General features: G+C 36.4%; 14 protein-coding genes, 2 long non-coding RNA genes and 1 pseudogene across 56 annotated transcripts in view; 11 read left to right on the top strand and 6 right to left on the bottom strand.

The window, feature by feature from the left end:
* setdb1b (SET domain bifurcated histone lysine methyltransferase 1b) overlaps positions 1–24,662 on the top strand; it is a 28,387-nt gene extending 3,725 nt beyond the window's left edge. For 4 of the 12 annotated variants that reach the window (XM_087286256.1, XM_087286255.1, XM_087286257.1 and 1 more), the window contains 21 exons: positions 6,505–6,737; positions 7,429–7,589; positions 7,665–7,708; positions 7,997–8,291; positions 8,664–8,865; positions 8,937–9,010; positions 9,241–9,431; positions 9,568–9,697; positions 9,862–10,009; positions 10,099–10,227; positions 10,538–10,826; positions 12,360–12,712; positions 13,125–13,241; positions 13,360–13,529; positions 15,214–15,405; positions 16,058–16,222; positions 16,945–17,117; positions 17,250–17,337; positions 18,175–18,413; positions 18,561–18,649; positions 24,002–24,662. In XM_087286256.1, the coding sequence (XP_087142382.1) occupies positions 6,505–6,737; positions 7,429–7,589; positions 7,665–7,708; positions 7,997–8,291; positions 8,664–8,865; positions 8,937–9,010; positions 9,241–9,431; positions 9,568–9,697; positions 9,862–10,009; positions 10,099–10,227; positions 10,538–10,826; positions 12,360–12,712; positions 13,125–13,241; positions 13,360–13,529; positions 15,214–15,405; positions 16,058–16,222; positions 16,945–17,117; positions 17,250–17,337; positions 18,175–18,413; positions 18,561–18,649; positions 24,002–24,119 (3,600 nt within the window). In that variant the 3' untranslated portion in view covers positions 24,120–24,662. 12 annotated transcript variants of the gene reach the window in all.
* The window catches only part of LOC101883647 (uncharacterized), a 713,507-nt gene extending 662,595 nt beyond the window's left edge, over positions 1–50,912 (bottom strand). For both annotated transcript variants that reach the window (XR_015511341.1, XR_015511343.1), the window contains exon 1: positions 50,748–50,912. This is a non-coding gene — a long non-coding RNA (uncharacterized LOC101883647). The remainder of the gene's footprint in view (positions 1–50,747) is intronic.
* Positions 28,340–35,309, top strand: dicp3.1 (diverse immunoglobulin domain-containing protein 3.1). Of its 6 annotated transcripts, none has more exon segments than NM_001443496.1 (11): positions 28,340–28,494; positions 28,658–28,969; positions 29,055–29,357; positions 30,290–30,325; positions 32,080–32,118; positions 32,954–33,037; positions 33,158–33,186; positions 33,277–33,327; positions 33,444–33,509; positions 33,661–33,735; positions 33,921–34,702. In NM_001443496.1, coding segments are annotated over 11 exon segments (1,161 nt in total). In that variant the 5' UTR covers positions 28,340–28,418; the 3' UTR covers positions 34,011–34,702.
* Positions 38,470–48,640, bottom strand: zmp:0000000608. The gene is given in 11 exon segments (NM_001443400.1): positions 38,470–39,518; positions 39,668–39,730; positions 42,579–42,647; positions 42,750–42,778; positions 43,080–43,175; positions 46,050–46,142; positions 46,576–46,656; positions 47,402–47,433; positions 47,436–47,712; positions 47,800–48,114; positions 48,557–48,640. Coding segments are annotated over 11 exon segments (1,209 nt in total). The 5' UTR covers positions 48,609–48,640; the 3' UTR covers positions 38,470–39,416.
* Positions 50,913–61,165: 10,253 nt separating the features above from the next.
* Positions 61,166–81,072, top strand: LOC147833333 (uncharacterized). Its single transcript, XM_087286961.1, has 6 exons — positions 61,166–61,432; positions 61,860–62,171; positions 62,280–62,594; positions 76,905–76,964; positions 78,038–78,118; positions 78,198–81,072. Exons 1-6 carry the CDS (start codon positions 61,372–61,374, stop codon positions 78,233–78,235), a joined length of 867 nt encoding a protein of 288 aa, XP_087143087.1. The 5' UTR covers positions 61,166–61,371; the 3' UTR covers positions 78,236–81,072.
* Positions 81,072–90,383, top strand: dicp3.6 (diverse immunoglobulin domain-containing protein 3.6). 2 transcript variants are annotated; one of them, XM_087286955.1, is made up of 6 exons: positions 81,072–85,097; positions 85,189–85,491; positions 85,572–85,883; positions 86,189–86,281; positions 87,193–87,273; positions 87,382–88,808. In XM_087286955.1, the coding sequence occupies exons 1-6, from the start codon at positions 85,037–85,039 to the stop codon at positions 87,423–87,425; spliced, it is 894 nt and encodes a 297-aa protein (XP_087143081.1). In that variant the 5' UTR covers positions 81,072–85,036; the 3' UTR covers positions 87,426–88,808. The 2 variants fall into 2 exon arrangements, with proteins under 2 accessions (XP_087143081.1, XP_087143080.1); XM_087286954.1 differs by lacking the exons at positions 81,072–85,097; positions 87,382–88,808 and adding an exon at positions 90,137–90,383 and having other exon boundaries at positions 85,155–85,491.
* Positions 90,384–91,241: 858 nt separating this feature from the next.
* On the top strand, positions 91,242–94,904 carry LOC147840251 (uncharacterized; annotated as a pseudogene). The gene is made up of 4 exons (XR_015510729.1): positions 91,242–91,446; positions 91,572–91,878; positions 91,947–92,010; positions 94,696–94,904. The product of XR_015510729.1 is annotated as an uncharacterized LOC147840251 (transcript).
* A 9,369-nt stretch (positions 94,905–104,273) lies between these two features.
* On the top strand, positions 104,274–107,546 carry dicp3.3 (diverse immunoglobulin domain-containing protein 3.3). Of its 4 annotated transcripts, XM_087286958.1 has the most exons (8): positions 104,274–104,339; positions 104,530–104,589; positions 104,671–104,841; positions 104,924–105,229; positions 106,214–106,261; positions 106,623–106,667; positions 106,827–106,907; positions 107,037–107,546. In XM_087286958.1, exons 1-8 carry the CDS (start codon positions 104,279–104,281, stop codon positions 107,099–107,101), a joined length of 837 nt encoding a protein of 278 aa, XP_087143084.1. In that variant the 5' UTR covers positions 104,274–104,278; the 3' UTR covers positions 107,102–107,546. The 4 variants fall into 4 exon arrangements, with proteins under 4 accessions (XP_087143084.1, XP_087143085.1, XP_087143082.1 ...); XM_087286959.1 differs by lacking the exon at positions 106,623–106,667; XM_087286956.1 differs by having other exon boundaries at positions 104,530–104,841.
* A 1,454-nt stretch (positions 107,547–109,000) lies between these two features.
* Positions 109,001–113,913, bottom strand: trim108 (tripartite motif containing 108). Its single transcript, NM_001045168.1, is given in 6 exon segments — positions 109,001–109,670; positions 110,097–110,212; positions 110,317–110,390; positions 110,502–110,735; positions 112,680–112,775; positions 112,976–113,913. Coding segments are annotated over 6 exon segments (1,485 nt in total). The 5' UTR covers positions 113,423–113,913; the 3' UTR covers positions 109,001–109,152.
* On the top strand, positions 111,837–125,610 carry LOC101882614 (zinc-binding protein A33). Of its 2 annotated transcripts, XM_087286945.1 has the most exons (9): positions 111,837–111,951; positions 113,046–115,066; positions 115,370–116,034; positions 116,139–116,234; positions 117,856–118,089; positions 118,181–118,257; positions 120,218–120,333; positions 121,143–123,014; positions 123,429–125,610. In XM_087286945.1, exons 3-8 carry the CDS (start codon positions 115,627–115,629, stop codon positions 121,601–121,603), a joined length of 1,392 nt encoding a protein of 463 aa, XP_087143071.1. In that variant the 5' UTR covers positions 111,837–111,951; positions 113,046–115,066; positions 115,370–115,626; the 3' UTR covers positions 121,604–123,014; positions 123,429–125,610. The 2 variants fall into 2 exon arrangements, with proteins under 2 accessions (XP_087143071.1, XP_087143072.1); XM_087286946.1 differs by lacking the exon at positions 111,837–111,951 and having other exon boundaries at positions 114,199–116,034.
* On the bottom strand, positions 124,191–135,298 carry LOC147833331 (uncharacterized). The gene is made up of 3 exons (XR_015511376.1): positions 134,971–135,298; positions 125,477–125,606; positions 124,191–124,791 (listed from the first exon to the last, which is right to left on the bottom strand). It is a non-coding gene; the product is annotated as an uncharacterized LOC147833331 (long non-coding RNA).
* Positions 132,689–137,183, top strand: cldc1 (C-type lectin domain containing 1). The gene is given in 6 exon segments (NM_001045039.2): positions 132,689–133,048; positions 133,176–133,277; positions 134,763–134,915; positions 135,030–135,181; positions 135,318–135,439; positions 136,980–137,183. Coding segments are annotated over 6 exon segments (792 nt in total). The 5' UTR covers positions 132,689–132,951; the 3' UTR covers positions 137,146–137,183.
* Positions 137,184–139,588: 2,405 nt separating this feature from the next.
* On the top strand, positions 139,589–166,133 carry cops7a (COP9 constitutive photomorphogenic homolog subunit 7A). Its single transcript, NM_001305596.1, is given in 8 exon segments — positions 139,589–139,662; positions 141,538–141,660; positions 148,052–148,127; positions 148,387–148,475; positions 154,680–154,882; positions 154,978–155,083; positions 160,148–160,317; positions 165,783–166,133. Coding segments are annotated over 7 exon segments (807 nt in total). The 5' UTR covers positions 139,589–139,662; the 3' UTR covers positions 165,823–166,133.
* A 658-nt stretch (positions 166,134–166,791) lies between these two features.
* On the bottom strand, positions 166,792–180,753 carry pianp (PILR alpha associated neural protein). Of its 3 annotated transcripts, none has more exons than XM_087285303.1 (6): positions 180,671–180,753; positions 180,234–180,286; positions 179,664–180,013; positions 176,135–176,213; positions 172,693–172,812; positions 166,792–170,772 (listed from the first exon to the last, which is right to left on the bottom strand). In XM_087285303.1, the coding sequence occupies exons 2-6, from the start codon at positions 180,242–180,244 to the stop codon at positions 170,751–170,753; spliced, it is 582 nt and encodes a 193-aa protein (XP_087141429.1). In that variant the 5' UTR covers positions 180,245–180,286; positions 180,671–180,753; the 3' UTR covers positions 166,792–170,750.
* A 403-nt stretch (positions 180,754–181,156) lies between these two features.
* Positions 181,157–229,951, bottom strand: si:ch211-154o6.3. Of its 2 annotated transcripts, none has more exons than XM_087286019.1 (13): positions 229,633–229,951; positions 225,521–225,636; positions 224,915–225,190; positions 224,699–224,822; positions 221,602–221,723; positions 217,353–217,439; positions 210,550–210,639; positions 210,335–210,423; positions 199,250–199,478; positions 193,405–193,527; positions 193,077–193,242; positions 185,446–185,531; positions 181,157–181,472 (listed from the first exon to the last, which is right to left on the bottom strand). In XM_087286019.1, exons 3-13 carry the CDS (start codon positions 224,988–224,990, stop codon positions 181,381–181,383), a joined length of 1,284 nt encoding a protein of 427 aa, XP_087142145.1. In that variant the 5' UTR covers positions 224,991–225,190; positions 225,521–225,636; positions 229,633–229,951; the 3' UTR covers positions 181,157–181,380.
* Positions 229,952–233,208: 3,257 nt separating this feature from the next.
* Positions 233,209–256,390, top strand: znf384b (zinc finger protein 384 b). Of its 15 annotated transcripts, none has more exons than XM_087286122.2 (12): positions 233,479–234,139; positions 234,292–234,318; positions 237,433–237,491; positions 238,199–238,430; positions 239,963–240,046; positions 242,093–242,232; positions 246,457–246,530; positions 247,092–247,316; positions 252,643–252,810; positions 252,936–253,014; positions 255,068–255,172; positions 255,309–256,383. In XM_087286122.2, the coding sequence occupies exons 3-12, from the start codon at positions 237,438–237,440 to the stop codon at positions 255,627–255,629; spliced, it is 1,482 nt and encodes a 493-aa protein (XP_087142248.1). In that variant the 5' UTR covers positions 233,479–234,139; positions 234,292–234,318; positions 237,433–237,437; the 3' UTR covers positions 255,630–256,383.
* A 4,878-nt stretch (positions 256,391–261,268) lies between these two features.
* On the top strand, positions 261,269–276,208 carry gnl1 (G protein nucleolar 1). The gene is given in 12 exon segments (NM_001077253.1): positions 261,269–261,393; positions 263,561–263,714; positions 263,828–263,964; positions 266,437–266,588; positions 268,296–268,367; positions 268,637–268,829; positions 270,614–270,712; positions 270,786–270,968; positions 272,252–272,430; positions 272,526–272,700; positions 272,798–272,938; positions 275,842–276,208. Coding segments are annotated over 12 exon segments (1,809 nt in total). The 5' UTR covers positions 261,269–261,320; the 3' UTR covers positions 276,093–276,208.
* Positions 276,209–288,358: the final 12,150 nt, after the last annotated feature.

The raw sequence follows: 288,358 nt of genomic DNA, 5'->3' as shown, positions 1-288,358 counted from the left end.
ATGAACAAAATACATGTCTTCACCCTTCATTGTAAACTGACGGCATCAGCACATTTGTGAGTTTGTGTATGCTTGTATGTTATTATGCCACAATAATATGTTCACACTGCAGATTGCAGAGGCTGTGGATTAACGGTAATGTTAGTAACGTTAATTATGGTGTTAGTTTTTTTTGCACAGAAAGATTGTTTCATTAATCACATATGAACACTGCCTCAGCTAGAAGTCTTCTTAATAAAAAAGAGGATTGGGGTCAGGTTCGTACATTCAGATTTTCAGCTTCTTAATAACATTTCACAAAAATATTCTTTGGTATTTCTGAACAGGGAATACATATTTGCAGGCAGTGACTAATAAAGTACACCATTGTGCGCAGTCAATTAAACAGGGTTAATGTTGTTTTGAAGTAACACTTACATGCTATTTCAGACTGAAGATTCAACATAACATGGTAAACAACATAGGGACTGTGCCATATGTTGTGGATTTGTTAAAAAATGAACAGCTATAATGGCACACATCACACACATTATGCATTCAAATGAGATTATTTAAATTTTTTACATGCTCTGATGGGTGCTGCTCGCTTGTAGATGATGGTTCATCACATAAACGTGGACACCACAGCCTTCTATAGAGGTAATCTGTGTTTATTAGCCATTTTATGCCAATTTAAAGTTACAAATACAATGAACCTTGTGCTCATAACATTACTTCATGATTATTCATCTGTATTAGCCTTTTTGAATTCTACTTTACTATTTTATTAAACCCAAAAGTCTGAATGTGCAAATATAAAACCAACTTTACCTCAATAAAAAATACTTCTTCGATTGCCTGTGTGACTAATTCCACAGCAATTTTTCATTTTTGGGTTAACTCTTTCTATAAGGAACATTTTTAGAGTAAGGGTGGGTGGTATGTTATAGAATAAGTAGTTTTATTTCACAGTAATGATATACACTTATCGGCCACTTTATTAGGAACAACTGTCTGACTGCTTGTTAACGCAAATTTCTAATCAGTCAATCACATGGCAGCAACTCAATGCATATAGGCATGTAGACATGGTCAAGACAATCTGCTGCAGTTTAAACCGAGCTTCAAAATGAGGAAGAAAGGTGATTTAAGTGACTTTGAACGTGGCATTGTTAGTGCCAGACGAGCTGGTCTGAGTATTTCAGAAACTGCTGATCTACTGGAATTTTTACGCACAACCATCTCTAAGGTTTACACTTTACAGAGAATTCATTCATTCATTTTCTTGTCGGCTTAGTCCCTTTATTAATCCGGGGTCGCCACAGCGGAATGAACCGCCAACTTATCCAACAAGTTTTTACGCAGCGGATGCCCTTCCAGCCGCAACCCATCTCTGGGAAACATCTACACACACACTCATACACTATGGACAATTTAGCCTACCCAATTCACCTGTACCGCATGTCTTTGGACTGTGGGGGAAACCGGAGCACCAGAGGAAACCCACGCGAAGGCAGGGAGAACATGCAAACTCCACACAGAAACGCCAACTGAGCCGATTTTCGAACCAGCGACCCAGCGACCTTCTTGCTGTAAGGCGACAGCACTACCTACTGCGCCACTATCTCGCCTTTACAGAGAATGGTCTGAAAAAAAAGGAAAAATATCCAAATGCCTTGTTGAAGCCAGAGGTCAGAGGAGAATGGCCTGACTGGTTTGAACTGATAGAAAGGCAACAGTAACTTAACAACCGAGGTGTGCAGAAGAGCATCTCTGAACGCTCTACAAACCTTGAGGCGCATGGGCTACAGCAGCAGAAGACTACACCTGGTGCCACTCCTGTCAGCTAACAGGAAACTGAGGCTACAATTCGCACAAGCCCACCAAAACTGGACAATAGAAGATTGGAAAAACATTGCCTGTGTAACAGAGGCCAGTTAGTAAGTGCTGTGCAGGTAAACCTCACTCCTCTGACCTCTAAAGGTGCTCTAGCAACAGATGCTAAAGGCAATGGACTTTACCCTCCTTGGTAAAGCAACCGACTATGCGAAAGGTCACCGGTTCGATACCAGCTCGGAGAGAGTTGGGTGGCAAAGGAACGGCGGGGTTACACCTGCTCTGATTTCTGCTGCAACATTTAGATGGTAGAGTCAGAATTTGGTATCAACAACATGATAAAAGCATGGATCCATCCTGATTATATCAATAGTTCAGGCTGATGGTGATGGTGTAATGGTGTGGGGGATATTTTCTTGTCACACTTTGGGCCCATTAGAACCAATTGAGCATTGTGTCACCAGATCACAATTCAACAGAGCACCTTTGGGATGTGGTGGAACAGGAGATTCACATGATGGATGTGCAGCTGACAAATCTATCATGTCAATATGGACCAAAATCTCTGAGGAATATTTCCAGTACCTTGTTTAATCTATGCCACAAAGGATTAAGGCAGTTCTGAATGCAAAAGAGGGTCCAACCCAGTACTAGTAAGGTTTGCCTAATAAAGTGGCCGGTGAGTGCATATGCACATTTCATGATATAGTTATTTGTAAAGGTAGCTTAGTTATTCTGCTCTACATAATAAATTAATTAAATAGTTTAGAACTGAAAAAATTGAAACCTTATTTCAGTACATTTATACTTTTATTTGGACATGATACATATAGTGAATGAACCCTAAGAAGGTCCCTTGACATGAAAAAGAAATAATACCTGGTTGTAAAATATTGGTTATGTGTGTGCTGCACTGCTATTTTAGGATTTATGGCAGGACAGCAGTCATGTGATTTGGCTCTTGCTATGATCTGAGTAAATACATCTTTGTTGATTAGTATGTGGAAGTATAAGTAAGATTTTGTTGAATGTTGAAACAGACTGCCTGACAATGTTGAAAATTGATTTATTGATCTTCAGTAAACAAATATGAAGAGGATCAGAAATGATTTCCAGTCTTCTTTGTTTTCCTGTTTTCACAGTAATCTGGCTGTCAGGTCCTTACAGTCGGGACTTACAACATTTACAATTAAAGGTTTAGTTCACCCAATATACCCAGTATAGCACCGTATACTGACACAGAGGAGAAGAAACTGTTGAATTAAAGTCATTATTTTACTTTTATGTGTTGCCCAAAAGTATTCTTGTAGCTTTTTTGTTGTATTTGTCTGGACTTGGAACATCACTATCTATGGAAGATGAGGGAGATCATTCAGATTTCATCTAAAGTATCTTAGGGTTTGAAACAACATGAGGATGAGTAACTAATAACAGAAGCTAAATTGTTGGGGAATTAACACTTCAGTTTGTCTGTTGTTTCAAGAATAACACATCCACTGGATAGAGTTGTTATGTTAGTACTGGTTATAGGTCTGAACATTTTTTTGTCTGAGGGAAAAATTACTGTATGTATTAATGCTGTTTGTTAGTTGTCATGGTGAGGGGCTTGAAGTCATTATTCACTAAGTGAGAGTGTAATGTAATTTTTTTCCTCTTTTACCATTGTGTGGGTTTGTTTTTTTCCCCTGTATTTATTTGACAACAATAACTGATTAAACTAACAAACTGTATTCTATTTCATTGTCTTGTTTTGTGATTGGTTTACATACAAACACTGCTATAATAAGTCATTGTGGATTTCATTAGTGTCTGTTTTTAAATATTCTAATATTTGAAGTTGCATATAACAAAATGGAGCTAAAGAATGCCTTACATATTCTATTCATGCAATTTTTTTATTAAAGGCTAATGTTACTACATTTTTAATGTATTTTATTGAATTTAAAACCAATTATGGATAATCAGTAAAAAATAAGATTATTAATCAGTTACATGTACGTGATTCCCTTAAAGTTATTAAGTCGAGTTTTTAACTTTCTGATATCTGTTTTGACTTCTTTCTGACAACCCTATTAAACAAGAACGATAGTGTTATGCGTTGTAGTCATGTAAAGCACTACCCGTTATGGTAGGCGGTGCTCCCGGTTTTTGCTCGCACGCGATTGCTCACTTGAACTGCCACTCATTCCCCACGCGAACGCCGATTGGCCAGCTTGTGATCATGATCATCACCCAAAAAACATTCATTGTGATTTTGGTGTGCCTGATGTTTCATGACCAGTGAATTATCAAAACATTAAAAACAACTACATTACTAAAATGTCACGGATATAAGAGAAAACTTTAAACGCACTACCGTTTGTTTACCTGTCATTTGAGGCACGGCGGAAAGGAGAAAATCACAAAGGGCTGGAGGCGCAGACACGTTAGGTGAGGTAACGTTAAGCTAACTCGGTTAGCATCAACACAATTCAATGAAGCTCACTTGCTTTCCGAGTCTTTCTCTTCAACCTCACGTGTTGGTGTTTTACACAAAACTTTATACCAACGTACCATCGTACACATTTGTATTTGCATGTTTTCTTTGCTTTTAAGGCCACAGTTGTGTGTTTGCCCTCTCATCCGCGAGTTGCGCGCGTTTAACATCAGGGGTCTCGACTTGTTTGGCTGATCAAGTGTTTTTACTCGAACGAGGCTTTTTCAAGTGATTTAAATATTGCACGTATCCAGTTAAAGAGAGGTAGTAAAATTGTTGCTTTACACATCAGCGAACTGGTCATGTTTACATTGTGACAGTAATTTAATTGTTTATCGATCAGTTATTGTGCTGAAGTTATGTGACATTTGTTTACAACACTATAATTGGTACAGTTTTGTATTTACAGCAATAGGGAACATGTAAACAAACCTGATACTAAAGTCGTCTTTACACAGCTACCTTAAATTGATGCCTTAAAGTTTCACTCTCTTTACGTTACCTGCAATTTTCCAAACATGTTTGAGTTTCTTCTTTTAACAAAAAAGGAAAATGTACCGAAGAATGTTTGGGGGGGAAGCAGCCACTGACATCCATAGTGTTTTTTGTTTTTTGATATGGAAGTCAGTGGCTGCTTTTTAACCAACATTCTTTATAATATCTTGTTTGTGTTCAACAGGAGAAATTCATAATCTTAAAACTTGAGTGTGAGTAAATTATGAGGAAAGTTTCCTTATTGTGTGAACCATCCCTTTAAATGGCTGCTTTGCTTTTGAAAAAGTCAATGTGAAGACAGCATAATGGATTGTCAAAAACAAGACTATATTATCCGATCCACCACTAGGCATGGGCTGTATTAAGATTTAAATTTAAAACAGCATTTTTGGATATCTTTACTGCTGGAGATACTGTTGTCCTACAAAACTAAACAAATAAATAAAACATTTAAAAAAATCTTACACCTACCTTCGAAACGGTAAAGCAGGATATTTTGGCGGTTTTAAAACCTTGACTTTTCCAAACTTATCGTCCCATACCTACCCACCATCATCCTGTATAAAAATATACATTTAAAAATTGGTGTGTAAATGCTACCTCTTATTGTTTGTTAAAGACTGCAATGACACTTCATGCATGCTTTTGTTCTTCGTTTGTGGTGTAATCTTGGAATAATTTACAGTGCAAAATAAAAAACAGCTTCTGCTGTGGCATATTCTTTGCAGTAGTGCTCAGAGGTGGCTAAAGTGTCATCCCATTTTATGACTTTTATACTTTAATACTAGGAAATGAAGTGGGTCATAGCAGGCAGTATTTAGTCTGACATTGTATCATTACTTTGAAGGTTCAGCAGATATGTTGCAACCTTAAAACTGTACTTCACCCAAAAATGAAAATTCTGTCATTTACTCATGCTTTCGCTTGATCCAAATCCGTTTCTTTCTTCTGTTGAACGCATAAGAAGATATTTTGTGGAATGTTAGTAACTGGCATCCATTCACTTCCATAGTATTTGTTTTCAATGTAAATGGTTACCAGTTTTTAACATTTTTCAAAACATCTTTTGTGCTCAACAGAACAATTAAATGCATAAAACTTTGGAACAAATTGAGAATAAGTATTACGAAAATAACTTTTTTTTATGCCTTTAACTCAGCCTAGATGTGACCATATTCACTTGAAAATATGTATTAATTTAATTAGATATTTAAGAAACTTTCTTAGCATTAATTAAATTATTTATACCTTATTATATCAGGTTGCCTCAGAATCATTAAATAATTGTAATAATAACATGGGTAATCTTAACAGATCAAACTTTTATTGTACAGTGTTGCCAAAGTTTAGTGTTTCTTTCTGGAAATCTTCTTCATTTAACAAAGTATTTCATATTTTTTTGACCAAACTGATAAAAAAAAATTGCTGTTGGAAAACACATTAATGTGATTGTGAGCCAGAAAAAAGCAAAGAAGAGCATAAAAAGAATGACAAACTTTGATTATAATAGAACCATACTATAGAATTGGGGTGGAAGTGCATTCAATGAGTTGTTTATACACAGAACATCATCACTGATTCAAAGCTCAGTTGCTGAGGAGAAATGTGCTAAAATTCCTCCAGACTGATGTGCTTGCTTGCTCCACACTTAATACAAAAACGCATCATGGTTTATTCTGTGATGGTGTTTACTAACATGTTTTCTTTTTTTTTTCAAGTGCATGGAAGTGGATGCAGGTTTAAACTCAGGGATGGAGATGGAGCTGGAACCAGAGTTGGAGGAGGAGTTAGGAGTGTCTTTGGATGAGCTGCGCAAGTGGATCGAGGAGCAGGTGGACAGCAGCGAGGCTGTGCAGAAGAGGAAAGCTGATCTGGAGCAGCTGCAGGAGTGGGTTGAGCAGCGTGAGAAGGAGGTTGCTGATATCGATGCTCTTTGCTCCAATGCCTCAGAGTAAGTGTAAAGAGTTTATTTGATTTAAACCAAACTAATTTTTATTCATGTTCAGGTTTTTATTATAGGCAAAATAAACATTAATAATGCACAAATGTACAATGTGCCAGAAATATACAGGAAGCTATTTGCAACTATTACATTTTTAATTTAGTGTTGTTATGTTATGGAATGCTCTTTTATACATTATATGATGTGAATAACACGAGGCATGAATGCAATAGTCATGTGTGTATGCTTGCTTGCAGAAATTACATACCAACAAAAACAATGAAAATTTAGCACACTGGAGTACACCATTGAATCTATTACTATATATCTGATACTTTTTGTGTGCTTAATGGAGGAAATGTTTTAACAATCCACACTTGAAATATCGATTTAATATTGAATTTATAAAATTATGTCAACACTGGCTAAGAAATGGCAGGTTTGAATGTTGTGTTATTTAATATAGAGAATGTTATATCATGCTGTTACATTGACTGATTTAATGTAGAATAATCATGTAGTATACAAATTCTTTCATTATGTGGTAAGAACTTCTAAAAAGAAAACGATATGCTGAACGAAAGCACAGCCTCAGATCAGCAAGTGCAGATTTCTTATTAGTTGCTGTAGGTTTTGGTTTGAGTGAAATCCAGGTTTTGGAAGAAGTTCAATCTCTTTTTGTTTGTTTGCTTGCTTTAAGGTCTGTGGTTCAGTGTGAAGCTCTGGTGAAGGAAGTGTACAGTAACATGGGTTTAGTGTATCGTGAAAGCAGCTCAGATGATGAGGGAGGCAAGGCAAACCCTTCTGAGGTCATTGAGATCGATGATGATGATGACGATGATGTCATTGCTGTGGGATGTTGTAAGTTCGAGGTTTTATATTGTGTCATTTTATAGATGCAAAGATTTTACAGTAACATTGTGTTTTTCTACACAGTGGTTCCTCCCAAGAAGAGTTTAACTCAAGCCAAGGACCCAGCGGTAAGGGAATGCCTTTGTATCAACTGACAAACCGCACGTTTACTGTAGAATTTAGTAACTTCATTAGGAATCCACATGATTAAATTTAATTAATGTGAAGAACTGAGCTGTGCGCCATTTGTTGTTGGTTGCATACTGCATTAACAATCTATTAAATTGAATCAAAACTCTTTAATTTTTTTTGAGAATGTATATCGCTATAGCTACTGTTTTATTGCCCAGTCCTAATTTTTAAAGTGTTCAGTTGATGTTTCCTCTTTGTGTGTTGTGTCTGGATTTCATTTGAAGCTTAAGGAGGCTTCAGCTGCCCTTCAAAGAACATCTCAGCAGGTGCAGAACCTGGCTCAGACTGTCAACAGAACGGCCCAATCAGGGGTCACTACACCAGTTAAAACAGGGGGCCCTCCCGGACAAGGTCCTCTAGCTGTTCCAGCAGTGTTTATGTCCTCAGCCCCAAGAAACACGCCCACTCAACCAAACCCTAATATAAAACAGGACAGTATCAAGATAAACATGACGCTTTTGGGTAAAAAACGAACCAAGACGTGGCATCGTGGAACACTTGTTGCCATCAAACAAGTGGGTAAGTCCATGCAGTTTGAAATCTGTTTAACTTTACTCTTAATTACATGGCCTTATTATCATTATTATAACCTTTATTTTAGTAGGAAAGACACATTGAGATTAAAAGTCTTTTACAATAGCGTCCTGGCCAAGATTAGGGAGTATACATCACATGGGTCTAACAAAAAAACAAACATAAAACAATAACAGTTAACATGAATCACACATTAACAATAACTATTCAAAACATCAACAAGCCTGTGTTTCAGTGTCTAAGTCATTTGTACTTTTTTTTTAAAAGCGTTTAGTGAAATCAATGGCCTGCTATGAGTGCTTCGGATGACAAAATATTTGTTATTTTGGTATCTTATTTATTAACTTTTTTAAACAGGCAACAATCTTAAGTACAAAGTCAGGTTTGAAAATAAGGGGAAGAGTCTTCTCTCTGGGAACCATGTGGCCTTTGAGTACCACCCAACACTAGAGAGACTGTTTGTTGGAGCCCGAGTTGTTGCCAGGTACAAGGATGGTAATCAAGTCTGGCTGTATGCAGGCGTAGTCGCTGAGATGCCCAACAGCAAGAACCGTATGAGGTAAGATTAACACAGCACTTTGGGTTTGTTGATTTAAATGCATTGCATTGCTGACTTTTTGTATTTTGCAGGTTCCTGATCTTTTTTGATGATGGTTATGCCTCATATGTGGGCTTGCCTGAGCTCTACCCTATCTGCAGACCATGTAAGAACTTTTTCTTCTTCCTTTTTTGTTTAATTTATTTTATGTTTTAGTATTTGATGTCAAACACCTTTTGTAATGCTGATCTTTTTAATTGGAATTCCATTTTTATCAATAGACAAGGTTTTAAATAAATAATACATTTCCATGAATGGTTTTGAAATAAAATGGTGTTAATTCCACTAAAGGAGTAGTTATAATGGCTCTGTCTCCTCCTGTTTGCCTGTATTCAGTGAAAAAGACCTGGGAGGATATTGAGGATGCGTCCTGCAGAGATTTCATTGAGGAGTATATCACATCATATCCTAACAGACCCATGGTTTTACTGAAGCCAGGGCAAATTATAAAAACTGAATGGGAGGGAACATGGTGGAAGAGCCGTGTGGAAGAAGTGGATGGCAGCCTTGTGAAAATGCTCTTCCTGGTTAGTTTGACATCCTGTTAAAATGTTATGAAATATCATAAAATGAGTTGATGATTTTAAATGAAAATATCATGTTCATTTATATAGTAGAGGTATTGATTAATATTAATATTGTTTGATGTGTATTATGTTTTAGGATGATAAGCGAAGTGAATGGATTTATCGTGGCTCCACACGACTAGAACCCATGTTTAATCTGAAAATGAACACGGCTAACAGTCAAGAAAAGAAAATGGCTGGTCAACAAAGACAGCGGCCTAATATGGGTAACTGATCACTTTTTTGTCTTTCACAAAGCAAGATTGGAAGCCTTTTAATCCCATATTGTTTAAAATTGTTTATTAATTTGTAATAATAAAATGCTATTGGTTGATTTGTCCCTTCTCTGCCATTTTAAGTTTGCATTAACTAAAACTGATTGTGTTTGTAGGAGCACTGAGGACAAAGGGCCCTGTAGTTCAGTACACCAGTGACAATAGTGCTGCCGCATCTACTGGTGGTGGTGCCGCAACTCCTGGCACTCCTACTCGTCCTGTAGCCCCACAGCCTGCTGGACCCCCGCAACCGTCCCGCACAGAGTGAGTGCTTTATCTGTTCTCTCATAGTGCTACATTTATTTACCGAGATCAAGTTCTAAAACATGTTTCTCTCATTTCCTCCATTTCAGGAGTCCTAGTTTTAAGAGTCAAATGGCTAAGAAGAGCACTGGTCAACTCGCACTGCAGCCTCGTCAGGGCATGCCCTCTGACCTTCAGCCTAAACCAATAATCAATGCTCTTCAGACCAATACATCCAGGTTAGTGACAATTCTCAATTCAATACTTTCTGTTTTTATTGTTGTTTCACCTACAAAAATGATTACAAAGCTGGAACAGAACATTTGTGCATCTCAGAGAAATATTTGGTTGTTTTGTTACTTGTTTAATTTTTAACAAATTCAGTGTGCCAATATTTATTGTTTGAAGAATTTTCTGATTTATTGATGTATTCATAAAGATGGTTACTTTGTTTCTAAATGAATAAGCTACTTAGCTACTTTGAATGATAAATGAACTTTAGCTTTACAGTCTTTGCAGCATACCAACACCTTGCTTTTCTGCTTACAGGCTCTTCCTTTTGCAGTCTGGACCCGTGCACACGTTGACACCAATCACACCAGCCCCTCAAACTGTGCAGACAGCTATTTCAACCTACACAAATGAGCGCGTACCCCAGGAGCCGTCATACCAGGCCCCAAATGACCGACTCTTCTACCTTACACACAACTGCTCCCCAGAATGTCTAAAGCGCATCAGACCCACCCGTCCAAACCTGCATCGAGGACGCAACCCACTCCTTACACCATTGCTCTATGAATTTCGCCGCATGACTGGCCGCAGACGCCTTAACCGAAAGGTTTGTAAAGTTGAAGGTGCAGTTCACGATGCGATTCTGATTCTAGTCATCATTTAATTTTAAAACCTTTTCTTTTCATTTCCTTTTCTCTCACTATTTCTTCTGCTGTAAAACTATTTCCATATTTACAACTTAACCAGAATTAGAGTTTCTATATGCTTTTGTTTAATGATAAGGAATCTCTGTATGACAGTGTTGCCACCTTAAAAAATATTTATTTTATTAAAGTATTATCTAGGATAAACAACCTCTGAATGTAACATTAAAATGCCATATTACAAACAGCATTTACAAAGAACAAAATGTACTTTAAGAGAGCCTTATGACTGATTTATACTTTTGCTTCAAGTGCACTCCTATGCTTTGGCACAGCCTGAATGCAATCGCATAACCCCTGCCGTGGCTGATGCTGACACACACCTCTCAAAAAATGTAACTACATGTCGCAACAACATGAAGCGCAAGCTCTGTGATTGGTCGCTTGGGTGGTATGAGCTGTGAGCCCAATGGAGTGAGTGTTTACAAGTGTCGAGACTTGTGGAGAAGCTCCAGATGTAAACTTTTTGTTTTTTGTTTACCTTATGATTAAAGTTGTTGCACGTCCGCCGGTCCCTGCCTCTGAATGAGCAAGTTTTAGCTACTTGTAGCGTTCAGATAAAACAAAACACCCACAAAGAAACTCAACACAGAGGAACTTAACCTATTGCCAGCTTGTGTTTCAGAAGTGTTATTGCAGAGCAATACCAACATCACGCAAAGGTATAAATGCATGGCTACGCGCAAGGCAGTCACTGTGGGTCACATTGATCACTCGATCAAAGTATAAACCTGCCTTTATATGTGTTATAGAGTGTTATAGAGCATTATAATGTTCAGAAAAAAAATTCCAGCCAAACTAAAAGAAATTAGAAAAAAACTCCCCCTGGAAAAAAAAGATGTGTCTGTCTTTTGGTGATCATAATGTTGGTTGCAAACTGGAGAAGTGCCGAGTTGTGTCATGTCCATGGCAACTAGAGTTTTTTTTTGTGGCACAACAGAAATTTAAATATAATCAATAATTCAAAAGTTCATTGATCTTTGTTCACATGAAGGTTATTCAGCAGCATATATATAGAGATTTTTCTGTTTCTAGCTCATTCACACTTGCACTGTCACAATCTAATTTCAATACAGAACACATTCTGAACTGAGAATTGATTCAGTATCTTTAGAGAAAGCATCAAGATGCATCTTTTTTTCTTATTCCCACCCCAAATAAAAGCTTCAATAAAGTTTTAAATAAAAAAAAAAACAGTATGTCCAGGTTATAGTTTATCATGCTGCTTCATTTAAAAGTGATCTGTGCTTCATGCGTTCTTACTGACTATTGACCTTTTTGCCAATGAAGTTTTGTTATAATTTTCTGGTGTTCACCACTAGAAACTAGTAATCAACCATTAGGTTTTTTCTAGCGGTGGATCCATATATCTCCATGATTTATAGTTCATATTAATGCAAAATCTAATTTAAGTGAACTTTGTACCTCTCTTTCAGATGTCATTCCACGTCATCTACAAGTCCCCGTGTGGCTTGAGTCTAAGGAATATGACGGAGATCCAGCGCTACCTCTTCCAGACTCAATGTGACTTCATCTTCCTGGAGATGTTCTGTCTGGACCCCTATGTGCTGGTGGACCGCCGATTCCAACCTCAGAGGCCCTTCTACTTCATTAGAGACATCACGAGTGGTCGTGAAGACATTCCCCTGTCCTGTGTGAATGAGATTGACAACACGCCACCACCCAGCGTGGCCTATAGCAAAGAGAGGATCCCAGAAGATGGAGTATATATTAATACCAGTGCAGACTTCCTGGTGGGCTGTGACTGCACCGATGGATGCAGAGACAAGTTAGTATAATTGATAAGCTGTCATAAGAGAAGTAAAACAAACAAACAAACAAAATATGTCTTAGTGCACATTGGGAACAGTTACTAAATGCAAGTTTAGTTATTTGTCTCAGTTAGAAATACATGACAGTACAAAAGTCAGTAGCAACCTCTCACACACATTTTCTTCTTTGTTTTGAAAGAAAAGAATTAAATAATAATTGTTTTCAAAAATTTGAGAAAAGTGAGTGAATGCTAACACATTTAAGGTGTTTGTTGAAGGTGAGTTGCGTTTTGCTGCATCTTGTGACTTTTTTAACCTCAAAATTGAGACTTCTCTGGGAAATATACAATGCATTGCATTGGTATAAAACGCAAAGAGTTGATTTCTAAGACTTGATTTCTTTCATTGTGTACCTTTGCTTGTTTTTAGATCCAAGTGCTCGTGTCATCAGCTGACTCTACAGGCTACAGGATGTACTCCAGGTGGGCAGATCAACCCCAACGCTGGATACCATTATAAGAGACTGGATGAATGTCTCCCTACAGGGTGTGTGATTATAACCAACTCTTTAGTGTCATTCACATGTTGAGTTCAAATTAATGTCATCTTTTAATTGTCAAACTTCTCTTTTCCTCCTCTTTCATTCTCTCTCTTACATTCTCAGGATCTATGAATGTAATAAGCGGTGCCGCTGTAATATGCAGATGTGCACTAATCGTCTGGTTCAGCACGGTTTGCAGGTCAGACTGCAGCTCTTTAAGACCCAGAATAAAGGCTGGGGGATTCGGTGTCTTGATGACATCGCCAAGGGCTCCTTTGTTTGCATCTATGCAGGTAAAACACTAAGAAAAAGCCTTAGACTGGGGGTGTACAATGTTTACGATAATAACATAATATATTAAAATCATATTTTTATATATATTTATAATGATGTGTGACTTAACATTGTTGCTCATTCTGCAAAAAAACAACAACAACAAAAACACATCTTGAGTATTCAAAGCATTCACTTAATGTTGTGTTTTGTTTCAGTGAAGATAGAATGACTGTTATGGAACATTGCATTCCTTGTTTATGATATTGTTAAGTAGGGCTGCACGATTTGGTGGAAAAAAATTAATTGCAATTTATCTGATTTGGGATTTTTGTGATTTTTAAAATGCTATATACTTTAATTTCATAAAAGAACTGCAGGTTTGATTTGGTGGTTTTAACAGCACCAAAGAAATACCAAGCATAATTACAAACTACACTACACTACACTATGCTACTGTTTATGTAAAACCATTTTTCCCAATAAAGTTGTCAGGACAAATGAAAACAATGACTAAAGTATTTTAAATTTAATTAAATTATATATAAAGTCTTATATATAAATATATAAAACCTTTTACATTTTGGTTGTTACATTTTTCTTATTGATTTTATGACATTCACGATGCATTGATGATATTTTCCATAAACATTTTTAGATTTTGCTTCATAGCACAAGAATTCTTGTATTAAAACGAATAATTTATAATTATATTTATATATTATTTGTAATACAATTTTGTCCTTTAATACAAGCAGTCAGATAAATGAAGTGTACCTTTAATTTGACCTGCTCAAAGAAAACTCTCTTTTTGAATGCATCAAACAAAACTTGAGTAAATACACAGAACAATATAAGCATTTATAGAAAATAAACTAATGTAAATATTATTGTGTGTGTGGAATAACAAGAATCAATGTAACAGCCTAAAGAGGGGACGAAACGTTACCTTCCGCAAGCAGGTCAAAGGTCCACACATATGCAGAGTAGAGATGGAGTTCACAGCTTTCATTTAATCTCCATGGCAGTGAAATAGGGGCTTGTGGGTTCTGCTGTAACAGTTGTCTGCTATTTAAGTAATGTTAGTTGGATCGTTTTAATTTTGCGGGCTCGTCTCCCTCACCATAGTAATAATTGAAATAATTGCAGCTTTTCAAATTACTATTTTAGTTTAAAATCGATTAATCGTGCAGGCCTATCGTTAAGTACAATCACACCAACAAATACATTTTCCTGAATTCCAGAGTATTGAGTTAGATTTCATATACATTATTGTCTGTTTTTTTTTTCTTTTTTTATTTAAGAGTTAAGCTGCAAAAATCTGCCATAAAACCTTTCACAAAAAGTGCCAGCAGAAATCTTTTGTGGCCTATGATTTTTTTTAAGCCTCTTATATTCATGTTCAGTTATTTCATGTTTAAAGTGATGAAAATAATTGCTGAAAATTCTTTGCTATATAAGTAAAATTACTGAATTGAGCCTGAGAAAAATGCTAAACGATACTGCAGTATAAAATGTTTTTAAAAAGTATTACACATCCCAACTTCAGTTCAATAATAAGAGAATGACTCCAGTGTTTAGTCTTGTATTAGATCTCCCTTTATATATATATATATATATATATATATATATATATATATATATATATATATATATATATATATATATATATATATATTTATATATATTTTGTTTCTTTCTCAGGAAAGATCCTGACAGATGACTTTGCCGATAAAGAAGGTTTGGAAATGGGCGATGAGTATTTTGCCAATCTAGACCACATTGAGAGCGTGGAGAACTTTAAGGAAGGTTACGAGAGCGAAGCCCACTGCTCGGACAGCGAAGGCAGCGGTGTGGACATGAGCAGAGTTAAACTACCTGCTTCCTCCCGACACGGTAAATCCAACAAGATGGAGGAGCGTAACAGCAGCACAACTGGCAAAAGTGAGAGACCTACGCACACATCTGATTGATGTACTAATGGTTGTGTAAAAGCGGAAACATCCAACACAATCTCACGGCAATTCGTAACTTTTTCATTTAGTGGCTAATTCGTATGAATTTGTACAATTTTGTAAAATTTGCTCATCACCCAATGACGGTTGGTGTTGGGTGCCATGCCTCCTTTTTAAAATTGTACATTTTTGTATGACTGAACTCGTACGAATTAGCCACTAAACTGACAAAACGTAAAATACTTGTTTCCTCGTGAGATCAGGCTGAAACATCTAATCTTTCCTTGGAGAACACCTTCTGCTTACAAGTCCCACTGTCAAGAAACTTCTTCTTTCAAGTCCTCTTTCACACTAACCACAAACATGATCCAAAATCCTTGTATGTTATGTAGTTTGCATTTAAAGTATGCTAAATGTTTATTTATATTTATGCATGTGGTTTTTATTTTTTAATTGCAGTTAATTTTAAACAAAATATTTTTAGATTTTCTTTCTATCTAGTAACACATTTGTTGTATTGTAATAGATATCTAGCAGGTGAAGCTTATCATTTTATCACATGTATATAATATTTTTTATGATCCACTTACTAGGCCAAGATGATTCCTCTGAAGAGAGCGATGATGAAAAAGATGACGACTCCAATGAGGACGATAGCGACAGCTCGGATGACACTTTTGTGAAAGACACATATTACACCACCAGTTCGGTGTGGAGGAGCTACACCACTCGCAGACAGGCCAAGGGATTGAAGGAAGGTGAGGAGGGAGCATTAAGATGTTTTAATTGAGAGATTCTAACACTGACACAGAAGGCATCCACTGGAGGGCAGGCTTGAGAAAGTGTTATGTTATGCGAGTCAGTGTTATATAGAAAATTCTCAAAACCTGTCAAGACAGTGTAGGGCTTACATGACAGTTTAGTAATACTTATTAACGCAATATTATGTTTATGTATTTAATTTTTGTGTTCAAACATGCCTTGAACAATTGTTAATAAAAAATAAGTAAATAGAAATACTGGGTTGTTTGTGTGTCATAAACAATTATTTTCATTTTGTGGTGAAATGATTTGTACAGTTAATAATAATAACAACAATAACATTTATTAATAATGCAGAAATTATCATTACTAAAATAAATATTTTAGTATATTATGTAACATTGTTTAATATATATTATGAAAAATTATGTCTCTTAAATACAGTGTATTTTATTTTAGTGGTAAATCCCATTGAACTACAACTAACAATAACGTTTATTAATATATTTATTAAAATATGCTTTATGTGACTGAAATATCATGAATACAATAACAAATTATAATAAACAAATTATATTCTAATTATAATCTAATTATTTATATTATTTAAATAATTGTAAAACAAAATGCTTCCTACACTGAAAGTAATTAAATTCATCATTCAGAATGCTTTGTTTACACTTCTACTTTTTTTTTTTTTTTTTTACCTTTGCTATAGAGAGTCAAGACAGCAAGGATGGAATGAGTGTTTCTGCAGGTGAGGACAGAAAGCCTCCACACATGCCAGAAGAGACTGGCAAGAGCAAAGTGGCATCTTGGCTCACTAACCAGTCCTCTACTTCTGCCAATCAGAGCGTCAAGGTGGAGGGAGGAATAAAGACTGAAAAGAAGGTGAATGGGGTTTTCCTTTCATCTGACTTCCTGTTTTATTTTTTGCATGACATCTTTTCTGTTTCTCTGTTCCTCTTTCTGATGCAGTTTTACCTCCTTACTCACTTCTATTATAATCTGTCTTTGTTTCAGGATGTGATGACTCTCTCCGACAGTGACGATGTGCAAACTATCAGCTCAGGATCAGATGACAATAAGGAGAGAGAGAAAAAGACTCAGGGTAAGTAAAGGAAAAGGGCAAATTGCTTCAGTCATCAGGGGACTTCCACTTTTCTGTCAACTGACTGAATCTGCATGTTTTATTGGTGCAGCATGAACAGAAATAAATGTGATGCTTTATATATTACATATTTATAATAAATGAGATTTTAATCATTTTGGCTATGCTACAGCAACCGGTTGTGAAAGCTGAATGGGCACAGGAAGGTCAGATAGTCTTACAACCATGAAGTTACTAAAGAATTATTACTCTATTTACCAGAATATGTCACTTAAAACGTGCAGCAACCTACATTTCAAAGTTGCTTATATAATGCAAGTAACTCCATACATACTAAACATGTAAAATGTTAATGGAGCTGTAATTATGTTTATTTTTATCAATCTTTCTTTCAATCTGAGTACAATTAAATGCAAATTCTTTCTATTGGAATAAATGGAACTTAACAGCTTTTTTGTTAATGCTTAATTTTTAAATAGATCTAGAGGTAGCCTATTTTACATAAATGTTTTAATGATGTTTTAATATCTGATACAAACACCAATGCAACTGCTTTGCACTGGGCCTAAACAGCATTATAGACAGAAAACAATGTTGCATTTATGAGAAAGTCTAAAAAAAAAAAAAAAAAAAAGTTTAAAATGTCAATAATGTGGTTTTGACTAAGGCTGCACTCAAAATTGAAGACTATTGTCATGTGCATTTGTCAGTAAAGCTAGCTTTGTTGATGAGCAGTTAATCTCCTGCATGAGAATCAAACAATAAGTCTAAAAACATCTTCGTTTTCTGGGGAATGCAGCATATTGGATATTTTCTCTCTGTGTGTCTTTCTGTCAGCTGTGGTGAAGAGGCAGGTGGCTGTGAAGTCCACACGTGGCATTGCTTTGAAGTCCCACAGTATGATGGTGAAATCAGGTGGAGGGGGTGCAGGAGGCGGTGGGTCAGGCCCGTCTCACGGCCATGGAGGAGGAGGTGGAGACAATGGCCCTAAAAACACCCGCCTGTTCTTTGATGGGGAGGAATCCTGCTACATCATTGATGCCAAACTAGAGGGCAACCTCGGACGCTACCTCAACGTGAGTCCTTGAGTAACTTGCAATTGACATGTTTGCATTTCATTCATTGGTATACAAAAGGATCCTGTAACAGATTTATTTTTATTTAGTTTTAGTTCACAACTACTGTGTTCACATCTCTTCTCTATTGCGGTCTTTGTCCCACAGCATAGCTGCAGCCCCAATCTGTTTGTCCAGAATGTGTTTGTGGACACTCACGACCTGCGCTTTCCCTGGGTGGCCTTCTTTGCTAGCAAGTGAGCATGACATCAGTTTTTTTTTTTTTTATCAGCCAATATTATACGACTATATTCACAGTTACAGTATGCTACCTTTGCCATCGTCAAACACTTAGTGTATAAAAATGCTACTTTTGTTAAACATAATCTTTAGCTTTTAGATCAGGGTTTCTGCAGGTTTCACCAAGTCAAATGTAAGACTTGTTAAGATCTTTTTAAGACCATCAAGAAGAAAATTTTAGACTTGTTTAAGACTTAACTAAGGATTTTTTTTTCACTTGCCCCATTAAAAAACAAATTTTAATTAGCTATTTCTTAGCATATTTAAAATAATGTGTCAAAACAAGTAGGGCTGCAACAACTAATCGATTAAATCGCTAAAAATCGATCACTAAAAGCGACAAAGTTCATTATCAATTTGTTGTGTCACGCAACATGAGGACGTTTGATTATAAAAAAAATTTAAAAAGACACTTAAGTTCAGCGCGGAGCAGAGTGAACACGGCCCCTCTTGCGCACTGATACAGAGTTCAGTACCTCAAAGATAGGGATGAGGAGGAAGCGAGTTTAAAAGCAGGGTAAATCACTACAGAATCCTACTTTTGTTCCATTTTGAAGTGAGGACTGTAAAGTCCCTGGTGCTGATATTTTACTCGTTATCCAGCTTGATAAGCATGATAAGTTAGCGTTAGTTCATTTACCCTTAAAGCGGCAACTGAAAAATTCAAACTAAGCTTTGGCGCTGAACCAGAGAAAGACGTATCATATTATCACAATTATGCAGTATTTTAACCGCCTAATGCTTAATGTGTGTTTTAGACTTGTAAATAAACACAAGTACTAGTAAAGCACTACATTAAGTGTTTGTAAAGCACACAAGGAAGTCTAACAATTTGCAGATATGTTTAATTCATATTAGATTCACATAGTGAACGTAACTATAAAGTTGAATCTATTCTTCTCTAAGTTCAACAGCCACTTATTTGCATGCATTTGGGGAGTAACTAATGAGTTTACGTGCTGAATCCTGCGTGTTCTACTTTTAATGAATGAGACAAACACGCAATATAGACCAGGATCACCAACACGCTTATGTGAATTAGAATATCAGGTAGTTGATGACATGAGCAAGCGTGTGAATTTGTTGAATTAAAGAAGAAAAAAAAAAACAAAATAAAAGGGATACATCGGTCATACAGCGCTGTTGTGGCTGCGGCGTGTCACATGACAATCATGATGCATCGCCACGGAAACATTAAGAGTAAACAGTCTAAAATAATGATTGCCTAATAAAGCTCACACCAGGACCATATAGAATCTTTTAAACTTACCAGTGAAAGAGTTAATAACAGAAAGAAAGCAGCGGTGTATACTTTGCATTGCAAGATTGGCATTTTTCCATCTGTTGTCATAGCTACACTGCATTTTCTCACTTAGTCATTTTGTCTAGTTTCCAGTTCAAATATCTAAAAAAATCTTAAATCAAGATTACTAGACAAGAAAAACGAAGAGAAAATGAAATAATGCCTAAAAGTTCTGTTTGCGATTATATCTCATTAAGATTATTTTTCTTACCCCATTGGCAAATAATTTAACTTAAAGCAAACAATCACTTCATTTTAAGTTTTTTTTTTTTCAGAAAACAAGACAATTTTTTATTCTATTTCATGCGTCTTGTATGTATCATGATTTAAGTTTTATTTTTTTTAGATATTTGGATTGAAAACAGGACAAAACTACTTTGTTTTTTAATTTATTATTACTATTATTATTATTATAATTACAGCTCAGGAATGAGCTTTTTTGAATAAAGAATGGGAAATGAAGGCTTTTCTTGTTTTTCTTTTTTAATCCGAATTATCAATTAATAAAAAAACTCAACAGATTAATCGATTCTCAAAATAATCGTTAGTTGCAGCTGTAAAAACAAGCAGACCCTAGTTGTATACATGCTTTAAAAAAAAAACTCTTTTTATTGAGATGTATTGTTGGTGATAGGATATATTCTGAATCAATTAGGTAGCTTTAGAAGTGTTATGAAAGGGGCAGGGCATGTCAGATACTAGAGAGCATTTGATTGGTCAAGATTTGTTGAGAAACAGAAGTATGAGGTGACATGAAAAAAATTGTTGATCCATTTAATGTGGAAGTGACAAACTGCAAACGTTGGATGTTTATATTAGGTTTATATTGTCTAAATATTAATTTTGTCAGCGGTTTGTAGCACACTAGCTTATAGATATCTTTAAGACTATTATACAGTTAATTACATCTAAAAACTTTTATTTTCATTTCATGGGACCTTTGAAAATTTTTTTTAAATAATTTCCATTGAATTGGTGATAAAAAAAAATCCTGGGCCAGTATGCAGAGAGTAGGTGGTGTTTGTGACTGTTTGAATATATTTAAATATATTAGCATCTATACTATTAACACAATCCAATTCTATTGCATTTTCGTCTGCCTCTGGAAGTGGTATAGGAACAAGCTCCCAATAGCTGTGTTTCCATCCACCTATTTCTATGTGCATAAAAAGTCAGTTGATGTAAACGCCAAGATGCACACTGAATAGGATAAACTTTTTATTAACCTCTGAAGGCACAAGGTGTTTTTTTAATGCATTTTTCTCTTTGTTATTTGGGCCTCTTAGAACCTAATTAGAATAAAAACCTTGGGTCTGAATTTACATAAAAAACTTTTTACCTGAATTTTTTTGAATGCCTATTTTACATTAGGCTTGGGCGGTATCCAAATTTTGATACCGTCAAACCGCCTCCATATTTTACCCCGGTATCCGGTATTACCGGCGTAATAAAAAAAAATTATGACGTAAGGCTCAGACAGCGTCACCAAACTGTTGGCTTAAGCCTAAACCATTCAGAAACTGAATACATTCTATGCGACCTTATGCTCGCGGTCAAAGAGAGAGAGAGAGAAAGAGAGAGAGAGAGAGAGAGAGAGAGAGAGAGAGCGCAAAGCGACGCACAGCACCCCTCTCTCTCTCTCTCTCTCTCTCTCTCTCTCTCTCTCTCCCTTTTACACACACACACACATCTCTCCCGCGAGATATTCAGAAATTTACTCCCACACCGTAAGAAATCTGGCCGGCTCCCGCGGAACAGCAGTTATACCTGATAGGTCCCGAGTCCGACAGGTACATTTTGATTGACAGCTTTATACAGCCCAAACCCGTTCACAGCCTACATTGAAATGTGCTCATGCACACAGCTCTAATGCATTTTTTTCAAGAATGAGTCATTTATATGTTTTAACATCATTTATTCATAACAAGCGTAGACTATAGGCCACTTGAAAGTTGGAACAAAGAAATAAAATAAGTCCTACAGCTGTAACATTGTAACATCTCAGCGCTCTATAGGTCTAGGTACATGCACTCAGCCTTTAAATTAGCCTACACACCAATGAAAAGTAATCTTGCTTAACAAATCAAATTAAAATAAACTCTAAATGATGACGGGTATTTTGGCAATAACGAAACTTCTCTTCACAATCTGGCATTAAGGCGGCGGTGAAGCTGAATAATAAAAGAATAATGCCACCATTAGCCTGTATACTCTGTCTACATTATGATTATATGGTTTAATTAATATTTATTTATAATTTAAAAACCCTTTACGCACCAAGATTAGGCTACGTTTGTTTGTGGAGGAACATTATTAAATCCACTGGCTTTAGCGCAGTCTCTCACTCATGGTGCGTCCAGCAGAACTGAACACCCTTTCCTGCGGCTACAGGTCGAGATGCAGAGTTCTGATCCGGCTGATTTTGCAAGTTTTTGGTAGGATTGTTTGTTCATCTTCTACCAGTCAGGAACATGCATTTAATTTTCCATGACAGCAGTTTCACTTTAGCGAATGGCCTCTTCTTTTTACCTGTCAGCTTGCGGTTTAGGGCTCTACCGTAATACGCAGTGTATGAGCGACCGCGAAATACCTGCGGCTGGAATAACCGCTCCTTCTGAGCTAGTGACTGACTTGACCGCCGTCAAAATTCTCTTTTTTTACTACTTCGTCATCATTTGTTTCACCTTTGCAGGGATGGATTTTAATGCAGGGATTTGGATTTTTTCGGGTCTCGCCGGGTTCGGTCAAAGATCTTTAGCTTTAATGCAGGCCTCTCGTTCATATTAACCACGTCTCCCTTCTGTTCAGTCGAAACTCCCAAACTGCAGGACACTTTGAAGCGCGACTCGTCACGTCACCTCTCCCCCTCCCTCTCCCCCTTCTCTCCCTCCCTCTCCCTCTTCCTCTCTCTCTCTCCTCCACACTGTCCCGTGATGACAACCACACATACGTTTTTGTAGGCATTAAATAAAGGATATTTAATATTTTATGACGGTATAACGGTATTGAAACTGACACCGTTGCTATTTTTAGATCCCGCGGTATACCATAATACCGTAATACCGCCCAAGCCTATTTTACATAGAATTTTTTTAACCTACTTTGACTATCAGAAAGTAAAAAACTATTTTTTCCCCCCATTTTGGACAGTTAAAAGTAGTGTTTGGGACATTTCATATGCTGCAAAACAGTTCCAAGATGACGCTGTATGTCTGCAATAAAATATAAAAACATTCAAGGTATTTTAAATAGCCGCTTAAAAGCTAAAATGTGCTGTCCACTTATGTGGAAAATTAAGCCCTAGGAGGTTAAACTACGATGGAAACACTTTTACCGAACAAATTCCAGTATGTGCATTAAAAAAAGTCACGTGAAGTTGTAAGTTGTGATTTTGTTGTAAGAGATGATAAAAATGTGTGTGAATGGACAAACCAGCACATTGTAAATCATCTGAAATGTTGTTTTGGTTATTATAAAATGCCTTAACCATTTCAGTATCAGTTTTATTATATTATTAATTACCTCCAGAACTGTCAAGAGCGTCTGTGCTCCGCATCTCAGACCTTCAAACACTACCACGCATTCATTGTGTGTCGGCATCATCTATTGAGGTGCAAAAAATTTATTAAATAAGGAAAAGCTTCACGCAGCGTCTCCTATCACTGTAAATTCTGTTTTACTGTTGATTTTTGGTGCCAGTTTATCAGGAAGTAACGATTTTGTTCTCTTTGTCCCGTTTATGCAAAATTACTGTTTTGCGCATACATTTAATTGACATTTTTAATGGAAACATAGCTACTGTTTCAGACCCTGCTTAAAATTGTATTTAACATAAGTGACAAGTACATCTTAATACCAGCTGTAAAGGCTTTAGATTTAAGTTTGGTTTCTGCTTTGAGTTGTTTAACTAACGGCTTTTGATTAAGTTTGAACTGTTTTACTGTCAGAATATTAAATGATTATCAGGCTGCATGTAAACACTGCTCTTGCCTTTGTGTTTTTACAGGCGAATCCGAGCAGGGACGGAGCTGACGTGGGACTATAATTATGAGGTAGGCAGTGTGGAGGGCAAGGAACTTCTGTGCTGCTGTGGATCAACAGAATGCAGAGGACGACTGCTGTAACACACTCTTGAACACATGCACTAAAGGTATCTCCTGTTGGGCCACTGAACACTTACTTGGAGCTCCTGGAAGCTGAATTAGTACAGAGATGTCTGTGCTACTGATAAGAACTCTGCAGACACTGAATGAGGGGGAAATTGTTCAGGAACTTACTGAATTTGTAAAATAGGTGTACGTGAGCATGTCCTGCTTCACAGGGTTCCGCCTTAAACCCTAAATGGGCACATTGTGTCTATCACAATGTCTATCTGTGGTTTACGCAGTCCTTCCCATTAATATCCCTCTTTTTTCTTTTCTTTTTTACATGTATGCAATCATCAGTCTCAACACCCTTCTGTCTTGCTTAGTTATATTTGTCCTCTTTTACATCTGATGTAGTTTTGATAATGAGGACCCGAGTGTTTTCTTTTATCATTTTATTCATGGTTTTTTGTTATTGTATGCTAATGTGTAAATGTGCTTTTGTTGGTCAGTAAGTTTATGAAAACAGGCAAAATTGTACTTTTGTCACAATTTGAATTAAAGTTCTCCAAAGACCATAAATGTCATTTTTTCCTGTGACCAGGGCTTAACATTTTTGATCATCAAAATGCTGATATTGATTCGTCAGGATGGCAACCGAAATCCAACATCTGATAAATGTCATAGTGGTAACGTCCACACAACTTCAAGCTGTAACATCATTAGACGTTGATATTTGGTTGATTTTAGGCTGGACGTTGGACATTGATGTTGGCCTGACATTGGGTTCTGATGTCAACCTAATTTTCATTGCATGTGGATGTCTTGTGCCTGCTAGGTGTTTAAGGCCATTTCAGTCATCACACAGTAAGCATCCATCATCTTCTCATCAGGGACATGGATCTAAAAAAACCTCTGAGTCAATGCGTGTAAAGATTTTGGACATCTTCTTGGACACTTATACCGCTTCCAAACCGTTATAAATTGCAGATGTATTGAGGTAGTTAGTTATGATGTGATTTACCTTCTATGTGCAATTTAATTATACAGGAATCACAGAACTGATTTTTCTAATCCTCATAGACAGGATAAAAAAGTTGTGACTGCAGGTTGAAGGAATGTAGTGGAGTAAAAGTACCAATACTTCAATAAAAATGTACTCAAGGGAAAGTAAAAGTACACAATTTTAAAACTACTTGTTAAATTACAATTTCTGAGAAAATCTAGTCAATTGCATTAGTTTGAGTATTTGTAATTTGTTACTTTACACCACTGCTAGCCACTCAGCATTTTCACATGCCAGAATTTTGTTGTTAGGAAAATATATTTTATATGCATAAGTTTAACTTTGACACGCTAAAAATTATTTGATTTAGCCATTGCAACTCATTTTTATTTCACATGACTATTTAGAGTTCAACACTAAGGATTTACCAAATTTATCTCTGACCACACCAAAAATAAATAAATTATTTCTTAGACACAAATTTTTAAAATGTCAAAAAAGCCTAATATAGCTGTATGCATGCTTTTTTTATTTAACAAAACCTTTCTTAAAAAAAAAAAAAAAAAAAAAAAGTAATTGACATTTAAAAAATAAATATTGCCGTTTATCTCAAACTATGTACAGCCGTCCGTCCTGGCTCACAGATCACCAGTTAACTACACTTAAATGAAGAGTTAATCCCCTACAGCAGGGGTCACCAATCCTGGTTCTGGAGGGCCGGAGTCCCTGCAGGGTTTGGCTCCATCTTGCCTCAACACACCTGCCTGGATGTTTCAAGTATACCTAGTTAGACCTTAATTAGCTTGTTCAGGTCTGTTTGATTAGGGTTGGAGCTAAAATCTGCAGGACACCGGCCCTTAAGGAACAAGTTTGGTGACCACTGCCCTAAAGCAATGTTCTTGTGAAGGATGATAATTAAACTAGGAGTGTCACGTTGGCGCAGTGGGTACCTCGATCGCCTCACAGCAAGAAGGTCGCTGGTTTTAGCCCCAGCTGGGTCAGTTGGCATTTTTTGTGTGGAGTTTGCATGTTCTCTCCATGTTGGCCTGGGTTTCCTCCGGTTGCTCCAGTTTCCTCCACAGTCCAATGACATGCGGTATAAGTGAATTGGGTAAGCTAAACTGTCTGTAGTGTGTGTGATTGAGAGTGTATGGGTGTTTCCCAGTGTTGAGTTGTGGCTGGAAGGGCATCGGCTGTGTAAAACATATGCTGCATAAGTTGGCGGTTCATTCCGCTGTGGCGACCCTGTCATGAATAAAAGGACTAAGCCAAAAAGAAATTATAATTAAACTGTATAATCAAAAATAACTAAGCAAAAGACAGCAGGTGAAAAACATACTGTGTGTGATAATAAATAGGATGATCATGTGCACACGGTTAACTTTAGGCCTGTAATCTGTTCGAAGAATGGGTAAAGCAAAAAGGGCAAGATCGTAAAGATTTTATTACCATTTTCCATCTTATTAGGATGCAAGTGATAAATTTTTTTTCTTTTTTCAGAACATGACTTAACTTTGATTTTAATGTTTGTATTTCCCAGTATATGTTGTCACTTTGGGGTTGTATATTAATTGATTTTTTCCAATTTCAAAATTAAAAGTTTATATTTCTACAATCTATTGTCAGAAGCTTCAAACCCCCAGATCTTGCTAAGGGAGTTGTTGGTGGCTCAGTCTGGTTTATGGGTTCTTGAAGAGTTCTGTAATTCAAAACTTAATTAATACATTCATATTAAAAATAGTATTAATTTCTTATTTTCACAGTGTCTTTATTCACTGTGTGTGTGGGGGGGTAGTCAAGTCTTTGTATTTTATTGTCACCTTTTAATGCAAAAATGACTTTATTTAATGGACAAATTAAACAAACATGAAGGCTTTTATTTCTACACGTAACATTGAATCTGTGGAGTGTCCGTGTGTGGTGATTGCATCAAATCAAATCATTTTTATTGTCACATCATCATCAGCAGACAGTGCAAAATACAATGACATACTCCAAAAACAAAACAATATACTATTAGCAATGTTGTAAAGAAAAACACATTACGCACATGTAGACACAGACAAATACACAGTCAAAATGGTGTACACAAAGTTTGCTGTACACAGTTTGGTGTACACATAGTTTTCATTTGATTCTGGCTTTTTTTTAACAAATCTTTTGAACAAATTGAATTGCAGATTTAGAAATGCCTTACCATAATTAAACCCTTGAGTTGGTTCCCTTCACTTTTTACTTGTTTTTAATAATTTGTCATTGAAATGGATTAGGATTTTTCTCTTTCTGGCAAGAAATTGTTATACTCTGCTCTAGCCTTCTTTAGATACTTGTCACAGCCCAGCAAACAATTTTGTTTTACTGGACTTCTAAACATCAGTGGCTTTGCTAAAACCAGGCTAAATTTAAGCTTTCAGTGAAAATCTAATAGACATCCAGAATAGCCCAAAACTAACGTGGTTATGAAATAGATATATTAGACAGATTTCACATGTGTTGTCATTCATCACTGTGCATTTGATGACGATTTTGGGCTATTCTTATACATCTATTGGATTTTCACTGACTGCTCAAATTTAGCCTCATGTTAGCCCAAATGACTATTAGACATCTTTTTAACACACACACAAACAAATGCAATTGCTGGTAATTTGCTATACAATTTGTGTCTTAGAGGAATGGACAATTATATTTGCAGCTCACCTTTTTTTGCATGCTGGAGTTTTCTCTTTCAGACCAAATTTACAGGAGTATAGGATTTAAATGAGCTCTTTTTGTTTGGCCAAAGTGGAATGTAATACATTAATAACTATAAAATTAACTTTTTTTAAATCATGGGTGCTTGTCTAGCAGATTCTTTTTTCAGTCTAGATGTATTTGTAATTTAGAACTATTTGCAGGAAGGGAATGGTTTAAAGATATAAGTGAAACCTGAGCTCATAATTGTACAAATAGTAGCTGTCCATGTGTGGGTTAAGATAAAGTGTGAATTCCCATGCTGAAGAATATTTCACAATCTGCAATTGCTAAAAGTTGTCTCTGTTAAGGTGTGAAATATTGAGGGTGTAACAGAAAAGTTTGGGCACAACCAAAAGTTTGTCTGAAAGAATTTCTACTTAAAGTGCATTATGAGTTACTTTTAAGCATGACTTACAAATATTAATGATACGCATTTACAATATATGTGAAGCACTTGCATTCTGTGCTGTCACTGAGTCACTATATAGCAACTCTAGCAGGAGTTAACCAGTGGGTCAGATAAGAGGAAGTTACTCAATGAAGGGTTGAAGATTGAGGAAAGAGTTGTGAACGCTAAAACAGAAAAAAACACAGAAATGGATTGTAAAATGACTGATAAGGGTCACGTATGTTTGCAGCTGGGACTAATGATTTACTGTTCACTTCTCAAAGGTAAATGATAATATAAAATGCTGTTGAATGTTTTGTAACATTTAGTTTAAACTTTTGCTAATGAATTCACAAATATAGTGTCATACAGTAATCTGCTGATTATTAATTTTCATTAAGCGTTTGTTGAATTCTACACAGTATAGCAACATCACGTTTGTTTCAGGAACCATTGGCGCAGAAGACATTGTGTTCTTCACATCCGGTGAAAATGTCAATCTGCCCTGTAAAAATGCTCTTTCTGGCTGCACATCAACTACATGGAACTATAACAGACATTCAAAGACGGTTGAATTGGTTGCTGGAGGGTCACTGAAGACAGACATAAAGAGACGTGAGAGACTGAGTGTGGGCTCTGACTGCTCTCTGAACATCATGAACGCCACAAAAGAAGATTATGGATCTTACATCTGCCAACAATATGTGAATGGAGAACAACAAGGAAATTATGTGCTTTTTTATCTGACTGTTCTAAATGGTAATCTTAATAGTAATTTTAAAAAACCTTATTCTTCCTTCAAACTGGCGTGTAATTATAGGAGTGAAATCTTGCTTTGTTTCAGTCTCTTCATCACTCTCTCAGACTGAGATGAGAGCAGGCAGATCTGTGACTCTCAAATGTAAACTGGAGTATTCTGGAGTCTCTTGTGATACTTTGTTCCGTACTGAAGGATATCTGGTGTGGGTGAATCAGGCTGAAAGGAATCTGGTGACAGACAACAGATATAAGATATTCTCCTCAAGTCCCTGTATGATCAGTCTGACTACAACACTCCTGAATGAAGATCACAACAAAGAGTGGAGATGTCAGCTTACTCAGAACAATCAACTGAAGACCTCAGCCTCATTTACTGTCAAGTACACAGGTGAAAAAACTATATATATCAGTTTAAATAACCCTTAATGGAAAAGATTATTGACATAATCAGCACCTATACCAATGAGTCTATAGATGCTTTCGGTCTGACACAAATAATCTGTCAAAGCAGATTCAATTATGTCAAAGCAGCTCTTCAAAAATGCTCTGATTAAAAAGGAATTGAAACTTAGCAAGTATTTTTTAACTCCTGTATTTGTAATGTGATGATTAAACTCAACTTTTGTAGGATTAACAACACCGGTGGCATATAGTTTGTGGTTAGTTTGAATATAGGCTGAAAAGCTTTGATGGTAAAATATAATGCTTGACTATGTACATACCTGTGACAAGTTCAAAATAATAGTCGCTCTGACTGTTATATAAGCACATACATGCATACTGTTACTAACCTGCGGTAAACCTGAAAGATTTGAGTATATTTATGCAAATAAACTGCATGAACAGTTTTACTGGATCTGTGTATTTAATACTCTGTATTTAATCAAATTTAATGCTGACAATTTGTATTCAATTTGACATAATACTTAAACATTTGGTAACTTGTAAATATTATTAGAGAAAGTAGTGTTATTGTGTCGAATTTTGGACATTAATATATAATATATATAACTGAATTAATTGTTATAACATAAATAGCAATAGGTTAACTTACATAGGCCTACCAACACAAAAATGTGCACTTTTATAAAGATATCTTGAAAAAAAGTGTAATTATTTAGAACAACATTATTTATTTATAATAATATTTATATTTCTTTAAGGTATTGATACACAATAGCTTGTGCAGTTTGATATAAAGGGGGCACAAGGTCCAGTACTTGTGTATTGTGTGAGTTACTTTAAAAAAAAAAAAGATTTAAAGTTAACAAGTTTATACAGTATTTGCTACTTACTTGCTTTTGCATTCATTCTTTACAGCTTCTAATGCAACAACAACAGTGAAACCAGCACAAGGTACATAATGATGATGATTAAGCCACATGACCTGATGCAGCTGATCTGCCTTAAATAAATCTCCAGAAAATGAATATTTCATTTATTGGGGGGGAAATCCTAATGTTAGAGCACAAGGCATCAAAAAAGTCAACCCAAAGATAAATAATTAAATAATAACTTGTTATTATTATTATTATATCAGATGACCTGATGACCTGACCTGATCAGATAAGCTTTAAATAAGTTCAGCTCAGTAATTTAGTTTGCGCAAAATCTGGCAAAGACTAAACAAGGGGCGCTACAACAATCAAAATGCTGAATCTGAAATCTCCCAATAACCTCATTCTTTACTCCCTATTTCCCACTTTTTTTTCCAGAAGACCCCTATTTTAACATTAAAAATCCTTAACAAGTTCTCAACCCTAAAAAAAATAGCTGAAAATAGCAAAAAAAAAAAATCTATTTTTAAATGCTTAAACCTAAACTTGTCACAATTTAGCAAAATTTTCTATCCATGTTATACAAAAATATAATTTTTGAAGATCACGTGTATGTTAAAATAACCAGTTTAACACAAGTGAGATGTATTTGAACTAAATATCTGAATTTGATATACAGTACTGAAGCATGCATTTTTTTTAACTATACAAAAAAAAAGTAGACCCCTAATTGTTAATGTATAATTTACACACTCTCTGTAATTAAATAGTCTTGGACACTTGATAAGGTGATTCAGGTGTGTTTGGGTCCAGGTTGAAGCTTTGAACTTTTATAGGAGCAGGTTGGAGATAAACTTTGTGACCTATATTTTAGTTCTGATTTTCACTTGCTGACAGGTATTAATTTGTTGGTAATCTCCAACAAATGGCCAAAGCTAAAGGCAAATCTGTATTCTTTCATGCTATTGTGACAGTCACTCAGTGTGAATTATCAAAAATGCGATCAGAGAAAATTGCAGACAACTGAAATTAATGGCAAACTAAATATCAACCTGTCTGTGGTTCAAAATCCTGCTGTGTAAAAAGAGTTTTGACAGAGAACACATCGGCAATGACCTACAGTCAAAAGAGAACAAGATACAGGACAACAGGGAGTTTTGGGAGGAGATATAATCCACAATAGCCAGAACATGGATTGAGTGCAGAGAAAGGCTTCTTAGTCTTTTTGGACACAAGAAATAGAGAAAAGTTTGAATAAATATCAGGAGCACCCATGTTTTCAGTGTTTTGTTTTAGTTGTAGCCTACCACAGGAAGGTGCCATTTCCAATCTAGCATGAGAACTCTGGTTTCACTAGTGATCTTGCGTTCTTTATAAAGAGTTATTATGTGCATTTGGTTGGTCAGCGAACCAGACACTTTTGTTGTTGATTTTTCCTGTAGTGAAGTTCTGCAGTGTGTAGCCTCCTGTCACTGATCCATCATACAATGTAAACACAGAAGTAACTGATTGCTATATTTATACAGGGTGAAAACGACTGTGATCGGATGACTTTAAAAACCTTGTTTTGTGATCTCAGCATTAGTCCAATTATCTTGATATTTGACACATAGTGTCACAGGTCGATGTAGTTTGAACATTAGACAAGGTTAATGAAGGCCTATTGGAATGAAACTCCATTGCATGTGTGCATGTGCAGATCATTATCTGAACATGTTTAAAATTTGAGTTAGTTAACTTGAAAAGGGCATTTATATGTTTAGAGTTAACAAGTTTCTAGAGATGTTTTTATGTATTCTCTACTTACCATGCTTTTGTATTCATTCTTTACAGATTCAGACAGTGCAGTGAAACCAGACAATAAAACAGAAGGTACATGATTCAATTTTTTAAATTCAATCCAGCTTTATTTGTATAGCGCTTTTACAATGTAGATTGTGTCAAAGCAGCTTCACATAAATGGTCAAAGTAACTGGAACAGTGTAGTTCAGTTTTTAGTGTTTAGGTTCAGTTCAGTTCAGTTTAGCTCAGTTCAGTGTGATTTAATCATTACTGAGAGTTCAAACACTGAAGAGCAAATTCATTGATGTGTTGCTCTACCAATCCTGAACCATGCGAGCCAGTGGCGACAGCGGAGAGGGAAAAAAACTTCACCTGATGGGAGATAATGATGATTAAGTCACATGACCTGATGCAGATAAGCTTTAAATAAGTTCAGCTGAGTAATTTAGTTTGAAAAAAATTAAAAATAAATTCATATCAGCTAAGGTTTAATAAAAGTTACCATTTTAGATTAAAACTTAATCTTTGAGGATTATGTGTATGGTAAAATAATGAATTTTACCCGATGAGAGGTAATTTAATTAAATATATTCATTAGACACATTGCAGCATGCATATATTTTATACTGAAAAAAGTTGACCACCAATAGTTAATGTATAATTCCCACACTGTCAGTAATCATCAAGTAGTCCTCAACATCTTAATCCTGCAGAGGTCTGTGTGAAACTTCTAAGAGTCAGCCACTGAGTGTGGTCTGCTCATTTTGAACAGCTTTGCTCAAAACCACTGCTGTCAATCCATTTGTAAAATGTCCTAGGTTTTTCAATCTCATAAAAAGTGTTGCTGTTTTCTCTTGACTGCCTAGATCAATAATTAATAACTACAATTAGTTAACAGGTAAATTCTATGTCATTTCTCCTTCAGTGATCGCTGCTGTGGCTGCTGTGTTAGCTGCATTAGCTGTGGTTTTTGTTGCTGTGTTTTTGGTGGTCTTCAAAAAAAGAGCTGGTGGGTTTTTGAAATATGATGTTTTCAATTAAAAGTTTATTCATTAACAAAGAATTTTTCATCAAGTTAACGGGACAACAAAAAGTAAGTATTTATAATAAATACTTATTGTTCTTTTAGGTAATCTAAGACGGGCTGCCAACACTGATGTGAGTTATGTGTTGCCAGATGTTTAGATTTTGTTCAGTTGAATAAAGTGTGTAATTTGCACAAGTACTTACAACAGCTTGTTATCTAAGGCCGGAGATCTGAACCAACATAAAGGAAGCTATAAAACAATCAACATTGCGGTAAGTTCAGTGATGCCAGATAATTAGATTTAATTAGCTTTTAAGTTCAATAATGTGTGTAGTTGACACATTTAGTGTTTGTTTACTGTAATGTTTTAACTGTTTGATGTCTAAAGGTGAAGGACGATGAAGGAGCATATGAAACAATCCCCATGTCCATTCCTTCTGCGCACAATGCTAATGTGAGTACAAAATGACTGTTCTTCAATATATTTTTCTATTTTCCTGTCCACAATCCAATTTATTCAGATCTTTTGCTCTATTTTAATTAGTGTAGTGACAGATGTCTCTTCTATACTATCATCAACTTGCATTGTTTCCACTGATGTTTAGGAACAGAAAGATGATGTGACCTACTCTGAGGTTATTTCTTCTAACAAAGGAAACAAGCAAGTAAAACTGGACACTGTGAGTTTATACAGTATATTTTTACATTTATTTGTTTTTTCATATTCCAAAATCTACACCTCTTCTCTCAGTCTATATTGTTATGATATGTAGCTCTGAAACTGTGGAAGAACAGCATGACTGAAAATAATGGCTTATTGGCTGAAACTTCCAGATTAACTGAATAGAATATGATGTTTTTTCAGGATCGTAGTAATGAAACGGTGACTTACATGACCATCAGAGAAACTGAACGTGCACCTCAGGATGGACTTTATGCTACTGTGAAGAAATAAACATTTAAAGCAAATCACCAGTTATGCAAATCATCGCATGACTTAATATGATCCGCAAATTAGCATTTTTGCAACACTATTGAGATTTCGGTTTTTGTTATTTGGAAGAATTATATATTAGATTTACAGGCAATATGAAATTCTAAAGTGCTTTTTACAGTAACTATCATTCCAAAGCAGCTTTACAAAAGGATTACAATTAAAATCTGAGAGTTGATTTAAGGTGCTGAGTATAGGAAGGACAGTATATACAGTTATGTCCAATGGTATTTGAACATTGACACAATTCTAACATTTTTGGCTTTATACACCAACACAATCAATTTGAAATGAAACAAAGATGTGCTTTAACTGCAGACTGTCAGCTTTAATTTGATGGTATTTACATCCAAATTAGGTGAACGCTGTAGGAATAACAACAGTTTGCATATGTGCCTCCCACTTGTTAAGGATCCAAAAGTAATGAGACAGAATAATAATCATGAATCAAACTTTCACTTTTTAATACTTGGTTGCAAATCCTTTGCAGTCAATTAGAGCCTGAAGTCTAAAGCTGACAGTTAAAGCACATCTTGCTTGTTTCATTTCAAATCCATTCTGTTGGTGTATAGAGCCAAAACTGTTAGAATTGTATCAATGTCTGAATATTTATGGAGCTAATTGTATGTATGTATTATTGAACTGGTGACTTTCTGAATCGATCTCTCTCTTTTGTCTTTCGCAATGCTGTATTCATACCATATATATTGAGTGTGAGATGGGACTCATATCAGGAATGTATTTTGTGTTGGCCACTTTTTGTAAAACTGAGTTACTTTTTGGTTGGTCAACTGTTTGTTCAAATGAGTCTTCTGTTTTCGTTACTTCAGACTAGTACAGTAAAATGAAAGATAAAATGCCTGCATTTGTTTAATGATTTTACTTATTGCAAACACAATATTTTTGGGGGTTAATTATTTTGATTCCCCCGATTTCAACAGAGAAAAACTAGGAAATGTCTGTAGACTGATGGCATTTCATGCAGTTCAGCCTTAAAATCTTAAAATGTCAGCAAAATCACGTTTTGTCATCACTTTAGACATTATGCTAGAGAATCATTTAAATACTTGCTGTAAAGTGACGTTAGTGAAGTAGCAACGGTTTCTGCTGTTCTGACGTCAGCTGCAAATGAATGGCAGAAGAAAGTAGTTCCTCATACAAAAGGGTTTTTATTATTATTTTATTAACTATCCTGCAGTTAATGTACATTTCAAAACGTTGTGTTATTGGGTGCAATAAAAAGTCTCTATGTGTATTATACATTTTTGATGAAGTGATCTGATTGATTGTTACAATAATTAGTAACAGTTTAATATATTGAGGTTTAATGGAGTGAAATGATTTGTCTGCTTATGAAACTGAACATTATATACAATTATTTTTATTACCTTCAGTCCACCGCCTCAGCAAACGGATATGAGCACATTCAAAACTGGACCACAAGCTTCCTGTCACATGACATGTCACATAATGAATCCCTTGCTGTGTTTAAACTTACAAGTTTCACATTGCTTTGTCATATGTAATTATCAATTTTAGTTTAAAATGCCCTTAGCTGGAACTTCTATAGCCTTTAGGAACATTTTGTGTTAAAGTTTTGTTGAATGCATAGTAAAACTGGTCAAAAGCAATGCAGAGTAGAGGGTTTGCACTGGAACAAGCTGTAGGTAGATAAGCCCATTGGTCTTTCTCATTAAGCATGATAGATGAAAAATTGGTTGACTTTTATTGTTTTGTATATAGGTTTGTGTGTTTGTCTATATAGATTTGGTGTAAATAGTCTTAGTATTACATTAACTTCAATTCAAGTAATCAAATATTTTCAAATGTGATTGTAAACAAGGTCAAGGTCAAACAGTTTTTCTTGAAAGTGTCCTGGGTTAAATTTTAAGATTGTGTCTTTGATTCTAGTAACTTCTTTTTTTGCTAGTTGTTTAAACTATATACATATTTTAAACATAAAGAAAATCTGTATTCATCAGCATAAAACATACATATATTTATATATTTCTCCCGGTAGTTTATTTTATATAATGAATCAAACTGTATGACATTAATTACTAATCTAATTTCTTGTGTGCCAATATCCTTTTCATTTCTTATGTTCACTTATTGTATTCATGAATGTTTTGATGGAAATGGATGTGATTTTTTTTTTTTTTTTTTCTGAAAGCGAAACAAACAATCTTTCCATTGATATGGTTTGGTAGGATAGGACAAAATGTAGCTGAGAAAAATGTGAATCATCTGGAATCAGTTTGTCAATTTTTTGTTTGATTTTTATTCTACATACTAAGCAATAAGCTTCAAAAAGGTCATGCATTTCTTTTAGCCATGCATAAATCAAAATTTGTATATATTTATGGTAGAAATTTTACAAAATATCTTCATAAAACATGATCTTCACTTAATATCCTTTTTTTTTTTTTTGTCATGCATATTACTGTATGGTTCTATAAATAATTTTGACCAAAAGAATTTTTGCCTATTGCCAAAAATATACCAGTGCAATTTAGGGTTTTGTGGTCCAGGGCGACATATTTACATCATATAAAATAGTTTAGAATCGTTGTTTTAAAAGTACTGCTTATTTTATGATTATGACAACAGCTGTAGGTTGTTTTGCTATACTGTTGGCTTATTGTGTTGAATTATATGTTTTTCAGGGTGTTTTTTAAGCTGTGGCTTAATTGTTGTGAAACTTGTGACTTTTAAGTGCAAGTTAGTTTGACCACAGTAGATCCACCCACACATAATACATAAACAGTTTCTCTTCTTTCTTTTCACAAGTTGCGTCATGCTATTGAATTCTTTGAATGTGGACTCTCACGCTAGTTTTTATGGCTATTAATCCAATTTATGTTTATAGCTATTATTACTATAATATTTATGCTATTATATTTTTCAGACATTTAAATAATTGAAATCTGTTAAAACTTTTAAATTTAGCTCATATACACCAAAACAGATTTTACTGTCTTTGAATGTGTTTGTATTTATGCTATAAATTCAGAATAAACTTACTAGTGTATTGAAAAAAATAGCATATTTTGTACTGCCATCATTAGAAATTAGTCATTAAATATTTAAAAATGTATTAATAATCTCTCCATTAAACAGCACTTCACAGTTCACAGGAGGTCTAATCATTTTGCCTTCAGCTGTGTATACTGTTCTATGTTTAGACTTTAAAAAAAGTGATTGCCTTATTTAGAGACATCTCAATGTTGAGAGACATTGAGACATCTCCACCAGACCTAGCATGATTTTACAAAGGGACATTTTAATGTCATGTAAAAATATTTTGAGGGGAAAAAAGTATTCTTAAATGATTCCACTGTGAAAAATTAATACTATTTCATAACAAATTGTAACATTTTGATTTAATGGCTTATTCGTATGAATGTATAAGGTTTCATTGATACACTTTAGTTCTATTTGCTCATCTTCCAATGAGGGGTAGGTAAGGCATTTTTTTTATTTTCATATGAATTAAGCCATACATATTAGCCGATTTTCTGACAATATTTAAAATAGTTACAATTCCTTGTGAGATTGGGCTGCAAAATATATATAGTAATTTATAGTAAATACTACTGTAAGCATTTTGTGTGTGTTTAAAAAAAGCCTAATAGATGTCTAAACATAAACGGCTTGGCTTAAACAAGGCTAAACTTGGGCTGTCATTTAAAATCAAATAGGTCTTCAGCCTAAAACCAGACTAGTCATCAAATAGACAGAAATGACTGACTACGCATAAGTCTGTTTAATCTGTTAATTTGATGACTAGTCTATTTTTTTTTGGGGGGGGGGGGGGGGGGGGGGAGGGGGGTGCTATTCTTAGATGCCTATTACATTATCACATACAGCCCAAATATAAAAATATAACGCTTAAAGGGGCTAATAATTTTGACCTTAAAATGTTTTCTAAAAAAATTAAAATCAGCTTTTATTCTGGCCGAAATAAAACAAAGCTAATAATTCTGACTTCATATATATTCATTTATTTTCTTGTCTGCTTAGTCTCTTTATTAATCTATGATCACCACAGTGAAATGAACCGCCAACTTATTCAGCACGTTTTTATGCTGCGGATGCCCTTCCAGCCGCAACTCATCCCTGGGAAACACACACACACACACACACTATGGACATTTTAGCCTACCCAACTCACCTGTACTACATGTCTTTGGACTGTGGGGGAAAACAAAGCACCCGGAGGAAACCCACGCGAACACAGGGAGAACATGCAAACTCCTCACAGAAACGCCATCTGAGCCGAGGTTCGAACCAGCGACCTTCTTGCTGTGAGCCGACAGCACTACCTACTGCGCCACTACATTGCTCTTATATATAGTAGTAACCTCAAATCAGAAAAACTTGGGACAGCATGGAAAACACAAATAAAAAAGAAAGTCGTGATGTTTAAACTTACTTTGACTTTTACTTTATTGCAGAAAATACAACAACACATTACTTAATGTGTTGCTCAAGATTGTTATTGTTTGTAAACATGTACTCCAATTTTGGTTCAACACATTTAAAAAAAAAGGTATAACAGTAAAGCATTCACCACTTTGTAATATTGCCATTCCTATTCACAACACTTAAAGAGTGAAGACACCACGTGATGAAGTGTTTCAGGGGTAATTTTGTCCCATTTTTCCTGCAAACAAATCTTTAGGTGGGCAACAGTACAGGGTCTTTGGTGTTGCACTTTGCGCTTTAAAATGTGACACACATTCTATATTGGAGATAGGCAAGAACTGCAGACATACAGATTTGGGGTTGTATATATGAGAACACAACACCATAATATGGTTCCTAAAACAAAAATAACTCAAGATATCTTTCGACTCCTAAAGCAGAACAAAATTTCTATCTGCTGTCACAATTTAAAAATAATAATAATTCTGGCAAATGTTTCACTAGATGAACTGAATCTTAACACCTATAAATAGATTGATGGGAAATTTGTCGACTGGTAATTGTTTTAAGCAATCACTGGAAATTGGAAATTGTTCAGCTGACACTGCAGATCTTGTTGTCACAGAGGTTTATTTGTCTTCTCAAAGTTCCTCTAGCTAGTTTTTGTTAAGAGGAACAAGTCTTTCAGCTTCAGCCACTAAAGAGGATATTGTGAAATACCTTCTATTACAAATTGTTAAAAATAGTAAAAAAAAAAATAAAAAAAGAATGATCTAAAACTGTCCTCCAAATGACGTTGTACATCCATTCATGATACAAACATGATACAAACCAAAAGACTAATAATAAAATAGAAACAACACCTAGATTAGATCATATAAAACAGTATATACAATGGTATGATACTCTTATTAAACTTTTATGAAACTTTTTTTATCATTAATGTCTGATCTTGTTAACCGAGGCATAAAGTTCACTACAGTTTTCCTGTGCTTTAGCCTTTTCTCCTCGGATGGAAGAATAAGTCACTGTATCATTCACCTGCAGTAATAACACAAACAAGGTGGTACTGTTAACACACAAATGCTACAACATTTCATTAGTTTTATTTACATTAGAAACCGTATTTAAGAATAAAATGGTTACAGGTATGCAATGTCCTGGATGGAGAATAAGAAGTGTTTACTCACCTTGTTGGCTTGAAGTTTACAGTATGTGACAACCTCTGAATAATTCGCATCATCTTTCTGCTCCTAAACAGCATTGGAAAATGAGTAACTGAGTTAGGAAAGACCTATCCATCCTTACTTTGTGAAGTACTGTAATCATTTATATACATAAATATTGGGGATTTTTAATCACTGTCAATCTGTAGACTTAAAAAAAAATCCATAAAATTTACTGTAAAAATCGTAGCTGTCATTGGCAGAATTTTAACATTAAAAATATGTAAAAGAAATTTCAAAATTGTACAGTAAACTACCATATTTCATTAATTTAGAGTTTTATACACCAATGTTTAGAAGTACTACTATTAATAATAAAATTGTATGTATCTTTTACTGCTGCACATTTTATATGTCTGAGCCTTGAGATGCTAGTTTTAAAGGCGCTATATAAATATAAATTATATTATTATTATTATTATCATTATTATTATTATTATTATTATTATAACATTGATACACAGATAAAAACAAACTCATAAGCATGTGGGCGTGAGAAAGAGATATGATGAACAAACTGCTTTCTTATAAGCAGAAAAAAAATCAAAGATGCTTGGTGTTATCCACACAGCTACTAAACTCTATCATGATAACACAAATCAAATTAAAGCAATGCAATAAACATTATTTATCAGAATTAGATTAATAAGATTAAAGTACATCAATCATGAAACCGTAATGTACATAACTGATTAGTAAAACAAAAATAACATAGAAGTGTCAATCAAGAAAAAAGCATAAAAGATGGAGTGTCATGGTCAGTTTTTGGTTATTTACTGTATATTTAAAATAAATGTGCTCTTAACCAGGTTCTGGAATTCTGTAGCAGTTTTACCATTGTGATTCATTTTAACATGGCTATTTCTATATCTTAAAATGCAACACTATGTAGTTTTTCAGTGGAAGAACAACGCTTAACTGGATACATTCTACTACCACTGCTACCTGAATACCAGAGCAGCCTCTTGTCACTTAAAATCACAGAATCATAAGGTTATTCTGAATAGTTCAGTGTCACACTTTTGCAAGAAAAAATGAATGTGTGTGATATAGTTTACTAAAACAATTAGAACAACCCTTTAATCCTTTGGCCTCATTTTAACAGTGTTTTTATAGACTACAGCACACATGTAGGTATTTTAATGCAAAAGTGAGTGACAGCATATAATATCAGGTGGCACATTACTTATATGGCTACTGTGATAGTTTACATTGTTATGTTTAACTGGAGTAAAGGCCTTTTCTTTTACTTATATGACATGAGGTGTCGTCACGCAGCAAGTTTTGCAAGTTAACAAAACTGAAGCTTATAATATGATGATGATCTAATTTTGACTATGCATGGCTATGAAGCAGAAAAAAGAGATAGAATCAGGGAGGTAAGACTTAATATAAATTCTCGACCTTGAGTCAGGTCAAAGATGAACAGATAATTCTATAAAACATTTTTTTGTATTCTATAGAATTGTCATAATCAATATTCCCATGGGCGAGGGAGTGCCACAGTAGATAGTGCTGTCGCCTCACAGCAAGAAGGTCGCTGTTTGAGCCTCGGCTCAGTTGGCATTTCTGTGTGGAGTTTGCATGTTCTCCCTGTGTTCGCGTGGGTTTCCTCCAGGTGCTCCGGTTTCCCCCACAATCTAAAGACTTGCGGTACAGGTGAATTGGGTAGGCCGAATTGTCTATAGTGTATCACTCTATCACTCCAGTTGTGTCTTTAAATTGTTTTCCAGTTACATTTGGGATTGTTTTCTGTTATTTATTTAGAATATTAATTGTATAATTATAATTTTAATGATAATTTTATTTATTTTTAATAATCCTATATCTGGTTTTGTCCATATTTTACCCAAAGTTTGGTCAAAATAACAATTTTTTGTTTAGAATGTACATGTTTAACTAGATGGTTTTGGGGTTAAGGGGCATATATGGGGTTATTCGCCCAAGTTGCCATTAAAGCTAGAACTGCCACTGTTCACATACATACACTATACCAGGGGTTCCCAAACTTTGCAGCCCGCGACCCCCAAAATGACAATGCCAGTGACTCGCGACCCCCAATATTCTCTGAGGTGGTGGTTATAAATACAGAAACCTTGTATGCAATGACACGCACAAACACACCAATAGACCCAAGTCTATTCTTTGTTTTTTTTATGTATGTCAGTGCTGTAAATGGGCTAGAAAGTTTAACCTGGTGTTACAAAATCTGCTGCATCTGACAATATTGCTGTGTCTTTAGTATAATGTAATTACCCGAGAAGTCGCAATCCAATAGAACTAGTAACTATAAGCTACTATAGTAACTATATAGTTTATAGTAACTATAAACGACTATTTTTTTCTCATCAGTAGGTTATTGATAAAATACAGTAAGTCTTAAGGTTTAATAAAAATTTATTGATTTTTGAAAATCACCAAGCGACCCCCCTTCATTGTCCCGCCACCCCTCGGGGGGTCCCGACCCCCACTTTGAGAACCTCTGCACTATACGGCCAATTTTAGTTTATTCAATTCACCTATACTGCATGTCTTTGGACTGTGGGGGAAACCGGAGCAACCTGCAACCTTCTTGCTGTGAGGTGACAGTGCTAATCACTGAGCCACTGTGCTGTCTGTTTTTATCAACATTCGCAGTGCTAAAATGAATTAGGTTAAATGTAAAGAGTTACTTAGTGTACTTTTGTCAATAGTATATATATTTTTTTTAAATCAGTGAAGTAAAAGCGCCACAATTAAACTGCACAAGCTATTGAGCAGAAACTACCAAACAAGTATTTGCATATTTGTCTGATTATTTGGTTAGTATGTAACAAGTGATACAATGTGCCTGACCAAATGGAAATCAGTTTAATAAAGGTAAATTATTACTTACATTAATGTTTGGAGAGGGATGACTGGACACGTTGCATGTTTCTTTGTAACTTGTGTTTGTATCTGTGACCTTTAGATAAGAAACAGTACAATTATTCTTACTTGTTGTTTAATCTGAGTCCACATATAACAGAGTATGAACCTCACAAGTCTTTGACTTTATAATACTCACCCCAGGCTCATTAATATCTTTTGCATTGTCTGAAAAATAATATTGCAACATGTAATAAAATATTTACAGTAAACCACACAATTAAAACAACATCTCATTAATGCAAATTACATTTAAATGTATGTTTTTTTAATCAAAGTTTGAAGTTACAGTTTTCAAATCAACAAACTTTACTGTAAAAAAAAGCAGCTAAACTTTTTTTTATCTCATATAATCAAATGAAGATTTCTGTGATGCACTTAGAAACTGATGGGTCAGTGTGTAAACCATTAAACATGTAATGTGTCAATTATTTATTGTTCAAATATTGCAGAATCTCTGAAGACTTACCAGCTCTTCTTTGACATCTCATCCAGAGAACAATGACAATCGTCAGAACAAACAATACAGTGAAAATAACAGCAACTGCAATCACTGAGGGAGAAACTATAGAGAGACACACTTAGACCAGCATTAATGATAGAATAACTTACAAATGACATTTAATTGCAGATATGTCAATATTTAGCATTAAGAAAGTTCATACTTGTGGAAAATGATAGGTTTACAGAAAGCTCATGAAGTACACCAATACACACTATAATAAGTTGACCAATAACAACAGACTGGGCCATCTGGCCAATCAGAGTGCAGGCTCTCAAAAAGCAGAGGTTTATAAAGAACAAATCTTAAAATTTATAGTTTAAGACTTGAGAAACAAGATGATCTTAAGGAACATTTTATATGGCATAATAGAGTCACATTAAAGAGCCCCTATTATGGGTTTTTGAGAATGACCTTCCATGTAGTGTGTAACACAGCTCTAAGGCCCTGTTTACACTAGTGCGTTTTAGTTTTAAAACAGCGTTTTAGATCTAAAATGATCTGCGTCCACACTAGTGTTTCCCCTAGCGTTTCTGAACATGTCTCCGTCCACACTATGCCACCAAAAACGTATATCACTTGACCATTCGCGCACTCTGGGCATGCGCGTTCTAGTATAAACAGGAAGCATGCGTCTTGCTCGGCATTTGGTTATTGTTAGTCAACAAATGCCAGTTGAACAATAAACGCGATGGCAAAGAAAGCAAGAGAGGTATTTTTGTGGACAGACGACAAGGTCAAGTTGTTACTAAACGTAACAAATGAATAACTGCACAATGGCAGGTAAAACAGACAATAGTGCAAACAATGCTCCCATTTCTTTGTCCATGTTGTTGTTTACAGTACTGCCTTCCGGTACCGTTTTCAGCGCTCGAGAACTCCGGTGTAGTGTGAACGGATGGCGTAACCGTAGCAAAACTTATGCGTTTTAAAACGAAAATGCATTAGTCTAAACAGGGCCTTAGTGAAGTGAAATATCCAGCTAAGGCTTACATCTGAAAGTACACCGTGTTTAAAACTATTGATTCATTTATATAAGAGTCGACTCATAGTGCTTCAAATTAATCGTCTTGATAACGAGTCTTTAGCCGTTTCAGGTGTGAAGTGGACACGAAACTTAAGCCCCGCACGATTGTTGCATGCGCAAACTCTGGAAAATGTAAACCTGCAGCCCCGCCCACAAACAGTAGCAAAGAAAAAAAGGAAGACAAGCACTGTAGCAGATATCGGTTGAATTGTCATGAATTGTCATGTGGAATATTCTGCTGGATATTATTGGAAGTGTGAGGGAAAGTTATTTTCTCTACCCAAAGATGAAACTGTAAAGCCAGTGGTTGAGGTTTATTTTTGCAAAAAGACCTCAGCATTATAGCCCAGCCTTGTGCAGTTCAAGTGCTTCTGGAACCTACACACTTACAACGGGGCATTCGTCAGCCGTTTGTTAAAGGAAGGATCAGAAAAAACTATTGATGTAAGGGACTATGTCAGAACATGGATCAGTGCTTCGTACATCAGTTTCTTCCTCCATTTTGTAAGTGCTTTACCATGGTTGCCTCCTTGTTTTCTCTAGCTTGCAAATTATGTATTTAATTGTGTTTTGTTACTTGTAACCGATTGTACTGTATCAGGTTAACTCTTCATATTCTCATATCAAGTCTAATGCCACGTTAAAAAACGTGACCCGTGCTGCTTTGTTTACAGATTTAAATGCATTTTTGAGCTCACGTTCCACTGCCATTTATCAATACCATGGCCACCGTCAGCTGTTCTCACACACGTGCAGCGGTAAAGGTTCAGAATAGTTCAGCTTTTGCCGCTGTGTGGATTAACACTGAATGTGTGCCATGGTAAAGAATAGAGCAATAGGCTGGTGTTTAACTGCACACACATACCTGCCAACAGCTGTCCCTGAAAATCAGGGGGTTAGGTTTGAGGTGAGGTGTTTGAATAACACTCAGGGCTGGAGCAAGCTGAACTGGCGATCTAGGAGCGGTCAATCACGCCGCCCTACAACAGGGTACTGTGTACTATGGTGTTAGTAACTAATGAAACATGTCTCGGGTGGCTGCTGCGATCGGATCCCATACCAATGTTGGCGACCCAGAGGTTTCATAGACCGTATACCAAAATGCTGAGGACCAGGAGTTTTTCAGGATAAATATGGGTGGGTGGCTGGAGATGAGTCTGAAATACAGGAGACTCCCAGGAAAAACAGAAGTGTTGGCAGGTATGCTCACACACTCACTATGCACTCTGACTACTTCAATATTGTTGATATGCTGTGCTGGGCATTTCACTCTGTCTCATACTGAATGCTGTCAACCAATCACAACAGGCTGTCATCAGTCCAATCAGCACAGATTAGCTTCGCAATAAGGAGGGGTTTGGGAACAAATGAATCACTGAACGATTCATATGGGGGTCGCTGGGATAATTAGGTAAAAATAAATGCAGATTAAAAGACCATGAAAGTGTTTTTCGACCTTGTATACATATCAGCAGGTTGTTGGAGACCATTAAAACCAAAATATGATCCTTTTAATGTATAATAGGGGCTCTTTAAAGTTAAGCACTCTCCAGCTGACATAAAAAAAAATGAATGTGGTGACTGGCATTACCAATCAAAATGAAGGTTTATAGAAATGCATTTTGTGGACTTTTCATTCACTTTTTTTCTATCTTCAGTTCACAAAATGTACTTTTTTGATTTTTGTAAATGCTATGGAACATAATTTACACTTTCTAAATGTTTAACTTTTAAGAATGTGTGTTTAATAAAATTGAGTCCATAATTGTGCAGTGCTACAATAAATCAATGGATGTACCCATTGATCTACACAAATCACAACTTTTTGGATCATATAATAGGTCATATATCAGGAAAGTGATAAATGTCCTATATGAAGGAGAGTTTGCAAAATTATATGGGATACATGCCTTTATCATCTAGCGGTCTTGGTACTTGACTACTTGTCATCAGAGAGTTTGTTGTAGCAATTGGAATCAGTGCTGCTGTTGTAGTTGATGCTACTAAAGATGGGAAAAAGAAAAATCACATCTTAATTCATGAATATCATTGGGCTACTGACAGCTTATTGTCCAATCTGTAGTGACCTAAAATCTAATTTTAGGACAATCAGCTGAAGTTCACTTCAAGAATCAGAATGTAGACCGATCATCTGTCCTCTGAGTGACATTTAGTGTGGCTTGGTTGTTGGGCCATGAGAGGATGGTTAATCTTTAGGGTTTATAGAAAATTCTTAGTAAATAAATAAATAGTCAAGAGAACAGCAGTTGTGTTGTAAGAAAATGTCATATCAGAGGTAAGAGGAGAAAAACCAGACAGATTCATGCAGATAAAAAAATCAAAATGGAAACACTTATTATTGTTATAAAAGATTTGGATATAAAACTATGGTATCTAACATAAACTTCTCATGTCTTAAGACAGTTGATTATGTACCTGGTTGTGAAGAAGTTACTGGTGTATTTACAGTGGTCTCTGAGCTGCCGACTGGAGTTTGTGTCTTTGCCTCAGTTTGACCTGTGATTAAAATGTTCAGATATATCATACTGTAGAATAAAATCAAATAAACTTTGATGATGAAGTATTAAAATATATTTTAATACTTCATCATCAAATTTTATTTATAAACTAATTTCGAGAGAATTACATGCTCATGACTGACACAGCTGGTCCTGCATTAGCTAATGCATGATTCATCAATCAGACGATTTCTAACTCGCTATAAATAGCCAAAGTTTCTTACCTTAGTCATATTTGTCTTGAAGAATCCTCCCTTCCACCCCCTCTCTCCCCTTTTTTTCTTCTATAGGGTGGCACGATGGCCCAGTTGTTAGCACTGTTGCCTCACAGCAAGAAAGTTACTGGTTTGGGTCTTTACCTGGCCAGTTGACATTTCTGTGTGGAGTCTATGTTCTCGCCGTGCTTGTGTGGGTTTCCCCTGTGTTCCCCAGTTTCCCCCCTCAGTCCAAAAATTTGCAACATTAAATTGACTAAATCAAATTGGCACCATAGAAAAGCTTTAATCAGCAGCACATCCTCATAGCAGTCCTTAATCCCCCTTTTTGCTTTATCAGTGGGGGGAGTTCTCAAGATCTGCTTGAACTCAAGCTCCCTTCTTGCCCTGCAAACGGGAGAGAGCCCCGAGCTCTTGATCTTATGAGCCCAGAACTCTCTCCCGGGACAGCATGCCAAACACGCTTTATGATCAATTATCAGCTAAGTGTGAACTCTTGAAATAACTGATATTATAAAGACCATTTACCTGAGTACTTGACAGTGAATGAGGCTGAGGTCTTAGTTGATTTCTCTGAGTAAGCTGACATCTCCATTCTCTGTTGTGATCTTCCTTTAGGAGTGTTGTTGTCAGCGTTATCATACAGCGACTTGAGAAGACATCCGATATCTGATATCTGGAGTCTGTCATCAGATTCTTACCAGCCTGATTCAACCACATCAGCTGATATCCTTCATAATTTACCAAATCACCACAAGTGGATGCATAAACATCCAGCTGACAGTAGAGAGTTACAGATCTGCCTGCTCTGATCCCAGTCTGAGAGAGGGATGAAGAGACTAAAACACAAAACAAGACAAAAATGCAATGATGGATTCACTCTTTAGGTTATTTTAAGATATTATGTGCTGTACAGAAACTCTGACCATGAAGAGCATGCAGATAAACACGTGCAACAGGTCCATGTTGTTCTCCATTCACATATTGTTGGCAGATGTAAGATCCATAATCTTCTTTTGTGACTTTCTTGATGTTCAGAGAGCAGTCAGAGCCCACACTCAGTCTCTCACGTCTCTTTATGTCTGTCTTCAGTGACCCTCCAGCAACCAGTTCAATCGTCTCTAAATGTCTGTTGTAGTTCCATGTAGTTGATGTGCAGCCAGAATGAGCATTATTACAGGGCAGATGGACATTTTCACCAGAACTGAAGAACACATGAGTGTCTTCTGCTCCACTGGTACCTTAAAAAAATTTTAAGAGTTCGTGTCTTACCACTTAAAAATACATTAAAAGAGGATGTGTAAAAATCCAGTTTAATCTTTAATGACACCAGGTTCCTTTATAGTTTACACTTTATAGAAATTAAGACTGGGTGAACATAATTTAAACAGGAATATATTCTTATATAATAGTTCGGTTCACTTTATAACACAAATTCACTCATGCTGCTTCAATAAATATGGTTCTTTTAAAAATTCAAGGATTTTTCTCCCAGCTGTAAATATCAAAGCACTTATTGTTGCATTCTGTAATAAGGTAGTAAACAGTATAATATATCATTGATTAAATGTTTTGCAAAAATATGTATTTAGTCTTAGCTTAGGAGTAATTAAATTAGAAGTTTCTTTTATTTTAAAAAATGTTTGTGCACAGATTTTTAAAAAGTTTTACAAATGTGCCTACCTGTTAGAAATAAGAAGAGAATCATCAGACACATGTGACGCTTAGCAGCCATTTTCTGCTTTTGGCAATCTTCTGCAATTGATTGTACTTCCTCTTATGTTACTGTTCTTAGTCATGATCCTCAGAAAAGAACTGCCTACACAAACACTGTAAATTGTGTAATGGAAAAACTGCCACGTGATTATGTATTTATTTTTTCTATCGTCTGACCATAAAAGGGTTAACATTCGATGGTTTTCTCAATCAACAATATGAACTGATTAATTTCATACTTTGCATGATTTCCTGCTTGCACACACCATATTTCTTTCAAGCTTATCAAGTGGAATATTTGTGTGACAAGATAATATATTGAACCAATACATTATAAATACAGAAAGAAGTAGCAATCAATAAATAAACAGAAATATTGTCAACAAACAAATATGTGAGTTAAAGAATCATTTATTATATTCCTCAGAGATAAAACACACACATCACCTGCACACATGCTAAACTACCCATGTAGCAAAGAATTATGGCTTAGATTTTAGTGGTTTTCTTGGTTTTTCTCTTACTAAATCAAACTCAGTCTGGAGGTTATGAATATCAGAAGAATATACTTTATTGTCAACAACAAAGGAGACCCCCAGTAGCGTCTCTGTCTGAAAAATTCTGTCTCACTCATCTTCTGCCCTCCTTAAATACTCTTTTTTTTCCTTTGTTGTACATATGTCACAAAAGATCCCTCCTAGTTTAACCCTTGACTCCAAATTCCACCTCTGTCATCTGTTTACACATGTGTTGCTCTATTCTTATCCATTTCCTGAGACACATTAGTTGTTTACTCAGGCTTTGTCCCGCTCTCTTCTCATCCACTTCTTTTTATGACCCTTTCTACATAGCACCTTAATTCTTTTAATGGTATGCAAGTCTACAAGCAGATTATACACATACAATTTGAATATATAGATTAACTTCACACTTTAAAGAGTATAAAATCCACCTCATATAATCCCTCCTCTTAAGACTTTAAGTCTTAATATTCTTGCTTTTGGCCCATAGTGCAACTCCATGACCTAGCCCTCAGCCATACTACCTAATGACAAATATATGTCACAGTATTATTACAAATGACCAGATCATGTAATTGCACTTTGGAATAAAACCGAGCCAAACTTCTGCGCCCACTATTGACGAGGACACAGTAAAAGACTCGATTCTATTTTGTTGTTATCATAAGAGGTAAGGTTTTAAGCATACAGGTGGTTATACATTTGCTTCTGGGGGTCATGGTTATTTAACACACAGTAAAGAATAAAATTTAAATACTAAAATAAAATAAAAAATAAACATACACAATCTCCCAATATATGGTCACAACATAATATACTAATCTAACACCCACACACATAATCAGTAGAGTATGTTGATCTTCAGCCCAGATACTTTGCGTATCGTAGAGAGCCACCGTTTTGGGGTAGAGGTTGTCTAGCACTTAACACCCAAGGCATGGATCCTCTTCATCATCCTCTTCTTCTAAACTATCAAAATTTTTAGCACTAGTTCATCTTTTTGACCCTAAATCTGGCACATACTTGCGAGCATTCTTTGTTTCGTTCTGGCCTTAAAAAGTGTTGATAGAGACTTTATGTTGAGAGTCTGCAACCTGAAGTTGTGGTGATTATCATCACTTGAACTTGTGGCATCTTCTGTATTTCTCACTTAGGTAAATAATCAGAATTATTCTTTTAACTGTTCTGATAAACTCCTTCTGCCACACTTTGCACCTCGTTGGTTTGAGCTTTGGGATTTTCTGCCTCCTCTGTTTCCTGTTAACTTTCTCTTGCTGGAGTTTTTTCCTTTGGCACCCTTGTGCAGTCTCTCCGATGGTACCCAGTTGATGGCATCCCCTTTGGCAACCTTGGCATAAGGTCCATTTCTCCTGATTTCACTCCACTTTCTCCAGAACACCTCAGATATACTCGATCACCGGATTAATCTCCTTCTGGTCCTTTCTGGTTTCCTGTACAGATATCGCGTTGCACATGGCAGTTAGTTTCCTCATAAAAGACCAAATTTCTTTCCAATGCATTAGAAATGGGGTCGACCCAATAGCATTTCATGCAGTTGTAAGGTCCAGCCAGTTGGTCCAATGACAGTATCCACTGGTGGATGAAGGTTCACTGCCTGTTCGGTCTTTCCAGTGCACAATGTTGATTTATATTAAACTTAACTCATATCTGACTCCAATTTTAGTATGAGGTGGTTTAGAATATTAATATATTTATCCTCGTTTTATCTGACTCCAATTATAAAACATTGAGAAGGTTATTTTGTTTCCGTTCACATTAATTTAGATTATGATTGAATATTCTCTTCGGTTCATCATTTTATGTTATTCTCGTTCATTGGGATTCCTATAACATCCTGAATCTTGTACCGGCCGAGTATACAATTTCTTAAGAACAAGCATGTCAGTCTTGGTCACTAAACAGTGGCAATTGACCGCTATCCTAAAAAGGCAGAACCCTACTTACTCAGATTAGGATATTTTTTATGCGGTCCCCATAGGTCTGCTACCTCCTAAATCAGACAGAGCTATTTAGTCATATAACGATCATTACTATAGAATTAAGCAGACCAGTCGTACTTAAACTAGTAGTAACTTTAAATAATCACTATACTATCTAAATAGTATTATAAGTTTATCGGGTGAAGGACTATCCCCTTAGATATCCTTTTACAGCCTAAGTATACGTGAATAAATGCCAATTTGTTAGTCGGAGCTCTAGAGACATCGTATAGCGTGCCGAAATGCTTCGTCTACCGTGTCCTAGTCCGCTACTAACCTGAACAGGGGCTTGTGGTGCTATGAAATTACCACAATCTACTAAAGATAATAACACGAACTCTGTTTGAATCATTCAAAACATAACAATTTATTAGTCAGGTAAATGTATTATGCCAATTCAATCAGTCAATTCATAAACGATCAATACAAAACATCAAATTATCAAAGATAAATCCAAGATGAAAAGATGCATACCTGACCTTTTACATAACGTGTAAATTTTACATAACGTGGAGCCTAGGCTCCATGTTATGGGCTGATCTGGGTAGGCAGAATCGCGCTGGGCCTTTCTCAGACCTTACCTTAAATAATCCAAGAATTCCCTCAAGGAAGGGGGTGTGAATAACAAAAGGCATTCACACTTAGTGGAAAGTCACACCCTTCACAGTGGTTCAAAAGATGCCTGAAGTTATATATTTATTGTTTTGATTATGTCTGTTTCTGAGAGAATGAGACCATTGTACCAATCGCACTGAGACATTTCAAATGATATCAAACATGATAGTTAAAGTCAGTTTGGTTAATCTAGAACATTCAAACACTGAAATGACCATATGCGTGAGATGGGGGGATGAAGCTGAGTTTCAGCATATGCAAATGCAGCAGGAACTGGTTTTTCCCGCATTCCCCCTTGCTGGGTTGTGAAGTCACCAGTCTCTGTTTTCAGCTCATGTTTTGAATTGTCAAAGATATCAGAATGTTTGCAATATTTCAACTCTTACACAGTGTTAGCTGCTTGTTTCTGTCAGTTTCCATGCAATCACTTATTAATGCAAAAGGTAACAAATCAATCCAGTCAAGTTTATTATTTTAACATATTTAAACTAGGCCTAAAGGGATCATCTTCAGCTCTTTCAATCATTCCTTACAATTATGTGTAATTGCTCAATTTTTTTTTAAATTTCCAATACTTTATCAAAACATTTACTTATCTATTCACTGAATCACATATCCACTTATTTATCTACTTATTTACCTTTATTCACTTTAATTGACTTTCATTACTCTAATTTATTTTTAAATGCAGACACATTAAACTTATTTCTGAAAGTATTCCAAATAGGAGACTTACTTCTCTTATCTTAAATATTGTAACTGTTTCTTCTTCCCAGCTCTGCTGATGGAATTACCTTCACTCATCTACCACAACTGCCATGCCCAAAAGCTTGTATCTCTTGCCCTAAGCTAATTTTATCATTTCACAACATCCACAATCAAGTTCTTGAATATCCCCTTAGGTCTATTGCCGATCTTTTACTCACATTCTACTTTGCACTGATGTCACATGTGTACAATACACCAATCACTACATTCAAAAAGGAGATTATTATCCTTGCTGCTCAATTTTCCTTACCACTTCACCCTTGATTCAAACCATGTACATCTCAAATGCCAATCTATTGAAATGATGTTGCCTTAACAATCTGTACTTTGTATGTATACATACATATATACATACACATATATAGGGGCAATATAACCAGTAAAAATAAGTCTTAAAATTCTATAAAAGAAAAACATTTGGTTGAATGGGAGTAATGTATTCAATCCATTTGAACCACAAGTCGACAAATATATCTGTTTGATTGTGTACATTGTATGTTATTTTTTCCATAATGAATATATTTTTCAAAATATCTATCAAATCGTATATATTCAAATTCGTAAATACAAATTGTATTTATGGTGGACTAGGTTTGTACCAGCATCTAGTGATGGCTTTCTTACTTGAAGCAAGGATAATTCTATACATATATTTGCTTTTTCTATCTAAGGAATCCATTGAAAGCATACCTAGGTAAAGTATCTTAAAGCTGAAATCAATTGAAAAATTTAAGATATATTCTAAAGTACTATGTATCTCTTTCCAAAAACTTCTAATGTTAGGGCATCCCCAAAATATGTGGAAATGATTAGCATCCTGTGAGCCGCAATGCCTCCAACAATTTGAGTTTCCATGAAATGACATTTTCTGTTTAGGACTAAGGAAAAATCGAATAATATTTCTCCAGCAAAATTCTCTCCAATATGAAGAACGGGAAGTAGCCCATTGTAATTTACATATATTTAGCCAATCCTCATTTGAAATGATAATGCCACTTTCTTTCTCCCATCTTTCTTTAATGTACAGAGATGAATCCCCTTGTAGGTCAATCAGTGATTTATATGATTTAGTTATTGTTTTTGACATTGGTTCAGCCATATACGCAGAGGAGAATAATTTAACCAGAGCACTCTTATTGGTATCCCCATCAGTGTCTTTTTTAATGTTTTGATAGAAATGTTGTCGGAGCTGAAGATATCTAAAGAAGTCTTTGGAGTCTAAATTAAATTTCTCTTTTATTGAATTGAAATCTAATAAATATCCTCTATCCATAATTGAAGAATAAGTTGTTATTCCTTTCCTAGTCCATATTTTAAAACGCATATCTAAAGTATTTGGTTTGAAGTCTGAGTCGTATGAAGCCCATTTCAAAACCTTCATCGAGACTGTTAGATTATAAACCTTAATGATCTCAGACAAAATTTTTAAGGTTACCTTGATCCATTGATTATCTTGTTTTATTAATTTTTGATCCACAATGGTTGCTTGAATGGGGAACTCATCATACCAACCAATCTCTGTATCTTTCTATCTTGCATGGTATTCTGGATTGCACCAACAGAATATCCATCTCAGTTGTGCTGCCCAGAAATATTTTTGCAAACATGGAAGGGCAACCCCTCCTTCTTCTTTACCCAATTGCAGGGTTTTAAATTTTATCCTTGGTTTCCTGCCCTGCCATATAAATCTAGAGATCAGTCTATCCCATTCCGAAAATTGTTTTTTCGCAAGAGGAACAGGTAAAGACTGAAATAAGTAAAGCAGTCTTGAAAGTATGTTTTGTTTGATTGAGTCTATTCTAGATTTCATGTTAAAAAATGGTAGAAGATTCCATCTTGCAATGTCTAATTTTATTGTCTTATTAATGGGACCATAATTAAGCATTTCTAAATTGGTCATGTCCCTGGGAATCTTTATTCCTAAATATTTAATACATTTAGAATCCCATTTTATAGGATACTCATTTTTAATATCGTTTGGAGGGTTATAATTAAAGGTTAATACTTGTGTTTTTTTTAATATTCAAATTAAATCCTGACATAGACCCAAAGGTATGTAAAGTATTCCACAATTCAGGTAATGATTCATTTGGGTCATTGGGTCAATGTTTTAGTAAGATATCCACGCAAGTCTTCGTAAATGAGGCCCCAGGTGATTTGTTTGTTTTAAGCTTGGATATCGCTTTATTTATTTCCTCCTCTGTTATATCTGTGGATAGTTCAGCATTCCAGTTATTGCTAATTAACGGTAGATTTAGAAAAGCAAGAAAAGAGTTGATTTTTCCATGATCTACTTTTTGTTTTTGGGAATTTTTATAATAGTTTTCAAAAACTCTTTGAATATCTTCTGATTTATAAAATAGCTGTTTTGATAGGGTCTTGTATTTTCTGTATTGTTGTATCGGCCTGTTGCTTGCGTAACTTTCTAGCCAATAACTTCATTGCTTTGTCACCCGTCTCATAATATTTTTGTTTTAAAAACACAAGTTTTTTCTCTATTTCCTGGGTATAAAGGTAGTCTATCTCTGTTTTAATTTTCTTAATTTCCTGGTATAAATTTTTGTTAGGGCTTTTCTTATTCTCCATTTCTAATCTATTTAAATTTTTGTTAAGTGTGTTAAGCTTTTTAAGCCTGCATCTCTTTAGTTGAGATGTAGTAGCAATGATCTTACCCCTAAGAACAGCTTTACATAAAACATAAAAATCCCATAAAATAGTTGGGGAAACTAATCCGTTATCATTCTGCTCAATATAATGTTTTATTTCAACTATAATTTTGTCCCTAATAGCAATATTGTTCAGTATGCCAGAGTTTAATCTCCAGTGAGTGTTTTTTGGTTTATTTTCCAAATTTAGGTAGAGTGATATTAAAGCATGGTCTGATATGTCAATTAGTCATATGTTACAATTTTTTATTCTAAACTTGTCTTTTTCAAATACCAGGAAATAATCAATTCTTGAATAGGATGCATGTGGATGTGAGTAAAATGAATAATCTCTTTGTCCTGGATGAAAGTATCTCCATACATCAATTAAACCCATTTCTTTTAACATTGTATTAATTTGTTTTCTTAAGGAGTTTGTTGGCTGGGTGGTACAATGTGAGGAATCTAATTTAGGGTCTAATAAAACATTTAAATCTCCACCACAAACAAGGATACCCTGTGATTCTGATGCTATTAAATCTATCAGGGTCTTAAAAAAAGAGCATTTACTACCTGGAGGGGCGTATACACTAAGAATAGTGACTAGGGTGCCCTCTACTCTGCCTTTAATCATTATATATCTTCCCTCTCTGTCCCTTATTTCAGTAAGATGTTCATAAGTAATTTTGTTAGAAATTAAGACTGCAACCCCTCTCCTATGTCCAGATCCATACGAGGATGAAAAAATGTATTTGAAGCCCATTCGATTCAATTTGTTGTGCTCTGTTACAATAAGATGGGTTTCTTAAAGTAAAGCAATTTCAAATTTCTCTTTTTAAAGTTTGGTCAGAATCTTGCTTCTTTTTATTGGACTAAGTAAGCCATTAACATTGTATGATGCTACCTTTATGTAATTATGCATTTTCTGATTGATTCACATATTTCCAGATATTTTTTATCTCTTGTTATTAAGCTCGTGTAACAGTGATCAGGTAACGCCCCCTTTTGAAGTGGTTGTGAACATGAACTCAACGAAAAACAAAGAACAGATTGAACTTTGAACAGAAAGAAAGTCAATGTAAATGAAAAGTGAAACACGACTTCCACATATGAGGTCGCAACATATCGACCCTTAGGTGAGCAGAGATGATAAATGTGCTCCATGGGGGAAGCCTCTTGTACTTGCCTCCTACCAAGGGCCCATGCACAAGTCATTTAGACTCAGTAACAGTTCGTCTTTTCCATTCGTAGCAATTTGCACTTTAAAGAAATCAAGTATTTTCCGAGTCGGGAAGAAAAGTATATAATACAAAGCAATAAAATTAACAAAAGACGATAAAAGCGTCCAACTTAAAAGGGACTAAAGAGTACCTTCAAGTGATTTTGGCCCTCATTAAGGCCATTTTTTATTCCTTAATCGACTATTTGTGGATGCTTAAATGCAAGAAGTTTTTCTTTATATGAGGGGAGTGAACGAGTAGATGTACCATGCTTTTTGCCGGATTTTCTCCACGTCAGTCGCTGAACGCGCTCAATCAGTGAGTTGGGCGAGCTGTGTGTGGTTATCGGGAAACCTCTTTTCTCCATATCAGTCGATGCCTCTTCCGCGGAGTTGTAGAGAACTGTGCCTTCAGTATAGAACACCTTTAACCTGGCTGGGAAACGCATTTGGAATTTGATGTCATGGTCCTTCAGCATCCTTTTGGTTTCTTGGCATTCCCTCTGTTTCCACAACACATCAGGGGCATAATCATGGTCGAAAAAAACTCTGTTGCCTTTCCATTCGATCGCCTTCTTCGCCCAGGCAGTTTTGATGACCAGTTCTTTTGTTCTGTAGTTAAGAAACTTGACAATGATCGAGCAGGGTTTGGCGGTGGGTAATGGAATAGGCGCTAGCGCTCTGTGAGCCCGTTCAATTTGGAGGGCCGCCGGAGTAGCATCAGTCAGAACTAGGGTGGATTTCAATAAGTCCTCCAGGAAGGGAATCATATCTGAAAAGTTTTCCTCAGCTTTTTCTGGTACCCCGTAAATCCTTATGTTAGATCGTCTGGCTCGCCCTTCTTGGTCGTTTAGTCTGGTTTCCAGCTGTTCCGTTAGCCGTAGCATCTCTTCTAACACTTCTTCCGTGTTTTGAATTTGGGTCTCCGCTTCGACAATTCTGTTTTCAGCCTCTTCGATTCTTTTATTCGACTTGTTTAATTCTTCTTTTATGTCCTGAAGGTGTTTGTGGCTATCTTGTCGAAAGTCCTTAATTTCGTTGAGAATCTTTGCCAGGCTAATTTGCTCTCCCTCAGGTGTAGGGTTAGCTTTAGCGTCGCAGCTCGTGCTAGTTTGCTCAGGTACATTTGGGTTGTTTTCGTCGTCTTTTGTCGTGTTTCTTTTTTGTCTTCCCCTTCGTTCCATAGCTACCCCATCCATAACTCTGTTAGTATTTAAATGTTGTTATTATTTAGCTATGGGGCAACAAATTTTGTGCAAATTGGCGGAGCTATGAAGTTATGCGACCATTCTCAATAAGACGAAAACCGGAAGTCCTAAAATACATTTTAATTATTTTTTAATTAAAAATTTCAACTAATCAGGTCACTTTAAGATAAAACCGTAATGTACCATAATTCAATGCAGCATGTGGGCCAAGCAAAAGCTGATTGTGTCGGCTTGATCTGGACCAGTAAAATTTTGCTATGTTTGATTCAGAACACTGTGGCTAGGATTCTGACCAGAACCCAAAAATTAGAGCACATCACACACCTGTCCTCAGGTCTTTACACTGGCTCCCAGTTACAATTAGAATAGATTATAAAGTATTACTACTTGTCTATAAATAGCTAAATTGCCTAGGACCTCAATACATTACATATATGCTCTCTGAATACTAGGGCTTGCATAGACTAGTCGACTAGTCAAGCAATCGATTACTTCAACCACTAGTCGGCGCTCTCAGAAGCAATCGACTACTCGAGCGTGCATTTACCAAATGACATCAAAACGACAAACTTATCCAACAAACATTACGATCCAAGGTTTAAGCTTCCAACTACAACTAAGGATTAAATTCAAGATAATTTACATTATCAACATTAACACCACAGGGAATTCTCTCGAATGGTAGTTACTTGTTTTCTGCTACATTAATTATTCCGTGTCAGGGTGCCACACCAAAAACATTACAGCTTCCCAATTCAAAACATTCAGTCGTGTTTTATTGTAATGGAAATTCATTTTTGGATGAAAATGTGTAGTGAAAACTTGCTTACTCCTCATCTTTAGATGTGTGAAAAGTCACTTGTGTTCACCATGTACTTTTGTTTATACAGCCTTACATTCCTATACGTGACCACCTGGTCCTTATCTTCCCAATTAGGCTTTACGATGAACATCTGTTAGGGGTAAGGGGCATGGGCTGTATGATATATGACTGGAAAGCAGCAGGATGGTTTTCACACCTGACATAGTATGTGTTGTTTAGGCTGAACTAGAATTGACCTCGTAAGCAGTACAAACCAGATAAAAGTGTGAGCACACTCTGTTTCCGTGTCTCACTCTGCAGAAACTGTCGTTGCTGTATGATTGTGACCTTCTTTGCAAAGAATAAAACCTTAAAAGACACTTTGGGTAAGAATTTGTCTTCTTGACCACTGAGCGAGCCTCTATAAAGAAAATTGCCACTACATCATAATAACTGGTTATAATCGCACCAAAACGTATTAAAAAGGTACGTGAATTATAACAGCGCAAACTTCATTTGTCATTTGTTTAACCCTTAAAGGCTACGTGCTGACTGACTGACAGGTGCGTGATGCGTGAGGCCAGCAAACACGACGTAGCTTTCAGTTAGATTAACAGTTTCCGTAAGTATACTTTATAGTATCTATTGCTCTGCATATTATGATTTATCTAAATAATTTTGCGCACAAGCAAAGAGATTGAAATAACGCAATAGGTGTTTAGTAGATCTGTATAAAAAAGGCCTGCCGCGACAGCATGAAAAAATCCTATAGGAAACACAGAGTAATGTAATGAACATCAGATTCCTCTACTATCCAAGCTAGCGAAATAATTTCTTGCTATACCTGCCACCAACACACGAAGTGAAAGAATTTTTCTTTGACCGGCAACACTGTAACAAGACAAAAAGCAACCTGCATCCCTCTCACGTGGATACGCTTGTATTTCTAAATGTAAACCAGCGATCCATGAGCTTGACCAAAGACTGACTAGAGGATGAGAGCGGGGATGACTTGTGTTCTGTATAAAGTTGGAGGAAGTAAGATTCTATCCCTTATTGCTGTCAAAAACAGGGTAGATATAAAATGATTAAATTGCAAGACGGGCTTTTCATTCATAGTTGCGTTGCTGTTTTTTTTTTTCTATGACTTTTAAATATGAAATACATTTTCTCATACATTATGTCTGCATGTTAAAATATCATGCAGTCATTTGTTATTTTACTGCGTCTGTGTGTATTTTATTTATTATTTTAACATATTTTTCATTCATTTAAATAATTTATTTCTAAATATTTTATTTAAAAGTTATTTTCTGTTTGGCTGTAGACTATTGTCGCTTGTTGAACTATTTATTTTCTGAACCAAAATAATTTTCATTCTTGTTATCACAGCTGGAAACTTAAATATTAGAGTTATTTTTTTAATCAGACTACTTGTTGTATAACAGACTATTACTTGTGCGCACATGATCGTTCGCATAATCTTGAAGTTGGTTGAAGTTTATATATTCGTTCATTTTGTTATTTTAGTAACTGTTGAAACGTAGCAGAAATTAAATGATTGAATGAGATTTAGCCTATCTCAGAATAATTTTATTAATCTTTTAATTAGTTTTATGAATACTGTGTTATGAGTATGAGTTTTGAGGACACATTTTAGGTTTCGGGTGTGGCTACTTTTACTTTCTATAGCCTACATTAAATGTATAAATAAAATGCGATAATTAGCCTAGCTTTTTTCTTTTTTTTTTTTTTTTGTATTATACATGTTTAATTTAAGTATTTTCAATTTCAACTTTTTAATTAGGCATTATTTATTAATTTAGGCTATTTATATACTTTTTGCAGGTCAGCTGTATTGTTGACGAGAACTATTTTTATCTTTCCGAACTGGTCTAACAATTAAGCTTCACTTAGTTCTTATTACGGCTGAAAAATAATATAGTTACTTTAATAACTTAAAGTATTACAGGATGAACATGAGTTTGCTTCGCATGTACAGCAAGCTTATGACACAGATGTTAAATGACAATGTTGCGTGCAGCTTTTTTTAATATTACACTGTAACATAAAAAAGTTATATAATGTTTTGACAATTTATGAAAGCGCTATGAAATCAGCATTCGGCTATGAATTAATAAAGCGTATTGAAAAGGATTTCTTTGTGTCTTTTTAACTAGTAGCTCGAACCACGGGTAGTCGAGTAACTCGAGTATTTTGAAAAGAAATCGATTAGCAGAAACCAGTAATCGTGCAAGCGCTACTGAATACAAACCTAATAGATCACTCAGATCTCTAGGATCCCATAAACTACAAATTCCAAGAGTTCAATCAAAGCAGGGTGAATCCAAATTCAGCCACTATGCCCCTCACTGCTGGAATCAGCTTCCAGAAATGATCAGATGTGCTCCAACATTAAGCACATTCAAATCATGACTGAAAACACATCTGGTTAGCTGTGCCTTTACTGAATAAGCACTGTGCTATGTCCCACAGATTACACTATGCCTTTTTTTCTTAGTCTTTTAAAAGCTGTTTTAGCGCATTTTAAATTTTTTTAATAACTTTAAATTATTTGTTTTTATTTTCTCATACTTTTTTTTCTTTTATTCATGTTTATGTAAAGCACTTTCAATTGCCATTGCATATGAAATCTGCTATATAAATAAACTTGCCTTGCCTTGCCTAGTTTTCCTACACTGATTTAACATTTAATTCCATGATCCGTTAACATATTTTTGATCAATGGGTGTGAATTCTGAATCATTTCATTGGTAGTTCCTCTTCTTCATTTCTTTTCTTTTTAAAGTTGCATCAGATTTATCTGGTCTCAAAATCTCAACTACAGAAGCTGGCAAGGGTCTGGAGGCTCAGGCTAGTATCAACGAGGCTACATTGTGTAAACTTGTTGAAAAAGCACAATATAGACTTATTTGGTGTCTGTGATCACAAGAAGCTACAAACAGAAGACAAGCTGCCAATGTTAAACTGAAGGAAATAGAAGATGGCTGATAAGTGTTACATATTACTGCCGGGACTGATGATTCTCTGCTCAGTTCTCAAAGGTAAACACATTTCTGTATTCCTTCTAAAACACTGGTGAAAAAGATAGATATAATATAATAATATCATATATTAGGTTTTATGCACAGGGCTAGATGTGATCTTTAGCCATCTAGGTGTTTGCTAATAACCTTTAATTCCTCAACTCCTCAAATTCAATGAAAGCCATAATGTTTTGATTTAGTGGCTAATTTAGATTAAATATATTTTAATGTGATTAGCTCATCCCCCAATGACAATTGGTTTCAGGCTTGTGATTTGGGGGTACTTTTCAAATTTTCAGTTGTACTAATAAGTCCCTTTTTTGCAAATATGTAAAATAGTTGTATTTTCTTATGATAATCTGATATTTGTTACAGAGCATGCACTTGGTGCATGTGTGTATGTAGTATTTTCTATAATAGAATAATCCCTCAAACCATTTTTTAGGTATCTGTGGAGTAGAAGACACTCATGTATTCCTCAGTTCAGAAAAAAATGTCCGTCTGCCCTGTAATATTGCTCTTTCTGGCTGCACATCAACTACATGGCTCTATACCAGACATTCAGAGACAGTTGAACTGGTTGCTGGAGGGAAACTGAACAACATAGAGAGACGTGAGAGACTGAGTCTGGGCTCTGACTGCTCTCTGAACATCATGAACGCCACAAAAGTAGATTACGGATGTTACAACTGCCAACAATATGTGAATGGAGAACGAGAAGGAATTGATGCAAGTGTTTGCCTGCATGTTCTTAATGGTAAATTTAGGATAAATTGATTCATTTGAATCCAATTCTCTCTTTAAAAAGTACATGCTTAGCGAAACAGTTACTGTCATGTAATTTCTGATTTATTATCTGTTTTAGTCTCTCTATCATCCCCACAGACTGAGATCAGAGCTGGCCGATCTGTGACTCTCTCCTGTCAGCTGTATTATTATTATGGAGTCTCTTGTGATTATTTGGTCAGTATTGAAGGATATCAGCTGATGTGGGTGAATCAGGCTGGAGTGAATCTGACAACAGACTCTAGATATCAGATATCAGATTTCACCTCAAGTCACTGTAACATCAGTCTGACTACAAAACTCCTAAATGAAGATCACAACAGAGAGTGGAGATGTCAGCTTACTCAGGGAAATCAACTGAAGACCTCAGCCTCATTCACTGTTAACTATTCAGGTAAAAAATAAAAATACTAGTGAGTATTAGAAGTCTAATGTTTCTTAATTACATTTTCAAGAATGTATCTTTCGTTAGAAGGGCGTGAGGGGAGTTCGAGCTCAGGTAGGTCTCAAGAACTCCCCTGCTTGTCGCAGTGAGAAGTGTAAACTAAGGGTGTTTTGGGTGATAATTTGTTTTAGTCGATTGACTATGGTTTATGTTTTTGGGTGGTGGGAGGAAACCGGGGAACCCGGGGGAAACCCACGCAAACACGGGGAGAACATGTAAACTCCGCACAGAAACACCAACCGGCCCGGTAGGTTGGACCAGTGCTGTTCTTGCTGTGAGGCAACAGTGCTAGCCACTGGGCCACCGTGTCGCCCTATCAGAAAAGGGGGAGGATTTAGAGGTGGAAAGGGGGGGGGGGGGGGAGGGGGGGTTGGGGTTTGGCTTTAAGATGAAGATAACTGGAGTGAAAAACTCAGATTATTTATAATGCTTCCGTAATCATCTAATAGGGCAGATTACGGAGCTAATAAGGAGCCATAAGCACGTGATCCTCTCGAAATTAGTTTATGAATAAACCACACTCCAAGAGTTCACACTTAGCTGATAATCAATAAAGTGTATTTGGCACACTGTCCCGGGAGAGAGCCCTGATCTCGTAATATCGTCAAGCCCGGGGCTCCCTCCCGTTAGAAGGGCGAGAGGGGAGTTCGAGCTCAGGTAAGTCTCGAGAACTCCCCAAAAAAGCAAAAACTTTCAGCTCGGGACAGCAGCCGCGTATTGAAGTGCCCCCCAAAAGGCGAGAGGTCAGTGCCATATCCGGCTGCTGGATATATATTGAAGTGAGATAGGTTACTGCGGAAGCAAAGTTGTAACCGGTTCGAGGGGGCAGGGTTGGGGAGGGTGCCTAACGGAAGAAAGGAGAGTAGCAGAGGGACTTAATGCTAGAAATAGGAAAGTAGCGGAGTAACTCGACGCTGAAAGAAGAAAAGTAGCCAAGGAACTCAACGCTGAGAAATGGATATGAAGTGGGAAGGGGAGAGGGGTTGTAGAAGGGGTGGAGAAAAGAGTGGAAGCATTCTACTACTACAGGAGTCTGGGAAGGGAGGGAGTGGTGGAGACTCCTGTTGTCCAATTCTGAAGGAATGGCTGGAAAATGAATCGGGGAAAAGCCTAATAAGAGTAGTATTTCTTTGTGGTGTTTTTGAAACCAAAATCGAATTACTGGACGGTTAGTGTCATCAGTAAAAAAGTGGGGAGGAGGGGTTTGGGTCTTGGGATTTCCTCCGCTGTAGGAATGCTAGGAGGGTTTAAAATAGGAGTGTGGAGGAGAGGAGGTCAAAATGTAAATAGTGGTCGTTGTAAATTGATTGTTTGCTCTGCAGGATAAAGGAATCACCTCCTCCCCCATCAAGCGAAGCTAAAGCGGAGATGGTGGGGTAGATGGAATGGTTGTGAATTCTAAGCATCCAAGAAGCCGTAAAGGCTAGAGTGAACATGGCATCGTGAGTGCAAGCTGTGTGGATAGATTGATAGCCTTACCCTAATGCATGTATACATTTGGAGAGGATGTTACGTGCAATTGAGCTGGACGATAATAACGAGTAAAAACTCTTCTGTGGAGGCATTTAAACTGCTGTGTAGTGCTGAGGAGTGTGTCAATAGTGGTCTATGTGAGCTCAAATCTTGCATTTATGCTAACAAACAAATGATCAAAACAAATATATTAATGCAATTCAAATATATAAAATATGAATTGATGTTTACTTTAAACGTATTATAAATATATATTTATGTCGTTCAATTATATATATATATATATATATATATATATATATATATATATAATGTAATTTTGTGGCTAAAAGGTATCGGTTCAGGCACCGGTACTGTTTTAAAAGTATTGATTTAGCACCGGTATCGAAAAAAAACCAAACGATACCCAACCCTACGTATGAGTCACTGGCGTATTATGATTAGCCTTTCGAGCTCGATGTGTTGAATTTATCTTATAGGTTGGGAAATAATCTTTTCAGAAGTTAAATGGCTATCAGATCTGGCAGAGTTTTTTATATTATTATTTTATTTTTTATTTATTTTTTATTATTATTATTATTAATTAAATTATTATTTATTTATTATATCAAATGCCAACATCAACCTCTGAACTTAAAGTCACTACTTAGTGGAAACTGTATGAATGGAATGTTTGTTATGGGCTTTACTTTAATCTATGTTTAACTACATGTTAGGAATCTTAACTTGATTAAATTTGCAAGCATATCGGGCCCAATTCAATTACGAGTCTTTCACGGCTGAGTTCATTAATGAATTGTCGAGAGAGGGCGGAACCATATTGAGTTTTAGAAGCTCATTGGATGAGGACACTTCTCCTTCAGCTATTGGCTCAATAGGGCGTCAATTAAAGATCGGAGGCCAAGTTGGTTTACCAAGTATTACTAGTGTTTGTGTGAAAGACGATGCGGCACACCAGCGACTAGTTTGGATGATAACCGCGCTATTCATGGATGTTTATTGACGTATGAATATTTCATGGACTGTTGTTTACGGATTAGATTGCCTGGATCTTTGCAGTCAAATTACTTTATGGCTTTGTGGACGGGCTTGAAGAGCGAGTTCTTTTGTTGAATCTTCTAATAACACAAGTTTTGTCTTTCAAAAGATTTATAAAAATCGTCTTTGTTGGAGATTAGTTATTTTCACGAGGCTTCTCCTTAAGCGTGCTATATACGTTACAGAGTGTGCACTGCTAGGAGAGCAGTGAGAGTTCGGCTTTTGCAATTGCTTGGATCGCCATCGCCTAGAGAGTTTAGGTGGAGTTTGTATGAGGCAGTTTGAAGTAGAGATGGAAGAACTGGTAGGCCGGCATTTTGCGGGAATTCAGGCTCAATGGCTGGCGAGGCTGCGGCTGAATTCCCAGGGAGAGTGGAGCGTTGGCTGGAGTTGTTGTTTGTTTGTTTGTTCTTCCGTATCGATAGGTAAAAAGGTGCGATGCAGGAGCGTTTTGTAGAGGGAACCATGCTTCAAGGCGAAGATAACTGGAGTGAGAAATTCAGATTATTTATAATGCTTCCATAATCATCTAATAGGGCAGATTGTGGAGCTAATAAGGAGCCAGCCGCGTTGATTATAAGCACGTGATCCTCTCAAAATTAGTTTATGAATAAACCACACTTAGATTTGCTCATCACCCAATGACAGTTGGTTTTAGGCGTGTGGTTTGAGGGCATGCCTCCTTTAAAAAAATTTGAATTTGTACTAATTAATTTTATGCAAAATAATTGTGTTAGTGAGGTCAGACTGAATGCACTGATATTTGATATTTATGATAAACATCATGAATGCCACAAAAGAAAAGTACGGATGTTACAGCTGCCAACAATATGTGAATGGAGAGCAAGAAGGAACTGATGCAAATGTTTGTCTGCATGTTCTTAATAGTGATGGGTCGTTCATGAACGATTTGTTCTTTTTGAACAAATCCTCAATATGACTAGGGGACTAAGAGTCCTCTCAAGGAGTGATTCGTTCATCCGCGCGTGCGCACATTTGTGCAGGTAGTATCGTTAATTTCAAGTCTTCATCACATTGGCAGAAGCCAATCATATGCGTTTAGAGCCGGAAAAAGAATTGATCCGCTCACCTCTCAAGTCCTCTATCGGGTCTGAATCACTCGTTCCTCACGGGCCAATCATACGCGTTTAGAGCCGGAAAAAGAATTGAACCGTTCACCTCTCAAGTCCTCTATCGGGTCTGAATCACTCGTTCCTCACGGGCCAATCATACGTGTTTACAGCCGGAAAAAGAATTGATCCGTTCATCTCTCGAGTCCTCTATCGGGTCGTGGTCACTCGTTCATCACAGGCCAATCATACGCGTTTAGAGCCGGAAAAAGAATTGAACCGTTCATCTCTCGAGTCTTCGGGTTTGAGTCATTCTGTCACGTGATGAACAAACGATCATGGCTCCTATCGGCTTAGACTGTGTATTGATTAAGATTATATGTGACTGTCAGTGTAACGTAAATGAACCCCTGACATTTGAAGACATGAAGAGGTGAGCTGAGCAAAGAGACAAAAATGCCTTCATAGACAAAAGAGCAGGTAAAAATTGAATTATTATTTTGTTATATTCTACTTATGACTTATTTGTCGTGCAATCAACCTTTTGGGCTAGTTGTAGATGTGTTTGGAAGCAATTCGTAACATTTTAATAATATTTTGGCAAATTGAACCAAATGAATGAAATGATTTGAAAAAAGATTTGTTCATCTTGATGAACGAAACTCAAAGATCCGAGTCAGTAAAATGTTCCGAACTTCCCATCACTAGTTTTTAATGGTAAATTTCAGAGAAATTGATTTTTATTAAAATAGCCCAAATCTCTCTTTAAAGAGATCAGACTACGGCCCCGTTTACACTAGTGCGTTTTAGTTTTAAAACGGCGTTGTAGAATGAAAATGATCCGCGTCCACACTCGCGTTTTACTCAGCGTTTCTGAACTGCTCTCCGTCCACACCAAAACGCTGAAAACGCACATCACGTGATCACACACACACTCTCGGGCAAGCGCTCCAGCATTTCTACCCAGATGAGAGCTCTGCTTGTCGGACTGCTCATCAAGCATCTCCCGCTGGATCTAATCTCACTATATTTGCTAAACGTGATATTTCATTCATGTTGTTGTCTTTATCTAACGACATAGGCCAATTCCCTGACTTTGGTCATTGGAATCTATTAAGTTACTTGTTCACGGCTAACATGTTTTGGTTAAGCGCAAAGATAAGTTAATGATTAATCCAGGTACATTGACTGATCGCTTGCCTTTATTTCCTACAATGTATAAACTTATTGTATGTTATACTTTTATAATTATCGATTATTAAAACTGATATTCAGCAGAAGAGAGGGTGTGTTTCGTATTTTCACTGAAATTGAAAGGAGGCAGTTGTTATATCGGCTCCGTTTAGTTATCAATATCTACACAGTGAAGATGACGCTCATATATGCAGCACGACGCCTCAACATTTCTGCTGTCTGTTAAGTTGCTAATATTAAAAAGAAAATAGGCAGTTCCTTAAATCATGTTTACATTTTATTATTGAGAAAGGGAAACAATGTAGCCAAGGTGATGTGAATGAAGTTATAAAGTACACTGTTCCCTTTGAAGATTTACCCGTGTCCTCGGTATGTTTTCCATATCAAACTGAGAAGGGGGAGACTGCAGCCTTGATCAAACTTGCGAAGTCTTAACTTACAAGAAGAGGATGCGAGACTGAACTGTGTGTGGGCTACTTAATATTGAGGAAAAGCCCCAATCAGATAGGCGAACGTTTGCAGCCCCGCCTCCGTTTTCAGATGTCTCCGTCTTTCCCCATCCACACTGAGACGGAGCAGCAGCGTTTTAGAATGAAAACGGCCTCTCCAGCGTTTTCAAAAAGCTCCGTTTTTGGCGCTCGAGAACTCCGGCGTAGTGTGGACGGATGGCGTAACCGTAGCAAAACTTATGCGTTTTCAAACTAAAACGCACTAGTGTAAACGGGGCCTGAGATCACAGCAGGCAGATCTGTGACTCTCTCCTGTCAGATGTTTTATTATTATGAAGGCTCTTGTAATGATTTGTTCCGTACTGAAGAATATCAGCTGATGTGGGTAAATAAGGCTGGAGTGAATCTTATGACAGACTCCAGATATCAGATATTTTTTTAGGTGTCAGCCTACCATCAGTGAACATGTAGGTGTGGACTGAAAGGAAGGTCAACAGGGCTTGAATTGAATAGCACTTAGCAAACACCACAACAAAAGGGAAACATGCAGCAGGCCCTTTTATAACACTTCTGTCTAAGCATGGCTGGGCAAGCAACACTGACATTGAATTGGTAGATTATGTGGGTGACCTTATGCTACAGGAATAGTAGAGAATTAAAAGAGAATCAGAATAAAACACCAAAAGAAGAAGAGAACACCTCTGAACTGGCGAGGGTGTTCCACTTGATGAGATCCATGCTACCGTACAGTGTGAAGCATGACATGTAGTGTAGCGAGCAATTATATGCCACGTCGCCCTGGTCGCTAATTTTACCCAGCTGGACCTTCATCAAGCCAGGATCGCACACAGCTGGAGGACATCAAGCGGAGAGACATATAAGCCCAACCTACGCCAGGAGAAGATGAGCTTTATTCATTCTATGACTCCCTGTGCTAATGCTTGTCTCTCTGTCTCTCCTTAGCGGACTCCAGCTCGTGACGATCCTTCACCCGACTACTCACTGTCCTTCACCTACTTCCCGGAGCACCAGAGCACCTCACCCTAAAGAAGAGCACCTTTTACAACACCTTCACTTTGTAAATAAAGCACCCTCCGGGGACTTGTCTGTAAACTCATCCTGTTGTGCCGCTGTTTTCCCTCTGCCTCGCTACAACTGGTGGAGAATGCGCACTTTTTCAGAGGGAAAAAAATTCAGCACTTACCAGTAAGAAGAAGTAACCACTGAATTTTCTCTGTTTTTCTTCTGTTTACAGACAGGCATCCGCTCTCTCTCTCACTCACGCTCTCTTACTCGGCTGTCATCCCCTCCTGAGTCATGTCGATCGAAGAGGTAGTACGCCATCTAGCGGAAATCTCAAGAAGACAACAAGTGATAACTGAACAACTCACCGCCAGACAAGATCTTATGGAACAACAGCTCCGCCAAGCGGCCGGTTCCAGCCAGTTTTCTGAGGTGAGCGCCCATAGATTTATCACAAAACTCAGCGACCTGGACGATATTGATGCTTACCTGCACACCTTTGAAGTAATTGCGGAAAGAGAGAGATGGCCGAAGGAAAGTTGGGCGAGGATGTTAGCGCCATTCCTGACTGGAGAAGCTCAAAGAGCTTATTTCGCATTAGAGACACCGAAAAATGACGACTATAAAGCATTGAAAAAGGAGATACTCGCCAGAATGGGACTCTCCAATATAAGCGCAGCACAACAATTTTCTCAGTGGTCATATGATGACAAACAGCCGGTTCGGACCCAAGCAGCCAACTTATCCAGATTGGGAAGATTATGGTTACTGGGAGGAGATCCAACCGCAGTCCAGGTCGCTGAGAAAGTAGTCATTGAAAAGATGATGAGGGCGCTACCCAGACGGCTCCGCACACTTACCAGCATGAGGAACCCCGACTCGCTGGCCGCTTTGGTGGAGGCGGTGGAGCTGGCGGAAGCTCACGTGGCCCGGGAGACTGGGGAGAGAGCGGCTCTGCCACCCCGGAGGGTAAATGCGCCATGGCGACCGGTGGAGGGCACAGCACGACCAGGCAGCAGACCGGCGGTCCCCAGCCCAGTCGACGAGCCGATGCCCACAGAGCCAACAACACTCTCGGCCCCGGCCTGGACGGCAGGGTGTGTGGTACACCGCAACGTCCCTCCCGAAGCTCCCACCCGAAAAGTATGTTTAGACGGGAAAACGCAGACGGCCACACTGGATACAGGAAGTGCAATAACACTGGTCCACCCAAACACATTAAAATACCATCAAGAAGGGAAAGGTCGAATCCCGATTACATGCATACACGGTGATACCCGCCACGTACCCGCCCAAAGAGTCACCATAGCGACGAAGTCGGGAAGCTGGCGCATCGAAGTAGGAGTGGTCCCAGATCTTCCAGTACCCCTCCTTCTGGGCAGAGACTGGCCGGGGTTCGATGATCTCCTCACCCACCATCAGGCTCGATCGGCTCGGGCAAAGAAGAACAGCAAGGGACGGGCTCCACGGGACCGCCAACCAGCGCTGATGGCCACCGAGAGCGACAGAGGGGGTGAGTCATCATCGGCTAACCTGTATTATGATCTCTTCCAACAGATTACCGCAGGTGGCGATTTCGGAAGAGCACAGCGTGAAGACGAAACGTTGAAGCACTGCTGGCCACAAGTCCGGATCATAGACGGTAACGAACGGTTTCCCAGCCCTCACCCCCTCCCACATTTTATTGTGCAAAATGGTCTGCTGTACTGTGTCGCAGAGAGGCGGGGGGAAACGAAGACGCTATTGGTCGTCCCGAGGACCAAAAGGGAGACTGTTCTAGAACTGGCACATACTCACCCGATGGCAGGACATCTAGGAGCAGCCAACACGATCAAGAGGATCAGAGATCGTTTCCACTGGCCCGGGTTGGATGGAGAAGTCAAGAGGTATTGTCAGGCATGCGACATCTGCCAAAGAACGTCTCCCCAACGACCACCCCCCAGCCCTCTGATACCATTACCCATCATTGAGGTGCCCTTCAACCGCATTGGCATGGACTTGATAGGGCCTTTGCCGAAGTCGGCCCGGGGACATGAACACATCCTTGTCATCCTCGATTACGCCACCAGATATCCAGAAGCGATCCCTCTGAGAAAAGCCACGCCATCGGCAATCGCTAAGGAGCTGTTTTTATTATGCAGCCGGGTAGGAATACCAGCAGAGATACTGACCGACCAGGGCACCCCATTCATGTCCCGGTTGATGGCAGACCTCTGCCGCCTCCTTAAGGTAAAGCAAATAAAAACCTCTGTTTATCATCCGCAGACTGATGGCTTGGTGGAACGCTTCAATAAGACGCTGAAGCAGATGCTCCGCAGGGTGGTGGCAGAGGATGGGCGCAACTGGGACCTCGTGATCCCGTACGTGCTTTTCGGATCAGAGAAGTTCCCCAAGGATCTACAGGTTTTACACCTTTTGAATTGCTGTTCGGCCGCCAACCACGAGGGCTATTGGACGTGGCTCGTCAAGCTTGGGAGCAAGAGCCAGCCCCACAACGGTCAGTGATTGAGCACGTACGGGACATGAGAGGACGTATAGAGAAAGTCATGCCCATCGTCAAGCAACATCTAACCGAAGCCCAGCGCGCCCAACAGCGATTATATAACCGGCCCGCCCAACCCAGAGAGTTTCACCCAGGGGACAAGGTAATGATCCTAATACCTACCACCACCTCGAAGTTTTTGGCATCCTGGAAGGGGCCATATACAGTGGTAGAAAGGGTAGGGCCGGTAAACTATCGAGTCCGTCAGCCGGGACGAAGAAGAGAAGAACAACTTTACCATATCAACTTAATGAAGAAATGGGTTGCAGCTCCAGGTCATCTAGTTGCCTTCTCAGAAGAAACTTCTCCCGTTGTCCACATAGGTGAGCAACTCTCACCGAATCAGAAGGCGGAGCTGCAAGCCTTGGTCGGTCAGTTCGAGGATGTGTTCTCAGAGAAACCGGGCCGAACCACCATCATCCAGCACGACATCATCACCCCACCTGGCACCATCGTCCGGCAGAGGCCTTATCGAGTACCAGAAGCTCGCCGGCTGGCTATCAACGAGGAGATCCAAAAGATGAGGAAATTGGGAATCATCGAACCATCTCGTAGCCCGTGGTCCAGCCCCATAGTGATGGTCCCCAAACCCGACGGCACCCTCCGCTTCTGCAATGACTTCAGGAAGCTGAACGAAATTTCCAAATTCGACGGGTACCCCATGCCTCGGGTGGACGAGCTGCTGGATCGGCTGGGTGGAGCCCGATTCATATCCACGATCGACCTCACCAAAGGCTACTGGCAACTACCACTAAGTGAAAGCACCAAGGAGAAAACCGCCTTCTCCACTCCCGGTGGGCACTGGCAATACTGGGTTCTTCCCTTCGGGCTCCACGGGGCTCCAGCAACATTCCAGCGTATGATGGACATCCTGCTGAGACCCCACCAGCCGTATGCAGCAGCATACCTCGACGACCTAATCGTCCACTCCGAGTCATGGGAAGAACATCTATCCCGGTTGCGGAGGGTGCTCCTTGATCTTCGTAGGGCTGGGCTCACAGTTAATCCCAAGAAATGCCACCTGGGTCTAGCAGAAGCTAAATACCTCGGTTTCCACATCGGTAGAGGTCTCATACAGCCACAACAGAACAAGGTCAGAGCACTACAAGAAACTCCACAACCCACCACAAAGACCCAGGTACGTGCATTTCTGGGGTTAGCGGGCTACTATAGATGTTTCATTCCCAATTTCTCATCCATAGCCAGCCCGTTGACAGACCTGACCAGAAAGGGGCAGCCAGAGAAGATACAATGGAACAGGGAAGCAGATGGCGCGTTCCAAGCCCTGAAGACGGCACTAACATCCTCTCCGGTACTGCACGCACCTGACTTCGGCTGCCCCTTCATCCTACAGACAGACGCTTCCGACTCGGGCCTGGGCGCGGTCCTCTCCCAGGTCTACGGCGATGAAGAACACCCCATCATGTACGTTAGTCGGAAGCTTACCCCTGCAGAGACCCGGTACGCCACGGTAGAGAAAGAGGCCCTGGCGATCAAGTGGGCAATCCTGGAGCTCAGGTATTATCTCCTTGGCAGAAGATTCACCCTGGTGACCGACCACGCTCCACTTCAATGGATGTCAACAGCGAAAAATAACAACGCTCGAGTCACCAGATGGTTCCTGTCGATCCAGGATTATAACTTCACAGTGCAACATCGAGCCGGGGCCTCCCACGGAAACGCCGACGGGCTCTCAAGGCTATGGTCAGGATGGGCAGGTCTGTCAAACCATTCTACCCCCCCTCACAATACTCTACCTTTTCTCCGCAGGACACCCAGGACCAGGACGACGCTAAGGGGGGGGAATGTAGCGAGCAATTATATGCCACGTCGCCCTGGTCGCTAATTTCACCCAGCTGGACCTTCATCAAGCCAGGATCGCACACAGCTGGAGGACATCAAGCGGAGAGACATATAAGCCCAACCTACGCCAGGAGAAGATGAGCTTCATTCATTCTATGACTCCCTGTGCTAATGCTTGTCTCTCTGTCTCTCCTTAGCGGACTCCAGCTCGTGACGATCCTTCACCCGACTACTCACTGTCCTTCACCTACTTCCCGGAGCACCAGAGCACCTCACCCTAAAGAAGAGCACCTTTTACAACACCTTCACTTTGTAAATAAAGCACCCTCCGGGGACTTGTCTGTAAACTCATCCTGTTGTGCCGCTGTTTTCCCTCTGCCTCGCTACAGTAGCTTGTGATTTTTCTGCTCTTGCCCCACAAGACTTTTCAGAAAAACTAGAAGGGCGCTGTAAATAAATGATGAATGAAGAGAGAACCCAGTCCAGGAGACTCGAACAAGCAAAATAATTTCTTTAGCGTCTTCAAGATGGGTTGGTTAATCTGCAGTCATACAGTGTCTTCAAGAAGTCCACAAGTCTGCAAGAGCCTACAAGAGTCTCTTACAAGTCTGCAGTCTGCCCATTTATCACAAGTCTGAAAGCAAGTCTAAAATGAGTCTAATTTTGTGTTTTAGGAGGAGAGGAGTGGCTAGGTGAGACATAAAAAACAGGCATAACTACTTTTAGTTGAAGATCTTGTTTTAGGGTCTTGAATAGATCCTGAGGTTTCACCTGTCCTGACCAGCACGAAAGTATCACCCAAAGATAAAGCATTCATTTAGTCATTCATTCATTTTCTACTGCTTTTCCACGGCCGAATCGCAGGGGCAGCAATCTTAGGAGAGAACCCCTGACTTCCCTCTCCCCAGACACTTTCTCCAGCTCCTCCGGGGCAATCCCAAGGCATTCCCAGGCCAGCCGAGAGACATAATCCCTCCAGCGCGTCCTAGGTCTTCCCCTAGGCCTCCTCCCGGTGGAAAACCTCCCTAGACCTCAGCTGACCTCTCTCAATGTGGAGGAGCAGCGCCTATACTCCAAGCTCCTCCGGGGTAAGAGAGCGCTTCACCCCAACCATAAGGGTGCAACTTGCCACCCTGCGAAGCCGCTTGTATCCAACATCTTATTCTTTAGGTCATGACCCAAAGCTCATGACCATAGATGAGAGTAGGAACGTAGATTGATTAGTAAATAGAGATCTTTGCCTTTTGGTTCAGCTACTTCTTTACCACAACAGACCGGTACATTGAACGCATTACTGCCGCTGCACCAATCCGCCTGTCAATCTTACGTTCTACCCTTCCTTTCATCAACAAAACTCCAAGATACTTGAACTACTCCACCTAGGGTAATAATTTTCCAACCTGGATATGGCAAACCACCTTTTTCCGGTGGAGCACCATGGCCTCGGACTTGGAGGTACTGATACTCATTTCAGCCATGTCACACTCAGCAGCAAATCATCCCAGTGCATGCTGAAGGTCCATGTTCGATAAAGCCAACAGAACAACATTGTCTGCAAATTACAGAGATGAAATTCTGTGGTCCCCAAACCGAATTTTAGAGTGCCTTGAAGATCTGTCCATAAAAATTATGAACACAGTTGGTGATAAAGGGCAGCCCTGCTGGAGTCCAACATGCACTGGAAACAACTATGACTTATTGCCGGCAATGCAAACCAGGCTCCTACTCTATTCATACAAGGACAAGACGGCCCTTAACAGAGCACCTCTGACCCCATACTCCCAGAGCACCCTCTACAGAATTCCACGAGGGAAATGGTTGTATTGAATAATAGGAACCATTTTTTTATTGTTTTTGTCTCTTTTTTTTAATCAAACAATTATTTGTATTGGTCATGTAAGGGTCATATATTAACTGAACTTCTAATGTTGTTGGTGAGTGCTGTGCATACTAATTAGCATTTTTGCAGAAGTAGATAGATGTCCAAAATTAAATTCAGCTCTGCAGAAACTTCCTGTCTGAAGAGAGGTGTTAAAACTGAACACAGAACACAGAAAGATGTATACTTTGTTGTTGGGCAGAGAATTCATAGAAAAAGAGGAAGTATGCCGAAGGGGCGGCCAATGGAGGACTGAACAATGACTGACAAGTGACGTTACACCAAAACTCCACCTGTTAAGATCGGTGGTGTATATATGCTGAAGTCAGGAAATGTATGTTTGTTGCGAACCTCTTGAATGTAATTCTTGTATTGCATTTGGGTAATGTAACCCAGAGCTCTGTCATCAAATTATTCATTTGTATCTAATAAATTAATAATATTTTTGGCATTGAAGAAAAACCTCTCCTGACCTTTTCTCTTGAACACGCATGGAATTAGCTTGATATTCCAACAGTTGAATGCCTTCTCCAAGTCCCCAAAACACATGAGGACTGCTTGGGCATACTCCCAAGAACCCTCAAGCACCCTGATGAGGGTATAGAGCAGGGATGCAAACCTGGGACATATGATACGTGTCTTATAAGTCACTATTGATCAGTATAGGAATTAAAGAGTTGGCTTACCCTACAGAACCTCTCTGAGTTCCAAAGATACCATTATTTTAAAGCTGAAATATTCCAAGAACTGTGTTGACACCTGGGAATGCTTCAACCATACATTAACATTCCTGAGTCTCTGAGCCAATAAAAAATTCCAAGAATCTTCCCAGAAGCATTCACATTTGGTCAAATGCTAATAACATTGGCTGGAACTGCATTACCCATAACACTCTTGCATCTCACCCTCCCTCGCCCAAACAGTGATCCAGAGAACACTAGGATGTGTTTGGATTTACTTCAAGAAGGAAAAGAGGCCACTCTCAGAGCTTTACTGAACCTATGAGGTGCTGGCCAAGTTTTCTGATGTTATGTAGCCTACTGGGTCAAGCTGGTGGTAATGAGATGGACAATAGTGATCCATCGTGAATGACTTGCCCCCTACCAACTTATGGCCAGAGAGCAGAAAGATTCAGATAGGGAGGCACTTCAGAAAAATGCAGTGCTACCTGCAGCTTCTTCAAAGTTAATGGACCTGCTAAGGAAGGAGAAGAACAAACCCAGCAGATTACCAGGAATAAGTCCAAGAAAAGACTAAACTGGTAATAAATAAAAGTCGCTGTGTTACAGAGTTCTGTTATAGAAACTGGAACAGTTGTCTCTTAAAAAGTGTAATGGAGAGATTATTATAATGATTATTTAAACCAGGGGTCACCAATCTTGGTCCTGGAGGGCCGGTGTTCCTGCAGAGTTTAGCTCCAACTTGCCTCAACACACCTGCCTGGATGTTTCAAGTATACCTAGTAAGACCTTGATTAGCTTGTTCAGAAGTGTTCGATTGGGATTGGAGCTAAAATTTGCAAGACACTGATTGTGATTGTGACCACTGGTTTAAACAAATGCTGTTTTGATCTCAAGAAAAGTTATAAAGAAAAAGATGGAGGTGCTTATATGAATGAAAAAAAGAAGAAAAGCTTGAAGCTTGAGCTTGGTTGTATGTCCTTTCATCAAACAATATGCCCCATTATGATTACATTGCTTCTGTGTATATATAAAACTACTGTATTACTGTGAATATTAATGTGTTTTGTTTATATGTTTAAAATGAACTCACAAATATAATTTACAGATGCGGCTGACACAATATCAGAAACTGAAGTCAGTAAGACTGTTGGATCATTATTCAGGGGTATGAATTCTAGAGCAGATATCTTTATAAAATTATGTTCTAAAATCTTTATATCAATGATTAGGGATGTAACGGTATCAGAATTTCACGCTACGGTAATCCCTCTGTATGAATGTCACGGTACGGTATTTATTGAATCATTTACAGGAAAAAACAAAACTTATGAAAATACTCCAAAAAAGTGCCAGAAAGTGTCAATGACATACAAATTAGCCATCTATCTGTTAGCTTTGAAACAAGTTTCAATTTAGTATTGTTGAAAACTCATCACATTCAACATTTAATCACTCACTCACTCACTTAGATAGAGATGGGTTAAAAGGAAAATTATCATATAAATATAATCTGGTAAAAGCTGGTATCTCTGGGTATTTACAATGTCCCCTGCAACAGAAAAACCCCTCTCATTTGGGACTGAGATTTCTGGGACAAGAGAGATATGACTTGGCCCAGGTTGACAGCAGTGGGTAACGTTGTGCATTGTCTTTCCCCCACTTGAGAGGACAAACCATAAGTGAGATAGAGGTCTCATGTCTGCATCAATCTGAACAGTGTGCTGACAACACCGCTATTCAGTATGCGCGCGACAACACAGCTGATAAGAACTCGCGCGACAACACAGCTGATAAGAACTCGCGCGACAACACAGCCCATAAGAACTCGCGCGACAACACCCGCTTTAGAGTTTTCCAGCTCTTTTTTATCCCCGCTTCTAGCAGCACACTCCATTTCCGCATTACTGGATCTGTAGTGACAACAGACCGCAAGAGATGATGGTCAAGCATGGGCTGATGGGAATTGTAGTTTTCGCTACCTCCCGTTCGCTTCATTCGCCTGAGCAAATTTTCTCAGAAGACCTATAGTTTTACCGAGTCATGCGACTACGGTAATATCGAAAAAAATTAATATTGCGGTATGACGGTATTTACAATACCGTTACATCCCTATCAATGATACTATCATTAAATTTGCAAATACTATAAATGTTGACTGCTCTTTAAATAACTGTTAATTGTTTTAAACTCTTTGTCTAATGTCTTTGTCTCTCTCTCCTCTGTCATTGTTTCCTGTAGTGATTGTGATTATTGTCGAGATTGCAGTGTTTGCTTCTCCTACTGTGATTATTCTAAAGTTCATCTGTGCAAAAAGAGCTGGTGAGTTGAATATGATAATTCAGTCTATAAAAAATTAAACTATACTAAAACTTCTTTATGTGTTGTTTTTTTTCTTCAGAGAACAAAGGAAGGAATCTAACCATCCAGATGAATTAGCTCTGGTACTAACAATGCTGGAATATATATTCTCTTTAAAAGTACCACATGAGGAATTGAACTTGCCATACCATGCTCAGAATATAAGTACACCCCTCACAATTCTCTCTTTGTGAATTAATATTTTTAATAGTAAGCTATACAATATTCTTTCCGCTCCGTCCCAGCTTCTTCCCGCTCCGTCCCATATCTCTCCTTGCTAGCACCTCTTGTCTCGTCTTATTCTATCTCTGAGGCTCTCCTTGTCCTGCTTTCCAAACGAAAAAGGAATTATGGATTTGATCAACTGGTCTCTGAATGCAATTGACACCATCTTCTCAACGAGATCGCTGGGCTCCGGGGAACCCAGCTGTCCTGCGGGGACGCTCGCAGCTGGATACGTGATGGATGGGTGGGAAAAGTGGAGAGTCCACTGTCTAGCTGCTCTGTCTCTGGAGGATATTGAAGATATCTACCTATTCGGAACTTTGATAACAGGGTTTCTGCTGATGGGCTTATGCGGGGCCCTGGGATATCAGAAACTGATAAAAGCGGTCAGTGCAGCTCAAAACCCCACCAGGCTGGCCGGCTTGATTGAAACACTGATGGGTAGGGTCGCGAATCAGACTATCGTCCTTGACCGCAAATTGGAAACCATCGAGGTGAAGCTTGCGACTCTGCAACAAATTTTGGCCAGATCGGGAGACGAGTGATGGACATTAAATATCTGTGAAATTGGCAGATATTGACCTAAAGTTGAAGTATCTTACTGTCTTTTTTTCGGCTCTCCTCTTACTCCTGCCAGACGGCCTCGGCTGGAAGTAAACAACTCCCTGGGATAAGCAAGATAAGTGGATGCTCTGAAATTCCTGCCCCTGTCAAGGACACCTGCGGGACTCTGGACTATGCAGGCTCACACACACACAAACATATCTACAGATAAACATTCACCACCGATCCCCATCCAAACGCCTTAGTGTGCTTTTACCCACGTGGGGCTGGGCGGGGCTGTGACTTGCGCGTTTTCCATTACCCCTGTTCCCATCCCCTGTGTCTATGTTGTGTCTTGCCGGTGTGCTTATGCTAAGATAGGGCTGTTCTTCTCCCTTTTCTCACTTTGTCCTAATCAAGGGCAAGCTGAGGGGGTGTTTTTTTTTTTTTTTTTGCCTAACTGTCCAAATGTATCTTTCTTCGTTTCTAAATGCTACCTCCTATGATCTGTCTCTCCTAAAAAGTGTGATGTTTTGTGTATGGTCTGGGGGGTCCAATTTTCGCTATACGAAAGTGTAGTGACAAATAAAGGCTTGATTGATTGATTGATTGATTGATTGATTATATTTGTGCACACACTCTCATAAATAAAGGTACACCAGCTGTCAAAGGGGTGTGGTACCTTTTCAAAAGGTACAAATTTGTACCTAAAAAGTCCATATTAATACCTCAAGGGTACATATTAGTACCTAAAAAGTACAAAAATGTTCCTCTTAAAATTTGTAGGTACTAATATGCTTTTGAAGTGCCAATATGGACCCTTCAAGTAAAAATGTGTACCTTTTGCAAAGGTACCACCCCAGTGACAGCTCGCCTATACTTTATTTCTGAGCGTGTATACATTAGATTAGTCAGTACTGAAGCCAAATCTGGGGCTTATCTAACAAAATAACTCACAATAACGGTCCTAAAACTAGTACACCCAAATTTATATGTAAGAGAAAAATATTAAATACAAAATTAACAAAGAAGAAAAATCAAAAGAAGCAAATAAATAAATAAATGGAAAGATTTGTTAATTTTTTATTTATTTATTTATTTATTTTTTGCAACATTTTGCTTGAATTTAATGGTATTATCTTTTAACTCCTGATAAGTTTGGTGACTAAAATATTATTTTAATAAATTGTTTTTTTTAATAAATCTGTTTATTTTTTTACATTAAATTGTGAAGAACAGCGCCAGGTGTTCTGTTCATTACAAGGTTATGAATGTACGTCACAATACCATGTCCATTTCCCAAACATACACAAAATATGAATGCATGAGGACTTGTTCTTCTAGATACTTGTGTCGCTGTCCATTTGTAAAGTGCTGAAATATCACCTTTAATGGAGTTCTATCCTGAACGTTTAACCATAAACCATCATCTAATGTGGTTTAGCAAACAAGACAAGTCTATAAAGAGCACCTACAGACTGACACTGACAAAATGGCTGAAAAAAAAAAATCATTTAATTTAGACGTTAATTTTATGTTTGTTTGTTTTTTGCCCTTTTTAATTTTATTTTATTTGTTATTTTTAAACAGTAATAAAGGTGACCCTATAATTTCTGACTTTGTGTCTTCAGATGCATGTAGTGCTTTGACAGTAACTCTAGAACACTCATAGAGCTACAGAAGTTTTCTAATTGATACTTAAGTTATGCTACTTTTGAGGATACAGACCTTAAGACGATTCTGGGTTATGACCATAAGTTCAGTGATAAAATAAATATTTTTTTATGATCTAATTACTATGTCTTTGGGAAACAGAGCCAAGAATGGTTGGCTTCAAAACTCAAAAATCGTAATGTAAATAAATAGTAATTTTACCATTCAGATTTAAGACCCTTTTAGAAGTTAATGCAACCTTGAAATTTACTCTTAATTCCATTTACTGTCAAAAGCACCCTTCTGATGGACACTTATCCTGAAGTCTAATAAATTTCTCTATAGTGATTAATTTGGAATAGAATTTGTTTTGGGTATCGCTAACAGCAATATTTGGTTTCAATCATGTGTTATTTGCTACAGCGAAAATAGATTAGATTGCAATGTTAATTTTTACAGCTTTCTACCTATATAATAAATGCTATATGAAAACAGCTGTTTTTCTTTTGACTTTTTTAATTGGCATTTATTTACCTGTTGTTTTAAATGGTATTTTTGTAAAGGAGATTTGAAACAAATTGCAGTTGTATTTAATTAAAGTACTTTTTATTGTAATATGCTGCATTTTTTTTGTGACTGGCATCTGATGTTACATTGTTCTGCCATGGGATGGTGACAGATGCTTTCTTATAATCAGTGGAAAAGTTTTTGAAATTTTCTTCAGTGGGCAAATTGCATACATTTTTTCTTCATAGTTTTAATCATTTATAAGCTTTATAAATATTTATTTTATCTTTAGCTAATCTTGGCCTATATTTTATATTGTAGCTCCCACCAATTGTCATAGTTAACAAATAACAAAGGTTACGTCAAATTAGAAATGACAATCTCTGTGTTAAAGGCAATAACCTCGACTCTCTCCATCATTCTCACTCATCTCTCATTTTTGCTATATTATTTCAATTTTGTTACTGTTATTTCTTCATCTATTTCATCACTTAATGCAACAATTTAAAATGGAAGGCCATTTTTTTATTTGCCAAACGGTGTAAAACTGATTTTTTTTTCCTTCAAGAGACTCACAGCATATTTGAGGATGTGCCTTTTTGGAAATCCCAATGAGGAAATGACATTTTTTGCTCCCATGCTCCTCAATGATCTGCTGGAAACTTTCTTTTGTAGACTTTGATACTAATGGACATGACATTTGTCTTATTGCTCAAATTTAGAACTTTAATTTTGTTGTCATAAATATGTATGAGTACAATTCAAAGGCTGAAAACAATACTCTTTTCGATAATATTTAAAAATGATTTATTGGTTAGCTAAATTTCCCATATGCACAAATGTAATGAATTACATTGATTTTACAGTCTTTAAGCGTCAATCACATTAGCGACTCGCATCAACAAAGTAACAAGCAATTTTAATGGAGAGCCAGCGAGAGTATCCGTTGGTGACCAGGTGGACGTGTCAAACGACTCGTCAAATTTGAAAATCCTTTAACTTTAAGCAAATAAAGAACGTCTTTCTTGAGCAACAGCCAATTGGAGCACCAGTACAGCTCACATGATCCTCTCTTAGCTCCCTGAGAGGTTGGTGTGGTGAGAAATCGGGTCCCCCCTGCAATCGCGTCCGCTTAGGACCCCAATAGATTGTCTGCAATGAATGCCTGATCAAAAACTATTGAACTTCTCCACATTACAATCATATTTGGTGCTTTTTTAGTCTATTATCAATTTATTATCAATCCCAATTAGAAAAACACAACAAACTATAAAATACTATTCATGAAAAGACTTAAATCACAAACAAATCCAAATGCCCAACACAAGCGAGCTGCGCTCCAGACCAGCTCAGCTCATTGACGTATAATGTTTCTGACATCGCCTATAGTCCCATTTAGCAACTTGATAGCAACCGTCTTTTTAAAGAAGCATAACTGATTTAAAAATTCAAGAGTGTGATGAAACTTATGTGTTTTATGTTGTAGAACAAAACGTGAAAGTATCTTGAGTTTGTGTTAGCCACAAACCTTATTTAAGCGGTTTTACTGAAAGCCCATTCAAAAAACCCATTGACTTTGGGACGAGGGAACTGTAACTGCTAAAATGCTAACTCACTTTCGGGTTTTTGCATACAAATTGACGTCATGGTTCCTCCACTCTATTGTCAGGGGCAACCCAATTTCTCATGACACCGGTTGTATTTGTGCTGTACAGATTTATACAGACCTGCATTTGATGCAGGTCACCACCCAGAGCAACAGGCAGCTACAAAGTCATTGCTAGTGTCAATGAGGCATTACTCTATCACCAAAAATGTTCTATGTTTATGTGGCCTGTGTACTGTACACTATGAATGAATGTTGAGTTTATTCTAGTGCCTCCACTATTCAAGAGCAATCTTGATGGCACAAAGCTTGATATTTCCTATGTAATAGTTTTCTCCACCAAGGTGAGCTTCTGAATGCAAACTTATTTAAAAGAAAATTTTGAATTTGCTGCAACTGATTCCTATGGGTTTCATCAAGTTGCATTGAAACAGATTACTGCTTGCTAATTGATCATTAACACTCACTCACCCACAGCAGAATGAACTGTCAATTACCTTGGCACAACCCAGCACTGAGGGCAGACTAACCCATAAACCCATTGTGCTGGGGAAGAATTATACACTGTCTCATGAGGTCTAATGAGGTTAGGTGATCAGATTAAAAAGCATTGGATGCAGCTCAGATTGCACTGCGCCAGGTCTGCATCCAGACCCCTTCTCTCATTTGATCTTTTAAGCATTTGAGTTTTCATTTTAATTTTGTTAGGAAAAAAACTCCACAAAACCCCTTATAATATTGATAAATAATGTTATGACAGCTTAATTTTAACATTAAGTTATGATTGAATTGCCTCTGGTTACAGTTATGAAGTTTGATTGCAAGCAGGAAATGTTCATAGGCCAATGACATGACCACATCAAAATGGTCTATACCACATGTCTTCTAGACTGTTGATCAGATTTTCAGACCCTTTCAGACTGTTTAGATGAAATTATATTTGTTAAATGCATCACCAAATGTGCTGACATTTTGCCAAACTGTCTCTAAGAGTAACTAAGAGTATCTCTGCAATGCTTAAACATACTGACACCAAACTTGAGGTGCGTTATTGACACCCCCCACTAACCACACCACATCAATTTAGTAACAGTGGCACCTATTGGTCAAATGTTATAAAACAATAGATAAATCATTCATATAATGAGTAATTATGTGATTTTACTGATATTGTGCGTAAAACTTAAAATGCCTTGTCACTCATGGATCCACTTGGTTTGATGCTCCATGACAAAAGTTGCTGCACATTCTGTCTCTTCACTTCTGTTTATTGCATTAACACATTGATGTCATAATGCCTGGTACAGTAGCTTCTGAGGTTGTACCTTTTTTAAAGCTTTAACATAGTAATACCAAACTTTGGTTGTTTTGCTAAACATAATCTTCTAATATCTTTATTTTGTTTGTTTTGCCAGTTGCCATAGTTGCTCATCCTATCAGTTTACTAAAAAATTTATTGCCGTCAGAAAAAAAGTCTATTTCCATAATTTTTAATCAAGATATAATTTTCTAATAAGCATGCAGTTAGAGTTAGGTATGTGGTTTATGCTAGGGAGAAACTCCATTAGGATTTCCATGCAGCCATAGGTTGACAGAGAGGGCAGAGCTGTCAGTCAAACCCTCAAGACAAAACATTTAATGCAAGCTTTACTGATGGATTCTGCCTAAACCAACATGCTGCTTGAGTTCTGTTAGTGTGCCGAATGTTCATATAAGGTCAAAACTGTGGTTGAATGTTCATTGCAACTGATGTTGCAACTGTTTTAAAAACTTTATTGCTTAACATCCTGTCTTAATGTATTTCTGTGCTTGAGGTTTTTCTGACTGCTCAGACGTGCTTTATTTAACAGAGCTGTAACTGAACTCTTAAGAAAAGAGAAAGATAACTGGAATCATAAATGAATGATTCTGATTGATTCAATTAGTCATTAATGAGTACTTTTAAGAGTCAAATAAACATTTTCATTGACAAATTATATTATTATAATGATTTTTTTCTTACATTTCTTGCAATGGATTTTAACTTCCTCCTCTTTTGTGCAGCATATACAACCACATTTATTCATGGGGTTTGTTTGCATATGAACATGGTTTTAAGATCTTGTCATATAATAAACAGAAACAGGCAGAAGATTGTTTAATAGGACATTGTAAATAGCATATGTAACCTTGTAACACAAAATGTAACATATCTGTGATCATCTCTGAAACAAATTTAGACTGGTGGGTGGGAATTTTTTTTATAATACCCCCCCTCTCTCTCTCTCTCTCTCTCTCTCTCTCTCTCTCTTTGGGTGCATCATGCCATTGAATCGTCACTACATCTCATCTGTGAGAAACTAAAAATGGCTGACAAGTGTCACATGTTTCTGCTGGAACTGATATCTCTCTGCTCAATTTTAACTGGTAAACACATTTCCATATGCTTGCCACAACACTGGTGAACAAGTTTAAATATACATATACAAATAAATTGTGATGCATTACTTTGTTTCAGGTACCAGTGGAGTAGAAGAGACCAATGTGTTCTTCAGTTTTGGTGAAAATGTCCGTCTGCCCTGTAATAATGCTCGTTCTGACTGCACAACAACTACATGGATCTATAACAGACATAAAGAGACAGTTGAACTGGTTACTGGAGGGAAACTGAACAACATAGAGAGTTTGACACTGGGTTCTGACTGCTCTCTGAACATCATGAAAGCCTCTAAAAAAGATTATGGGCTTTACATCTGCCTACAATATCTCTATGGACATCTACAAGAAACTGATGAACATGTTTTTTTGCATTTTCTTCATGGTAGTTTTGCGATTTTAAAAAGGGCAGTTATTTTATTAAACCCACACATTTGAACTCGCATGTCTTGTTTTCTGTTTCAGTTTCTCCATCACTCTCTCAGACTGAGATGAGAGCAGGCAGATCTGTGACTCTCTCCTGTCAGCTGCATTTGTATCACGGAGTCTCTTGTGATACTTTGGTTCGTATTGAAGGATATCAGTTGATGTGGGTGAATCAGGCTGGAGGGAATCTGATGACAGACTCCAGATATCAGATATTATTCTTTTCAAATCTCTGTAACATCAGTCTAACTACAACACTCCTGAATGAAGATCACAACAGAGAGTGGAGATGTCAGCTTACTCAGAGAAATCAACCGAAGACCTCAGCCTCATTCACTGTCAAGTACTCAGGTAGGAAATTGTTTAAATCAGTTTCACGGGAATTAGAGAAGTATAACACCAGTGTTGTCTAGGTTTAGGTAATCAAGTGTGTTTTTTATTTGCCCATTATTTTTTTATCGATTTGCCTATTTTTTGATGATTACAAACAGACGTAAGGAAGAAAAAAAATTATGTTCTCTACAGTTTGATGCATGTTGCACTTTACACTCTGAGAAAAAAGTGACTTTCACTTAAGCAGAAAAAAAAAAAGTCACTTAAGCAGTACCCTTTAAATCAATATCCTTGATGTAGGAACTAACATTTATCTTGAACAGCACAAGATGATGCAACGACTCCAGTGATTCCTATCAGCACCACAAAATCTGTGAATCCTTCACGCAAAAACACACACCAAAGCCCAACAAAAGGTAATCACCGAGTTCCATATGGGCACATCCCTATTCCCTAATTCCTTTGGAGGGTCCCTCTGGAGGGATTATAGTATAGGAATGAGCCCTTTGAATCGAGTGCAATATGTGACACCAAACAGCTTCTTATGCTTAAACTATATTTTCCTGAAGTGTTATTTTTTCGAAATCCTCCATTCCAAAGGGCCCTTCAAAGTGGCCAGTTTTGATCTCTCAGTTTGAAATGACACTTAAGTGGCCATAATTCTTTAACTCCGAAGTACCTTTCCGAGCCTGATGTATTTATTTGAATTTTACCACATGTCCAGACTGCTCTCCTCTCTCATTCTCACATCATTACACATACTCCACTATAGTGCCATTCACAGGACAGTTGGTGACACCACAAGTGGTTTGTAGTTGCTCTCACATACTTTGCTTGTCTTGTGAAAATAGTCATTAAAAATAACTCTTATCTCTCTCTTAAAACATATAAAGAGATCACTGAAAAAATTTGAATTCCTTTCATTGCAGTGAGAACAGAGCCTAACACAGATTTAAACAAATGTGTGAACAAGAAATTTGAGAGAAATAGGTCTTTTGTCTAATTTGTTTAATTTCTGTGAAATCCAAACTTGTGATTTACATATATTAAAAAATCTGAATTCTTTTCATTTCTATTAATAACAAGTCTTGATAAATTGTTAAATATACCATTATATTATTGAACTAAATTAACAGACATGCTCCACTGACACAACATCAGAACCTGAAGTCAATAAGACTATGACTTTGCAATGCTGTTCATTTCTAACAATTAAACAGTCAGTAAATGTCTATAAATGTTCGTTTTGCTGTACAATTCTTTAATTGTTTGAAAGTGAACCCTTGAATTTCTTAGTGTCTCTTATCTGTCCACACATGTCCTGCAGTGATTGTGATGATTGTTGAGATTGCAGTGTTTGCAGCTCCTACTGTGATTCTTCTACAATTCATCTGTGCAAGGATAGCAGGTGAGTTTTAACTACACAATCTGAAGATTCGTTCCTTTTGGAAGATTTTCAATCTTATATCTTGAAACATTTAAAACATATATTTTTATGTTTTTTTTTTTTATTAAGAAAGCAGAGGAAGGACCCTGACTACCACCCAGATACATTTTTGACATCAACAATTTTAGAATAAATTACTGCTTACAAACAAAAATAGACATAGCAATGCACTGACTATATGCAATTTGCTTTAAAGTCCCTTTCCTATTCCCATATTGGCCTCATACTCAACATTAAATACAGCATATTTCAAATGTCTTCTTCTTCATCTATCCAGCTACAGCCTAATTTATTCGTACCTTGTAGATGTACAGTATATATACTTGCAGTGTGTAATGTAGCTGTTTGTGCATGTAAAGAAATGAACTGTACAATTTTGCTTGACGTATAAAGTTGGAAAGGATCAGTTTTGAACAGCTAAAATGAAGTACACAGTAAAACTTAACAGTGAAAATCACTAAATGACATAAGTTAATTTAACTTATACATATTTTTAAAGTTACTTTGAAGTTTACAGTACAAACTCAAACCAAATGGTTTCAAAATTTAAACAGTTTGCCCCAATCGGTTGCATCAAACAGTTTAACTTATCTTATCAGGTCTTACATTGTATAAGCAATTTACAGTTTCAGACAGTTCACTGCAAACATCTACATAGATTCTGAAGAGGTTTTCCATCTCCTCTAACATCATATCAAACTACTACCACTGCACCACATAGCTTTTCACTCACTTGGTCACTGTATGGGCAACTTCTCTTATTATTATTATTGCTTTGCCTACAAAACAGCACATCATGCCAGGGAATTTGCAGTGAGAGCAGGGCCTAACACAGATTTAGACAAATGTATGAACAATATTTGAGAGAAATCTCGGTCTTTTGTCTAATTTTTTTAATTTCTGTAAAATCCAAACATGAACTTTGATTCTTTCCATGTATTTCTATGAGACATAATTTGAGCATACAGCATCTCACTTAGAGGAAATGTGAGATCATTCACACTAATGAGTCTAGGGTGGAAGATGATCTCATGAAGATGAAGCAGAACACAAAGAGGGCAGAGGTGCATATTAGGGTTGAGCGGTGTTACACAGGGGACTTTACTGAGTGGATTTTAAATAACATGATAATACCTTAAATAGAAAGGACTGACAGTGAAGATGTTTGTGGATTTTTCTGTTGAGACAGAATTTTATATATATGTTTCAAAATCCTATTGTCATCTCAGCAGTTGTATTTCCTTTTGCATTCATTATCATGGACTTTTCTCTGTATTATGTGTCTTTAATAACTGACCTAACTAAAATTATTTTTAACTTATCAAATTCTACTTAAATTTTCGATTCAATGTTCAACTTAAGCATACATTTTTGTTTTTTTTTGTAACTGCAATGATATCTCTTTTAATGTTTTGAAAAATCTTGAAAAATCTTGAAAAATATACACTTTTCAAAACAATACATTTTCAGGTTTTATAATAAAAAGAATTGTAGAATTGGATTTTTTGTGTGTCAAATATGGCATAATAACTTCTTTGGCATAATAATTTACTCTGCTTTTAAAATGTTCTAAATGTAAGTTGACCCCTGCAGCACAAGCACAAGTGTTCCAGTCACAAATTTGTGAAAGCAAAAACATCTCGTTTTTGAACATAACAAAAACATTCTGATTTGTCATTTGTATTTGGCAATTAGGACATAAATTATTAAGTTGTCATAAATAATCTGGTCATAAAAATAATTATATTCTAATACTTGAGATTTGGTTTCAGTAAACATTTAGGGTAAAGTAGAACGGAAAAGTGAGTCTGGGCTCTGACTGCTCTCTAAGGATCAAGAAAGTGACAAAAGAAGAACATGGATCAAAGCTGTCAACAATATGTGAATAAACAATAATAAACCTGATGCACAAGTTTATTTGTTCTTAATGGTAAGACTGTTTGTGAATAACAATTTTTAAAAAATAACTAAAATAAACAATAATAAAATAAAAAAAATATATAACATTAAAATCATGTAAAATAACTAAATATTCTAAATGTTAATATTTCTTAATATCAATACAGATTCAGATTCTGGGGATAAAAGTGCCAGTATAACCTAAAAGTTCATGTGTAAGACATTCTATGTTATAATAGAGTTTATATTTTTAGAAAAAAAGAGTGCCTTACACAATAAAATTCTGAATACTGAAGTGATACTAATGTAATTTACTGTGAAAAATTAGAGTAACGAAAGAGTCTATGCCAAAAAGCAGAATGATGCCTCAGTTCCAGCTCGCATCTCAGCCTGCCTGTCAGACATTTCACACTGGATGAAAGATCATCATCTTTAGCTTAACCTCTTGAAAACGAAAATGCTTGAAGTTTCTGTCAACCCGACTCTACACCATAACTACAACATAACTTCTACACTAAATGGTGAAAAGCCTTGGAGTAACGATTGATGACCAACTAAACTTCTCTGACCACATTTCTAGAACTGCTCGATCTTGCAGATTCACACTCTATAACATCAGAAAGTTCTGACCCTTCCTATCTGAACATGCAGCTCAACTCAATGTTCAAGCTCTTGTTCTTTCCAGACTGGAATATTGCAACTCTCTACTAGCCGGGCTTCTAGCTAACTCTATCAAACTCCTTCAGATGCTTCAGAACGCAGCAGCACAAGTGGTCTTTAATGAACCTAAAAGAGCACATGTCACTCCGCTATTCATCCGTTTGCACTGGCTGCCAGTTGCTGCTCGCATCAAATTTAAAGCTCTGATGTATGCTTACAAAGTTACCTCTGGCTTGCTCCTTCTTATCTGCTCTCACTTTTCCAGATTTCGGCCCTCCAGAAACTTGCGTTCAGTGAATGAACATCGCCTCGTTGTTCCATTCCAAAGAGAGAAGAAATCACTTTCCCGAACTCTCGCATTCAATCTGCCCAGTTGGTGGAATGAACTCCCTAACTGCATCAGAAACTTCAAGAAGTCGTCTTCAAGAAATGACCAAAAACTCAACTATTTAGTCTCCCCTTTCCTTCCTAATCTGCAATTGCCTCTCTTGCTCCACCGCTAACTGTACTCCAAAAAAAAAAAAAAAAAAAACTTACATTACTAATGCTTTGCTTCTTACACTTTACATACCTGAAACTTGAATATAGCACTTATTTATTGTTGGTCTTATAGTTGTGTAAATTGCTTCCTTGTCCTCATTTGTAAGTCGCTTTGGATAAAAGCGTCTGCTAAATGACTAAATGTAAATGTAAAAGTAATTGAATGAATGAAATTAGAGTAATGCTGTGATATTCTGGAATTTTTTTTAAAGTGTAAACGATATACAAAATGTATTTTTATTTAGTCATTCATTTTTCTACAGCTTAGTCCCTTTATTCATCAGGGCTCACCAAAGTGGAATGAACTGTCAACTTATCCAGCATGTGTTTGACACAGCAGATACCCTTCCAACTGCAACCCAGCACTGGGAAACACCCATAAACTCTCACATGCTTACACATACACTATGGCCAATTTAGCTTATTTAATTCACTTATACTGCATGTCTTTGGGGAAAACCGGAGCACCTGGGGGACACTCATGTGAGCATGGGGAGAACATGCAAACTCCACACAGAAATGCCAACTGATCCAGCCAGAACTCGAACCAGCAACCACAATATGTCACTATTTTATTTTTGCTAGTTTGTTTATATCATAAAAATTGTGAGTCACCAGCCGCACCCTCTTCAGAAGCCGTGGTCAAAGTTCAGTGAGTGACAAAAACCACCGGTCCCTCTGGTGCCCAGACTGCTGCTCTGCACAAGAAGTTCGGCCACAGAAGAACTGGTTGTGGCCAACTGAGCCTGCTTTTTTTAAGGTTTTTTCTTCACTTTTGTCAATTAGGGAAGTTGGGGAAATTGTTCCTCACCACTGTCACTGGCTTGCTTGGTTTGGGCTTTGTGGAGCTGCGCATAGTTGGATTTAATTTTCAGTGTTTAGACTATCAGCATTGACACCAACCACAGGATGAACTAATGATATTTTAAAAAGGAGCTGTAACTAAATAGAGAAAAGAGAGACAGAAAAAGAAAATGCCTGATAAGTGTCATGTGTGGTTACTGGGGCTGATAATTTTCTGTTCACTTCTCACAGGTAAGGACAAACCTTTATATGGTCTTTCAGATTTTGCATTAAATTACTCCAAATAACAGAGGGTTTGACAGAAAACATATTAGTTCTGACAATGATAGTGTGGTCTCTTACTGAGCCCCATTCAGGTACCAGTGGAGCAGAAGACACTTGTGTTCTTCAGTTTTGGAGAAAAATGTCCATCTGCCCTTAATAATACTCTTTCTGACTGCACATCAACTACATGGATCAATAGTAGAGTTTCAAAGACAATTGAATTGATTGTTGGAGGAAAACTGAACAACATGAGACATGAAAGACTGAGTCTGGGCTCTGACTGCTCTCTGAACACCAAGAAAGCCACTAATGAAGATTATGGATCTTACATCTGTGGACAATATGTGAATAGAAAACAACACGGAACTGATGCACATGTTTATCTGTCTTTTCATATTGGTCAGTGATCCTTTTAATTATGTAATTAAATTTTCCATAAAAAAAGTTCGTCATAATGTCTATTTTAGTCTCTCGATCATCCTTATAGTCTGAGATCAGAGCGGGCAGATCTATGACTCTCTCCTGTCAGCTGTATTATTATTATTATTTTACTCTCTTGTGCTTATTTGAGCAGTAAGGACATCAGATGATGTGGGTGAATCAGGCTGGTGTGAATCAACACTCCTGACTCATGTTCACAACAGAGAGTGGAGTTATCAGCTTGCTCAGAGAAATTCACTGTCAAGTACTCGGTTAAAAAAAAAACATAATTTTTATATCAATATTTTTTTTTTTTTGATTATTTACTCATACAGCATGACACATCTGTTCATTTATAGATTACAGCTCCAACAATTATTTAGAATTTGTATATGTCACATGGGTGTGGAATAAAGGTAATGTAAAAGAATAGATTCAATCTATATTATGGGTATTTATATACTAAATGTATTTCTAGTTAAGCTAGCCACTAAAATATTTTATTGGGTCAAAATCTGAATTACAGTTTTTTTAATTGGCTTGGTACAATTTTCACAAGCAATCGGTACATTTTCAAAACACTCATATCACAACAGATCATCAAAAGTGATCATTTTTAATCAATTAATCATTTATTGTGTCCATAGATTTCAATTTGTCTGATAATTTGTGAGTTACAAATTGCAGGACCTTTCAAAAAAGACCAATTACTAATTATTTTCCCCCGATGATCACAATAAGAAATGTATAAGTATCTTGCAAAGTAAAATTAAAATGATATTACTGTACATACAGTAAATACATTTTTTGATTGTGTATGTAAATGACTCAATGTTTTCCCATATAGAAATCTGATAAACAAAATATATGCTAATTACATATATGACACACAAGTTCATGCTTGGATTTCACATGTATAAAAAATATCACACTGTACATGCAACCTATTTCAAAATATAAAAATGGCTGTTTACACACACACACACAAATATATATATATATATATATATATATATATATATATATATATATATATATATATATATATATATATATATATATATTTATATATTTATACCGTAGTGTATTAGTGTGCGAATGTGAGAGTGTATGGGTGTTTCCCAGTACTGGGTTGCGGCTGGAAGGACATCTGCTGCATAAAACATATGCCGGAATAGTTGGTGGTTCATTCTGTGTGGCGACCCCTAATATATATGACTAAGCCAAAGGAAAATAAATGAATATAATAATAAATACATATAAGTAGTAGAGTAATATATAAATATATACTGTAAAATATATTTAAAACATTTTTGTCAATAAAATCTATTTGTAAAATCGTTTAATTTGTCTGTCTAAAAGAAAAAGAATTGTAGCTGTACAACTTCTCATATTACTGTGGCAGTCAAAAATAAGTTTTTCAATATGTTCAGAGGAGCGTGTATCAAATTTTGACTTTAACATCATTGTTTCACAAAAACGATTAATATATTAGATAATTGTTGTTTTGTGTCTGAAATCACCCTCTATGTCCTCATTCACTGTTTCCCAGTGGTGGACTGTAGCTAAGTGTTGTTGTTTTTTCACCTCACTAATGGTCTTTATTATCTCTTATCCTTAATTATTATTGGAGTTTGCATGTTTTCCCTGTGTTGGCGTGGGTTTCTTCCAGGTCCTCTGGTTTCCCCCACAATCCAAAAACATGCACTATACTGTAGGTAAATTGGGTAAGCGAAAATTGTCCATGGTGTATGAGTATGAATGAAAATGTATGGGTGTTTCCCAGTGATAGGTTGCAGCTGGAAGGGCAGCTGCTGCGTAAAACATATAAATTGATCCCAGATTAATGTTGGGACTAAGCCAAAAAGAAAATAAATGAATAAATAAATCAATTAGTTATTACTATAATGTTATTAATTATCTCTTTTCCCTTCTTATTCCTATATCTACTTTATCGTAGTATTGTTTTATTTCTATTTTGAGAAACTTTTACTTCCATAAATTAAAAAAAAAACTAATTTATTTTTACTTCAATTCATTTCCTTAATGTAGCTGAGTAAAAAAAGTCATTTTGAAGGGGAGAAATCTTCACCTGCACAAAGACAAAACTTTAATTCCATGAACAAAGTGAACTTCATCAGTTCACAAATTGCACTAAACAATTAATGTATAAATTGGACTGATTCGATCACATTTATTTTCAAACCAACAACTCACTGATTCAAATGATCGGTTCAGAGTGAATCTTAATTCACTGAGTTTATAAACTGAGTCATACTGAACATGCTTTTAAAACAAATGCAGCTAATGTGAAATAGTGCTCATGTCTTTTTACTCCTGTAGAACAACAAAACTTGTTTGATTAAAATTAGTTGGTGTCACATTTTTAACTCAGATTAACTCTTTTATATTTGTCAGCACACATTAAACACATAACTAAACATTTTTGCTGCACAGAGAGCAGCTCACATGCTGAGAAGCCAAACCACAGCATCAGCACCAACATAACAAGGTATTGTCATCAGTTTTTATCTTCTTGTTAGTTCCACAAACTAAGAATTAAAAATAATTTACGTCTATAATACATCTGAAATTACTGAAATTTGTAGATGTCAACATGTAAATATTTTACACTTCATTATATACATCATGTTTGACCTAAACTGAAGATATCATTCACAGAGGCAGAAACTGAACTCCGAATAACTTTTGGATTAATCAGAGGTATGAAATGTCTGTTTATGCTGATAATTTTATACTATTGCATGTTCAATGTTGGTGAATTTGCAATTTTTGTTGGATCTTTTTTCATCTACAAGGTCATCTAAACTTTACCATTTTGACTTTCTCTTTCACATCTATCCACATGTTTCCAGTAGTGATTGTGATTATTGTTGAGATTGTGCTGTTTGCTGCTCCTACTGCGATTCTTCTTCAGATCATCTGTGCAAGAAGAGCTGGTGAGTTTTGAGCTTCTTTCAATCTGATGGCTCACATTGATCTCCTACAATCTGCAATAAGAGTGAAAAATGCATTTGTGAGGTCAATTAATTTTTGGTTATTCATTATTATTTGTATTCCATGTTTAATAGGAAGGAAAAATTCAGATTCAGAGGAAATAGAGATGCCTGCACTAGTTGATGAAAAATCCAATTAAAGGGATAGTTCACCAAAAAAATATAAATTTACTCAGAGTTAACTCTCCCTCATGTGGTTACAAACCTTTATGACTTACTTTCAAAATATTACTAAAGTCGATATTTTGTTACAAGTTTACAACATTATTCAAAATATCTTTTTGAAGATTTTTGACTTTGTTTAAAAGAAAAAGAAATTCTAACAGCTTTGGAATATGTGAAAGGGCGAGTAATTGATGACAGAATTATTATTATTTTGTGCACTTTTTGCATAGTTTTATGTAATTTGCCAGTGCTATTGTAACGGAGGGGCTGACACAGAGGGATCCATTTGCAGTATTTTTTATTAAACAGAGTTTAATAAACAATAGCACACAGATGTTATGCATGCGCAAACTCACATCAAACACAGTAGTATGTAGTCGTTTGGCTGGTGGCAGGTAAACACAGGATGGGTTAGCAGGCATGGGTTAGCAGGCATGGGTCAGAGGCAGGCGGCTAGTATGAGAGTCGGTAATCAGGCGAGAGTTCAAAGGCAGGATCAAAGGATCAAAGTCAGGATACAGGCTGAAGTATGAGGCAGGCGGCAGGCAAGACTGGGTCAATAAACGAAGCAGGATCATAACGGGAAGGCAGACAAGGATGAGAACGCTCAGTAGTGTTAGCCGGGGCAAAACAAGACTTTGCAATGAAGTGGCATGTGTGTGCTGCTTATAAGTGTGTGGAGTGTGATTGTTAATGTGTGTCAGCTGTGACTGCAATCAGTGTAGATGGATGACGTAATGTCAATAGTCCGGTGATGATGAACTCTGCTGGCCAGCGAGGGGAATGACTGGGACCGAGTCGGTGACAGAGCCCCCCTCCTGCGAACGGCTCCTGAAGTGAGGGGCGCCACGACGACGGGGTCTACCACGGGGACGAGGGCCTGGCATTTCCGGGTGTACACAATGAAACTCATTAAGCACCGGTTTATTCATATTACAGGGAACACAGTTCTTTACAAAGTTCATGACGTCCTTTCTCATTTCGGGCCACCAGTAACGGTTAAGAATGAGATCAAGGGTGCCTGCGATGCCTGGGTGATCGGAACTGGGGTTAGCGTGGACTTCTTCCATTAGTTTGTTCCTGAGTGGTGATGGGACAAATGTTTTATTAGCTGGACAGGTAGGAGAAGAGGGATGTTCAACTGTGGATTGGGCGATCTCGGTATCAATATCCCAAGAGATAGGTGCCAGAATCATGGAGTTGGGTATGATCGGTTGGTCTTCTTCGATTTTGGGATCTTCATCGGATAGACGAGAAAGTGCGTCTGCTTTGATGTTCTTTGGTCCAGGAATGTAAGTTACTGTGAAACGGAAGCGAGTGAAGAATAAAGCCCATCTTGCTTGTCTGGAGTTAAGCCTTTTAGCTGATCGAATATATTCGAGGTTCTTGTGATCTGTAATTACAGAGAAAGGTTTTAATGCTCCTACAAGCCAGTGTCTCCATTCCTCCATCGCTGATTTCATGGCCAAGGGTTCTCTGTTGCCCATGTCGTAATTTCTCTCGGCTGAGTTTAACTTTCTGGAGAAGAAAGCACAAGGGTGGAGCTTATTTGTTGTGGCTTGTCTTTGTGATACAGCGCCAATGCCTGTATTGGAAGCGTCGATTTCCAGAGTAAAAGGGAGCTTGGGATCAGGGTGACAGAGAATTGGTGCCGAAGAGAATCTGGTTTTCAGGAGGGTGAATGCTCGTTCTGCATCTGAGTTCCACTTGAGCTTCAGATTCACTGATTTCACAAGGGAAGTGAGTGGTGCCGCTACTGAACTGAAATTGCATATGAATCTCCTGTAGAAATTCGCAAATCCCAGGTAGCTTGGCGTATAGCTGGTTCTTGATAAGCTCGTATGTGATGGTGATCTTCGAGCGTTTCTGAATATACAAGAATGTCATCAATGTGTACAATGACCCATTGGTTTAGCATATCCCAAAATACCTCGTTGATGAATGCTTGAAATACTGAGGGACTGTTTGCCAGGCCGAAGGGCATCACCCGGTATTCGTAGTGCCCGGTGGTCGTCGAGAACCCGGTCTTCCACTCGTCGCCCTGCCTTATGCGTATGAGGTTGTAAGCACTGTGAAGATCAAGTTTAGTGAAATACTTGGCTGAGCGTAATTGCTCCAGGGCAGCTGGGACTAAGGCCAAAGGATATCTGTATTTCACCGTAATGTCATTCAAACCTCTGTAATCGATGCATGGGCGGAGAGTACCATATTTCTTTTCAACGAAGAACCCGGCGTATGCAGGTGATATGGACAGGCGAATTAACCCTTTCTCCAGCTCCTCCTTTATGTAGGCATTCATAGTATCAGTTTCCTTTTGAGACAAAGGGAAGATTCTTCCACGAGGGGGCGTAGTACCAGGTAACATATCTATTGCACAATCGTACTCACAGTGAGGCGGGAGTGTAGTGGCCTTCTTCTTGCTGAAAGCTTCGGCTAAGTCTTTGTATTCGTCAGGGATCATAAGCTGAACAGGGACGATAGAACATAGACAATTCTTTACACGTGAATTACTCCATCTTATGATCCCACCAGTTCTCCAGGAAATTAATAGGTTGTGTGCCTGTAACCATGGTAAGCCGAGAATAATGGGATTTTGAGGGGATTTGGTGATTAACAAGTATAAAGTAGGGACAACCATAGCGCTCTTATTAATGGCAAGAATGGAATTTGCACTAACAGATTCTGGTTTGGACCAAGGCTTATTGGGACATTTGAGTTTTGTATGACCTCCAAGACCGCAATACAGGCAAAGATTGTTTTTAATGCGTTTCTCACGCTCTTCCGGGGACAAATGGGCACGACCTAGTTGCAGGGGGTTACCTGAGCTTGATGCCGCTGGCGTGGATTCCTGACTGGGACAGGAAAGCGTGACAGGTGAGTGTCTTCGGGTGCGAAACAGATTATCCAGCCTGATCGAAAGTTCAATGAGCTGATCAAGTGATTTGCCATCATCTCTGCATGCCAATTTGGTCTGCAATTCAGGGTTCAGAGCTTTGCGATAGAGGGTTTTAAGAGGATCGTCAGCCCAGCCGGTTTGTGCAGCCAAAGTGCGAAAACGTAGAGCGAACTCAGCCGCTGATTGATAATTTTGCTGGATGGCTAATAATTCTTCGCCTGCGTTTCGACCTCCCTCGGGGTGATCGAAAACCACACAAAATCGCTGTAGAAACTCCTTAAATGTTGGATAAGTAGGATTGTTATCCGGCCAGACTGCAGTAGCCCACTCCAGGGCTTTTCCGGAGAGCAACGAGCAAACGAAGGCGATCTTGCTGTTCTCATCAGAAAACATATGGAGTTGTTGGGCGACGAACAGCTTGCAGTGAAGTACCCTAGAATTTGTCAGGAAATGCCAGGGAGAATGCTCAGTAGTGTTAGCCGGGGCAAAACAAGACTTTGCAATGAAGTGGCGTGTGTGTGCTGCTTATATGTGTGTGGAGTGTGATTGTTAATGTGTGTCAACTGTGACTGCAATCAGTGTAGATGGATGACGTAATGTCAATAGTCCGGTGATGATGACCTCTGCTGGCCAGCGAGGGGAATGACTGGGACCGAGTCGGTGACAGCTATACTGTAATAGCTGCTTTCATATAAGAAATGTTGCATTCTATCATGCCTTTATAACTTCAACTAATCTTTAAAGGGTCACGAAACACCAAAACACATTTTTTGAGCTGTTGACAGTCGTATATGTGTCCCACACTGCTAAAAACACTATTAGGACACCTATATTTCACTATAAAGTGTAAATTGGTTTTTGCGTTATTTCAAGCAAATTCGTACTTCCTGTTTGAAACGAATTTTTGAAGCTGTGTCACGGTCATGACATAATAGTGTGTATTCCAGCGTGCAGACTGGGCGTCTGTGCCAGAGTGAGTCTTATTACGTCTTACAGTGTGTTGCATTAATGCATGAGTAAGGCTTGGTTCAAACCAATCAGCGCGCTCTATTGTGCAACTTCATTAATATTCATTACTGTCACAGTGTAGACGGCGAAGACGCCACGTTGTGTTGGCAAAACAAGCGTGAAGTGTTGCTTTTATAGTTTGCTGCAGTTAAGTTTCGTTTTCATTTTCTCTCTGTGAGAGCTCAGACTCACGTGTGGATTAACAGTGTACGCGACGCGCGACAACAATAACTTACGTGTCTAAGGAGGAACATTGTTTACCTGAGAGCTGTTCTCATCTACAAATGCTGAGATCCAGATTGTAGTCTCCTCTAAATAAAGACGCGGCTCTAGTTGCTGTGGATTGTCCTGTCTCTACAGATTTGGTAAGTGAGCGGCCAGTGCTCTTTGTTTATTCAGTTCGTATTTTATTCGTATCAAACAAACTATTGCACTGAGTGTTGCTGGTGATTGTCCTGTCTCTACAGATTTGGTAAGTGAGCGACCAGTGCTCTTTGTTTATTCAGTTCGTATTTTATTCGTATCAAACAAACTATTGCACTGAGTGTTGCTGGTGATTGTCCTGTCTCTACAGATTTGGTAAGTGAGCGACCAGTGCTCTTTGTTTATTCAGTTCGTATTTTATTCGTATCAAACAAACTATTGCACTGAGTGTTGCTGGTGATTGTCCTGTCTCTACAGATTTGGTAAGTGAGCGACCAGTGCTCTTTGTTTATTCAGTTCGTATTTTATTCGTATCAAACAAACTATTGCACTGAGTGTTGCTGGTGATTGTCCTGTCTCTACAGATTTGGTAAGTGAGCGACCAGTGCTCTTTGTTTATTCAGTTCGTATTTTATTCGTATCAAACAAACTATTGCACTGAGTGTTGCTGGTGATTGTCCTGTCTCTACAGATTTGGTAAGTGAGCGACCAGTGCTCTTTGTTTATTCAGTTCGTATTTTATTCGTATCAAACAAACTATTGCACTGAGTGCAATAGTTAGCACTAACAGTTACAACCAAACTATAACCTCGTGTTGGATTTTGTGACCGGAATAACACACGCGGCTTTCTGACGCTACCTGCCGTGTGTATCTAAGTTTCCGGGAAATGCTGAGTTTTTTTTCTCTCATTCGCCGTGCGGTATCAAACATTGCATGAAAAATACACGCTTAGAGCAGCGCCTTGAATCAAATATCACGTTTGTCGGGAGGGACATTAATGAATTCCCTGAATGAAAGAGCCAAACTGCAGTTAAAGTCCACCATTTAATAATTTGGGAAATAATTCGACTACAGATGTCCATGTAAACACAGTCACATTGTCCACTGTGGGTGTGTGTTTTGACTCAGAAATTCAGCGCGCCCAAATAGACACTCCCATACCATGCCGCTTTTCTTTCTCCGACACTCCCCCCTAAACAGAGCTGGACACGCCCACTTTTCTGACTTTTTCCAAAGTAGAGGTGTGAAAACACACTGCTGAAACGAGGGGGTTTCATGGCCCTTTAAACATTTTACAGCAGAGTTTTTAATAATCATTTAAAAAAAAAAAACTTAATAGTTTGTTTTGTTGTCATGACAAACATGTACAGATGAATTTTTTGTGTGTGTACCGTACTGTACTGTAAAATATCTGTAAATTAACAACTTTAAGGGTTTCTGTTGATTTACTGTTGTGTTTTGCACTATGGAACCTTGATCTCTGCTCTGTCGACTTTTGATGTTAAAAATTCAACTCTACACTTTAACAAAGAGATTTTTTTGAAATTTTTAGAAGTTTGAAATGATATAAAGTATAAGAAATAATATATAGAAAAATTAGTCTGTAAAATTACTATTTATTAAAAGGTTTTTGTACCGTAATATACAACAGCCAAAATATCACTTTAAATTTTATCAATTTTAATCACTTTCAGGGTTAAAAGTTGTTAAAAGAAGTATCAAGGTCCAGCCTGATCTCACTCATCGTTTTGCCAGTTTAGTGGCTAATTCGTACAAATTCGTACGAGTTCAGTCGTACGAAATGGTACGGTTTTAAAAAGGAGGCGTGGCACCTAACCCCACCCCTAACCCCAACCATCATTGGGGGATAAGCAAATCGTACTAAATTGTACAAATTAGATTGTACGAATTCATACGAATTAGCCACTAAATGAAAAAGTTATGAATTGCCGTGAGATTGTGTTGCAAGGTCCCATAAAAAGAAGCAAAGAAGCAACATTCGCACATTCAGACTTTCCACTAATAATATAAATTTCATGAAAGCAATATTTGCAAACTCTAAATAGCCAGTGACTATTAAAGTATAACATTGTTTACAGTCAAATAAACAGTGTTAATTTTTCAAGTCACACTTGCATGCTAATTCTGATCGAATATTCAAAGTAAAATGGTAAACAATATAGACACTTCAAAATGAACAAATGTGAAAATATAAAACCAACTTTACCTCTATCTCCACTCATACTGTCAGCATTGAACTCTACCTCTATCTCCACTCATACTGTCAGCATTGAACTCTACCTCTATCTCCACTCATACTGTCAGCATTGAACTCATCCTGATTAAGTACAAACAGCAACACCAAGAACTGACAAAACAGATAAATCATAAGAGCTTTAAAAGGATGCAGAGAATATTTAGAAAGCGACGTCAACTAGGGCAAATCACCTAGGAAAGAATCTTCTGGCATGCCTGATCCATCCCTGGCAATCTTCTTCCTTTTTCAGCCACTTCGCTATTTCTGTCTGGGCCAATGTTTACATCATACAAACCTATTCAGCAGTTGTCTCCTTTTGTAATGAAATTGAAAAAGTAGGGGAACGCGGGGCATAAAGTAACGTGGGGTTAAATGTAACACAGAGTTTTAAGGTATTTGCTCAGGGTTAACCATGGCATACTTCCGAGGTTTTTACCACAGTGTCTACAGATGTCTTCCTGCCCATTACTGAAAAAGTTTTGCGAAATTTGGATGAGAAACACAGGAGAAACCAGTTTTTTATTATAGTTAACATTTTGTTATTTTAAAAAATCTGTAAAAGTATGAGAGTGAAATGTTATATTGTTGTGATCACCGTCTTCTAGGCTAAAAGATGAAACCATTTTTAAAGATGTAAGAAACCCACAGTGACTATCCTGTTTTGAAGAAAACACGACACAGCGCAGTTAGTTGTAACAGGGTGTTACAATTAGGCCACACACTGTTGGACACCATTTAAACTAACACAATACTTTTTACCTTTGAGTGTAATGTTGAGAAGTTTTTAAATAAAATTATTTTTAATAGAATTTTCTTTTTTTTTTTTTGATAGACAAAAAATATTTTATTGCTAATACTACAAATAAGTGCATTGTATAATAATGGATAATAATCCAAATAAATCCAAATGTTTATCCAATAAATAAATAAACATACTGTGCTTTGTAGATTAAAAAATAAATTGAGCTAGGTACAGAAAAATTACAGCTGCTATTTAAAGTAAACTGGATTTAAATTTATTGTGTGTAGTCTGCCTTTTTAAGCATGTGTTAAAACTAACCCCCTGTCTGTTACAACTTGCCCTGCAGGTGGGGTAAATAGTAACATTTTTACTCCTGGTACTTTTGGCAACACTGCACAGAAACCATAGGTCCAGCAATTATACTTTCAGTGCTCATTTGTAGGAGAGGCTTATGTTTTGTTGGTAAAAAACAAATGGTTTGTCTAACCGCATTACTTTGTTTATTATTTGACCAAAACCAAGTGTTACTTTGTGCCCCACTCTCCCCTAACACCTGTGTAGATGTTCATCTACAATGAGAATCAGCTGTGGCTGGTTAAACTGAATTTTTAGATTTAAAATATGTTTTAATAAAATATTGCTGTTGAATTTTGCTGTCTTATTCAGTTTTGCATTATGTTATTGTTTTGAACACATAAGTTTAACATTATGTAAGCATGTGCAAAATGTTCTGTGCGTACAAAGATTTTTGTCAGCTGTTGTGTCTGAGCGGGAAAAGAATGAAATTTGAGAGATGTAGTCATTAAATGCATTTTGTGTCAAAACAATGATAATTGATCCTTAGTGTAGCCCATATAGACTTCTGTTGTGCTCACTGTGAGAAGTGTTTTGCAAAAGTAACCTAAGTAAATGTGTCCTAGCGTCTGTTAAAAAAAACTGTAAAGTAAATGCTATATTTAAAGACAAAAAGTTATTGTATCCTAAATGTGTACAAGCTTCAAGTAAATATTATAATTATTCTTTTTTTTTTAAATGTTAGAGTCATTTTATAGAAAGTAACCAGCTTTTGTTGCTGTTAAAATGGTGTCCAAGTCATTTTTGACACGCAAGTCAAGGTTGATGGCATGCAGAAGTGGAGAAATATCTCAATTTGCATTGCTTCTGTTTGTTTGTTTTTTTATTCTTTCAAGTGGTCCATGTTAGTGTTAAGGAACAGTGAATCAGGGCATTTCGATCATTTTAGAGTTTTTACCGCTCCCGCACTGCAAAAATGTTTATATTTCCTTAAACTCACCCTAGGTCCTCAAATAAGATGAGAAGAAGTATGAAAAGAAAATTCATGCGTGTGGAATAAACACAAGTGAATCAATTTGCAATCAATATGTGAAAAAAAAACGCAGTTGACAATGACTCACCTGGGCAACTAACAGGGGTAACCCTTACAATTTACATAGGTTTGGGCCAAGAGAGTGCAAAAGCAAGGAGTAACAGACACACATTAAACGGGGTCAGACAAATGCAAATACAGGGCGGGGACTGTAAAACTATAGATGACAATGGTTACAGGTTTTCAGCTTTTCTTTATCATATTTTTCTTTGTCTTCAACAGAATAAAGAAGTTTAGAATCGCATGAGAGAGTATAAATAGTGTAGTGAGTTACTTTTCATTTTGGGTATCCTCAAAAATGTTGTTTAATTTGTACAACAAAAAAAATAACAGAAGTGGTTATGGCTTGAAGCAGTTTGGAAAATTCCATTGTTCTGTTTTATTGAACTGTGTCTAATGTTGCTGTGGACTATTACAAAGTGTCATGGTGAACTTAACATAATTAATTATATAATGTCGTACTTTTATTTTGTCCATCAGGCACCGAGAGCATGTCAGTGAATTCAGCATGTTTCTCATGAGATCAGGCTAAAAATACTTACGTTTTCTCGTGTGATCAGGCTGGCTTTACCACAGTGTCAACGTTGAACATTTGCTTGGTTTAGACCAGAGGAAGCACAACCACAGGATGAGCTAATAATGTTTAAAGGAGGAGCTACTGTATAACTATATAGAGAAATGAAAGACAGACAGAAACAGAAAATGGCTAAAGAGTGTCATGTGTATTTACTGGGGCTGATCATTCTCTGTCCACTTCCCACAGGTAAAAACAAATATTTTAGTGATTTTCAAGATGTTACATTAAATTGCTCTAAGTAACAGAGTCTGACAGGAAACTTATTATTTCTGGCAATCATAGTGTGGTCTCATATTGAGCCCCATTTCTTATTTTAATAGACTGATATTCCTTAATGTAAGATTACGATTACTCAAATGTTTTGTGATTCATTCAGGTACCAATGGAGCAGAAGACATTGTGTTCTTCAGATCTGGTGAAAATGTCAATCTGCCCTGTAATAATGCTCTTTCTGACTGCACATCAACTACATGGTACTATAACAGAGATTTAAACACAATTGAACTGGTTGGTTTAGGGAAACTGAAGAACAACATAGAGAGACGTGAGAGACTGAGTGTGGGCTCTGACTGCTCTCTGAACATCAAGAACGCCACAAAAGAAGATTATGGATCTTACAGCTGCCAACAATATGTGAAAGGAGAACAACAAGGAATTGATGCGCTTGTTTATCTGACTGTTCTACATGGTAATCTTAATAGTAATTTTAAAAAACCTTATTCTTCCTTCAAACTGGCGTGTAATATGAGTGAAATCTTGCTTTGTTTCAGTCTCTTCATCACTCTCTCAGACTGAGATGAGAGCAGGCAGATCTGTGACTCTCAAATGTGAACTGGAGTATTCTGGAGTCTCTTGTGATAGTTTGTTCCGTACTGAAGGATATCAGCTGGTGTGGGTGAATCAGGCTGAAAGGAATCTGGTGACAGACAACAGATATAAGATATTCTCCTCAAGTCCCTGTATGATCAGTCTGACTACAACACTCCTGAATGAAGATCACAACAGAGAGTGGAGATGTCAGCTTACTCAGAACAATCAACTGAAGACCTCAGCCTCCTTTACTGTCAAGTACTCAGGTAAAAAAATATGTATTTTTTAACCTAATTTATTAATACCTATTTATTGATTATTTACATATACAACATGACACATCTGCTCGTTATAGTTTACAGCTCCTTTATTGTTTTTATATGTCACATGGGCCTGATATTGTTTGGTCTTTTTAGCTTCAGTTGTATTTACAGCCACTGCAGTAAATAAGTGGAGTATTTCTCATCTGTGGAGGTCAGGCATCACTAGAAGAGGGCCTCAAGATTATTCAAAGCAAAAAATATTTAAAAGAAAATACAAAATAAGCTGAAATGTCTTCAATAAAATATAAGATTAATTTGGCGTATAGCTTCATTTTGTTTCTTTGGAAAAAACAGTTCACTATGAGGAGAACTAATATCAAAATTGTGATTTCTAGACTAGCTAATGTACATTGATTAATAATAAAATTTTGGGTATTTATAAATGTAATATATTTCTAGCTAAGCTAAGAATTAAGAAACATAAACATAAGTCATAGTTTTGTTTTTTAGTAAACCTTTACTTCCCAAAATTCAAAAACAAAGTTTTATGTAATTAAATGTAGCTGAGTAAAAAGCTATTTTGAAGGGGTGAAATCTTCACCTGCTCAGAGACACAACTTTAATTTCATGAACAAAGTGAACTTCATCAGTTCACTAATTGCACTAAAAAATTAATGTATAAATTAGACTGATCCAATCAAATCTGTTCTCAAATAAACAACTCAGAGATTTAAATGATCGGTTAAGAGTGAATCTCAATTCATTGAATTTACAAACTGATCTGAAAGCTGAATATACTTTTAATGCATTTAAAAACTGAATATACTTTTAAATCAATGTAAAATATGTCACGTTTGCCCCTGTAGAATGAGGTATTAAACTTGTTTGATTACAATTAGTTGGTGTCACTTTTTAAAGTAAAATCACTTCTTTTTATATGTGTCTGCACACATTTAAACATTTTAACTAAACATTTTTGCTACACAGAGAGCAGCTCACACGCCCAAACCACAGCATCAGCACCAACACAACAAGGTATTATCATGTTTTTATCTTCTTATTAGTTCCACAAATTGATCATTGCAAATGGGGTGGCGGTTGGCGGGTGAGGGGGAATGGCCTGTGTAGTTTGGTTGTGGGTTGTGCGGTACCCAGCAAAACTGAAGGGGGGAGGGGGTGCTTGGGTTTAGGAGGGGGTTGTGCAGGCGACCGGCGAAAGTGGAGGGTCGGGGGGAGGTGGGTGTGGGTTCACTTGCCGTCGCAGGGGCCCTAAATTGCCCGGGGCCTGTGCACTCTGCCCCCCTTTTCCCTACTGGCGACACCCCTGTGTCAAAATGCAAATACTTTACATTTCATTTTTGACATCATTGACCTGAACCGAAGATATTATTCACAGAAGCAGAAATTAAATTCTGTATGACTTTTGGATCATTAATCAGAGGTATGAAATGTCTGTTTATGCTAATAATTTTATACTATTGCATGTTCAATGTTGGTGAATTTGCAATTTTTATTGGATTTCTTTGATTTTATTAAAAAGGTCATTTAAACTTTACCATATTGACTTTCTCTCTCTCATCCATCCACATGTTTCCTTTAGTGATTGTGACTATTATTGAGATTATGGTGTTTGCTGCTCCTACTGTGATTCTTCTTCAGATCATCTTTGCAAGACGAGCTGGTGAGTTTTGAGCGTCTCACATAATCTAATGATTCATGATGATCTCTAACAATCTACAATAAAAATGCATTTGTGAGGTCAGTTAATTTTTGGTGTTAGTCATTATTATTTGTATTCCATATTTTATAGGAAGGAAGAACTTACATCCAGAGGAAGATAGAGATGCCTGCAATATTAGATGTAAATCTAATTAAAGGGATAGTTCACCAAAAATTTTTTTAATTTACTTAGTTAACTCTCCCCATGTGGTTACAAACCATTATGAGTTTCTTTCAAAATAGAACAATAAGAAGATATTTTGAAAAATGTTAGAAACTGCTGCCCATTCACATCCATAGTAGGAATAACAAAGAGGTCAGTGTTACAGGTTTCCAACACTATTCAAAATAACTTTTTGAACATTTTTTACTTTAAGGAAAGAAATTCTAACAGGTTTGCAACATGTACAAGGGTGAGTAAAGGATGACAGAATTATCAGAAATATCCCTAAAGTTTATTGTGCAAATTTAGCATAATTTCATGTAATTTCCCAGTGCTATATTGTAAATACTGCTTTCAAGTAAGAACTGTTTGTGTGTACTGTACTGTGCACTATAAAAAAATATCTGATACTTAATAAATGTGAGTGTTTTATGTTGATTTACTCTTGTGGTTTGCAGTATGGGACCTTGATTTCTACTCTGTTGACTGTTGATGTTGAAAATTCAGTTCTACACTTTAACAAAAAGACTTTATTGACACTTTAGAAGTTTGAAATAGAGAAATTAGTCTGTAAAATAGCGGAAAATTACAGATTATTACAAGGTTTTTGTACCGTATTATACAACAGAGAACCCAGGCATTATATCACTTTAAACTATTAAAATTGTTAATAAATGTCACTTTGTTAAACCTTTCAAGGCTAAATGTTGTTGTCCCATGAAATTCAACAGCATAAATAAACGGGAAAATAAAAACGTGAGTCACAAAATACAGAAAACTGCTAATTAACAGATATTTATTATAGTGTAGTAATTGTTACTCCCCCCGAGATAAAAAACAAAGGCTCAAGTCGTTCTTGATTTTAACTGACATTTATTCGGACACGAGTCTGTAGTATGTCTTGTACATTCTAGCCTTGCACTACTTTATGTCCCAATAATGGTGTCAGATCTACGAAAAGAAATACATAAACTTAAATTAACCCTTTAAAGGTGATGTTGCACAAAACAACATACATACAACCGAAAGATAAAGTGCACATTCAACATGTAAAGAAATACACTTAATTGGCTAATTATACATTAACATACGGACACATAATCATACATGTTCACATACTTTAACACTACACGACACATACCTCATTGGCCTCTTTAACTCAAAAAGGATTGCAATTGAAAGGTTGCAGTTTCTCTAAAACAAACTTCTTTGTACTTCTGAATCCTTAAAAAACGTGTTATTAGCACAGCACCTTGTGGTTGTACTTGTAGTGCATCGGAAGAATATCTTGATTGCAACAATGAAATAATTCCCAAGCTAAACATAACAAGAAATCGGTTCCACCCTCCCTTTTTATAGTTTTAGTTAAATAACTTTAAATGAATTAACATGCATTAAAAACAAATATACATTACTTATCTATTCTAATGATTACTCTGAACATTTTAACTATGTATTGCATTTTTAATGTAAAGTGTATGTTTATAGAGTGTAATATATAAGAATTGCTTCTGACGACAGCTACAGTAATAATTGTATTACATGCAATAAATTTTCTACCTCTTCTGAAATAAAGTAAATTTTACGTAAGTTTAATACTAGCCAGCATTTATAAGAGCAGGGGAGGTATAACACATGATACTGAGTTATTAATCAGTATGAATATGCATTTTATAATGAGTAAGTCATTAGAATTATAGTCCACAAGGTGATTTTGCTAAATATATATATATATATATATATATATATATATATATATATATATATATATATATATATATATATATATATATATATATATATATATATATATATATATATATACAAATAGCAAAAACATTTTATGACAAAATCACAAGAGACAGAAATTGTAATATTTGGCTGAATTAGAAGCAAAGAAGCAACTTTATTTTTTCATCCTGGCTGCTAAAATTAATTTAAACAATTGTTCATTGCATTTCAATTATTCTCCTTTTATATCATCATTGCAGTGACTGACTGATTTACATCACATATTTGGTAACAGTGTGATGTCTATATTAATTTAACGTTTCCCAGTGTTGAACTCATATGAGCAGACAGTGAGCGGGTCGCTGTTTTTACCATCCAGATAAACTCCTGGCACCAGACTAACACAGCAAGGCTGCTTAGAGCTGTAGTTTTTCTGCACCAGCCGAGTCATGTTGTCAGCATTATAGAACAACACCTGCTTTCTCTCACAGTCCAGATACAAGCCAATTTTCTGAGGTTTGTCTCGAATGCTTATTGGAGAGTCTTTTCCATCACATGACAGAACGTAGCCTTTTTGGTGTTTAAGATGGAGCAGGATGTCACTCTGCTGTTTGTCAGTGCCCATCTTGATTCCCACGGTCCAGTCTGGCTTTTCTCTGACCTCTACCTCCCAGTAGTGCTGACCAGACTGAAAGTTCTCCACTGAAACTGTACCTGGGTTGAAGTCTTTATACAGACCAGTCGCTCTGTCAGCTTGCCGGATTCTGGTGCCCCCTGGAGACACTTTTAAATATGACTCTCCAGGATTTTTCAGGGTTAAACTCTCAGGAACTACAACATAAAAGAAACAATAAGGTGACAGAAGTATTTGCTATTGCAGTTCAGATATAGTTTATACAGGTTATATGTACTGATATTTCTCAAACAACAGGATTATGGTTCGTTCTAAACCTATATGAACATACAAATCTCTAAGCTACTAACGCTATTTTAAAGGTTAAAGAGTGAAAATGTCTTTTTTTTAAAGTCAAAAATATAAGCTCTTAAAAATAATAGGAAATACTGTGAAAATGCCCCTACTCTGTTAAGCATAAAAAAATGAAAAAGAAGAAAAAAATCACTTTGTTGATGTTTCACAGTATTAAATTAAACCTGGTGTCTGATTTATATTTATTTTTATTCATCAATACATAAATTGAGAAAGTTTGTTTAGGGATATGTCACTAAACATTACAAGATATTTTTCCAATTCTTCACCTGGTTTGATGGATCCCAGCATCTGCTTCCACACAAAGAACTGCAGGTGAGTTTCATGAGGACCAAGAAAGAGGGAGTCAGGAAGAACTGTGAGATCTTTTACTCTTGACATATACCTGAAACACACAGTCAAATCTACATCAGAAACTTCAGCTCTGCAGAAAACTGAACACAGACTGATTTCACTGAGGGTTAAATATGCGCACAGCATGAGACTCACTGGGTATTTGATGGCTTCACACCAGCTTTTTGCTTCATGTTATTTGTCATCGGAAATCCTTTTTCATTCCACCACTGCAGAAAAACACACACAATAACCTTTATACCTTATTTATTATGTATCTATTGATAATATAGATAATATATCTTGTGAGCCTTAGAAAAACAAATATCAAGTGTTGTAACCTGTAGAAAGTGATCGGGTTGATCAATCTCCAAAGCTGACTGCAGAATAATCTCCTTCTCTTTGTTCTCCATGAACCTTTGATTTATCACAGACTGATTAGTCTGCAAGGCTTCTGTAACTTTCTTCTCCTCCTTCTCTAACAGTGTTTTCACCTCATCCTCTATTTTTCGTAAGAGCTGGTGCAGTTCTTCAAAATGATCAGAGATTTGGGCTGATAAGGTTTTGGATTTATCCTAAAAAAGAGAAAAACATTCAGGTTGTGGCTGTGCATTACTGGTATGTTAAGTTTATTCCTGATACAGCTGTTTTTTTTCAGTAACAAATAAAATATGTGATTAATTATGTGATTTTTTTTTTCCTTGTATGTGTGTGATTAAGATGTGATTAACCTCCGGGTGCTTCGGTTTCCCCCACAGTCCAAAGATGCAGTATAGGGGATTTGAATAAACTAAATTGGCCGTAGTGTGAGTGTGAATGTGAGAGTAGATGGGTGTTTCCCAGTACTGGATTGCAGCTAGAAGGGCATCCGCTGTAAAAAACATGTGCTGGATAAGTTGATGGTTCATTCCGCTGTGGCGACCCCTGATAAATAAAGACTAAGCCGAAGGAAAGTGAATGAATGAATATTTGTGATGTTTTTGATTTTTGGAGTCAGATACTTGAAAAAACTTTTTAAAAATTTTGAAGAACAGTTGCATCGCCCTCATATTTTTGACTTTACGTGCCCAAAACCATAATGTCACAAAAGATACATGACAGACAAACAGATTTAAAACCGGGACACACTAAGCAAACGGTTGGCCATTGGGCAGCATCGGGCCATCAGTTACTATCTGTCAGGATAGACTGTTCGGTCTGTTTCACATGTCATCTCTCATCTGAGGTGACAAAACCAAGCAAATGGCACAAGTCAAGGAGAACATAAATAAGCCAGCTCTCATTTTTTCAAATTTCTTAAATATTAGCAACCAATGTGGATTATCAGATTATCAAACATATTTGCACAAGCAAATACATCTGTGGTTTGAGAGCATTGTGAAAATACTGTAAACGCTGTTTATGGTTTTAATGTGTGCAGCAATACTTGTGGAATGACAATTCAGGATACTGCCACCTGTGGGTTTGACATGATACATCCTTTTATGCAGACACTGGATAGATGTTCTACTTTCAGTTTGCTGTCCTGTCGTCTTGTTGTCTTCATGCAGTTTTTTTGGTCCAGATAAGACCAGACGCAGCCAACATGAGGCTACAACACAATCAATTTTTATTGCTGCTAGTTCTTTGACGTTGGCTTAGTTTGTCCAATTTAATCAAAGACAATTTGATTTTAGCTATGACAACCTTCAAACCAAGAACCAGAAGTGCTGAATCCGATGACATGAAGAGCATGACAACTTCAAATCACCTTGGGGAAATATTTAAACCAGCCTGATCTCACGAAGAAACGTAAGTGTTCTATGTTTTGTCAGTTTATTTGTCAGGCTAATTCAAACGAATTTTTTTATGGTATTAAGGCATTCTATGGGTAAAATTAAAGCTACATATTGTTTGTGTTTGCTGGGAGGTATTGTTTCAGAATGGGGTTACAGAATGTGTCACAAATGGATGACATCCAACTCCATATGACTCTTGTACATGTTCATGTTTGACACATATTGATTTTCCTTCCAATAGTATCTGGATGCAGCCTTTATGATGCAAGCTTAGATTGTATCACTCACCGATGCAATGTCAGACACAATGCACTCAAATGGAGCTAGGGACGTCACTGTGAGGGGTAGGGTTAGGGGTGGGGTTAGGTGAGCCCATTAAAAAGCATTGGATGCAGCTCAGATTGCACTGCACCAGGTCTGCTGTCAGTCAGTCTAATATTATATCATCTGACATCTTACAGTGTGACATGGGGATCATGTTCATCCAGTCTAGCTACAATCATAAACAATTTTTAAAAATCATACGGTGTGAGCCGGACTTTAGTCAAACAAGAGCTGAGTAAATGAAACAAATGAATTTACAATTTAGACATTGAAAACATGCTCATTGAACTAAAGTATTCAAGTCAGTGTATGCATTAATTGTGTTTTTAATGTACTTTTAAATAAAATAATACATTGGCCAAGACTTGTGCTATCATGAAAGTCAGTGTTTTCCAACTTATTTTGATGTTATGATACCTCAGTTTTGGTGATCTCTGTGGTCTGTTGTTGTATCATGTAATCCAGTTGTCCATTTTCTTTGGCAAGAAAACCCAAAGCAGTCTTTAGCTTCCCCTACAGATAAATAAACACTTAATACATGGTTTTAAAGAAGTTTCTATGAGCCTGAGATTAAAAATGATGACTGAAATGATTTAAATAGAAACCTAATTATGTCTAAATAACATCCAACAAACAGCTTTGTAAACAAAGAATTGAAAGCAAGAACATACTCTTATTATTTAGTTACACATACGTCATTGATAATGTTTTACCTTGTTTATCTCTGCAGCTTCTTTCACTGGTTTAAAGACGTGTCCTTTATGTTTGTCTCCATCCCTGCAGATGACACACACCAGCTTCTGATCAGTCTCACAGAACAGTTTGAGCTTCTCGTCGTGTTCAGAACACATCAGCATCTTCTCCATATCTACAAGCTTCAATGTTTGCGTTCCTTCTTGAGGTGTGGATCTGTCTGATTTCTGCTCTGCAAGGTGCCCACGTACTGTCGAGGTCATGTTTCTCAGTAAATGGCTGGATTTCAGGTCTTTTTCGTTGTAAGGTTTTTGGCATTCTGGACAGGCACTTGGTCCCAGGCTGGCCTGCATATGGCCAGTAATGCATTGACGACAGAACGAATGCTCACAAGAGAGAGTCACCGGATCCGTAAAATCACTCAGACACACGGAGCACTTGATCTCCAAAGACAAAGGGGAATGCATTTTAGCTTTCCTTCTGGTCAAGACCGTGTTTTGAGCTTTGAACTGAATGTTTTCTCTCTTTAAAATCAGCTTCTTTCTGTCAAATTCTGCTTTCTCTTCCTTGTTTTTGAACAGAATATCAAATGTATTTAAATTTGAGTTGCATAACAAGGTGTTGTTCCTCCCACAGGTTGTATAACAAGGGAAGTAATCAAACTGGAATGTCAAACCTTATACCTGTGTTTACAGAATACATATTGTGTACTGTGCTGGTGCAAATACTTTTCAATCAAAGCATGTGTTGAGCAGATAGACAGGTCCATTGTTAAATCTGTCAATAGTGCTTTCCATATAACCTTTAACGGACGAACAAATACTTTACTTTTATTTTACCCCACAAAAGAACTGTTTAAAGAGATAGTTCACCCAAAACTGAAAATCCTTTACTTACACTTCACTTGTCATGAACTTGTTTGATTTTCTTTCCTCTGTTGAATACAAAAGAACATAGTTTGAAAAAAGCTGGAAACCTGTACCCATTTGTTTGTTCCATTAATGTCAATGGTTACATTATTGCAGCTTCAAAATATCTTCTTTTAGGTTCAGCAGAAAAAAAACTCTTAAAAATTTGAGACCATTTGAGAGCAAATAAAGACTAAATAAGTTTTAAATTTTTAGTGATCTGTACCTTTAAGAAAACATTATAGTTGTAAATACCAATTAAATACAATCTCAAATTACATTTGGCCTTTTAATGCATAAATACACAAATTAAAATCAAACCAAATACCAAAACAATACATAAGTTATTCTAAAAATATATATTTTAATGCGTCTAAAAGTGATCACTGTGCCTAACTCATAGCTTATGTTTCCAATAAAAATAGCTTAGTAACAATAGTGACTTATATTAATTGTAATAGTAACAATAGTTTGTGTTTCCATCCAAAAATGCAATTTAGATTTATGCGCAAAACTGAAATTTCACATAAAACATTTGTGAATAAGGCACCGCCTTGGATTTTGGAGGCATTAGTATGTGTTGAACCATCCCAGTTCCTATATATTCAGTTCCTGATTCATTTTTACATTACGTTTACTATACACTCACCGGCCACTTTATTAGGTAAACCTATCCAACTGCTCGTTCATGCAAATTTCTAATCAGAAAATCACATGGCAGCAAAGCATTTAGGCATGTAGACATGGTCAAGACGATCTGCTGCAGTTTGAACTGAGCATCAAAATGGGGAAGAAAGGTGATTTAAGTGACTTTGAACGTAGCCAGAGAATGGTCTGAATAGTGCAAAGAAGAGGAAATTTCCAGCGAGCAGCAGTTCAGTGCAAATGACTTGTTGATACCAGAGGTCAGAGGAGAATGGCCAGACTGGCACAGGGTCACCAAAATTGGACAATAGAAATATGGAAAGACGTTGTCTGGTCTGATGAGTCTTGATTTCTGCTGCAACATTTGGATGATAGGGTCAGAATTTCTATCAACAATATGAAAGTATGGATCCATCCTGCCTTGTATCAACAGTCAGGCTGCTGGTGGTGGTGTAATGGTGTGGGGGATATTTTCTTGCCACACTTAGGGCCCATTAGTTTAAATTGAACATCATGTCAACGCCACAGCCTACCTAAGTATCGTTGTTGACCATGTCCATCCCTTTATGACCACAGTGTACCTATCTTCTGATGGCTACTTTCAGCAGGATAACGCATTATGTCATAGCTCAATCATCTCAGACTGGTTTCTTGAACATGACAAAGAGTTCACTGTGCTCAAATGGCCACCACAGTCACCAGATCTCAATCCAATAGAGCACCTTTGGGATGTGGTGGAACGGGAGATTCACATCATGGATGCGCAGCCGACAAATCTGCACCAACTGTGTGATGCTATCATGTCAATATGGACCAAAATCACTGAGGAATATTTCCAGTACCTTGTTGAATCTATGCTACGAAGGTTTAAGGCAGTAAAGTGGGTCCAAGCCAGTACTAGTAAGCTGTACCTAATAAGTTGTAAGTTGTTGTCAGTAAGTTGTTGTCTTGTAAGTTTTCATTTTCAGTCTAGAAAAATGTGAAGCATCTTGTTCCCTGATGTGAAAGGGTGTGATCTGACACAAAAAGGCCTAAATAAACACTACACCTCCATTGTTTCATCAGCAAAGTGTATACTTAATAGTCTGACATACTAGTCTGACTACAGCAGGTGAATCATGGCTTCAGCTCTGTCTCTTTACCTCATGTGTCCGGTGTGTCTGAGTGACTTCAAAGATCCAGTAAGTTTGCCCTGTGAACATGTTCTCTGTCGGCAGTGTGCTTCCAGGTATTTAGAATCCAGCAAAGGACCTCATAAATGCCCAGAATGCAGACAAAACTTCACCAGGACGGATCTTAAAGGTATTAGAGTTCTGAGAAATGTTGTGGACGCCATACAAGAACAGCGTAAGAAAAAGCAATTGATTCAACCGAACGCAGAGGAAATGCTGTGTTCTGAGCACAAGGAGCCGCTTAAACTTTTCTGTGTCAATGACCAGAGATTAGTTTGCCTCATCTGCAAAGAGGGAATGAAACACAGCGGACACAGTTTCAAGCCTGTAAAGGAAGCTAAGGAGATCAGTGAGGTTGAAACAACATATTTGAATTTAACAGCTAATTTCATATGAACTACTGTGACATGAATATGTGTGGAATAACAGATATTTTTGTTGTTGTTATTATAATTTAGAAAATGGTGAACAAAGCATTGAGTTTTATTTTAGATGACAACAAGCAAATGGGTGACATGATCCTGAATCAGACGCTTGAAATCACAAAATCCAAGGTGGGTTAAAAGACATTTTGAAAACTTTTTAAACTACAGTTTACACATTAAATACATTAATAAAAATGGTTATTTAACATTAGTTTTTGAAGATATCGTTGTTCATTGTTACCTAATATGAACAAGCGCAACTTTAGATTTTAATGTTGCATTAGTAAATATTAAACTACAATTAATAAATCGTTTTTCTGGTGTCTTGAGAAAGCAGAGTTTGAAAGTTTGAGGTAGTTTCAAAGTTTAAATCATTGAAGCAGTTTTAAGGAGTTTAGATATAGATAACTACAGATAACTACAGATATGTCAGCATGTTTCTAGTATGGATTAGCATGTTTTTTGCTAGGTAGTTGATAGGGTGTTCTGAGTGGTTGCTACAGTGTTGCTAGGTGGTGGCTAGGGTGTTCTGAAAGGTTGCAAAGGCATTGCTAAGGTGTTCTGAGTGGTGGCTTAAGTGTTGCTAGGCAGTTGCTATGGTGTTCTGAGTCTTTGCTAGGCAGTTGCTAGGGTGTCCCAGGTAGTTGTTAAGATGTTTTCAGGTGGTTGCTAGGGTATTCTGAATGGTTGCTAGGCTGTCGCCGGGAGGTTGTTAGGGTGTTCTAGGTGGTTGCTAAGGCATTGTTTGGCAGTTGCTAAGGTGTTCTGAGTAGTTGCTAGGCAGTTGTACAGTCCTATGTGGTTTCTAAGGCATTGCTATGTAGTTGCTAGGGTGTTTAGGTGTTTCTAAGGTGTTTTGAGTTGTTGTTAAGGTGTGGCTAGGCTGTTGTTATGGTGTTCGGGGTGAATGCTAAGGCATTTCTAGGTAGTTTTCATGGTGTTCTAAGTGGTTGCTAAGATGTTTCTAGGCGTTTACTGGGGTGTTATGAGGGGTTGCTATGGCATTGCTAGGCAGTTACTAGGGTGTTCCAGGTTATTGTTAAAGTGTTGCTAGGTGGTTGCTAGGGTATTTTAAATGGTTGCTAAGGCATTGCTATGTGGTTGCCAAGGGGTTGCTACAATGTTCTGAGTGGTTGCTAATGTGTTGCTAGGCGGTTGCTAAGGTGTTTTGAGTGGTTACTAGGTGGTTGCTAATGCATTGCTAGGCAGTTGCTATGGTGTTCTATGTGGTTGCTAAGGCATTGCTAGGTAGTTGCAAAGGTGTTCTGAGTGGTTGCTAGGTGGTTGCTAGACAGTTGCTAAGGTGTTCTGAGTGGTTGCTAGGCAGTTGCTAACATTAATTAGCATGGTTCTAGTATGAATTAGCATTATGCTAGCATGTTTTAGTTCAAATTAGCATGTTGCTAGTATGTTTCTAGTATGGATTAGTATACTGCTAGTTTGATTTGGTTTGTTCTTAGTGTTTCCAATGTAAAGTCAATGGCAGCTTTTTTACAATAGAAGTCAGTTGCTAGAGTGCCGTAAGTGGTTGCTAGGGTGTGGCTAGTAACTTGAAAGGTCATCTGTGATTGGCAGATTGGTAGTCTAAATGAAATGAGCAGAAAGAATAATAAGTTAATGTAGTATAACAGTATTGTCTTTCTCAAGCCATCATAATGAAAGCTTGTTGTATATTGTGACTGAAAAAATGTATTATCGTTATTTTGGCTGCTTCACTTTTTTGTTCTCAAAGTCAAATGTGAATCTACAGGAAAGGGCCAAACATCTTGAGACCCTTATGCATGCTCAGTTTAAGAAAATGCATGACTTCTTGTTGAAAAAGGAGGAGGATGCAATGAGACAGATCCAGAAAGCAGCAAACAGTGCTGAGGAATCAATGAAGCATAATGGGTCGTTGTTGTCAAAGTTGCAAATAAAAGGAAACAGCCAGGTGTCCATATTGGAGTCAGGACTAAAGATAAACCAGCCAGAGAGGTTTTTAGAGGTAACGTTGTTCTGTAGCACATTCCAGAAACATGTTTAGACTCAGCATGGTGGATTTCATAACACCTCAAATCTGTTTCTATTATTTTCAGTGGTGGAGTAAAGACGGGTTTCCTTTGGTTAATGAAATCAGCGAGAGCAAAAACATCAAGTTTGCCATTCCAACCAAGTAAGATAGAAAATGCTTTTTAGCTGATATTTTGGACACTTTTACACAGCCATTTCTTAATATTACTGCATTACAACACAACAAAACTCCATACATGCTTAAAAATATTTTTTATCGACAGATTTGAACCGTTTTAAATGAAATTATAGTCTATCAAATACATAAGCTAATCATGTAATACCATTACTAATACATATTAGGTGTCTGCATAATATTATTATTTTTTAATACATTTTAAGGGTTTGTTGGTTGTTCCTTGGTGAGCTCTTTCAAGCAAATGAAAAAAAGACGCTTTTCCACTTTGCACAGCTTGGCTGACTTCAGTTCTTGCTATAATTCTCTTGTGACATTACTGTTGTAATGAAATATAAACACACAATAGTCCAGGAGTTTGCACCTTATACAGAAAGCAGTGGACAAGCCCCCAAAAGTAAGCACCATATCGTACTAAACCGAACCGTACCATACGGTGGAAAAGCACCTTAAGACACTATTATAAGATGGCCATAAGAGCTCAAACATAAAAGCTTTATCTATTTGACTACACATGTGCATATTAAATAACCAATAAAACGCAGCAACTGACTCCAGCAACTGACTAAACACAAAGAAGTCAGGTTCGTCAGTTTTTGGGGTGCTCCGACACACTTCCACTGCAATCTGCACTATTTGTAGCATATTTCTGTATTTGCATATGTTGTGAGAATTTGCATGTGCGTGTGTTTTTTAATTTGTTAGTGTTTTCTTAACATGCAAGGTGTTTGAGCTCTCAGCCATTGTGCTATTGAAGGGATTGTTCACCCAAAAATGAAAACTCTGTCATCATTTACTCACCCTTTACCTGTTTCAAACCTTTATAGGTTTCTTCTGTTAAACACAAAAGAAGATATTTAGAAAAATGTTGATAACAGACCACTATCATTCCTTTTCTTTTTGGCTTAGTCCCTTTATCAATCTGGGTTCCCCACACTGGAATAAAACGCCAACTTATCCAGCACATGTTTTACACAGTGGATGCCCTTCCAGACGCAACCCTTCTCAGGAGAATGTTTTTCTTACTATGAAAGTAAATTGTTAAAGATATTCAGTATTTTTTTAAAAAAACTTTTTTGTGTTCAACTAAAGAAAGAAACTCAAAGCTCTAGAAGCGCTTAAGAGAGTGAGTAAATAGTGAGTTCATTTTCATTTGTGGGTGAACTATCCCTTTAAATAACATTATTCCTGTTAACTATACAAAGGCAACTAAAAAATTACAAATCCATCAGCAAAACAAACATTTGTTCAGACTCATTAAAAATGCATAAATAAGTGGTCTCAATAATTGAGGTTTAGAGTGTGTAATTCGAAGAAGAAGAAAAAGAGGTTTGTAAAGATTAAGAAGCTCATTGAAGCGGTGCTTTATAAACAGCCTTCACTAAGATCAATGGCCCAGTTCAGTGTTGCCATCTAGGAAAAAAATAATTAGTGCAAATAAAAAATTCTAAATTTACATGCAAACATATTCAAAATACGTATGGTAATAACGTATTTAGGGGAACACATACATTAAATGCTTACTTTTCTTGTGACAAAATGTATCTCATGCGCGCTGTATGCAAACACGTGTATAAAACTGAAGCATGCTTTGGGTTTATTGCACATGCATTGTGCATGTTGAACTTTGCACTATTTAATATGTCCACAAGGTGTCAACACTGAGCTGGCCTGCTGTTATACTGTCAACTAAGGTACAGGAGCCAGAACAATTTATTAAAAGTGTCTGAAAACTTTATTAAAATGTTCTTTTTATTGTTGAAGAAAAAAAAGAGAGAGAAAAGACTCATGTTCCAGACACTGAGCAAATATCTTTTTGTGCTCTAATGTTAATTTTCATGAGAATGTTGCAAGTTCATAGTGCAGTCCTAGCTCAATTTCATGTGTGCAATGTTGCTGTAAACATTTTAACGGTTGTTTTCTATAGATTTAAGTCGAAACATGATGGCGTTCGAGTGATTTGTGACCATTTCACCCTTGGGCCTTATGAAACTGACCTTCCGCTCATGGTTTGGCGAGACATGCTGGGTCCTGTTAAACGGGGTGAGTTGAGCCTTCATGAACATCTCTCATAAAGAAACACATTTTTATACTGTGTTTCTGCCAATAATCTTATTATAACCACTATATTTTATCAGTGGTTATAATGTTTTACTCCAAGGCCCCCAAAAACAGTATTTAAAGATACCCTTATATGTTTCTTTATATGTATCCTTATATGTTAAAAGCTTGTTTAATGTCAAAGCTGCTATATTTGTACTATGTTATGTTATCATGTATTAGCACATTAAAATGATTAAATTCCTTAATTTTCATAAGTGAATAGTTTCATGTTTTTTATTACGAAGGAAGTTAAATTACTTTCTCAGTTGTTCTGTAAATAGATTAGTTTTAGTTTTAGTATATTTTGTGGTTTGGTTTGGTTTATTTATACTTATTTATTTAAAAATACTTTTTAAATTGCTTATCAAATAAAATATTTTAGAGCTTGGTGTTATTTAAAAAATATAAAGTACCTGTAATTAAATTGATTAGGATTATTGAGATTTTAAGCACAATTTCATTACATTATACACGATAGTTTTTATGATTTCTCTTTTAAAATGTCTGCATATATGCAGATTTTTATGCAGATATAATAAACCAAAAGGACATTGCATGCAGCTTACATCACATGTTTTAGCTTTAGCTTAATTTAAGCTTATTTTAGGGCCCCTCGTTGAGAACCCCCCCACTATAAGTAGGTCACCAGATTTTTTCTTTATTTAAGCTTCATTGGTTTGGAGAATGATTGTTTTAATATTGTATTGATTATTGCTTTAATGACTGTCTTACTCTTCATTTGTCTTTAGACCTATCAGATTCATCTACAATGGACAAAGACCTAAAACTTGCTTTCAAAAAGGAGAATCATCAGCAGCCTCAAGGCGAAGATTACTTTGCCAGATTCCAGAAATTTCACAACGGTTACAGGGAGAATTATGTGGAGAGCATTCAGCCGGGTCAGGTGTACTGGGAGGTCGATATCGAAGCTGAACCAGGATGGGAACGAGGACTTACTGTTAGATATTACCCAAAAGAGAAGAACACGTCCCTCTGGCAGACATTATTTAACAAAGGTTTTGAGAACATTTCTCTTTCTGTAAAAAATGGTCGACTGTATGCTGTAAGAGGTGATAAAGAAACCCTAATCGCTAACCAGACTAAACCCCGCAGAGTCGGGGTTTACGTGGACAGTGTGAAACACCAGGTTGTGTTTTGCAATGCAGACAGTATTTCTCTCATTCACACAGTGTGGTGTGGAGATCAATAGTTCTTCATTATAAAACAAGGATATTTACATCTGCTTTGAATTATGAGGGGCATTCATGAATCATTTATAGTAAAAAAAAATATATATATATATATATATTTTTTTTTTTTTTTATCATTCTGTTAATTGTTGTACATGGTAAATTAAATATTGTGCTCTATATGATTTTTTTTCTAATTTATCTAATCAAATGAATGAAATGTTTTAAATGAATAAGTATAATTTGAAGTAGTTTCTATGTTTTGAATCTTTGAATATTTGGTAATCATAAAGCATATAGCATGATTATGAATGGGTGTTTTGTCAGCTGATTTGAATGTTAAATCCAATTCGAATGTTATCATTCACTTGAATGGGCGTTACTGGTGGTTATCAGCTGAAAGATATGGGCCAGAAGGGGCCTTCTGCGCCTACACTTTAAAAAAAAGTGATTAGTTACTTAAAGGCAGTAATCAATTGCACTAAAGGCAATAAGCTGACTTAACAAAAATAATGTTAAGAAAAAAATAAAGTAAACCCGTTGTAACTTAAAACTGTTAACCTGACTTGATTTTTATAATTTTGCTAATTGTACTCACTTTTTTTAAAGCAACTAATCCCTTATTACAGGGTCCGACTTTTTAGGATTTCTGTTTTAAAAAAATTACTGTAATTATTACAATATAACATATTTAGTGCTTTATTGGGTCTATAAATTCTACACTTATTGCCTGTTTTGAATTTAGAAGACACACTGGGGTCTGGAAAAGCTGATGTATTTAACTGTATGTCATTTTGCAAGATACAGAAAAGCTGAAAAAAAGGTGTACTGGAAAAAGTGATTAGTTTACCTTTTATATAAAATAAGTGAGTACAATTAGCATAATTATTAAAAAAATGGCGAGGCAGTGGCGCAGTAGGTAGTGTCGTTGCCTCATAGCAAGAAGGTTGCTGTGTCGCTGGTTCGAACCTCGGCTCGGTTGCCGTTTCTGTGTGGAGTTTGCATGTTCTCCCTGCCTTTGTGTGGATTTCCTCCGGGTGCTCCGATTTCCTCCACAGTCCAAAGACATGTGGTACAGGTGAATTGGGTAGGCAAAATTATTCATAGTGTGTGAATGTGTGTGTGGATATTTCCCAGAGATGGGTTGCGGCTGGAATAGCATCCGCTGCGTAAAAACTTGCTGGATAAGTTAGCGGTTCATTCCGCTGTGGCAACCCCAGATTAATAAAGGGACTAAGCTGACAAGAAAATGAATGAATGGATAAAAAATTAAGTTGATTTAACAGTTTCAAGTTACAATGGGTTTACTAACATTATTTTTGTAAAGTCAACTTGTTGCTTTTAAGGCAATTGGTTTACTCGCTTTAAGTAACTAATCACTTTTTAAAGTGTACTGGTAGGCTCAGAAGGCTGTTATCATTTATCCACATGGTTAGCCTAAACCACGACGAATGAAGTTCTGCACAAGACTTTTGGCCAGCGGAGAAATTAAAATGGTCGTGCCCAACTGAGTCTGGTTCTCTCAAGGTTTTTTTTCTTCACTCCCATCAGGTGAAGTTTTTTTTCCCTCTCCGCTGTTGCCACTGCCTCGCATGGTTCAGGATTGGTAGAGCTACGCATCGATGAATTGGCTCTTCAGTGTTTGAACTCTCAGTAATGATTAAATCACACTGAACTGAGCTAAACTGAACTGAACTGAACTTAAACACTAAAACCTGAACCACACTGTTCCAGTTACTGAACCACACTGTTCCAGTTACTATGACCATTTATGTGAAGCTGCTTTGACACAATCTACATCGTAAAAGCGCTATACAAATAAAGCTGAATTGAATTGAATTGAAGTTAATCAGCTATTGATCACATATGACTGTGACCAGAAGTTAACAAGAATTATTTATATTATTTTGTCCAACAAAAAATGAAATGGTATGTGATATTTGTTTGTTTTTACAGTGACTGAGAGTAAGGCCCAATTCCAATTCTATTTTTGTACCCCTTCCCCTTGGCCCTTAAAACCAAGGGTGGAGGGGAAGGGCTTTAAAATTTACCCCTAAAAGTTGGGACAGCACTACAGCACCAGCACACGTCATCATGTCATAGCAATCTCATGCTTCATATGAGATCAGATGATCGCGATTGCTGTAGTGATTCCAGTCGTGTTATTTTTTGTTTTATAGACCAGGCTGGTTTTAGAGGGGTTTTGACCATTTCCAGGCTGGTTTCCAGCCATTTCCAGCCTGGTCTTACCTGGTCAGGCTGGGAGATGACCAGCTAAAACCAGCTATATCCAGATTAAACCAGGGTGGTCAAGCTGGAAACCAGCCTGTAAATGGATTTTTTTCAGCAGGGCTGGAATCACTCCAGCAGTCGTGATCGTCTGATCTCATATAAAGGTGTTAAAGGAATAGTTCACTCAAAAATTAAAATCCTGTCATCATTTACTTATCCTCCCCTTGTTCCAAACCCCTTTGTTTGAGTTTCTTTCATTTATTTTTTTACAATTTTGTGTGAACTATCCCTTTAAGGGTTGAATTGAAAATCAAGTATGTTCATATTGCATGCTTTTCAGAATATTAAAGAGGTTATATAAATGAACTCAATTACCTCAGCAATTAAAAGCTTTTTACGGAAGTCTGTTGGAGTCTTTATCTTAAAGGACGTGCCGAAGGATGGACAATGGTTTTTCTTGCCAAAGACAACAGGAAAGTGAATGACATGATGGAAAACAATAGTGACTCGGGAGCACAAATGCAGTCATAAGTGTCAATTGTTTGGAAATTGAGCTATATCTGAAGGTTGAATAAAAATATCTTACCATTGATGTATATGGTCTGTTAGGCAAGAACATACTTTTGACAGAGATGATACTATTTAAAACTGGAATCTAAGAGTTCAAATCAATCGAAATATTGAAAAATTCTTCAAATTATGTTCTTACCAATGGATATTATTAATTAAAAATGATAACTTTCAAACAAAAAATTAAATAAACTTTTCATGTTTTGTTATTTTTTATTTTTTTGCAATTGGTTTACATTTGGGACTGCCTTTCAGGAAATCCCGGATTACAATTTAAATGAAGCTTACCTTAATCTTCAGATTCTAAAGTTTTCACCCCTGGCTCTTAATGGCTATTGTTTCCTTCTGCAGCATCAGTGAGGGTTTAAACCTTTATCAATAGTCATGCTTGAGTCCTTCGGTCATCCTCAGAGAGAAAAGATGATGCTCACAATCATACACTAACTTCTGGAAATGGTTCAAATCTGAAACTTTTGAAAAACTTTTTTCCTCAAAATCAGAAGCAGTTTATCTGTTCAGAGCAGACAAAAGACTCATGAACAACTATTACAAATTAGAAAAACCACCCGATCATCAGGAAACACAAACAGTATTAAAAACTAAAATTTATTTCAGATATGTTTTTTTTTTTTACTATATGTAAACATCTGTTATGTAAAATATCCTTCTCAGGACACTACTAAATAAAAAATACCATCCATTTTGTATGATCTCTCTTAATTTGTCAAAATTCATCACATTTTAACAGATTCTGCAAGGGGTGTGCAAACTTCCAAACAATCTATTGTAGAACATAAAAGAAAAAATCTTCATGCCTGATACATAATGGCCTAATCATTTTTGACATAAAAGAAAAATAATTTACTTTGACCCTTACAGTGTATTATTGGTTATTTGGAAGTCTGCTTTTGTGGTTCGGGGTTAGACTGGGGTTAAATGTTTAGACTAAGGTAAAAACTCACTTGTAAACAGCAAGTCTAATAAGTTTGAGTTTAAATGTCATTTTAGTGCTGAATCAGTAAAACATTATAGTACATTTAAAGACTAATATTATTGTAGTATTATCATCCTAATTGTTTTATTATTCTTACCCTCAGAGGAGACCTCTAGTGTGTTTGGAGGAGGCGCAGCTGTTTTTGAGAAAGCAGGAATAGGAAGTGGAACAGCTGGAGACGGTACAGGAATGCAGCTGAGGCCATGCAGAATAACCTAAACCAACAGCTGCAAGAGAAAAAAAGAAAAACTTCAGAGAGAAACACAACCTAAGCACTTTCTACATGCTAAATAAAAATATCACCTCTTCTTTTGTCTTCTTGGCATATGTGGCAGGGTAAAATATATAACTGGCTGTTTGTTTTTGAGAGAAAGTTCCAGTTGGATTTTTGCAGTTAAAGGCTTATTATAGCATTCATTGATTAAACGCAATCATTTCTCAGAAGCCAAAGAGGAAAATCCCTAATGTTTTGTTTTATTAGATCATCTGTAGTGTTGTGAAAATTCACATATGAAAAGATCAGTCGATTTGTTTTTGCACAGAACTGGAAGAAAATGTAATATTTTGAAACAGAAGTTATACAGTTGAGAGAACGAACAGTGATGTGGTTTAGCTATATAATATTAATGTATACACACAAGATCACAGTTGCTAATATAAAATCTATTGTATCACCAGTATTGATTACAATAAAAGGTTATATATATTCCATTGCATTATGTTGAGGATATTGCTCACAAGGGCGACACAGTGGTTCAGTGGTTAGCACTATCTCTCAGAGCAAAGAAGATCACTGGTTCGTGTCCTGGCTGGGTCAGTTGGCATTTGTTTGCATGTTCTGCCTGTGTTCATGTGGGTTTCCTCATGGTGCTCCAGTTTTCCCCACAGACCAAAGACTATAGGTGATTTATATAAATACTGTGGCACCCATCAAATTAAAAAAGGCTAGAGAGATTAAAACTATACCATGGTATAATAGTCATACTCGTGCGCTCAAAACAGCAACCCGCGCCCTGGAACGTAAATGGAAAAAAACTAATTTAGAGGTCTTTAGAATTGCGTACAAAGACAGTATGTCCAGCTATAGGAGGGCTCTAAAATCTGCCAGGACCGAGCACCTGCGCAAACTGATAGAAAATAATCATAACAATCCTAGATTTTTATTTAACACCATCTCTAAATTAGCAAATAATCGGTCATCCTTGGAACAAACTACTCCACCGCAAATTAGTAGTGATGACTTCATGAATTTTTTTCAGTAATAAAATAGAAGGCTTTAGACAGAAAATAGAAGATGCCAAACTTTCTGCACCGGCTTATACTCCAAATCCTGTAAATATTTCATTAAATCATAATAATAACCTACACTGCTTCAAAATCATAGAACATGAAGAGTTAGTAAAAATTATAAATAGCTCTAAACCAGCTACGTGTATGCTGGACTCAATTCCAACAAAATTACTGAAAGAGCTGCTACCTGCTATAGGAGAACCTCTTCTTAACATTATAAACTCTTCTTTATCTATAGGCCATGTTCCAAACTCTTACAAGCTAGCTGTTATTAAGCCTATTATTAAGAAACCGCAACTAGACACCAACAACTTAGCTAACTATAGGCCTATTTCTAATCTTCCATTTATGTCTATAATACTAGAAAAAGTTGTTTCCACTCAATTATGCTCTTATCTGCAGACGAACAATATTTTTGAAGTGTTTCAGTCAGGTTTCAGGGCTCACCACAGTACAGAAACCGCCTTAGTGAAAATAACCAACGATTTACTCTTAGCTGCTGACCGAGGGTGCGTCTCGCTATTAGTTTTACTCGATCTTAGTGCGGCATTTGATACCATTGACCACAATATCCTCATAAATCGCTTAAAGTCTACAGGTGTCCAGGGACAGGCTCTACAATGGTTTAAGTCATACTTAACTGACCGCTACCAGTTTGTGAATCTTAATGGACAGCCTTCACAAATCTGCCCAGTAAAGTATGGGGTGCCTCAAGGATCAGTTTTAGGCCCTTTACTGTTTACAATTTACATGCTACCTCTGGGAGACATTATTAGAAGACATGGGATCAGCTTTCACTGCTATGCAGATGATACTCAATTATATATTTCCACTAAACCTGACGAGACGTCTGAACTTTCTAAACTAACTGAGTGTATCAAAGACATCAAAGACTGGATGACCAACAATTTTCTTCTCTTAAACTCCGACAAAACAGAATTATTACTTATTGGGCCTAAATCTTGCACACAGCAGATCTCGCAACTCAATTTACAATTAGAGGGATACAAAGTTAGCTTTAGCTCTACTATAAAAGATTTGGGTGTCATATTAGACAGCAATCTAACTTTTAAAAACCATATATCCCATGTCACAAAAACTGCCTTCTTTCATCTGAGAAATATCGCTAAATTACGAAATATGCTATCCATCTCAGATGCAGAAAAGCTAGTCCATGCTTTTATGACTTCGAGACTGGATTACTGTAATGCTCTATTTGCTGGCTGCCCAGCATCCTCTATTAACAAACTTCAATTAGTACAAAATGCAGCAGCCAGAGTTCTGACCAGGTCTAGAAAATATGATCATATAACCCCAATTTTATCCTCCTTACACTGGCTGCCTGTTAAATTTCGCATTGAATTTAAAATATAACTTCTCACCTATAAAGCTCTAAATAATCTAGCTCCTGTTTATCTAACCAACCTTCTGTCTCGCTACGAACCAACTCGTTCCTTAAGATCTCAAAATTCAGGGCTTCTGGTAGTACCTAGAATAGCAAAATCAAGTAAAGGAGGTTGAGCCTTCTCTTTCATGGCTCCTACACTCTGGAATAGCCTTCCTGGTAATGTCCGAGGCTCAGACACACTCTCCCAGTTCAAAACTAGATTAAAGACCTATCTGTTTAGTAAAGCATACACTCAATGCATCACCTAGCGGGTTCCACACTGGCTTCTGCATCTTGCTTATATACACTATGAAGAGCAGCTACGCTAATTATTCTCTTTATTCTCTATTTTCACCTGGGGATACTCATCCCGAGGTCCTCAGATTATGCGGAGTCACTGATTGGATCCAAGACCAGCGACGTGATGATCCCAAGGATTCCATATCCGGGACCAGGCCATATCCTGAGCTGCTGCTGCGCTGATGGTCGTGGGGAGTGGAGAACATGTGTCTGATTCCAGCGACGCTCCAGGGACAGACGAGTCTTCATTGAGGCCATCTTCCAGCATAAACCACGGCGAATGAAGTTCTGCACAAGACTTTTGGCCAGCGGAGAAATTAAAATGGTCGTGCCCAACTGAGTCTGGTTCTCTCAAGGTTTTTTTTCTTCACTCCCATCAGGTGAAGTTTTTTTTCCCTCTCCGCTGTCGCCACTGCCTCGCATGGTTCAGGATTGGTAGAGCTGCGCATCGATGAATTTGCTCTTCAGTGTTTGAACTCTCAGTAATGATTAAATCACACTGAACTGAGCTAAACTGAACTGAACTGAACTTAAACACTAAAACCTGAACCACACTGTTCCAGTTACTATGACCATTTATGTGAAGCTGCTTTGACACAATCTATATTGTAAAAGCGCTATACAAATAAAGCTGAATTGAATTGAATTGATTTGAATAAACTAAATTGGTTGTGAGTGTGCATGTAAGAGTGTATGAGTGTTTCCCAGTACTGGGTTGCAGCTGGAAGGGCATTCGCTATGTAAAACAAATGCTTATTAAGCTGGTGGTTCATTCTGCTGTGGCGACCCCTGATTAATAAAGGGACTAAGCTAAAAGAAATTGAATGAATGAATATTGCTTATAAGTAATGTTGCAAAATGCCTACAGTTCTGTTGGTATTACTCTACTGCATTCAGGAATTTACCAGCAGTTGCAGAGCAAACAGTAAATCACAACTAAATTTGATTATATAGTTTTACTGCGGTATTGTGAAATGTCAAAATTTTTGGCTGAGAAATGTCAAAATCATCTTCAGATAAATGTTTCCTAAGGAAAGCTGTCCATCCTTTTAGCAACTGAGGTAATTTTCCAAGACAATACCGATTTTGGTCTCTTTTAAAACAAATGTCTCTAGGACATACTGACATGACATGGACATAAGACTGTCTCTGTACAAAACTAATTTCATTTCATATAAAGACATGCATCACATTCCACAAGAGGTGTCCAAAATTAGATGCAGCCAATTAGATTCAAGAAGCAGAAACTACTGATGTGTTAATGTAAATCGTTCATTCATTCATTTATTTTCATCAAGTTTTCCGGGGCCGGGTCGGGGTGGCAGTAGTCTTAGCAGAGAACCCCAGACTTCCCTCTCCAAGACACTTCCTCCAGCTCTACCAGGGGAATGCGAGGCGGTCAGCTGAGAGACATAGTGCCTCCAGCGTTTTGTGTGTTTTCCTCGAGTCCTTCTCCCGGTGGAATATGCCTGGAGCACCTCCTAGGCGTCCAGGAGCATCCAAAACAGATGCCCAAGCCACCTCAGCTGACTTCTCTCGATGTGGAGGAGCAGCGGCTCTACTCCGAGCTCCTCCCAAGTGACAGAGCTACTCACCCTATCTATAGGGGTGTGCCCTGCCACCCTGTTAAAGAAACTCATTTCGGCCACTTGCAGGCCCGGATTGGCTAATCGGGAGGACCGGGAGAATTCCCAGTGGGCCGGTCCGTTTTTTGGCCGCGAGGGCCGGTGTCCCTAGCTTCAGAATCTGTAGCTCTCAGCAGTCACACTTTTTAAATGGATTTATTTATTTACTTGACCACAGTGTTCTTATTCATTATTTTACCGCAGCTTTGCTCTTTTTATCTATTTTATCCCAGCCTCGTGAGCAGGAGGCAGCCTGCAGGTTAATGATGATATAAATCAGATGAGTCACCAATTAATGTACCGCTGTTGTGGTCCAGTGGATAGCACGTTAGGTTATGACGCCTCTGATTCGGGTTTGATCCTCGTCTGAATAACTTATTTTTTCATTTTTATTGTTAAGACATAAAATACTGTTAGGGTTGTTGAACATTTGAAGTTCTAAAGCACCTGTTTTCTCAAAAAAAAGACGTGATTGTGTAATTAAAAACTGAATTGGAAATGACCTTATTTTAATATAGTCAATCGTGAACTGAGGTGGGCCGGTCTGAGGCTTGAAACTCCAGGGCTGAAAAGGAGTCCCACTCCGGCCCTGGCCACTTGTATCCGTGATCTTATACTTTCATAGTTGAGAGTATTACAGATTGACTGGTAAATTCAGAGCTTTGCCTTGCTTTGCAGCTCCTTTTTTACCACAACTGATCGATACATCGACCACATTACTGCTGTCGCTGCACAGCATCCGCCTGTCAATCTCACGTTTCATCCTTCTCTCCCTTGTGAACAAAACCCCAAGAAACTTGAACTCCTTCACCTGGGGTAAGGACTTTCCTCCAACCTGGAGATGGTAAACCACCTTTTTCCAGGGGAGCACCATGGCCTCAAACTTGGAGGTGCTGATTCTCATCACACTCGGCAGCAAACGGCCCCAGTGCAAGCTGAAGATCCTTGTTCGATGAAGCCAACAGAACAACATCGTCTGCGAATAACAGACATGAAATCCTGTGGTTTCCGAACTGGACGCCCTCCAGCCCAAGGCTGCGCATAGAAATTCTGTCCAAACAATTATCAATAGAATAGGTGACAAATCAGTCATATTTAAAAGAATTGACAGGAGCCAGAGATACTCTTGAAAAGTTAACATGTTTTGCTTGTTGATAAAATTTATTCTGTTTTGTTTTATTTTTTCTACTCATTGGAGTCCTTTAGGGCTTTTATCGAAAATGAAGTTAAATATTACTGTATAATTACACATCCTTATTAGCAAATCAGTCAATATATTCTATCAAAATTGTTCTATGCATTATCTATATCTTTTACCTGTTGTTATCTATTTAAGCTATGTTCACAAGATAACGGTGTACTAAAAAATCAGTACATTGTTGTGGTGTTATCATTTAACTTTAATGTTGATCTCCTTCCCTCTTGTCAAAGAAAATCTTCCCAACGTGGGAAAAGCTATGTGTGTGCCTTCTTTAAAATGTGTGGTAATCAATTTGCAATTACACTTAACTAAAAAGTAAAATACTAAGTAAAAATACTGGGTTGTTTAGCCCAAAATAAAACATGGATTATCCAAGTCTTAAGTAACAAAATGTTTTCAATAATTTCTAAATGTATCTCGACAACAGTGTTTGTCCATATAAACACCAAAATCGAGTTAAAACAATCCAGCATAAGTCTTTCAACATGAAAACAGCTGAGTAAAATTGATCAACAACTGGATTCATGATTTTGTGATTGTGCTGGGTCATGTTTTGATCTGTTTTGTTTGTTTACAGTTTTATGGGTAGCACAAGATGATTTGCCAAAATTTTTAAATAACATATATAAAGTGTTCAGACCTCACCACAAAGATCGATGTGTACATATAATATAATTCACACCTAATAAACTAGGATAAGCAATTTACCCCGTTAAAAATTTATAAGACAATTTTGGGCAGCACTTTAGCATAATTACCAATTCCCACTATTATCTATTGGCTCATTATGATGATGATGATGATGATGATGATTATCATAATTAAGATATTTGCTGTTTATAAGTACTTAAATAGTATAATAGTATCATCTACATCCTAATCTCAATACCTACACTCACTATTAATAGGTAGCTAATTAGTGGTTTATTGTTTTCAAAGTCGTTTTTTGTATCCTAAAATAAAGTGTGACCCAGTTTTGCTTTAACTTTCAAACTAAATGGTTAGCGTAATTTTCTTTTGTTACGCTTTCTTGGAACTTTTTACTAAACAATTGAAAAGGATGGGCATAAGTGTCAATTATATTCAATAACTATGTCAGATTACATTTACATTTACATTTAGTCATTTAGACGCTTTTATCCAAAGCGACTTACAAAGATTAAACTTGATTTCCCAGAAAAAGTCATTAAATGTCTAATTGCTGTTGATATCTATCTGTAGTTAAACATTTTTGTACATCTGAATTTCACAACATGTTTGGTAAGAAGCATTTTACAGGAATAGATAATAAAAAAATACTATCATGAACAAACTGTTGTTTTTATTGGCTAGAATGATGTACAACTGACTCACTGTGTCGATCTGTGCCTGGTTAAAATTTAAATATTGCGTAACCAGCTTTTCTCCCGTTCTTCCTGCCAGTGTTTATTCTCTTCCTGCCCCTAAATGCGTACATGATCACACACACACATGGAGGAGGGGACGGAGGGAAAGAAGTTAAAAGTCAGTGGCAAAAAGGAGCCGCACGAACAAGTCTGAGAGGAACAACTCAGGAAGAACTTTCGCTTCTTATTTTCTCCAGACAGTCTCTCTTTTTTTTTTTTTTTGATTGCTCACTTCTTTATGGACTTCTTATTTCTCTATTGGGAATCTGAAGGGCAAGACTATAAGATAAAGGCACAATATATGTCAGAAGGACTACATAAAAAGATCTGTTGTTAAATAAATAAGAAGACTGTGAACAGATTTACTGAACTTGTGCTTCTAAGATGGAAGATATCGAAAATTACACCAGTTTACAAGAGTTTACTGAAGATATCTCTCATTGTGGGAACAGACCTATACTCTCATCACAGAGCAAACAAGGTAATGTTTGTATGCGTGTGTGTCTGGGAATGTGAGGATCAAGGGTCAAATGAAACCCTGATTGAAGCATGTGGGAAAAGCAAGAGTAAAAATGAACAGATCTGACTGTGATTTTGTGTTTTATCAGGTGTTCACAAAGGAGTGAAGTGTTTGAGAGGTCAGGTTTCTCTTGTCCTGCTTATTGCTCTGCTGACCTCGGTTTGTGCAAACATAGGACTTGGCGTTCTGCGTGAGTAAACACACCACTATACAAAAACATTCTGCATATAAGCAATGCATCTGTGTCTGACGCCAGATCCCTGCTGCAGTAAAAGTGCATTAAGTGCAGTATAAAATAATTATACTGTGTGTTGAAGCATGTCCCTAAATAGAATAGAATAGAATAGAATAGAATAGAATAGAATAGAATAGAATAGAATAGAATATGTAATAATATATTCTGAATAATATCGATAAGCTGGTTTTAAAATGTTGTGACATTGTGTATGAATAATTTTTTAAATGTCTAAATCTAAAAAAAAAAAAAACCTGATGAATTAAAATTATATAAACAACTTATAAAAACTAACAAACCAGTCTAATAAATTATTACAACAACAACAAAAAAAAGAATGACAGTGCATATCATTGACCAGTAGGTAATGTGGTATTGCTGGAACAGAATTAAACAGAATATATACTAAGCTTGATTTAATATTCTATAGTATTTATTTAAATTACAAATATTATTCAAATTAAATAAATACCCCATTTTAGAGATCATTTTAGCCATCAAGGCATTATTGTGTGCAAGAATAGAATAGAATAGAATAGAATAGAATAGAATAGAATAGAATAGAATAATAGATATGGTTTTGGTTATGGTTTTAAAATGATGTGACATTTTGTATGAACATTTTTTAAAGTCTAAATCTAAAACAAAATAAAAAAAACTGATTAATCAAAAATATAAAAATAAAATTAAAAAACACACAAATTATTATCATAAATTATAACAAAAAAATAGAAATGTACATGCACAACATTAACCAGTAGGTAATGTGGTATTGCTGGAACAGAATTAAACAAAAGTTTGATTTAATATTATACATTAATTAAAAATAAAAAATAATAATAATAATACTAAAATACCCCACTTTAGAGATCAAATTAGACATCAAAGCATTATTTGGTGTGGTAATAGAATAGAATAGAATAGAATAGAATAGAATAGAATAGAATAGAATAGAATAGAATAGAATAGGCTATACTTTTACTGTATCTCAAAATGTTAATTTCAAATGTTTCAAGGGGACAGTTCACCCCAAAATGAAAATCCTGTCCTCATTTACTCACATTTTACTTTTTCCAAACCTTTTAAAGTTTCTTTCTTCTGTTGGGACATAAAATAAGATGTTTTGAAGAATGATGAAAACCTGTAACCATTGACTTCTAGTATTTGTTTATCCCACCGTGGAAGTCAATAGTTACAGGTTTTGTGCTTTTAGGCTTTCGTCTAGATTAGAACCACTTGATGGAGAGTAAATGGGGAGCCAAATGTTATTTTTGGGTGAAATATCCCTTTGAGGCAGTGACAATAAAATGGCTTATTTGAGCATAAATATGAAGTATATTTAATACACAAAAACAGTCGGGTGTTTGCTAAGTGTTTACTCAACTGCTGTCAATATATAGGCCTATTGATCATATAAACTTTGTTTCTGTGCCTCTGCAGTGGTAAACAGCCGCAGATCGTCCATTTCTGCAGAGCCAGTCAACAGTGAGTCTGAAGCTGCTACTCTTTCTCTCAAACTTACCGCCACGCAGGAGCGTTTTTCCCGCCTTTGCTCTGAATACACAAATCTTGGTCAGGCTTGCTCAAAATCTGGTAAGAAAAACATCTCTGATTGCCATTTGACACTTAATAACTTCTGTAAACTTACCATAATATATTTTTTCTCTCCTTTTATTTCATCTTCCATCTCTCATGTCTCTTGTGCAGTGATCAAATGTAGACCCTGTCCAGAAGACTGGATGCATTTATCAGAGAAGTGTTATTATTTTAGTGATGATAAACTGGACTGGCAGCACAGTAAAGAGAGTTGTGCGTCTATGGGTGGACATCTGACGATACTACACAGCCACGAACAACACGTAAGTCGGTGGCAGAGTTAGCTTTTGTTTGTGAAATCGTGAATGAATGGCTTGTGTTGTTTTAATAACTACTTTTTGTACCATGTGTTTCTGCAGCATGTCAAATCTTTTGGTGATATTTTAATTTTTCCTACAGCACACCCTTGAGGCGGTCGCGCGCAATCACGGAGGAATGGACTATCATTTCTGGATCGGTTTATCAGACACTGAGACTGAGGGAGTGTGGAAATGGGTGGACAATACAGTGGTTAATAAGACGTACGAACACAAACACATACACACACCCACAACTAGATAAGCAGTCTAAAAAACAACAGAGAGAGGGTTTTTAGCGTAGCCTATATTTTGATCTGTTTAATTATTATACTCCGTATTTTTATTTTTATTTATTTTTATTTTAAAGGAATCTGTGAAAGTATGTATGTAAAATTGTATATTGTTGATTAACGTCTTCTAGACTAAAAGATGAAACCATTTTGAAAGATGTGAAACTGCAAGCCAGTTTTAAGGAAAATACGAAACACAGCCACACACCGTTGGACACCAATTAAACAAACAAAATATTTGTTTAATTTAATGTAATGTTTGGAACTTTTTAAATAAAAATGTTTTTAATAGAAAATATTTTAATAGAAATAAATAAATGCTATTACTAATAATGCAAATAAATGCATTGTAAAATAATAGATAATAATGCAAATAAATCCAAAAGTGTTTATCTAATAGATAGTGAAATAAACATGCTGTGCTCTGTAGAATAAAAAAAATTAAGTGCTGATGAAAGATACTATTTAAAGTAAACTGAAATTAAATTAATTGTGTGAAATCTGACTTTAAAAGCTTGTGTTACAACAACTAACCCTCTGTCTGTTACAACTTGCCCCGCAGGTGGGGTAAATAGTAACACTTTTACTCCTGGCACTTTTGGCAATACTGCACAAAAATCATAGGTCCGGCAATCATACAACCAGTGCTCATTTGTAGGACAGGTTTGTGTGTTGTTGGCAAAATAATATGGTTTGTCTAACCCCATTACTTTGTTCATTATTTGGCCAAAACCAAACAGTGTTTCTTTGTGCCCGGCTCTCCCCTACTTCATCTTTTTAGTGAAAGCTTATGTTTTGAAACATGTTTGAAACTAAATGATATTTTCACTGTTTCAGATAAAGTTTTTGATCTATTTATTTCATGTCATATTTTAAAAAGAAAACAAATAATGTGAAGAGCACCAGGTGGATTAAGTCATTGCACTTCTAAAACAAATATATCTTGAGTACAAAATGTTTAGAAAATTGTAGTAGAAAACAAATACTGGGAAAGTATGCACATTCTGAAGGGTTTATAATTATTCATTATTTATTTATTTATTTTTTGCCTTGTTGCATAGATAGAAATTGAGATGTAAAAATATTCCTGCAAAATATCCAAAAATTATTTTGGTCTTGGTATTGCAGTAAAGACGTTTTGTTAAATTTTCTTTTTATTTTTTTATATTTTCTTATACTTTTAGTTTTTTATTTATTAATTTATGTTGTTGTTGTTGTTTTTTTTCTTTATAAAGTATACTAAGTTCACATGATAAATAATATATGTGGATGCCTATCATATTTGGCAGCCTGGTCATACATTTTTTTAAAAAGCCATCATCTTTAGATATATGAGTGTATAGTTAAATCAGAGTAGAAGGTCTATATAAAACAAATGCGTAACAATAAAGATATGGATGGTAATTTTTTTTTTTTTTAAAGCTGCTCTTAAAAATAAAATTGCCATCTGTGCTCACTGCTGTTCTCTGTAGGTACTGGAATGAATGGGAAAAAGAGCCCAATAATCACCGTTCAGGTGGAGTTCATGGAGAAGACTGTGCAGTGCTGGACTCGAGATCCAAGACCTGGTTTGACGTGCCTTGTGATTTCCATTACAAACGCATCTGTGAGATGGACCCCATTGCCTTTAGCGTCTGAACTTCAGTGAAATGTGAATTAATGTTGCTCTATTTTTCTATTGCCCGTCTTTTTAATAAATGGTGACACTGAAAATCCCAAATTTAAGTTTGTGTCTGATTTGACTTGGGATTTGGGAAAACTCAAAACATTGCACAATTATGTATTTTTCTTTCATCATCACTCAGCAGGGAGCAAAGAGAACACTTTTAAGTGTTGTGCAATCAAACTGTGGAAACATCCCTTTTTGCAATAACCACTCTTACAACAGGGAAAACTCAACGGTAAAAGATGTTTGATTGTTGGAGCACAATGTTGAGTACACAATTAGGCAGTAAGGTTAGGATGTCACAGTCGGAATGTTTGTTTCAGAATATTTCAATCTATTCTGTCTTCATACAGATTATGTGGCCAAAATTGAGGTAAGAGGGGCGGCTGCTATTGAAGTGTTTGTCATATAGGATTCTGAGCCTTTTGTGTCCCAAACATCATGTTAAAATTGCCCTGAAATGTTCAGAAATATCAATTTAAAATTTAATTTATAATAATAATTACATTTGAAGTCAGAATTATTTTCCCCCCTGAATTATTAGCCACCAGTTTATTTTTTCCCAAATTTCTGTTTAACGAAGAGATTTTTTTCAACACATTTCTAAACATAATAGTTTTATTAACTCATTTCTAATAACTGATTTGTTTTTATCTTTGCCATGATGACAGAACATATTATTTGACTAGATACTTTTTAAGACACTTTTATACAGCTTAAAGTGACATATAAAGACTTAACTAGGTAAATTAGGGTAACTAGGCAGGTTAGAGTAATTAGGCAAGTTATTGTATAATGATGGTTTGTTCTGTAGACTACTTAAAAATATATAGCTTAAAGGAGCTAATGATTTTGACCTTAAAATGTTTTTAAGAAATTAAAAACTGCTTTTATTCTAGTCGAAATAAAACAAATATGACTTTCTCCAGTAAAAAATATCATTACACTTACTGTGAAAATTTCCTTGCTCAGTTAAACATTATTTTGGAAATATTTGAAAAAGAAAAAAAAATCTGTATATATAAATGAAGAATCAATGTAGTTTCAGTAATCCTCCTTCTCATAGTTGCTTTGGCATAATTGCTTATTTTTTGGTGCTCCTTTTCATTGCTTAAATTTATATTACTCAAGATTTAACATTAACTTCCACAGGTTTTACATCTCAAATATTGTAAACTTACACAAATAAGTTTTTTTTAAAGTTTTGCATAAATGTATACATATATTATTATTGTTATTATTATTATTATTGTTTCATCATGTTATAATGTCCAATAGACACTGAGAACGAGGAATTACCTTCATTCATTTGTAATAAATAAACCAAAATATGGGGAACATGTCATCATGGCAAAAGAAAAGGCAAATTGCAGCTAATCACATAAATATAGTTTTAGTTTTAATTTACAAAAAACAACAACAAATGCTCAGAAAAACAAACCTCAAAACAACTTCTACTCAAGTAAAGCATACATCAGCATACATATATGGTTCAATATTTAATTGTTTAACCCAATTAAAAAGGGCAAATACTATTTTGTCATAGGCTGGACATCACTTCTGGCCTCTATATAAGCTAGTGATCAATCAAATGTCGACACACTTAAAGTGATAGTTCACACAAAAAAATGACATTTTATCATTTTTTCCTCATCCTCAAGTGGATAAATGTTGGGTTTCTTTCTTTTGTTGAACACAAACGAAGATAATTTGAAGAAAGCTGAAAATCTGCAACCAATAATTTCCATGTAAAAAAAAAAAAACAAACGCTGTGAAAGTCAATGGTTTCAGCTTTCTTCTTTTGTGTTCAACAGACGAAGGAAACTCAAGCCAGTTTGGAGCAAGTGATGGATGGTTTAATGATGGCACAAATTTGGGGTGATTTTTGGGTGATGAACTAAGAGAATTTACACAAAGAATAATTTAATGTTTGTTAACGTGTCTCAAACATAAGTTGAGCTTATCTCTGATTGAACATAATGCATAATTTTGAGCATCTAAAATCATTATATTGGATTTGTAAATGTTAAAAAAAAACATCATTATAGGCATAGTTCACAAAGCAAAACAAAAACCTGTTTAAGTTTTTTTATTCTGTCGAGCACACAAAAAAGGTTATTTAGAAATTGATTGTATTTGTTTTTTCAAGGGGTCAGTGGTTACATTCTTCAAAATGGCTTCCTTTGTGGTCAACAGAAAAATAAACTCACAGATGGGAGTCACTTCAGGGAGAGTAAATGTTGAGTAAGTTGGTTGAACTATCCACTTATTTATTTAGACATTTTGAGATTTACCAACTAGTCTTAATTCTCTTGACCACACGATGGCGACGTGTATCCGTTCACTTTCACAATCTCTCTTTCTGGTCACGCCCTCCCGTCTGCCTCTCCACCAATCAGAGAGCACGTTATTATGTCGTAGCACGCTTGCCAACGGAAGTAGCATTGGCACGACAGTTGACACAAACATCCTCAGTCTTTGTAAATAAGGTAAATATATCTGCTTTTCTGCACGTTTCAGCTCGCGAAATTAATTACACGTTAGTTCTGCGCATTTCAGTATATGTTGTAACGTGTATAACATTGCGTGTTTACGTAATACCACAGTTTAACAACGACAAGGCCTTGGTTAGCTTGTTCTGTTGATGTTCTTTATACCGGTGTGGTGCTGAAGTGTGAGCACGAGTTCATGTTTATTCTCTAACTGATGTTAATGAGCTTTAAACAACACAACAAATCATTTAAAATCAATTCAAATAAGCAAATAAACGGCTAGGTTGTTGTTTTACGTACTACAGTAACGTTAACGTTAGTGGTAGCTTTAGAGGTAAAGTTGGTTTTATGTACACATTCGGAATTTGTCCTTAATAAATTAATTTCAGAAAAGTATTATGTGCTAATACTCAATCATAAAATAAATTAGCAGCCAATGACAACATTCAGTCAAATAAATAGTGCGTAAATAAATAATAAGTCTTGAATACTTACATATGTTTTCAGACGGAATATTCAGAGTACCATGGTAAACAATTTAGGGAGTATGTTTCACTAGGCATGGGCTGGTATAAGATTCTGACGACATGGTAACTGTTAGCCTTGGATAAAATTATCACGGTTTCACGGTATTGTGATAACTACTCTAAAATGTATTCTTTTTAAATGTCTGGGTTAAAAGTGAAAACTTTTCCCCTTTGAACACAATAAATTTAATTTTTAGAAACTTTTTAAATATTTTGGAGCAGTAAACATTTCAGATAAATAAATTAAATAAATCATTGATTTCTGCTGTCTTCATTAGTTTCAAAAACAGATTTCTTTACCATTTGAAACGGCATCATTGGATATCATTTCTGCTAGAGGTACTGTTGTTCTAAAAACAAACAAACATAAGTAAAACAAACACACACACATACACTGTAGGAATATATAGCAGAATTTTTTTACTTTTCCAAACTGCTGTATACCTTGAAAGCGGGGGTTATCATCCTATGCCTACATGTCACAAGTTGTCACTAAACAAATGTGCGAATATAAAACTAACATTTATTATTAGTGAACACAAATCACACTTTTCCTATGTGATAAACATTGTTTTCTGAAATGTTGTATGTGACGTGTGATGTGTTATGTACCATTTGCAGTCTCATAAATATTGTCTTTCTGGTGTATGTAATTGCTTTCCTGTTTTATCTCTTTAAAATGTTTTCTTGGCCGTCCCTGAGCTGTGATCAGTCCAACTGGCAGCCTTGTTTTAATCATAATTAAAGTGCATCATGCATAACTTTACCCTGATAATGTTGTTATTTTTACCCTGAGCCACCTGTCTTATTAAATCCCTGCATCAAAGTGTCATGGAAAGCATATTGCCGTGGATCAACAGCAATTTAACAAGCCCTATGAAACGGGTTTATTGTACATGAGTTATTGAGGGTTGCTGGTACAGATTTAACAAGAACAAATCTTGCATTTAATCCCTCCTCTCTGTTTATGGAATCTGCATTTCCTTAAACTTTGCAGGTCCTTTTTTTGAGGTAAAGTTGATATTATATTTGCACATTCATTCAGTGACAACTTGTGACATGCTCCCTATATTATTGACCATATTACTTTAACTATTCCCTCTGAAATAGTATTCAAGCATGATTTAAAACAACATTAGCACTATTTAATTGACAGAACAACGCACTTTGGGAATTATTGGCTGCTAATAGGATTTCCCTATTTACAATTTGCAAAGAATACTTTTCTTAGTTTATGTTATTAGGAGAAAGTCCAAATGTGTAAATATATAAAACCAACTTCACCTCTATTATCCATTTTGGGCTTTAAGATGTGGGTTGTTTAAACCTTGTTTCTCTTTGTCAGATGGAGGTGGATCAGCTACTGTCTCTCTCAGGTTCAGCTTTGGCTCAGGCTATCAGCTCTATACTGGAAACACCAGGCCTCTACGTGTTCTCAGACATATTAGAACTGCCCAACGTCCGTGAGGTGAGGAATATATGTGTGCAGACGAATCTATTTCAGTTACTCTTGATGACTCTATATGAATTCTGTCAGATGTAATTATTTTAAATGGCAGCACCTGTGTCATCTTAAATGTCATGGCTATTAGGCTTCTGTTTAAGAGCTACTTTGTTTTATTATTTATTGATGTCTCTAACCATTCTGTCTAAAAGCAAATGTATTTTTGCACTTTCTATTCAGATTAGATTAATGTAGCATGATCTTGAAAACCACAGAAGGCATCTGATTTATTTAAGGGATCATGAAATGGAAAATCCAAATGATCTTGATGTTGACAAAAATAAGAGGTTATTTTACTGTGAAACCATACTGCAAGTTTCTGATTGGAAAATCGATGTCATGATTTTTCTTTGACACGCCCTTAACATTCATCTTTGTCATGTGTAATGAAGGAGGCGTGTTCTGAGCAACTGTTTGTCAATAACAGCTGTGAAACTGCCTTAGCAATAAGATGTGAGGAAAACTGTCAAACTGTTGGGGAAGCTGCTCGTGAGGAATCAGAAAACGTAGCTAAGCTCTGAAACTATCTTAATAAGCTATAAATTGCTCATCAGTACTTTGGAAATGTAGCTAAGCTACTGTCAAACTTCTAAAAAAAAAAGTATCTAGCTACTAGGGGTGTAACGGTTCACAAAAATCATGGTTCGGTTTGATACAACACAGTGGTGTCACGGTACGGTATGTTTTCGATACAGCAAAAGAGAAAAAAGCCAGAGGATTTTTCTGATTTAATTTTTTTAATTTATTAAAAGCAACATCCTAAAAGTAGGATCTTGTTTAGTTTTTTTTTTTCTTTTACTTTAAACAGTAATAGAGTTATACTTCCAGGGTTTCTGCTCAGCAGCAAATAAAACAAATCCTTCTTTATACTCAAAACCAAAAAGCTGCTTATAAAAAAAATAAATATAATTTTGTAGTAGTTTAACAAATAAAGAGAAAGAACAATTTAGTTTTTATATGGAGCTCAGTTTCAATCAATTTAATAAAAAGTATATATTTTTTAATTTTTCAGAAAGATGTGTGAGACTTTCGATTTCCGGAAGATTTTCATTCGTTTGCGGGCATCCAGGAGTCTCCCGAAACTTCCGGGAGACTTGGAATGTCTAGGATTACATTATCGTTATTAGCCATTTTGCAAGCTAGTGTAGCACGTGCCTGACTGGAGTAGTGTTTGGAGGTAGTCGGGTGTGGTGATATGTGAACAGGTTATTGAGATTGGCTGTTTTGTGTCGGGGTCCAGGGTTGCTGGGGCAACGTGGGCAGAGCCAGCATGAGCAGGCTGACACAGAGGGCAGCAAAATTGCTAATGATTGCATGCTTTAATAAAGGGATATTCTTCAAAAGCTCAAAAGCAATGGTCTACTGTTTAACACTGGGATGCCATGCTGAGCGTTGTTGCACTGAAAACATTTAATTTTGTACTTATTCTCTATTAACTTTTTAGATGTTAGTCTGAATCGAATCGTTCGGTTCTTAATGCGTACCGAACCGAAAGTCTCGTATGGTTCAATACGAATACGCCTATCGTTACAGCCTTACTAGCTACACTACAAGATAGTACTTCCTGTAAGTAGCAAGTTACATTGAAGCTACTTTTTTCACAAAGGCATTAATTATGAAAACGTGAATAAACGTCAATTTTAAGCAATGCCAAGTTCAATCTGCATGATTTTAGCCTCGATTTTGACTTGGCGACAGGTTTTTAAAGATCGCAGGCAATAGACAATAGGTCGCCGACACCAGTGAGATATTTGGCATGCTAAATATCTGGAGCTGTCGGTGATTCTAATCATGCTGTGTGAAATATGTTCTGCTTGAAAATAACATTGACGATTACCTATAGCCGATGAGAGAGCAGCATCCACTAGTATCTGCAGGTCAGCGGGAGGATGGGGGAGAAGTTAAAAGCATTTGTTTTCAGACTTGACCCAAGAAATGGAGAAAAAACCAGTGGAAAATTTGCAGGAGCACCCATGTCTGTTTGATTGTTCATGTAGTTTTCTTCTTAATAAATATACTTTTAACAATGTTAAACTTTTTTATTTATTTATAATAAAAGAAAGAAACATTGTTTAAAAAATACAACTAGTTTTCTTGTTTTGATGCACTAAAATATGTTTGAGAAATAACTACATTTGTTTTTTTCCAATTCCATTGGACCAACTAAACCATTACAAAAAATCATTAGTGTTTAGTCTCTTATAAGTCTAAAGTCTCGTTCATAATGGTCTTAAAAAGTCTCAAGTTTGACATGTTGAAACCTGCAGAAACCTCGTACATTACAATGGCAATGCTGTAAAAGGAACCATATAAAAAAACTTTAAATCACATTAACCGATCAGCGTAAGTTAATCGGTATGGGAAAAAACACTAGTTGTGCATATACCCTATTGTAGTTAAGATATTAGAGGAGATACATCTATAAACGTCAGTATCTAACTGCTCCCCAACACTGCAAACTGCTCCCTAACACTTCAAGGCTTTTCTAAAAATCAGGACCAGAATTTCCTGCCTGAAGTTTTTTAACAATGTATGTCTTCATTTTAAACTATTAACAAGCATTTCAGGACATTGCATAGCTGAATTAGAAATGTTTGCTTCTGAATTTAGTATATGGTCATCCTCATTAAGGTAAATATAAAACATTAGATGACATTTAATATATTGTGCTGTTATTTTCATGCCACTACACATTTTACATCAGACGGTATCTGTAACCAGTAATCATGCTACCAAAATAGTGCACTTGCAAGTAATCGAGAAACAGTGCAGTTCCTTTTGTAATATGAGAGGAAAATACTAGGCTATACATGTAAAACTTACCCAGGAAAAACATTTACCACTCTGTAACGGCTGGTGAAGTCATTGTGGTTACTTTGCTGCACTTTGTTTTGTCTTGGGATTGAAATCAGGCTCAGACGTATGGCTCAGTCCTCGCCTTTTCCAGTATCACTAAAGCAACAGTGGTGTAATAGAAGACATGGACAACAGGGAGCGGTTTCTGTTTTAGCCAGAGATAACTCCCATTAAAGTGGAGCAGGATTGGTTTATTAGAAATATAATAAAAGAAATAGAAAGTCAGTATACATGCTATAAATTAAAATTAACAATAAGAACTGTTAAGTGCTCATTATTATAGAAAAAAATATTTTACTTTAAAAGGCTTCACTGACAAGTTTGCTAAATATTGGGATCATCTACTTAATTTTGTTTACACTGCAAATCTTTGCTCATTTATAATGTTTTTCATCACCTTGAAAAACATTTAATTAAAAAATATAATTCAGCTGTATTTTGTTTATTTATTTTTTACTTTAGGTTTCTTTGTTTTGTGTTGTGTCATTATGCTATCAGGCATCTATCTATTTATTTCACTACTTCGTTTTTATTCTCCTCCTAGGGGATGGGTGGTGTTTGGGGTTGTTTGAGGGGTTGACCTGTTCATGCTTTCTCCTATAGCTGTTGCACATGTATAAAAGAATTGTATTTTCAGAAACATTTGGATAATACAGCTAATTGAAAATTGATTATTCATCTATACACTTTTTTTATTTTATTTTTTTTACAATTTTAGATTTAGTTGATTTATATACTATCCAGATAATGTTATAAGTTGCTTCCTAATTGTATTCAAAGACTGTTTAAATTAGTGAAAATCAGTATAATTCAAGATGAATGTGTATGTTTTAAAAAGCGAAGGCAATAATTATTGTATAAAAAGTTGCATCTGTCAAAGAGGTAATCTGAAATTTATGTGATATAGATTTAATTAAAATGTTGTATTCACTGTTAAAAGCTATTAGTTACTAGTTAATTAGTTAAAGTTACTAGTAACTAATAAGCTTATGGTAACTAATAACCTTAACTTTTCTGACTTTGATTGTAATGCTATAATGTGCACCTTTTGTAAAGCTGCTTTGAAACAATAATTATTGTGAAAAGCGCTATACATAATTGCTTGAATTAGATTGAATTGTGTATTTCTGTAGTCATGTATGTTTGAAATGATGCCTCTACATTTCGAGACCTGTTAAGTGTAATTTAGTTGAATCTGTATCATCAAAATTAGCACATAGTGTGGTTCATCAGTTATAGGTTTATAAAGGATGGGTATAATAAGCAAGGCTTCAGCCTACTCTTTTTCAGTAACTATGGTTATACATTTAATTTGTAAAGTTGTTAGTGAGAACCGATTCTTAATGCTCTTTTTTGCAGTGTATATATTGACTTCATATTTCTTTTATATGTATGACTCCACACCTCCACTCATGAGTAATGTATGGTACAAGAAATAGAAATGTTGCTCCACTTAAATGGAAGTTATTTCTAAACATCATTCAAGATCCCTCTCGCCCAGGCCACCAACTGTTTACACTTCTCCCCTCAGGCAGACACCACAGGTCTTTATGCTTTCAAACATCTAGGTATAAAAACAGTTAGTTTTATTCTCAGGCCATATCCAACCTAAGCAGTTAGCACATCAGTTGCTACTAGTTCTCTTATGGTCATAAAGATACTGTATGTTTTTTTTTTTTTTAAACAATTAAGCCGCTTAATTGTAAATATTTTTATGTAAACATTTTTTCGAGGGGTGACACAATGGCTCAGTGGTTAGCAGCACTGTTGCACCACAGCAAGAATGTGATTCGAGTACTGGCTGAGCCAGTTGGCATTTCTGTGTGGAGTTTGCATGTTCTCCCTCCGTTCGTGTTTTAGTGTTTAAAAAACCTGCAAATGTCTTTTTTTTTGAGTCTGTGTACCCTGAGCTCCTGAAAAAATACAAACAATCAGACCTTTTTGTGGTGCAAACCTCTAAACTGTGCAGTTTATGGGCTCTATTTTGACAATCCATGCGCAAAGCCATAGCACATTTGCTATTTACATGACAGACTTTGTAAGTGGAAAAACTGAATGCTTCACGAGCAAGAAAACAGTTAAACAGAGCATCTACAGCACGAGAATGTTCACATTCTTTACTTTAGCTTTCACTCTTGTGGATAGGGAAACGTGTTGTATGCACAGACATCAATTAACCTATAAATAATTAATTTTGTTTGTTAAGCGCAATGATTTGTTTCAAAACTATTTCTAAATTCAGTTGTAATTTCCAGCAAACAAATAAATGAACAATATTAACGAAGTGTGGTCAAAAACCTGAGTTATATCCTAAAAGACATGCTGTGCCCCATATGGTCTAAAACCTGACAGGTGGGCAAGTCTAAGCTTGTTTTTAATAAAACAAATATAAATATGCATATAATAAATAATACTACTACTACTAATAATAACATTATACAAAAGCAAATTGTTATTAATCAACTGAAAAAGCCCCCCGAGTTGAAGAAGAAATAAAAGCAGTGATTTTTCATATTTATGTAGGCTAGAAAATAATATGTTTTGTAATATTTTAATCCTTTATTTTTATATCCTATATATTTTCTTATTATATCCTATATATATCCTTAATATTTAAATTATTTTTCATATGTAAAGGTATTTGCGTATTGCTCTACATCTTGTGTGTATTAAGCAGTTTGTAAGTGAGGCACACAACTAACGCGCTCTGCACTGGACTTCAGACCGGTTTTGTTCTGGTCTATAGAAAAGTCTATTATAGCTTCTCAAAGGAGCAACACGCCAGCAATTCGCCTCAACACGCCTCCATTTTAGACCAGAACGCCTATGGGCACACATATGAGCGCAAATGCATTTGCTATTTAAACAGCGTGGTGCAAATCGTCAAAACGACTCTTGCGCCAAGCTGAAACTAGCAAACAACAATTGCGTTGCGCCTTGCACCGCATTGCGCCGGTTGTATTATAGGGCCCATTAAGTAAATGTCAATAAAACAAGTTGTTATTAATGGTATTCATGACCTCTTTATTGTTGATAACATTTGTTCAGCATAATATATTTGTGCAAACTATGGTACTTTTTTATTATTCTTTGAAGAACAGAAAGTAAAACTGCATTGCTTTAAATTATTCATCTTTAATGTATTCATCTTAACTGTCACTTTTAATCAATGTGATGATTCATGCTTTCTCAGTTGCAATTTCTTTAAAACCTTCAAACCCCACACCATTAAAATGGTCATTTGCATATTTATTCATTTTCATATTATTACATTGCCATTTACTAAGAGTTCTATAACAAAAACGGATTGCCAAATCATCATTATTATATTCCATGCAAGCTTCTCCGCCACATATTGCACAGAGATCCCAGAGTACCCATGTACTGCACTGTCATTCCTACCGAGCCGAACTAAAGTACTTACTGCTAAACACAAAATACTTCAGAGCTTTGTCATATAAATCTCTGTCTGCACTTCACACCCTCTCTCTTTCTCTAGTTGGAGACGGGTCCCCACGCTCCAGTCTACCAGCTCCTGAATCTTTTTGCGTATGGAACCTACTGCGACTATAAAGGTAACCATGACAACAAATGATGTGACCAGATATTGGCCCCCTGGGGCGGAGGTTCGTTCCCCGCTCTGATTCAGAATGAGACTGTACACGCTGCCCTTTGCCTTGCTAAATAAGTTAACTCCGGTGAGGAGAATGCGGGAGTTTCTGGCTTGCGTTGTGTCGCCTGTTTTTACCAGGGCGTTAATGTAATCAGCTGTTTTCCTCCCGGCTGTGTGGATGGTTGTAATGTATGTTAATTTATTGTGCGTCTGCCATTTAGAGAGAACGGCTTCACTTCCTGAACTCACACCCGCCCAGAGGAACAAACTTCGTCATCTGTCAATCATCAGCCTGGCCTCCAATCTGAAGGTAGTCATTGCTTTGCTTTGTGTCTGTATTTTTGAAATAGATTTATCTGCTCCAGGTATGTTTGGTAGGGGCTTTTTTTTATAGGGATATGTTTTAAACAATATTAGTCAAAGATGTTCATTGCTTACAGCATGCTAGGTTTATGACAGATTCTAACAGATCACAGGTTTAGAGTATTATCACAATATTGTGAAAAATGATATGTAATATGTTTTGTTTGTCACATATAGGTAACTATTTATGTGATGTGGGTAAATGGTGTCAATGGTTTCAATCCAGCTACTACTGCAAGTATATTTTAAAGCTGTGCGAAGCACTGATGGTATTGTATTTGTATGCTAATGTTTAACGTTTAAGTTTTTGACATGTTATGGATTAAGTTTAATCAAACAAGATTGCATCAAAACAATCTGTTAAATGCTATCTTCCAGTTTTTTTTTTTTACTCGCATGCATCTTTTTAAAACAATTTATCTAGAGAAAAATTAAAAATTAAGAAACCATTTCAGACCATGGATCTCAAAACCCATCTGTAACGTGTAAAATGGGCTATATAAAAGATCTGGAATCTAAAGGTTCGAAATTGCCTTTAGAGTTCATTCTTAGCAATTCATATTACTAATCTAAACACTTTTTATTTAAGTTATTGAAATGTACAAAATGTCTTTGAGGAAGATGATCTTTACTTTTAATACAATAATTTTTTTAATTAATAAAAAAAAAAAATTTTGGTTCAATAATTTTTTCCCAAAAAAATGTATCTGTGCACTTTAAGATTGGTTTTGTAAGTTAGGGTCTCGTTTAATTATTAGTATGATATTGTAATGGCTTTGAAGTAAGCACAGTCATTCACCTGAGCAAAAAGCCATCTGATTCACCAGTGATGAAAGTGTCATTTCAAATGACATTTTATATACTGTGTGTGTGTGTGCGTGTGTGCATGTGTGCGTGTATATCAGGGTCCCCGCGGGGTCTTAAAAAGTATTAAAAAGTCTTAAATTAAAAAATCGAAATTTATGGCTTTAAAAAGTCTTAAATTTGCTGTTCTAGGTCTTAAATATTTTTGCACAGGTCTTATTTTTGCGATGTCCATGTAACTCTACATCTAATGCTCATTTAAATTATTTTTGTTGTTGTTGCTTGGTTTTAGGGTGTTGTAGTTCTTTATTTCACTAGTCCAATTGTAATTTGTGGTATTACAACTACAAATAAGTCAACTTGCAATAGCCAATCAGCTTTCTGATATTAAAATCAGTGCGCGTGGTGAATGTGACATCATCGCTGTGTTTGCGGAAGTTCGCTTTGAGTGCGCGCAACATGATTTCGGCTGGCAGAGTATGCCTTTATTTCACTGACAAATGTCGTAAGCGCAGTTTTATAAGTCGGGAGTGCTGCAATACGAGAGAGCGAATCTCTGCTCACGCGCCAGTTTCCTTTGTTCATGGACAAAACTGCTTGCGAGCTCTCAATACACTGGCTGCTCTGCTCTCTGTCATTTAAAAAAAATATCTTAATGGTGAATGTGTCAAGTATAAAAGCCTTAATCCGTTTCGTGAGTTGTGCGATGCCAGGTGAAAGTATAAATCTGCATTAAGATGTTTGTTTTTCTGTAGTTCAATGGTGCATTTAACCTGACTTTACTACTGTTCAATTTAAATAACTTTGTTTTACCCCTAATTTTGTGCTTTTACATTTTCTCTCGCGTGTTTTTGATATTGCAATATAGGTCTTAAATTTAATACTTAATGGTCTTAAAAAGGTCTTAAAAGGTCTTAAATTTGACATTATGATATCTGCAGAGACCCTGGTATATAGATAGTGTGTGTATATATATATATATATATATATATATATATATATATATATATATATATATATATAGATAGATAGATAGATAGATAGATAGATAGATAGATAGATAGATAGATAGATAGATAGATGTGCAATATTGTATAAATACGTTTTTACATTGTACTTATGCTTAATTAAATACCTGTGTATAATTACGTATGTAATTACATTTAGAATTACACTGTTGACCATCTCTTATACCTTAACCCACCCTTAAATCTACATATACCACCAGAACTTTCCCTAACCTTTTCCCATATTTCATCCAGAAGTGTTATGCAATACACCATGAACTCATTAAGTCCATTGTATTTGCATTTTGATTTAAGTGCATAGTAGTTGAGGTAATTTAATATAGAGTGGGAACAAAAATACTTGGTGTATTGCTTTTATGTATACATGTTCAAAGTAAATAATTAAATTTCAAAAGTATTATAAAGCACAATAGGTAACACTTTACAATAAAATCTTATTAGTAAACATTAGTTAATGGATTAAAATCATCATAGAGATAAAGGCCTATTTATTACAGTTTTGTTAATATTAGTCTAAAATACAAATTCATTTTATTAGTTATTTAAGGTGCAGTATGTAAGTTTGACACCCAGTGGTTGAACTAGCTATTGTATTCCTAGATCAAAACAAAAGCAAGAGCAGGTTGCCAGATTAAGGACCAACAGAAGCAATTCTCGAGTCTAAAGGCAGATTTAAATCATGTTCTAAATAAAAGCAACAGCAAGCAATGAAAAAAAAATGTTTTCCATAGTTAAAGGAGTTTTTGTTTTAACCAACACCTTGAATTGATATATTAGAAACGGCTTCTATTTCTCACAGCTGAACAACAGAAAACTGACAAAGATCATCTCAGGTACACCTCATGTGCTTAAGGGTGCTTTCACACCTGCCTTATGTAGTTCAATTGAATTTCACTAGAGGTCGTTTCCCCTTTTGGTACGGTTCGTTTGGGCAGGTGAGAATGCAGCAATCATACTCGAGCGGACCAAATAAGCGTACCGAGACCTGCTTGAAGAGGTGGTCTAGGTACGCTTTCAAACGAACCCTGGAGCGGTTCGTTTGTGGTGAGAAAATGATGTGTACTAAAACAGGTCCAACCGCAAAAAGTACTGTGCGTTTTCGACTAATTTAGCTGCCGTAGGCTGATGCGCTGTGCATTATGGGATATGGAGGAAAAAAAATTTGTTGACAGCGCTTTACCAAGAGAGAGAGAGAAAGGGGGAAAACATTACCTGATGGATCGTTGGAAATATTTCCACAAGATGACCATGTCGCAGTTTAGCTAAATTAATTCACGTCTCCTCCTAAAGTGACGAGCGATGCATTGAGCATTGTTTTCCAGCCGCGGCCGCGCTTCATTTTCGTAATGTATTGTTTGTCTAAAGCAGGGATACAATCAGCCAGCGCAGTCGTCCCTCCAGAGTAAAAGGTTTTATTTACCTGCGGGAGTTCACTGGCATTTTCCCGCACGTGAATTCTGACCAATCAATAAGCAGTTTAGTAAATATGTTCAACAACATCCGGCCAATGAGAGATGTGGATTTTGTCAGATGACTGCATTTTGGTTCGTTTCAACTGGTTCGGACCAAAGCCAGCAGTGTGGTGTGAAAAAGACCCAAAGAAGGCAGAAGATGAAACAATGTATCATTTATTACCCTTGGTCCGGACCAAGTGAAGCGAACTACAGATGTGAAAGCACCCTTATTCAGTGTTAAATGCTAACAATCTACAACAGAAAACTGACAATGATCATCTCAGGTACACCTCATGTGCTTTATTGAGTGTTAAATGCTAACAATCTACAACAGAAAACTGACAATAATCATCTCAGGTTCTCCTCATGTGCTTTATTCAGTGTTAAATGCTAACAATCTGAGTTTGAATGCTGTCTTACATGACATTTCTTACCAAACTATTAAATGCAGCAGCAGAGAGCTCACCTTAGATCTCGAAAATAAAAAAATGTTTGAAATTGAACTTTAGACTAAAAATCAAAACATCAGTGATTCAGCAGGTACATTTAATAATGTTAAAGAGGTTTAATATGTATTAATTAGATCATAACCGTACTACTATATGAGTGAGTGCATATTCTGTGCTTCTGAATGGCTGTATTGTAAATTTCTGTTGTGTTTCGTCTTGTGCAAACAGCCAAATTTCTTATCACTGTGTATCTCGTCCCGCAGCGTGTTAAGACACGGGGTTCAGTGTTTCCTCTAGGATTTTTTCCAGCTGTGGCAGCAGGCCTTTTTTACGCAAATCTACCAACTACCTGTGGCGGTATTTCAATGACAAATTATGTGAGTGCAGTGTTACGAGTCGAGATTGCGTTTATGTAATAGCCTACGAGCATGCAAATCTCTGTGCTTGCACACCGATTTCCTCTTTTCGTGCACTAAACTTCTTGCACGCCCCCTCAAATACATGCTGCTCAAGCGCAGATCTTGTGCGCTCTCAAATAAACGCTGCTGAATTGCAATTTAGTGCATTTATGTAACAAGTATGTCTCCAACATTTATTAGATTTGCTAGAAATATTAATGAATGTCTCCAATAGAGCTACAGAGCGACATTAATGCATCCTGAAGTATAGTGAAACAGCTATGCGTCGTGTTGGCTGGCCTCACACATCATGCACCTGTCAGTCAGTCAGTCAGCACGTAACCTTCAAGGGTTAAACAAATAGTGCACAGCACTGCTAGGGTTACAGAAAAGTTTGCGCTGTTATAGTTCACTTACCTTTTAATACGTTTTGGTTCGATTATCACCCGCTATCAAAAAACAACACGACTGAATGCTTTAAATGGAAAGCTGTAATGTAGCTGTGGTGGGATCAATTTTGGTGTGGCGCCCCGCCATGGAAGAATAAATGTAGCGGAAACCATGAGGTTACAATATAATCCTGTTTACCTAATGTTTAAGCTCGTAATAATATTATTTGCTAACTAATAACCACATGCGCAACTCTGAATCTGTCTCTCATTTTGGAGTCTGCTACTGTCCACCTGAGGTCGCATTCAGTCAATGGCGCATGGTTTTGAGAGCCTTTCGGAATTAATGAATGAAATGCGCTGTTTTCCAACAAGGCAACCCGGGGTGCTGAAATATAATTGGGTAAACTGGCATTGGGTGGGTTAAAATGACCAAAACAAAGACAGACGTTCCAGCATGTAACTCGTATTTTCAAAGCAGAATATCTGACTTCAGCATTGTTTTTCAGATAAACAAGAATTTTCACTTGGTATTTTTCTTAAATATCTGCAAACAAATTATGCTATTTTTATGCTTTAAAGTCAAAAACGTACATACAGCACCTTTAACTATATTTTAATAAAGACATTACGACTACCAATAGCATGTTATCAGGCATTAACTAAGCTATATATATATATCACTTGATGTTAATAAAAGCTTTTGTCATTTTTACCATGAGTGTAAATGGATGTTTGAATGGATGTTAACTATTGGAGCCTAATCAATATACAATAGTCCTATAAATAGTGAATGAAATTTTACTCAATATTTCAGCATGTAGTAGGCCAGATTACAATGTGAAAATGTCCATGTTTGAACTATTAAGGCTATATATTAAGAGTACAAACATTTGGCAGTTATGAACTAACTAAATACAATGTTAATATTTTTTTAAAAAGGTAATCTATAAATGTAAATAATAAATATTTAATAATGTTATTTTGAGTGCCCACAACATTAATATTGTGCATGTTCATTATCATTTATCAATATTATGTCAATATCTTGCATTTTGGCATATGTCTAATGCATAATAAAAAAAAGAAAGTTTCTCATTTTCTCACAAAAATTTTGATATTAATGTGAAATAAACAGCAATGGTTTGAATAAATGGCAGTTTACTTAAAGTTATAGATGTCGCTGTCAGATCGTATCAACCAGTGTATATGAATTTATTTTCACTTCAAACTTGCATATATATATTCATTATGCGGAATGACAATATTTTACCCACAGTTCGACATTACGTTATTTGAAACATTAAAGTAGACAGTTTGCATGCATAATTACTTTTGTTAATTAAATTAGATGCAAACAGCAAATTGTCATCTTTTACCATTAGATACGACAGTAGAAGAGAGAAAAAAAGATGCTGTTACTTTGGTTTCATGTTGAGTTCTGTTATAATCTGCATCCAGCCGTTAACAATATGACATATTATTGGTATTAACATGCATGATTGAGAAAACCAATATTCTTTTATCATGCCTCTGTAATATTACTAGAACAAATTATATGTTTTAACCTACCCCAGAGCGTACTATTTCTAAGAAATAAAGCAAAATAACAGCTCTTTCTTTCAACAGTGTCTGCCATATTCACTACTGCTCCAGCAGTTAGAGCTGAAGAATGTGCGTGAGCTGGAAGACCTGCTGATTGAGGCCATTTACAGTGACATTATCCATGGGAAACTGGACCAGAGGAACCAGCAGGTCGAGGTAGATTGCAGTATAGGTCGAGATCTGGGTCCCAACGAATTACCAAACATTGCCAACACACTGCAAGAGTGGTGAGTGTGTGTTTATGTTTGTGTCAGGCTGCTGCTGTGAATTAATAAAAATGTCTTGCTTGTGGCGTTAAAAATTCTGTCTGTCTCTTTGTCAGGTGTGCAGGCTGTGAAGCAGTTCTGTGTGGCATTGAAGAACAGGTGTCAAGAGCCAACCAGTACAGAGAAAGCCAGCTCAAGGTCAAAGTTCAAGTGGAAACAGAGGTTTGTTTGTGAATCTTTTTTCAATTTAAGGCCCTGTGTCTATCAAAGAAATGTAACCAAACGACAATGCCAGAAGTTTTCTGAAAACTCAGACACATTTTTTCAGTTGGACTGATTTTAGTAAATGTCAGTTGTTCATGACCACCAATGAAGACACATTATAGAGTACTATTTAATTTTTCTTAAACTTAGAAGTGACATCAATTTAAAAAAATTAATGGACACAGTTAAAGTGACATTTAACATGTCTAATATAAACATTTACATTTAGCAGACACTTTTGTCCAAAGCGACTTACAATTGAGGAGGCATTCAGCAACTCAATAAGAAGAGGCAATACACATAAGAAGTGCTAAATATACAAAGAATCAGAGAATTAAGTGCTAGATTTAGAAGGGGATAATTTTTACAGAGAAAAGAGTGTTTCTACAGGTGGTTTGTTGAGCCCACTCATCTGTGTAAAGCACACATTTATGAATGCCCCTTAAATATTTCTCAAATATTGTTTAACAGAGCATGGAAATTTTTACAGTATGTCTGATAATATTTTTTCTTCTAAAGAAAGTCTTATTTGTTTTATTTCGGCTAAAATAAAAGCATTTTTTAATTGTTTAAAAACCGTTTAAGGTCAAAATTATTAGCCCCTTTAAGCTATATTTGTTTCGGATAGTCAACAGAACAAACTACATTATACAATAATTTGCCTAATTACTCATCCTGCCTAGGTAACCTAATTAACCTAGATAAGCCTTTAAATGTTACTTTAAGCTGTATAGAAGTGTCTTGAAAAATATCTAGTAAAAACTTATTTACTGTCATTATGGCAAAGATAAAATTAATCAGTTATTATAAATTAGTTATTAAAACTATTATGTGTAGAAATGTGGTGAAAATTTTTTTTCTCTCCGTTAAACAGAAATTGGGGACAAAAATAAACAGGGGGGCTAATAATGGAGGGGGCTATTAATTCTGTCTTTAACTATATAAAGAGAGAAAGATATGGAGTGATTGTAAGAAAGTGTCTGGTTCAAATGTGCAAAACTGGTGCAAGTGTCAGTTAAAATGTCGGAGAGATGAAAGTGTGTTTTCTACAGGTGGTTTGTTAAGCCCACTCACCTGTATGAAGCACACTCAGAATTGCTTAAAGAGTGTTTTATGGGTCATTCACACCGAACACGATTTACGTTAAAAAACGTGAGGTGCGCCTCACTGCCTTTCTTGTTAAAAACAAAAAAAAGAAGCACAATTCGCATTTTACGTCGCTAGGCAACAACTAATTCTGCTGCGTATTGTGCATGGGTTTCCCTGTGATGGGTTGCGGTTGGAAGGGCATCCGATGCGTAAAACAAATGCTGGATAAGTTGGTTAATTCCGCTCTGGCGACCCCAGATTAATAAAGGGACTAAGCCAAAAAGAAAATGAATTATTGGTCTTGATATTTAAAAGACTTTGTATAATCAATTCACTGATTTTGACTTGACAGATTATTAAGTTGCAAACACAGGCAGATTTGTATATAGTTTTAAGTCAAAATCTTTTGCCCTCCTGTGAAAGATTTATTATAAGTGATATTTAATGGAAGCAATGTTGCCATTACTGACTACAATATTTTTTTCTTCTGGAGAAAGTCTTATTTTTGTTTTATTTAGTAGTTTTTAATTTAATTAAAAAAACAAAAACATTTTAAGGTTTACAATTACAATTATTAGCCCCCTTATGCAATATATTTTTTTGATTGTCTACAGAAATTAACCTAGTAAGGACTTTAAACTGCATTTTAAGCTGAATACTGGTATCTTGAAAAAACATATTGGTTAAATATTATGCACTGTCATCATGGCAAAGAAAAAAAAATTAAATTATTAGATTATTGTTATAATAAATTATTATAAATTAGTTATTAAAACTTAAAATGTACAGGGGATCTAATAATTCAGGAAGGCTAATAACATAGTAATGGTTTTGTTTAAAATTGAATATAAACACAAGTCTGAATAACATTTTTAAAATCATGCCAAAAAAGTCCAAATGACATATATGCTGTAAGCGATGCCTGTAGCCAGGGGGGGTTCGGGTGGTTCGAACAAACCACCCCCAACAGCCAAAAGGTCCAGAATTTGTCCTTTTAATTATTTTATGTAATTTATTATTATATAATATATTTATTATATAATTAAAATAATATATTTATATTCAATATATTGTAATAACGTGTAATTTTAAATAACTCAAATCTCATGGAGCCTTAAAGCCACAATAATGTAACATGAGTCACGTGACAAAACCCACTGAGTGGTACCATTTGAATCTTTGATGCGACATCCATACTGAGTAATGATGTGGGTCGAAAAGAGCAAGAAAGGCAGAAAAGGCAGGCAGCAGGGTCATCATTATCACAAAATATTGAACATTAGTTCAAAAAGACTGCCAAACAGGGTAAGGCTAATGTTATTTACATCCTAACAGATGAAAATCTGCCCCTATCCATGAGGTTCTAAGTTAACTGGCCCCATTAGCCTGGACGTCCTGTGTATTTATTGACTTGTCCAGTACATGACCTCCCTTTTCCTATTTTTTACATTTTTGTTTTTTTAATAACTGTCCGACAAGGGCTTTAATGGCAACCGAAGTCCTCAGCAGCCAGATGTCACTTCACAGCAAAAGGCTCTAACCCCGTCACGTCTGTGTTTTTGAGGCTGTTTGGTCACTTCATTGGTTTTATTTTGATCGGATTTAAATCCGATCGCTCAAACCACTTCAGAAGGTGATCTGGAATGCATTCCAAATGAAACTGGACAGGTATATTAATTTTTTAGACAAAATTAATATAAACAAAATAAATTTTGACCTGGAGAAATTCTGACCTGCGCCTGAAACACCTTTAGGTGCGCTTTTACAACCAAAACTCTATTAAAAACATATTTACTATAAGCATAAAACGTATTTAACTTTTCAGGCCTGTAGCCAGGGGGGTTTGGAAGACCCACCTCTCACTGAAAAAGGTCCAGAATTTGTCCAATATGTGAGCTCATGTCCTATTTGACTGCTATGCCATCATAAATAATGAAAATAATCCATCGAAAAAGGCTTTAAGACCAAACGGAATCCTCTGTCGGCTGTTGCTTCGGTGTAACTATAATCTGATGTAAGAGAAGTTTTCTTTATTAAATTAATTTAAATATATCTAGGCTATTGTTGATGTCCAGGAATTTTCAAATGTACTTTTTTTACCAAAAAGGCTAGAAAAATTCTGGAAAATTCATTATTATTATTATTATTGTTATTATTATTATTATTATTATTATTATTATTATTATTATTATTATTAATATATTTCAAATATAATTTTTTATTGAAATGGCCAAATTGTGACTGTGGACAGTTGAATGTGCTGGCAAGTTTGTTTTTTGTCTAATAAATGACAGTAAATTACAGTTGTTATTTTTACTTTAAAACTTTAACAGGTTGCTATTTTTTCCTAATGATATATGATGCAATAGTTGTGTATTTTAAAAATTTGTCTTGTTTTAATTTTTCTTTATTGCAATTTTTTAGGAAATATTTTTAGTGCATCAAAAAGTGTGGTTTTGATGACATCTGACTAGCTAATCCAGCAAAAAAGGTCACTAAACTGTAGTATTTAAATCTCTAGTTAAATAGAAACTGAGGCATATAACTGCAAAAAGGTCAATTTTTTGATAAAAAAAGAACAACCCTCTTTCACCAGGCTGTCTAAGGGCCTGTAAGGAATAATTGACAATGGTCTGTTGACTTATTATAGAATCATGCACACCCGAGGTGATAATATGGCCATGATGTGAAGCAGACAGGCCATTACACCTCAACCGTGCATTATTTTATAATATGTCTAAATAACAGAGTCAATTATTCCACTTATACTACGCTGGGTACACCTAAATTTCAAGACACTTTTCTTTTTTGGGGTCTTAATTTGCTCCTGTGCTAGTTTGTAAAGCATCTCACCTGAAGCCTTGTGGTTTATTGTGATTTGAGTTTTGAATGTTGAAACTGTGAAATAAATGAAATCATTTGATGTAGTGATATGGAACTGTAAATCAGTCAAGACCTGCTGGAACAACTTAAAATGAGTGCACACCTTGCACATGTTCATCAGCCAATTAGAATCAAGCGTTCAATTCAGTCTTGTAGTGTATATATAACAAACGTAAACTATATAAATGATGAAAATTATTCCAGACTACTTTGAAAACCATGAAATGCATTCCTCTGAGGCGTTTTCCCCCTCCATTATGATTTCAAGACAGTTGCATCACCCTGACATTTTTTTTTTTATTTGAATCCCTCCCATTCAAAATGAATGTCAGTTCAGGAAGTTCAAAGCATGTTCATCATCTAAAAGGTATATTCAAGTCATTATGTGTGTTTTTAATGAATATTTCATTAAGCTGACCCACACAAATCACCTGTTTAAGAGTGATCAAACAATAGTGGGTATATATGCTATTCCTGGTGTCCAAAATGTCATCAGTTTGTGATTTTACAGTTTTACACAAAATTAGTTAAATAAAACATTGTTACAGTAGTAATAGTCCACCTCAGTATTGTTTAAATCATACAATACATTACAGTCGGCAGTACAGAGTATGTTCTGTTTAGATTAAAGGCATAGTTCACACAAAAATGAATATTTTCTTGCTATTTATTCATCCTCAAGTCGTTCCGTATCTTTATGAGTTTCTATCTTCTATTGAAGACAAAAGTAGATATTTTGAAGAAAGATGAAAAACAGGCAACCATTGACTTCTATTGTAGGAAAAACAAATACTATGGAAGTCAGTAGTTACACATTTTAACCTTTCTTCAAAATGTCTGAAACTCATACTGGTTTGAAACAGGTAAAGGGTGAGTAAATGATGACAGAATTTCCCTTTTTGGATAAACTATGCCTTCAAAGTGTTAATATTGTGTCTTGAGCACAGCTTCATCTTCCTGCATGTTTAAATAATTTTTTATGTCACTTCATTGACAACTCCAAGATTCAGTGACAAGTTTTTTTCTTCTTCTTCTCACCTCTTTAATTAGGTATCAAACCTACAAAAAACCCTCAAGGCAAGTTCTGCTTCTCCATCATCTGGACCCGCCCCTGCCGGAGCTGCATCCAATCAAGATGCAGATCAGCCCGCTGAGCCAAGAGATCCTGCTTCCTCTCAAGAGCCACGGCAACCAGGAAAAAAGAGTTCAAAGGTCAAAGGGTAAGTCCATTTATCTTGGGATTATTGATTTAGAATTGTACCCTTAAATTGATTTAAATTGTTATTTGTCAGATGTGCTCAGAACCAATACGTTTATTTCATGCGGCCGCCATTTTTAAAAACAAAAATAAGGCTCTAGTGGGAAAAAAACCCGAAAGTAAAGGATCAGCACTGTAAACATTGCAACAACATGCTGTGGACTACAAACCTCCAGCTGTTGCCGTGTTTTCAAAATGCAGATTTGGTGTAAACATCACTTTAATATCAATTAAAAGCAATTTAGCATCAAACAACATCACAATAACATTAAGAGTAATATGCTTAAGTGTCCTTCAGTTCATGGCAAAAGGTAAACACTGTGGCAGGGCTGTGCAGAGCTGCGGCCCTTTAGGAACTGAGTTTGACACCTGTGCACTGTGGGGTCGCTTTCCTGCTTCAGCCTATGTAACCCGGTAAGCGATAAAACAATGCAGTCCTCTGTAGCACACCTTCGTGTTGTCTGTAATAGTGGTGTCCCTGTACTAAGTTTTTTTTACTGACATTTAAGCGCTGATTTGCCATGGTGTAGACCAGTACTACAGAAATGACCGTGATTGGCCGTGAAGGTTATCAGTTCACCGCTCTTCACCAAGTGCAAACAAAGATACACGTCACAGACACTGGAGCGGTTTAAAGCCATCAAGATTAGTCGATTCATCAGCCTATCGTTCGTCTGTGTTTGCACTCAGTAAACATCAATGAAGTGCGGTGAACTGATGATCTTCACGACCAATCACAGCCGTTTCTGTTAAGCACTGCTGAATATTATGGCAAATCATCGCTATTTAAGAACGTTTAAATGTTAGCGGGAAATGGACAGTTTTTTTTTCAATACCGATTGGTGCTGAAATTCAGTATCATGACAAGTCTAATATAGTGAAAGAATCTGTTTATTAACTTGAGTTTGAAAAATGCCATCAAAAACGTGTGTTTGGGAAAGAAAACGTTAGCTAACTTTTTTCATTTCCCTTAATTTAGGTGAAAATGAGGTCTGATATCCCTTTTTATTTTCACTTTCCATTCAGAACAGACCTTCGGGTCACTTAGAGGGCGGTAAATGATAAACTTGGGTCATTTTCTCGTTGCTGCTAAGATATACAGCCAGGTACACAACAGACTGTGTGACTTCAGGCAATACTTCCAGGTTTCTTCCCACCTCAGCCTCAATTTTACTTTTAAAATGGCGGCCACATGAAATCAGTTTATACCCTTGTGGGTACTGGTTCAAGTCCAGGCTCACAGACCTTTCCAGATGCCACCAGCCACCAACTTCACCTTCTGTCTACATAATATAAGGCAAAAACTCCAAAAATACATCTTGTTAAATTGTCAGATATAGTGGAGTTGTTACAGCGCAGTATCTGTTTCAGAAGAGTTTATGTACGTCTTCCTGCCTGTAGTTAAGTGTGATGTAAAAGAAATCAGCCACAGGCTTATAGTTCTAATTAAGCCCTGATGAGTTTAAAATTGTCTCTGTCCTGGTTTGGAAATCTCATGTCAGGATGTGCTCTGGAAAGAGAAGGGGGGCTTTTGATCACCACTGCTTTTTCTTTGTCACTGAAGAGTGTCAGTTAAGAAGAGGTATAATTTATTCAGGGCCGATCTGACACAGATTAATCCGAGTCCAAGGCTTTAAAGCCGTCTCAGTAGAGACCCGTCATTAACATTTCAGTACTATTTCATGGCTGTATGGGAAGCCTTGGCTAATTTTCCGATAATAATTTTGTGATTATTAATATATTATTAGAAACATGCATGAAAGAACCATCCTTGATGCTGTCAGAGTTCAAATCAGGTCCTTTTGTAGAATAATATTAATTGCTGAAATGAAATCATTTATTTAAGCCTTGTATTTTATTTGAAGTTTCCCAATTATGCCATTCTTAAGACTCCAGATGTACTCGCAGAAGTTTTTCAGTTAGGGCTATGAAGGAGTTCTTAACACCTGATCAGCGGAATACTGTTAGCTTTTCATGTTTAGATCAATATGTAAATGCACTCAACGGCTGCTATATTAGGTACACCTGTCCAACTGCTCGTTAACGCAAATTTTTAATCAGCCAATCACATGGCAGTAACCCAATGCATTTAGGCATGTATACATGGTCAAGACGACCTGCTGCAGTTCAAACCGAGCATCAGAATGGGGAAGAAAGGTGATTTAAGTGACTTACAACGTAACATGGTTGTTGGTGCCAGACGGGCTGGTCTGAGTATTTCAGAAACTGCTGATCCAGAGAGCAAATAGAAGCTTCTATCGAGCTGATAGAAAGGTATGCAAAAGAGCATCTCTGAACGGACAACACATCAACCTTGAGGCAGATGGGCTACAGCAGCAGAAATCCACATTTGTACAATAGAAGATTGGAAAAACGTTGCCTGGTCTGATGAGTCTTGATTTCTGCTCTGACATTTAAATGATAGAGTCAGAATTTGGCATTAACAACATAAAAGCATGGATCCATCCTGCCTTGTATCAACAGTTCAGGCTGGTGGTGGTGTAACGGTATGGGGGATATTTTCTTGCCACACTTTGAGCCCAATAGTACCAATTGAGCATCATGTCAACGCCAGAGCCAGAGTGTTGTTGCTGACCAGGTCCATGCCTTTATGACACAGTGTATCCATCTTCTGATGAATACTTCCAGCAACATAATGCTTCACAAATTATGTCATGAAGCGCGATCATCTCAGACTGGTTTCTTGAACATGACAATGAGTTCACTGTACTCAAATGGCCTCCACAGTCACCAGAACTCAATCCAATAGAGCACCTTTGGGATGTGGTAGAACGGGAGATTCACATCATGGTTGTGCAGCTGACAAATCTGCAGCAACTGCGTGATGCAACCATGTCAATATGGACCAAAATCTCTTGTTGAATATATTCCACAAAGTATTAAGGCAGTTTTGAAGGCAAAATGGTAGTCTCACCTCGTACTAGTAAGGTGTACCTAATAAAGTGGCCGATGAGTGTATACCCTGCATGTTTTTCTTCCAACAAGGAAATAGTCATGCAGCTGCAAATACAGCGGCGTAAAAGCAGCAGTTTAAAAGCCATTCATAAAAAGTGATGTGGATATATTTGAGCAAATTTTAATTTAACACTCTATTCAAGTAAAGCCATGTCGTTTTTTTTTTACAGTAGGCTGCTGTAAGCATTGTCAGTGTTGCTTTCGAATTACATCAGCGTTAAAATTCAATTTCTACTGTAAAGCATCTCTTTGGTGTTTGTTTTTACTCATTGATTTGAAAATTTAACAGACTGAAATGAACCAGAGAACATTCCAAAGTCAAAGGCAGAGCTAGAGAGCCATGACCTCCAATTACATCATCATTGGTTCAGAGGTGTTTAACATTGAAAGCAAGTTTTGCAGAAAAAGCTACTTTGAACTTCTATTTAAAATGACAGTTATTCTTTGATTTCAAAAAGTATTTCAGGATCTTGAAGATTCTTGGTCTCTCTAAGCTCTGACTGCCTAGCATTTTCAACACAAACATCTACACTCAAAACATTATGTCTGCTGTTTGTTCAATCTACTTCTTTAAAATGAGCTGCAGAAACACAATTATTGTTGTTTTTAATGAGGGGGACAACTCAATTGTTTTATGTTCAATCCACTTAAATTTGTACAGACTAATAAATTAACTTAATTCTTTCATGTTTTGCCAACACTAATTGATTGTGTGGAACCTAGCAGATTTTATAGTGTATTACTCATTTCTAAATTATAACACTTATTACTTATTCTAATAATGAACACTTTAATGAATTTTGAAATAATATCAAAACCAAATGTCTATTAAACAGGCCCCCTAGTTTTTTGCGATTTTTGCGATCGCTGAATCCAAAGCAAAATCAACAAAAAGTCGCAAATTTTTGTGATCCTACAAAATGTTGAATTTAAATGCAAAATTAATTGCAAAAAATTTTAATAATCCCATAAAACATCCATTTGCAAACCATATAATCAAATGATATTTATTTCAGTGTGCAATGAATTGTTTTACATGACTTACAGACATTGCAGCTAGTGCAGAAAGCAGACGTGGATGAAGAATAAGTGATTTACATGTGAAGTCAATGCAAAGACTGGATTAGACATCCTGTGGTGTGAATTAATCATTTTGTGCATTTGACGCACTTCAGTCTATACTTCAGTCTATATTTCAGAAACATACAAAAAAGCAAGCAGCTGACAATTATGGAGATTGATTCAAAGATGACGCCCGCTGGACATGACAGAATTGAAAGACATTATTTGTGCTTTACATGTATGGCTGGTATTATGACGTTAATGAAATATATAAATAATTTCTTTGAACTTTTCCGGCAGTTTATGAGATTCCCTGCCATTGATGAGTTTTACAGCAATCCGTATTTTAGGTGTATTACAGTAGGGGAAGCCCTAACACGTCCTATATGTGAGGTACATGATGTCAATGAAATCTGAGAAAGAGGAACTAAGAACGTGGGTAAAAATAAAGAGTTATAAGCTTTATTTTTATGATTTATGTCATTGTCATTGTGTCAGAGTACACACCTAACATAGTAGGCTACCTAATATGGTAAATAAGATCAAAATATGCAATTTTTAATCGCGCATATATATATATATATATATATATATATATATATATATATATATATATATATATATATATATATATATATATATATATATATATCGCAAAAAAAAATAGGGGGCCTGATTAAACATCATATTATATTGTAGTACTTCAAGCCCTGAGCAACTTGTTTTAATCTATTGATACATTTGGAATCTTTGAAAAGGTTTTAAAAAAAGAAATCCAAAATTTGTTCCAAAGATTTTAGAAAAATCAAGTGATTTTTTTTTTTTCAGTTCTTCACTGTTAAAGGGTTAATTCACTCAAAAATGACCATTCTGCCTTTAATTAGTCACGTTATTCCAATTCGAAAACAGCCAAAACGTTCCATGTGACTTCAGTGGCTCATCTGTAATCGTATGAAGACCCAAGAGCACTTTTGTGTGCCAAAAAACTGTAAAAAGCAACATTGCTTCATGGCTAGTTAAAGTAGATGCTGTTTGCCCGCAGCCAACGAAGACCATAAACTGACATTATGCAAATTTGTTACTTAAAGCACATGTAGGTTTGAGCTGGAAGTAAGGCTGAAATTATAGATGACTAATTCAAGGCGGTTCTGAATCTGTGTGCTCTTTTGAGACAATAACTCCATTTACAGTGCGCTTTGATCCTTGAAGAACTGAATATCTTTAACATTCACAACACATCACAAAGCACTTTAAGGCTTTTTAAAACGTATGTAAATTGGACTAGATCATTAACATTAAAATATGCACTTTTTGTTGCAACAAGGAAAATCATACAAACAAATGAATTCGATAATTTAACAAACAATGCTTTGTTTTTGTGTATTTCAGCCTCCGTGGGAGCGGAAAGATTTGGTCAAAGTCTAACTGATCCCAAACCCTTTAGAAGTCTTCAGCAAAGCCACTCACAGACAGACATATTGTGGACTGCTTGCTTGGAAAAACAGATAAGCAAACTAACAGCCACCTCTCAGACACAAACCATCATCATAGTAACACAACTTTTACACGATCCCGGGTGTGTGAGTGTTTATACACATATATATATATATACACGCGAGTGTGTTGTAAATGTCATTTAATTTGACTCATGCCCCTTTTTCCTTTGCGTGTTCGTTTCGTTCGTTATTAAATCTGGATGTAAATTGATGAAGCCAATGAATAAATGCTATCCATCTGTCAGCCCTGTGTGTTCTTTGGCTTTCATGTTTCCCTTCCTCTAATGTTAAGTGCTGCTAAATGTTTCGTCTCAATGGGGGCATGTCTGTTAAGAGGTCATGACATTAATTAGCCACACTTTAATGTCGGAGCCCTGAAATAACATCCCGGTTTCCTCTCAGCACATCCACTCTTCTTGCCAGAGCCTTACGCCAAATGCCCTTTATCCAGCCATAAAGTCCGACTAAAGCGCTGTTTCTCTCTCTGTCCTGCATAATGGTCCGTAATGGTAGCGATTAACTTGCGGTAGCCACTCAGAAATGAGGAGAACAATAAAAAGCGGAGAGCGATGATCTACTTTTACATTAACCCCTGCCTCCACTCTCTCTTTTCCATTCGCTGAAATTTATCCACCTCAAAATCCATGATCCTTTTACGCGCACACACACACAGACAAACCATCTTCTCTTTCTCTCTATAAATAGTGGTGTTAATTTCAGGCGGTGTGACTGAGGTTCACTGTTTCTCAGTCTCTCAGCTCCGAGCAGATGGGAGCTGTGAACTCTTGTGCGTGTGAAGTGTGTTTGTGTCCCGGTGTTTTTGTTGCTGTGCAGTGTCCCTTTGGCCGGACTGCTTGGCGTATGTGATTCGCATGAGTCACTTCCATTAAAAAAAAAACACGTTTCAAAACACCAGAGATGGCTTTTTATTGACTTCATAGTACATCGAACCACATATTTTAAGGCAGTGCTACATACATGATGTGAAACCTCCAAACTATATCTCACATGGTGTAGCTTCTTGTGTACGAGGGAAATTAAGAGGGAATTGAATCCGCCGTGCACATAAACTGTAATGGCACATTAGTTTCTTGTTTCCTCTCTCCTCGTTTTATTTTGTTATATATTATTTCATGAGTTATGTGGTTGTTTGGGAGTGGAATGATTATGATTTCCTTGAAAATATACAGCTTGGAGCAGAATCTTTTTTTTTTTTCTGTGTTAAAGCTTATGATATAAATCAAATCTGAACATTTAATAATAATATTTGTTCATATTGTGAACAATTTATCAGTGCATATTAAAACATGATGATGAGGTAAAATAAAGTACTTAATGTCTTGTACTTTAGTCTTTTATTCCAATTTTTATTTGTTTTTAATTCTTTTTTTCAAATGAAGGACAGCGATTTTGTGATTTATGTGAGTTTGGTGGATTCATGGCTTATAAATTCTCCATTGATTAATTTTTTTTTAAATAATAACTAACGTTTGCTCCTTAAAACTTATGTTTGCCTTCAACCTTTAAAAAAAAAAAAACAATATTTAATAGGGATGCTCCAATCAGGATTTTTGGAGCTGACACAGAGTACCAATTCCTCGTCATGGTGATGGGGCGATAACAGAGTACCGATTCTGATGCTTCAAGCTTTACATAACTTTAACATTGCACAAAAAAAGCACAATTTCTCTTTAAGTTTGATAGTTAGGTGGAGATCTCTTCTTTCATAAGAGAATAAATTAAGGATGTTGCATATAATCCCTTAAACACGTCTCTTATAACCATTTAGTTTGGACATCTCATGCACATGAAGCAGCTTCACAGAAAATAATAGATACATTTCGGAAGAAAAATGACTAACAATGCAATTTGGAAACATTGTAAATGATAGAAGAAGAATTTAATGTGCCTCAATGAAGAAAGTTTGGAGCGCATATTTGATAGATAAGAAGTTAAAATGCACCTTCCTCTGCTTGTAAACCTGTAAATGAACACTTGCGACCGGTTCATGCAATCGACCAGATTAGCGAGTACTGTTTGAGTCGTAAAATGTGATTATCTACCGATGCCAATCGATCGGAGCATCCCTAATTTTTAATGGTAAAATCCTTGCAGAAAAAGTACAGAGTTCTACCAATTAGAGACAAACACACCAAAACAATCTTTAGTTTCGCCCACTTACATAAAGCATCATGATAATGTCAGCCTGCATAAGCACTCAAGTGCTTAATAATACTTTAATAATAAAATAATTTCTGTAATAAACTTAATTAAAAATATATTTTTAGTTGTTTTTAAACTACAACTAACCAATTTGAATGAATAATATCTCTATCATTTAATTGTGTCATTTGCAGTAGAGTTGGGTCAATAGGCAATGCCAACCCGCTCACGAAAAATACACACTTGGGCCCCATTTACACCAATATATCTTGGTTTCAAAATGGCATTTTAGAACGAAAACGATCCACACTGGCGTTTCATCTAGCATTTTTTTCTGAAAAGCTCTCCATCCACACTATACTGCTGAAAATGCACATCATGTGACCACACACACTGTCATGCTCTCGTCTGAGCTCCAAAACCCCAGAGAGCAGTGCACGTCGGACAGTTTATCAAGGATGTACCGCTGGATCGTGTCTCACTATAGTTGTTAAACGTGATATTTAATTAAACTTGTCCCGATCTAAAGACTTTTCGGTCTTTTAAATCTATCAGGTAACGTGTCACAGTGTCAGTACACTGCTTCAATCTTTTGCTTTCACGCTTGTACGCCATTTTAACGACACACATCACTCTGCCTATTCATGCCAGAGTCCTATGAAAAAGGGATTGACAGGTGGTAATTTGTGTGTAACTTATCTTTATACATTTATGTTTATTACTGGGTAAAACAAAGACCATGTGGGTCAAATACAAATAATAAATTTGTTATGAATTATTGAGTTATTCATAAATAATTAATTTGCCGCTGCTTACGACGACGCCCTCGTTCATTTAGATGTTTTACATTAGACATCATAAGATGCCAAATTGGTTGACATCGCCCAACCCTAATTTGCTGTGCTCCATGGGATCCCTTTTCATTCCCTCATTTTATTTTGTTGTTTATGGCTTATAACTTAATCCCACGTGGAATCTGTGCACGGAGAAATTCACAGATTTTCAGCTCATCATTGAGTCTATTTATTTACTTGTGTAAATGTGTCAATTTATATTTATTCAGTTTTTAAATCAATTTCAGTAATATTAGTGACTAATATGAAAATGTTCATTTGATTTACTTACAATACGGTTTGCCTTTTAGTAGATATATTATTTGAGAGACTTGCTTTGTTTTCCAAGTAATGGATCAAATAGTATTTGCATTGTAAACATTAAATAAATATGTATTCTTTTTTATTTAACATTAAGTTTCACCCAAATCACTCTGCATAAATCCGCCGATTTTTTACAATATTCTGCGCAGAAATAGCAAATACATGTCCACAGATTCTGTCTGGCCCTACCAATGACACTTTAACAAAGATGTTTTTTAAAATGCCTACAGAAAAAAACATATGTATTAAAAAAAAGAACCAACACTGCCTAAGAAGTAGGCAGAAAATGTTGCACTCTTTTGAATGATGCCAACCATTATCCAATTAGATATTTAAAGATTACTTTGGCAAACATTCAGGCTATTACTTCCATTGTAGGACAGAAATACAATATCCTCTTTCATTCTCAAATATGGCAAACACGCAAGTCAAATAATCATCGATACACACTGACTTCAAAAGATTATCATAAAACTCTACCGCCTGAAAAACCGAACCCTCCTGAGAGTTGCGGGTTCATAAATATAAATAAGAAACCCCAAGCTACCTCGCTAGCCATGAGTTGTTAGCCTAGCGATACATCAAACAAACTCGTGTGGCATGTTTATTTAATTGCTTTTCAGACTAAATATGCCATGGAAGCGCCAAGCTTGTTTTTCAGTTCACCATCACCGTCATTGATTGTGCTTACCATAAACTCAACACGAAAACATCACAAACACCAGCCATTTTGGTGAGCGCTAACTCCCCACTAACCAAAAAGGCTGTTTTATTTCTAGTCTCAAACACCCCCGAGAAGAGAGAGAGATTATATATGGCCATGATTTAGAAGTATAGTGCTAATAATAAGCATAACAACACGCTTGGAATATAAATACGCAAACTTCACGAACACCTTTAACAGATGTTGAGCCAGAATCACACAAATGTTCGTCAGCTTAAGTAAATTATAAGTTAACACCGCCGAGGTGTTTCAGCGAACGTCATCGCAGCCACTGTTGCCATGAGACACGGAGACAATATGAAACAAAACACTGTAAACAGATGATGGGAGTTATATTTAACTCCTCGAAATAACTGCAGTCATTCGTTAAGCCCAAATAAATGCTACACAAAGTGCGAGAAAAGGCAGTGCTAGGCAGCTGTAACCTTTGTGTTTATGAGACATAGGCTACTGCGAGCAAGTCACGCCGGATACTAAATTAATGACTACATACATCACAGCTTATTCCAAGATCAGAAGCTAATGATTGTTTTCATGGTAGAGGACGTAGCGTTCCTGGAGCCCTTGGGCTAATGAGTGTAATACTGTACAAACAGCACTGGAAGAAAGATGTAGAGCCTGAAACGAAGAGCCATTGGACCACAAAACCTCCATCATAGCGTCCAAGCAAATGTATGCATCCATATATATATATCCACACAGGTGTCGTCTATATATCTACATGTTATGTACATTCAGATGCTTCACACCAACGGCCACACCGGAGTCCGTATCAAGCCCGCGGGATTCGATTATCACGCTTGGAACAGTCGGCTCTTCAAAGATTGACCACCGGTATCCTGCAGCGTGGCAAAGAGATGAAGAAACAGACGGCAAATTAAATTAATAGAAGTCTCGCTCTATTATGGAGAGTGAGATTAATTCTGAAATGCATAGAGCGGCAGGAAGGACTCTGATTTCATGGATGGCACGCTCTCTTTCTTTCCCTGCATCTCTGCTGTTGAAATATTCACAACCATTGAAGGAAACATCCACAACAACGGCTAACTGCCTGCTTTGTATTGCAAGGCATTACCATTGGTCTAGCAGCACATACTTATTGATGTTCCTTCAAAGGTATCAGCTGTACATAACACGGTGTCTGCATTTCTAGTTACAAATGATATTAGTTCACTGAATTCTGTTTATTGAACATTTTTCAAAGAATCTACCTAGTTTTGTAATGAAATAAAAATACTTTTTTTGGTTATTAAGTAAGCATCACATAGTTGTGTTAATGGTTAAAATAGATATGTTTTTAGATCAACATCTATGTTTTTCCACATGTTGACTATATTATTTAAATGTAAGAATCGAATATTTAATTAGTTGAATGATTTTAAGGTAGGTTTTAATTTACTAATTTCATATTTAACAATATAGTACATGTGTGATCTAAAGTACAGAAAAAAGTAATAAAACATTTAGGCCTGTTTTTTTCTGATAGTTTTTATCTTTATGGGCACCTATTTTATGCCTTTTTCAAGATTTAATATGAGTCTTTTGTGTCGCCAGAATGTGTGTGTAAAATTTTAGTTCAAAATATCCAACTGATCATTTATTGTCTTAACTTTCAGAGTATTGTAATTTTCAGCTCTGTGCATCTCGTAGCTGTTTTTGTTTTGTTTGCACGGCAAATGTGTAAGGACGCGCGTTAATACCCACTGCTGTATGGATATCCGTTATGTTAATGTACAAAATAAACCTGATTTAACATCCACAAACCAGCATTGAAGTGGCAACGGAGACATGTAAATACGCTGCTGTCAATCAATTCAGTGGGCGGGGAAACCACACTCCTACATCATGTTCAAACGGCCTCAAAATGGGAGGGATTTGAATACTATTTTAAAGTCAGGAAGTTAAAAAAGAAGAGACTTTATATCACCCCAATATGACTGTAGACACACTATACCTACACACAGTTCTGTCCAAACACCTTCTAAAAGATGATTTTCATCATAGGTGCCCTTATATATATATATATATATATATATATATATATATATATATATATATATATATATATATATATATATATATATATATATATATATATGAAAGATTAAAAATACAATACAAATCAACAAAGTTTAAATCAGGGGTGTTCAAACTCTGTTCTGGGGGGCTGGTGTCCTGCATATTTTAGTTGTAACCCCAATTAAACACGCCTAAACCAGCTAATCAAGCTTTTTCTAGGTTTACTAGAAAAACTTCCAGGCAGGTGTGTTGAAGGAAGTTGGAGCTAAACTATGCAGGACATCGGCCCTCCAGAACCGAGTTTGGACACCCCTGGTTTAAATAGTACAAAAAGTTTTTCTACATACCTTTTTTCTCACTAATAAAGTCCATGAAAAGTCATATTTAAAATGTATGTCATGTTAAATGATACAACAACATAATCTTAATATTTATTTTTTATGCAAGAATGTTTGGCTGCAGTACCTATAAAAAAAGCTTTATTAATTCTTAGTCTTTATCTTGAAAAACCATCAGCATTCAAGACATCTTTATTAGAATCCATTTACAACCTCTTTATTTATTTGTTTATTTATTTGTTAGGAACATGAGCTCTTTTTTATTAACGGAGTTCCCTCTGAGAGTACCTGGTTTACTGCTCTGTTATCTCTATTTACCTCTCTTTCTATCTCTCTCTCCCTGACACACACACACACACACACACACTACAGCCGAGCTGGCAGTGAGTCTGTTAGGTTTACCTCTCTCTGTCGGGGAAGGATGGAGTGCTGTGCAGAGTCTGCCTGCTGTCCTCCTGAGCGATGGGTCGGGGGATGGCGAGAGAGAGCGGCGGGGGACGCTGAGAGAGACTGCGGTCATAACTGCATGAAAGTGAAAGAGAGAGAGAGAGAGATTAGGACAACATCCAGGGGGAACTAACTTAAAAACATACACCGAAGAAAGTGACACAGAGGCGTGAAAAGAGAGATTAAATGAAAAAAGCGGCAAACCCTTCAGTGACATTGACAGGGAGTTCATTCACTCGCTGACTTAATTTAATAGCGCCTTCAGCGAAAACAAAGTAGAGGCAGAGAAATTAAAGCGAGATGGAAACGCTGGAATATTCGCTTAAAATCATATTTGTCCGGCAACCGTGAGGAAGACAAAGTGTCGCATGCACGGCGTGACGTGCCATGTAATATTAATGGCTCGCAGCGATATGCACTTATCTATAGTGACTCAGGCGGGAGTTGAGTCCAGCTCCGCTCTGACGGGATGATGATGACGGGCGGAGGCTGCTGGAGGTTGTTAAATGAGCGCGAGCGTGTCTGTCAAGGCTAGTGTGGGGCATACAGAGATTAATAGCAGAGAAGAGCTTGTGTATGCAATAAAATCGCCCTCGGCTCTGCTCAGATGAACGCCGGTCTGATCTTCTAGGTGAGCGGTGGCTTCACATTAACATAAACCCGTCGGGAGTTCGTGATGTGACAGCTTTAAACCTCTCTATCGATCTTACAAACAAGCCCACAAACATTGCCTTAACGTCTGATTTGTAGTGGCCTGTACCATTGCTTTGCCGCAGTTTAAAGAAAGTATGTGATTGGCTGAAGCAACCACGATTTTTCAAGGAAAGGACAGCATGAATTTGTACGATGCGACTCTTACAGAACAATACAAAAAAAATGAAGTAAAAAATTCTCCCCTAAACTCTTTTCCTATTAATACACATATATGCACTTGATCGGCTACCTATTACAGTGGCTGTCCATTCTTCGATTTGCGCATAACACATTTTGTCACCAAAATAGAATGCGCATACTAGACTATAATCACATTGTCTACTTTTTGAGTGTTAACAATGGTGCAAACACTCAAGATGCTGTTTCAGGGTAGGAAAAGAAATGTGAAAGTGACAAAACAAGAACAACAACAATCTACTGAAGACAGCAAAAATAATAAAAGAATACACTGACAAAAGCTAGAGATTAAAATGTGAGATTAGAGTGACGGGGACTCTACACTGCTTAGTGAGTGCCGTCTTTCAGATGAGACGTTAAACCGAGGTCCAGACCATTAAAAATCCCAGGATGTCCTTCGAAAAAGAGTAGGGGTTTAACTCCGGCATCCTGGCCAAATCTGCCCACTGGCCTCAGTCTATCATGGCCTCCTAACCCTCCCCATATCATAATTGGCCTCATCACTCTGTTTCCTCTTCACCAATCCAAGCTGGGGTGTGGTGTGCGGTCTGCCGCAAAATGGCTGCCATCGTGTAATCCAGGTGGATGCTGCACACTGGTGGTGGATGAGGAGATTCCACTCCTATCTGTAAAGCGCTTTGAGTGCCCAGAAAAGGAATTATTATTATTAAAACCTGTCTACTATTCTACTGTAATCGAGTACAAACCCAGCAAACACACAACATCATATGACGTTAATATTAGGTTAGATTTAGGTTAACTCAACGCTATTTTGATGTCCAATAATGACGTGAAATGATGTGGATATTTTGTTGATTTTAGGTTTTTAAAATTACCAAAATCTAACGTTGAGCCAAAATCTTAAACCAACGTCATATTAATGTCAAATACTGACATTTATTCGTCAGGTATGGCAACCAATATCAAACGTCTGATAGATGTCATATTGTTAACTATGGGATACAACGTCAATCTGAGGTCATGTTAACATCCTGTGCCTGCTCGGAAGCCATTCTAATAGCTAAATGAAGGAAAGCGAAGACACTGGACAAGGGCAGTTCTTTCTTGCGTAAAACTTATTGAACCCTTCTACTACGTATGCTGTAAAATGGATCATACTTTAAAAGGCTCGACACTCAAAAAGAGACTTTTGCTCCTTGGTCAAATTACTTATTTAAAATGAGCTGAAACAGCACAATTCTTGAGAGTTTTTGGGTCAACTTAATTGCTTTTTGTTCAATGTACTTAACTGCAAATATTTAACTTAATCGATTTGTGTTGGGACAATACATAAACTAACGTATAGTTTAAGTCCATGAGACCATACAGTAAGCTGTTCCATTCATCATTTTAGCTACCAGAAGGAAACTTGCAAGCGCCTCCTTTGTAACCGCCCTTGATGTGCACTTCTGCCAAGACAACACTGAGGTGAACACCACAAAAGACTTCTGTTCAACAATCACAGCTGCAGTACTTCATAAATGGGTGACCGCAAGCGTTTGGGGTGACATCTGAGACAAGGCCATTTATTGCATTGTTCAGATCTGGCATGAGGTCTCAATCGATGAAGGCCTAAAATAATGACCAGTACAAATGGCCGGGAATCTCAAGTGATGGGCCCTTTAAAGTTTTGATACTTACTGCAAAGAGTGAAACCATCAACCATTCATGTTAAAGTATATTCCACTATCTGTGATCTTTCTCTTAAGAAATCATGAGTGAGTACTTGAGTAACCCTAACCTAACCTGTCGATGCTACTTAAACTTGTGCAAAATCATTCAAGAAGAACAGCGGGCCAAGAGTGTAGAGTATATACACAAAAAAACAATGCAAGTACACATGAAATTTGCATAACAACACACTGAATGCATACCCTAGTAAATGCATAGTGTAAAAGATGTACAAATGAGACACAAATTAGCCATCGACTTGCCGAAAACGTAAAATAGTTACAAACAGCCATGAGAGCGTGTTGGCGCAAGAGTTTGACACGTTCTGATGGAACTGAATTCAGAGAAGGGAACATTCTGGCATAAAATAAGGCAGGTGGTCATAAATCACGCTCATAACCTGTCACCCTGTGTTTATAGTTACTCTCAGGATGATATGGGCCGTACCTCGGCTCTCTATATCATTTTAATGATCATCTATGCGATCGAATGCTGCCGTCCGAGTAACTACAAATGCATTCCTGTGCCTGATGGCCCCCAACGCTCCGGGCTACATTTCTAATTAAACCAGCACAATAAAACACTGTAAGGTGTCCAGACTTTTGGTGTCTGCAGAGTTAGAATATCCATAGATGACATTTTTAATGGTCCTGCAGGGAACTCTTACTGAACAGCAGAACCCTCAGCTGAAAGTTTGTGGAAATGTGTTGTGTGAGACTATTATGACACACTGACTGTTCAGTCAGTCACACATACACACACACACGGGGGAGCAAGCTGTCTCGGGGGACGCATGACAGAACCATGCAGGCAGAGAAGTGTTGAAACGTCTCACCAGAGTTTAGCTGAGATGACGACCGCGGACAGAATCAGCAGAGATGAAATCGTCACCGTCACATAAAACTGTGGGTCCACTGAAGACAGAAATCACAGAGGAAAAGAATAATCAGTGGGGGGTGAAATGGAAGAATTGGCTCCCTTTCAATGTGAATTTCACTTTAATTGCACCCGTCTTAAGTTGAATTTAAAATCTTTGAAGTGGAAATACGAGATGTCTTTGCCAGTGTTCAGACTGATGGCCTACAAATGTGAGTTTTCAGTAGCAGATTTCTAAAGGTCGAATCAGGAATGTGAAAGCTTTTGTTTGATGTGTGTGACTTTAAAAATATTTCAAATTACGATTATCACTTCCCTCAAATAGCAAAACCTGTCAACAAGCGTATGGGTTTGAATCCCAAATGGTGCGTAAGCTACAGTTGAGGTCAGAATTATTAGCCCCCCTTTGTATTAAGTTTTCTTTTTTAAATATTTCCCAAATAATGTTTAACAAAGCAAAGAAATTTTCACAGTATGTCTGATAATATTTTGTCTTATGGAGAAAATCTTATTTGTTTTATTTCGGCTAGAATAAAAGCAGCTTTTAATTAAAAAAAAAAAACATTTTAGGGACAATATTATTAGCTCCTTTAAGCTTTTTTTTCCATAGTCTACAGAACAAACCATTATTATACAATAAGTTGCCTAATTACCCTCACCTGCCTAGTTAACCTAATTAACCTAGATAAGCCTTTAAATGTCACTTTAAGCTGTATAGAAGTGTCTTGAAAAATATCTAGTCAAATATTATTTACTGTCATCATGACAAAGATAAAATAAATCAGTTATTATAAATGAGTTATTAAAACTATTATGTTTGGAAAGGTGTTGAAAAAAAAATCTTCTCTCCATTAAATAGAAATTGGGAAAAAAATAAACAGGGGGGCTAATAATTCTGACTTCAACTGTAATTATAACATATATCTTGAATACAATGTCACAAAAAAAGTGAACTGAGATTTTGGGAAAGTCATTGTCCCTCATCCCACTTGCCACAATGGTCACTCGCCACTGTAAAACTGCTGTCATGGAAAATGAAATGGATGTTCTTGGCTGGTGGAAGATGCACAAACAATCCTACCCAAAACTTGCAAAATTAGCCAGATCAGAACTCTGCATCCCGGCCAGTAGCAGCATCAGTAAAAGGGCGTTCAGTGCTGCTCAGTGAGCGCAAGACTGCGCTAAAGCCATCTACAGTGGATTCAATAATGTTCCTCCACAAAAACACATAGCCTAATCTTGGTAAGTAAAGGATTTTGAAATGATAACTAAATACTAATTAAACCATAAAATCATAATGTACACAGAGTATATAAGCTAATCAAAATATACTTTTCGGGCTCGGGACGAATTCTGTCAGGCTCGGGCCCTATCAGGCCTAAATTTTATGGCTCGATTACACCTCTAATAAGGAGTTCATGATATACCCATCCAAGTAAAACCATGATATAATTATACAATAACATGTCATGAGTTTATGATGATTAAATTAAGCATAAACTATTGTGGCAATTAATACATTAATTAACAAACAAGCATGTACTAACAAGTAATTAAGGTAGCCGTTATTCACACAACTCATTAGTTATTAAATTCATTAATGTATTAATTAACATTAAAGTTTTCAGCTAAGTGTAACCAACACAGCTGTTACTGTAAATTACATCATGACTTTACTTGGAGGGGCACATCATCCATAACACATTACTAACTACTCATGAACTCCTTATGCGCGTCCGGCTAGTGGGTTTACACCAGGGGTGTCCAAACTTTTTGGGCGAGGGCCAGATGCAAAAAAACAACGTTGTCGCGGGCCAAATTTTACATACATCACACAGACACGCATATATATTTTTTTCCACACATTTCTACACATATTAGTTTTAGTAACTCATTTCTAATAACTGATTTATTTTATCTTTGCCATGATGACAGTAAATAATATTTGACTAGATATTTTTAAGACACTTCTATACAGCTTAAAGTGACATTTAAAGGCTTAACTAGGTTAATCAAGTTAACTAGTCAAGTTAAGGTAATTAGGCAAGTTATTTTATTACAATGGTTTGTTCTGAAGATTTAAGGGGCTTATAATTTTGACCTTAAATGGTTCTTAAAAAAATTAAAACCGCTTTTATTCTAGCCGAAATACAACAAATAAGTCTTTCTCCAGAAGAAAAAATATTATCAGACATACTGTGAAAATGTCCTTGCTCTGTTAAACATCATTTGGGAAATATTTAAAAAAGAAGAAATAAATCAAAGAGGGGCTAATAATTCAGACTTCAACTGTGTGTATATAGATAGATAGATAGATAGATAGATAGATAGATAGATAGATAGATAGATAGATAGATAGATAGATAGATAGATAGATAGATAGATAGATAGATAGATAGATAGATAGATAGATAGATAGATAGATAGATAGATAGATAGATAGATAGATAGATAGAGAGATAGATAGAGAGATAGATAGAGAGATAGATAGATCATAACAAGAACTGCTGCTTAATTGAATGCATGTAATAGCGACACCCGGTGGTTATTTATTGAATTACGTTCATTTTTGTATAGCGGGCCAGATTCTATTGATATTTATAAAAAGCCTCGCGGGCCGCCACAAAACTGATTGCGGGCCGTAGTTTGGACACGCCTGGTTTACACTAAATAACAATAGAAAAGCGTTCTGTCAACATCAACATGAACACTTATACATTAACAGCTCATGAGTAGGGCCAGACGGTATCTGCAGACGTTTTTTGCTATTTCTGAGGATAATTTTGGTAAAGATCTGCGGATTTCTGCGGAATTACTTTAGGAGTATCCAGCGGAGTATCATAACTAAAACCTTAATATATTAAATTAAAATGAATAAATTACTGAATAAAAAGTAAGTAAATTCAGATTTACACATTTATTCAAGTAAATAAACAGAATTAATAATGGGCTAAAAAATCTGAATTCTGAATTCTGCAGAAAATCTTTGGAAAATCTGCGGAATTCTGCACGCGCAGATTCCGTGTGGGCCTACTCATGAGTTCTTGTTGGTGACATTTAGCCTAATCTTCAATGTTAATTAATACATTAATGACTTGTGTTGTAGTGAAAGTTAGTTGAGGATTAGCGCAAGCATTTCCTCATCATTAGTTCATAATAAAGTAAAGATACGTTTACACATTTACACATTATTCATGCACTCTTATTGTAAAGCGTAACAAAAAGAGAAATGTAGAATGGCTCAAAGAAAGCAGCTTGAGTGAAAGCAACAGTGAGCTACAGGAGAGAGACAGTAAAATGTGGGGGCGAGAAAGGGTGGGTGTCGTAATCAGGTAAAATTGTATTGATTGCATTGATGCCTCCCTCAATGGGAGGGAAATCTAAGCTCTCCTCAAGCGCAGATTTGCTACTATGAGGAAGCAGCGTGAGCCCAAAGCCCTGTTGGCAATGCAGCTCTCAGATAAAGAACTCATTTCACGCATACCAACCTTCCTCTGTGTCCTGCTCCTCTGTCTCCGTCTTCTCTCCAGCAGTCGGACGCTGTGTTTGATTGACAGGCGCATTTCGACGATGGGACCAGTCCTCGGACGTGGTCGCCTTCAAACTGTCCGTCTCCAGGCTGGACATGAGATGATGGGTCTCGTCCTCCAGGGGCTGCGTGGGACCCCAGTCCACCGCCCAGAGCTGGGTGGTGCTGGCCTGCGCCGTGACTGGCATCTGCATTTCAGCCAACTCCTCCCACTTCCTGTCATCTGTGTCACCGGTGGCAGTGCAAAAAATGACAGTGACCAGCAGGAAGCTCCAAAGGGGAATGAATCCAATGTGGGGAGAGATGGAGCTGGGGGGGAAGGAGAGACAAGCAACGAAAAAGACGGAAGGAGGGATTGAAAAGGAAAAGCTAGAGATCGGAAAAAGTGAGCACATAAGTGAGAGAGGTGTGAACCTTGCACAGATGGAAAGAGACTTAAAGCAGGAGCTGATGCAACCCAACGGGCTGCTGAAATTAACTGGTCAGATCTGAGAGCAGAGTGCAACCCAAACAGTACGCTCTGGCTTACCATCGCTCCATCGCTTCTGCCTGTTCACTGACTCCTCGCCGCTCCGATCATCTCTGAAATGAGAAAAAGAGAAGGATGAGAAGAGAAACAGAGCTGGAAGGGGGAGGGCTCAGCCTTGACACTGACTAAAAGACCATAAACAGATGGCTGTAGTGGAGAAATACCCTGCTGGCTCTGAGACAACACAAATAAAGGCACACGCACGTTTACACGCGCACTCATCGACAACCAAAACCACATGCTGAAGCCTAGGAACTACTGTGGAACACACCTGTGGATGCGTTCACGGCTTCAAACCTCATCCCTCATCCATCAAACACAACTCAACATCTGTAACCAAGCTCACAGCGCACTCCAACAACCCAAAATCACCCTGACACATCGCAAAACATGCAGACTCACACTCTCAAGGCAGAAATACGGACTCGCATACCTACCTCGTGCCACTGAAGAAGGGAGTGGGAGAAAGGCTGAGCGCCTGGAAGTGGGGGAAAGCATTGGTTGCCGTAGAGACAGAGACATGCAGAAATTGTGTGAGTGAGAAATAGAGTGCGGGAGAGGGAGGGAGAGTGAGAACGGGAGAGAGAGAGAGGAGAGAGGATTGGAGGAAAGATTGAAATACTAATTATGCATCTTAACTGGTTCAAATTAAATAGGCAGCAGCGAGAAGGAAAGAAATGAATTTTGAAGGCGAAAATAGCCGGACGGAATAAAAGAAGCGGCTTATTAATATTCCCGAGACCAGTTGAAGTAAATAAAAAGTACTCCGAAAGGACAAATGAAGATAGGCAGCGGCGGGGGAATCAATATACATTAATGTAGCGTTGGATGGGAGCCTTACATGATGAACAGCGCCATAGATATTTATAGGCAGAAGTGACAGAGATGATAAATACTCTCACACACACACACACACACACACATACGGTCGTAACACGGTTGGTTTTATTGGATCACTGTTTACATAGAAAAACAGTCTGTTGTTTCTGTCCTCCTTCTGTTTCTGCGAGTCAGTCAATCTGTTCAATCCATAGTGCGCAACTCGGCGTTGTCGCTTGACCTTGCTTTCTCTTGCTTTACAGTTTGTTCTTTTTTACCCTCCTCCTTCCCCCTTGTCCTCCCGTTTTTCATTCACCCCTCCTCTCGCTCACTGAAGAACACAACGCAGCCATGAGGAACTTGCGGGTTCCTCTGTTTCAGGTGCATCCTGGGTCGTGGCATCTTCGTCATCAGCATCGTCTGGAGAAAGACAGTTCTGATCGTGAATTCTGATATTTTTGAAGTCCAAAAAATATGTTGTAACAGTTTTATTTTTAAAGGGTAATTTCACACAAACGTCATTTACTCTCTCTTCGATTGCTTGAGTTTTTTTCTTCAGTTGAACACTAAAGAAGATATTTTAAAGAAAGCTGAAAACCATTGACTTCCATAACAGTTGTTTTTCCATTAATGGTTACATGTTTTTATTCTTTTATTTTCCTTCAGCTTAAAGCTGGTTTACACTTCTGTGTCGAGTAACTGGCGTGACCCATGGCGCCTGCCTTGTGTGCAGTCATGCATTTATAGTTCTGTGTGCTGGTTGTGTTGCTCTGCAGTAACACTTTCCAAACACTTGCTGGCAGGGAGGTTTTTATTTTCCTCTATGTCGAGTTTCTTCACTGGTGTTTTGTTTTTTCTCAATGCTACCTTAATGTAGAAGTAGCTAAAACTTGCTTATTCAGACGTGGGAACCGGTGGACGTGCAACAACTTTAATCATATGGTAAACACTAGGAATGCTCCACTCGATTGGCCAGAAATCGGTATTGGCCGATTATCACTTTTCATGACTCGATCGGTACTTACTAATCAGGGGTGCTTTTCCAAACAACCACATAACTCACGGCTGAACTATCATAGTACCATGCATCGTTCGGGAAAAGAAAGAGTTTTTCCCAAACCCATAGTTTCTCTGTCGCAGATCCAATGTTTGAACCACGTTAGTTATAATGTAAAACGGCCATAATGATTCTCTAAACGGGGTGGTAACAACTTCTTTAGAGAATAATCCCATAATTTCTTTGTGCAAATTATTTTGTTTTACGCACACGCATTTAAAAAAAAATCCAATATTAGTTTTGGTAAAGACATGCACCCGTTTTCCATATTAATTGAAACTGTACAAAACTGTACAAAAGCAAACACGTAATCTAATCATTCTAAAATCATATAAATAAATAATGAGGCTATCTATTAAGAAATTATATTTAATATTTATTACTTATTAGGAAATGAAGAAATCCTACTTTATATATAATATATATATATATATATATATATAACAGCTCTGTCTGGTTCTCAAATCTGATTGGCTGATAGCCGTGCGATACTCTGCAATATCAGAACTCCTACAGTCTCTTTACCCTTTGTGTATTACTCCACCCACATACAGCCAGCAAAAAGCAGACAATACAGATCTAAAGTTTAAAAGCTAAAGTCAGCTGTTTAACTGTCAGCTTATGATTTGAATCCGGAAGAAAGTAGTTCCTCATACAAAAGGGTTTTTAAGTCTCTCTATGTTTGATTTTGTTTTTATATACACAATTATGCTGTCAAACTGTTGTATAAACACAATATCATCGTAGCAGTGCGATATGGCTGTACAACGCACGCCTCCCACCAGCACCAATATACAGCCATATCGCACTGCTACTCGTGTGATATTGCTCATTTATATATATATATATATATATATATATATATATATATATATATATATAATATAAAATTAAATAATAAATATAATAATATGGCTGATTTCATGAACTGATCACAATTGTTTGTTCAAGAGTTTACAAGCAGAGGACACATAAGAACTGAAATCTTTTACATATCAAAACTGAATGTTCTGTGTTTTCAACAATATTGCAAGTTCATTAAATCCTGGCTGGAAAGGTTTTTTAACTTGAATATTTATTGGCATAACTTACGGTATAACGTGTATTGTAATATACATACTGTAATAAGCAGTAGTTTATAGACATAATTCCTTTAAGTAAAGTAGTAATGGATTTATAGGAGTGCATTTTACTTCTTATGCATTAAATATGCCCTCCAAATTTCATTGAGACATGTTGAATTCTTTCATGATTTGCAGCGTTTCCAAATAGCTTTTTTCTGTTTTATCTATTTTGTTCTGTAAAGTTGCTTCTGATCATGACATGTCTACATTAAATGGTTAATTATCATATGTATCTTATCTATTATAAAGCTTAAAGCATCAGAATCGGTACTTGGTATCGGTTTACCACCACAACAAGGAATTGGTACTCAGTATCGACTGCAAAAATCCTGATCAGGGCATCCCTAGTAAACACAAAATAAGTTTCCATCTGGAGCTCCTTCACGGTTCTCGACACTTAAAGGGTCACGAAACACCAAAACACATTTTTTGAGCTGTTGACAGTCGTATATGTGTCCTACACTGCTAAAAACACTATTAGGACACCCATGTTTCACTAAAAAGTTTAAATTGGTTGTTTTTGCGTTATTTCAAGCAAATTCGTACTTCCTGTTTGAAACGAATTTTTGAAGCTGCGTCACGGTCATGACATAATAGCGTGTATTCCAGCGTGTAGATGGGCGTCTGTGCCAGAGTGAGTCTTATTACGTCTTACAGTGTGATGCATTAATGCATGAGTAAGGCTTGGTTCAAACCAATCAGCGCGCTCTATTGTTCAACTTTATTAATATTCATTACTATCACAGTGTTTTCAGGACAGAGACGCCACGTTGTGTTGGCAAAACAAGCGTGAAGTGTTGCTTTTTTTAGTTTGCTGCCATTAAGTTTCATTTTCATTTTCTCTCTGTGAGAGCTCAGCTGGATCACGTGTGGATTACAGTGTACGCGACGCTCGACAACAATAACTTACGTGTCTAAGGAGGATTATTGTTTACCTGAGAGCTGTTCTCATCTGCAAACGCTGAAATCCGGATTCGCTTGTAACGTTAGTCTCCTCTTCATAAAGACGCGGCTCTAGTTGCTGGTGATTGTCCTGTCTCTACAGATTTGGTAAGTGAGCGACCAGTGCTCTTTGTTTATTCAGTTTGTTCGTATCGAATAAAGTTAACTATTGCACTGAGTGCAAACATAGCACCGCATTTTGTGACCGGAATAACACACGCGGCTTTCTGACGCTACCTGCCGTGTGTATCTAAGTTTCTAGGAAATGCGGAGGGTTTTTTTCTCTCATTCGCCGTGCGGTATCAAACGTTGCATGAAAAATACACGTTTACAGCAGTTCCTCGAATCAAATATCGCGTTTGTCGCGAGGGGCATGAATGAATTCCCTGAATGAAAGAGCCAAACTGCAGTTAAAGTCCAACATTTAATAATTTGGCAAATAATTCGACTACACATGTCCATGTAGGTTAAACACCATCACTTTCTCGTGTGTGTATTTTGACTGAAACTCGCGCGTGCCCAAATAGACACTCCCACACCATCCCACTTTAGTTCCTCCGACACTCCCCCCTAAACAGAGCTGGATACGCCCACTTTTCTGACTTTATCCAAAGTAGAGGTGTGAAAACACCCTGCTGAAACGAGGGGGTTTCATGGCCCTTTAAAAACACTCGCTCCATCAGGTTCGCGATTGTAGTTTTTCAAGACAGTGTGCGTCAGCGTCAGCCATGGCGAGGGCTAAGAGACCAAGCAAAGCACTTGACGGAGAAATATAAATCAGCCTTTAGTCCCTTTATTAATCAGGGTTCGCCACAGTGGAATGAACTGGCAAATTATCCAGCATATGTTTTACACAGCAGATGCCTTTCCAGCTGCAACCCTGTACCAGGAAACACTTATACACCATCACATGCACACACATTCATTCATTAATTCACCTGTAGTGCATGTTTTGGACTGTGGGGGAAACCATATCAGCCAAAGGAAACCAACACAAACATGGGGAGAACATGCAAACTCCACACAGAAATGCCAACTGACCCAGCCAGGACTCAAACCAGCAATCTTCTTGCTGTGAGGCGACAGTGCTAAGCACTGAGCCACAGTGTCGCCTATGTTTTCAATTTTCTTTAAAATATCTTCTTTTGTGTTCAAGAAAAGAAAGAAACTCAAGCAAGTGAAGGAAGGAGAGTAAATGACGACAGAAATTCCTTTCAAGTTTTTGCAGTCTGATTTGCAACAGGTTAAAACATCTGTCTCTCTCTCTTACCCTCACTTCTGCCGTCTTCTGAGTCTCTGTCTGATTCCAGAATACAGTCCTCCAGTCGTCTGTCTCGTCTCACTGTGACATCGCCCCTAGAGGAAACACAGCAGAAGAGCGTCAGTGCAGGGCACTTGGGTCACACTGTTTACAAGGACAGAAGGATGTTTAACTCGGCCTGAAGCAAAAAGCCAAGCAACTCTGCTGACAACGGCGCGGCTGTCAATGGGTTTGGAATGACTTCATTATACAAACTGCTTTTAAAGTAGCAAGTATATCATTAAGAGTTAGGCAGAGGCAGTTAAACTTAAAAATCTTCTTCATTTCTGGCTTAAGGTGTCACATTAGTGTTATTTCAGTGAAATATGTGGAGGAAAAAGGGTTCATTGTTCACACAGAAGTCTCTTTTAAACCATACAGCTCTGGTTAATGCAATGCATTTGCAAGATCAGCATGAGCAAAATCTACATGTGAAAACTTTGCATCTCCGCATAATATTCTAAAATGTGCACACTGCTGTTCAAATGGCTAAATAAAGTCACAAAGTGAGATTGTACCTTTTGTTGTTTAGCAGTGGCTTGTTAAGGACTCAACTTGGCACCAAAATTGCTGCTTGAACATCTGAACAAACCTGTTTTGAGTAATACCTCACACAAACAGGACGATTCTGTCATTCTTTACTCACCATTCACTCATTCCAAACATATTTGAGCTTTTGTTGAACACAAAATAAGAGATTGTGAAGTATGCTAAAAACCAGTAGACATTGATCTGAACAGTATTTTCGAACTATGGATGTTAAGATCTAGTGGTGTCAAGGTCTACCAACATTATTCTTATTCAGAGATGTGCAAAGTAGGGCCCGTGGGCCAAAGTTGGTAGCCTTTGATTTGGCCCACTATCCCATCTAACAGCAAGAATGATGGAGAGGGTTTGGGCGAATGCCTATAACACAGAGATTGTTATTTCTAATTTGACGTAACCTTTGTTATTTGTTTCATTGCTGAGCTGCAAAATATGTAAACTGAATTTAAATGTTTCAATTAAATGTTGTAAATGAATCTGATTTTTAAACATGTAAATAGACAGATAGAAGACTACGCAGAAGACAGCAGCATTTATAATTCTGTTATAAACAAGGTTTTGTTTTTACTGTAATAAGTTCATTATAAAATGTTTTTCAAAAACTGTATTATTTAACATAAAGCCATGTTTTCTAGTCAATTTTAACATTATAAAAAATTTGGAAATTACACGTAGCAACTATAATTACCTTCGGCCAACTAGCCTCAATTAAGTTTGGTTTTTGGCCCTTTATAGGAAAAAGTTTGGGCACCCTTGTTCTAAATAATTTGGTGTGCAACAACAACAAAAATCTGAGTCTTGAAATCACATGAGAAGTAAAAGCATTTTTGGATGAACTATTCCTCCAAACCAGCATAAACTGGTATAGCTAGCTTAATCTGGTCTTCTTTCTGGGCACACCAGTATAAACTGGCTGTGGATTATTAAATATGGTCTTCAAGCATGACCAATTTAGATGTAGATGTTCCTACAATGAATTACTAGATTAATCCCAAAACTGTTGTTAAAAAAACAGGCTGGGAGGTTAGTTAGTTTTAAATGTTTTAGTCGGCAGTGTGTACAAACATAAAATGTAATATTAATATTTTCATCAAATGTTGGCATCTGCTAAGTTGGCCAGCTTTCAAGTGGCAGATTAAGTGCCAAATATTGGATGAAAATTCTGCTACTTTTGGTTTTGAGTTTTACATGAAACAAGCGGTGAACCAGCAAAACACAAAAGTGTTTACTGCAGTTTAACCCTTGGGCACTGTTCAAATGTGCTACCCTTTTGTTGTTGTTGTTAGAGAAGAAAACGTCAACTGAATTAAACTGCTATAAAAATGCATCAGATTAATAGCTAATGTTTTTTCCATAAATCTGTTAATCCACCTCAGTCAACTTATTTGTTTAGAAAATTACAGGATTTAAACTCTTTAATTGCCGAGTTCACAAATGATGTCACTGATGTGGTGGAAAACCACACAAAATGACGTATTTTCAAAATAAAATATAATTGTGGACTGGATTTGTTTTACCTTTTATCATAGTCTTGGACATGTGAACGATTATTAAGAACATTAGCTTTGATGCATTGTTGAATTAATTTTTTTCTCTGTAACTTACTGTTGGTGACTGTTTTTTCCCCATTGACTTCCATTATAAGCACATTTGATGGTACATAAATACACAGCCTTTGTTTTTGTTTACTCCGTGTAGTTCTGAGAGCTCGGATGCATATTTAGATTTTCTCAGACACATCAAGGTAAGTGCATAAAGGTCACTGTCACACACTCAGAACAGGCATACACACACTTTAGTGTGCAGTTATACTTCATATAAAATCCAGAAGTTTTTTTTTTTTTTGCATCTTAAGGGTTAATGGTGCCAACTAATGATCAACAGTAAAAATTGCAATCTTTACCTCTTCTCAACAGGGAGAACATCAACAATCAAAAATGCATGATTAAAAGATTCAAATAGAAGTCAATGAGGCAAAACCAGACACCAAAAGTAAATTAGGGAGAAAATCAATCAAAAACACTTCATCTAAGACAATGTTGTTTCACATGTCCAAGACTTTGATAAAAAGTAAATTCCGCTCCACAATTACTTTTTATATTACACATAAGTCATAGTGGGTGTTTTTTTACCAAGTCAGTGACAACATTTATGAATGATTTCAAATCCTGTAATTTTCTAAACAATTTAGTAGTTTTGACCAGGACTGTGGTTGATTAACAGATTTATGCAAAAAATGTTGAAAAAAAAAAGTTAATCTAACACATTTTTACAGCAGTTTAATTCAGTTGATGTTTTCATCCTTAACATAACAAAAGGGTAGTAAATTTGCCCAGTGTATCAGTGTAAAATGTGTCAAAATAAGATTTGTGACCAAAAATCATTCTGCTAGCTGAAACAGAAAATGTTACGGCCAATTTAAGACATATAATCTCCCCAGACTGGATGAAAACATCCCCAACAGTGTATAAGGGTTAAAAAAATGCCAGTAAAACTAATCTTCAAGCCAGGCCATATTACTGTTAAGCTGGCTTATCTAGATACAAAGTTTGTTCTCTAAAAAGTGTCCAAAACCACAGTAAATCCAGCAAAAAGACTTAAACAATGAAACAATGAGACCGGATAATATTCCAAAACCAGTGTAGGTGAGTTTAGAAGTTTCTGTCAACAGTGTCAAATGTAAATGAAAATGTCCTTGAAATTAAGCACTGATATTGATATTGCCATGAAATGCTGGCATCTGTCTAATCTGGCTATCTTCCAAGTGACAGATTAACCGCCAAAATACTGAAGCCTTGATGTCTTTGACAAAAACAACAAAAGATACGGGAATCATTTTCTCTTCCTTTTAAAAACCTAAGAAGTAAGAACCTATTTTTTGCTGATCTAAATGTGCAGAATTATATGGCTGGTTGGATTTGATTATTTGCATGTAACATCTTTTTTTTTCTCTCTCTAACCCACCAGTTGAGACCCGCAGCTCTCCCGAAATGTAGTTAAAAAAAATCAATATTTATTTTTTTTCTCCACAATGTGATCACTGGCTCAGCATCCAGAGCTCGATGTGAGCTATGGTTCCCATTGTCAATTAAACTATGCCTGAAGCGTTCCTGCAGACTTCTCATTAATAAGCATCCCAAAGATACTATATTCCAGCCAGTATCTCATTACTGATGTACATATTGATATACTGACTAAATGAAACATTGAGCAGAGCGTCTTATATTAGTAACTGTGAGTCAGGAGATGTCTATGAATTGATATACAGTAATACATTATATAAAGTAGATTGCGAAGGGCTTGGGCATGGGCAGAAGGGCTTGCGAAATACATCAGCTTGAGGAAGTCAGTTTGAGATGCACGAGGCAAACGCATTCCTGTTTACATCTGGCATTTTAATCCATCTCTTTTCTCCACCATCGACCACTTTCCTGATTTCTTTGGGAGGAGGGTCAATGGGCGGGTGAACGTATCGGCTTTTTCTGATCTTTCAATGTAACATTCTGGAATAAGATTGCAAAACTTGGATATTAATGTGCAAGAGACAACTAAAAAAATCAATGCAGAAAACAGCAGAATTTGTTTTCTGCTCTGATTGCTGCAAAAATATGGTGAATATAAAAATGAAGAATGTGGCAGGACTTTTAAGAGAACACTTTTTAGGTTCTCCCACTCAAACAAAGCTTACAATTTCTAATGGCAAAGTTTAAATCCTATCTGACTACAATACTTAACAACCACATTTTATTCAAGTTTAACTCTCATCCTTCCCTTCTGTCCTGGTTTCCAAAGTTTCTCTCCTTTAGTTTTTTCTCAAAAATGAAATATCAATATATGTAGTAGTGTGTAAATCAGGGGTCTCAAACTCAATTTACCTGGGGGCCGCAGGAGGCAAAGTCTGGGTAAGGCTGGGATTTCACAAAAAAAAAAAAAAAAGTCCTCAAATGTCATTATCAACAGTTTTAATTATTTCTTCTGAACATGAAGTGTCCTGAACATTAATAGAACATTGAGTGAAGATTATGAACAGTTCTTCTGAACATGGCATCTTTTGCCTATACTTCTTGCTGCCAGAGACTTGACAGTGCTTCTTCTCACAAATCTGAACCACATTTGGCTTTAGAGCGGAAGCAGTTGAGACCCTCAGTATGGCTTGAAGATGATCATCATTAAGTCTAGACCTGTACTTTGACTTATTGAAGTCCTAGGGAAAAAAGTGGGGGAACTCACTCAAAACTTCCATTCCCTCACCTAAAAAAAAGGCGTATATATGTATAAATAAAACACCCCCACCCCACTCATAATATATATAAGATGCAGGCTGTAGCTAGGTAGGTGGCAGGCTGCAGATAGGTAGCTAAGTGGCAGGCAGGGGCGGGAACAGCTTACCTTGGTTCTCTCCCTCCTAACACTTCCCGCCCGTCACAGCGTCTAACAAAGGGGCGGGGTGCATGGTGATGTCACCGGCATCCCCGCCCCTTTGTTTACACGGCGGGCGAGGAATGCCAGTGACCGCTGTGTACGGATAGAATCAGCGGAGCGGGGAGCGCTCTCTCTCCCCGCTCCGCTGATTCTGTCAGTGTACAGCGGTCGGCGCGGGCCACAAAATATTACACTGAGGGCCGCAAATGGCCCGCGGGCCGCGAGTTTGAGACCCCTGGTGTAAGTTATATAGTATACACTCCCCAGTCACTTTATTAGGTACACCTTACTAGTACCCTTTTTCCTTCAGAACTGCCTTAATCCTTCGTGGCATAGATTCAACAAGGTACTGAAAAATTCCTCAGAGATTTTGGTCCATATTGACATGACAGCATTATGCCTTTGCTGCAGATTTGTTATCTGCACACCCATGGTGCTCTTTTGGTTTGAGTTCTGTGAAGGCAATTTGAGTACAGTGAACTCATTGTCATGTTTGAGAAATCAGTCTGAGATGATTCGAGCTTTATGACATGGCACTTTATCCTGCTGGAAGTAGCCATCAGAAGATAGGTACACTGTGGTCATAAAGTGATAGATATGGTCAGTAACAATACACAGGTATGCTGTGGTGTTGACACAATGATCAATTGGTACTCATGGGCCCATAGTGTCCCAAGAAATTATCCCTCACACCATTACACCACCACCACCAGCCTGAACTGTTGATACAAGGCAGGATGGACCCATGCTTTCATGTAGTTGATGCCAAATTCGGACACTACCATCCGAATGTTGCAGCGAATTGTAGCCTCAGCTTCCTGTTCTTAGCTGACAGGAGTGCCACCCGGTGTGATGTGTTGTGCATTCAGAGATACTCTTCTGCAAACCTCGGTTGTAACGAGTGGTTATTTGAGTTACTGTTGCCTTTCTATCAGCTGGAACCAATCTGGCCCTTTTCCACTGGCATCAACAAGGCATATGCTCCCACAGAACTGCCGCTCACCAAATATTTTCTCTTTTTTGGACCATTCTCTGTAAACCCTAGAGATGGTTGTGCATGATAATACCAGTAAATCAGCAGTTTCTGAAATAATCAAACCAGACCATATGGCACCAACAGCCATGCCACGTTTAAGGTCACTTAAATCACCAATGAATTTGGAGTGGCAGTCCTTGCTTGTTAATGTCAGTTTGAAAAAGTTTTCTTAAACACGCCCTTCTTACCATTAGTTTGCTATGAGGTAATGATCCACAAAAAGAAACCCCTCCCCCAACTCAATATTCCATTTCAGTTGGAAGTACATCAGCATACTGAAATGAAAGTCTCAGCAACTTTCAGTTGACGTGGACTTAGATCATTGCAGATATACCGCTTACACCTGTATTTAGCAACATCCAATGTGATTAGACTAGATTGACAAAAGTGCATCTTACTACCAGATGTAAACAGAGCCTAAAAAGTTATACATGTCCACTTTTGACTTCTTCCAGAAGTAGAGGACAATGCATTTGATCAGACTTTCACAAAAAACTACATACTCAGATTTTTCTCAAAAATTACAAGTAAATTGCAGAGGAGAGATATTATTAATAATAAAAACTCCTTACATTTATATAGCCCTTTTTTCTGGACACTCAAAGCTCTTTATTTTTTCTCATCCATCATCAGAGTGCAGCATCCACCAGGATGACATGACAGCAGCCATATTACGCCAGACCGCACACCAAACACCAGCTGATTGGTGGAGAGGAGGCAAAGCGATGAAGCCAATTATGGTATGGGGATGGTTAGGAGGCCATGACAGACAGAGGCCAGTGGGGAAAATTGGCCAGGATTAAATCCCTACTCTTTTTTTTTTTTTAACGACATCCTGGGATTTTTAACGGTCACAGAGAGTCAGGACTTCGGTTTAATGTTTCATGCGAAAGACAGCACTCACTGAGCAGTATAGAGTCCCCATCAATATACTGGAGCATTGGGACCCACACAGACCGCAGGTTAAATGCTCCCTGCTGGTCTCACTAACACCACTACCGGCAGCAACCTAGCTTTCCCATGTGGTCTCCCATCCAGTTACTGACCAGGCACAGCCCTGCTTAACTTCAGTAGTCGACCATGTGAGATTTGAAGAGCTAGCTGCTGGTGTGAACTTTTTAAAAATACTTTAAAACACATTCCAGATATTTTCCAAAATGTGAAATTGCAACGTAACCAGTAAACTGGCAAAATCTAGTAAACAGTACATTTTTTTATTTTATTGGTAAATTATTTTTAGTAATCTTACAGAAATTTACTAATAATACTGTGTGAAATTTGGATTGGATATTGGCTAATGCATTGGTTTTCTGCTTACTCATTAGCTCCACATCATTGGTTTGGTCATTCAACAGTTCTTGTGCGTAACACTGAGCACTTTAGCTCAAGTAATGTAGAGCGTAAAAGAAATAAAAACAAAGAGTTTCAAAATCCAAACACAAAAGGACAAAAGAGATTTATTTGAACATGTTAAAACCAGGTGGAAACAGTAATGCGTCTCAGCTGACCACTTTAGAATGAATCACTATAAACATTAACATCAGCTGGAAACAAGGCCAAAACTGATCCTATACACTACATCTAATAAAACACACACCTCTTTTTAAAAGTTCCTGGAAGCTGCTCCCAAACAATGAGATCACGACCCCCTGTGACCCAACGATGGTCTCCGCTTGCGGTCAGCCACGCAGCAAAGCAAAGAATCCTGGGAAGATCTGAAGAAGTGAGTGAAACCAGGTACTTGCACTGGGGAAGTGAGAACACTGAGAGAGAAAGAATAAGAGTGATTATATTATATTATATAATATTATATTATATTATATTATATTATATTATATTATATTATATTATATTATATTATATTATATAAGATTAGATTATATTGAGGTTTTACACTTTGAGAGGTGTTAAAAGAAATCACTCACAGTTTATTGTGCTCTCTCCATTCGCGAGATCAAAACATGAGGCGATCAAAAGACCGGGGATTTGATTGACGCAATCTGTGACTCCGGCAGTGCTGCTGTGATTGGCTAGCCTGGTCATCACGCCTGCCAAATGATTGGATAATGCAAAGCGGCATCATTAGAAGCATTTCTCTAACATTCATTCACTGAAATAAGCCATGAACAAAATTAATTACACTCCCATAATCTCTGTATTTATAGACTTCTTTTTTTAGTCTGTCAATAGCTTGCCCACTTTGCTGTGTATACTCAGTCGTTAATAAAAATGTTTTTTTAGTCTGTAAGAAGCTTATTATTTTGTCTCGAGCTCCTGCTTGGAGTTGTTTGATGAACTGGCGTCATTATGAATCTCAGCGCTCTCGATTAGAGCGTCACATCATGTAGTGCGTTCCTAGCAGTAACTCTGATTTATCTGATGTAATTGTTTACAGGTTGTTATTTTCTTGACATAATGGCCTTCGGCACAAACATCCTGTGAGGAAAAGGGATTAAAATGTTTTGTGTGTGTGTGTGTGTGTGTGCGCGCGCGCTCCCCGGGGTAAAGAGCCCCCACTTCTGCCTGTGTTCGCTGAGCCATTGGGACTTTAGCACAGATGATATTATCAGCTCTGAGCGAATACACTCAGTCAAGATGTATTCCACTAATAAATCTGTTAAACAGCCCTGAGTCAAAGAACAAATGAAGGTCCAGTGGGGGTTGTAAAAAATTGACTGCTAGAGAATCCGGCATATCCATAAGAAGTGCTTCATAAAACAGGAGGTTGACTAAATATCGGTGTTGATGGCAAATGATCGCATGATGTTGACAAAGGATTATTAGGCTGTCGGTTTAACATGATAATTTGGTGTGATTGATTTAATAAAAAGAAATGCTGCTCTATTCATCTGTTTTTTTACACAGAGTCTTTGAAATGTCTTCATTTTAGGCCTGCTTTGATCAAATATTTATATTGTAATGGTCATGATATTAATACAAATAAAAACTCAAATAATTGCAATGGGTAAGTATTCATAGCCTTTGCTCAGTACTCAGATGGAGCGCCTTTGGCAAAATTACAGCTTTAAACATGAAAGCTTTTCATATTTGCAATTAGGGTTTTTTTGTGCCATCCTTTTCTGTAGATTCTCTTCAGCTTTGTCAGGTTGGATGAGGACTGTTAATTTTTAATTGTGGTTAAGTTGGAGCTCTGGCTGTTTTTTAAGGGACCGAGCACCTACGGTGCGTAGGCCCTATTGGAATTGCTCCGTTTCTTGTTATTAATCTTCCGCTTCTTCTTTTTCTGTAGAATGAAACATGATTTTGAGGGTCCAAACACACCCGAAAACTCACAAAACTTTGCACACGCCCCAGAAGTGGCGAAAATTTACGTTATAGGTTTCGGAAGTGGGCATGGGAAGATGACTCGACAGCGCCACCTATGCATTTTTGATGGACTAGCCCCTGAGCTACAATTCACGCACAAAAATTGGCACACACGTCAAACATGCCAATTCCTACAAAAAAAGTATCTGGAGTGAAATCTTAAACCCAACAGGAAGTTAGAAAAGTGGGTAGTATTTTTTACTTACAGCGCCAAAAAAAGTGCCGTTTTTGCCATTACCAGGCGTTGTGTTCTTCTAGGGATTTGATCCGATCAACACCAACATTGGCTTTTGTCATCTAAAGGCCTTGGCAATTTTAAATTGCGAAGATCTAGAGTTTTCATCGAAGAGCGTCCGTGACGGCCTTGCAAACTTTGACGATTCGACACGAAACAGGAAGATGTTATAAGTCAGGCATGCATAATTCAGTCTGTCTAAAAATTTACACATAGATAAAAGTCCTGACCTGAACACGTTTACATGCCAATATCCAGATACAGGTATAGCGGCACTTCCTGGCAACATGAAATGACGTTTTAGTGTAACTCCTCCCACAAATTTAAACATATCAGCACCAAATTTGGGTAGTGTTATCTGAAAGCTCTAGCGATGATATATTGTGAACATCTAGAGTTTTCGCCGAAGGGAGTGTCCAAGGCGGCCAGACAAACCGCAGTGCTTCACCATGGAGCAGGAAGTACTTATAAATCGACCACACAATGTCCGATCTGCCTGAAAATTCACAAGTTCGATAAGATTACTGCCCTGAAGACATCTACATGCCAATATTGAGCCACAGTCATAGCACCACCTACTGACAGAAGGAAGTTTGGCTTATAACTCAACCACACAATGGCAGATCTGCCTGAAACTTCACATGGTTGATAAAATTTCTCTCTTGAAGACATCTACCTGCCAACATTGAGTCACACTTGTAGCGCCACCAGCTGACAGAAGGAAGATTGGCATAAATCTGTGATTTTCTCAAGATTTTTTTAATATATCATCTTAAATTATTATTATTGTTGTTTGCTGTTCTCTGTCAGCGACAGGCAGCTTTTATTTTGTTTGTTTTTTTTGGCCTAATATGCTGCTGTTACACCTTATATAGACTGATTAAGTGTTTGTCTGCCTCTACAAATCAGTACCAGTCCACTGGAATTATTCATTCATTTGTTAATTTTCTTTTCAGCTTAGTCCCTTTATTAATCAGGGGTCGCCACAGCGGAATGAACCAACTTATCCAGCATATGTTTTACGCAGAGGATGCCCTTCCAGCTGCAACCCATTACTAGAAAACACCTATACACTCTCATTCACACACATACACTGCAGGAAATTTGGCTTACCCAATTCATCTATAGTGCATGTCTTTGGACTCCACCCGGAGGAAACACAAGAACACAGGGAGAACATGCAAACTCCACACAAAAATGCCAACTGAACCAGCCAAGGCCCAAATCAGCAACCTTCTTGCTGTGACCCACTGCGCCACCGCACCACCCTCAATCGAAACTATTACAGGTTAACTTCATTTGAAGTGCAGAAACATTTTAAAGACGAACCTAGAAGCTAGTGTGCTCCTGAGCTGTATTTTATATACGAAGAGTTATGCAATGTAATTATTTCAGATTTGTATATATGATACATTTGTGATACATGATAAATGTTTTCAATTCTTTTTTGATATGTCATTATGACAACGTGGAAAAAGTTAATTATAAGAGATAATAACACTGAAATTAAAAATGTAAAGAAAACTAAAGGGTCAGAACAAATACTGAATACGCTCAAAAAATGACATTTGCTGTTTACCCAAACTGCTTTTTTAAATTGAGCTGAAAGAACAGTTTTTAGGGGACAACGTAATTGATTTATGTTCAATTCACTTATATTTGTACAAACTAATAAGTTAACCTAATTCCTTGGACTTGTCCCAACACAAATCGATTGTGTCTATAGTACAGTATTCATAATGAGGAGAGCAAGACTTTTTAAAAGAAATTATTATTATGATGCATTAATTCATTTTTGAGCCTTTTACATGCACTTAAAAATATCCTTGCTGTTTGTTTAAACCTTTTATTTAAAATGAGCTAAAATAAATAACACAATTCTTGACTTTTATAAATGTTAAATTTTAAAAATTAATGATATCATATTTCATATCATTCATAAGATAGGGCTGTTTTTCTCCCTTTTCTCACTTTGTCCTAATCAAGGGAAAGCTGAGGGGGTGTTTTTTTTTTTTTGCCTAACTGTCCAAATGTATCTTTCTTCGTTTCTAAATGCTACCTCCAATGATCCGTCTCCCCTGAAAAGTGTGATGTTTTGTGTATGCTCTGTGGGGTCCAATTTCGCTATACAAAAGTGTAGTGACAATTAAAGGCTTTGATTGATTGATTGATTGATTGATTGATTGATTGATTGATTGATTGATTGATTGATTGATTGATTGATTGATTGATTCAATATTAATAATTATTAAATATTTTTCTCACAATTCATTTAGGAATATTAGGGTCTTTTGTTATGTAACCACTTTATTTTAATTTACCAACATTACTAAGGCAAATAGCTTTAATAGTCAAAAACTAAAATATTTAAACAAATATCTGATCTCTTCATAATAAAATAAACATAAGTGTTAAAGAGACTCTTAAACTTGATAAATAAAGTGTTACAAAGTGTGTGCAATTTCATAATAATTTCAAATAAGGATACATTAAACCTCAAACTTTGTAAACAAAACAAATCATGATAATCAAATCAGAGCTTTCAAGTAAAGGAATCAGCCATCATTATTTAAATACCTACTCAACATTATAAATTGTAAAGTGGGATGACTTTATTACCCCCTATACTAAAAAATTCTTTCAGATGGGGTGCTAATGGTTGGGATGCACAAGAAAAGAACCCGAAAAGCCACTCTAGCGACATCCTTCATTCACAATCTCCACACTGCTGCTATATGACACTCATTTTTGCATGTGTTACAGTTATTTTGACTTGAAGTGATAAGTGCGAATGCGTAGTTTCCTTCACCATTTACAATGAGCTTTGCACTCGCGCACCTCTGGCGTCTCTCACAACTAGGCGACCATTAAGTGTTTTCTCAGAGGATGACAAACGGAGAAACCATTGGTGTCGCTTTGATGCAAGTTTCCAATGTGTGTGTCGTGCAAGTAGCGCGCCTTCATAGGAAATGACAAACGTACACCCTAAGCTTATTGGCATTGCTTCCAAAGTGCGTACTCAGCAGCCATATTTTATTAAAAAAGTGCTTTATAACGAAATTTTATACCGAATCTTTTTTTTAATCGAGATTGTCAATAATGGTCAGTCAATAAATACCAATATCGATTTTATTGACCAGCTCTAGTTCAATCCACTTAAATTTGTAAAAACGAATACGTTAACTTAATTTATTTTGCCCTAACACAAATAGATTGTGTGGAACCCAGCATTTTTTACAGTGTAGTTACAAAACATTTTATTTTTATAAATGTAAATATAAATTTTTATAAATGTATTTAATAAACACTTAAAATTATTTAGAATTTTCTAATTAGAAAACAAATGTTCACAGTTTTATGGCATTTATTAATCGTTGTTATTGTCAAATAAGAAAATACCTTTTTTTAGGTTTGTTTAGTTAGTGCAGTAACAAACTAATGTTCAAAGATTAAAAAAAACCCTTTAAAATGTATTAATAAATGTTGACTTTTGCATTAACCAAGAACACCTGTAGCATTGTTACAAAGAAATGTTTCTTGAGCACCAAATAAGCATATCAGGAATTATCACGTGACATGAGACGAAAGTAATGATGCTAAAAATTCAGATTTGCCATAACAGGAATACTTTATATTTTAAAATATGCATAGAAATACAAGTTGAAAATTCGATTTTGAAAGGCAACAATGGACCACAATATTACAAAATTTAAAAATACATTAAATACATACAAAGTCCTAAGAAATATTAATAATTTATAAAATTATAATAAACATAAACCTAATTCACATTTTGAATTGATCGGATGGGCATCACGGTGGCGCAGGAGGCAGCACGATCGCCTCACAGCAAGTAGGTCAGTGGTTCTAGCCTCGGCTGGGTCAGTTGGCATTTCTGTGTGGAGTTTGCATGTTCTCCACATGAGCGCGTGGGTTTCCTCCGGGTGCTCTGGTTTTCCCCACAGTCCAAAGACATGCAATTGCAATGTAGGTGAATTGGGTAAGCTAAATTGTCTGTAGTGTATGTGTGTGAATGTGAGAGTGTATGGGTGTTTCCCAGTGATGGGTTGTAGCTGAAAGGGCTGCAATAAGCTGCGTAAAACATATGCTGGATAAGTGGTTGGTTCACTCCGCTGTGGTGAACCCTGATTAATAAAGGGACTAAGCTGAAAAGAAAATGAACGAATTGCCTGGATTCAGTATATTACCTGTCCTCCAATTCAGGATTCGTATGCTAGCCTTTCCACACGAGAGAAACACACGGTCCCCACGGGGGCTGAGAACCAGCCTTCCGTTAAGCCCGTCTTCCCCTCCACACCCCGTGACCTCGGGCCCCCAGAGGTGCAGCCTGCGCAGGGGCTCCGGCCCTTCATCGCACACCTCCCACACACACACACTTCCCTCCGCCGAGCCGCTGAACACCAGAGGACCATGGGACTGTGGAGAGAACGGAGAGTAAATGCCACTGTGTTTCCATGACAACTCGTGCCAACTAACAGTATTAAATATGGAAGGAGAGTCACCGCTGTTTGATGCTACAGTATTCAGATTTTACTCACAGCCTCACAAACACTTCTATATGTTGGCCTCTATATTATATTGTCCAGCCCGGATGCATAGCAATAAGTATAAGAATGCAAGTCCAGCGGGGTGTGTAAAATATTTATATGCTAGAGCAGTGTTTCCCAACCCTGTCCCTGGAGGCACAACAACAGTACATAGTTTGAATGTCGCCCTTATCTGACCCATTAACTTCAGGTTTAGAAGTCAGTTGATTCAGGTGTGTTTGATTAGGGAAAATCTGGACTGTTGGTGTGCCTTCTGGAGCAAGGTTGGGAAGCACTGTGCTAGAGAATCAAACATATCCATGAGAAATGCTTCATAAAATGCAGAGTTGACAAAATATTGGGTTTGATGGGAGATCTTATGATTATGTTGACAAGGGTGTGTCAGGGTGTCAATTGAATGCTTTTTTTGGTATAAGTAATTAAATGGAAACAAGAAATGTGGGTCAGATCATGCATGTTTTAATGTGATGCCCTTAGATATCTTCATATGAGGGCTGCTTTTATTAAATATTGATTAAGTAAAATAAGATTAACTACAATTTATTAGAGTCCATGGTTTTCACTACATTCATTCTTCCATGGTGGGGCGCCACGCCAAAATTCTTCCCGCCACGGCTACATTACAGCTTCTCATTCTAAAAAAATGTATTTTTTTAATAGTAAGTGATAATCGCACCAAAACGTATTAAAGGGTAAGCGAATTACAACAGCGCAAACTTTTCAGTAACCGTAGTAGTGCTTTGTGTCATTTGTTTAACCCTTTAAGGTTAAGTGCTGACTGACTGACAGGTGCATGATGCTGAGGCCAGCAAACACGCCGTATAGCCGTTTCACTTTACTTCAGGACACATTAATATCGCTCTGTAGGTTTATTAGGGAGACATTCCTAGCAAATCCAATAAATGCTGGAGACATACTCATTACATAAACGCAGTAATTCACACTTCAGCAGCATTTATTTCAGAGCGCACAAGATCTGTGCGCTCTTGAAGCGGCTTATAATTGAGGGGGTGTGCAAAAAGTTTTGTGCACGAGCAGAGGAAATCAGCACGCAAGCATGCTTTAAGCTATTACAAAAATGCGATCTCGACTTCTAATACTGCTCTCACGACATTTGTCATTGAAATAACGCCACAGGTAGATCTGTGTGAAAAAAAAGGCCTGCCGCCACAGCTGGAAAAAATCCTATAGGAAACACTGGACTCTAATAGATTGAACTAATATAAATACTTAATATGCTTATAAATGTGTAGTTTAAACAAAAATCAAACATAAAAACAAGTTGAGGTTCAAAAGCAAATGCAATGTTCGGTTAATATAACAGTTCATCAAACAGCTAGTTAAATGTGCAGTGGGTAATTGTCTTCAGATACATTTTTTGTTGTGCTGGTTGAAAATCTATTTACATTCTAATAGCAATGATTAAAGTAAATAATTTAAATCTATTTATATGTATTTTTTTATTCTGGGTAAGGTATAAAAATTAAAAAATGTTCATCCAATTAAATACTGTCGGGCCGACAATTCCCATAGTCTGATAATGATTTGTATATCTGTGCATCCGTTCACACAGATCCGCCAATTATATGTGCACACGCATTTACGTTCTCACGAGAGAGTCACAGCAGTAAAAACAAATGCTGAATCAAAACATTTTAAATTTCAGAATCAATATTGGAGTTAGTTTTGCACGCTGGAGGAATGATGACAGCATGGCTGAAGTATTTCTTTTAGAAAGGTAATAAGTTTTCAAACTATTTTAGTCATGCAAAACCTATGTAGATTGTGTTGTTACTAGTGGGTTATATGCACCATAGTGTTGTTCAGCCATTGAAATCTTCCTGCAAGCGACTACTTTCAAGTTCAAGATCCCTTTTACAGCCTCGGTAATGTGTAAATAAAATTTTTATTTAGTTTAACAACAAAACATCACTAAATAGCGCTAAATTCCACCTGGCCTGCTTTACTGAGGTGAAGTTAGTTTCATATTCACATCACATTGGTTAATTTTTAAACAATACCAACCTGTGACATGCTCCCTATATTGTTTACCATGCTACTCTGAATATTTGGTCTGAAATAGCATGTAAGTGTGGCATAGTAATAAGTGTTATTCCTGCAAGCACTAAGCATACAGTAGTCACTACTAAGTGCATGAGAGAATGAGACCAGCGATCCTTGCATGCATGATATATTGTGCATTTTTAGGTTTTGCTTGCTACTAAACTGAAAACGTGCTAAATATAATACAGTTTTTTTTGTTCAGAATTCTAGTATTATAAAGTACTATAAAGTTTTCCAACTGGCAAATTACATGAACTAGTGAGTTGTCTACTGTCAACTCGGTGCCATGGTGCACGTTCGTGTTTCAGGAGGCTTTGGGAGGAACTGTGGTTAGCATTTTGGCAGATCACCTACTGCACCTTTATTATTGAGCAAGTTACATTTTGGACACAATATTGTCTGTTTTTTTCTGTTTTGCAAATAATAAGTTCACAAAAGTTCAAACTAAGCCACCCCAAACATTTGTGCATCTTTCAGCAAAACAGAGATGTCTCTTTCCATCTTGGATTCATTCTTAAAGACAGTCGTTTGCTTCATATGTAAATGAATCAGCCATTTTGAATTAATTGTTCGAATGGAGGATTTAATGAATTGTTCATTGAGATGAGATTGTGCCGGAAGTGCCATAACATACTTATGGTTTTAGGGTCATAGTGACCCATTACTAGGGATGTAAAGATGAACCTGGTTTAAAAAACAATTAAAATAGGTGGTGATTCAAATCAGTTGAAATGCCATACGAATTGCGATGCAGTGGGAGAAGGAGTTTACATTAGTGTATTTCTAAGGAGGACTGACTGTCTTTAGAAAATTTCAAATGGGTTCCGGTTCCGGCGAGTGAGGGAATGGCAGCATAGTGCATCGTCTCCTCCGACGAAGATATTAATAACCCCACTTAAACTTGAGAAAAACCCCTAACTGTTTCAAAATAACCGATAATAGTGGGGCAACAATGGAGACGAAAAAAAAGAGCAGGAAAACCAACACGGAACTTGTGGAAATTGAAGGCAGACAGCAAGTAGGCACCGCTGGAACACATGCGTTAGCACAGCAACACAATGCTAATCGTCAACAGCCTAGTAACCCTGACAACACGTATATCAATCTGGAACGAATCCTGGAGGAAATTCAAGACTTTCGGAAGGACAACAACCGCCAGTTGGATGAAATCAAAACCGAATTAAATAAGACTAATCAAAGAATCAGCCACGCAGAGGATCGTATTGAAGAAACTGAAACCCGATTGCAAAACGTGGAGGAAATCATGCAAAAAATCATCAAAATACAATCGCAATTGGAAAACAAACAAATTGACCAAGAAGGCAGATCAAGAAGAGACAATATAAGGATATACAACGTGCCTGAAGATGCAGAGAAAAACTCTATGGTTGATTTCGTAGAACAACTGTTGCGGGACACTTTGGATTTTCCCCCAGACAGGGAGCTGTATGTAGAAAGAGCCCATCGGGCGCTCGTGCCGAAACCCGGAACGAATGCAAAACCTAGATCGATCATAGTAAAATTCCTCAGATACAGAACGAAAGAAGAAGTGATCCGGAAGGCATGGGCGAAAAAAGAAATCCTCATGGGAGAGCAAAAAATATACTTCGATCATGACTATCCTCCCGCGGTTCTCCAGAAAAGGAAGGATTACTCACAGGTGAAAAAAGTACTTAAAGAAAAGAAGATCCGATTCCAAACTCCATATCCAGCAAGACTACGGGTGTACTATGAGGAAGGGGTTCACACGTACCATACAGCTGAAGAGGCATACACAGACATGGTGAAAAAAGGGTTCCGTGTGGAAAAAACGCCGCAGACAGAATCGTTGATGGAACAACTCAAACACACGTCGTGGGAAACTGTCTCGCATAAAAAGACAAAAGAGAAAACAAATCAACAAGCGACTGACATCCGAGAGCGTCTACAGGCATATAGAAGATAATTTAAGTCTGTCTACGCCATCTGCAACAAATACTTGAATTGGTACATTTTTATGAACCGCAAAACTTGAGATAATTTCTGCTCTTTTTTTTCTCCGTATCGTTCAATAATGTCATATTACGTCGGACACGTGAGGTATGTTTACTTTCATCTCATGTAAATACGGTGAACTGGGGGGCCCTGAATACCACCACAGAAAGAAAGGTCTCCCTCCCACGCTAGATATCATCAGACTGTCCCAGGGTTGTTTGTTTGAGACCCCTAACTTGGAAGCTCAATATGTTCATCAGGTTCTTGTAGTGTTCGTTATTGTTTCGTATATTGTTCTCCAGGGTTATTGTCGTCCTTACTCAAGAGATATTGAAATAGTAAACCAACATAAGTGACGAGACAAAAATAATTTCATTTAATGTTAATGGCCTACTTAATCCAATCAAAAGGAAAAAAATATTGACTAAAATGAAGAAAGAAAATGCCCATATAGTATACTTACAAGAGACACACCTGAATAATTCAGAACATGAAAAACTTAAAAGAATGGGATTTACCCAGATCTATTACTCATCATACCCCACAGGGCACAGGAGAGGGGTTATAATATTGATTTCTCATAAAGTTATTTTTGAAAAAAAATATGAATATGCTGACAAAGAAGGTCGTTTTATTCTGGTTAAGGGGATACTAAATGGAACATATGTTACTTTGTTTAATATTTATGCTCCTCCTAATAGTAAAATTAATCTCTTTCAAAATATATTTCAGACCATAGCCTCTGAAACGCAGGGTATTCTGATCTGTGGGGGTGATCTAAATATACACCTACAACCTGATTTAGACTCCACAAATAAGAAAAGAATTTTTCCCAAACCTATTCTTCGGAAAATTAATGCAATGATGAATGATATTGGCATAATTGATATATGGAGAGACTTGTACCCAAATACAAAAGATTATACACATTTTTCTTCTCCGCATAATACTTACTCAAGGATTGATTATTATCTTATGTTTAAAACAGATAGAGCCAGAGTTACGAGTTGTGATATTGGAACTATAGACATTAGTGATCATGCTCCAGTCTATTTAAAACTACAATTAAATAACAAATACAAAGACACACTATGGAAATTTAACCTAAACCTTCTTAATAATCCATCTTTTAAATTACATCTTAAAAATGAAATTCATACCTATTTAGAAAATAATGATAATGAAGAGGTCACTCCTCCTATACTGTGGGATGCCGCAAAAGCAGTATTAAGAGGGAAAACTATATCATTTGCTTCACGAAACAAGAAACTCCGGCAACAGGAATTAAACAAATTACAGCATCAACTAAAATCATTAGAAAAGGAACACAAGATTAATCAAAACCCAAAAATATTAAAACAAATTAAAAAAGTACAGAATGAAATTAATATGCTATATACTCAAGAGATTGAGAAAAAAATATCATTCTCCAGGCAAAAATATTATGAAAGTGGCCCCAAATTTATGAAAATATTGGCATGGAAATTAAGAAAACAACAAGCAGACCAAACAATATATAGAATCAGAGATCCTGTGACCAATACAATACAAAACAAACAAGAGAATATTCAAACTGTTTTTGAAATGTTTTACAAAAAACTATACTCTAAAATGCCTGAAGATAAAAACAAAGAAATTGACATTTTTCTTGATAAATTGGAACTACCAACACTAACTGATGAACAAAACAAATTATTGACAGCAGAAATAACAGAAACCGAAGTAAAAAAGGCCATTACTAAGCTTAAATGTAACAAATCTCCAGGACCAGATGGATTTACTGGGGAGTGGTATAGGGCATTCCAAAAAGAGATAATACCCATCTTGGCCCGGTCCTTTAATTGGACCCTAAAAAATGCGACTGTTCCACCATCATGGAAAGAAGCAATAATATCTATCATTCCAAAAGAGGACAAAGACAAGTTACAGTGCGGATCATACAGACCTCTATCTGTGTTAAATGTTGATTATAGATTATATACATCAATTATGGCCAGAAGAATGGAAGACCTCATGCCCAATCTGATAAACCAAGACCAATCTGGATTCATCCGACAGCGTCAAACTAATGATAATATTAGACGCACTTTACATGTTATGAACCATATCAGGAGAAATAAGATAACAGCAATGATTTTAAGTTTAGACGCTGAAAAAGCTTTCGATTCTGTCAGCTGGACATATCTTTACAAAGTCTTACACAAATTTGGCTTCCACGAAACTATAATCAAAAGTATACAAGCACTTTATGATACACCAACTGCAAAAATAAAGATCAACGGCCACCTCTCAAACTCATTCACATTGGAAAGAGGCACCAGACAGGGATGCCCGTGGTCCCCTCAATTGTTTGCACTTTATTTGGAACCCCTAGTACAAAGCATAAGACAGAATAAAACAATTCAAGGTATCAATATTAAAGGAGTGGAACACAAGATTGCCTGCTACGCAGATGATGTATTGATTTATTTAAGAAATCCAACCACTTCACTACCCTATCTCATGGAACAGCTCCAAAACTCTGGCCCTATCTCTGGATATAAATTAAACATAGAAAAAACTGAAATAATTACTTATAATTATAATCCCCCTACAAATATTAAAAATGTATACTCATTAAAATGGCATACAAAATCTTTCAAATATTTAGGTATCCATCTAACAAAAAACACAGAAAAAATCCAAAAAATGAACTTCGACCCTATAACTGCTAAAACTAGAGAAGATTTGACCAGATGGAACCTAATCCCCTTTTTTAGCTTTAGTTCGAGGATCGAAACAATTAAGATGAACATTGTACCAAAATTTTTATATTTATTTCAGTGTCTACCTGTAGAAATACCGGAGAAACAATTTATAGAATGGGATAAAATGCTTTCGCGCTTCATTTGGCAGGGAAAAAAGCCGAGAGTACGCTTTAAAACACTGCAGCTGCCGAAAGATAAAGGAGGATGGGCTCTCCCCTCTCTAAAAGACTATTATATAGCAGCACAAATCAGGACTATAGTAAACTGGTGTGACCCACACTATCATGCCCCATGGAAAGATATAGAAAACCTAACATTTAGAAATACGCCTGTTCAAGCCATATTAATAGATGAAAAATTACAAAAATATACAGAACAAATAGAAGACCCATGGACAAAACTTACTTTAAATGTCTGGACATCAGTGATGAAAGAATTTAACCTGCTAAAATACTGTACAGTTCTAAAATGGATCGCTTATGATTCTGATTTCACACCAAACAGATTGGATAACAGATTCAAATTATGGGCAAACAAGGGAATCACTTCCTTCAGTACCATCATTAAAAAGGGAGAAATTTTAAGCTTTCAACAATTAAAGGACAATTTTCTACTTGAAAATCAAGATTTTTATAGGTACCTCCAAGTGCGAAACTATTATGATCAGAAAATAAAAGGAAAACTTGAAGACAATCAGAATCCACTGATAGATATAATTAAAAAAGCTCACACATCAGGTATAAAGTACAAAATAGTCTCTCTGATATACAAGAGTCTGAGAAGTATGAAAACACAATCCACAAATTATATAAAAGAAAAATGGGAGACAGAAAGTGGAACAACATTCACTGATGAAGAGTGGACAAATATATGGGAATTTCAATGGAAATCAACAAGCTCATTAAACTGGAAAGAAAACTGTTGGAAAAACATTATTAGATATTTCAAAACACCAGCACTAACAGCTAAATATACAAATAAGTCTCCAAAATGCTGGCGTAACTGCGGATGCAATAAAGCAAACCATTATCATATCTTTTGGGAATGTATGTATATTCAAGAATACTGGAAAGAAATACAAGAGGCTCTTGAATATATATTTGAAAAAGATATACCTCTAGAAAGTAAATTGTTATATTTTGGCTGTGTGGATCCAGATATGGTAACGGCAGACAATAAATACCTTATGCGTGCTCTCATGGCTGCCAGCAAAAAAGCAATCACACGCAAATGGCTACAACAAGAGCGACCAACCCTTAGTAATTGGATAGACGCAACTATTGAGATTTACACAATGGAAAGAATCACCTTCGTTGTCAACTTAAAGAAAGATATATTCCTGAGAAAATGGAGGAAATGGGTTGAATATATTTTAGTTAGAAGACCTGACTTTATTGCTATAAATGAATAGAAGATGATGCTCTGATAGATAAATATATGCTAATGCATGCACATGTATATGACTACACTTATATTATAATGTGTCCCCATATGTATAATGAAAATGGCCACTTGAGATTACTCTTGAAGGAAATATATTATGACATGTGTTCTAACCCTGGATGTAAATAGTGTTTTAATTTTCATTTATTTTTGATTATTGTATTTTTATTTATCTTTTTCCTATTATTATTATTATTTATTTATTTATCTATTTTTTATTTATTTATTTTATTTTTCCTCTCTTTATGCTGTTTTTCACTTGATAATTTACAAAATCTGAGTACTACTGTGTAGTAAATACACCTGACAATAATGCACATAATTTTTATACCACCTAAGTTCACATACTGAGATACCAATGTACCTTGAAATGCCGTATGATTGTACTCAATTGAATGTTCAAAATAAACATAAAGTTGCAAAAAAAAAAAGAAAATTTCAAATGATATTTTCTGTTAATTAGCCTCTGAGAGATACATATTAAAGTAGTGTTTATAAATGATGTACTGCAATTAATTTGATTTGGTAAATTTCCATTTCGTTATATTTCATTTTCACTAGCAGGTGGGTAGCACTGTCGCTTCACAGCAAGAAGGTTGCTGGTTCAAGCCTCAGCTGAGTTAGTTGGCATTTCTCTGTGGAGTTTGCATGTTCTCCCTGTGTTCACGTAGGTTTCCTCCGGGTGCTCCGGTTTCCCCCACAAGTTCAAAGACATGTTGTTTAGGTGAATTGGGTAGGCTAAATCAACTGTAGTGTATGTTTGTGAATGAGAGTGTTCCCACACAAAGGCATGCACTGCGTAAAACATATGCTGGAGAACTTGGCGGTTCATTCTGCTGTGGCGACCCCCGAATAATAAAGGGACTAAGCCAAAAAAAAATAATTTATTAATTAATTTTCACTAGCCTAATAAGTATGGAGCTAATTATATACCAAAACAATGTGAATTTGAATTGTGTTAATTTGTGTTTAATATTGACAATTGTAATTTAATAAATCTGAATTTGTATTGGCCTTTTAAAATTGTTTTGAATTTAAACTTCTTAACTTGAATTTGAATTTCATAACATGACTATTTGAACATCTGAAATTTAAGACGGAATTTTTTATAGACATATTTTCAAACTTCAGATTTCTTGTGTTCTGAATTCATAGACTGCAGATGTCCAAATTGTAAAAATACAGTTTCGAATTTTCAAGATGAAGAAATTCCGAACATAAAATTCAGATTCAGCAGAAAATAGGTCAGGGGTGATTAACGGGGACAAGTAGACGATCATAGAAAAGTCAAACCTAGCGTTTTAGGCCAATCACTGAGCTGTGTGAGTTTACTGGTGAATGTGAGGCTCAGGAAGAAACAATTCATCTGCTAACTGACTATTGAGGGTCAGCTATTTTCAGTAGCTTGTGTAAAATATATAAATAAAAAATTCTGCCTTAAAAAATTCAGTTGTCTTAAATTTCAGATGTTCAATATTCAAGTTATGGAATTCAAATTCAAATGAAGAAATTCAAATTTAAATTAAGAAATTCAAATTCAAAATTATTTTAGTGGCATATAAAAATTCAGATTTATTAAATTACAGTTAGTTAATATTTTTAATTAACATAATACAAATTTAGACTGTTTTGGAATATTATTAGCTCCATAAATAAAAGGACAACCTTTATGATATAACGTCTACAATCTCGTTTTATTGAAAAAATTGGGAGAAAATCTAATTGCAAAATCAAATTGTGAGTGGATTATTACATCCCTATCCATTACAGCTAGCCAAGTTACAATCATAAAAACACACTCAGCAGAAAAATAATTACTGTTGCCAGAACAAAATAATAAAAAATATAGAACATCATCTGACGCACCCCTAAGTACCACCATTAAATAGTTTAAAAATTTCCAAATCAAAATTCATTCTTTTCGGCTTAGTCCCTTTATTAATCAGAGGTCACCACAGCAGAATGGACCGCCAACTTATCCAGCATATGTTTTACACAGTGGATGCCCTTCCAGCTGCAACTCATCACTGAGAAACAAAATAAAATTAATTTAGTTTATAATTATTATTACTACTATTATTATTATTATTATATTAATACTTCCCTTAAAAAAATATTCCTAAAAAAAGTATCATAGCACAAATTATTTGAAAATCAGTAATAAACATTAGTCAAAGCATTAACGAGCATGAACTAGCCTTTACATGTCTTCTTTGTATTAATTATTCACTCAGTAAAAGCAGACACCAACTGCATAAGAAAGATGCTTGGCATTTAGCAGCTTGTACATCCTACTGAACTTTTGACTGTGTTTAAAGATCGCCCGAGAAGGAAGAACGTCCCCGAGGGATTTCCTCTACAAGCAAAGCCGCGGCTCTGAGCGGAGGCACAATCATTTCTTTTTTCCATTTATTTTTTAAAACATGTGCTGCTCTAAAGGGCAGACCGAGAAAGTTCTAGATGCCGGAGCAGTTCTGTTGCCATGGCGCTCGCCCACCTGTAGTGTGGTGACTGCGTCCAGGTGTGCGTTCACTGACAGCCAGTTCTCCAGCGAGCTCCAGCTCCACACCTGCAGCTTCCCAGCATCTAGAGCAAGATCAATAACACTGAGGCTCACAGATGCACCTGATATGAGGAGACTGACGCAAGGCATGGTCAACTCGCCCTCACACACACTAACACACACACACACACACTTACACAGATACCAACCTGAGCCAGTCACAATGAAGCCCTCTCCTTCGGGAATGAAGCACAGGCTTGTGACGGCATTGAAAGTATAGATGGATTTAACACACTGTCCTGTAAGAACAACAAAAGCCACATGATGCAAATCCAAATTAACACTTTGGGCTCTATTTTAAACATCTAGGCACAAAGTTTAAAGTGCATGGCGCAAAAGCATTAAGGGTGTGTCCGTATCCACTTTTGCCATTTTAGGGATGGAAAAATATAATTTGCTCCCTGGCGCATGGTGTAACAAAGCTGAAAAACAGCCATCTAATTATTTATTATACCTTTGAAAATATTGGAATTTTCAGCTCTGAGCACACTGTAGCTGTTTCTGTTGCCTGTTTCTTTAATACTAGTTCTCCTTGCCCACTGTTTTGCCTCAATCTCTGCCCTGGCTAAGTCAGATAAACAGCTGTTGTGACTTAAACTGATATATAGCAAGAGAGATTAATTAATGCTCCATATATTGTTTCATTGTCATAACGTGAATTTATTTACCTTGGCATTTATATATGCTGTTTTGCTTTAAGAACAGTTTTCCTATGATGCTTAGCGCTACTGAAAGCTTGCCTGTAACTATTGGCAACTGACTCAGTGCGAGTGTGTGTGTGTGTTCAAAAGTTCGCTACAGTTTCAGTATACAGCTAACTTCAGTAAACAGTTCATTTTCGTTTTAAACAAAGTTTCCAGCCATCATTATTGCTGCTAAAAGCAAAAGACAGATAAACAGCACAGTGACAGACATGAAGGAAGCAAATCTCACGTAACGTTTGTGAGAAATACTACAGTAAGAACTTTACCACTGATTATTTGATGTATTTGTGGAGTTAATTCAAGCCTTTCTGCAATGAGTCTGATGAGTCACACATAATGTCATTACAAAGTTTACAAACACACACACACACACAGCGTGCGCATTTAACTTTGCACCGCTTTTGCACGGCAAATGTGACAGGTGTCACATACTATCCACTGCTGTATGGATATCTGTTATGTGAAAGTACAAAATTAACTTGATTTAATGCACACAAACCGGGTTTGAAGAGTCTTCTTTTGTAAAATCGATGTAATTCTTTACAAACATGCACTGTTTTAATCCCAGTTGCTTAGCAACTATCCTGTCTTGTTGATATGATTATACACGTTACTACGGAGACATATTAATACGTGGCTGTCAATCAATTCGGTGGGTGGGGAAACCGCAGTCCTACTTCATGTTGTGGTGCGCCTCAAAATTGGAGGGATTTGGATCCTATTTTAACTTTTAAAAAAAAAAGAGACTTACTGTGTTTTTATCACTCCAGTATGACTGTGGGCACACTAGACCTACACACAGTTCTGTCCAAACAGTTTACAAAAGATGAGTTTCATCAAAGGTGCCCTTAAAAAACAAAATTAATTTTGATGTGCATGGTTTAATTATTTTAATAAATGTTTCTATTGTGATTTATGGAACTTTAAAAAGTTGCATATAAGTTTCAATAAGTTTTTAAGCACATTTTACAAATTTGTGCACATCTTATTTCAATTAAAGTTTAAAATAAAATGAAAGTAACTTTTTTTTGTATCAGTATGTAAGGCTAGTGTGCAACAAAACAGAGAAAAAGTTTACATTTAGAAAACATAAATCTCCAAAGCTTGCAGTTTGCCACTTCCACCTAAATGGTTCAACAATTTTTTTTGACATCACCTTATATTTCTGTTATTCATCAAATCTTTTAACCAATCAAATGCTTTTTAAAATCTGACATGCTCCGCCCCCTTTAAAACGCTTCTCCTTTGCTTTTGTTGCTCTTGAGCTCAACCACTCTCACTGGCAGAGTTATGATAAAAAAAAAAAAACTAAACGCTATTGGCTGTTTTTTAAAAGGAAGAAGCTACTCCATGTCCTGCCTTGTCTTTGGTTGAAATTACATCACACTAGTGTTGGGGTACTTGAACTTGGACTCGGACTCGAGTCCAGTTTTCATTGGACTCGGACTTGTCACGGACTTGGGGAAACTTTTACTCGGACTTGACTCGGACTTGGACATTTTGGACTCGGAAAATATCACGAGTCCAGTCGAGTCCACATCATTCACAACACAAATAAAGATATTAAAATTTAATAAACAGCATGAAACTATGACAAGAATTTAGCGATCTCTCTGGCTGCATGCCAGCTTTTATTTACGGCACCGCACCGTACCAGCAGGCAGCAGCAGCACATCATCACCTTAAACGTGTAACCAGAAATAGCCATATATCACACAATGCGTGGCTAGGTTTAGGACAATAATGTCTTTAAAATCAACAATAATTTGTCTTCTACCGACATGTTGAAAGAAAACAAAGAAAGGTAAGAGCTTATTTACTTGAATTGTACATTCATATCGTAGGGATGATGTTAAAACATACTGGCGATATTGTTTTGTTGTTTATATTGGTGTCAATATATCCGCAAATAACTGCCAGAGGGTTCACGCTTGAGAAAGCCAGAGAAATATGCGTCCAGCGCTTGATTTAGGCCAGGGCTTCTCAAATATGGACTCCGTAATATTCAAAGTTTTCCTTCGTGACTCTTATAATGACATCCCCACAATCATCCCGTTTCATTTGCCAACACTTCCCCCTTATGCTTAATCTTTTTATGAAAAGTAAAAGCACCGTCAACACAGCGATCTCAAATGCGATAGAACTGCAAGAGCTGTTCAAGAGAATTTTGCTTTCGCTTTATTTTGGCTTGAAAGCACGGTTAAATGAATATAAAAACGTCTGCATTCACTTTCATTAAAGATGTGCGTCGATCATCACATTTCTGAATCAGTGTAGCCTATACATGCTGACTGACGGACGCGTTCAGTATAATAAACTCATCCCAGATCCCAGATCAGCTTCTGCTTTTAAGGGTAGGGTTAGGAGAGTATAAAGATTGTGTAAAATTACAGTAATTAAATTATGGAATAGCAAAAACGTTGTAATAATGTTGCTTGGCGTTGCATATTATATGAAGTCAATATAAGCACAAATGAATTTAATGTAGAGTTATATTCAAATCCAGACAACATTCAGAATGGATAATCACTGAAATAAGTCCACAAATTCAAGCAATAAGACATAAAAATAGGTGGACCAAAACACAGCTTATGGCTACCAGTTTTCAGCATTCTTTGAAATATCACCTTTTTGTGCTCTACAGAAAAAAGCTGTAATGCTTGGAACCACTTTCATTTTTGAACAATCGCTTTAATTCACCCTTATCGGCAGGGGATGAAAAGAGCTGTGGTGTCCAAAAAAGAGTGAGTACCCTCTCCAGTTACATAATGATCTGATTCCTGAGATTCAGCTAATGGATGTTCTGAACACATGGCAACTATTACATCAGCAAATGTATTGTACAATCAGTATCATTTATTTTAGCAAATCTTAAACCAGGTTTGACAATTCATCGTGTACTACTGAATGTTAATGTCAATCTTATTCCTCATAGTCACAAAATGTTAAATTGGAAATGATTTGGAAGGAGATTAAGGAAATGTGAATCAAAAACGTTCAGCCTGGTGAAATAACAGAGGGAATTCCTTTATTTAATAATTTTTGCAACAAAGCATTCATAATTACAACACGTAGTGGATTAATTATGCCTGTTTTATTTGCTGATGTGCAAGATATGCTTTTCCTCAACTAATTAGTCGTTTTACAATAAATAACACTGCATTCTTTTAAATAGTTTTATGAAAATAAAATACTCATCTTAACATTTGAATATGCTGAATATATCAAATATTTAGATACGACCACACAGTTTGTAGCTATATGTAATATTAAAGGTGTGTAAACTGTGTGTAGGTATAGTGTGTCTACTGTCATGTTGGAGTGATATAAACACAAGTCTCTTTTTTTTTTTATTTCCTGACAGTAAAACAGGATCCAAATCCCATCAATTTTGAGGCCCACTGCAATGTGACATAGGAGTGCGGTTTCTCCCCACCACCAAATTGATTGACAGCTGCATATTAACATGTTTTCTTTGGTAATACATATAAACATATCCAAAAAACATGATTTGCAAAAAAAAAAAAAAAAACGGTGTTAAAAGATTTGTTCCAACTCTCTGTAAACAGCTGCACCTCAAGAATGAGTTTTAAAACACTGCATATTTTTGACTAATGAGCTGGATTTCTGTTTCAAACATGTCTGTCTCTGTCACTGACTGCTGTTTATCTGACATAATCCATGAGAAACTTGCTCATTTGCATTTAAAGGCACAGGCTACAACAACAGCTACTCTTTGCTCTGAGCCCAAAATGGGCAAATTCTACATTATTTAATAAATAATCTGATGGGAATTTTTAGCTTAAACGACATCAAAGCTCAAAGACATCTTGTAAAATAGGTCAAATTGGAGCCCTTAAACATTTTTCATACTGAAAAATTCATAGTCACTAGTCAGTGAGATTGTAGTTGTAGAAATGTATGTTTGAGAAAATTAAATGTTACATGTATTCTGTAAACTACTGATGACATTGCTTCTGAATTGAAAAAAAAAAAGTAATTTAGAAGGTTTTTGTTGTGCAAAATAACAAAGGCGTCATGCTTTCAGACATCTTTTTTAAAAAATTATACAATACAATGCAATTGTTTTAACTTTGTAAAAGTAAGAAATCAGTATTGGTTGGAATAAACCTGAATTTCACAAGAAAAGAAAACATTTACTACTCTAAATTACAATATTTGTATTGTAAATTTGAAATAACATTCATCCGACCTTTTATAAAATAAATAATTCAAATAAACAATTTTAATTAAACAAATGTTTTAATTTAACATAAATCAAAACTAATAAATGAAAAAACAAAAAGTAATACACACATATATACATATATATGAGCAATATCACACGAGTAGCAGTGCGATGTGGCTGTTAATCGCAACAGGAACAGGCATGCTTTAAGGCCCGTGCACACCGAAACGTTTTTTGCTCGCGTTTTCCGTCGACGTTGAACGCCTCGTGACTAAATAAAGGGCGTCAATGTGATCGTGCACACCAACACGCAAAACGCTAGGCGCAAAGCATCATTTAAAAAAAAAAACGCCTCATGCTCGTTTTTTTGTTTTGACGTGCGGCGTCAAAACCTTCTCCTCCAATCATATCAGCACTTTTGTTCACGTGCACGGAGCTGCTGAAGTTCCCGTAAACAGCACTCGGAGGCGCTCAAGCGTAAAACTGTCAATGCAAGCGCACATTGAAGAAGATGCCCAGAGGCGATATGAACGTGGAGCTGCTTATTGCTCTGTGAACAATAATCATTTCTTCATCACTAGAGCAGGAGCTGCTGCTTGAACCATCCATGCTTGTTCGAGTCACCAGTAAATTTAGCAACAAGTGTGTAAACTTCCGCTCCTCCACTTCTTCTGTGTTATAAGCGGGTGTCAGAAGCTTATAGTTGTGCAGCGCCATCTAACCTCAAAAGAGTGATTTGGCATACTCTTCTGCTTGACGCCAGTGAAAAGCGATTGGGTTTGAACACTGAAAAACGTCTCGAAAATTATGTCTCGATATACAGCAACATCGCTACTCATGTGATATTGCTCATACATTGCGGCATAATCGTGTATGTAAAAATGAAAATCAAATACAGACTCTTTAAATCCTTTTGTAAGAGGGAACTACTTTCTTCCACCATTCATTCACATCTGAAGCTGATGTCAGAACAGCAGGAATCGTTGCTCATATACACACGTCACTGTAGAGCTAGTATTTGAAGGATTCTCTAGCGTAATATCTAAAGTAACTACAAAACAGATGATTTTGCTGACATTTTAGGATTATAAGGCTGAACGGCATGAAATGGCATCAGTTTACAGAGATTTCCCAGTATTTCTGTTGCAATCGGGAAATCATAATAATTAACCACAAAAAAGCAATGTAATCACTACCAGAATACTGTTGTGTTTGTGATAAGGACAAAAACACATGCGAGCATTTCTTCTTTCTTTCTGTTTACTGAACTAGTCTGCAGTAGCGAAAACAGGAGACGCATTAAAAAACAGATCTCCACTTTTTAGACTTTAAGATGCGTCCTATCTCACACAATTACTATGGTATAAATACAGCATTACAAAATACAAAAGAGAGATATTAACTTAGAAAGTCACTGACCTGCTTTATAATGATTTGATCAGCTGTAGTTTCGAATTACACTGTATTTTTCCTAATCTAAGGGCTTATTATGTGGTCTCTGTTGTCATCTTGTGTGCCTCTTTGGTCTGCTCAATGGCAGGTTAATGGCCGCCGATGTGCTGTCTCTCAGAAATTATAAATATTTAAAATAGAAACTATCCTTATAAATAAACTGCATAGTTGCAATCTAAACAACTACATTCTCGACTAAAAAAAGTACATAAAAGTACATAATGTTGTTCAACAGCTGCAATATTTATCTAATTGTAGAGTGTCCTCTGCTTGTCCTGTGTTGTTAGTTTGTTAGGGCATTTATTTTATCTTATGGTACATTTATTTGCTGTAGTTTTTCCTTTAGTTTTAGTTTTGTCAAATGACAAAAACGCCCTTGGCAACTTCATAAAATACATTTTATGAATGACACTTTTTCCCAGATAATTAATTTTATCACAGTGACATGGTTTTACATTTATGGTTTATCACGGTTATCTTTCTTGGAACATAAAGTACATTCTCAACTTAAATCTGAAGCCTCATAACCTCCATTTCCAAAATATGATGACAGATCAGTGTCATTAAAAATAGCACATTCGGAATGTTTGCTGAGGGAATCACTCACCCGAGCTCAAAGCCCAAATTTTCACACAGCAGTCTGTCGAACCACTTAGGACAAATCTTTCCTTGTCAGCCAAGTCGAATGCACGTGCTGCGTAAAAAAAGCAGATCAAGAAACTGTGAGAGCAGACAATGAGCAGAAAAAAAGTGTGACCGCAGGACACGAGCAAAGGGAGAACTAAGGACAAAGGATGTGAAGAACAAATGCACTGTCAAAACAGCAAGACAGGGAGTGATGGAGAGCAAAAGGGACAGATGGGAAGGAGGACATGAGTAGGTGCAACAAAAGAGGTGGGAGAAAGGAGAGAGAGAGGGCATAAAAGATGAATGAACAATTGTGCTTGATGCATCTGTATCAAGCGGCTGGACTCGTCAACAGGATCAATTATTCTTCACTTTCACGCTTTGAGAGAGTGCGACTTAAAGCTGCATGATTCAGGATCAACTGAGAATCATGATTTTCATTTTTTTCTGAAAATAGAGATAACAATTCTCTCACAAAATAACTAGCAATGTACTAAAACAATTTTCGATATATATGTAATCAAATTAGAATTAAAGGTGCAGTATGTAAGTCTGACACCCAGTGGTCGACTTAGGTATTGCACTTCTGGTTCAAAACACACGCAAGTGCAACATGAGTGTGACTGGCTATCGAGCCTAAAGGCTGATTTAAACCATGTTCTAAATAAAGCAACACCACAGTATAGAAGGAATATTTTCCACGCTAAAAAGGGGTTTTTGCCTAATTAACACATGAAATTTATATTTTAGAAAACAATGACAATGATCACCTCAGGTACACCTCATGTGCTTTATTCAGTATAAAATGCTAACAATGTGAGTTTAAATGCCATTTCACATGGCATTTATTGCCATACTATTAAAAGCAACAGCAGATCTTGAAAATAAAATAAATCGTTTGAAATAGAACTTTAGATCTGTGACTCAAAACCAACACTTATCAGTAATTCAGCATCTACATTTAATTATGTTAGAGGTTTAATATGTGCTAATTAGATTGTAAACCTTGCCATTTCATTGGAGTGCATTAAGTGCACATATATTCTGTGCTTCTAAATGACTATATTTAAATTTCTGTCATGTGCAAACAGCCAAATTGCTTATCACTGCAAATCTTATCACATAGCGTGTTGTTAGGACACATGGTTACAATGTAATCTGCTCACCAAATGTTTATGTTCATAATATTTATTTTATTTGCTAATTAATAACCACCTCATGTGGAACTCTGAATCTGAAAATTATTTTCTAGCCTACATAAATATGAAAAATCACTGCTTTTATGTCTTCTTCATCTCGGGAGGCTTTTTCAGTTCATTCATAACAATTTGCTTTTGTATAATGTTATTATTATTAGCAGTATTATTTATTATATCCATATTTATATTTGTTTTATCAAAAACCAGCTTAGATTTGCCCACCTGTCAGGTTTAAGACCATATGGGGCACAGCATGTATTTTAGGATATAACTCAGGTTTTTGAGCACATTTTGCTATTATTATTCATTTTTTAGTTTGCTGGAAATTAGAACTGAATTTAGAAATAGTTTTGAAGCGAATATTTGCGCTTAACAAACAAAAGTATTTATTTTTAGACTAATTGATGTCTGTGCGTAAAGGTTTCCCTATCCAAGAGCGAATGTGAAAGTGATCCATTATCTCTCATTCTCACGCAGTAGATGCTCTGTTTGACAGTTTTCTGTTAAAAAACTGTTAACTGTTTGCTTGTGAAATGCTCATTTTTTCCACTTAGACTTACTTTGCGTCCTGTAAATAGCGAATGCGCTCTTGGCGCAACGCAGCTGACACTTAAAGGGAATGTGAGATGAGACTCTAATTGGTTTATTCTCAAAACACACCTATAACTCATTAAGAAAATAAACTCAACCCTTTCAGACCATACGCCGCGGCGCAAGGCAGATTTCCCGTCCTTAAATTAGCAAAAACGTGTCCTGACATGCCTTGAAAGCGTTTGCGCCCTGCATTTTGCGCTTTGCACATGGACCGTCAAAATAGAGCCCTTTAACTTAATTCAATCTTATTTTGAATTAAACCAATAAATAATTTTATTCAGAAATTTTTAATGAGCGTGATAAACTGAAATAAAAAGCTTATTTTATAAGCATATAAATGTGCAGTATAAACAAACATCAGAAAAACACAAGTTCAGATTCAAAAGCACATGCAATACTGTTTAAATAGATTAGTTCAACAAATTAATATTCAAAAAATTAAGATAATGACAATAATAGAAACTTAGAGAGTTACATGTTGGATACTGTTATCCCACTAATGTAGTTTTTTTCTGTTTTGCATAGAAAAAGTTCCAAACAAAGCCACCAAATAAAACATTTGTGCATCTGAGGGCAATAAATCTGTTTATGTATGACTCATTTGAGTCAATGATTCAATGATCCATTCATAAAAACAATCGCTTGCTTCCTTTCTAATTGAATCAGCTGTTCTGAATGAATTGTTTGAATGAAAGATTTAATAAATTATTCAGGAACATGCGCTTTGTGCCACAACATCCCCATGATTTTAGTGTCCTATTTACCAATTACAGGACTGAATTAGACTAGTGATGTGCGGATCAATACTAAAATATTGATATCTGCGATATCAGCTTTGTATGTTCTAGAATCGATTATCTTATCAAAATATCGATATTTCAGTAATTTGGAGCAAATATCTAGTTCAATGGAAATAGAAATACAGCAGAAAGTACCCACAATTACCCTAGTTTATGTGAATAATGCCATCTTAGTCGGAACTACTTGTTCTTCCGCCTGCCAAGTCATGTGCGTAATACGGCACTGTACAACTGCAGAGCACGCTAGCTAGCCACTCAGCCTGCTGGCCTGGCACATGTTGTTCAGACATGCTGTCAGTGTATATGGGTGACCGCAAGCAAAGTTTTGTGTGGAGCTACTTAACTTCCATAAACTCAAATGATGCAGTTTGTGATGGGTAAAAAAACAGTGAGGTACTGTGGTAATAATATAAACCTAATCAAACATCTACAAATAAATCACAAAACAGAATATGACTATGTCATGACTAGGTGGTCAGAAGAGGGGGAAAGGAGAGGCACAGGTGCTGCTAGGGGGCGAGACAGAAGTCACTTTCAAAGTCATTAGGTGCAGTAGGCATGCACTATCCAGGTACAGAGGGAGAAAATGTGACAATGTGGCTGTATTTTGGGGGCTTGGGTTTTTGTGACTGATAAAACCAAAGAAAAACGTTAAAATCTTCAAGGGGACTGGATTAACATGTCACTAAACTAAAAGGTGTAATGTTTATTGTTTTATGTTAAGATGTTCAGGCAGGCGTTTTAAGATATACATGCTCAGATGCTGTCAATAAATATGTAAGTTGGCTCTTGTCTGTATGATAATTCTTTATCAATAAACAATAAACAAGAATAACCCTTAATTCAGTATAAAGTGACACTTTTTTAGTACACTACTTGTTACTTTAATTTCCCAAACAGTCGTTTTTGGGCAAAGTTTCGGTATCGAATCGACCTTTATTTTACTTGGTATCGGATCAGATAGGAAATCAGTGTTATCGCACATCACTAAACAATCCAAGGTACAATTAAAAACTTGTTTCAGTTTTCACTGAAACAACAAAACAATGCATTTAACTATCCATCACAAATGTGACCAATAATAATTGTACACGTCTTACATCTAGATGTTCAACCAGGAAGTATGTACAATAAGCTGATGTGGTCATGTTACATAAAGCACATTCAGTCTATTTTTTACATTTAAGAGCTGAATTTCTTGCCCAAAGCCAACAAAATTTAGAGCTTCCAAAAATAAGAAAAATGACAGTCACAAAGTGTGAGCAGTGGGATTAAACTGGTTAATGATTCAGTAACTCACTCATAAAGACTTCATGTTTCACTACTAGATGAATAAGCATTTTTGAAGAATCTCTTAGAGGAATAATTCAATAATTGCATGCATGTGTTTGATTGGATGTGTGTGTATGCGTGTGAACTGTATGTGTGTCTGCGAGTGCGTGTGTGCATGCATGTCCGAGTCCATCTTTTTGCGCACGAATGTGTTTGAGTGAGTATGTTTGTGTGTATGTGAGTGCATATGTGTGTGTGTTCTGTATGTGAGTGCATGTGTGTTTGTGTCTGAATGTAAGTTTATATATGTGTATAAATGTGAGTTTGTACATGTATCTGCTTGTGTATGTGTGTGTATCTATACCTAGTCTCCTGCAGGACTCTGGAGGTGGTGCACACAGACAGGTGACTCCACCGCTGTGACCTCCCAAATTGCGCTGCTCTGTTGCCGTGGGAACATGCCACACTTTAACCGTTGTGTCTCGACTTAAATTGGTGGAAACAGTAGGAGAAAAGCAAAGCGAGAAGCAGAGAGTGATGTTAACAGTTTGCCAGCAATTAATATAACAGTAAGTTAAGACCCGTTTACATCAAGAATGAAAACTGTAAAAGTAACTTTAAGAAAACATTCTGTTTAGTCAAAAAGCATTCTGCAGTTTTGCCATCAGCTGCCTTAAATACTTTTAATTAAATACTGTTAATTCTGACTGACAGTTGATGTTTTTAATATTCATCCGCTAAAAATAAAAAAAACTGAATCCGTTTCTGTAAATGATTTCAGATTTATTGACCTTCTGTGTTAATATGCTAATATGGACCTCAAAAAACATTTTTATGATTAACAATGTTGAAAATCAATGTTGTTTAAAATATAAATGTGTAAAAATCAATTTACATAATTTATAAGTGTTCATGATCACCTTTGATTCAGTTGAATTGCTAAATAAAAGCTCACATTTCTACCTTAAAATAAAAAAATGGTGACATTTTATAATAACTACACACAATAAATCATTTATTAAGTTTTTGCATCTAGTCAATTCATTATTTGTAAAGCATTAACTCTACATTAATAAACAATAGTAAGCTGTTTATAACTGCAGCTACAAATGCTCTATTCTTGACTTATAACATTTATAATGTGATTAATAATTGTACTTTCATTTTTTTGTGACTGGTTGATATTTCATTACTAAATTAAGTATTGCATTGTTCACAATCTATTTGTATTTAAGAGTAGTTGGAAGTTTTTAGGATCATTCAGAATGAGTTAGTTAATGATTAATAAGCTATTAAAATCAACGTTTATATATCTTATTATTCAGGCATATAGTAATGGTTAATATGTAATGAATGTAATAAATGAACAATAATCTTTACAATCTTATCTTAAAAGTAAATTAACTGTAAACTTGAAACTGTACTGTACTTATACTTAACTGTACTTATACTGTGGTGTCAAAATATGACATAAAATTGGATAAAACAACAACAATATATTCATTCTTTACATAATAATAACAACATAATATAATTAAATATAATAGGATGAAACTATTAAACTGCACAGTAATTTTATTTAAGATAAGGTTGCAAAGATTTATTTTTTTACTTGAGACAGTTTCATTTGTGTCTCTTCAAATGAATAGGAATAAATATTGTCGTTTATATTCTTTTTTCCTGTTTAGAATATAACTGAGCCTTTAATTGTCCTTTATAAGGGATTTATAAAACAAACTGTAAACAGTCCTTACTTTAGATTAGGTCACAAAACTGGATGAAGTTGAGTTATTAAGGCATTTATTAACATACAAATTACTATTAGTATAGGCCTGAATAATAAGAATTATAAATACTGCAATACTTAATTTAGTAATGAAACATAAATCATTAACAAATTATGAAAGTACAATTATTAGCCACATTATAAATGTGGTTTTCAAGTCAAGAATTTGTAGCTGCAGTTATAAACTGTTTACTAATGTTTATTAACAGATAATGAATTCACTATTTACTAATGCTTAATACATGATTCATAGTGTATAGTTATTATAAAGTGTTACCAAACGTTCTCATTTATAAAGATGCACAACATTATTTTGAAGTATATAACTAATTAGTATCATATAAAATATGTTTTAATGGTGTGGACTGCAGTTCTTTTAAATGCAAAATAACCCTATCACTTTATCAATAGTTGTTATTACAATTATTAAAATGATTCTAATATACCTATCTGGTTCTCGGGAATGAAAATCAATTATTAAATACTTAGAGAAAGGTGGTGCAACTGTAATACGTTTTTGGCACTATTTTGTGATGAGCAGGAATTCAATATCAACTAAACTTCAACAAAATTTGCTATGAAATTTGAAACTCTTCACTGTTTTATTTACTTCATAAATAAAATAATAATTATAAAATATTCATGTTACCCCAGTTGGTAGTTCATTTAAATTCAAAACTAAGTTAAATATATTTATAAAAATATTTTAACATTTAAAAGGCACCTATGATGAAAATCATCTTTTGGAAGCTGTTAGGACCGAACTGTGAGTGTGCAAGTATAGAGTGACCAAAATCCTATTTTTTATTTCCTGATGTAAAAATAGGATCCAAATCCCTCCCATTTCGAGGCCCACCACAACATGACATAGGAGTGTGATTTCCAAGCCCACCGAATTGATTGACAGCTGCATATCATGCATCTGTAGTAATGCATATAATCATATCAACAAGATAGAATGTGCACAAACCAACTGGTATAAAAAGATCTGTTCAGCTCTCTGTGATCATCAATCATCATTAAATGTGATCAAGTTTTGCAAGTTTAAAATGTTCCTAAAACAGTCCATGTTTGTAATAAAGACAGTAAAACAGCTGTAATTCATCACCACAGCCACATAGTTCTCAATACAATTATATCTTTATGATGACGCTGTGTGTGACTTATCATTGCAGAAAGGCTTAAATTAACTCCACACCAAGTATAACAAATAACCGTTGGGAAAGTTCTTACTTTAGTAAGGGAGATCTGCTTCATTCTTGTCTGTCACTGTGCTGTTTATCTATGTGAAGACTACGGCTCTGACAAGCACGTATTGGTATGGGTATTTTGAGCTGAAACTTTACAGATAGATTCTGGAGACACAAAAGACTTATCTTAAATCTTGAAAAAAAAAAGGGTTTAATAGGTGCCCTTTGAATCAAAATATAAATTGCATTACTGATTCTGAAGATACACAACCCATTTTTTATGTTTATGATGACAGATTAGTATTATCATGCTAGAATGCTTATTGTGATGCATGCATTTTAGAACTATTGCGTTTCTACATGAACGTGGAAGAATGTTTATTCTTTATTGGTATTTTTACTTTATTTTATTTATTTAATCATCCTGCTGTGAACGGGCCTTTCAAGTCATAAATAACAATATTTCCCTCATAAGTCTCCAGTACCTTCCGGAAATCACAAGATTGTCAACGGCAACTGCACAGGTGATGATGTCACTGTGGCCCTCCAGAGCTCTGAGACGAAACTTAGCCTTTTCCCAAGTTTGTTTGCGAGATCTGAATTCGGCATCTGCGACATATATAAACAAACAAACAGTTTCACATAAACTGAGGTCATCTTTTTTCCTCCTCTCTCTCTCCTGCAAATGCAGATAAACTAACCATCTGTTATATCGCTGCACAAGACAGCCATAAGGCAGAACTTCCTGTGAAAGACAAGCAGGCTTATAATCAACATCTGCGCGAGGAACTGTAATTGTGTGTGTGATTACTGTGCTAATTTGACCTTCTTGTTCTTCTTCAGTGAGGCTGACGGGGAGATTCGTTTCTCCTCTGCCATCTGTCTGCTTTCCATCGCTTGCTTCATTCTCACGTCTTTCCTCTCGTGCAATCTTTAGCGCAGGACGGTGGCCAACATGTTGCTCTGTGACCTCCTCGCTAGCGTGAAAAATAAACATCAACAAGCACAACCACTGTGAATTATTCTCACGCCTGTCCATAGGTGTTAAACAAAGCACTGTTGTCTTGTTATACATGTGTAGTAACAAGTATATTAATAAATAACAAAGCGCCAGACAGAAAGCTCGGGTGTGGGAGTTCAAGGGTAGACTTTTCTTAAAAGAAATATGATGAATCAATACTGCCTAGGCGCCAGAGAGCGGACGACTAGCCAAAGGCAGAGAGCTGGAGTTTAATCTCACGCACCACGTCGGTCTCGCTCCCTCCCTCTCTCCCTCCCTCATTCCATGCCTAGTCGCTCATTCTTACACTTGTCTTTTCATTTTATCCTCCTCTTTTCCCACAATCCCTTGAGTTTGCTGGGGGCCAGAAAGCTGCAGCAGAAGCTCAGCCAATCTGGATCGAAGCTCCGCCTTCTTTGAGACCTACCAAGAGTGAAAGATCAGAGATTTACAAATATAGGACGAAATCTGAATTATGAAAATATAAATACATGAATTATTCCTATAAATGTGTATTTTCATTCAGTAAAACTTTCATGAGGGATTGGGACCTGTTTTATATTTAGTGGCCTCAAAGTGATAGTTTGCCTAAAATGAAAATGTGCGCACTATTTACTCACACTCAAGTGGTTTTAAACCTTTATTAGTTTCTTTATTCTGCTGGACACAAAAGTAGATATTATGAAGACAGCTGAAAACCTGTAACTGCTGACTTCCTGCGGTAAAAACAGAATATGTAAGATGTCAGTAGTGTTGGGGGTAACGCGCTACAAGTAAAACGGGTTACATAATAATATCACTTTTCTAAGTAAAGGCTGGTTTATACTTCTGCGTCATGTGATCGCCGTGACCCACGGTGCCTGCCTTGCATGTTGCCATGCATTTATACTTCTGCTTGCTGTTTGTGTTGCTCTGTAATAACACTTTCCAAACACTAGCTGGCAGCAGGTTTTTATGTTCCAATAGCTGCATCCCAAATCGCATACTTATGCACTATTCTACGCCATTTTGTAGTATAAATAGTGTAAGTAATGTGTGACTTATCATTGCAGAAAGGCTTAAATTACCCCCACACCAAGTATAACAAATAACCATTGGGAAAGTTCTTACTTTAGTAAGGGAGATCTGCTTCATTCTTGTCTGTCACTGTGCTGTTTATCTACGTGAAGACTATGGCTCGGACAGACACGTGGGAAAGGTAGGCGGGGAGAACTAGCCCATTCGCATTAAAGTCACAGGTAACAAAAACAGCTGCAATGTTATAACTGCCCACATTTCCCAGTTTTAAAAAGCTATAATAAATAAGCTGATGGTTATTTTGAGCTGAAACTTTACAGACAGATTCTGGAGACACAAAAGACTTATCTTAAATATTGAAAAAAGGGAATAATAGGTGCCCTTTAAATTAAAATGTAAACTGCATTACTAATTCTGAAGATAAACAATCCATCTTTTAAGTTTATGATGACAGATTAGTATTATCATGCTAAGTATGCTTCACACTTTTCACACTGAACACTCTAAAAATAATAAGTGCACTTTAATTACCCGGATGATGCACTCTTTTAGCCGGTAAAATTAAGTGTGTAAAGATGGACACTTCACACACTCAACGACCGCAAGTTTGCTTATGTAGTGGAAGGGGCGGAGCTATCGGGCGCACATGTTGGATAACTTTATTTATTTTGGATGGGGAAAGCAAAATTCTCCTACGAGTGTGATTATAGCGCCTCCCGATGGTGAATGCAGTTATACTAACTGCAGGTATTATTTGATAATTCGGTCGTTTATTTCACTGGTTTGGCAACCGTAAAAAGTCATTGGGGAAACGGTTTAAATTTCTGTTTAGTAAAAAATATATTAGTGTGCCATTGGGACGACACTACATACATGTACTATCCTGTTAAGTGTATAAGTGCAGAAGTGCATAGTGCATGAGTGCATAGTGTATAGTGTGACATTTGGGACGCAGCTTCTGTGTCGAGTTTCTTCGATGGTGTTTTGTTCTTCTGAATACTTCCTTAACGTACAAGTAGCTAAAATTCGTTCATTCAGAGGCGGGAACAGGTGGACGTGCAACAACTTTATAATCAAAAGGTTAAACACAAAACAAAAGTTTCCATCTGGAGCTCCTGTATGAGACTCCACACTTCATCAGCACCGGCCGCACTCGTCAATGCTACCTAGCAGACCAATCGCAGAGCTTGCGCTATGCATTGTTGCGATGTGTAGATACATTTCTTAGAGGTGCACATAAGCGACAGCCATGGCGAGGGGTATGCGACCGCGCAAAGCATAGGCCTGACCATATGCATGCGCTTGACGCAGAAGTATATCTCAGTCTTAACGAGTAATGCATTACTTTAAAAAAAAATTTGTGACAATATTTGAGTTACTATTTTAAAAATGTATTGCAAGTTACTTTTTTAGAGGCGCTCTGTTAAAGACTGTTTCCCGTATGAACTGAGCAGGAGTTTGGTTCGCTTTGCCGGCAATAGATCATGACTTGTTTCCAGTGTATGTTGGACTCTGGCAGGACTGCTCTTTGTCAACAATTCTGTTCATAATTTTTATGGACAGAATTTCTATGCGCAGCCTTTGGGTGGAGGAGGTCCAGTTTGGGGACCACAGGATTTCATCTTAGTTATTCACAGACAATGTGGTTCTGTTCAGCATGAACTGGCGCAGTTTGCTGCCGAGAGTGATGCGGCTAGAATGAGAATCAGCACCTTCAAGTCCGAGGCAATGGTGCTCCACTAGAAAAAGGTGGTTTGGCATATCCAGGTTGGAGGAATGTCCTTACCCCAGGTGGAGGAGTTCAAGTATCTTGGGGTTTTCTTCATTAGTGAGGGAAGGATAGAATGTGAGATTGACAGGCAGATTGGTGCAGCAGTAATGCAGTCGATGTACCGCTCCATTGTAATAAAGAAGCACTGAGCCAAAGGGGCAAAGCTCCCGATTTACAGGTCAATCTAGGCTCCTACTCTTACTTATGTTCATGAGCTTTAAGTCATGACCGAAAGGACAAGATCTCGGATACAAGCAGCCAAAATGAGTTTCCTTCGCAGGGTGATAGGGCGCACTCTTATAGATAGGGTGAGGAGCTCGGAGTAGAGCCGCTGCTCCTCCACATTGAAACAAGTCAGCTGAGGTGCCTCGTGCATCTGTTGCATCGTGCATCTGGAACACCTAGGGAGGTGTTCCAGGCATGTCCCACAGGGAGGAGGCCTAGGGGAAGACCCAGGACACACTGGAGGGACTATGTCTCTCAGCTGGCCTGGGAATGTCTCGGGATTCCCCTGTGGAGGAGCTGGAGGAAGTGTCTGGAAAAATAAAAGTCTAGGTTTCTCTCCTGAAAGTGCTGAATGAATGAATGAATGAATGAATGAATGAATGAATGAATGAATGAATGAATGAATGCTTAACACTGAATGAGAAAATGTGTTCATTATTTTGAACACGTGGAAGAAAAGGAAAAGGGGATTGTCTCAATGCAGAGTGATTTTAATTAATTATAGAAAACACGGTGCTTTAAACTTTCAATAATCTGTATATACGACATGTATAGCTCTGGGGTCTGAAAGTTCTCAGAAGCCAACATTATCCTACATTATTATTTTTGTATGCGTTTCTGAAAGGTAAATGAAGGTGTAGGTTATACATTGCATTGTCAAATGCAGAGCTCCTCTTTGAAAAAGAAGAAATCCTGCAAGTTCTCAAAAAGATCAAAGCAGGTATGAAAAAGTAACCCAAAAGTAACTCAAAAGTAATGTAAAGCATTACTTACCATAAAAAGTAACTAAACAATACTAGTTACATTTTATGAGTGTAACTTAATTTTGTAATGTATTACTTTCAAAAGTAACTTTCCTCATCACTTGATGTCAGTGGCTAGTGGCTATGGGTTTCCAGCTTTCTTCAAAATATTAACTGTTGTGTTCAACAGAATAAAGAAAGTCAAACAGGTTTGTAACAAGTGAAGTGGGAGAAAATGATGACAGAATCTTTCGTTTTGGTTGAACTTACATCAAAAATAAGTGCTATTTAATTCATGTTTCATTGCAAAACACATGAATAAGTGGGATATCTGTAAGGTTGTGGACAGTTTTTGGTGGTATGAGTAATCTTTATGGTGTAAGTGATTGGCCAACAGTGTTAATGCAATTAGAGAAATCAATTACATGTTAACATACAAGCATATTGACATAAAAGTATGTACACAGTAAGTGAATTAACGTTAATTAAAAAGTAAGTACATTAAAATTAAGGTTAATTTGTATTAAGTAGGAGAAAACTAGGATATATGAAGCTCTCATCTGAAGTGAATATGTGAGATTGACCATTTCTGCACTGTTCTGATTGCAGCAGGAACACAAATATTTCATGTTAGCGAAGAGGAATAGCATGATAAATATGTACCTTTATTTTTTCCTCTGGAGTGAGGGAGATTTTTATCTCCAAGTTCTCAATTTGCCTTAACTTCTTCTGGAGTTTCCTGACCTCCCCCATCTGAATGAAGTGTAAACACAAACCCAGAGCCGATGGGATTCAAACTGCAGGGGTTCTTCGAATAGCACTGGCTATTTGTTAAAGCTGCGATCATTTATCGATGTTTTGATATGAGTTTAATCCACGGTGGAAAGTATGGATAAGGGTTTGTTGTTGTTTTACTACAGACTACACTCGCGGATACAGTATGCAGACGTGTAACACACACAGACCTCATCAGCCGGAAATCAGTTGCGACTGACGGACCTCATCTAAAGGAAACACTTCTGAATCTCTCCGGCGACATCGCGTGGATACAGCGAATTATTACTTGTCAATAATTTATTTCCTATTTATCATTACATGCTGCTAATGTGGCTTGTCGTTATTTATAAAAATTACATTTATTATCTCTGACACGTAGAACGTAATGACACGTTCTGCTTTACAAAAGTCTCTAAATGCATCTGAATGTGGTTTGATTGGGTAATCTTTTTATTGAACTTCAGAAATCTAAAAACACAGTCAGTTCTTACAGAAACAAACTAAAAAAAGCATACAGAAAAACAACAGTACTAGTCATGGCACATGCAATAACCCCAGAGTGACTTAATTAATAAAAAATAAACAAAAAATGTCAAAGGGAATATTGCCTTTATTTATATTTGTGTGTATATTTCAATTTTCTTAAACATTTTTGTTAATTGCACACAATCAAGCTGAATATGTTGCTGTGAAAATACTAAAAACAAACATATACAGTGTCTTTAAACTTCTCCAAAGTCTTTAAAATTGTAAGGAACTTGTTTTCTGTCCATAGCTTGGCGGCAGCTTGGTCAGCTTTTTTAATTAACACAAATATGTCATTAACAATTGTAAAGTTATTATCTTTTCGTGGTTATTTTAAGGTTGTAACTCTTCAAAAATTCCTTTCAAAAAGTCCTTTATAAAGTTACTAAATAACAGATGTACCCATGCCAAAGGCAAACAGCGTTGATTGAAACATTCTTCTCTTTTGTGAAACCTTCTCATATAGTGTGTAGAGCACAGGCGTCAAACGCAGCTCCTGGAGGACCGCAGCTCTGCACAGTTTAGTTCCAACACTTATTAAACACACCTGATCAAATTGAGTGCTTTAGGCTTTTTTGATACCTACAGATAGGTATGTTTGAAGCAGGGCTGGAACTACCACCCCTGGGGCCTGTTTCATTAAGGAGGTTCAACCAAGTCAGAGTTTAAACTTGAACTCTGAGTTGATTTACCGAGAGATTAAAAAACTGAGTTTTCGGTTTCAGGATAGCGAATCTGAGTTGGGTCAATCAACTTTGAGTAGACCAAAGAGTTAAGTGCACACACTGTGACTATAAAATGGCATTATCAATAGATTCTAGATATTATGAGTGATGGCAAGATCCTAAAAAAAGAGATCAGCATTTCTTTCTCCAGCTGAACTTGATCTGCTCATGCCAAGTTATAGCAAATATGACCATATATTTTAAAAAGCAACATCACTGCATCAGTGAAACAAAGACAGTTAGCGTGGGAAAACAGCTCAAGTCAATGTGTAATTTTACATTTAAAGTATAAAAGTATTTAAGTATAATAAAATAGGTAATGTTATGTGTGACGTTTATAAAATTTTACACGCGTTCCCACTTTTATATACGTTGATCAGTTTTAATAGATGTAAAAGTGCACTTGTGTTTCTGCCTTTTTTATTTATCAAGTGATAGAGGTTGACAAGCCATTCTTGTACATGACTTTGTTCTTTGTGTGACATAATTGTAGGCAATAGCTATATTTCCTTTAAAATATATTAATTAAATTAATGTGCAAAACTACAATAACGCATAAAAGATGTGCAAATAAAGCAGCGTTTACATCCAACAAGTCAAAGAGAATAAAATCGTCACTTCCTGATGAACTGGTGCCAAATATCAACTGTAAAAACTGCGATAGTAGAAGCTGCGGCAAAAAAAAAATAGAGGCATTTGAAGCCATGAGACGGGGAGAACAGACACTCTTGACATGCTCCAGATGCTCTGGAGGTCATTAATAACATAATAACACTAGAAATGGTTAAGGCATTTTAGAAGGACCAAAACAGCGTTTCAGATGTGTTACAGTGTGCTCAGCCTGCTGGTTTGTCCATTCACACACATTTTCATCATCATATGATCTCTTATAACATTATTTTTTAATGCACATGCTGTAATTTGTTTAGTAAAAGTGTTTCCATCGTAGTTTAGGCGCATCTTTCTTATAGAATAAAAGTTTATCCTTCTCGGTTATGCGCATGTTTTTTATGCGTATTTTCAAAAGTTATGTGCATCATGGCGTTTCCATCAGGAAACATAAGGCTAAGGCGAGAAATACCACTTCGTCTTTAAAAAAGGTGAGGAGACAACAGAAACTCAAGTAATATATTACAGTAACTGACTCTGAGTTACCTCTCGTTCAGAAACAGGCTTGACTTACCCAGAGTTTTTCTCTTTTTAAGGTTAAAATACTCTGAGTTTTCACTTAACCTCCTTTCTGAAACAGGCCCCTGGTGTAGACCATTTGTTTCGGGACCCTCCTTTATATTGTAAAATAAATGCTTTATTCAAAATAATTATGTTGGGTTCTAATAAACATTATTTGGGTATTTTATATTGGATTATTTTATATTATATTTGTAAAAGCAGTTTTGTCAAAGCGACATAGTGACGCAGTGAGTAGTAGTGGCCTCCTCACAGCAAGAAGGTTGCTGGTTCGAGCCCTGGCTGGGTCAGCTTACTTCGGTTTCCCCCACAGTCCAAAGATATGCGCTATAGGTGATATAGTGCATATCTTCTATATATATATATATATATATATATATATATATATATATATATATATATATATATATATATATATATATATATATACATACATATATTGTATAAAATAAAATATATAACTAGGTTGTTTACTGTCCGTAGTGTGTGTAAATGAGAGTGTATGGAATCTATACAATGGATGTTTCCCAGTGCTGGGTTGCGGCAGGAAGGCCTTCCACTGCATAAAACATATGCTGGATAAGTTGTCGGTTCATTCCGCTGTGGTGACCCAATTAATAAAGGGACTAAGCCGAAAGAAAAAGAATTAATGAAGTTTTGTCAACTTAATTCTGCTTATTTAAAAGTAAAAGAAAAAACAGTCATTAAATATTCAATACTTTCACGCAAGAATTGAAATTGTATTTAAGCATATATTTACAACCCACTGATAACATTTGTATCATGCGTAAATTCTCTTTTAATATATTTTATTGATTACTGTAACGCAACTTTAAACAACAAAATCTAATCTGTGGGTATTAGCCCAGCACAGCTCTATTTACCAATAAGCAATTACGCAAGCAGGGTATTAAAAACCAAAATCTTTGTTTTCGCAACATTATCCAAACGCGTCCAAAACAAAAATGCTCTTGCACTGGTTTGACCTTACTGGACGGAAATGACGTCAGGACGCACAAGCAGCGTTCGTGTTGCTCGGGAGGAAGTGCTGTGTAGACAGTTCGGCCAACTCCGTAAGAAAAGAAAAAAATAGAAAAAAACACAAGGGAAGAAAAAAAAAACTAATTGAAATTCTTCAATCGGGCGGGTTCAGAAAGACTTCAGAAACTACCCCGATCGGAGGAAATCCCCGGCGGGCGACGCAAAAGTCTTGAGAGCTGGTAACCAGTCTTTATTTTCCACTTTGAAGCTTGTTTTTGGCTGTTGATGGGAGCCGCTGGCGCTGCTGTCGCCCGATCGTCGACACTCATGTGCCGGAAGTATGCGTAAAACCGCCTCGGTCCCAGCGTCGACGTTTTTTTCCCACTTGTTCTGTTTTTTTCTATCGTTTTTTCGCCTTTCCTTTTTTATTTTACCAGGCAGTGGAGTGAATGCACGGGTCACGTCATTCTGTGGGCTGTCCGTCCGCCTCTGTTATCGCGCAGTAGATTCGCCTCAGCCTGTCAATTATATTCAGATATTTAGATTTAATGGCTTATTTGCAAATAAATATATTTTGAACATGCTTTATTATGTTGAAGCACATAATTTGATTTTAATCGCTTTCAAAGAAGAACAAAGCACAGCTCATTCTCTCCTCTGCAACAAAGTGATAAATTGCAGCCGGAGCTTCTGTATAAACCCGCCATCTGTAATGTTAGAACCCGGGCACAGAGACTCGCGACTGAAGTGATGGGGAGATATGATGTGTTATGAAGTGTTAGAGTCACATATGGAGTTTAGAACAAGCTGCTAATGCGAATTGGTTTGTTTTTGTAACAATGATCATAAATCGTGTTATGATAGATCAGATCTTCCTGTATAATATTTCGCCAGTCGTGCTCTTCAATTACATAAATAAACGTCGTATTAACATTTATGGAATATGCATTTTCGCTGTTTTATAGACACTGCAGGTGAATTGGATTTTTAAAAAAAAACTAATATTAATCTAATCACCATTCGTCCCTAGTTAATTGATTACATTAGCAATTGCAGATGTTTTGTATTACGTTCTCCAAAATGTTAATTGCATGCATTTTTCTAACGTTAGTGATTCTATCATCAGGATTTTTGCAGCCTATACAGAATTGAGGTAAAGTTGTTTTTTTATTTGCACATTCTTTCATTTCACTATCCTTATATTGTATGTTTACCATGCTAATTAGAATATTGGGTCTGAAATTGCATGTACATATGACTTCTAAACGTCATTAGCACAAATAGACATTGGCAATATATAACTGACTGTGAACAATGTTGTACTTTAATAGTCATTGGTTATCAATACATTGCAAATAATACTTGTCTGAAATGATATTATTAAGGAAAAAGTCCCAATGTGCGAATATAAAACCAACTTTACCTCAATTGATTCAGAGTACTGATTCCTTGTCATGGTGATCGGCCAATACAGGGTACTAATTCTGATGCTTCAAGTTTTATAATGCATAAAGCACAATTTTAAAGTATGATACTTAAGTGGAGATCTCTCCTTATTTAAGAGAATAAATGAAGAATGTTGCATATAATATCTTAAACACATCTCTAATAACCATTTTGTGTGGACATGCCATGGTCAGAAGCAGCTTTACAGAAAATAATAGATAAAACAGATAATAAAAACATTGGTGGCATACGAAAAATGACTAAGAATGCAATTTAGAAACATTGCAAATAATGAAAGAGCAACTCAAAATGTTTCAATGAAGAAAAAGTTTGGAGCACATATTTGATGCATAAGACGTTAAAGGGTCACGAAACACCAAAACACATTTTTTGAGCTGTTGACAGTCGTATACGTGTCCCACACTGCTAAAAACACCTATGATTTAGGGTTGCATAGTTTACCGGTACTATGGTAGTATCTAATGCTATAGCTACAAAATACTGACGGTGACACTGTAGTTTGTAAATGGTAGTATCGTAATTAAGGGTCTATCTACAATAGATTACCTTGCATGTGGAAAAGTCCCTAAAATACTTACACATTTGTGCAACAATAGACTATTTCATTTTAATAGTCTGTGGAGCCCTTTAAGGTTGCAAAACTGTAGAATTTTTCGCCTTTTAGAGTAGCCTATTGCACGTTTTCTGACGCTTCGGTTCGAATGAACATCAGTTCATTTCTGTTTTGTGTCAATATGATTTAGTAGCTATAACAACCGTGACAGTCTCTTAAAAAGAACCACTCACAAAGTGAAATTTTGAATTACTTTGGATTCTTACCTGAAAAAAAAAAACAATCGATGAAAAACTCAAAATAGCAACAGGAAACATTGAAAAAAAAGACCACTTCCTATAGCCTAATTTTGTTGGACAAATGCTCTTTTTGTAACAAATATCATTTGGTATAATTTGTATCTTTGTTTTATTGTATTTTTTGTTGGTCAGTTATCCACAAAATAAACAAAAGAATGAATACATTTTTGGTGAAGTGATGTGCAAATAATACTTTTTTTCAATAATAAGGGAATTATGAATTAATTAATTCAAGCAGGCCTATTATAACATAAAATGTAGTATTTCTCACAATTTTCTTTAAAATTTCAGTTATGAATTACAGTATCCTAATACTACTTGGTACTGTGATACTTCAGCTGTTATAGTATCATAAATAGTTAATGGTATCGGGACAACCCTACTATAAATATATATTTGTTTATTACAATAAGTATATCACAAAAAAGGTATATTATTAAATATTCAAGTTTTTAAAATATTTTAACGCTTTTTTATATCATAAAAATTTTCAGCCAAGTTTTAGTCTTGCAATATTGTCAAAAACACAGACTGCATCATGTGTAAAAGCGCAAACAAACACCTGGGATCAGTTCATGAGATACGCCAGATTGTCGAGTACCGATCGAGTCATAATAAGTGATTATCGACCGATACCAATCTTCGGCCAATCCATAGACGCATCCCTAATTATTTCAATAAATATCCACTAATTCATACATTCGTTTTTGACACACAAAAAAATCTTAGCATTGGATGAAGTCAAGTTTGAAATTCTAGTTTCTTTTTTTTCATATTAAAGGCAAACATTTTTCCCTCAGACAATGCTGCGAATAGCCAAAAATGTATTTATTTGGTAGAATAACATTTTGGATTTATATTATATAACCAGGCAAATTATAAATCAACATATATTCCTTTGTAAAAACCTTCAAATATGTAGATATGAATTAGGGCTGTGCAATTAATCGCAATCGGAAAAAAATCGCAACTTAAGCACACGCAATTTCTAAATCGCAAAAGGCTGCAATTTTTATCTGTTGATTTATTTAGAATTTTATTCAGAATATGTTCTTGTGTGCATGCATTATATTAATATGTTAACCAATCAGAGCTGACATAGAGCATCAGGCAAATATCAGACAACACTTAAAACAGTGTCGTAAAAAACTGCATGATCAATGCATCTCGTCAAAATCCATCGAAACAAACAAGCACACATCAAAGCCAGCCCAAACAGACTAAACTAGTATCCATTGTTCAAGCATTTGCAAGCGGCGTGCCTTATGGGAAAGGGTCAAAATGGCACAAAGAAATGACTGACTCAATAGTTTTGTTAAGCACTTCTTGTGCACCGAATGCATTTAGAATGTATGTAGCTTGTTTGAAAAAGCAAAAACAGTTGCCAAAATCGCAAATAAAATCGCAATTGCAATATTCGTTCGTAACATCGCAATATGATTATTTTGTCCACATTGCACAGCTCTAATATCAATCAAACTATGATGGTCTGTGTATGTAAGTGCCATTCTGAAGTGAAGATGATCTTTTTGTGCTGGAAGAAAAACTCATTTTCAGTAAACCGCTTTTAAGGCGTGTATTGTAATTGAAATCTGCAGACAAAATTGATTAAGTACAACACATAAAAGTCTATTTTTGGATGTTTACTTAATAGTTTACTGAAGATGCAGTTTAACTTTAATCCCAAAACCTCAGGATTGACAGATGCATGAAAAATACATGAAGAGTTCAGATACAAAAACCTCAAAGTGCCATCTGAAAAGTTCTTTTAATGTTAGCGTTTTTTTTTTCAGGCTCCTATGTCTTGATTCAATATTTTCACTTTTATGGCAAAGAATAGGTTATTTTCATCACTTTCAACATGAAATAACTGTACATAAACATTAGAGGCTGGAAAAATGCTCACTGTGGAAGAAAATTACAGATTATGTTTATCTTCCTGTGTCAGGGGTGATGGAGGACTCGCATTTCAGCTCTTCATACTTCTGGTCTCCTGTGCAGGGGCAGGTAAGCTCAATGATAAACACAAAAACATTTTGCCACACTTACCATTGGATGGCAGCTTGCAGTTTACTGAACATGATCTTGGTGCATTTTAAAAATATATAAATCAAACAAGCTATAACACTGTCATAGCTAGTAACATTATATAGTAATATATAATTTATATGATTCATTTTATTATTATTGTTAGTTGTCATTTTACTGAACACTGGAGTAGTAATTCAGCCTAACTATGAACACATGAAGAAAAATTTTCTTAAAAAGTCATTTTAAAAAGGTAGCACTTTCGCTTAAGTACCAATTCTCACTATTAACTACTGGCTTATTACTTGCTTGTTATTAAGATATTGGCTGTTTATTAGTACTTAAAAAGTATAATCTTATTCTATATCCCTAATCCTATCCAACTATTAATAAACAGCTTATCGAGCTGAAAGTCTCAGTTTATAATGAGAATTGTACCCTAAAATAAAGTGTGATCCCCTGTGTTTTTGATAGTTGTTTTCACTGTGTTTTTGATAAATAAATATTATAATAGATACAGATAAATATAGCAAGTTATTTAAATATAAACATAACACATTAGCATATTATTTAGCAAATTAGCATGTTATTTAATCAAATTAAATAAATAATCATTTTCTAATATTTTTTTAATAAAACATTTTATATGACCATGTTTAAATCATATTGGTGTGTTTGGCTTTCAGATTGAGAATGCTGTATTTCTCAATAAAGTAAAGGAGCAGCTTGGTCATGACAAAAGCCCCACCTACTCACATGGCCCTGCCCACTATCCCCCTACAGCAGTGGTGGCTGTCGCTGGGGGTCCCATGGAAGCACCGACATCAAGAACACTAAAACAGGAGCATGTGCAACCGTCCCATTCCTCACACAGTATCACAGTGGTGCCGGTACCACCTTCTGGCATCATGACGGCAGGTACTGTATGTGTGTGTTTATGATAATTAACTCATGGTCACAGAGTTCTATTTACTTAGGCCCCGTTTACACTAAAACGTTTTATCTTCAAAACGCATACATTTTGTTATGGTTACACCTTACGTCCACACTACCCTGGAGTTCTCGAGCCCCGAAAACGGAGTGTTTTGAACACACTGATAGGGCAGTTTTTGTTTTAAAGAGCCCATATTATGGGTTTTTGAAAATGCCCCTCCATGTAGTGTGTAATACAGCTCTAAGTGAAGTGAAATATCCAGCTAAGGCTTAAATCTATTAGTGTACAGTGTTTAAAACTGTTGATTCATCTATAAAAGAGTCGACTTATAGTGCTTCAAACGAGTCGTCTTGATAACGAGTCATTAGGTGTTTCGCTATGACGTGACAACGAAACCAAGTAGTTGCGCGCACAAACCTGGGAGATTTGAAACCTGCGGCCCCGCCCTCTAACACAGAAAAAGCCACACACAAACACAAACACGCCGGTCAAATGAAGTGTCAATGTGCAGATGGATATTATTGAGTCGTCCGAGGAGGAGGGTAATGTGTGTGTGTACGCTGTGTCCTCCGAGGAGAGAGAAAAGAGCAGAGTGTGACAAGCTAGGAGATCTACTTGCCAGTTCTTCGAGTTTTTGACATCGGAAAACAGAGGGTTAGCTGCCGACAATCACACTACTTTTTGTATATTAAAAGAAACATTGCTTTATGTGATGTTAAGGCGTCGTGTACATATTTATATGACTGGCATTTTCACTGTATGCAAATTTATAACTACACATAGCCAAATCACTGCCTCCTTTCATTTTCATTGAAGATGAAACATTAGGCTCACTGTGTGGTTTTGCCAATATGTGCTTAATGTCAGGCTTTATGCACACATAAAAGATTATCAGAGGTAATGCATGGTAAAATTTAAATTAGCTGTCTCTTTTGCTGAATATAATAATCAGTAAGCTGTCATTTTAATAATCATTAGTAATTGTAAAAGTATAAAGTATAAAAGTTTATACAATATAGGAAATAGTGTACATGGTTACATGAATAGGTATATATCTTTGCGCTCTGCCAAAACACGTTACCTGAGAACAAGTACGCTAATAGATTCAAAAGACTGAATTGTTAGATTTAGGTCTACTACACAAGATGAGTTATACATTGCGCTTAACAACTACAGAGAGATGAAATCCAGTGGCGGATTCAGAATGGACTGGCCGGTGTTCGGCTGCTCTCAGCTGGGCAGGTGTGCTCAGAGCTCCCGCTGACTGCCTGGAGCTCAGACGTGAGAATATGCTGAAACAGCGTGTGTGGTCACGTGATGTGTGTTTTCAGCGGTGTAGTGGGGACTGAGAGCTTTTCAGAAATGTTAGATAAAACGCCAGTGTGGACATGGATTGTTTTCATTCTAAAACTGTGTTTTAAAACTAAAACGTATCAGTGAAAACGGGACCTTAGTTGCACTATTTGCACTTTTTTCACTTTCATAACTCTTCTAACACTTCCCTCATTTTTTCTAGCGGGTTTGGTCACCCTGGTGTCTCCGGTGTCTTCGGCTCAGTCTCTTATTCCTGGACACCCCTCAATGATAACAGTCCAGACAGGTAATGCACCTGGTTTTACATCAACTTAAGGTGCCTTCACACCTGTGGATCAATTCTCTTGTTTCAAAACAGGGATTAAAATTGTTAAAATGTTGCTCTATGTTTTTGATGCTGTTTCAAATGAGTCAAAAGAGCTTAAACAAGTCACTTGTGAGTAAACTCCCCTCACATTGGTCAGAGTTTTCCTTATTTTAATTTATGACAATAAATAGGCCATTACAAACGAAAAGCTCCGATTTCATTTTGAATAGTGACACCCACAGATATCGTCACTAAATATAACTCAAAGATAAGACTTTCTCATACATAGCAGTTGGCTTATGCATCATAGGCTTTACAATATATAGAGAAATAACAGATAAACCAAGACTGCTGTTAGCTCAATTTTCCTAACGGATAAACAGCTCTCCTTAATAGTTCAGCATGCTTTCACTTTCATATTTTACATGAAACACAAATTTACTGGTGGGAATGACATCCCGCCCTACTCATCATTCTCTCTTCATATAGCCATACATGCCTAATAGATATCCACAATACATTGTGATATAGCCTGGCTCAGATTTTATTGCTTTCTCACTACAATCGATCCGCTTCAGAATTTGTTTTAATCGAGTTGAGACCACTTCATTCAAGCGATTTCGGACCGATTGTTTTAGGCCAGAGTCAGGATTGCTGTATTCACATATTCCAAACACACCACACCAACTGGGGAAACACGCCAGGTTCCGAAACAAAAGTCTAGATGTGAAAGCACCCTTAAGGCTGATTTATACTTCTGCGTCAAACGCCGGCGTATGCTACGGCGCTGACGCATAGCCCTTCGCCGTGGCCGTTGCTGTCACTGACGTGCACCTCTCAAAAAAATGTAACTACACGTCGCAACGACGCGTAGCGTAAGCTCTGTGATTGGTCGGCTTGGTAGCGCTGATGAGTCTGGGCGGGACCGAGAGCCGCGCGAATGGCGCGAGCGATTGTTTACAAGTGTGGAGTACCGTGAAGGAGCTCCGGATGGAAAGTTTTGTTTTGTGTTTACCTCATAGTTAAAGTTGTTGCACGTCTGCCGGTTCCTGCCTCAAAATGAGCGAGTTTGAGCCACTTGTTCATCCCGGAAGTGTTCAGGAAAAGCAAAAAAGCAGCGAAGAAACTCGACACAGAGGAACATTTACACCTCACTGCCAACTAGCGTTTCGGAAGTGTTAAAGCAGACCGACAGAGACAGCGCGCAGAAGTATAAATGCACAGCCACGCGCGTTGCATGCGCCGTGGGTTACGCCGGTCACCTGACGCAGAAGTATAAATCAGGCTTTAGACATGCACATGGTTGAATTGTTTTTGCTATAAGATAACACAATGTTTTTGTTATGTTAGGAGTATTTGGTATGAGTTCAAAAGTTTTTGGTATGGGTCTTTCAGTTTGGTACACATATGCAGCATTGTTTTAACCTCTGCTGAACCTACACTACTAGTTTTAGCAAAGTTTTTAACAAATTGACTTAAATTCTTAAATCCCAAAACCAATTGTATTGAATGCCGTTTCAGGTGATGCGTGAATGGCTGTTCATAAGCATTATTTATACCACTCCTCCCATTCAAAATTTCTGACAGCTTTGTGTTTCTTTCAGTTTTTCCTTTCAGAGTCATTTTTTAAATTCTGTCCAATATTTAGACATTAAATCAATTTTATTCTTTTTGATGTGGCGTGACAACTCGTAAACAAAATGTCACATAGTATTACATATACCTCCGGCAACTCATTCAGTGACCACAGCTGTTTAATTCACTAGAGAATTCTAGAAACTCCAGAGAGAGACTATAGAGAGGATAAGTTTTCTATGTATGTTGCACCATATTTGTCTTTTTATCCATTGTGTGGTATTTAACCTGTTAGTAATGGCTAAGGTTTTTAATATATATGCTTAAATAATCTGTCTTATGAAACAACAAAGTGGAGTAGAAACATTTTATGATTAGATTTAAAGACTAAAACTGCCTTTTGTGGCACATAATTAAAGCATTTTTTTATTTTTGGCTTGTCTCATTTAGACAAGAAAAATGACTCCTTGCCCTGCTCACCGGTCATCATCCCATTACCTTCCAAACGTGGCAGAAAGAAGAAAGAAACACTCCCGCTAGTTGGCTCTCCTACTGGGACAGATCCCTTGATTTTGGGTCTTTCAGGACAGGTATGGCAACCATACAAACAGAAAAATATATATATTTTACATTGTTATTTTATTACTTTGTCTGCAAAAAAGTGAATAACTCACAGATAAATGATAAACAGATAAACGAGCACAAGTTTATAAGACGTCTTAAGATTTTTTTTGGAAATGCTGCATTTATTTGATCGCAATACACAGCTAACCAATGTCTGTACTTCTGATACTAATTTAATGTTTGCTCCTTGCTGAATTTATGTATTAATTTCCTACAAAAATAATCATATTTTATGGTCTACAGACAGTAATTTTAAAGAAGTTGTATACCCTGTGTACATATACACTACCGGTCAAAAGATTGACATTTAAAATCATATTTAATCAACATTTAAAAATCCTACTGACCCCAAACTTTTGACCGGAAGTGTAAACATATGTTTTAATTTGGTCAAATTTTAGTTTGAGGGTCCGTTTGTTAAATTAAGTTGCATTACATGTTGACATGTAACTACAAAGTTTAGTCAGTTAAATGTATGTTGAAGCAGCAATATGAAGAGATATTAAGCGGACAGTCTACTAATACTCAAATAGACCATCAAAATAAAGAGTTACCTTTTTTTAAACCAGGTCCCAAACAAATCTGAAATGACATCCTTGGCTTTTCATGTGAAGAGCCAATCTATATTTTGTAATATGATGACATCATCACTCATGTGTACCTTATGCCGACTTCAGACTGCACGTTTTCAGAGTAGTCTCGTCACAATTATTTTCATACTGCATGACTATCTGGGGTAGCATTCAGTTGCTGCTGTGTTTATACTGAAAGATGGATCGGCAACAGGGGGTTTTACACTGCATGACTTTACAATAGGAAGCATAACCGACAACTTTGTCTTTTGTCCACAAACTATGTCTCACAAACAAAAACGTGAGAAGTAACATGTAAACAATGCGAGGTCAAGTAGTATATCTTTAGTTATTAACTTCATATTGAGAAAGAAGTCTTTAGTGGGATATAAAATGAACATATTTTGCTCACCTGGCTTTGAAGGAGTTAGCTGATTCTCTTAAACTTTCTGTTTCGGTATTGCTCAGATGCCATGTCAAACAGGGATGGGTGCTCCTGCCAAATTTACACGTTTCTTTCTCTAATTATTGGGTCCAAATTAGTGCTGTCAATCAATTTTTAAAAAATTTACTAATTAATCACACTTTTTTTAATTAATCGCGATTAATCGCATTTAAAAGACTGAAAATTGTAATTTTGGCTTTTTGAATGTAAAATTAATATAAACGCAAGACAAAAACTATTTAAATTCAAAATATAATTGTTAAATAGAATTTTTGTTTAACTTGTAACAGATTTGTTCATGTAAACAACATACCCACAATAAACTATCAAGATCCTGGCTTGACAGCCATATTTATTACAGAAATAAAAACACAGGCATGTTAATGCCATTTGAATTTTAAAACAATCAATGCCAATAAAGAAAACATTGATTTCCATGTTGGAGTCTAAGTGGACTGCAAAAAAATGCCAAAGAACAGGCATTACAAATATGGAAAATGAAAAATTATAATGATAATAAAGTATTGAATACAAACAATTGCACTCATTGCAGGGCTGGACTGGGACAAAAAAATCGGCCCTGGCATTTTGGGCCAGATCGGCCCACTATATCAATTAAAATGCTCCCCATCTGTGCGCGCTCTTGAATATGTTTAACAACTTTCATTCTATAAAAGCACAAAAGCCATATATAGGAAATAACGAGAGTTGACAAATTAAAAACTTACATTTTTTAATTTAATATTATAATAAAATTATAATCCACACTGGAAGTCCATCTTGTGTGTGCCTGTGTGTTTTGAGGGAGCCTAATAAATAATGAACATAACAAAAACTGCCTGCTGACGCACACAGTTAATGTTGATTAATAAAATAAAGATAAATATTACTGTCACTATAAGCCTACATCATGCTGACAATCAAAAACACAATGTCATGATATCTCATGCGATTGTCTCCTGACCGACTGACACCCCTCATAGAGATTGAGAAGCAGACATTATGTATAATTTGTAAAACAAAGACTTGCAGGTTAAGGAAACAGCATAGAAGGAAGTTGCCGCAGACCGTGGTGCAGATTAAAAGTAAAAAAAATAAAAATAAAAAGTATAGTTATATCAGATAGATAGGACAGATAGGTAACTAGATAGAATTGACAGGAATATATTGATCTGTGCTCCACTGCACGCTGCAGAGTGCAAACGCAAAAACCTGCTCGCCACTTCTGCTATCCCGCGGTTGAGAAACAGGCGTGACTCTCGATTATTTGGACAAATACACACCTAAGTTGCACGCTTACACAGGGCCCAACATGGAAGTTTTTGATTGTCAATAAAGAATAAATTGTCAAATGTCAATAAAGAAAAGAACCAATGGACTGCAGATTATGTCACATAGGCCGCTCTGTCTGGAAAAGAAACATCTTACTTTCAGGGTGTCACAGCTCACAGGATTCGTCAATCACTTAGGCAGAAAAACATGACAGTCTGCTAAGTGTTTTATGGGCCGATCAGATCATAAGAAGATGATCAGCCCGGCCCATAAAGTACGTCGGCCCAGCGGGAAACTGACCGGTCTGCCAGATGGCCAGTCTGCCTTTGGCCACAACAGGAAAAAAAAAATGCAACTGCGTTAATTGGGTTAATTTTTTTTACGCGTTAAATATTTCAAATTAATCGGATGCGTTAACGCACTAATTTTGACAGCACTAGTCCAAATAGAATGAAAATGAGCACTTTTATCTTCTCCATCTTCCCGCTGGCCTGCAGATACCCACACTAGTGGATGCTGCTCTCTCATTGGCTGTAGGTAATCGCTGATGTTATTTTCCATCAGAACACATTTCACACAGCATGATTTTGAATCGCGGACAGGACCAGATGTTTAGCAAGCCAAATATCTCATGGGTGTCGGCAACTCATCAACAATTCTTTTGGGTAACATCTTTGATAGTTTAGACTATGTGATTGTTACTCACGTGAACGAGCACCAATTTGCCTGAGATTTCAGACATTTGTCTGTGATTTCTCAAAAGCTGTTGGAGAGTCAAATCGGGGCTAAAATTATGCAGTCTGAACTTTGTCTAACACCATCACATCATAACAGCAACAAAAACCAAGGCAAACCACATGTGCACAAGGTTTGTCCACCTGCTCGAAATTGTATTCTCCATTTTAAACGCCGTGCGCAAAGGGACAATTTTTTAGCTCATTACTTTTCACCAACATTTAATACCTTGTGACTAAACAAAGGCGACGCAGTGGTGCAGTAGGTAGTGCTGTCGCCTCACAGCAAGAAGGTCACTGGTTCGATCTTCGGCTCAGTTGACTTTTCTGTGTGGAGTTTGCATGTTCTCCCTGCGTTCGCATGGGTTTCCTCCGGGTGCTCCAGTTTCCCCCACAGTCCCAAGACATGCAGTACAGGTGAATTGGGTAAGCCAAATTGTCCGTAGTGAATGAGTGTGTGTGTGTGTGTGTGTGTGTGTGTGTGTGTGTGTGTGTGTGTGTGTGTGTGTGTGTGTGTGTGTGGATGTTTCCCAGAGATGAGTTGCGGCTGGAAGGGCTGGAGATGGGTTGCGGCTAGAATACCCATCGTTGTGGCGACCCCGGATTAATAAAGAGACTAAGCCGACAGGAAATTGAATGAATGAATGAATGAATGACTAAACAAAGGGCGCAGAATGTCAGGCGTAAAAGCATCATTAAAAAAAAAATCTCAGATTTATTTGGGAGTTTTTTTTGTTGCGCAGTGTTATAAAACATATCGAACAAAAAGATTGGCACACTATGTTGTTCACTTACCTGGAGCTGTTAAATTAACACAGAAACACGCTTCATTGCTGAATCTTGCTTGTGTATAAATGCTGAAAAACATCTCAGACAAACGATGACTATAAGTGTAAGCAAATGAGTCTTTAAGGGTGTCTTTGTGGCTAAAATACAGCACAAAATACTGCTATGTCATGTATACTGCATTTTGGACTTTTTTTTTCAATGGTTTTGTTTACGTACGCTGATATTTTTTGAGACAAAACTGCGTGTAGATTTACATTTTTGTGTACATTTTTTAGAAAGAAAAAAATAAAAGATCCTACAGGGAAAGCTTTGGCTTTGTGTGGCCATAGTCTTGCATTCATAGAAGTCTTCCTAACAGATTGTTTTGTTTCTCTGCAGCATCTTTCTACACACCCTTATAGCCTCTCCCCAGAAGAAGGGCATGCTGGGAAAGAAGGCAGCAAAACATACAGGTAGGTCTTTGCAGATGAACAGCTCCGCATGCACTCAGTGTGTGTTTCTTACAAGCTATTAGAAGAGGCAAAGACAGAGGCAGGGATTCCTGAGCCACTCTTCATCTTCATACTGCAGCCATGCATGGCCCTCCTGGCCAACACACACACACACAAAGCGTCTCCTGCTTGTATGCAGTGCTTTAGTAGAAACTGTGTGTTATTCTACTCGGCAGCATGTGCAGCCTCAGCTACACACACACACACACAAACACACACACACTCCTGTCGCCATCTGCACTTGCATTTCTGGCCTCTCGTCTTACTTTTTTTAAAGCCAGAGTCTACGATTTCCCACCCGCGTCTCTCTCTCTCTCACCCTCCAGCTTGTGTTGTGTCTCTTTCTCGCCCGTTTGTCGCGTCTCACGTTTCTCCTTTCACTATTGACGGATCAGGCTTGTAACTTTCCTTTTCTCTTTGTTCTGTTTTCATTCGTACTTTGCCCTCTCCCATGTTTTCCTCCTCTCTCATCCCTTTGTCGTCCCCTTTGGTGTGTTTGTGTGTGTGTTTTTCTGTCTATAGGTGCCGGATGTGTGGTTTGACGTTCTGCAGTAAGTCAGACATGCAGCTGCACTCCAAGTCACACACGGAGGTGAAAGCTCACCAGTGTCCGCACTGCTCCAAATCCTTCGCTAACACCAGCTACCTGGCCCAGCACATCCGCATCCACAGCGGTGCCAAGCCCTACACCTGCTCCTACTGCCAGAAGGCTTTCAGACAGCTCAGTCACTTACAGCAGCACACACGGTACTCAGCACCGCACCTCAGTTGTGTGTGTGTTTGTGTGTGTGGAGTGTCTGTGGCAAAGCTGGCGGGTGATGGAGAGTGTGTGTGACGGCTTTTTAATACCTGCTAGTAGACCTTGGGAGTGCCTGTGTTTCTCAGCTTTATGATACAGAGCAAATCACATACTACACTACCTGACAAAAGTCTTGTCGTTGATCCCAGTTGTTAGAGCAACAAATAATAACTTGACTTCTAGTTGATCATTTGGAAAAGTGGCAGAAGGTAGATTTTTCCATCTGTTGAACTGCATCCCAATCATCACAAATACTGCAGGAGACGTATTGGAACCTGCTTGGACCCAAGATTCTCAGAGAAATCCTTCAAGATTGGTGAAGGAAAAATCATGGTTTGGGGTTACATTTAGTATGGGGCATGCGAGAGATCTGCAGAGTGAATGCCAGCCCAGTCACCAGACATGAACATTATTGAGCATGTCTGGGTTAAGATGATGGAGGAGGCATTAAAGATGAATCTTGATGAACAGATGACTTTATTAAAAAGTTATTTGAGTCATTGCAGAGATGTATGGATGCAGTCCTCCAAGCTCATGGAAGTCATACACAATATTCATTATTTTTTTCACTGTACCATGACTCTATATTCTATACTGAACATTATTTCTGTTAAATGAGAAGACTTTTGTTTAAGCAAAGTCAGACCTTACTGTCCTAATTAAATAATTAAAAATCAAGACATGATCATATTTTCTGTTAGTAAAATAAGAGTAATCTAAAGGCCTTTGCCTTTCATATAAGCCACTTCTAAAACCAAATGATCAACTAGAAGTCAAGTTATTATTTGTTGTCCCTAATAGTTGGATAGGCCACAAGACTTTTGTCAGTGTATATTGTACCATAACATTGCAAGAGATATTGCAAAAATATATGAAATCATAATTCAAACAGCATCCAACATGTTAAAGAAGAGACTCTGGATGTTGGTAAGAGAATGTTTTAATTACTCCGATACCACAAAATGTTGCACCAATATTCAAATTCTGGCCAATCATGATAGTTCGTACTCTGTGCACAACCAAAATATAATTAAATATTGCTGTATACCAATAAATGGTTGAAAATGTAAAATAAAAAATTTTATTAATACTCTTAATAATATAATAGCTTTATTAATAACATAAACGACTTTGATAAACTTAAGAGACCACTTGTAAATTCTCATTTTCTCTGGATATATATATTTTTTTCTTTTTTGTAAACTTTTTTTTTTTTTTTGTAATTTTTAAAAAAAATTCTAAACAATACAAATGTTTACAGTTTATTCAAACCCATTCCAAAAAAATCGGCTGTGATTATCCTTTTCCATAGCTCTTTATGTCTTTATTTTGTAGTTTTTACATTTTCAAAATAGTTTTTAATGTTATGTTATAAATGTAATACAAAGAGAAACATTTTCACATCAGTTTTGGTTTGATTGTAAAATACTGTCATTTTAAATATCATTAGATATTATATAAAGTAAATTACAATTATTTATTACCTGTATGCTCATTACCATTGAAATTTATTATTTTTATTATTACAACAACTTATTACCTGATATTCTAAAAGGCCCATTATCATGGGGCGTCAGCATCAATGCTTTCCATTCATTTTAAATGGGTGATGTCAAGCATTGCCAAACTGAATTGTAAATCCGTCGACGCTGCTTTTCTTAACTTTTAAAGCACCAATGGAAGCGTCAGCCAATCAGATCGCTGACAGTATTTTTAGCCCAGATTACTTCGTAGCTAACTGTCAGAATGCCTAGGCGTTTAAAGTGTTTTCTGTGACCTCTGCATTCCTCTTTCCGTTGTGCTCCTCTGTCTGTCAGTTTTTGAGTGCAGAAAGTGTCCTGAGACATCCACGGTCACATTGGGAAGGTTGACAACAGCGCCTCATCTTCCTATGCTTGTTGCTATAGCAACATGCTTTCATGATGGTTTGCATATATGCGAGTTTATATGTAATGGACTTCGTAATTATATACTGCAGTCTTTATAATGGGTAACTCAGCAGTTGCTGATGTCACCACATATAGTCGAAAGATTTCTCATTAAAGTGTCCTTTTAATGCTTTTTTTCAGTTATTATCTTTCATGTAGCATGATTGTAGCTATGAAGTAAAAGGACTGGAGGGTTTTAAAGATCAAAGTGCACGCTTATTGGAGCTATTGTCTTGAAAGAAATAATTGAGGTCAAAAACAATTCTGGCCTTTCTTTCTACAAAAACCTACATAGTTTTGTCAGAAATTGGCATAATGTCAGTCTGAAGTGATCATTGGCTGCCTGAGAGCATTGTCTTCTTTGACTGTCAACCAATGTCTGATGAATTCAGCTTTAAAGAGATACTTCACCCAAAAACTGTTCATTTAAACTACTTCCTTTACCCTCAGGCCATCCATGTAGGCTATATCAGGAACCAAGATGTACTTTTCATCTCCAGTAGACAGCAGGGGGGGCCACGGCCACCCCAATATGATTTGGTTGTTGATATTATTAATTTAAATGTACTTACTTAAATTCACAATATTTCAATAAATAAATCAATTAGTAAATAAATAAAATGCAGCCTCAATTATTGTGGTTTGATCAGCGCCACTGACGTTGCTGATTCACTGAGATTGCACACTTTTTATTAAGAAATGTTTATTTTTGAAATGAAAAAGTTGTGTTTTATCTGATTGAAAACCACAAATCTAAATAAATAAATAGATGCATTTTGAAATCAGCTTTTCAGAATCGAGTTTATTTAGCAGCTCCATTGTTTTGCTGGTTGACTTAAAAGGGCCAAAAATCTCAATGATTTTGTGGCTGTATTTTGCAAAAAGGTACATCAATAGAATTTGTGTTAATATATTGTGACTCAAAAAGGAACATGGATAAATGTTAGTATTAGGGTCTGTATAAAAGTAAATTACCTGAAAGATGTTTTCAAACTAAATATTGATTTTTATTTGGTTTGCACGTGTACTTGCTGAATTATTAAAAAAAATGCAATATTCAAGAGTAATTAATGGAATCTAATAAAACTTCAAAATTTCATTTATCAGAAACAAAAATATAACATTACTCATTATTCACAATATTTACACAGTTCTTTTTTGTGTGTGTGTAAATTAATTGCCAAGAATTGGTGTGGCCTTACTTGACCACCCCTAAGAAAATTTTCTGTGGGGCCACTGGTAGACAGTAAAGAAGTTTGTAGCTGGAACTGTTGTCCTCTGGTATCCATATAATGGAAGTCAGTGGGTGCTGAGATTCAGAAAAACACATTCAAAACAAATAATAATTACTACAAGCGGCTCCTGAAGATGCACTGAAGTAAAATGATCACTCTGTGCAACAAAATAAATATCATATTCCAATGCTATCTTGTGGAAATTTGTAACTTTTCAATTTATCGTCTAATTTATTTGAATTTGAATTTGTATGATCTTACATGAATTTAGTTCCAAATGACAGTTGGGTTAGTGTTTTTTTTTTTTTTTTTTAAATCATCCATTTTTGTACGAATTACAAATTAGCCACTAAACTGACAAAACATAAAATAGTTATGTTTCCTTGTGAGATTAGGCTGCATATTCAAAGCTTGGGCAAACTGCTCTGAGCACGTACAGTGAAGTGTGCATATGAGTGTCTCGTCGCCTAATGATGTGGGTGCCATTTTGTGGGCACAAAATGCACTTGGGTTTGTTTACAAAAGCGAGAGAGCGGACGTTGTAAACTCACACTGCAGTCCTCCGCGCTGATCTGATAAATGGTTGTGGTTTGCCAGTAGAGTCATTGTTTCGTGTAAACTTCTTGCATACGAGACAGAATGACAACCCTTATTAATTGTTATAAATATTTTTATTGGTGCCAGCATGACATTTAATAAGTTTTAGAGTTGTTTAGAGTTTAAATGCAGAAAATGTGGCTAAAATAAATGGTGCCACTGGAATTTCAGTACAATTTTGGTCAGACTTTGAATCCTTCTCAAATCTGATAAGATCCTGAGCTATTTATTTAACTACTTATTCTCATTATTAGTATTGGTCAAATTTTATTTTGATAGTCTGTTTGTTGAATTTAAGTTACATTGCATCTACATGCCAACTATTTCTCATTAAACTAAGTAGACAGTTAGATTGGGGTTGGGGATAGTGTAAGTTGACACGTACTTGCAAAGGTTCTTATAGTCAGTTACATGTCTGTTTAGCAGCAATATCAACAGATATTAAGCAGACAGTCTACTTATAGTCAAATGGACCATCAAAATAAAGATCCTGATTTATTTAGCTATTTGTTCTCATTATTATTATTTTCTCTTATATGGTTGAAGTGGTCTTATTGTAAATGGTGATACATTTATAAATAGAGACTTGTAGAAACTAATTTCAGTCACATCAGCAGAAAAAAAGAGGTTGCAAAATGTGACCATATAATCTGTAACACTGGTTTAGAGAGACCACATGCTTGAATGAGACGTTTGATTCAATGAGAATAGTGGTGATGCCCCAAATGTACATTTTATTGAATTTTTTTATTGATTGATTTTTTTACTTATTCTAGGAGTTCTTCAGAATCTTTACAATTGCATATAAGGGTCAATTTAAATGTATTATTGATAGACTCAATGAAAAATCGCTAAAAAAAAGTTCTGTTTTTTTTTTTTTTTTTTGCTAAAGAATGAAAGAAATTTTATTTAATTTTATTTTTTCTTCATTTCCCTTTCATGTCTTTCTCTATTTATATAATTTATTTCTCCTCTGGCCCGCTGTTTTATTACTGCAGACTACTTAAACTTTTACACACTTGCGCACACACACACACACACACACACACACTGACTTTAGGGTTGAACTGAAATTGCAGCTGTCATTGAACAGCCAGTTCTCTCTGACTCTACATTATTGTCCCATAACTGTGCAGAAGTTTTACGAGGTTTTGCCCCGCTTTGAAATAGAGGTCACCTAAAGGTTTCGTCCACTCCTGATCACACTTGGATCTGAGATTGGGCTCTGCAGCCCACCGGGTCCCTGTGAGGATTTAGTGCAAATGTTTTCTTGAGAAATGGATCTGCCCTTACTGTGACCTCATTCAAACACCCACCGCACCGCTTTCAAATGTGTCTCCAAAATGCACCGTGCACTTTTGACAATCGTTGACAGTACTGATAGGACCCACCTAAGAAAGGTCAGCAGAGCGAGTGTAGAAATCAGGAATATTGTCAAGTCTAATATTTGTGTAGTGTCTGTAAATTATTGAGTGAGCCCTCGGGTAAGAATGTTTGTCTTTCCTTCTTTACAGAAACCACACAGAATCCAAACCTCATAAGTGTCCTCACTGCACGAAATCATTTGCCAACTCAAGCTACCTTGCTCAGCATGTGCGAATACACACTGGAGTTAAACCGTACACCTGTAACTACTGCGAGAAGACCTTCAGACAGCTCAGTCACTTACAGCAACACCACCGGTAACACGCTGGACATCTTTTCTTTTCATTTCATGCGTGCTTATGTAGCTGTTATCATCATATATGCTCATGTTTGTTTTACTGTTCATTTCTTACCTCTTGACTTCAATTTTGTGCCTGTTCAGGATCCACACAGGAGACAGGCCATACAAATGTACACACATGGGCTGTGAAAAGTCTTTCACTCAGCTCTCTAATTTGCAGGTCAGTATTATATTCGGTTTCTCTGTTTAAACTTAAAATGTAGATTAGGGCTGCACAATATATCGTTTCTGCATCGATAATCAATAGTCACACTGCGAGTTTACACAATGTTGAGTCTGGTTTATAATATATAATTTTCCAAGGTTTTTTTAGGCCTGTGATTAATAATGATACATTTTATTGAATTGTTTATAAAAAGAAGACTATGCGCTATTATTTTACATTTGATCATTCAATTACTGTATACCTGAATACAGTTCAATGACTTGAAAAACAATAAAATGCTGTTTAAATAATTTGTATATTTTTCTTTATTGAAATTAAACGGGCGAGGCAGTGGCGCAGTAGGTAGTGTTGTCGCCTCACAGCAAGAAGGTTGCTGGTTCGAACCTCGGCTCAGTTAGCGTTTCTGTGTGGAGTTTGCATGTTCTCCCTGCCTTTGCGTGGGTTTCCTCTGGGTGCTCCGGTTTCCCCCACAGACCAAAGACATGCGGTACAGGTGAATTGGGTAGGCTAAATTGTCCGTAGTGTATGAGTGTGTGTGTGTGTGTGTGTGTGAATGTGTGTGTGTGTGTGTGTGTGGATGTTTGTGGGTTGAAGCTGGAAGGGCATCCGCTGCGTAAAAACTTGCTGGACAGGTTGGCGGTTCATTCCGCTGTGGCGACCCTGGATTAATAAAGGGACTAAGCCGACAAGAAAATGAATGAATTTAAATGTGCTTGTTTCTTATATTTTATGCATGCACTCCCCTACAGAATCATCAATCTAAAATTTTACATTTTTTCCAAATATTTTTTCAACACATCTATTGAAATAGTATTCATATTACAATATATATTGCAGAATTTAAAAAAAATATCACAATGTTAGATTTTTCCAATATCGTACAGCCCTAATGTAGATTATTTACGCACTTTTATTTAGATGATGGTTCAGCCAAAACTGAAAATTTCTAACATAAGTTTCAAACATTTCTTCTGTTGAACATAAAAGAAGATATTTTGAAGAAATCCACAACCACATCACCATGCAAGACAAAAACGGTTGTTCACTGAAGTTAAGCAGGGCTGAGTCTGGTTTTTTCCTGGATGAGTGATCATTTGGGAAAAACTGTTGGAAGTGGTGTTAGCGAGGCCAGCAGGGGGGGGCTCCTCCTGCGGTCTCTGTGGGTCCTAATACCCCAGTATAATGAAGGGGACACCTATATTTGTTTTTTTCGCACATCAGTCTCGTGCTTGTCCGTTTCTGACAGGATTGGATGTCAGAAGCACTTCAATAATCACACGCACATTATTATCATTAGCTCAAGTTTGTCATTTCAAATATAATTTGAGCTTGGGTCGACCAGGGCTTGTTGTTATATGTATATATTATTATGGTGTAATGTTTCGACTGTGTATTTAAAACATGGCGGTTTCCTTTGTTTTTATTCTGTCTTTTCCACGAGCGAGTCACTTATCTCTGTAACCCACTAGCGTTCAGTTGCAAGTCTAACTCTGCCTTTTGGTACCCAAAAAGTGGTACGGTTCGCTTTTAGGTACCTTTGGACAGTGGAAAGTTCAGCCATAAAAGCTTACCGTACCGTACCACTCAGTGGAAACAGGCCATAAGTTCAGGGCTCTCCCCCAGGACAGCATGCCAAACAAGCTTTATTATCAATCATCAACTAAGTTGTAACTTTTAAATTACTATAAAAGTCAATAGTTCCAACATTTTGCTAAATATCTTCTTTTGTGAGAAACTCAAACAGATTCATGACACGTGAATAATGAATAAATGACGTCAGAATTTTCAGTTTTAGGTGATCTGTCTCTTTAAATTTCTGTCTGTTCTACATTACTGTACACTTTCAGAACATAAAACAATGCTGGATTGTTTTATGATGCTTTTATAAAGCTTGACAACCCCTGCTCCCCATCCAGTTTCATTGCTTTTGACAGACTCTGCTTTTAACAGCTTTGGAAAACACCACCGCAACAGTGCGATTAAATGATGACAAATGATTTTTTGTTTTTGAGTAAACTCTCACTCCCTTTCTCTCAATCTTTTACAGTCCCATCGGCGTCAGCACAACAAGGACAAACCATACAAGTGTCACCACTGTAATCGAGGATATGTAGACGCAGCCGGCCTGGATATTCATCTGTCCACGCACACGGTTAAGCATGCTAAGCTGTACTCCTGTGGTTTATGCCACCGCACATATACCTCGGTACAATCATCAGCACCCAATCTCACAGCATTCCCAACCCTTTCTCAAAATGATTCTCATGTGTGTATCTCTCTGCCTGCAGGAGACGTATCTAATGAAGCACATGCAAAAACACGCTCCGGATATGCTTCCATCTCCACCTGGATCAAACCAGCATAGTCACAGTCCCGGACGCGCTGGAGGAAGCGGTTCAGAAGGAGACGGGCAGAGCAGAATTGAAAGGAGTGATGTTTTCGTCCAACCGATCAGTGTGCCGTGTGTGTATGACATGAACCAGTACAAACCAGTACCTGCAGCAGACGTGCAGTACAAAACCGTCAGCGTGTCTGACATCTCGCCTCACAAAGACCTCTGCATCACCGTGGAGGCTTCAGCCATACAGGCGAACCACCTGAACTCTTGAGGATCAAACTGTGGAGGTTAGAAAAACTGTTGTAGATGACGAGATCCACACAGAGCTGTGGAGACAGAGCGAATTTTCTTATTCAAAGGCGCATTGTTTGTGTGAAAGAGCAAGAGGATTTGAATGAACTCAAATGAAGGAGGTCTACTTTTGTATTGTTTTCTTTTCCTTTTTTTGTTACATTTGTTGCTGTAATCCTGATCTTCCTCACAAAAAGCTTCCTTGAAGGCTGTGGCTGTTTCGGTGGGTGTCAACTTCATATCTCCAGTCTTTCCATGACATTTTTGCTAGTTTCACCCGTTTATACGGTGGTTTTTGTTTGTAGGTGTTGGTACGATCACTCCAGCATCACCATTACTATTGTTACTGTCAACAAGAATGGTAATATTGTGTCTTGCACAGTAGGTTTGGAAATTGTTTCTTTTTTTTCCATTTTAAAAGGGAAGTTTGTTTGCAGTCAAACAAAAACACGTATATATGATTATCAGATATATTGTGTGTAAATGAGTAAAGGATAACAGCAAACAGGACACAAATATATTAGGAGATGGATTTTATGGAAAACAAATGATTATGTGTAGTGTTTCTATCTGCAGACGACATGTAATATTCTATTATTACTGTTTTTACTGTTTTACTATTTAAAAAAAAAAGAGCAATTATGCACCCCAGACATCAACTTCTAGACATTACCAAAATCAGATTACTGTGCATTAACCTTTTAAAACGAGATATTAAAAAAATTATAATTGTGTGCCGCATCGTGATCTTTGCCTTACAATCATTGCTTAATTGCTTTTTAGGATACTTAACCAATCGGTAATGTTTTTTGTTGTTGTTTTATTTTGGAACTTTTTTTTGGAAAACTCTCTGGTTTAGAAAATTTATTTACTTTGTGAGTGGTATAATTTAAGCTTAACAGTATTATTAGCAGTTTAAGTATTTAAGTATTCAGTTGAGGTCAGATTTATTAGCCCCCATTTGATTATTTTTTTTTTTATATATATTTCCCACATGAATTTTAACAGAGCAGGGACATTTTCACAGTATGTCTGATAATATTTTTTCTTCTGGAGAAATTCATATTTGTTTTATTTCGGCTAGAATAAAAGCAGTTTTTAATTTTTAAAAACCATTTTATGGACAAAATTATTAGCCCTTTTAAGCTATATATTTTTCAGATTAGTCTCCAGAACAAACCATCATTATACAATAACTTGCCTAATTACCTTAACCTGCCTAGCTAACCTAATTAACCTAGTTAAGTCTTTAAAATGTCACTTTAAGATGTATAGAAGTGTCTCGAAAAAGATCTAGTCAAATATTATTTACTTTCATCATGGCAAAGATAAAATAAATCAGTTATTAGAGATACGTTATTAAAACTATTATATTTACAAATGTGTTGGAAAAAAATCTTCTCCCCGCTAAACAGAAATTGGGGGGGAAAATAAACGGGGGGCGAATAATTCTGACTTCAATTTTATTTACAGTTAGGTCCATAAATATTGGGACAAAATTTTTGGCTTTTTACACCAACACAATGGATTTGAAATGAAACAAGATGTGCTTTAACTGCAAACTGTCTGCTTTAATTTGAGGGTATTTACATCCAAATCAGGTGAACGTTGTAGGGATTACAATTGTTTAAATATGTGCTTCCCACTTGTTAAGTGTCCAAAAGTAATTGGACAATTGGCTTCTGAGCTGTTCCATGGCCAGGTGTCTGTTATTAACTCATTATCCCAATTAAAATGAGCAGATAAAAGGTCCAGAGTTCATTTTAAGTGCGCTATTTGCATTTGGAATCTGTTACTGTCAACTCAAGAGATCCAAAGAGCTGTCACTATCAGTCAAGCAAGCCATCATTGGGCTGAAAAAACAAAACAAACCCATCAGAGATCGCAAAAACATTAGGCGGGGCCAAAACAACTGATTGGAACATTTTTAAAAAGAAAGAATGCACCAGTGAGCTCAGCAACACCAAAACACCCAGAAGACCACAGAAACAACTGTGGTGGACGACCGACGAATTCTTTACCTGGTGAAGAAAACACCCTTCACAACAGTTGGCCAGATCAAGAACATTCTCCAGGATGTAGGTGTATGTGTGTCAGAGTCATTAATCAAAAGAAGACTTCCCCAGTGAATACAGAGGGTTCACCACAAGATGTAAACCATAGGTGAGCCTCAGAAACAATAAAGGCAGATTAGAGTTCTAAAAAAGCCTTCACAGTGCTGAAACAACATCCTATGGACAGATGAGACCAAGACCAACTTGTACAACAGATCAACAGAGTGATGGGAAGAGAAGATTATGGACAAAGAAACAAACTGCTTATGATTTTAAGCAGTAAAGCGTGGGGGTGGGGGTGGTGATCATGGTGTGGGCATGTATGGCTGTTTATAGAACTGGTTCTCTTGTATTTATTGATGATGTTACTGCTGACTAAAACAACCAGGTGAATTCTGAAGTGTTTCAGGCAATATTTTCTGCTCAAATTCAGCCAAATGCTTCAGAACTCATTGGACGGTGCTTCACAGTGCAGATGGGACAATGAACCAAAGCATACTGCAAAAGCAACAGAAGAGTTTTTGAAGGGAAATAAGTGGAATGTTATGCAATGGCCAAGTCAACCACCTGACCTGAGTCCATGCATTTCATTTGCTGAAGACAAAACTGAAGGAAAAAGGCCTGGAGAGCATCACTAGGAATGAAACCCAGCATCTGGTGAGGTCTATGCATTCCAGGCTTCAGGCTGTAATTAACGGCAAAGGATTTGCAACCAAGTATTAAAAAGTAAAAGTTTGAGGTATGGTTATTAGTTTGTCCCATTACTTTGGTCCTTTCACAAGTGGGAGGCACATATGCAAACTGTTGTAATTTCCACCCCGTTTACCTAACTTGGATGTAAAAACCCTCATATTAAAGCTGACAGTCTGCAGTTAAAGCACATCTTATTCGTTTCATTTCAAATCCATTGTGTTGGTGTATAGAGCCAAAAATCTTAGAATTGTGTCAATGTCCCAATTTTTATGGACCTAACTGTACATTTACCTTTATTAATATACATGTATTTTAGATTAAATCATACTTTATATATATATTAAATATACTTTATTTATAAAGTATTAAAAATAAATTTATTAAGTAAACAAAAATATAGTGATCAGTGTTGGGGGTAACACATTACAAGTAATGCAAATTACACAATAATATTACTTTTCTGAGTAATGAGTAAAGTAATGCATTACTTTTAAAATTAAGAAATTAGTTTTTTAATGTAATGTGATTTTTTTTATTTGATTTGCTTTTAAAAATAAATTGCTAAATTAAAATGAATGTAATCATGTTGAATTCTGCACACAATAAGAGAATTTTCCCCCTGTGGGAACAGACAGAAATGAAGATTGCAGAACCTTGGGTTTACCTGGGAAGAGTGGATGGAAGAGGTAAATGAAACGAAATGCTCAAACTATGAGGAGATAGAAGAGAAGTGCCAGGAAGGGGGCTGGAAGACCCACTGTGAGATGGTAGGGTTTTGCAGAGCATTCACTCGAAAGACCAATATATAGAAGCTCAAATACAGCAGTACATTATGCCACATACATAATTATTTTTTTCTCAACTCTTTTTTTTTTTTTGTAATAAAAATTATGCATTTATAATAGAGCTGTCCAAGGAGGGTAAAATCTAATAGTGATTTTTCTGAAATTGTGATTTGATTCCATTTGTGATTTTAATTTAGTAAACAGCTCAATATTCTCAATGGTGTGTAACACACTTTAAAAAAAGACAATACAATACAACATGCTTTAACAGTAAATCTATAAATAAATATTATGTCTAGATAAATAGTGTATATACAGTGTGTAGCTTTTATATGTTTTATCTGAATTATATATATAGGTGACTCAGTGGCATAGTAGGTAGTGCTGTCGCCTCACAGCAAGAAGGTCGCTGATTTGAGCCTCGGCTGGGTCAGTTGGCGTTTCTGTGTGGAGTTTGCATGTTCTCCCTGCGTTTGCATGGGTTTCCTTCGGGTGCTCCGATTTCCCCCACAGTCTAAAGACATGCAGTACAGGTGATATGGGAGATTAAATTGTCCGTAGTGTATGAGTATGAATAAGTGTGTAGGAGTGTGAATGGATGTTTCTCATATATGGTTTGCAGCTGGAAGGGCATCTGCTTCGTAAATAATGGATAAATGGATAAGTTTGCGGTTCATTCCGCTGTATTAATAAAGATTAATAATTATTCCCCAGAATAATAAAGGGACTTAGCCGAAAAGAAAATGAATGAATGATATTTACACAGTTGTTAACAGAATAATTAAACCCCGTTTATTTATTTTTTTCCCCAATTTCATGAAAGATTTTTTTCAACACATTTCTAAATATAATAATTTTAATAACTAATATCTAATAACATTTATTTTATCTTTGCCATGATGACAATAAATAATATTTTATTATTTTTTTTTCGAGACACTTCTATACAGCTTAAAGTGACATTTAAAGTCTTAACTAGGTTAATTAGGTTAACTAGGCAGGTTAGGGTAATTAGGCAAGTTATTGTATAACGATGGTTTGTTCTGTAGACTATCGAAATATATAAAGCTTAAAGGGGCTAATAATTTTGACTTTAAAATTGTGTTTAAGAAATTAAAAACTGCTTTAATTTCATAGTATGTGAAATTAAAATTTTCACAAACTGAAAATTTCCTTGCTTTGTTAAGCATAATTTGAAAAATATTTTAAAAACAAAACAAAGGGGTTGCTAATAATTCTGACTTCAACTGTATATTTACATGGTCCCTCCAGCGTGTCCTGGGTCTTCCCGGAGTCCTCCTCCCGGTTGGACATGCCTGGAACACCTCCCTAGATAGACGTCCAGGAGGCATCCAAAACAGATGCCCGAGCCACCTCAGATGACTTCTCTCAATGTGGAGGAGCAGCAACATTACTTTGAGCTCCTCCCGAGTGTCAGAGCTCCTCACCCTATCCATAAGAGTGCGCCCTGCCACCCTTGGAAGGTAACTCATTTCGGCTGCTTGCATCCGAGATCTTGTCCTTTCGGTCATGACCCAAAGTTCATGACCATAAATGAGAGTAAGAACGCAGATTGACCAGTAAATCAAAATTCTAAAAGAGCAAATTCTAAAAGAGAATAAGAGATCAAGTCTCAGGTAAGAAATGTAACTCAAAAGTAATGTAACATTACTTACCATACAAGGTAACTATGTAACGTAACCAGTTACTTTCTGAGAAAGTAACTTAACATTGTAATGCATTACTTTATAAAAAAAGCTTTCACAAACGCTGACTGATACCAATTCCAGCATTCAGTTTCAAATCTTTGGTAGACTGTCCGTGCCACACTACTACTCAAAAATATAGGGGTCAAAATTACTACTTGGTTTGTTTTACTTTTGTGAAAAATCGTCGCATAAAGTCAACAAAGGCACAAGAACATCATAAAGCAATGGGAGAGTCAAAGTGAGATGTATTTGTGACGCCTAGTGTTGAATGTGTGAAGTTCATGATGGTAGCGTCCACCCCATCAGTGGGCGGGGTCACAGAAAAGTCCACGCGAGTAGCGGAGAAACTTCACGAATGTAAATATTGAGCGAACAACAGAGGATACGTCCTCGCGCCTTATTTCGTCCTTCTTTTTTGATTAATGCGACCATGCCGCGCAGAAAGCCTTTCAGTAACAAACAGAAAAAGAAGCAGCTCCAGGTGAAACGCGAGAGAAAGAGAGGTGGGTAACTAGCTTAGCCGAGTTAGCGCGCTCGCAGACCCTCTACGCCAGCCACGTGATTTTTTGTTTTATGATTTATATTTCAGTGTGCAGTAATGTGACCATGTCCCTCCATGTTAGATCAGTCGCCGATCAACTACGCTGCTCTAAATACTTTGCTTGCTAAGTTTTTGTGGATGCTTGTGACCAAACTTGACACCATACTGCTGTCAAATTTATGTCTGACTAGGAAACGAAAGAAGACGCTGAATTTAATTAATAAAACAGCATAAATCCATCACATTGCGCTTATTATGGAGGTTGTGTACAGTATAAACAACTGCTCGTGACAACTCGAGTGTCACGCGCCCCAACGGTTATTTGTCTTCATGGACCAGATTTCCGTTTTAATCTGTCAACTGCGAAATGACGCTGAAAGGCCTGATGATGATGATGATGATGATTATTCACCGCATTTTGAGCGGCTTGTGTTTTGCTGTTGTTGGCGCTTGTGTTATGCGGTATGTAAGTGCGCAGACTCAGCGTGAAGTTACGTAACACAATAACAAAGCGATCAATACATGCTAAAGCAGGCTGAATTAACTACCTAAGTATTCGGCTCTAGTACACAGAAAAACTACTTAAAATAACTGCTGCTGATGAAGCAGTGATGCGGCTTTAAAGTGATTATTATGTGTCGTCATCAATCTAATTTTATTGGCATAATAATTGTAATTCATCAGAGTATTACATGATTATTACAGCAGAAGCACCGTGGGTTATTTTCCACAGAAAGAGTATTAAGGTCTTAATACAAACAAATGAGAGTGATACTTAATTTTCGTGGTTCTTTTTAAACATTCTTTTGAATTCTTTATGTCAGTAATTTTGCAATTACCTGTCACAGCTTACTCTCATTTTATTATCCATAAGCTGCTAGTTTAGGGATTGTAGAATAAGTACAATAACACTGTTTATGTACTACACATATTTATGTATTACACATATTCACTTATCTATGTAACACACATATTTAGTTTACATTGCAATTTGCACATAATATTGCTGCACATTCAAAATTGTCAATAGCAGAGATGCCCGAAGTAGAACCCGCGGGCCAAAGTTGGCCCATGGTTTCCTTTGATTTGGCCCACCATCCCATCTGAATAGAGTGGGAAAAAGCCTTTGACAGATATCGTCATTTTGACGATCCACCTGAAATAAAGTGATACAATTAAATGGTGTAAATAAGTCAGACGTTTAAAATGTAAATGCTGTCACTTGACAGATATAGGTCAATGCACAAGTCATCTGCGAGCAAATGAAGCTGAAGGCAGGAGCAGCTTGACTACTGTATTCTGCATTAAACTCCATTGTGTTATAAATGGGATTATGTTTTTACTGTAATATTTTCAGTATAAAATTTAAAAAATGATACTGCATGTGTTACTTAAAATGATTTAAAGCAACATCGAATTTTCGCTCAAATCATGGTGATTCATATAATGTAGGTCAACATCTATCTGCACTTTGAAAGTAAATAAAAACAATAACAGGAATTACACGATTAATACCGTTGGCTGATGACAATGCAATGAGGTTTTATGAAGTGAAACGACTGGTCTGTGAATGAAGCTACACATTATTTACAATGTCATTAACTTCAATCCACAGCATCAGCAAGAAATTGTTTAACAATATTAAGCACAAGTTTCTTGTAACATAATGACAAAAATCAGTGTTTTAAAAATTCAGTCCTGCTGTTTAAGATTATGCATGAAGGTTTAACTGGTACCATTATAATATACAATTGAGCACTACATTCCACATGTGAAATTGCACCAGAACATTCAGGACATTTATTGAGTCTGTGATTTAAACGTAATAATAATAGTAATTTAATAATAATAATTTCATCTAAACATCTCTTTAGTGTTCTGCTGAATAAAAGAAAAGTAACTTGTATATTGACTGACCTCAGTTAAAATGAACGACAGATTTTCATTTTTGGGTGAACTATCCGTTTGGGTAAACTATCCCTGCTGGTTGACGAGAGCTTGCAAATGCAATTTTAATGGAACTATTCCAATTGAAGTATTGTCACAAACTAAAAGACTGATGCTGCTTTGCTTTCAAAGTCTTCAAGATAAGCCCTCACTCTTTAAAGTTTTTGTTTATGTGTGTGCAGGAGAAACCGGGTCAGGTCACAGCAGCCGAAATGCCAGCGTGGAGAGAGGACCTGGCAGAGACAGACAGTCGGATACATCAGACAGCGAGACGACAGACATCAGGAGGATCAACCATCAGCCTGGCACCAGAGACGGCAGATATGACCCCAACAGGTGAGCCGGGACAGGTGAAACAGTCAGTCCAGCCTTGTCTCATTCATAAAACATAAGATAATTTGGCAGAGGCCTGTATCGTCCTCTTCAGCTCATATTGGCTTGTTTTGCAGATTCCGGCTGCACTTTGAGAAAGAAAGCAAGGAGGATGTGGAGAAGAGGAAGAAAACAGCAAGGGAGAAAATCCTTAAGCCGGTGGTAGAAAAGGAGCTTGAGATGGATATAAATCAGATCTATCCTGAGGACAAAGGTATTCATGATTCTGAGTCATTTAAAGTGGTGGTTCTCAGCTGGGAGTCTGAGTCAAATATCGTTATGATGATAAGCTTTCATTTTTGAATTGCTTGCTAAAACTTGCCAAAATTCTCCTCCATGTTACACCATTAAATGTTGCAGCATCTGAAAGCAAAGGGCATGTTGTGACTGTGAAAAAATATGAGTCAATGACCTCTGTTTGAACCCTTTCCTGTAAATGGGAAAAGGAGATACCTTTGAATTTATTTATTTTATTATTTTTTTTAATGATGCATATCTTTTTTGTAATGATTGGAATATCTTTTAGATACAATAAAAGTTTATAAAGTTTAAAAAATGTATCCATTAAATCCCCAAATATTGAATTCCATTGTTTTTCATGTAATGGCTAATTATTATTCCTGTTTTGTTTACACAAAAAAAAGTCCAAAAGTTCCAAAGTATTTCCTCGCCTTCACGTGGGTTTCCTCCGGGTGCTCCGGTTTCCCCCACAGTCCAAAGACATGTGCTATAGGTGAATTGGGTAGGCTAAATTGTCAGCAGTGTATGAGTGTGTATGGATGTTTCACAGAGATGGGTTGCAGCTGGAAGGGCACCTGCTGCGTAAAACATACGCTGGATAAGTTGGCGGTTCATTCCACTGTGGCGACCCCAAATTAATAATGGGACTAAGCCGAAAAGAGAATGAATGAATGAATAAATAAATTTAAAAGTAAATTTAGACATCTCCAGAATTATCACATAAATTTCTGGTTTATCAAGCAATTTCAAAAGGTCTATTCATGACAATGAAAGTCAGAGGAGTTTTTTTTTTTTTTACTTTTTTGTTTATTCAAGTCATGAAATGTCAATTTATTTATTCTAAGCACCATTTTATTACTTTCATTCTCACTAACTGGCAGTTACTTATGTCAATTCCAGTCCCCAGACCTGTTAACTAATGCTGACATTTTAGGAAAATAGAAATTTAAGAGTTTTAGCTTTAAAATGGCCTCTTTGAAGACTAAACAGTAAAAAAGTAGTTTGTAAAACTACTATTAAGCTATCAAATATAGCAGGGGGAGCACTTTGCACGCAGCCACGCAAACAGTAAAAACCTCAGATCTTTTTCAGAATCTGAGGTACATTATCTTTTGTTCTCAAAGAGGCTATTTAAGTTTTGCAATATGATATTCAAGCTAAACTAAGTTTGATATGCAAACCACAACAGCAGCTTATTTTTACGATCATTCTAGGTCATGGAAAGTCAGCTATTTAGTCACTGAAATTCAGAAAATTTGACACCAGAATCAGAAAGAGCTTTATTGCCAGGTATGTTCACAAATAAAAGGAATTTGTTTTCATGACAGTTTCTACAGTTCAACAGAATTATAGAGAGAAGACCAAAAACCGATAATAATTATATTTTAAAAACAGAATTAGTGAATGCAAATTGACAAGTGGATGTACAGGTATACACTGTATATAGGTTTTATGTATATTCTGGTTATATATATATGACCATATATTGATCATGTAGTGATAACCCTGAAATCTGAATATTACAATGCTGTGATTCAGGGTCCCACCCTTAACCATATGTATACACACAAACACATACACACACACACACACACACACACACACACACACACACACACACACACACACACACACATATATATATATATATATATATATATATATATATATATATATATATATATATATATATATATGTGTGTGTGTGTGTGTTTGTTTGTGTGTATACATATGGTTAAGAGTGGGACCCTGGATCCCAGCATTGTAATATACAGTACAGTGTAATAACAGAATTTCGAGGTTTTAGCATTAAACCATTATGTGTTTTTAAAGATTCAGATTTAAGGGTTATCACCACATGATCAGTAAATATATACATCCCATTTTGTGGTCCACATTAAATTAAATTTAATCTAGAGCCAGAAATGTGCAGTGTCACATGATCGTCTAATATTTGGTGTTCAATAATTTTGTTAGTGTTGAAAACAGTTGCTATTTTCGTGGAAACCATTCCTATATTATATATATATATATTTGAAATACAACAAAAATGGCATTTATTTAATAACAGTAAACATTTTTTGCACTTTCACGTTATATCCATATAATGCATGTTTGCTGATTAAAAGTTGTAATTTGTCCACAGATTTTTGTACCTAAAATGTATGTGATGCAAATTTTGTCTCTGAAAAATCCTAGAAACAATTTATATATTATAATTATATTATATATTATAATATATATATATATATATATATATATATATATATATATATATATATGTATATATATATATATATGTATATATATATATATATATATATATATATATATATATATATATATATATATATATATATATATATATATATATATAATATATTATATATTAGTTTTTGTCAACGTTGTTATCTCTTCATTTCACTTTCACTTTGCCTAATCTTAGGACTGAATTTCCCACGGCGGCCCTCATGGAATTACAGCATGCAGAGAGAAGAGTTACTGCGGAAAGAGGAGAAGTCATTTCTGGAGTATCTGGAGGCTCTTCACTCTAAAAACCCACCTGGGACCCTCAGCCACTTCGAGCACAATCTGGAGGTAAAGCATGTTCTTTCAGCAAATACACAACTATAGAATACTTGGAGAAATATATTTTTTTCAATAACCATTTCAATCAATAACCATTTGATTGCTGCTGAGTGAATAGCTGTAATGAAATGGCTTTTTTATTGCTCTTGAGCATCTGTTTGGCCAGACGACGCTGGAGGCACAAACTCTGTTAAATGTTTGAATTCACTAGTTTATGAGCTGTTGCCCTTCTCTAGTCTTGTGATGTTTGAAACAACACCGCTATGAAACACTAGTTTAAATGTAGAAAACTAAAAACTGCTGTTTATCGCCAGTAGCCTACAAAAGCACAACAATATTATTTTTATAATTTTTACAAACAAACTGCAGGGTTTCTGTGGGTCTTGAAAATGTCTTTAAAAAAAGTTGAAAGTTTTAGTTTAATAAAGTTGCGGCGTTTAATGTTGCATGCAAATAATACCTTTCTCAGTATTTTTGTTTTCCAGTGCAAATATCTAAATATCCTTAAATCAAAATAAAATAAAATAAAATGCAGAAACAAAGAAAGCATGTTCAGGATGACTCGGATATATAGGCCATTTCTAAAAAGTTTCACTCTGAAGAGATGTTGTGTAGAAATTATGCTAATAGACAGAGGTAGGCTATTTAGCAACTTGGGGTCGACAATGGTAAAATCCTGATCTCTCTTGCTCTTTAACCTTGATCTAGGCACCTGGGATTATTATTTGATGACACTAAACCTCTAGTAGATATGTTAGCACACATTTGCACTAGACAACACATTAGAAAAGTCTAAAGAGTTGAATAGCTCCATCCTAGAATATACAAAGAGATTTTACCATATCTTCTTATCACCATTCAAAAAGTTATGTTCGTAATCAGAATTTTCTGATGTGTTGTAAAATGTAACGCTGTTTAAAGCACTTTGTTTCCTGGATGTAATTTGAAACTTCAGATTTTATAGGAATTAGTTTGAACTAATTCATATTTTTTGCTAAATCTTTTAGTCTTTGCTGTTTCAGTTGTTGCTTAAATAAAGCTATTCTTCATTATATAATTCACACACAGCACACCTCCAGCCAAATTGTAGTTAGCTACTTTTTAAACAAGAAACAAAGTCTCAAAAAAATAAACAAGTTTTAAATAAGACACAAAAGTCTCATCTTATTAAATCAATTTTTTCAGGAAATTTATACAATAAACGCTGTTTTAACCCTGATAGTTTTGTGCTGCCTTAATTTTTTTACTTGCTCTTTAAAAGAGTCTTAAATTCTTAGATTGACATATTTAAAATACATTTATTTAAATATATTTAAATTACATTTGCATAAACCTTCATAAAAAACTGCAGAAACCCCTCTGTTTGTTTCTAACTACTTTTAAACTTCCAGCTAGATGTTACAAAAGAACAGAATTGAACAATTTCTCTGTGAATATTACTTCACAGGGAATCTGTTGTTTTATCCATTTCCAGAAGGTTTTTGATTAATGTGGCAAATTGAGACCATAAAACGCCAGAGCCAAAAACCTCTCATGTTGCTAAATTATTATACCTAAAGCAGGCCAAAGAATTACAGACAGGTTGGCTAATCTGAAAGAATGTGAATAACAGATTTAAGGGATCATTACTGAGTCTGAATAGATAATAACAACTATTAATAAACTGCTTTAAGTTTTCTTAACTGCTCTCTAACTGACTCTCTTTCTCTATCACAGACATGGAGGCAGCTGTGGAGAGTAATTGAGATGTCTGATGTCATTCTGCTCATAGTGGATATCAGACACCCAGTGAGTGTTGGGACGCTTAATGCCTGTTGAAACTTTTAGCAGTTTTCAAAAGATCATCAAAATTGCATAGCTAGTACACTAAATGTGAGATTCTCAAATTATGCAAAATTGACTAACAAAGTTTCCACTAGGTGGGGCCAGAGATTGCATTACAGTTGATCTTGGAAAACAGCACTACATTGTTGCACTATATTATTGAGCAAAAGAAAAATGATATGAAATCTAGTTAAGTGCTGTTCAGCAGAATTAAGAATGCTCATTGTGTGTAGGTGCTGCAGTTTCCTCCTGCTCTGTATCACTATATCACCGAGGAGCTGAAGAAGCACATTATCCTGGTACTCAATAAAGCAGACTTGTGCCCTGCTCCGCTGGTTTTGGCATGGAAAGACTATCTGACGAAACAATTTCCCCACCTGCACTGTGTCTGTTTCACCTCACACCCAGGACAGCCCTACAGCACCCGTAAGAGAGCCTTTCCACTATCACTGCTTTATCTGTAATGTGACATAAGTCAAATTAGTGAGACACCTATCTTTATTTATTTTTTTTATTATGGCTGATTGACCATTTTTTTTGATTGATTTAATATACAGTGCTCAGCATATATAAGTACACCCCTTACAAAATATATCTTTTAAATTCATTTTTTTATAGGAAGCTCTACAATATTATATTTGTGTATTTACATTAGATTAGTCAGTACTAAAGCCAAATCTGCAGCTTATTTAACAAAATAACTTTCCATAACGGTCCAAAAACTAGTTCACCCAAATGCATATGATATAGAAAAATATTAAATACAAATTTAAAAAAGAGGAAAAATCAAGAGAAACTAAATAATTAAAAGATTTAGTTGAAATTTTGTAGTTTGTAATTTATTTTTGCAATAATTAGCTTGATTTTAATTATATTATCTTTCAATTTCTAAAGATGTTTGGTGACTAACATATTATTTTAATATTTACATTTGTTATATACATCTATATTCACAGAGAAATGGATAAAAATATTCATTTTTCAAAATGGGGTGTACCACTTAAAAGCTGTCTTTTTTAAACACTTAAATAAAACATCTCACCCCTAATTCAGTATTTGGAATTTCTTTCAGTATTTCTATAGCATCATTGACAGATTTTTCAAATACAGACATAATCCACATAAATGATAAAATCAATAGATGCATAAGGATAATAAATAAATCACATATGTGTGTACATTAGATATAGATGTTTATTCAGGTTTTAGACAAACATTTTCAATGACAAAAATTTTAAATGAACATATTGCTCATTGTTTTACTTTTTGAAGCCTGTAAATCTTATCCATACAGGGTATTATTAATGTTGAAAACATTGAGGAATAGGGCATGCGCTGCATAAAACATGCTACAGTAGTTGACGATTCATTCTGCTGTGGCCACCTCTGAAAAATCAGGGTCTAAACCAAAGGAAAACGAACGAATGGCATTAAGGAATTATAGACGTATGAAATGATCAAAAGTACTGATATTGTAATATTTAGTTTTTCTGCTATATTGCATTTATAATTTTACAAGATGATTTAAAGAACTATTTGAAAATAATATATAATTTTACATTGATTGTGAACATTTTGTAGGGGGTGCATAGGTACTGTGTTTATTATCAAATATATTAAACTATATTAAAATATACTATATTAAATTACTATATTAAAATATATTAAAAAAATTATAATAAACAAATTACAAGCATAAATGAATTCGCTAGAACAAAGATGCAAATGAAATGGACAGTGCTGTATGGTTTTCTGGATATTCTAAAAGTGTTAAGGTCAAATAAAAAGTGATGTAATCAAATGTAAAATAACGCTGTCTAGTCTTCGTTGTTATATTAATACAGTTAATCATTGCTAAAGCTACAAATTCTTTCCTAGTTAATTATAATCTCAACTCGACATTGCAGATCTTGCGAGGTGACTATTGCATATTTGTTCATTGTGATATCGATGCTGAAACGATATGTTATGCAGCCCTAATCAAAGGTCAATATGTTAAATTCATTATTTTAAGTTAATGCAGAATATCTTGTTTTCTTCGTGAGTATCTCTGTTTTGGAATCACACTTCATGCTGTAAAATCACTGAAGTGCAATTTCAAAGTGCAAGTCTGCAACAGAGATTAGCTGAATCCAAACAAAAAAATGTCAAACTGCTGTTTGTGGTTGATTGGTGCTTCTGTAATTAAAGTTCATGTTTCTGTCCTGCAGTTCTCCAGAAGAAGAGAATGAGGAAGAAAGCCGGATGGAATCATGCTGGAGGGCCGATTCATATCATGAGAGTGTGTCAGGAGATCACAGCAGGAAGAGGTTAGATGACTTCCTGATTGATAACTAAATGAGCACCGGTACAGAGTGATAATGATGATGACCGTTGTTTTAGTGGATCTGAGCAGCTGGGAGAAGAAGATCCAGAGGGATGCAGTTGCTGTGGGAAATGAAGGGGACCGGGCTGATGATGGATCTGAGTCTGTGTTGATGGAGCATCATAGTGACATTGCCATGGAGATGAACAGCCCCACGCAAGAACTTTATAAAGATGGGGTGCTAACATTGGGATGCATAGGTAACAACCTGTTGTTTCTAGATTAATGTTACTATGGAATCAGAGAAAGGCAAAAAAAGCTTTCTGAGAAAGTAACAAATATTGTATTTACAGTCATTTAAAGAATAATTTTGATAACTAAACAGACACAGATATCCACCCAGGTTTTACCTATTAGTCATTTAGAAGGGTTATTTATTATACCAAATGATATTTTAACATTATGTATGACATAAGTATGACACTTTACTTTAGATTTAATATAGTTTTTTACATATAATTTGTTCTTCGACTCTATTGATATGTGGTTATATAAATATATATAGTTAGGGTCATAAATATTTGGACAGAGACAACATTTTTGTGATTTTTGGCTCTATACATTACCACAATGAATTTTAAATCAAACTACTCTGATGCAGTTGAGGTGCATACTTAAAGAAAACGATTGGATAAAATTGTGAAGAATTAAAGCATTCATTTAGCACAATCCCTTTATTTTATGAGCTCAAAAGTAATTGGACAAATTAAATAACTAAAAATAAAATGTCTAATATAAATAAAGGAAAGGGTAAAGGTAAATTCTTATTAAATTAAATGTAATAATGAAAATTGAAGTTCTTATATTTGGTTTAAAATCATTTGCTGGCAATGACAGCCTGAAGTCTTGAGCTCATGAACGTCACCAGATGCTGGGTTTCCTTATTTTTAATGCTCTGCCTTTACTGCAGCTGCTCTCAGTTTCTGATTGTTAGAGGGTTTAGTCTTCAACAAGTGAAATTCATGCTCAATTGGGTTAAGGTCATTGGATTAAGATCAGGTGGCTGTATGTTTTAGGTCTTTGTTCATCCTTATTATGAAATGCAGCACAATTAATTTGACTGCATTTAGCTGGAAATGGAAATGAGCAGACAGTATTTGTCTGAACACTTCAGAAACCATTCGGCTGATTCTGTCCTGTCACATCAATGTTTTTATAGAACGAATGCCCTATGTTTTTATTTAAAAATATTAGTGCCCCCTTCCCTCACTACAGCATTTTTACCTCACTAGTGGGACAAATAGCAACCAAACAGTCAAATTCCTCCAAAATCTATTTAATCAACCAAAATCAATTACTAATAAACCAAATCAAGTTCTTCCTTTTCCTCATTTAAAATGCATTTCACCTGGATATATAGAAGTATAGGAAAACCTTTTAACTGCGTGTCTATGTAACCTTTGAAATTGGCACAGAAGTTTCTTCTAAGTGTATTAATTAAATTGGTTAAAATTCATATGGAGTCTTTCTGCTCTTTCTCCAGGTTTTCCTAACGTAGGCAAATCCTCAGTGCTGAACAGTCTGGTCGGCAGGAAGGTTGTAAGCGTGTCTCGAACTCCAGGCCACACAAAATATTTCCAAACATACTACCTCACTCCCACTGTCAAACTGTGTGATTGTCCCGGGCTTGTCTTCCCTTCGCGGGTGGACAAGCAACTACAGGTAAAAACACGATACTCCATCTTTACCCCAGTTAAATCATCCAGTCTGTGTGTTTGCTTACATGTTTGTGTGGGTGTGATTGATCTTTAAAACAGGTCCTGGCTGGTATATATCCAGTATCTCAGCTGCAGGAACCTTACAGTTCAGTCGGACACTTGTGTGAACGGACCAACTATCTGTCTATATTGAAGTTGACCCATCCTGACCACAGTCCCGAAACCCCACATGACCCCAGCACACAAGACTGGACGGCATGGGACGTGTGTGAAGGTGTGGCATCTTTCAGCTCATATTTATTCATTAAACTGAAGGGAGTTCTGTTTTTTGTGGTTTGTCATCTGTTTTTCACTTGTTTCATGTTTTTCAGCCTGGGCTGAGAGGAGAGGGTATAAGACGGCTAAAGCAGCCCGTAATGATGTTTATCGAGCAGCCAACAGTCTTTTGCGTTTGGCCATCGATGGGCGGCTGTGCTTATGTCTGCGACCGCCTGGATACAGTCAAAGTAAAGGTCAGACTTCAAACCCCTGTAGATTTCCTCATTACGTTCAGCACTTAGTTATTACATTATTGTCATTTCCATCTCTTCTGAATATTGTAGCATTAACTTCCAATGGTCTGCCCAATTTTTAACATGTAATAACTTTTACAGTTACAAGTTTTGAAAATCTGTATTATTATCAGTTATTATCATTTACATAATTATCACAAGTACAATTTAAGGCTAATGTATTAGCTCTCCTGTGAAATTTAAACTCTTTTTCAAATATTTCCTAAGTGATGTTTAAAGCACGAATATTCTCACTTTATTATTAGCCGCCATAAGTTTTTTATATTTATATTTGATTGGCTACAGAGCAAATCGCTTTTCCAATGATTTGCCTAGTTAACCTTTCTTACTAAGCATGGGTGTAAATCTGATTTGACAATAAATATAAAATTTCTTTCAAACATTTTTTGAAGGGGACACACAAAATACAGCCGAATTGTACTATTAAAGATATGTCCCCGCAGTTAAAAATGGTTTTATCATCATCATTATTATTATAGCATGGAGACTACATCATTATTATTATTCTTAAAGTTTTTCTCAGGTTCAATGACAAAGCAAATTTTTCTTCAAAATTATTTATGGCATTGTTTGTTGTGTTGTTTGCAGTCAACAGTCTGACTCCTGAAGTAGAATAAATGCAGAAAAACACATTTTCCATACTTATAATAACTAACTTTAAAAACGTTAAAATGACCGATCATATTGTAAATCAGTGAGCCTGTGAAATCTTCTAAACAGCCATAACTCCGAAATCATTAAAAAAATGTTCACCCCCCAAAAGAATTGTCATTATCCCTTCAATAAAGCACGACACCCTTACCAGACACTGTACATCTGACTGACCCTGCCCTGCCTGTTTCTCAATCATTTCTTTCTCCTCTGCCTGTGATTGATTTTGTGAAATTAGTATTTTCATAAGCACTCATTCTGAAAGCCAAATTGCTTAATATGTAAACTTTTTGTATTTGACGTTTAGCTGCACTGAAAAATAATCTTATGTCCATTTTCTCAGTCATTTTATCCAATACATGACACTGCCTGGCAAGTTTATTTATACTGTAGCACATTTTATACGCAATGGCAATTCAAAGTGCTTTTACACAAATAAAGCAAAAATATCAAAAAAATAATCACAACAATAAAAACAAAGAATTCAAAAAGGTTAACATTTTAATTTCAAATTATTTGAGTCACTTAAAACAGAATAGAAACTAATTATACAAAAAATACAGTGGGGTTAGTGTGCTCAGTGTAGCAGTGCTCATTTGGCAAATACACAGCTGAACAATATGCTAATTGTGCTTGTTAATGTTAAGTTAACACTATGCCAAGTCGTCACAAATGAATCGATGCATGGGAAACGGCTTTAGCTTTAGTAACAAGCTAACGTTAACTAGATAAGTAATTTTAATCGCTAATACAGCAGATTCATAGACAATTACATCAGTAATTGGACAATCCTCGGATAGGAGAGGACATGTCCTCCCCATCTCCCCCGGGATTTACACCCGTGTTACTAAGTTAACCTACTTAACATGGTTAGGCCTTTAAATTGCACTTATTAAATTGCTGAATACTTATTAAAATGCTGAATATGTCTTGCAAAATAACTAGTAAAATATTAGATACTGTCATCATGCCAAAGATATAAGCAATTAGTTAATAAAGCTATCGTGTTTAAAAGTGTGTTCTAAAAATCTCCTATCTTAGGAAATATTTTGAAAAAAATTAAAATTTCACAGGAGCAAAGTGGGATTGTTCATATTCATAAAGTTGTACAGCATTTTCCAGGATATTCTATTAATTTGAAATGTGATGTTGAGCCAACATCAAGCAATCAAAACAAGAAATCATTTGTATTAGTGAGAATTGTCTTTGGTTAAAGCATCGGCTCACACTATGCAATTTATTTATTTTTTAATTATTATTATTATTTAAAAAAAAAAAAAAAAAAAATATATATATATATATATATATATATATATATATATATATATATATATATATATATATATATATTATAAATCTAAATGATTGCATGAACATGGCTCCCATGTCACACAGTAACATCACAGCTGTCTTAATGTCAGCCTGAACGACAATGAAGACGTGCCAAACACAGAAGAAAACTCACCTGGAATTAGATGTCAACCATACGTGACACTTTCACTATCCCGCGTTCTGAAATGATTTGTCTCAGAAAACATAGCAGCATTTTTGCACACAGTGTGCTTAAATAATAAAACCCAGAAGAAAAAAACTATTTGGACATTTTCCCGTGGAGGAAAAATCTGATTACAACTGTCATTAAGCGGCTGCCTATGAATATGTCAAACCAACGATTAAAGATCACAGATTTAAGTCAGGGTTTTCCAGAATCTTAATGATTTCTAAAATTTGTATATGACCAATTCATGGCTGAAATCCCACAGTGCGAGCAGGGCTTAAGAACTCATACATGTCTACAAAGTGAACGCATGTTTCTGTGTTATTGTTTTTAAATGATCTGCAGTTTAAATGTTCAGTTTTCAGAGTTTTAGGCTGGCAAAATGCCTTTATTATGTAAATAGAAGACAGATATACATTACATTCTTTCAATATTTAATTAAAAAAACAGCGTTGTGTAAACTTACCATTAATGAAATTATAAAATGTGAGTAATGGTCCAATTCGTCCACACTAAAGCAACAGTGCAATTCTAAAACAAACTCTGAATTTTGAAAACGGTATACATGTTTTTCCCTCCACCAAACTTTGCTAAATATTTGCATTTATTTATCGTAAAATACTAATTCTGTGCTCTCAATATAAAAGCCCCTGAAGCTGATATAAAAATAAATTTAAGCACAATATCTCTTTAGATGCTTGGGAATCACATCCAGACCTGGCCGAGATCATCGCTCTACAGGGAAGAAAGGAAGAGGAGGATGAGTGCGGAGACAGAGAAGAAGAAGACGGTGAGTCGAGCTCAGAGCTGGAAGAGGACAACGATCGAGACGCAGACGACGACGAGGATGCCGACGGAGATGATGAAGACGAGACTGTGAAGGCTGACAGGAAGGGCCTCACTCTCAACATGTTCAGTGTGCTTGGAGAGAACGAGTGTGAGTGACGGATGAAAACACTCCACCTTCATACATTCCCGCTTTCTCTCTTTACGACCATCTCATTTCAATCTGCAATCTGTCAATCCAACGACTGTATAAAGTTTGGAATTTAAACAACACACATCTTGCTCCAAACATTATTTTTGCTGAAGTATATAGTTGATATAGTGTTTTATTTCATCCTCTTGTTGCCTCTGTATCTTCTCTGCTTCTTTTCATTCGTTTTCCTAAAAAAAAAAATGTATCAAAATGCTTTTATACCTCCTGCATGAAGCCTTTTCCCTTTCTGAGAAGGCAGAGGAAATGCCTACTATCAGTGATTGTACAATCAGTGTTGCAGACCTAGCATTGATGAATACAATCGCTGATTTCAAATCAGCCTCACAGCCATGATCCCAAAGGTCAGATAACTGTGAGTCAACCCCGTGAATGTACTGTATTTTACCCAATAAACCTTCGCGTGCAAGGCAAAACCAGCCATGTATGAAGACAAGAGACTTAAAAAGAAGTAACAGACACTCAAAGCACTTTTTAAAGCAAGAGGCAGCAACCAGCAGTCTATAACTGTTCAATACTTTATTTTCTGAGAACATAAATAAAGATGTTTAAGATGTTTAAGAAGTGAGGATGAAGTTTAGGGTTTCGTTGGGAGCGAATTGTTGTTGCAAAATGTTCTAGACTATGCAAAGTTTAAAGAGATAGTTGACCTAGAATGAAAATTCTGGCAATAATTACTCAGCCTCTTGTCATTTCAATTCCCAGAGACCTTCGTTTATTTTGGGAACACAAATTAAGATCTTAGAGCTTCATCATCCTGCATAGACAGCAATGATACAGACGTCAACAAAAAATATACTATATGTTTTTAGTGGTTCAAAGCAACACGAATACTCTTGTGCTCACATAAAACAAAAATAATGTCTTTTATCAATAGTTTGTTCTCCTCAGTGTCAGTATAGGGTGCATTTTTACCAGCGCAGTGCATTGATGTGTACCCCTGATGTTTGCGCAAATTCCTTTGTTTGAAACAAAGCACAGGCTCATCCGAAGTATTTGTCAGCAGAGCAACCAAGTGTGGCGTGCGCCCTATACTGACACTGAACAGAGGAAACTGTTGAATAAAGTCGTTATTTTTCACAAGTTTTCACAAAAGTGTTCACGTGGCTTTATAATATTCTGTTTGAACATCAGAGGGGATGTGGTCTGTTGTGAGGATGTTTATTTTTTGGGTTATTTTCTGGACTTTGAAGATGTTAGGACCCTTACTGTCTAAAGACAGTAAAGGGGCTCTAATGTTTCATCGAAAATATCAACATTTGTGTTCCAAAGATGAACATTGTGGGTTTGGAATGACGTGAGGGTGAATAATCATTAACCGTTTTCATTTTTGGGTGAACTGACCCTTTAAAGAGGTATCAGGAAAAAAACCTGATACAAGCATTCCATTTGTTAAAAAGCGAGATTGTATTGCACACATTGTACACGCACACTAACACAAACTACTCTGACATTTTGGGATGTTCTTTTTGGACTGAATAGTGCATTTGCTAGAGAGTTGGTTGGTTTTGAAGAGTTTGTTTTGCACTTTGGCTGTAGGACTCAGGTAATAGTGATGGTTTGGTGTGCTGGTTTCCTGTTCTTCGGCTTTCAGTCCTGCATGCCCTTGCTTTGGGTTTTTGTTTGTGTGGGTGTGACTGTGTGCGGATCATTCTTTCTTTGTTGGGATGTTATACTGACAGAAAACAGCCCTCGGCAATAAAAAAAGACAACAACTAAAATGTTCCCCTGATTCTTTGTCCTTATTATTTTTGCATAAGAGAATAAAGCTACTACACTGTAAAAAAATCTTGGGGTCCACACATTCGATTTGTGTCAGGACAACATGAAGGAATTAGGTTAACTTACAATTTTATTTTGTTCAAATGTAAATGAATTGAACAAAAATCTCAAGGATTGTGTTGTTTTAGTTCATTTTAAATAAGTAGTTTAAACAAACAGCAAAAAACTTTTATTGTGTGCGTAATGTCTTTACATTCCATAAATAAGAACATAATTTAATGTCATTGAAAATATAATGTACATAAATTTAAGGTCACGTTTGAATAGGAAATGTGGGAATATTAATATTAATTCAATAAAAAATTGCATCCTATTTGCAGGTCCTAGTAGGCTTTCGTTTACCCTCCCACAATGTAAGGCCTTAAAAAAAGACTTGAATCACAAGATTAGGTTCCTCGCTATTTTTGTTTTCCAGTACAAAGATTTAAACCTCCAAATGTTGGAGTTTATTATTTAAAATGTATAAATATATTAGTGGAGTGTGATCTTTTTGTTGGTTTCAGATTATTTCATTGCATATAGCTTGTTTTAAGATTTTACGAATCTTTAGATATTATTACAAGGAAAGTGTTTCAGTTCATTCCAGCTTTAACACAAGACACTACCGCAGAAATGTTTGTATGCTGTGGCCAAATATGAGATTTTGGACTAATTGGCTTTTTTGATATTTTTTTGCATCTCTGGTGACCCCTAAACTAGTAGAAAATATTAAAATGCTAAAATAGTTCTGATTGATTCCTGTTCTCACAGATCTGAAAAAAAAGAATACTAAGAGACTAAAAACACTCTATTATGTACATATGACAGTAGTTGGCGATGTCATCTTTTTACTTAAGGGGTAAAAAAACAACACAATTTATCTGTACAAACTCGCTCCTTTTAAGATGCTAAAAACACTGTTGTTGTGTAAATAAATGACCTAAATGCTTGTAAAGTTAAAACGTATCTTTGGTAAAGCATCACTCCACCACTTTAGCATTATGCTGGCAGCACATTCTGCATTTCAGTTATTATTTCCCAGACTGGATGTTTTAACAGTCTTCACACTATGTAACTGCAACTGTCCTTGCTTGCTGCCTCCGTTTTACCTTGAAATATGCCCATTGTTTGGCAGTTAGCACATCCTGAACAGATCTCATACTGTACATTTTAAAGGGATACTTCACCCCTAAATTTAAAGGTGTCATCAAAACTACTCACTCTCCACTTGTTCCAAACTTTAGAGTTTCCTTACTGTTAAACATTAGCTATTTTTCTTCTTGCTATGGCAGTCAGATTCAGAACTGTTCTTAAATATCTTCTTTTATGCTTAACTGTAGAAATCATTTTTTGTATGAGCTATCGCTTTAAAAACAGCTGCTTACCTCATTTGTCTGAGAGAACTCTGTTTATAAAAAGCTGTTATCAAGGTAAAGAGCAGCTGCTTTGAAGCACCAAATTGTAACATTTCTTTAACTTTTTCAGTCGTTACACAATTTCCATTCTTCCAATTAGTGTTTTCTCACAGCTTTAATTACTATTATTGTAAAATGTAGAAAATAGTAATCATACAGAATGAGTAGGTGTGCCCACACTTCTGACTGCTGCTAATTATGAGCTTTACAGTAACACACTTAGGGAATAAAATCTATGAATATCACTGGCCATGAGGTCACACAGTGTTTTTTCCCCAAGGTTATTACTTATATTTTATTTAAATACTTAAGCAGGGTGTCTGCAGAGTCTTAAAATGTCTGAAATCTCAAAAACAGTATTTTAGGCCTTAAAGTCTTAATTTTACTTATATATTGTGTTAAAGGTCTAATCTTTTTTGAACAGTTTAATTTTCCTGTTTATGTATAGCTACTCAATCTGGCCAACACCCTTACAATCACCAACAATCAATCTCAATAAAACGTTTTATTTTAAAATGTCATTTTTAACTCTATTTACCATAACTGTTTCATTATTTCCCTTATAATAATGTTTGTTTCAAAGTTCCCCATGTATTTACTGCTGAGGACACTGACCTGGACAGACTGTTGTGCATACATTTTTTATTATATATATTTTTATTAAGGATTTTCAAATAGTACGAACAACAAAGACCATCAGACATACAAACAAACCCCAAGCGCTGCCAATTAAATAACATTTACAAATACAAAAAATAATTAAAACCAAAGAACCCAGAACTCTTTTAAAATAGAAATTTCAGAGTTTGTGTAGAGGCTCCCAAAGTTTCCTAAATTTGTCCTGTTTGTGGTTGAGATCATAGGTTAACTTTTTCAAAGGAAGAAAGACTGAGAGATCCACATGCAAATGGTTGGAATTTGAGAAGTAGACCATTTTAGTAATATACATTGTTTAGCCAGAAATGTAAACAGAGGTTTGAGTCAAGAAGGTTTTCAGCAATGTCATTCAGTGAGGGGGAGAAAATATAACATATTCCTATTATCTCCTAGATTGCAGAATGAACCCATCTCCAAAATTGTTGGATGTTGGACCAAAATACATGAAAAAATGTGCCCTTAGAAGTTTTGCACTTAAAACAGAGGTCGGAACAAGCTGGGAACATTTTATGCAGACGAACAGGTGTAAAATAAATTTTGTGGAAAAACGCCATTTGGAAAAACTTCTTAGTGTTCATCCCTATATGAGTAAAATTGCATTTATTATGATCTCAAAAAACTTTTCAAGACATTTTTAACTTGGTGAAAGCTGCAGAAATCCTGTTACAGTCTTATTTTGCACGAGTAAAATAAATTTTTTAGCACAAGCCATAAATAGACTGTATCCCTTTAACTGCCCCATCAAGAAAATGTTTGGATTGCATTTCCTAACTCCTAAAGTCGCTACACACTCAATGTAGTTTTTTTTCCAACACGTCTCAGAATTTCTAAAATATTAACCTTTACCAAATGGTTCATGTGTCTGTTTGTGGTAAAAGTACCGCAATTAATACATATACTATGAAAAATCTGACCATATGAGGAGTAAGACAAACTTATTTAAAAACAATCAAAATAAAACATCCTTGAATATTAAATCATCTTTATTTTTTGATGTATGCTATAGAATATAGTTCAGATTTTTATTTAACATGTTTTCTTGTTTGTTTTTATTTATTATTTTTTTTTTTTACAATAAAACCAACATAGAGTGTAGTAGTGCAACAGGATTTTGTTTCTTTGACTTTTTGTAAACCATCCGTGTGGTAGAGCAGGCATAAAGGGGGTATGGTTCAAAATTATATATCTTTTTATTCTGAAAATCAAAATCAAAATGGTAAAACTTTACAATACGTTTCCATTAGTTTATGTTAATTTATTATTTACTAACAATTATGAACAATACATAAATTTATTACAACATTTCCTAATGCATCATTCTTACCATTTATATTCATGCTTCTTAACATTAGTTAATGCAGCATATGTTAACATGAACTTACAATAAACAACTGTATTTTCATTAACTAACATGAACAAATACTGTAGTGGATGTATTGTTCATTGTTTGTTCATGCTAGTAAAGGCATTAACTAACATTAATAATACAACCTTATTGTAAAGTGTTACATAGAATATTAAGTAGATCATCTTCCATGAAGATATTTAGTACATTTCCTACTGTGCACAAATCAAAACTCAATTTTTGATTAATAATGTACATTGCTAAGAAGTGTGACGTCAATTGAAGCAGTTTCTGACAAGCGATATATCAAACTATGGGGAGACTCAACAAATAGTAATAATAAACATTTACAAAGCGATGTAATTTTCTAAAATCATATATATATATATATATATATATATATATATATATATATATATATATATATATATATATATATATATATATATATATATATATAAATTGTTAAAACCAAATATTATAATGAAATATTGGTGTATGTAATGCAGCAAATCCTGAGTGATTTATGTACACAATAATTTTATATAAAATTCATTTTAATTTGTGATTATATGACTAAAAAGTAGTCATAAACGAATATTTCATTATTCAAATTCAAATGACTAGCGGCTTGCACCCATAAACAGTATTTCATATGCCACCGATACCGTCACGACTTAACAAGTGGATAAACAACTTTAAAGGCGATTTTCTTAATTTCTATTATTTGTTCTTGTTTGAGTATCTCAACCAAACATTGTCCTATCCCAACAAACCATACATCAATATAAAGCTTATTCATTCAGCAGTATGATTTCCAAAACAATTCATTTATGATTGGTTTTGTGATTCGGGCTTACATTTCCCAACACTGCAGCATTCTGTAGACAACGAAGCGTTCCTATCTTAATTTAATTATTCTGCCACAATCAAAAACAAGTCAAATAAACCCCTCATTGTGGATTACATTATAATCCGTTTGTGATTAAAACTTGTGAAATGAAATGATTGTGGTGCCGGGTGAGGCTTGTGTATGCTACAGTCATAATTTGCTCATAATAACCAACACAAAAAACACCAACCAGCTAATTTCCTGTAGAATTGTGTAAAACTATTTGCTGGTTTGTAGCTGTGCGCAGCTCTCATATTTCACTCAAGCATGACCTTATAAATTATCCGAATGAAACTCTGTGGTCTTTAACTGCAATCATTGGTCATGCTTGTTTCGTCCATGTGTGTTGCATTAGTGTAGAGCGGCCTGCTTTTCACATGACGTACTTAACCAGTCCTCGACACCCTTTTAACCACTAATCAACAAAACAAAATGAGCCCAATTAAAACCAGTCTTGCTTAAAACTGCGTAATCAAGGCTCTGGAGCTCTTATCAGTGTGAATAATGATTAACATACACACGCACACACACATGATAAGTCATACAGAGGTTATTCAGAAAACCAGTGCACACTGTATATGTATATCTTGTCTGTATATCTAAATAGTCTTAATATATGGATTTCGATATTTGGTGATTTTTAGCACTCTCTAAAATCATATCGAGCAGAAACTGTTTGATCAGTCTGTTTGACTCATTATAATATGCCTCAGGGTAAACTGAAGAATGTAGCCTAATCTTGAATGCAAGGCAGGTATAGAGTGTGGATTAGTGCGCTTTGGTGTTTGAAGTAGGGACAGAGGTGGCATGTGGTCTTCATGACTTCACAGGCTTTATATCACCTTGCTCAGGAATGCAGAAGGAGCTGATAACAGTGGCAGAGCAATGCTAGGAATGCCACTGATCTTGCAGCTCCGCAATATTTATGATTCCACTGCTGGGAATCTATTTTTGTTCAAATAAAACGTAAATAAACAAAGAAATTAGATATAGTTCAAATAAATAAATTGTCACAATTAGAAGTGTTAGGTGTAATTACATTGCATAAGCGCCTAACTGTATGATGTAAAGATATAGTCAAATTCTGTCAAATAATATAGGAAAGGCTGCATGTACTGAAATAATGATGCAGTTGCCAGACAAAGTTGCTTCACAGTTTAAAAAAAAAATCGTAAAACATTGTCTAATTAGGCTAAAAAAATAATGTTTCTAAATTAGAAAATAAAAGTCTTAATTATGAACCATGAAGCCACATTTGCTTGAAATAATATTCGGTCATGAGAAATAAAAACTTACAAATAAAATCCCATTGAGCTATATGCCAAAATTTTTAGTATAAAGGGCCAAAACCAAATATCATGGAGAGCATTGGGCTAAAGATAAATATACTAAACTATTTTACATTAAAGCTGCCATGGGTAATTTCCTGTTTATTTCATAATATTTGTAAATAAATAGAAAACATCACTTTGAACCAAATGAACTAATGCAGTATAACTTTTCATTTTGTTGCAATTGAAAACATGATGCCTTTGTCTTGATTCGCTCACCAAAGTCTCTGCATTGTCCTCTATCCATCAGGAGTGGACACTGTAGATTTTAAACAAAATCTGATTCATTTAAACCATTTAAAATGTAGACATTTAATTTCTGTTTTATTTATATATATATATATATATATATATATATATATATATATATATATATATATATATATATATATATATATATATATATATATATATATATATATTTTTTTTTTTTTTTTTTTTAGCTACACAATCAAACAAACAAATAAAAGGTTACATTAGGTGTGAAATGACAGTCCCTAAAACATCCCCATCAATTTCTTCTCAGATGAGATGGTGAGCCAAATCAAAGGTTATTATGGGCCAACTTTGGCCCCCGAGCCCTAGTTTGGGCATTTCTGCTATGTACTGTAGCTACATCTGCATATTCCAGTGGTTCTCAAACTTTTTTCATCAAGTACCACCTCAGAAAAGAATCATCTCTCCAAGTAACACCATAATGAGCAGTGTTGAAATACAGTAGCGTAGTAGGCCCGATGAAGCAACTACAGCACTGCACAGTTCAAAAACAAGGCAGATTAGTTCCTATTATTAAAAATATTTATTGCTGTCAGCCACTTTAAACATTAAAAATAGTTTGAACATTAACACTGTACTGTGCTTATATGTAAAAAAAAAAAACAAATAAAAATAAAACATCAACATTTAAATTAAAATACGCTTTTAAAATTGTACCACAGTTTGAGAACCACTGTCATATTCAATTTATAAAATATTGTCAAATTTACCAGAAATCATGTTGCAATGAAAAGATTAGTTTGGAAGAATAAACATGGAATTGTGTGATTACAAGAAAGTTACAAGAAAAACTAGAAGGATGATGTATTTGCCAGACTAAAGTCACAATTTTGAATGAAACTCAGAAGTTGTCATATTAAGCTTTAAGAAATTTTAACTGCTAAAAAAGCCACAATTACAATATATACTGTCTAAATTACAAAATGAAAGTCTGTTACACAAAAACTTCTATAAAGCCACATCTGCTGGAAATAACGTTGCAGTAATACTGGTCACAATTATGAGAAATAACCTTGCAAATTCCACATAAACTTGTAATAATGTGATGTAAAATCAGTAATGAAATGACTATTTACAAGACATAGTGTCACAATTACACGTTTACAAACAATTTGAATGTCAAATATAATGTCAGTTTTTAGAATATGGTTGCATTTACTATAAATGATGTCAAAATTAAAATACGCACAATTGTAAGAAACACAATTGCAAAAAAGTCACATTAAGTGATATAGTCACAGTTTGGAAAATATTGTCATGTTTACAAGAAATAATGTTATAGTTACATAATAAAAGTTCTTATTATGAACAATGAACAAATTTGAGTGTCGAATGTTACAAGAAAAACTTGCAAATATGTGATTTAAAGCAATACAAAACTATATAATGTAACCATTGCAAAGCATTAAAGGGGTAGTTCACCTGAAAAATGACAATTTACTCACTAGAAACTTATTCTAGGTTTTTTCTTCATGAATTTCTTTGTTGTGTTGAACACAAAAGAAACATATTTTGAAAATCTTTGGACAAAAACTATGGAAGTGTATGGTTACCAGTTTCCAACATCCTTCAAAATATCTTCTTTTGGATTCAGAATAAGATATAAACCCCCCACAAGTCCATAGACATGCGCTATAGGTGAATTGGGTGTTACACTAGATTTTCTGTTGTGTATGTGTGTGAATAAGAGTGTGTTTCACAATGGTGATGCAGTAGGTAGTGCTGTCGCCTCACAGCAAGAAGAAGGTCGCTGGGTCGCTGGTTCGAGAAAATTAATGAATGAATGTGTTTCCCAGTGATGGGTTGCAGCTGGAAGGGCATCCACTGTGTAAAACATATGCTGGATTAGCAGTTCATTCCACTATGGCGACCCCAGATTAATAAAAGCCTAAAAGAAAAGAAATAAATGAATGAAAGTTTAGAACAAGTGGATGGAGAGTAAATCATGACAGATTTGTCATTTTTAAGTGAACTATTGCTTTAAGTCGCATTAATAAGAAAAGAGTTTGCATGTTGTTCTCCACATGTTTGTGTGGGTTTCCTCCAGGTCCTCCGGTTTCCCCCACGTCGTCACCTTGGAATTATAAGGTTCTATCTGAATTCTGAATGATTTTGAGATATTGAGTTTTCGCATTCCATAGCAAACCGTATGTGTGTGACATTTGTTTTTTAAATAAAAAGTCTTAAAAAGTAAACAACTTATAAAAAACATCTCATAATGTAAATAACTTGTCATTTAATAAGAGTAGGTCAATAACTCTATTTTGACAAAAATGTCAGATACAAATTTATAGTTCTAAGGTGGCGATGTGGTATAGGGGAACTGAATAAGCTACATCGTCCATAGTGTATGTGTGTATGTCCTGGTCCTCCAGGTTGAGGGTTGAGCATTCAGCTAATAACCTACCTCGTAAAAATGAGATGTTACGAAACACCAACATGGTACGGCTAAATATCATCTTTAATATAAACAGGCCTGGGAGTAAGTAGGTATGTATAGTTATAGAATCAAATTACCAAATTATCGTTAATCAATTACCAAGCATACCTTTTAATGTTCTACTTTAAAAAAGCAGCTTTGACATGTCATCCCTCAAACAGGAATTAGCAAATTAGCCCTCCAGCTTGGCCTACAGATGTATCTCATGATTGAAGCGCTCTGTTGAGTGGACCTTACACAACTACACAAACAAACGTCCAGATTTTCTTCATGATCTTGAGTTTAAAAATGATTTATGGTCTTTACGGTATATATTTGGATAGGTGTTTCCCCTACATTTATTTCAGTGCACTCAGTGCTTTAGTAACACACACACACACACACACAAACACACACTGGTGTAATTTACGAGCAGGCAGTTGTCTCTCGTCTGCTTCCGAGTTGGGTGCTGGCATTGGTAATGGGGTGTATTAAGTGTCCAGTCTTCCTCCCAAATCTAAACTGTTTTCAGTACGGCAAGTCAGAGAGGCCAAACTATTCTGGCACACAACAGTACCAACACATGATCATCATCATCAAACAGAATTATGATTATTTCTACCTCAACACCAAAATAAGTTTCCTACAATGTGATCAAATGACCTCACGGAAACTTGAAACACTGCAGAAATGAAATCACAGAGATTTTACAGATCAAACAAGTCCACTTCAAGCGTGATTTCCACCATGTGTGTTTTGTGTGGTGTTTGCTGCTCACCATGTTTGTTGGAGTCTATGTGTCAATAGGTATTTTTAGCTCTGGCTCTCACTGCATTGCAATGACACTCATTCCCAAAATCCCAGCAACCCCCCACTTCGCTCACTCTCACTGTGGAGCCGGATGGAGCAGGGACAGCCGTGTCATCACAGAGACGGTCAATGCCGAATTAGACCCTCCCTGCTCTGTTTCCATCGAGACAGTTTGAAATAGACCCTATGAAGGGCCTACCTGATGGCCACACCCCGACTCAACCGTTATTACCGCAGAAAATAACAGTCATTTGGAGAGATTCAAACTCTGTCTGATGTGGAGGAAAGAGGGAGGGAAAGAGACACAACCCATAATTAAGAAAACACAATGAGAGTGTATCAAGGGAGCTAATGAATTAGGCCGCAGACTTCCTCGGCTAGCATAAACGACAAACATGTTTATTCATGGCTGGGAAAGAAGATGAGGCGGTGAAGGAGAGAGAGAGAACCAAAAAGCAGATCTCTGTCCTGCTTCAGAGTCTCTTCACTCCACTGTTTTCATGTTGAGGGAGAATCAGATTCCCTGAAGGATTGTGCAGCGATGAGAGAAAAAAGCAGGGTTGCCAGGTTTTCACAACAAAACCAACCTAGCCTATCAAAAATAGCACAAAACTAGCCAAGTAATATCAGCCCTCAAAATATATCACTTCCCATTCATACAATTCATATTTTGCATCACTGTACACATTATAAACAGGGGTTTCTTTACAGATTCAATCATTCATTTTCTTTTCAGCTTAATTACTTTATTAATCTGGGGTCGCAACAGCGGAATGAACCGCCAACCTATCCAGCATATGTTTTACACAACGAATGCCCTTCCAGCCACAACCCAACACACTCTTACATTCACATTCATACACTATGGACAATTTAGTTTATTCAGTTCACCTGTACCGCATGTCTTTGTACTGTGGGGTAACCGGAGCACCTGGAGGAAATCCATGCCAAAACGGGGAGAACATGCAAGCTCCACACACAAATGCCAACTGACCCAGCCGGGGCTTAAACCAGCTACCTTCTTGCTGTGAGATGACCGTGCTACTCACTGCGCCACCGTGACGCCTTATACTGATTCCGTTTTCATAAAAAAATCTTACCTCAGCTTTACAAGACAGCAGTCTCTCTCATGTGTCTGTCGCCAGGGGGGAATTTAGTGATTTAGCAATTCCAGCCATGGGGCCTAACAGTCCTAAAATGCACCCTTTAATTTCTTTTGCTGTTTGTTTAAAATCACTCAATCTGCTTTTCCACGTTTTATCTAAATGCAATCTGTACATTTGAAATGGTTAGTTTTCTTAAAATGAA

Source organism: Danio rerio, chromosome 16 (assembly GCF_052040795.2).
Source record: "Danio rerio strain M-AB ecotype USA chromosome 16, GRCz13ab, whole genome shotgun sequence".
Classification (NCBI taxonomy): Eukaryota; Metazoa; Chordata; class Actinopteri; order Cypriniformes; family Danionidae; genus Danio; species Danio rerio.
Note: the sequence above shows the minus strand (reverse complement) of the source record. Positions and strands in the feature narration are given on the sequence as shown.

Bases quoted from the DNA above. Each gene is read 5' to 3' on its own strand.
- dicp3.1 (XM_087284975.1), top strand. From the start codon at position 28,419: ATGGATTGTAAAATGACTGATAAGGGTCACGTATGTTTGCAGCTGGGA. The intron at 28,495-28,657 runs GTAAATGATAAT...CGTTTGTTTCAG, and splicing joins TTACTGTTCACTTCTCAAAG to GAACCATTGGCGCAGAAGAC. The intron at 28,970-29,054 runs GTAATCTTAATA...GCTTTGTTTCAG, and splicing joins TTATCTGACTGTTCTAAATG to TCTCTTCATCACTCTCTCAG.
- LOC147833333 (XM_087286961.1), top strand. From the start codon at position 61,372: ATGGCTGATAAGTGTTACATATTACTGCCGGGACTGATGATTCTCTGC. The intron at 62,595-76,904 runs GTAAAAAATAAA...TATAATTTACAG, and splicing joins ATTCACTGTTAACTATTCAG to ATGCGGCTGACACAATATCA. The intron at 76,965-78,037 runs GTATGAATTCTA...TGTTTCCTGTAG, and splicing joins TGTTGGATCATTATTCAGGG to TGATTGTGATTATTGTCGAG.
- dicp3.6 (XM_087286955.1), top strand. From the start codon at position 85,037: ATGGCTGACAAGTGTCACATGTTTCTGCTGGAACTGATATCTCTCTGC. The intron at 85,492-85,571 runs GTAGTTTTGCGA...TTTCTGTTTCAG, and splicing joins TTTTTTGCATTTTCTTCATG to TTTCTCCATCACTCTCTCAG. The intron at 85,884-86,188 runs GTAGGAAATTGT...TATCTTGAACAG, and splicing joins ATTCACTGTCAAGTACTCAG to CACAAGATGATGCAACGACT.
- dicp3.3 (XM_087286956.1), top strand. From the start codon at position 104,279: ATGGCTAAAGAGTGTCATGTGTATTTACTGGGGCTGATCATTCTCTGT. The intron at 106,262-106,622 runs GTATTATCATGT...TATTATTCACAG, and splicing joins ATCAGCACCAACACAACAAG to AAGCAGAAATTAAATTCTGT. The intron at 106,908-107,036 runs GTGAGTTTTGAG...CATATTTTATAG, and splicing joins CATCTTTGCAAGACGAGCTG to GAAGGAAGAACTTACATCCA.
- LOC101882614 (XM_087286945.1), top strand. From the start codon at position 115,627: ATGGCTTCAGCTCTGTCTCTTTACCTCATGTGTCCGGTGTGTCTGAGT. The intron at 118,090-118,180 runs GTAACGTTGTTC...TATTATTTTCAG, and splicing joins AGCCAGAGAGGTTTTTAGAG to TGGTGGAGTAAAGACGGGTT. The intron at 120,334-121,142 runs GTGAGTTGAGCC...ATTTGTCTTTAG, and splicing joins GCTGGGTCCTGTTAAACGGG to ACCTATCAGATTCATCTACA.
- pianp (XM_087285303.1), bottom strand. The intron at 176,214-179,663 runs GTTGGTATGCGT...TTCTGTCTTCAG, and splicing joins GGAGCAGGACACAGAGGAAG to TGGACCCACAGTTTTATGTG. The intron at 170,773-172,692 runs GTAAACCTAACA...GCCACGCTGCAG, and splicing joins TCCTTCCCCGACAGAGAGAG to GATACCGGTGGTCAATCTTT.
- si:ch211-154o6.3 (XM_087286019.1), bottom strand. From the start codon at position 224,990: ATGTTGATTATAAGCCTGCTTGTCTTTCACAGGAAGTTCTGCCTTATG. The intron at 210,424-210,549 runs GTTGGTATCTGT...ATCTTGCTCTAG, and splicing joins CTTCATTGTGACTGGCTCAG to ATGCTGGGAAGCTGCAGGTG. The intron at 193,528-199,249 runs GTAATATACTGA...ATCATTTGGCAG, and splicing joins AATCCTGAATTGGAGGACAG to GCGTGATGACCAGGCTAGCC.
- znf384b (XM_087286117.2), top strand. From the start codon at position 234,109: ATGCATTTTCGCTGTTTTATAGACACTGCAG. The intron at 247,317-252,642 runs GTACTCAGCACC...CCTTCTTTACAG, and splicing joins CACTTACAGCAGCACACACG to AAACCACACAGAATCCAAAC. The intron at 255,227-255,308 runs GTACAATCATCA...CTCTGCCTGCAG, and splicing joins GCCACCGCACATATACCTCG to GAGACGTATCTAATGAAGCA.